This window comes from Castanea sativa, chromosome 10 (assembly GCF_040712315.1).
Source record: "Castanea sativa cultivar Marrone di Chiusa Pesio chromosome 10, ASM4071231v1".
NCBI lineage: Eukaryota > Viridiplantae > Streptophyta > Magnoliopsida > Fagales > Fagaceae > Castanea > Castanea sativa.
The window spans coordinates 1,202,833-1,491,190 of NC_134022.1; the positions used below are offsets into that span (position 1 = coordinate 1,202,833).

The window sequence follows — 288,358 nt, forward strand, 5'->3', positions numbered from 1 at the left end:
CGCTTCTAACCTGGGTTTCAAGCCCACACTCTACAAATTCATATTGTCTAAGGCATATTGGGCCTGAGCCCATAACTGTTCTTGGGACCAGGTGCAATTGTGCACTTACAATTCCCATCCCATGCTTTTGAACTATTCTATTTTACTATTTCAAAAACTATTTTATTTATTATACCATATTATTTTACAACATACCTAACATCTCAACTTTTATTTTACAATACAACACATTAAAATAATATAAATTATGCAATAAAATAATAAACAAATTATCTTCTCTCCTCTCTCTCTCATTTCTATCCTTGCCTCTATGTCCCTCTCTTAACAACCAAATAACCCAATTACCACCACGCCACCACCATGTCCACCACGCCACCACTGCCCACCAAAATCCCACCGGAACCAAAAACCTAAATTAAAAAAAAAAAAAGGCAAATACCCACAAAAACCCAACAAACCCATTAAAATAAACCAAACAACCCAATCGTCACCATTATGTCCACCACGCCACCACTGCCCATTGCCCACCAAAATCCCATTGGATCCAAAACCCAAATTATTAAAAAAACAAAACAAAACCCGGCAAACCTATAGCAAAAGCAACCCAATCACCACCACCATGCCCACCATGCCACCACTGCCCACAAAAATCCCACCGGAACCAAAAACCTAAATTAAAAATAAAATTTAAAAATCTAGCAAATACCTACCAAAAACCTAGCAAACCCATTAGAATAAACCAAACAGCCTAGTCGCCACCACCATGCCCACTACCCACCAAAATCCCATCGGAACCAAAACCCAAATTATTTAAAAAAAAAACAAAAAAACAAAAAACAAAACCCAGCAAACCTATAGCAAAAACAACCTAATCACCACCACGCCACCACCACTACCCACCACACTAACCCAAACCAACCAATCCAAATCCAACCCAAACCCCATTAGAATCCAACCATTAGAATCCGTAGCCCCTCAAACCATCACACCACAACACCCAAAACCATCGGAATCCAAACATTGGAATCCAACCATCAGAATCCATAGCCCTGCCACCATTGCACCACAACACCTAAAACCATCAGAATCCATAGCCCCTCAAACCACCCACACACCACAACCCACCACTGGACCCACGCCAAAAAAATCATAGCCCATCATTGGCGAGGTTGAGCAGCCCATCATCGGAGGCAAGGTTGAGCGCTTCCATCAGAGGACCATGTTGCCGAAACCACCAAACCCACAGCACTACCAGATCCACGCCGCCGCCAAACCCACGCTGGACCCCCAACCCACGCCGGAATATGCCCACTGTGAGAGATAGATATGATGTGAGAGAGAGGCCAGGAAAGAGATGTGATGAGAGAGAGGCCAAAATGTTGTGAAAAGAGAGAGGAGGTGAGAAACAAAGAAAATGAAGAGAGAGAAAGAGGCAGATACATTAAATGCAGGAATAAAAAAAAATTATTTCATTTTACAATTGTGCTACAGTTCGTCACAAATTTTTTAGGATACAAGACCAGGTAGTGTTGCGTTTTTGTGTTTTGATGGTAAAACATACCTACGTATGACATATGGCAATGCGGGTGTGAATGCTCTAAATCCATTACCTTTTAGCCACTTTTCTTAATTATCTTTTTCATTTGTGATAAGATCACATAAAATAATGATTGATTGCCTTGAAACTGATGATTGGCTATAAAAATCAAGAACATCCAACCAAAACAATCATCAAACCAAAATTAAGAACATCAACCATAAAAATCATGCTTGTGAAACATCACATTTTCCCTACAAACAAACAAATTTAGCCATCATCAAACCCAAAGAGAGAGATAGCAAGTTAGAAAGAGAGACTTGAACAAGCTTTAAGATTCAACCACCAAACCAACAAAAAAACTAAACCCCTAAATCTTGAACATAAACATAGAAAAATCAAACCCCAAATCAACCACACCAAGGCTATGTGCATCTCGTTGGATTACACAGGGACTTCTAAGTTTGGGAGTAAAAACAAACAGGTGGTGACTTTGGTGGAATTCCTTGTTTTCAGAGTTGGGTTTTGTGTGATTCTTTTTGGGTTTTGCTTATTGAAGTTTAAAACATAAACAACCACTTCAAAAATTTGAAAAGAAAAACTTTTGGATTTTGATTTAGGGCATTGTTGTAGCAGTGAAGTAAGAGAAAGACTAAAAAATTTCAAAATCACATTATAATGTTTCATTAATTATAGTCCATGCAGTAATATCTATAATAATTTATTGGAGGATCTAAAGCTAAAAATAAAATAAATTCTTTTACTACGTAGTTAAAGATTTTATCTTTCTTTAACACTCATAAACTTGATTACGGCTCTAAACAACATGTTTTTCTTGGTTATAGCCTTCATCACAAGGATTTAAATGTCTTGATCTCTCCAAAAGTCGTGTTTACATTGCACTTAAATAGGCTAAATTCCAATTAGTGATAAATATATATATGTAAAAAAAAAATTACAATAATTAGACAATTTTTAGCATCTAAAGATGAACACAGTTATTTTAACAAATATCTCACCAAATCACGTGGTCTAGCTCCTGTTGTGTCAACATCTTACAAACTAGTAATGTTGTGTCCTCAACAAATCTCTTGGCTTAAGATAAGGTGCAATACCTACCTAAGGTATTGCACTTGATACAATTGCAGTGAGTGGTTGAGATTCAGAGTTGGAAAAAACAACTTTTAATCTTAACTAATAAATTAAAAAAATATTAAAAAGAAGTAAAAAGTTAATGTTAAAATGTTAAGAATGTTAAAAATTTTGTGATGGAAATGGGGTGAATTGCACGTGCAATTGCATATTGCATGCAATTGCTCCAAATCTCAATCCACCTCTCTCTTCTCTCCCTACAGCCTCTTAATGACATGTCAACATCACCTACTCTTCCTAACTCAACTCAGTTGTCTTTAGAGCATTAGCTTTAGGGAGTGTAAAACTCCCAAAATTGCTATTTTACAACCAAATATGCCTAAATGTAACTTTACCAGGGTTTCTATTGCTAAAGGGTTCTAGCAATTGTGAATAGTGAGTTGGTATGTTTAGGAATTACTGTAGTAGTAGTTGTAAAATAATATATATTAGTAAATCACCTTACATTGAGTATTAATTCCTTGGGTGTTAAAACCTATTCCTTCTCCTATGTAAAGCCCACATTGTAGGCAAAAATGTAGTTAATATTTGTCTTGGCATGAATCACTAAAATAAATCCTACTGCATCTTTATGAAAGAGAATGGTCCCACAAAGTCATAAAACGCGTGCCTACATTTTACAACTCTTTTTTAACTCTAAACCCGTAAAAGCTAGACGAAAAAATGAATTTTAATTTGTTATATTTTGAATAGGGGAAATAGTTGATGCAGGGATAAGGATAACAATTCAAATGGTAGAGGTCAATTCAATTACGTAACCGCTTCTCAAAAAAAATTCAATTACGTAACCTTTGCTCATGAACAATGGGGGCCACTTCTTGAGGATTGGTAATAAGAAAAAAATAATTCACTTTATCGTAGGTACAAAAAAGCTTCTCGCCCGCAGGCCGTAGGGAGGGAGATACATTCAAGTTTCCTTTTTGGTTCTCTCTCTCTCTCTGAAACACACTCAGAGATGGAAGTTCTAAGCTGTCTGCTCTATCTTTGCCTCAGCTTGGCCATTATTCAAGCCTTCCATACCATTGCAAAAAGAAGCAAATCAATTCCCAAAAAGCTTCCTCCAGGACCAAAACCTTTTCCAATCATTGGAAACCTCTTGGAACTTGGTGACAAACCTCACAAGTCTCTGGCTAAGCTTGCCATGACAAATGGACCCTTAATGAGCCTAAAACTAGGCCAGATAACCACAGTAGTCATTTCCTCAGCTACCATGGCCAAAGAAGTCCTCCAAACACATGACCAACTCCTTTCCAACCGTTCCATTCCAGATGCAATCCGAGCCCACAAACAGCATGAGTTAGGATTGCCTTGGATACCTGTTTCCTCACGCTGGAGAAACATTAGAAAGATATGTAACTCCCAATTATTCGCCCATAAGATTCTCGATGCCAACCAAAACCTCCGGCGCAAGAAAGTACAAGAGCTGCTTGCTGATGTCCATAAAAGCTGCCTAACCAATGATGCGGTTGATATTGGTAGAGCAGCTTTCAAAACTACGCTTAATTTATTGTCCAACACTATTTGCTCTGTGGATTTGGCAGACCCGAACTCCGATATGGCTAGAGATTTCAAGGAACTTGTATGGAATATCATGGAAGAGGTTGGAAAACCAAACTTGGCAGACTATTTTCCAGTGCTTAGGAAGGTTGATCCCCAAGGCATACGTCGCCGGATGACAATTTACTTTGGGAATATGATAGAACTCTTTGATAGCTTGATCAACAAACGGTTGCTGACAAGAAAAGTACCCGGTTCAACCAGAAACAATGATATGTTAGATACCCTTCTTGACATTAGTGAAGAAAGCACAGGGGAGATCGACAAAACTCAAATCGAACGTTTGTTCCTGGTGACAATTTTCTCCATATTCTTCTTCAGTAATTTATATATTTATTCAATTAGTACTTTTTTTTTTTTTAATGAATTATACATCTATGTACTTTTTATAAATCTGGATTATGGTCTAAAACACGGTCTCACTTTGGCTTAAATTTTTGTGGAATAGGACCTGTTTATTGCAGGTAATGACACAACGTCTGCTGCATTAGAATGGACAATGGCAGAGCTGATTCACAACCCAGAGGTTCTATCAAAAGCCAAAGAAGAGCTCAATCAAATCATTGGCAAAGGAAACCCAGTAGAGGAATCTGATATTTCTCGTTTACCATACTTGCAAGCAATAGTCAAAGAAGCCTTCCGGTTACACCCTCCAGTTCCACTGTTACTTCCCCGTAAAGCTGAGGCTGATGTAGAAATTCAGGGCTTTACGGTTCCAAAGGGTGCACAAGTGCTTGTAAATGCATGGGCTATAGGCAGGGACTCCAGCATATGGGAAAACCCCAACTCATTTAAGCCAGAGAGGTTCATGGGGTCAGAAATTGATGTCAAGGGACGGAATTTTGAGCTTATTCCGTTTGGTGCTGGGAGGAGAATATGTCCTGGATTGCCATTGGCAATACGAATGTTACACTTGATGCTGGGTTCGCTTATTCACACCTTTGATTGGAAACTTGAAGATGGCTTTAAGCCTGAGGATATGTCCATGGAAGATAAGTTTGGTTTATCCTTACAATTGGCTCAACCCCTGCGAGCAATTCCTATCATGGTTTAACAAATAAACCTAGTTTTTCGTGTTTGTATATTTTAATAAAAATATTCTCCGTATAATCATAGGTTTGTTGTTGCAAAATTTATTATATGAAATATTAAAAGTGTTGTAACTTACTTGATCTCTTTTTATGAGTAGACACTTGTGATAATTATTAAACCAAAAAGGGTTAATTATACTACTTTATCCACTCATCGTTTGCAGGGCCGGCTCAATCCATGGTAAGGCCTAAGGCGAAAATGTTATGAGGAACCTTTTCTCATATTATAATATTAAATTAATAAATTTTTTATTTAACTTTTATATAAATTTTTATTTAAATATATTTTTTCTGCTTTTTAAGATACAAAGTTATTGAAAAAAAATTTGTATTCAAGTTTCCTTAATATTTTCTTCAATAGAACTAATCAACTTTTTTTTTTGTGGCATAATTGATTATTTATACATTTTTTTATTTGCAAAATTAATTTTTTTTTGTTAACAATTAGAATATTATAATAAAAAAACCGAAAATATATGTATACATATATACATAGAAACAAAGAAGAAATTGAACGTAAAGTTTTATTTAAAAAATAAAATCTTTTTTTGACTAAAATAATAATAAAATTTAAAAAAAAAAAAAAACCCTAAGAGATAAGTATGTAGTGATGAGAGGTTGGAGATTACTATGCTACCACGTGTCCCAAGAACCCTAGCCCAACCCAATTTGACACGCCTTTTGTCAGAAGGTTAAAGTTTCACAGTGAAGCAAAAGTGTCAAACAACCAAAGTAAACACTCTGAGAAAATAAAACAAGATAGCAAGAACCAAACAATGACATAAGTAAGCAAGACTAAGACATTTTAGAGTAGTGCAAAAACCTAAAGGAGGGCAACGCTCAATGGAGAGGAGGGTCCAATGCGCTGCTAAGAAACGTATGAAAAAGTCACTCTCCAACAATTCATTAAAAATATTTGAGGTTTGAGGTTTGAGATTGATTTTGATTTTGATTTTTTTGTCTTTTGATTTTTGTTTTATTTTGTTGAGAGAGAGGGAGAGCGATTTTTTAGATTCTAATAGTGCGGAAGATTAATGACTCAAATAAAGCAACAATGGAGAGGAGGGTCCAATGCGCTGCTAAGAAACGTATAAAAAAGTCACTCTCCAACAATTCATTAAAAATATTTGAGGTTTGAGATTGATTTTGATTTTGATTTTTTTGTCTTTTGATTTTTGTTTTGTTTTGTTGAGAGAGAGGGAGAGCCATTTTTTATATTCTAAAAGTGGAAGATTAATGACTCAAACAGAGCAACAATCACTTTTGCACATTCAAAAATTTTTTTTTTTTGTGGTTTTTTATATAAAAATTAATAATACTTTCAGGTTAATATTTGGGGCTTATTTCATACTCTCAATGGTAAAGAAATATCTCTATTACTTAATATTTGGGGCTTATTTCATACTTTCTTTTACTTGTATTGGTTAATATTTGAGGCCTAATTAATCTCACAATGACAAAGAGATATTGATATTGCTTAAATTTGGGGGGGCTTAGGAACTTAGGGGCCTTAGGCAGTTGCCTCAATTGCATCATGCATTGAGTCCGGCCTGGTCATTTGGATTGATTTAATGTTGACTATATGTAGTTTGCGTAAAATATTATTTTGATCCTTAAATTTTACTAAAAACAAGCTTGTAATTCCATGCATATGCATAGATACACTTAAAGATATAAAATAAGATGCATAATATAATTTATATATATATATATATAATTTAAATACTATTGATAGTCATTTTTATATTTTGTTAAGTCTTTAAAAAATTTTGTAAGGATATTATTAGCTATAAAATGTAATTTGTCCATTTTTTTTTAATTTTAAATTATTGTTGTAGGGGTGGGTTTTGGTTCTCAAGCCCAAAGGATGAATGGATTGAGGCCCAAAGAGCCCAATACAATAAATTTGTAGATAGTGGGCTTAAAAGCTAGGCTTCAGTAGATCCAAGAACATACAGAGTGAATAAAAGATAGCAGGAAAATAAGGAGGACAAGCTTTTAAACACAAGAAATCCTCCTTGGCAACATCCGAGTAGAATGATCCTGTGCTATATTTCTTTTAAACTTAGATTTTACTACAGTCCTAGCTATTACAGTGTTTCATTCTCTGACCCTCCTTTTTTTTCGTCCCCAGAGGGTCCCTTATATTATATAGCTCCCCCTAGATGATCTTGGCCCTCCATTTTTTGATCATCTAGGCCATTACTTGAGTGTCTGTCCCATCAGACACCTTCCCCAGCCACTTCTGAGTCGCGGCAATCAAGGTAGCATTGTTCAGAGGTCTTCTCCACATAAATGCAGCCAGGAGGTTTGGTTGGAGGCATTAAATGTGGTGGCAGTCTCCATCCTTTCGGTCAGGGCTGACACCTTCCCCGAAGTTTCTCCCCTCAGTATGACCTCCTCTGATATCATGTCATTGAAGTGGCTTTACCGTCCGAGGGCGTGATCTCCTTGGAGCTATAGTGGCCTCCTCGGCCTATGTTATAACATGTGGCATGATCTCCCCAACAGATTTCTATACCCCACAATAGCCCCTCAAAATTTTAATTTTTCCCTCTCGTTCGAGGAGGAAAAGTGGGGTTTTAATTAGTTGGTTCCACACACTTTCCTGTTTTTCCCACGTGGGAACGTCGCTTCGTGTGTTCTATAAATGTTCCTGACGCTTTGGAGCCCGTAGCTTCGCATTAAATGCTCCAGGTGGCACTCTGTTCCTCACGTCCTACAATGAGATGGAGATCCTACGACTGACATTTTTCCTTGAATTTTCTGCCTCCTATAAAAGGCCCTTGGGGGGTTCATTTTTTTTTTCTACTTTACGAATCTGCAAACTCTTAAGCCTCTCCATACTCTCAAGCTCCCAAGACTTCCCAAATCTTCCAATATTCAAGAAGCTTTTGAGGCATCCCTGTCCCTATTTTCGTAAGTTTTTCATTTTTAGGTCATTTTCTCCTCAGCCAATCTCCTCGGCCTTCTCCTTTCTACTTCTTTTTCACAAATATCTCCTTCGCCTCTCTTTAGCTTGCTTAGATGGGCAAATTCGCTCACATCGTAGATTCTCCTGCCGATATGGGGATTTAGGGCAAAATATCATATTCCCTCGAGAGTATCTCTGCGGTACTGCACCCCGGGGCAGTGGCATACCCACAAGAATGAAGGGGAGGTCGTCATTCCTATGATCGCCTTCATAGAAGGGGGAATGACACTCCCTATGGGTAACGTAACTAGGGACTACTTACCCACCCATAGGTTATGCCCCTACTAATGAGCACCCAACCTATTCAGTGTCCTAGGTAGTGTAGATGCTCTTAATGCACAAATGAGTTTGAACCTCACCTGACACGACGTCGTTTGGATGTAAGAGTGCCATCGGTTGGCGGACTCAGGCTACTTCCTTAAGTCTAGGTTTTCAGTGGTTAGGCTCGTCTTGTGTCTCTCCAAATCCAACAAGGGCATGAAGGATGACTACCTGATTGCCTCTGGTAAATGGCATGATGATCTTCACTGCCCAACCCGGAAGGGAATGCCAGGTGGGGTACCCTAGGTTTAGGTCCTTTAACGCTGGCTCTAGTTCCTTAGTTTTGTTGCCCTTTCCTTTCCTTTAGCATCTCATTTCCTTCTGATGGCTTTTTTTTTTTTTTTTTTTTGGTTCTGACTGTGATTTTGCTTCTCGGCTTTTTTTGCAGATAAAAGGCACGTAGCGGCCAACTTTAGTCTCGTCAATGTCGCGGACCTCAACAAAGTACTAAGGTCCGAGGTATTTATAAGCGAGGATAAACAATTGAGTGCCATCCATCTCATCCTAGACTTCGAGCCCTTATCCGACGATTTCCTAGAGTGGGCCACGCGATTAGTGCAGGCGATCCTCAGCTAGCTCGGATAGACGTCTTGTTGCCCGGTTTCCTAGTCCAAGAGAACATCGTTCATGAGGAACTGTCCTCCCACCGCACCTCCCGTGAGGCCGCGGTCCTAAGAGAGGAAACAGCATCCTCTCACTTGTCACTCGAGGTGGAGATAGACCAGTTTCGCATCGAGGATCACAGGGAGGAATAGGGGAGACCAGTAATCCAGGTCTCAAACTCGGAAGACGAGCTAGACAGATCTTCCGTTGTTCGTTCCCCTAAGCTCATCGTCGCGTGTGCAGAGAACAGCTTCATAGAGGAGGACAAGATGCCACTGAACAATAAAAAGAAGGGATTACGCGACCTCCTCAAGGCTAGGGGGTCAGGCTCCAAGGAGGCCTTAGGGTCCTAGCCTCCTCTTTCCCTTCCCCCTCTGCCTCCTCCTCCAGTCAACATTTTTGCCCCTGTTAGCCTGAAGAAGAGAAAGAAGGATAAAGAGGGGATTGAGGATGGGGAGTTGGTCCCTCAAAAGGATGGGGTTCCTCCCCCCAAGCAGCAAAAGGTGACCAAGGGTAAGAGGAGGGCCTCCTCAGTCGAGAGCAGGGAGGACCAGACCGTGGCCGAGGTGCGACCCGATCTGGGACCCTAGGGTAGAGCTGGATAGGTCTGCCATTTCATAGAACTCTAGCATTAGGGAGTTTCAGAAAGGGCACGCCCACTATCTGGCCGAAGCCTTGGAGCAGCCCCTCCTGCTGCCGAGGGACATGGATGCTCTAAAGCACGTGAGGCAACCAGACCTCTTTCTATCCCTGAAGAGGGACCTTGCTCTGATAAGTTTCTAGCCATGACTCACTAAGGGCGTTTTGCCTTTTCTCTCTCCTCTCTCTCTCTCTCTCTCTCTCTCTCTCTCTCTTTTAACGCTTTCATCTGTTGTCTTTGGGCAGGCTATATAGGAGCTTTTTTCATGGCTGAGGAGTAGGTCAATGATGACAGAAATCAGGCTAAGGTTGAGGCCAACCTCCGAGTTAAGACTAGCAAAGCCTTGGGCACAGCTGAGCAGAAGAATCAGGATCTCACCACCAAGTTGACAGCTGAGGAGAGAAAGCAAAAAAGTGCTGAGGCCGGCCTGAATAACACCTAGGACCAGGCTGAGGACCAACGCAAGAAGCTTTATTACACCGAGATAGAGTTGGCAACAGCAAAGCAACAGGTCCTGGAGCTAAAAGCAGAGCTGGAGCAAGCAAAGGCAGCTGCTAGGGTGGTCGAGGAAGCCGCAAAGGCCACAAAGCAGACATCCTATGACCTTGGGGTGCAGGAGACTGATGTCCACCTGGCAGAGGAGCTGGCCGAGGTCTGCAGGGAACATTGGCAGGTGACGTGGACAAAAGCCCTTAACCTGGCAGGAGTCCCCAGTTCCTCTAAAAGGAGGAAGGTTGAGAACGTTTACTACCCTCCAGATATACGTGAGGTTCCAGCTGCACTCCCACCTCCCACTGCTCTTGTGCCAACTCCCTCCGAGTAGCCCCTACCACCCAGGCCTCTCTTCCTCCTCCCCAGGCCTCCAAGGGACCTAGCCAAGCTGGTGACTAAGGCCAGGGGGTTGAGATAGCTAAGGACAAGGGCAAGGGCAAGGGCAAGGAGGTCAAGTCCCTGTCAGGGACCAAGGCAAAAGAGGCTGAGACCAAGGATGCTGCTTCTAAGGAGAAGGAGGTTGAGACCAAACCCAAAGAAGCTAATCCCAAGGCCGCTGACCCTCCTCCTCCTCCTGGCAGCAAGGAAGACCCTCCTCCCAAGGCTAAGGCTTAGTTTAGGATTTCCTTCTGCTTCTTTTTTTTTTTTTTAACATTTAACCTTACTTTGTCTAAGATGTATATCCCCTCTCACTTAATGAAAAGATAAGGATTTTTGTTCTTTTGCAGGTGATATTCTGCCCTTCTTCTTTTCTCTCTGTTTTTTGTTATATTCATGTTCAAGTAGCTATAATAGGTGTTCTGTTTGCTGCCATGGGGTTAGGTTAATGAGATCTCTAAGGGTGAAAACCCATGTCTTGGCAAGAGGCTAATCAATAATGCATTGTTGTCAATTGAATTAAATTAGACCCATATAAATAGTAAGGAGAATAACTATGGGTTGGTACTAAAAACTGCACATTCAACAGAAATGTTTAAGTCCTTAGGAACAGGCAAAACATTTAGTAGTAAAAAAAAAGTGAACGCTTAAGGTCTCTCCTTTAGGAGTTCCCTGTGAGTGTGCCTTTAGGGCCTTCTATCCAAAGCCCCAGTTGAGTCCTTGTCTGCTCCTAGTGATGCATATGCCAAGGTCCCATTCTTGACGAAATTTCACAGTTTTCTGTTTAATACTTAGTCAAACAGTAGGAAGTATTAATTTACCCAAGGTATGTGGTCCGAGCGAGGCATGTCCAAGGTTCCGTTTAACACTTAGTTGAATAACATGAAGTGCTAATTTACCCAAGGTATGTGGTCTAAGGAGCCAGGCATGACCAAGGTTCTATTTAACACTTAGTTAAATAGTAGGGAATATCAATTTACCCAACGTATGTGGTCTGAGAGGCTAGGCATGACCAAGGTTTTGTTTAATACTTAGTGAAACAATAGGAAATGCTAATTTACTTAAGGTATGTGGTCTGAGGAGTCAGACATGACCAAGGTTCTGTTTAACACTTAGTTAAATAGTAAGGAGTATTAATTTACCCAAGGTATATGGTCCAAGAGGCCAAAAATGACGAGGGTTCTGTTTAATACTCAGTGAAACAATAGGAAGTTTTAATTTACCCAAAGTATGTGGTCTGAGGAGTCAGGCATGATCAATATTCTATTTAACACTTAGTTAAATAATAGGGAGTATTAATTTATTCAAGGTATGTGGTCCGAGGGACCAGGCATGACTAAGGTTTTGTTTAATACTCAGTGAAACAATAGGAAGTGCTAATTTACTCAAAGTATATGGTCCGAAGAGCCAGGCATGACCAATGTTCTGTTTAACACTTAGTGAAATAATAGGGAGTATTAATTTACCCTAGGTATGTGGTTCAAGAGACCAGACATGATCAAGGATCTGTTTAATACTTAATGAAACAATAGGAAGTGATAATTTACCCAAGGTATGTGGTCCAAAGAGCCAAGTATGACCAAGGTTCTATTTAACACTTAGTTAAATAATAGGGAGTATTAATTTATCCAAGGTATGTGGTCCAAGGGTCCAGGCATAACCAAAGTTCTGTTTAATACTTGGTTGAATAACAGGAAGTGCTAATTTACCCAAGGTAGGTGGTTTGAGGAGTCAGGCATGGCCAGGGTTCTATTTAACACTTAGTTAAATAATAGGAAGTATTAATTTACCCAAGGTATGTGATCTAAGGAGTCAGGCATGACCAAGGTTCTTTTTAATACTTGGACAAGTAATCAATGTGACGAACAATATTACGAGTCAAAGATGACTGAAATGCCTTTTATTAATAGTAATACTTTCGTAAGTTATTTACATTCCAGGGGCATGGTACAACTTTTTCATCTAAGTTCTCTAAGAAATATGCCATCATCCTAGCTATCGAGATGATACGGTATGGCCATTCCTAGTTGGGTCCTAACTTTCCCCATGCTGGGTTTTTCGCAGTGCCTACAACCTTTCTCAATACCAAGTATCCTGAGGCTAATGGCCTTAACTTCACGCTTCTCTCCAACAGGCTGTCATTGCTACTTAGGGTGAACGAGCTCGTCCTCAATGTTGGTAATCCCGACTCCAGGGGAATCACGGCATCAGCCCCATAGGTCATTGAAAGGAGTGTCTCTCCCATTGGCCTGCAGGTGTAGTTCGATACGTCCAGAGGTACTGTTGTGACTTGGTGAAGTACTCCATGCCGACCAGCAACCACCTCCTATTTCCTGCTGCTTTAGGAAAGGGCCCCACGATGTCCAAGCCCTACTGGGCAAAAGGCCAGGGGCTGGACAAGAAATTAAGGACACCCCCTGGCTGATGAATATTTCGGACATACTTTTGACATTGGTCGTACCTCCTCACGTATTCCTGTGCTCCCTTTTGCATACTAGACCACCAATACCCTTGGGTGAGGGCCCTGTGAGATAGTGACCTGCCCCTTGTATGACTTCCACAAATCCCTTCATGTAGCTCCTTTAGGAGCGGGTCAACTGCCTCAGGATGAACGCATAGCAGATACGGCCTAGAAAAAGAGCGCTTGTATAACTTTTGATCCTCGAACAACCAGAACCGAGGAGTTTTTTTCCACACTTTATCAGCTTCGCCCTTCTCCTTAGGCATGATGTCATCTTTGAGAAATAGCATAATAAGATCCATCCAGTAGGGCCCCACCCTGGTCTGGTGGATGAGGACGCTTTGGTTTTTAATCTCGACAGGCTTGTGTAGATCCTCAACCAGGATAACCCAAGGTAAACTCTGCACCAAGGAGGTTGCAAGGGTGGCAAGAGAGTCAACATGCATGTTTCTACTCCTCGGGATGTGTTGTAGGGTGAAGGGTTCAAACCCTAATTGCAAGTTCCTGACTTGATTCAAGTAATCCTGCATTCTCATGTCCTTGGCTTCCAATTCTCCCTTTACTTGGCCTACAATAAACCTCAAATCCGAAAATATCTCCACCGCTCTCCCTCCTATTTTGTGAACCATAGTCATTCCAACCAACAAAGCCTCGTACTCAGCCTCATTGTTCGTGGCCGAGAAGTCAGCATTAAGGATTTCTCAATGGTGATTCGTTCAGGAGATATCACAACTAGCCCCACTCCGGATCCCCTTTGATTTGCAGCGCCATCGACATACACCCTCCAAGATAGGGGTTTCTATAAGGAGATCATCCCAACTGATTTTCCATCCATGTTTGGCCTTCCACCATTTTCTTCTAAGGAGGGCTCAGTAAATTTGGTCACCAAATTTGCAAGGACGTGACCCTTTATAGAAGTGCGAGGCATGTATTTGATATCAAAAGCTCCTAGGACCGTTCCCCATTTTGCAATTCTTCCTATATAATCAGCTTTCCTAAGCAGTGATTGAAGGGGGAGTTGTGTTAGAACCACAACAGTGTGGGCCTAGAAATAGTGAGGGAGCTTCCGTGTAGCATGTACTACTGCCAAGATGGCCTTCTCCAATGGCAGATAGAAAACCTCTACCTCATGTAGTGACTTGCTCACATAATAAACCGATTTCTGTACCCTATCATCAACTCGTATTAGCACCAGGCTTACCACATGTGAGACTACAGCGATGTAGGCGAATAGGACCTCTTCCTCCTCGAGTTTGGACATAATCAAGGGATGAGAAAGATACTCCTTCAACTGCTAGAAGGCCGAGGAACATTCCTCTATCCATTCGAATCCCCTCCATTTGTGCAACAATTGGAAGAAGGACCTACACCTGTCGGCTGATCGAGAAATGAATCGGTTCAGGGCGGCAATCATTCCCGTCAACTTCTGGACCTATTTGGGATTTCGAAGGGGCTGCAGATTGTTAATTGCTTTAATCTGATTGGGGTCAACTTCAATTCCGCGGTGGGTAACCATATACCCAAGGAAGTTGCCGGAGCCTACGCCAAAAGAACACTTAGCGACATTAAGGCGCAATTTGTGCTTTCTTAGTATTTCGAAGATGTTCCCGAGGTCATCTATGTGCTCGGATTCTACTTTACTTCTTACCATCATATCTTCTATGTACACCTTAATATTCTTACCCAACTGAGGCTCGAACATTTTGGTCATCATCTTTGGTAGGTAGACCCAGCGTTTTTCAATCCAAGGGGCATTACTCTGTAATGGTAATTCCCAGTGGGCGTAAGGAAATCGGTCTTTTCCTAATTGTCCAGAGCCAGGGGTATCTGGTGGTAGCCCTAGAAGGCGTCCAAAAAGCTTATCCGAGGATGTCTCGCCATTGTGTCCACCAATTGATCTATCCAAGGTAGGGGGAAAGGATCCTTTAGGCAAGCTTTATTTAGATCCGTAAAATTCACACATACTCGCCACCTCCCTGTTTTCTTTTTTACCACCACTGTATTGGCCAATCACTCAGGTTAGAATACCTCTTTTATGGCCCCAGCCTGCTTGAGCTTGAGCATTTTTACTTTAATGGCGTCAGAGTGTTCCCTAAATGAGCACCAAGACGGCTACTTTCTGGGGATGACAGATGGATTGACGTTTAGGCGATGGCAAATGAAATCTAGATCCACCTCTGGGGCCTTGTAGGCGTTCCACGCAAATACGTCAATATTTTTTATAAGAAAATCTTCTAGCTCTCCCGAAGAGGCAGCTGTGCCCTGACCTAAAATAACTTCTCCTCATTGTCACCAATAACGACCCTTTCCAAGCGTTCACACTTCACCCCTTCCCCTCTGCCCCAGTGGTTAACACCGGCGCCTGTGATTGCTATAAGTCCCGCCCAGCGGGGGCTGAGGTCTCTGGCCCAGTTTGATGTCTGATTGTGGCCACCATGCACTACCTGACCATAGATTGGCTTCCCATTAGCTCTTCAACCCGATCCCTAGATGGATATTTTACCTTCAAGTGCAGCGTGGAAGGCACGAACCCTATGGCGTAAAGCCAAGGCCTGGCCATAATAGCAGTGTAGGGGGAATAGGCATCTACCACGATGAAGTTTACCTCCACGACCTAAGTGCCTGTCTGAATGGGCAATCGGATCTAGCCCTTTGGAAAGACAACCTTCCTGTGAAACCCTATTAAAGGGGAGTCATAGCAAGTCATGTCCTCGGACCTCAGTTTCAGTCCCTTAGATAGGTCAGGGTACATGATCTCTGCGCCGCTACCCTGATCTATCAACACCCTCTTCACATCGTACCCACCTATCCGGAGAGTGACCACCAGGGCAACATCATGTGGCTGTAATGTTCAGGCCTTATCCTCTTCCGAGAAGCTCAAAGTCGGGCGGCCCTCCACTTTACTCCTCTTCAGATCGGGGGGTCCCCTCCCATCTTGTTTGGCCATTGAAAGTACGGCTCATTCTTAATTTTCTCCAAGATTTGGCGCACTGGCTCTTGGAGCACAGTACTGACTACTTGAGGGGTAGCAGACCCAGAATGCCTCGTGAAATCTCTTTAAGGTCAATTGTTATTGTACCTATCTGACCTGTAATCCCTTCTATCCTGTGTGACCACCTTAGCTTTCCCCTTTCCCTGTTTTTGGTCCTTCTCGACTCGCTTATATTCATCAATACGGTCCATGATTTGACACACATTCCTAACCAATTTCCTGGTCAAAGACTTTCTCAGATCATGCTCGGCAGGCAGGCCGACCTTGAAAGTCCTTATAGCCACGTCATTAAAGTCCTCGTTTATCTTGTTGAACATCTCCTAGTACCTGTCAGAGTACATTTTCAGGGTCTCTCCTTCTCGCATGGTTATGGACAGCAAGGATTTCAAAGGCCGAGGAACTTTACTGCATGTCATGAAACGAGCCCCAAAGGCTCTAATGAGCTCCTTGAAGGAACTGATGGAACCTTCTTCGAGACCATGGAACCATCTCATCACCATGGGCCCCAAACTGGATGGGAACACCTTACACATCAGGGTCTCATTCTTCGAGTGAATAACCATTCTTTGGTTGAAGTGGCTAACATGTTCCATCGGGTCCGTCTTGCCATTATACATGGTGAATGTGGGCTAGGTGAACTGCCGAGGAAGTCTCCCCACCTCTATCCTATGAGCAAAAGGTGACTTGGAAATTTGATTCAGCGCCCTGCTCATGGCATATTGCCCAAGCTTGTGTGAGACGGGCTCTTCCCTTTCCGCCTATCATGGCACCTCTCGTCATACGAAAAAGACTCACTGGGAGGAGTTCTTGACCTGGGCCGATAGCTATTGTCACTATCATCGCTAGAAGAACGGTCAAGACTCGAAGGAGTTCCTCTGCATTGCTTGCGGTATAGTCTTCTTCGCAAATGGTCTATCTCTTGCTACAGGCTCCTAGTGTTTTCTCCTCGAGAGATGCAACTTCCACCTCAAGACTGACTCCTGCTAGTTTGAGTAGTGTGTATATTGACTTCACGATCTCTCCTGCGCTCAAAGTTGAGGAAGTGGTCGTGACATGGGGAACCCACAGACTCTTCCCAGTTAAGCTCTGAACCTACCATGGCTGAATGTTGATCCCACCAAAGCTCAAGTTTTTCCCACAAACGGCGCCAATTGTAGCGGCGGGTTTTGGTTCTCAAGCCCAAAGAATGAATGGATTGAGGCCCAAAGAGCCCAATACAATGAATTTGTAGAGAGTGGGCTTAAAAACTAGGCTTTAGCAGATCCAAGAACACACACAGTGAATAAAAGATAGCAGGAAAATAAGGAGGACAAGCTTTTAAAGACAAGAAATCCTCCTCGACAACACCCGAGGAGAATGATCCTGGGCTATATTTCTTTTAAACTCATATTTTATTACGGTCCAGGCTATTACAGTGTATCCTTCTCCGATCCTCATTTTTTTGACCCCGGAGGGTCCCTTACATTATATAGCTCCCCGTAGATGATCTTGGCCCTCCATTTATTGATAATCTAGGCCACTACTTGAGTGCCTATCCCATCACACCTTCCCCAGCCTCTTCTGAGTCGCGACAATCAAGGCAGTACTGTTCAGAGGTCTTCTCCACATAAATGCGGCCCAGAGGTTTGGTAGGAGGTATTAAATGTGGTGGCAGCCTCCATCCCTTCGGTCAGGGCTGGCACCTTCCCCGAAGTTCCTCTCCCTCAATGTGACCTCCTCTGATATCGTGCCATTGAATAGGCCTTACCGTCCGAGGACATGATCTCCTTGGAGCTATAGTGGCCTTCTTGGCCTATGCTATAACACGTGGCAAGATCTCCTCAACACAATTCTGTACCCCACAATTGTGAAGCACTTTTTTTTTTCTTTTTTTTTTTATGATTCATTTATTCTATTCTTTTTGATTTTGTATTTAATAACTCAATTGACTGAATATTTATGATGTAGTCTCACATTTGCTTCTAAAATTAAAAAATAAAACTCTTTAAGAATAAATAATTTATGACACAGTGCAAAATTGGAACTATAATTTAGAATTCTAATTTGAGTTTCTCTCAACTTCACCTATTATTATTATTATTATTATTATTATTATTATTATTATTATTATTATTATTATTATTATATAGATTTGTTTTTTGTCCCTAAACTTTAAAAAAAAAATTATCCTTAAATTTTGTAAATAGATTTTTTTTATAAATGTTTTATAGACAAAAGTAGGGATGAAAAAATAATGTCTTTCAATAATTTAGGGACCAAAAACAAATTTTTTGTAAAGTTTAAAGACAAAATAAACATTTTCAATAGTTTAGGGAAGAAAAATGAATTTTTCACTAATTGTAGGACGAAAAAAAATTTTAATTTAAGGACAAAAAACAAACTTTTGAAAAAATTTAAGGAATTGTTGATGCCCATTTTGGCAAAAGGGCCTAATAACAAGAAGAAGCCCAACAATATGAAAAGAGTGAAGGAAGAAGAGTTAGCAAAGTAAGAAAAAACCATTAAACCCGAATGGCAAGAATAATGGTCCACGGGCCTATAAAGTAGTAAAAAGACCACAAAAAAAAAAAAGCAAACGGGCCCAGGGGAGCCGAGAGAAGGAAGTAGCAAGCCCATGGGAATTATAAGAAGTGGAAAGTAAGTAAAGATGGGCCGGAGGAGCCCCAAAGAAAGGAATTGGTAAAAGGGGGTTGGTACAAGAGGTCCACAAACCCCCAAAGGAAGAGGATATGGGAATTGGGCCAGGGAAACCCGAAAGATTTAGCAAAAGTCCATGGTAATGTAAGAATGGAATGAGCCAAGGATACCCAAAGGAATGAAGTGGGCTAAGGATGCCTAGAGAAACAAAATGGGCCAAGGAAGACCGAGATGGTATGAGAACTAACCCAGTGGAAATACTGTGTAGTATACGGCAGGCCCAACAAACACAGTTAAACAATACATGGCAGAAATAACACAGTGGCATGGCAGATGTATTAGTCAACCCACAAACCAGAAGTAAGAGAAGATAGGGGCTAAATTGAAGAAGGAAGAGCCCATACCCAAGCAAAACCAAGTCCAAGGAAGAAACGAGATACAAAAAATGAAGACCCAGTGACCCATCCGCGCCACAAATGGTTAAAAATGAGCAGTAGAACGCGTAGCAAGAACCAGACAAATCCGAGGGCAATGGCAAATGCATGAATAGCAGAAAAGCCATGAACTCACATGAGAGTGGACCACGCATAAAGCTCAGGCACCACCCACTTGTACCCAGCCAATACAGGTGCGGTGTGTCATGAGTCAGAGGTAAGAGAGGGTATGGTCTGGTGATGGAGAGAAGGGGGAAGTCTATTCTGGGATTCCCACTCAAGCTCTTTTGGCGAAAATGTCCTGCTGGGATGAAATATGTTACACCCCATGATTTTGATACCAATTTAATTATTATATGTAAATTAAAAAAGGAGGTCTACAATTAAATGGATTTAATTGAAATGGGCCTAAGATGTTTAAAATAAGACAAATAATATGGAATATGAAGCCCAAGTGAGGTGGCATAAGTAAATATATGGGCTTTGATAAGCTTTTAAAAACCCTAGCCTTTTATCTCTTAAGATACACACACACACACACACACACACACACACACACATATATATAAAAGATTTTCTTTTGTTTTAGCCGCAACACACGGTTGAACAACTTTTTTTTTTTGTTGCTTTGCGGTTGAATGTGAGACTGCAGCAAGTATGGTTTCCTTTAGCTCTAAATTTAGGGAGTTGAATATTCAATGGCTTGACTTGTCCCACGTTTCCAAGAAAGAGCTATGCTTGAAATTACTTTAGTAGCTAATAGGATAATAGGCATCACTTTATAAAACCTAACCTATCAACAGTGGTGGCCCAGGAATTTTGTTCAGGGTGTTCCTTAGAAAGCTTAAATTACACATTCTTATTTCCATTTAGCCTTTAGGTAATTATGTTTGATTCAATGTTATTAATTCCATTCTGTTCTGGCCATAATGGCTGGAAAATACCGTGCCGGTAAACAAACCGGAACAGTAACCCACCCTATTCCACTTCGGAAAAAATTCCGGGTCATTCCAATCTATTTCGGGTGTTTCGGTAAATACTGGCCGAAATTCAAGATTCGGCCAGCATGAAGTTTGTGCTTAAAAAAAAATTGTTCTTAAAACCAAAACAAATTTGCATTCTGTAAACCAAAAAACCTTAAAAGGAAAAAAGAAAAAATGAGAAGAAACGAAATAAACAAAGGTACCTGTACAGCTAAAAAAAATCGTATTAAGAAATTTGAGACTCAAAACTTGAGAAGAGGCATTGCCACACAAGTGCTGGTAAAAGACACAGAAGTTACGAACAAGGAGGAAGGCAAAACGTAAATGTAAAAGTGTAGATGAAGATGTAATAAAATTTAAAAGTATGAAGTGTAAAAATCGAGGAGACAGAAGACGTGTGTGGTTAAGAATAAATAAGAAAAAATAATTAAAAATGAGAAGGAAGTAATATATGTTTGGTGAGGAAAAATCATATTGTAATAATACATAATAAAAGGTTGAAAATTGTGTTGTATTGGGCAGTGTGCTTAGTCAAAGAAATCAAGTCACTGCCCAACCTGTAGTTGTTTTATTATAATTTTTTTTTTAGATTTTAGTTCTTTTCTTTTTTGAGTTTTTCCTTTTTGCTTGAAAGACTCCAATATATTGTTAAGTTGCTCAAATTATGGACTAAAATTTAATTTTATTGGTATAAAAAAAATTCAAGGTGATCCCAAAATTTTTTTTAAAGGTAAATAAATATATAATTTTTTTTTTCAGGTCAGGGTGGTCCTGAGACCACCCTAGCCATAAGGTCGCGCTGCCACTGCCTATCAATATATTAAAAGAAAAAGGACTTCTAGGCTATATGCCTGTCGATCTCCACCTATCCTTATATTAATGGAGAAGATGACTTATAATTAAAAGAGAGATGGATTATTTCATGAGCTTTATACTATGTCTTTGCCTCACCTGGGCCATAATTCAAGCTTTTTATTCAATTTCAAGAAGTAAAGTGACTTCCAAAGAGCTTCCACCGGGACCTAAACCTTTTCCAATCATCGGAAACCTTTTAGAACTTGTTGGTCACAGACCCCAAAAGTCCATGGCTAAACTTGCCAATACACATGGCCCCTTAATGACTCTAAAGCTAGGCCAGAAAACCACAATAGTCATTTCTTCAGCAGACTTGGCGAAAGAAGTTCTCCAACAACATGACCAATTCTTCTGCAACCGTACCATTCCAGAGTCAGTCGTAGCTGGCAATGAGCACGAGTTCAGCTTGCCTTGGCTACCGGTTTCAGCCCAATGGAGAAACCTTCGAAGGATTTGCAAGTCCCATTTATTTGCTAATCAGATACTTGATGCAAACCAAAACCTCCGGCGAAAGAAAGTGCAAGAGCTCCTTGTCGATATCCATAATAGCAGTCTAAATGGAGATGCAGTTGATATTGGCAAAGCAGCTTTTAAAACCTCCCTTAATTTGTTATCTAATACCATCTTCTCAGTAGACTTGGCTGACCCCAATTCTGCCACAGGGAGAGAGTTAAGCAAACTCGTCCATAGTATCCTTGAAGTGGGTTCACGTCCAAACTTGGCCGACTATTTTCCTGTGCTTAAGAAGGTTGATCCTCAAGGCATACGGCGCCAGATGACAATTTACTTTGGGAAGATGATAGACCTCTTTAGCAGCATTATTAGCCAACGGTTGCTGCAAAGAAAAATGCTTGGTTCTATCAGAAACAATGACATGTTAGATACCCTTCTTCGTATCAGTGAAGAAAGCACAGGGGAGATTGACAAAACTCAAATCGCACGTTTGTTTGTGGTAACAATTTCTTTATATTCTTCTTCAATAACTACAAATTTATTCATATATTTATGCACTTTGTTTTTGGGTAATAATCCATTTACGTACATTTTATTATTATGGCTTGCGGTTTAGTGAATGGATCTGATGATCTATAATCGCATACTTTTTTATGGATCGAATAGGACCTGTTTCTTGCGGGCAATGATACAACTTCGGCCACATTGGAATGGGCAATGGCGGAGCTACTCTACAACCCTGAGGTTTTGTCAAAAGCAAAAGCAGAGCTCAAGCAAATCATTGGCAAAGGAAATGCAATGGTGGAATCTGACATTGATCGTTTACCGTACTTACAAGCAATAGTTAAAGAAACCTTTCGGTTACACCCCCCGGTTCCGCTGTTGCTTCCCCGTAAAGCTGGAGCAGATGTAGAAATTCAGGGCTTCTCAGTCCCAAAGGGTGCACAAGTGCTTGTAAATATCTGGGCTATAGGCAGGGACGCCAGTATATGGGAAATCCCAAACTCATTTGAGCCAGGGAGGTTCATGGGATCAGAAATTGATGTCAAGGGAAGGAATTTTGAGCTTATTCCATTTGGTGCAGGAAGGAGAATGTGTCCTGGATTACCATTGGCATTAAGAATGTTACACTTGATGTTGGGTTCGCTTATACACACCTTTGATTGGAAAGTTGAAGGTGGTTTTAAGCCCAAAGATATCTACTTTGAAGAGAAGTTTGGTTTAACCTTACAGAAGGCAAAGCCCCTACGAGCTATTCCTATCATGGTGTAATAGTTTTATGTACTCTCCCTCCCCTCCTTCCATCCAAACCAGCCTCCTCTAATTAGTAATTATTATTGTCTGTCCTAAGGGCTTAAAATTCAACGTTATTATCATATAAGAAAGTAATATCTATTCAATAAAAGTGTAATAATTATCAGTTATCTCACCTAACTTCTCTTGCACATACCAGCCTCCTTTAATTAGCAATTATTATTTCTTGTCCATTTAAGGGGCTTAAAATTCAACGTTATTGCCATTGCCTTATTCAACAAAAAAATAAAATCAACATTATTGTCATATAAGAGAGCAATATCTATTCAATAGAATTGTAATAATGATCATACCTAACTTCTTGCACATTATGTACATACTAACATTTTCATTTTACTATTGCATACCCTTGGTGCGATAGTCACTCCATAAGTATAAGTACGTGTAGGGCATGGGAGGTAAATGCCAAGGTTCAAGTCTCTAGAAGGGAGCTTCACACGCATATATAGTAAGATTATGCTAGAGTAGAATTTCTATCTTATATAAAAAAAATAAAAAAATAAAACATTTTCACGCTTCAGTGTAAAATAAATATCACATTTTTGGATTTTTAAACCTTTGCATAAACGCACACAATTCTAAAGATTGTTGGTACAAATGTGAAAAATGAAAATTTATTAAATAATTCAGGAGCATACTCCAACCTCATGTGAGAGAGAGGAAATATACTCTCAGAGTATCCAATACTAGCCTCATCACACGCGCGAAGCGCGTGTGATGAGGCTTTTATTTTTCGCGCGTGTGATGAGGCTTTTATTTTTTTGGTTTAGTATCATACATTTTTCACTTATCTCAATTTGAGGTTCACACTTTTTCTCGTAAAAATTGTGCATTTAGAACTATTAATATGGTCAGAAATGTCATAAGACCAGCTCTAAAAACTGAATATTGAAATAGTATTAAAATCATATGTTCGTGTAGATTTGTTCATTTTTTAGAGCTAGCTTTATGGCATTTCTAACCGTATTAGTAGTTCTAAATGTGCAATTTTTGTGGGAAAAAGTGTAAATCTCAAATTGAGATAAGTGAAAAATATATGATACTAAAAAAAAAAATCCTTATCGCACGTGCGAAGTGCGTGTGATGAAGCTAGTATATAACTCTTTTATTTTATTTTATTTTAACTTATTGTCATCATTTTCCATTCATCTCAATTTGAGGTTTATGCAGTTGTCCAATAATATGGTTTTTTGTTGTTGTTGATTTAAGGCAAATATTTCGGCAATTAACTTAGACAGAGTAAAATTAGGGTGATTAACTTAATTTCTATCTTTTTCTTAATATTTAAAAGTAATAATACTCTCTTATATGTTGATTTTTTATTGTTATAATATTCTTAAAAAGTTGTGAATTTTTGTGACACAAACCCTAATCTCTATCTGTGTAGTTGAAAAAAATCATCTTCTCAACGTGCAAATAATAGATCAACAACCATAGCTAAACTGTAGGTGCAACAATATATATATGCCTTGAATTTCATAGCAAAATCAAATAATCGATCAAACTTCCAAATTCCAAATGGAGTAATAGTAACTCTGAGCAGTAAACCGAATGCTCATAGTATTACAAATTTAAATTGAAATATTAACATAAATTTTAAAAACTAAGAACTATCTACTCCAATGATTATAGCTCATCACTGACTCTCTTCAATCTCTCTCACTGTTATTAATGCTAACAACTATGTCGTTGATGATCAACTACAACACTACCCAGGCACAACATCTTTGGAGACAACGTTGGCCTCATTTTAAAAATGGGTCACTCACCTGAGAAATAATAAGAAAAATTTTAGACGTTTGCAAACCAAATATTTTTTACAAACACCTAGAACACGTATTTAACCACAAAAGCAACGGACTCAACTCACCACATTCCCCAAATTATGAAATGTAGAAATATAAAAGAAAAAAATGAAGAACAATTAAAGAAATTTAAAAAAAAAAAAAAAAAAGGAAGAACCAAAACCGCAAAATTAAAAGAAAATAGATATTAAAGAGGCTAAAAAAAATGAGAAGAGGTTGTTCGGTGGGAGGACATTACCAATTACCAAAGTCAAGTAGATGAGCGGATTCGGAGTGGCTCTAGATCTAGACTCTAGAGTGGCAATAGAAAAGAAGAATGGCCAAGATTTGCTTTCTCTCCCCACTGGCCAAATCTCTTTTTGGCAGCCTCTTCTTCTCTCCACGTAAAAAAAAAAAATAGATACAGGATAAAAAAGAGATGAGAAGAAAGTGCAACTTTTTATATAAAAAAATTTGTTAGAGAAGAAAGTGTATAGCAGCATAATAACTGATCAATAGTGGCTAGCGGAGAAAGTTTGAACTGCAAAGAAACTGAAAAGGAACTGATGAAAAATGTATTTTACAATGAATTTGGTTTACAATTTATTGTAAAAGGGAAAAAAAATTAAGTTTAGTAATTGTATAAGTGGAAAACGTAGTTGGCAAATTAAAAGCAATTTTTTAGGAGTGAAACATGGTAAATCTGATCGGTTAAAAAAAGGGGGAAAAATGATTTTGTTAATTAAAAAAAGTTGAAAATGTTCAATCAAAATAAAAAGTGGAAAGTTATCCAAAAAAAAAAAAAAACTAACGTGAGAGAGAAATGGGGAAAAACCTATAATTTAAGCCTTTGAAACAGATGAATTTGAGGTATTTTGGACATAAAAATTGAGAAATCCAAACAAGAAAAATCCATTAAAAAGGATTCTGGAACAATATTTAGTTATTTACCTTTAATTAAAGTTTTTAATCTTTAATTATAAGAGCATTCATATCAAGAATGCTATAAAATATAACATTTAGCATCTCAAAAAGTTATTTCATCTATTTTAACAACTCACTTTATAATACACTTAACATCACACGTTCTATTATTTTACTACTTCATTTAATTTTTTTTTTTATTCTTTCTTTATGTTTTCTTTATTCTTTGTTTCCAAATGTATTTTCATTTGATCATCTGAACATAGCAAGCATATTTTTCAAAACCCGACTTTTTTTAATGAGAAAATTTTTTAATTGAACAATCATATTTTTGAAAATCCATGTTTATAATCATTATCATATTTTTTGGATTTTTTTTGTCCTTCAACTACCATGTACATTATTTATAAATTTTTTTTCCCTTCAACTACCATGAATGTATCTTGTACTTGATGTGTATGAGACATTTCTCTCACTGACATGTGGGCTCCACATTGGGCGCAATTGAAAATTTACGTAAGGAATGGCACAAGGAACTAAACTATCAACCTATCAAACACTATTTACGTAAGGAACCTGCTTGTTTCAAAGGCCAAAATTTCAAAAAGGAACCTGCTTGTTTCAAAGTCCAAAATTTACAATTTGCTAAAGTCATGCCTAATTGCAACAAAGTCCAAAGAGTTCATCAAGAACGTGAGTTAAGAGTATATTCTGATGGAAGACCAGCAAGAATATAAGAGTTAATTTCATAATCACCAAGTGATTGACATGGTTGGACGTGAGTCAACATCAATTTCTCCTTGTATGATACTGGTGTGAAACGGCAAGTCTCCATATGAGTCCATAGTAGATAATGTACAAAATGACACAGCCTACTTGTTAAAGACACTCCTACAAGGCACCCAAATCACCAAAAATATGAGATGATATAAAAAAGACAATCAATTGAAGCTCAGTATAAAATACAAACCGACGATAAGTCTACATTAAGATAATTTCCATTTAAAAAAAACATTAGGATAACTTAGATAAAGGTCCACAAACACTATACATTTTTTTTATATATTAAAAAAAGTCTTTTCTCAAAAAAAAAAAGGCAAAAATGCAAAAAGGCTTGGATTTCGTTCTTAACTCACCGAGTCTCGATTCACTCCATCTCTCGAGTCACGACTTCCATTGAGTCCGAAATCCAAGCCTGGATCGATCGTGAGAGCATTGGGACCTTGACACGTGTACTACTTGAGCAACCAAAATTCAACAACGAGGACGAATTGATCAAGCTCTTGACCCAGCTCAAGAATCGAGTCTCTTAAGGTTTCAACCGCGAGTTACAAGATTTAGTCATAGGGTCCATTTGGATAGAACTTATTGCTGAAAACTGAAAACACTGTAGCAAAATAATTTTTAAATGTGTGAATAGTGCTATGAGACCCATTTTTAATGAAAAAATTGTTGAAAAGTGAAGTTTATGGGTCCCATGAACAGTCAACAACTACGCCTTAAAAAAAAAAAAAAAAAAGAGAAAACACGTAAGAAGAAAACGCAACCGTGAATAAGTTGGATCCAAACACTCACCTAAAGTCCAACCTTAATATTTTAAAAAAAAAAAAAAAGATTTTTCTTATTTTCTTTTAATTCCGAATTAAAATTTTTTTTTTTAAAAAAAAAAGGCAAAACGGCGTCGTTTCAGGAGTTCTAACGAAAGCCACTAACTGAGTTATAACAGGGTCCTGCATTGACAAAAATTGCAAGTTAGAGAACTAAAATGACAAAACTGAAAATTAGATTATTGAAATGAAAAAATGTGAAAGTTAGAGAATTAGTTTTGCATTTTTGCCAAAAAAAAAATCTCTAAACATGCTGTGTGTGAGAGATATGAACTATTACGCTTTAGCAACAACCACAGGAATGGCAACAAGTGGAATAACCTTCTGCATTGTAATTCCAAATTTGTCGCTCGTGTCAATATCTTCTGGTGCCATTTGATCAAGAAGCCTCCAATCAAAGCGGTGAATGAGAGAAGCTAGCAACAAGCTCAACATTCTTATAGCAAGAGTTAAACCTGGACAAATCCACCTCCCATAACCAAATGGGATAAAAGAGAAATTTGTGCCTCTAAAATCCACTTCGTTGCCCCTGAACCTTTCTGGTATCAATTGTGTTGGCTTGTCCCAGTACATAGGGTCTCGGGCTATTGCCCATGCATTCATAAACACTTGGGTGTGCTTAGGAATGGTGTATCCACAAACTTCTACATCCATCTCAGCACGATGAGGCAGGAGAAGAGGTGCTGTTGGATGAAGCCGCATTGTTTCCTTAAGCAAAGTTTGTAAATAGGGAAGTCGTGGGATATCTTTCTCTTCGATGCTTCGTCCAAATCCAATTGTTTCACCAAGTTCTTGCTTTGCCTTGGCCATTATGTCAGGATTGCTAGGAAGCTCAGTCATTGCTCATTCCATTGTAGTGGTAGTTGTATCAGTTCCTCCAATGAACAAGTCCTGATACAATGTATTTAAACAAAAAAATGCGATAGGGGTCTCCAATTTCTAAAAATTTGAGTGGGGAGTCTATTAAGATAGTGTAAAACTGGAACTTGATCCTCTCTCTCTCTCTCTCTCTCTATATATATATATATATAAAGATTGTGTGATGATTTGAAGAAAGAAGAAGACATAAGGGAGTTTAAGAAGGATTACAAGGCCTTTTTCTGGTTTTTCTGATGCCTTCTTTGGCTCATTTTATGGTTTTTGGTACAACAGAAAAAATTAAGCAGACAAAAATATTTTGTGGTGAACTTAAAAGTCAAAACAAACCCAATGGAGCAGAATTTTTTTTTCAAAATGATATGTACTTAATAAAACACCACAAATAATGTCCACAGACTCCACACAATGAAATTTGTCCCAATAGTAACTTTTCTCTCCTTACAATTATCATTTGTTGAACGATCATTGACTTTTTTTCTTAAATGACATAATTTTTTTTCTTGAGAGAATCAATTTCTCACTTAATTTTTTAAGTAAATTTCGACTTTGGTGTCTATTTTCTGATGAGATTCTCCAAATAGCCCAGAAAGCAGAAAATGTTATTTATCTTCACTTAGTTTTTATGAATAAAAGTTTTTATTCATATAGTTATTTGAGAATTACAAGAAATAGTAATAACTTTTTTTTAACCAAATAATGGAAAATATTTTCTATTCATTTCAAGATCACAACCAATTAGGAAAACATCTTTAGTTTCAAAACAAACCAAACTTAACTCAAGCCTCCCTTTTTTAAATTTTGAAGACAGTTTTAGTGCATCTTTTTCTTTTGCTTTGTTGTCATACTTGCATTCAAGATTTTTATGAATGAATTCTCAAAAAAAAAAAAAGATTTTTATGATTGGATAGCTTTTCAGATATTGATTTCCTTACTTTTATTTTTGACTTTGATACTTAACTTGCTTTTCAGACACTAATTGATCATTTGGTTTTTAAGTGTCCATGTGATCCACATGCCATACTTAAAGTTATATTATGTGTCCATGTGAACCTTTTTTTAAAGTTATATTATTCAAAAAGGAGTTTTTTTTTTTTTCTTTAAGAAGTCATAAGTCCACTGAGTTATACATTTAGGATGAAATTAAGACTTTGTTTGTCATTAGCTTTAGATTTTAGCTTTTAGTTTTTATCTTTTCTGTACAACTTTTTAAAACTTCATTTTTCCCCCTTTTTTCTTACTTTTTAAAAAAATTTCAAGGTACAAGTATACTTTAGTATATTTTGTAAAAAGTTTTTAGTGAATAAACTATTAACAAACCAACACTAAATGTATTGAGTTAACATGTTGCATTAAGAAGTACATGTACCCAGTACCAGTATATAGTGTAGTCTGTATCTTTGTTTTTCATTTTTTGAGTTGAGAAGATTATGTATTTTGTATCTAAACAAGTTTCATTTTCTTGACAAACAATGATATCCGGACCTCTTCAAGTATCTGACTATTCGTTCAAGTGTATGCAATCCCTTTATCTCACACACACTAGGTTATTACAAGGAGGAATCCCATTGGGTGACCCTAAGATATTAATAAGAGGTTTTGAACTTGGGACTCATAAATATTATGAAACCTTAAGAACCACTAAACCAACTCCTTGGAATTCTAAAACATGCTTAATTGTACTCAAGGGAAGGATAAAGAAGATAAATGAGTAAGGGAAAGGACAAAAAGAAAATTCCTCTCTACATATATGTTTGGATGTAAAAGAGAAGAGAGAGAATGGTGCAAGTATGGGCAAATTCTTTTTTCTCCTTTGCCCCATCCTTGCTGGCACCAACCTTACCTCCTCTTGCCACACTCAATTTTTATTAGTTTATATTAAAAAATTCATAAATTAAATTAAAAACCATAAAACATAATTTTTTTTTAAAATCTAATATTATAAAATCTTCTCAAAGCATAATAATACAACAATTCAAGTATTTAAAAACACAAAAACACTTCAAAAATAACTATACAACAACAACAAAAAAAGATAAACAAATTAAATTTTAAAACCAAAAATAAAAGATAAACTTAATAATACAATATCAAAAGAAAACATAAATTTAAATTTTGAAACACATATAAAGCTCAGGCACCACCCACTTGTACCCGACCAATACAGGCGCGGTGGGCCATGAGTCAAAGGTAAAAGAGGGTATAGTCTGGTGGTAGGGAGAAGGTGGAAGTCTATTCTGGGATTCCCACTCAAGCTCTTTTGGGGGAAATGTCCTGTTGGGATGAAATATATAACACCCCATGATTTTGATACCAATAAAATTATTATACGCAAATTAAAAATGAGGCCTACAATTAAATGGATTTAATTGAATTAGGCCTAAGATATTAAAAATAAGATAAATACTATGGAATATGAAGCCCAAGTATGGTGGCATAAGTATATATATGGGTCTTGATAAGCTTTTAAAAACCCCAGCCTTTTACCTCTTAAGATACACGTATATATAGGGGTGTGTAAAAGGAAACCGGAGCCGACCTTCCCGCACTGGCGTCAACCTTCCCGCACCGCATCTACAACCGATCGACGAGGCCGACGCTGGCAATTGGAACGCAAAGGGACATCCGACGCCGGTGCGGTGCAATCTTCGGAGCTAAAATACCTCACCAATGAAGGCGCCGAACCGAACCGATATATGCATCTCATACATTAGTTTTTCAACCTTTGGATACACGGCGTCGTTTTACTGAGTGAAGATTTTAATTTTTTTACTAAAACAACGTCGTATTGGAACACAAAACGCACCGTTTGGTTGAATTGGATCTAGGTTTTCAGATTTCCCTCAGCCTCACTATAAATACTCTCTATTTCTCTCTTATAAGACTTAACTCTCTCTTTTGCTCTCGCCTTTCGCCGAACTGCTGCTGCTACCTCATTGCCTTGTGTCTGAGCTCGCACCGGCTAACCACGGACAGGCGCCACTCACCGGTAAGCCATCTTGTTGTCCTGGGTTTGTCTTGCCTCTTGCCTCGGGTTTGTCACTTTTGTGACTTTGTGTTTCTACTTTCTTGATGTCCTAGGACTCCTGGGTTTGTGTTTCACTGTTTCCTCACTTCTTGTTATTTTACTTAAGAAATAACAAATATCACGTTGTTGGGTGTTGGGCTACAAGCTTTGTATATTAACTTTTATGAGAAAACACATTGTTGGCCCAACCGCCCAACGTGTCTAATAGAGTTAACCCAGTAAATATTAATTATTAAGTTTCTAATAGATATTAAGTGTTAATAGTGTCTAATAGATTTTGAAATATGCTTTTGTTTTGGCTTTTCTTTTGCTTTTGATTTATGTGCGACTAGATTTTTGATGGCTTGCTTAATATTTTTTATTTTTTTGTATTTACTTGAAATCTTGAACAGGTTGATATATTGATATTGGAGTTTTTTATTAATAAAAAAACAGTTTTTTTTTTAATATTTTAAACCGACCAAACCGACTGAACCGCACTGCAAAAACCGTACCGCTATAGGTCGAAAAACCGACCCTAGGTGGTGTGCATCGGTTCCAATTATTAAAAAACCGATCTCTATTGGTTCGATAATAAATTTGGAAAAAAACCGCCTCTACCGAACCCCGCACACCCCTACGTATACATACAAAAGATTTTCTTTTGTTTTAGCCGCAACACAGTTGAACAACACTTTTTTTTTTCCTGCTTTGCGGCTGAATGTGAGACTGCAGTAGGTATGGTTTCCTTTAGCTCTAAATTTAGGGAGTTGAACATTCAATGGCTTGACTTGTCCCACATTTGTAGGAAAGAGTTGTGCTTGAAATTACTTTAGTAGCTAATAGGATAATAGGCATCACTTTATAAAACCTAACCTATCAACAGTGGCGGCTCTAGGAATTTTGTTCAGAGTGTTCTTTAGGAAGCATAAGTTACACAATTTTATTTCTTTTTAGCCTTTAAGTAATTAGGTTTGAACTAAGGTACTTGTACAGCTAAAAAAAATCGTATTGAGAAATTTAAGACTCAAAACTTGAAAAGAGGCACTACCGCACTAGTGCTGGTAGAAGACACAGAAGTTACGAACAAGGAGGAAGGCAAAGCGTAGATGTAAAAGTGTAGATGAAGATGTGATAAAATTTAAAAGTATGAAGTGTAAAAATTGAGGAGACAGAAGACCTTTGTGGTTAAGAATAAATAAGAAAAAATAATTAAAAATGAGAAGGAAGTAATATATGTCTGGTGAGGAAAAATCATACTGTAATAAAAAAAAACTGTTGAAAATTGTGTTGTATTGGGCAGTGTGCTTAGTCGAAGGAATCAAGCTAAGAAAGTATGAAGTGTAAAAATTGAGGAGACAGAAGACCTGTGTGGTTAAGAATAAATAATAAAAAATGAGAAGGAAGTAATATATGTCTAGTGAGGAAAAATCATACTGTAATAAAAAATAATAAAATGTTGAAAATTGTATTGTATTGTATTGGGCAATGTGCTTAGTCGAAGGAATCAAGCCACTGCCCAGCTTGTAGTAGTTTTATTATATATTTTTTCATATTTTAGTTCAATTTTTTTTTTTTTTTAGTTTTTCCTTTTTACTTGAAAAAACCCTAATATATTGTTAAGTTGCTTAAATTATGGACTAAAATTTAATTTTATTGGCATAAAAAAATTCAAGGTGGTCCCAAAAAATTTTTAAAGGTAAATAAATATAAAATTTTAAATTATTATATATAATTTTTTTCAAGTCAAGGTGGTCCTGGGACCACCCTAGCAGTAAGGTGGCGCCGCCACTGCCTATCAATATATTAAAAGAAAAAGAACTTCTAGGCATATGTTTGACCTGTCAATCTTCACCTATCCTTATATTAATGGAGAAGATGACTTATAATTGTTATTATATTGGAGTAAGAATGATGCATATAGCCTTTTTTTTCCCTATTCTCATCGTCAGATATGGTCTTGACCTTTAAGCCACTAGCAGGTTGAGATGCCTTCTTAAAACAAGAAATTTCCAACAAAGAAAACCCGACATCAAAATAATGCTTTCATTGTCTTTCTTTATTAGCAAAAAAAACTTCCACTAACTAGGAATGAATCTGCGCAGTAGAGAGGGAAAAGAAATTTGAGCAAAAAGAGCCAAGAGAGATGGATTATTTCATGAGCTTTATACTATGTCTTTGCCTCACCTGGACCATAATTCAAGCTTTTTATTCAATTGCAAGAAGTAAAGTGACTTCCAAAAACCTTCCACCGGGACCTAAACCTTTTCCAATCATCCGAAACCTTTTAGAACTTGATGGTCACAAACCCCAAAAGTCCATGGCTAAACTTGCCAATACACATGGCCCCTTAATGACTCTAAAGCTAGGCCAGAAAACCACAATAGTCATTTCTTCAGCAGACTTAGCGAAAGAAGTTCTCCAACAACATGACCAATTCTTCTGCAACCGTACCATTCCAGAGTCAGTCGTAGCTGGCAATGAGCACGAGTTCAGCTTGCCTTGGCTATCGGTTTCAGCCCAATGGAGAAACCTTCGAAGGATTTGCAAGTCCCATTTATTTGCTAATTAGATACTTGATGCAAACCAAAACCTCCGGTGAAAGAAAGTGCAAGAGCTCCTTGTCGATATCCATAATAGCAGTCTAAATGGAGATGCAGTTGATATTGGCAAAGCAGCTTTTAAAACCTCCCTTAATTTTTTATCTAATACCATCTTCTCAGTAGACTTGACTGACCCCAATTCTACCACAGGAAGAGAGTTAAGCAAGCTCGTCCATAGTATCCTAGAAATGGGTTCACGTCCAAACTTGGCCGACTGTTTTCCTGTGCTTAAGAAGGTTGATCCTCAAGGCATACGGCGCCGAATGACAATTTACTTCGGGAAGATGATAGACCTCTTTAGCAGCACTATTAGCCAACGGTTGCTGCAAAGAAAAACACTTGGTTCTATCAGAAACAATGACATGTTAGATACCCTTCTCCATATCAGTGAAGAAAGCACAGGGGAGATTGACAAAACTCAAATCGCATGTTTGTTTGTGGTAACAATTTCTTTATATTCTTCTTCAATAACTACAAATTTATTCATTTATGCACTTTGTTTTTGGGTAATTATCCATTTATGTACATTTTATTATTGTGGCTTGCAGTCTCGTGAATTGATCTGATGATCTATAATCTCATACTTTTTATGGATCGAATAGGACTTGTTTATTGCAGGCAATGATACAACTTCTGCCACATTGGAACGGGCAATGGCGAAGCTACTCTACAACCCTGAGGTTTTGTCAAAAGCAAAAGCAGAGCTCAAGCAAATCATTGGCAAAGGAAATGCAGTGGTGGAATCTGACATTGATCGTTTACTGTACTTACAAGCAATAGTTAAATAAACCTTTAGGTTATACCCCCCGATTCCGCTGTTGCTTCCCCGTAAAGCTGGAGCAGATGTAGAAATTCAGGGCTTTACGGTCCCAAAGGGTGCACAAGTGCTTGTAAATGCATGGGCTATAGGCAGGGACTCTAGCATATGGGAAAACCCAAACTCATTTAAGCCAGAGAGGTTCATGGGATCAGAAATTGATGTCAAGGGAAGGAATTTTGAGCTCATTCCATTTGGTGTAGGAAGGAGAATGTGTCCTGGATTACCATTGGCATTAAGAATGTTACACTTGATGTTGGGTTCGCTTATACACACCTTTGATTGGAAAGTTGAAGGTGGTTTTAAGCCCAAAGATATCTACTTTGAAGAAAAGTGTGGTTTAACCTTACAGAAGGCAAAACCACTACGAGTTATACCTATCACAGTGTAACAATTTTATGTACTCTCCCTCCCCTCCTTCCATCCAAACCAGCCTCCTCTAATTAGTAATTATAATTGTCCGTCCTTCTAAGGGCTTAAAATTCAATGTTATTATCATATAAGAAAGCAATATCTATTCAATAAAAGTGTAATAATTATTAGTTATCTCACCTAACTTCTCTTGCACATACCAGCCTCCTTTAATTAGTAATTATCATTTCTCGTCCATCTAAAGGGACTTGAAATTCAACGTTACTGTCATATAAGAGAGCAAATCTATTCAATAAAATTGTAATAATTATCAAACCTAACTTCTTGCACATTTTTTGTACATACTAACATTTTCACGTTTTACCATTGCACAGCCTTAGTGCAATAGTCACTCCATAAGTATAAGTACGTGTAGGGTATGGGGGGTAAGGGCAGAGCTTCACATACATATATATTTATATTATGTTAGAGTAGAATTTCTATCTTATATTAAAAACAAAAACATTTTCACGTTTCAGTGTAAAATAAATATCACATTTTTGGATTTTAAAACATTTGCATAAACGCACACAATTCTAAAGATTGTTGGTACAAATGTGAAAAATGAAAATTTATTAATTAATTCAGGAGTATGCTCCAACCCTATGTGAGAGAGAGGAAATATACTCCCAGAGTATCCAATAATAATCCATTAAAAAGGATTCTAGAACAATATTTAATATTTACCTTTAAATAAAAAAGGATTTGATTGTTTAGAATCTTCTACGTAGTTAGCCACCGATCATAGTTCAAAATAGACAAATATACCACCGCTTCACCGTACATCCTTGATGTGATGGTCACTCTACAAATATAAGTGTTTGTAGGGTGTGGGGGGTAAGGGTCGAGATTTAAGTCTTTAGAAGGGAACTTCATATACACATACACTTAGATTAGGTTAGAGTAGATTTCTAACTTTGTATTAAAAAAAAAAAAAAAAACTAGACAAATGTGTATTTTCCTTTATGAACGAAGAAAATTCAACCAACCAAGCAAGAGCAAGATACAACTTTCATTTGCAAGAGACTAAATTTGATATCAAATGGCAAAAGTATGGCCTCATCCAAATCAGATCGCAATGACACTATAATAATGCAAATAAGGCACAAATTGACTGCTAGCGTAGATACGACATGCACCGTTGTTGCCTTCTTCATTTTCTATGCTTTTTTCTTCCTGTTTTCATTATTTGTTGTTCATTGAAAAAAAGTTTTTAATCTTTAACTATAAGAGCATTCATATTAAAAATGCTATAAAATATAGCATTTAGCATCTCAAAAAGTTACTTTATCTATTTGAACAACTCACTTTATAATACACCCAACATCAAACGTTCTATTATTTTATCACTTCATTTAAAATTTTTTTATTCTTTCTTTATGTTTTCTTTATTCTTTGTTTCCAAATGTATTTTCATTTGATCATCTGAACATAGCAAGCATATTTTTTAAAACCCAACTTTTTTTAATGAGAAATTTTTTTAATTGAACAATCATATTTTTGAAAATCCATGTTTGTAATCATTATCATATTTTTGGATTTTTTTGTCCTTCAACTACCATGTACATTATTTATAAATTTTTTTTTCCTTCAACTACCACGAATGTATCTTGTGCTTGATGTGTATGAGACATTTCTCTTACTGACATGTGAGCTCCACATTGGGCGCAATTGAAAATTTACGTAAGGAATGGCACAAGGAACTAAACTATCAACCAATCAAACACTATTTACATAAGGAACCTGCTTGTTTCAAAGTCAAAAATTTACAATTCACTAAAGTCACATGCCAAATTGCAACGAAGTCCAAAGAGTTCATCAAGAGAAACCGATTCCAACCAACTAGTAACAGAGGTCACAAGAGAATTATATTCTGATGGAAGACCAGCAAGAATATAAGAGTTAATTTTATAATCACCAAGTGATTGACATTGTTGGACATGAGTCAACATCAATTTCTCCTTGTATGATACTAGTGTGAAACGGCAAGTCTCCATATGAGTCTTTAAGTAGATAATGTATAAAATGACACAGCCTGCTTATTAAAAACACTCCTGCAAGGCACCCAAATCACCAAAAGTATGAGATGATAAAAACAAGACAATCAATTGAAACTCAGTATAAAATACAAACCGATGATAAGTCTACATTAAGATAATTTCCATTAAAAAAAAAACATAAGTAGGATAACTTAGATAAAGGTCCCCAAACACTAAATACATTTTTTTTATATAAAAAAATTCTTCTTCTCGAAAAAAAAAAATCTCTAAACATGCTGTGTGTGAGAGATATGAACTATTACGCTTTAGCAGCAACCATAGGAATGGCAACAAGTGGAATAACCTTCTGCATTGTAATTCCAAATTTGTCGCTCGTGTCAATATCTTCTGGTGCCATTTGATCAAGAAGCCTCCAATCAAAGCGGTGAATGAGAGAAGCTAGCAACAAGCTCAACATTCTTATAGCAAGAGTTAAACCTGGACAAATCCACCTTCCAGAACCAAATGGGATAAAAGAGAAATTTGTGCCTCTAAAATCCACTTCGTTGCCCCTGAACCTTTCTGGTATCAATTGTGTTGGCTTGTCCCAGTACATAGGGTCTCGGGCTATTGCCCATGCATTCATAAACACTTGGGTGTGCTTAGGAATGGTGTATCCACAAACTTCTACATCCATCTCAGCACGATGAGGCAGGAGAAGAGGTGCAGTTGGATGAAGTCGCATTGTTTCTTTAAGCAAAGTTTGTGAATAGGGAAGTCGTGGGATATCTTTCTCTTCGATGCTTTGTCCAAATCCAACTGTTTCACCAAGTTCTTGCTTTGCTTTGGCCATTATGTCAGGATTGCGAAGAAGCTCAGTCATTGCCCACTCCATTGTAGTGGTAGTTGTATCAGTTCCTCCAATGAACAAGTCCTGATACAATGTATTCAGGTACGGAACCAAGATTTGAACCTGAGGGTCAAAGCTTAAAACAAATTTTTTTTTATAAAAATAAAAACTAACATATATTTCATATTTAACAAAATACTACATATAAAATAAATGTTTCTTAAACATTTGATATTATAAAAATGTCAACAAAGTATAATATATAAAATAAGTGTTTCTTAAATATTTCAACACAATTATCAAAATGGAACTCAACGCTATTTCAGAAGAGATCCAAAAATATATATATTTAAGCGCAAATCTTAATTTTTCAAATTAAATATGTATACCAATTTTTTTTTTTTAATTGGTGGGCTATTAAGACCAAAATTTAAAATCTCAACACACACACACACATATATATATATATATATATCTTCTTCTTCTTTTGGGTGGGGGTGTTAAATTACCGATTGTCCCAAAAGCTTAAGCTGTTAGGTAATGGTAAGTTTAATCACTTAACCATAATTCTAGCACTCCCCCTCACTTGTGGGTCTAAACTTCCCCTCAGTAAGTGGGGGCCCAACAAGTGGAAATTTAACATTTTAATGGAAGGTAGAGTGAAGACAGGGATCGAACTCAGGATCTCCTGCTCTGATACCATGTTAAATTACCGATTGTCCCAAAAGCTTAAGCTGTTAGGAAATGGTAAGTTTAATCACTTAACCATAATTCTAACAGGGGGCAATGCCCCCCCCCTGGCCCACTATAGCTCCATCACTGAATGTATTTAAACAAAAAAAAAATGCGACAGGGGTCTCCAATTTCTGAATATTTTTGAGTGAGGAGTTTATTAAGATAGTGTAAAACTGGAACTTGATCCTCTCTCTCTCTCTCTCTCTCTCTCTCTCTCTCTCTCTCTCTCTCTCTCTCTCTCTATATATATATATATATATATATATATATATATATATATATATATATATATAGATTGTGTGATGATTTGAGGAAAGAAGAAGACATAAGGGAGTTTAAGAAGGATTACAAGGCTTTTTTCTGGTTTTTCTTAATGATGCCTTCTTTGGGCTTATTTTATGGTTTTTGGTACAACGTAACAGAAAAATTAAGTAAACAAAAATATTTTGTGCTGAACTTAAAAGTCAAAACAAACCCAATGGAGCAGAATTTTTTTTCAAAATGATATATACTTAATAAAACACCACAAATAATGTCCACAAACTCCACACAATGAAATTTGTCCCAATAGTAACTTTTCTCTCCTTACAATTATCATTGACCACTTGTTGAATGATCATTGACTTTTTTTTCTTAAATGACATAATTTTTTTTCTTGAAAGAATCAATTTCTCACTTAATTTTTTAAGTAAATTTCGACTTCGGTGTCTATTTTCTGATGAGATTCTCCAAATGGCCCAGAAAGCAGATAATGTTATTTCATCTTCACTTAGTTTATGTGAATAAAAGTTTTTATCCATATAGTTATTTGAGAATTACAAGAAATAGTAATAACTTTTTTTTAACCAAATAATAGAAAATATTTTCTATTCATTTCAAGATCACAACCAATTAGGAAAACATCTTAAGTTTCAAAACAAACCAAACTTAACTTAAGCCTCCCTTTTTTAAAATTTTGAAGACAGTTTTAGTGCATCTTTTTCTTTTGCTTTGTTGTCATACTTGCATTCAAGATTTTTATGATTGAATTCTCAAAATATATATATATATATATATATATATATATATATATATATATATATATATATATATATATTTTTTTTTTTTTTTTTTTTTTATGATTGGACAGCTTTTCAGATATTGATTTCCTTACTTTTATTTTTTACTTTGATACTTAAATTGCTTTTCAAACACTAATTGATCATTTGGTTTTTAAGTGTCCATGTGATCCACATGCCATACTTAAAGTTATATTATGTGTCCATGTGAACCTTTTTTTTGAAGTTATATTATTCAAAAAGGAGAATTTTTTTTTTTTTTATTGAAGAAGTCATAAGTCCACTTAGTTATACATTTAGGATGAAATTAAGACTTTGTTTGTCATTAGCTTTAGATTTTAGTTTTTAGTTTTTAGTTTTTATCTTTTATGTACAACTTTTTAAAACTTCATTTTTTCCCCTTTTTTCTTACTTTTTCAAAAAAATTTCAAGGTACAAGTATACTTCAGCATACTTTGTAAAAAGTTTTTAGCGAATAAGCCGTTAATAAATAAACACTAAGTGTACTGAGTTAACATGTTGCATTTAGAAGTACATGAACCTAGTACCAGTATATAGTGTAGTATGTATCTTTATTTTTCATTTTTTGAGTTTAGAAGATTATGCCATTTGTATCTAAACACATTTTATTTTCTTGACAAACAATGATATCCGAACCTCTTCAAGTATCTGACTATTCGCTAAAGTGTATGCAATCTCTTTATCTCACACACAGTAGGTTATTACAAGGAAGAATCTCATGGGGTGACCCCAAGATATTAGCAAGAGGTTACGAACTCATGATCTCATAGATATCATGAAACCTTAAGAACCACTAAACCAGCTCCTAGGAATTCTAAAACATGCTTAATTGCACTCAAGGGAAGGATAAAGAAGATAAATGAGTAAGGGAATGGATAAAAAAAAATTCCTCTCTTCATATATGTTTGTATGTAAAAGAGAAGAGAGAGAATGGTGTAAGTATGGGCCAGTTCTTTTTTCTCCTTTACCCCATCCTTGCTGGCACCAACCCTACCTCCTCTTGCCACACTCAATTTTTATTAGTTTATATAAAACAAAATTCATAAATTAAATTAAAAATCATAAAACATAAATTTAAAAAAAAATCCAATATTATAAAATTTTCGCAAAGCATAATAATACAACAATTCAAGTTTTTAAAAACACAAAAACACTTCAAACATAACTATACAAAAAAAAAAAAGATAAACAAATTAAATTTTAAAACCAAAAACAAAAGATAAATTCAATAATACAATATCAAAAGAAAACATAAATTTAAATTTTGAAACACATATAAAAAAAACCTATAATTTTTTCCCTAATTGTTTAAATATAAACGGGACAGGTATAAAGGGAGATACAAGGATGAAGTTAACCTTGTCCCCATCCCATTTGCTAAACAGGGTGGGTAGGGGCTATCCAAGCAACTCGAAAAACCGGCCAACCCGACTAGAACCAACTCGTTGCAACCTGATTTGACTGCTCCGGCAGTCAGTGACGGGTCTTAGCCCTCTGAAACTGACTCCAGTGGGTCAAGTGGCGGGTTTCCTCTTCTAAAACCCGACCTACTTGACCCAATCGAGAAACCCTTCAAATTAAGGCCGAATCTACCCAAATCTAGCGACAATGAAGCCTCTTCCACTTAGATCTAACAACAATGAAGCCTCCTCCACTCAGATCCAGCCAAATTTGGTCTTCCTCCACTAAAATCCAACCATGTTTGCACAGATCTACGAAGATATAGCCACCTTTAGTGCAAATCCTTCCTCTTAGATTCGGCCACATTTGGAGAAGATCTACTTAAATTTGGCCACGTTGTGCTCCCCTCAGCTTAGATCTGGGATTTCGTGCTCTTCACTTAGTTCCAATGACATCTTGCTCAAATTCTATGAAGATTTAAAGACTTTCGTTAGCATCGCTCCTTAATTGGTTTCACCTGAACTAGCCAATCATCCACCCAAGTCTAATCCAACTTGACCGATGGTGATTTGCAGTCAATTGCGAGTCTTGTCATCTTCCACCCAATCTGTGTAGGTCGATTCCAAGTTAAGTCCAAATTAAATCGACCCGAACTAACCTGTGGACAACCCTAGGGGTGGGTGAGGCAAGTAGGGACTAGGGAGGGGTTTAAATTCCCATCCAAGGCCAGCTGAACAATAGATGCAATTTATGCAATCGTCTAAGGCCCCCACTTGTAAATATATATATATATATATATATATATATATATATTTTTTTTTTAATTACAATAAAAAATTAAATACTTTTATTGGTCAATAAAATGCATTAAAAGGTCTCATTGTATCCCAAAATGCAGAAGATTAATAAGGAAAAAACAATAATAGTCAAACTTTAGCTAACAAAATTGTATTTTAGGAGACAAATTCATTAACTCATTCTTAAAATATGCTAAAATCAAAATTAATACCAAACAAATTCATTAATAATACAACGTAATTGTCTTGAAATATGCTAAAATAGATAATATAAAATCTCTCGTCTCTCTATTTCTCTGCCTCTCCATCTATATTCTTACCTTTCTTTTCTTCATCTTGATTCCTGATCTTTTTCTATAAGTTCAGTCATTCTCTGTTCATTGCCCTTCACAGTAGATTCAAGATTGAAGTGGGGTGGTATGGACATAGCAGAGATAACCCCTCTCTCCCTCTCTATCTTTCTGAAATTTAAGATTGAAAAGTTTTCTTTTTATTCAATTTAAATATTTTAAATTATATTTTTTTTAATCCGCTTGATTGATAGCTTGATAGGACAACACGCTAGTCTTGCTCTCTTGCGCAACCCATTGCCCACAGCACTACACTTTGCACGGTGTACACCTACACATGAGCACATGCTGATTCTGACAAGCCATTAGCCATAAGCCCATAGTGCACTGTTCACACTTCACAGTTGGCCCCCACACACCACACGGCGACACACTAACCCACCCACACCCACACTCACACTCACACTCACACTCACACTCAACGTATACGCACACACCCACTATATCGTTTACCTTTTTTTTAATGCAAACTTTTACTTTATCAATTATTAATTTATTATAAGTTTTCACACCAACTAATAATTGATGTATATCAAATAAACTCATTTTTGTTTTATAGTGATACTAATTTATTAAACCATGTAATAAATTAATTTATTTGTGTAGGTTTAGACTTTAAAGTATAAAGTTGTCACGGCTTTAAAAAAAATTGCAATAACTAGATTCTATTATTCTATCCTTTAAATTTTATTTTTAGTTAAATTATCCTTTTAGATTATAAATTGTGTTTTATTTATCTATAAATATTTTCTCATTATAAATGTATAATAGATTTTAAATAAAAATAAAAATAAATTCAATAAATATTATTTTGCTATAGTAACATTTTACTTATAAGATGTTATTGTAGCTAAGTCGTAAAATATTTTGTAATACCCCATTTTTGTGGTTTAATGGTATAAAATAGCATTTTGGGGTTGTGAGCATTCACAATGGAAAATGTCATCCTATCCTATTTTACCATCCCAAAATGCTACTTTATCAATTATATCATACCATTTTACAATACACCCAACATCAAAACTTTTGCTTTCCTATTCTACTCATTAAAATAATATATATATATATATATATATATATATATTACCCACTAAAATAATATAATGTATTCCAATACAACTCTCTCTCTTTCTTCTCCCCCATCTCTCTTCTATTTTATCAATTAAAATATATTATAATTTTTTACTGAAGTGCTACAGTGTCATCCTACATTTAGGAAGACACTGTAGCACAATTGCAAAAAAAATTTGCAATTGTAAGATTTTGCAAGTTCCAATGTTGGGTGGTTTTTGGGCTTTAATGCTAAATCATCCCCACATATCCCATTTGCCAATTCCAGTGGGAATGCTCTGAGATGCTAAAAGCTAATTTTTTTAGCACCACAAAGCATTTAAAACATGCCAAAATTTAGAAAGGCATGGGGATTTGGGTTAACAGCAAAAGCATCCTTAGGGTTTTAACTCTTACTTATATAGATTTTCATATCCACCAAATTGAGCTCAAGGTTAACTTCTATTAGCTTTTATAAACTGAAAAATCATGCGACCATATTTAGAATACTCACCAATTTAATTCATGTCATGGATCACGAGATGGTCATAAGAACAATATCGGATTTGTAGATGGAACTATTCTACAACCCACAAACCCTTCCAATCTGCTCTACAATTCCTATACACGTTGTTATACCATGGAATTGTTTTTATTTAATGTAATGGATTATGTATTATGAAGGTGATTTTACAAGTTGTTACTAACACCTTAAGAAGGCTGACGGGAGTAACAAGACCGTCAGCTCTGGTCACCGAACTATCCCCTTCGACATCCGTGGCCCTGCCTCATGTCTGACGGCGTTAGGCTGAAGGAAGAAAGTTGACGAAGTCAAAGCTGAAGGCTCTAAGCTGACGACCTTTCTGGAGACAGATGTGTAAGCTGACGAACTTAGGAAGGAAAGGCTGACGGAAGGAAAAGCTGAAGGGGATAAGTAAGCCTTCATCCATAACCTATCTTGTCCTCCACGAATGCGTGTATAAGGAAAGTTTTTGCGCTACACGTTTGACCCTAGTCGAGAAGATTCCTATAAGGAAAAGGGCTCTAGGAGATATGTAAAATCCACAAATTACTCTCCTAGAAGGAAAGTACTTCCTCGCCAAGGCGTTTATTTCGGCTCCACACTACTATATATACCCCAAAACCCTCATAAACCATGGTACGCATAATTCAGTTCAGCTCTAGCACTTTAGGGTTGTGAAGAAGAAAAGAAGTTCTAACTTGACCTTCGGAGGGTTTTTGGCTGACACCACACCGGTGCCCTTTGTTGGTCTTGTCTGTTGTTGTGCAATTGTTGTTTCGAGTAAAGTGAGGACCACGTGACAACTAATGGATTTTTCTTCATCATCAGTTGGCACCGTCTGTGGGAAACTCATCAACATCAGCCTTTGCTCTACCCCTAAGACAAAAGTTGCATGGTACTCACTCGATCAATGGCAACAACCAACAATCAAGGCAACGAACGGCGGACCACAGTCTTGGAGAGGCAAGTCCAAACACTTGCGGCGGCAGTAGAGCGCTTGACCAAACATAATCATGATATGGAGGAGCAACTGCGGCAAAGGAATACACACCCTAGCGCACCGGAGGAGGACCAAGAAGGTGCAAGCGCGGATGGGAGAAGCCCGGAAAGGCCGGAGGGTAGCAACGCTCCGAGTAGACTAGAGTAACAAGACACTAACTGACCATCCATCTCGGACACCCTACCACCTCACATAGCAGCTGAGATGCAGGAGATGAGGGAACGGATGAATGTGATGATGAACGCCCCAGAGGTTGAATCTCCAGTAACTTAGATGACCTAGTCCAGAGAACTGATTCACCTTCACGGCGCTCGTAAGCTCATGCCCCCTTCCCCCAAAATTTTGCGTGCCTCATGTGGAGAATTACGACGGATCCAAGGACCCATTGGATCACTTGGAATCCTTCAAGACCCTAATGCATCTTTAGGGTGTACCGAATGAGATCATGTGTAGGGCTTTTCCCACCACATTAAAAGGTCCTGCGAGAGACTGGTATAGCAGGCTGACGCCTAATTCCATCGGCACTTTCAAAGAATTAGGCGTGCAATTCGTATCACACTTTATCGGGAGTCACCGGCATAAGAAGTCTACCGCATGTCTGATGATCATTAGACAATGAGAAGACGAGACTCTAAGATCATACATAGCTCGCTTTAACAAGGAAGCCCTCTCAATAGACGAGGCGGATGACAAGATACTTGTAGCGGCATTCACAAACGGGTTGCGGAAAGGTAAGTTCCTGTTTTCTCTGTATAAGAACAATCCAAAGACTATGTCCGAAGTATTTTACAGGGCAACCAAGTACATGAACGCGAAAGATGCGTTACTGGCCAGAGAGGAAAAGCCTAGAAAAAGGGGAAGACAGGAAGACGTACGCTCGGATAGGGGGCAAAAGAAGGTTAGAGCTGAAGAACGACGGGATGATCGGCGCCTTAGACCACCTGCGGGGAAATTCACAAGCTTCACTCCCCTAACCGCTCCTATCGATCAGGTACTGATGCAAATTAAAGATGAAGGAGCCTTGACTTTTCCCGGCAAGCTGAAAGGGGATCCCAACGAGAGGTCAAGGGACAAATACTGCCGTTTTCATCAAGATCATGGTCATGACACCGTTGACTGCTACAACTTGAAGCAGTAAATAGAAGCTCTTATTAGACGAGGAAGGCTGCAGAGGTTCGTCAGCAAGGAAAGGGTAGACCCGCCACAAAATCAAGCTCCTCAACGAGACAACGATTGCCCCAGGCAACCCATAGGAGACATAAGGATGATTGCAGGGGGCACCATGACCGCCAGATCATCAAAGAAAGCCCGAAAGACATACCTCAGAACGGTTCAGAACATCCAGATGACAAGTTCCACGCCCAAAATATCGTGGATTGACAATCCCCCCATTGGATTCTCAGAAGAAGATGCACGGCGTCTTCACCATCCCTATGATGACGCGCTGGTCGTCACCATACAGGCAAGAGACTATAACATACACCGAGTCCTCGTCGACAACGACAGTTCAGCAGACATCCTCTACTACCCCGCTTTCCAACAAATGGGGATTGAAAGGGAACGACTAGTTCCAACTAACGCCCCGCTCATCGGCTTTGGAGGAGCGAGGGTATTTCCACTTGGCGTCGTCACTTTGGCAGTAACCATTGGAGACTACCCACAGCGGATCACCAGGAATGTAGCATTTCTTGTAGTCGATTGCTCGTCAGCCTACAATACCATCATAGGATGTCCAACCCTCAACTTGTGGAAAGTTGTAACCTCAACCTACCATTTGATGATAAAATTCCCTACTGATTGTGGAGTAGGAGAATTGAGAGGAGATCAAGTATCCGCACGCGAATGTTACGTAGCCATGATGGAGATGGACGACCACATTCAGGCCATGAACATAGAGGAACGTCGGGTGGCGACAAAGCCCGTTGAGAGGCTCAAAGACGTACTTCTTGACGAATCCCAACCGAAGTGGACGACCAAAATCGGCACCCTGGCAGACCCGACGGTGCGTCAAGAACTTACGACCTTCTTAAAATAAAATCGGGACGTGTTCGCATGGAGCCACGAAGACATGCCAGGAATTGACCTGTCAGTCATGGTACACAGGTTGAACGTGACGCCATCTTTCCCGCCCATCCGACAAAAGAAAAGAATCTTTGCCCAAGAGAAAGATCAGGCAGTAGAAGAAGAAGTCTGCAAGCTACAAGAGGCGGGATTTATCAGGGAAGTTTACTACCCTGATTGGTTGGCAAACGTCGTGATGGTCAAAAAGAACAACAGAAAATAGAGGATGTGTGTCAACTTCACGGACCTAAACAAAGCATGCCCCAAGGATAGCTACCCCCTCCCGCGGGTCGACATCCTGGTGGACTCTACGGCCCAACATCAGCTGCTGAGCTTCATGGATGCATTTTTCGGATATAATCAAATCCGAATGGACGAAGCTGATCAAGAGAAGACTTCGTTTGTAATAAGCCAAGGCCTTTTTTGTTACAAATTCATGCCCTTTGGCTTGAAAAACACTGGTGCAACCTATCAGAGGCTCATGAACAAGATGTTTACACGACAGATTGGAAGAAATGTCCAAGTATATGTCGATGACATGCTAGTTAAAAGTCAAAGGGAAGAAGATCATTTGGAGGATCTCAAAGAAACCTTCGATACTCTTCGCTCCTACAACATGAAGCTCAACCCAGGCAAGTGTGCCTTCGGAGTGACGGCGGGAAAGTTCTTAGGGTACATGGTATCCCAAAGAGGCATCGAGGCTAACCCGGACAAGATTTGGGCCATAATGGGGATGGCGCCTCCTAAAAATATAAAGGAAGTACAAAGCCTTAATGGCAAGGTTGCCGCGCTTAATAGATTCGTGTCGAGGGCAACGGATAGGTGTCTACCATTCTTCTGCACGCTGAAAAAGTCCTTTGAATGGACGGCCGAATGTCAACAAGCGTTCGAAGACTTAAAGGTCTACCTCTCTTCGCGACCGTTACTAAGTCCCTCGCAACCAGGAGAAGAACTATTCCTCTATCTAGCCGTCTCCCTGGCTGCCGTCAATGCGGCCTTAGTTAGAGAAGTCAACAGGGTCCAAAGGCCAGTGTACTACGCCAGCAAGGCGCTGCATGGTGCAGAAGAAAGATATCCCCCCATGGAAAAACTCGCCTTCGCTCTAGTCACAGCGGCCCGTAAACTTAAGCCATACTTCCAGGCCCATACGATAGTCATCCTAACTGACAAGCCTTTACGGCGAGCAATGGGCAGTCCTGAAGCCGCCGGACGAATGGCATTGTGGTCAATAGAGTTGAGCGAATTTGACATACAATATCGCCTCCACACTGCCATCAAGGGACAAGCAATCGCCGACTTCATTGTGGAGCTCACCGGTGCGGAAGGCAAGGAGGCAAAAAATCCCTAATGGAGCATTTTTACAGATGGGTCGTCCAACAAGAAGGCCGGTGGAGCAGGGATCGTACTTAAATCTCCAGAAGGCGACGAGATCGAATGTATGATTCGTCTCGATTTCCCTACAACTAATAATGAAGCTAAGTACGAAGTCCTAATAGTGGGTTTAGACCTTGCCAAAGCTGTAGAGGCCGCGAACGTGGTTATTCACTACAACTCCCAGGTCGTTACAAGCCAAGTGAACGGCGAGTACGAGTGCAAGGGCGAAAAGATGAAGAAGTACTGGGAGCAAGCGAAGAGGAGGATAGATGAGCTGCAGGCCAAGATAGTCCAAATCCCAAGAGGAGAAAACTAGCAGGCCGACCGTCTTGCCAAAACCGCGTCTTCAGAGTCTATGATCACCCTCAACAAGGTACTCTCTTTTATTCAGCCTTCACCACTAATAAACGTTGTCAATATACAGGAGATTGGTTCCGAAAACAATTGGACCACCCCCTAATCTCCTACTTAAAAGATGGCACGCTGCCTGACGGGAAGGAGGCCGCAAGGAAGCTGAAGGTCCAGTCAGCATGGTTTGTCTTGATAAAGGGCGTCCTGTATAAGAGGGGCTTCTCTCAACCGTACTTGAGATGTTTAGGCCCCGAAGAAGCAGACTATGTTATGAGAGAAGTACACGAGGGGATATGCAGCAACCACTCAGGGTCACGGTCACTGGTACATAAATTGATTCGGGCCGGATACTACTGGCCGACAATGCAAAATGACGCAAGGTTTATGTAAAAGCTTGCGACAAATGTCAAAGGTTCAGCAGTATCATTAGATAGCCGGCAGAAGAGTTGACCCCCATAACCGCCCCATGGCCATTCGCCCAGTGGGGGTTGGATATCATGGGACCATTCCCAATAGCAGCAAGGCAGCTGAAGTTTCTTGTTGTTGGCATCGATTACTTCACCAAATGGGTCGAAGCTGAAGCCTTAGCCATGATTACTGAAAAGAATGTACGGAGTTTCGTATGGAAAAACATTGTTTGCAGGTACGAAATCCCAAGGGCCTTGATCTCGGGCAACGGTAAACAATTTGACAACGACTCCTTTCGAGCCTTCTGCTCAGAGCTAGGAATCAAGAACCACTATTCCTCCCTTGCCCATCCTCAAGCAAATGGACAAGTTGAAGCCACAAGCCGATTATTGCTTCAAATCATCAAGACTCGGCTCGAGGGGGCAAAGGGCATATGGCCTGAAGAGCTGTTTAGCATACTATGGGCATACAGAACGACGGTAAGGACTCTCACGGGAGAAACCCCATTCCAGCTAACATACGGGAGTGAAGCGGTCATCCCAGCCGAGATTGGACTCACGAGTTATAGGGTGGACAATCACGACGAGGGAAGAAATGATGAAGAGCTACGTCTACAGCTTGATCTATCCGATGAAGTCAGGGCGATGGCTGAGCAGAGACTCGCACGATACCAGGACCTCATGGCCAAGCACTACAACTCCCGAGTCAAGCACCCAGACTTTAAAGTCGGAGACCTCGTTTTAAGGAATGTGATGGGTGCCGCCAGAGATCCCGCACAAGGAAAGCTTGGCCCAAACTGGGAAGGACCCTACAAGATAACATCATGGCTAAGAAATGGCACCTATCACTTAGAGACACTTGACGGGCAGAGGCTACGCCACCCATGGAACGCCAAGCATCTCAGGAAGTACTACCAGTAAAAGATGGCATGAAAAACACTACTCCTCATTACCAGTTTATGTCTTTTAATTATTTGTCCTAGTTTATTCTTGTCTACAATATATTCTAAGCCCAAAGGGTTGAAAGTTTATTCTTTTTAGAACAATGTTCTACTTATGCATTCATCATAATAAGAGGAGTTTTATTCAGAAACGACGAGTAAATTTGTTATGTCTTCAAGGAGACAGCAAGTCCACAAAGTGGATGACCTTATTGCTAAGTCCACAAAGTGGACGACCTTATCTTTTCAGTCCACAAAATGGACGAATCTACCACTAAGTCCACAAAGTGGACGACCTTACCACTAAGTCCACAAAGTGGACAACCTTATTGCTCAGTCCACAAAGTGGACGACCTTATCACTAAAGTCCACAAAGTGGACAACCCTATCTTTTGAATCCACAAAATGGACAAATCTACCACGAAGTCCACAAAGTGGACGACCTTATTGCTAAGTCCACAAAGTGGACGACCTTATCACTAAGTACACAAAGTGGACGAATCCACTACCAAGGCCACAAAGCGGACAAGGGCAACAAGTAGACGGGTTCAGTATAACGTCCAAAAGGAGGAAAAATCCGTTATAAAACCTACAAAATAAATAAACTCTAACTAAAACCCATGAAGTTGATGAATAATCAGCGAAGAGGAAAAGCTGAACCCGTCACCCACCAGTGTCAGCCGAAAAAGCTAACGCTGTCATATATAAAGTGACGGGTATATAAAAAACTTAAAATAAGTTATTAATCAGCTAAAAGAAAGCCGACGACGTTGCTCATAAAAGTGACGAATATATGGCAAACAAATAAGTTGTATTGAATTAGCTAAGAAAGCTGACAGGCATACAGCTAAGTTTTGATCCGACGCCGTCGCCCATAAGGCTGACGGATTAATAAAAACAGCTTGAAGTCTCAGCTAAAAGAAAGCTGACACTGTTATTACTTTGATAAACAGCAGAAAAACAACATCGTCACCCATAGGTTGACGGGCTCATCACGAGCAAGTGGTTTTAGCTTAGATAGAAGAGAGAAACATGCTTCAAATATAAAACAACATATTAAGATTAATATGAATAATGTCTTTACAAAAGCCCAAAGAAACGAGCGTCAAGCATTAAAATCCGTCCACACTTTACAAAAAAAAAAAGTGCTGAAGTTCATGAAGTGGGGGGATCTTGAGACCTTCCATCACCTTCGACGATAAAGGGCTGGGCGCAAGGAATAGAAGGGCTGACGGCATTTAGATCGTCGCCATGAGGATCTGCTAGAGTTGAAGTGACGAGCTTGTCCACGGCTGGCTGAGCAAGAACAACGCTATCATCCCTCTAGTTAGCATCATCACCTTCCTCATTGACGGTGTCGCCTACAAGTGCTGACAGGATAGACTCATCCATGGAAATCTTGGATAAATCCAAGTCAAGATAAACGGATTTTACTTGTTTCAAGCAATCCTCAAACCCGTCACCATAGTAGGTGGCACAAGCATCTATGAAGGTTGACGAGTCCTTAAACTCCGTCACAGCGTCGCTCCTAGTTGTTTCCACCTGGACTAGGATGGACTTCAGCTCCTTTTTTGCCGTCAGCTTGGCTTCTTCTTCCAGTTTCCATCGACGACTTTCCTTTGCCAGCTTCTCCTTTAAATCCTTCAGCTCCGTACCCAGGACATGGTTCGCATCCTTGTATTGCACTTGGCCGTCAGCTAAGTACTTGATATGCTCATGTAGACGGGCAATCACCCCCTCCTTGGCAGAGCACCTCTCTGACAAAGCCTTCATGCGAACCATAGCCTGCATGGCCAAAGAAAAAACAATGTCAGAATATTAAAATTGGTCGGGCACCAAAGTAAAGAGAGAGGCATACCCTAGTAAGATCAAACAGGCCTGATGCCCCTATCTCGTCAGTGGCCTGCTCAGCACAAGGGTCCATCTCTTCATCCTTTAAAATGGACTCCGTCACCTCCACGGCATAGTCTTTGTGGGTTAAAAGGCGGCGTACGGATCCCTGGGTGATGGGGCCTGACGAGGTAATCGGCCCTTTGCCTGCCCTATGGACGGACCTGGAAGGTGACAACCTCTTTGAAGATTTATCCCCAGGAGTCATGGTAACCTTCTTCCCGGGGCGGTCATCCTTACCGTCAGGTTTCCTCTTGGCTCCTGCCCTCCCGACGGGCTTCGGGGCAGACGGCGGTGTCAACTCACCCCTAGCCTTCTCCTGTTCCTTCTTCTTGGCAGCAGCGACAGTCCGTACTCTTTGCCTAGCTAACTCCATTTCTGCAAAAGATAGAGAAGGTTAGAAAAGAAACAGCATCAGGATGCAGACGAAAGAAATTGGGAGATACTCACGCCGGCGAGAATAAGCGTTTAGTTTGCAAGCCTCCCCCGTCGGCTCGAGACCGCCACAATACAAATGTAAAGTATCTAGTGTGATTAGGTCCCGACACTTCCTCTCATCCAAGGGGATAGCCATCACTCGATGGATGAAATCCTCTTGTTCTGCAGTAATGTGTGGACGGTTGTTATCTGAAACAAAAAGGAGACGGGTTTAAGGACCAAACAGATAGACGAAGTAAAAAAGCTGACGGGACCAACCTGAGTTCTTGACATATGCCCAAGTGTTGTCAAAAAAGCCATGAGGCATTGATGCCCACTCCTCCTAACGGTATACCCAGTTCGTCCCCTCTACAAAGAAATATCTGTCCTTCCACTTCCTATTGGAATCAGGCATGTCCGATACCAACTTTAACTCTTTCTCCCTCACTGCGAAATGATACACCCCCTTTGACGAGGAGATATGCTGAGGGAGGTAGCACCAAAAGAACTCATCCAGGGTTAACTGACGGTTCCCACCACTCAGACGACCCCACAAGATCTCGGCACCAATAAAGGTTCACCAGGCGTTAGGAGCAATTTGGCTGACGGATATCCCTAGAAAGTTAGCCAGCTAACGATGTAACGCCGTCAGTAGTAGCCTTAATTCGATAGCAAACTTGGCATCATACATGCCAACATCTGCAGTTCGTCTCGAATAACATCTCTCACCCTCCTCAAGAAGGCGAATTGGGATATCATCTAGTATTTGATAACAGGACCGCAAACTTTTGAAAATATTTTCCGACATCGTCGGGAGGAATTTGTTGACGGACCATTCTAGGGGTAGGATGAAAGGACAATCATCACCAGAAGCTCCCGAGGTACTCTCTAAGGTTTCCTCATCACCGTCACTCCCACCCCAGTCACTGGTACTTCCTTTTCTTCATTGATTCTCTGATCTTTGTCACCTACCCACTCCTCTCCACCGTCCTCGCTCACCTCACTTTCTCTAGAACTCCCTACTTCCTCGTCAGAAGAAGAAGTTGACAATTCCCTTTCTGACGACCAGGATAAGCCCTTCTCGAGCTCACGGCCTGATTGGAAGACCTCATCGTAACCCGCTCCGTCGCGAACCGACGATTGATCACTCGTCGTCTCCCTAGACATCTGACTACCTACAAACGATGGGTTTATTCTAAGAACCTAGGCCGACGACTTCAATAAAGGGCATTACTAGAAAAATAAAAGAAGGTAAAATGAAGGGAACTTACAAGTAAAAGGACGGCCCCAAGAAGTTGACGGCAATTTGGTTGACGAAGTAAAACGATCAATGGTGACGTTCTCTTTCTCTTGAAATCAGCAAGGTGTGAAAAGTTGGAAATAAGAGGGAAAATGAAGTATATATAGGCGAAAGAAGGCACAGAAGACGAAGCGACACGCCCGTCCAGGCACGGAGCCAATCAGTCCAAGCCATGTGTCCCACTATTTAATGAAGATGGCACGAATCACCACGCATGAGTGGATTCCCAATAGCGCCAACTCCATAACCTGTCAGCTAGAGCTGATGGGGTCATGGAGTAGGGGGCAACTGATGAGGGTGATTTTACAAGTTGTTACTAACACCTTAAGAAGGCTGACGAGAGTAACAAGACCGTCAGCTCTGGTTACCGAACTATCCCCTTCGACATCCGTGGCCCTGCCTCATGTCTGACGGCGTTAGGCTGAAGGAAGAAAGTTGACAAAGTCAAAGCTGAAGGCTCTAAGCTGACAAATTTCCGGAGACAGATGTGTAAGCTGACGACCTTAGGAAGGAAAGGCTGACGAAAGGAAAAGATGAAGGGGATAAGTAAGCCTTCATCCATAACCTATCTTGTCCTCCACGAATGCGTGTATAAGGAAAGTTCTTGCGCTACACGTTTGACCCTAGTCGAGAAGATTCTTATAAGGAAAAGGGCTCTAGGAGATATGTAAAATCCACAAATTACTCTCCTAGAAGGAAAGTACTTCCTCACCAAGGCGTTTATTTCGGCTCTACACTACTATATATACCCCAAAACCCTCATAAACCACGGTACGCATAATTCACTTCAGCTCTAGCACTTTAGGGTTGTGAAAAAGAAAAAAAGTTCTAACTTGACCTTCGGAGGGTTTTTGGCCGGCACCACACCAGTGCCCTTTGTTGGTCTTGTCTGTTGTTGTGCAGGTGTTGTTTCGAGTAAAGTGAGGACCACGTGACAACTGGTGGATTTTTCTTCATCATCAATGTACATTCTTTTTTAAAATGTGTACCTTGAATTTATAAAATTGCGTACATTTTTTGAGAAATTGTGTATGTTAACATTGAATGTATAAAAGTTATGCACATTTTTTTTATAAAATTGTGTATGTTGAATGTACAGAATTGTGTATATTTTTTTTTTAAATGTGCATTAAAATTACATATTTGCATACATTCTTTAAAAATGTGTACATTAAACATACAAAATTGTATATATTCTTTGAAAAATATTTGGGATGATAGTGTTTGGAACGACGTTGAATTTACTATCTATGGACACAAGGGGGAAAACGATTGAAGTCGCCGCCTAGTTATATGGTCTAAGAACCATGAATATAGCGTCCTTTCCAAGAAGGACCTAATCTTACTACCAGAGTTTGGGTTCGGAGTTTAGATACGTTCTTGAAAAGGTGTTAGGCACCCAAGAGCACCCAAGACCGCCCAACCCTAAGGTTGGCCTTCCATCATTGTGTCTCATATCTTAACCCTATTAAAAACACGTTTGATACTTGTATCTATACTCACACACACACTAGCATACATCTAAGCATACAATCATGGCATCATTCATTCCTAAAACACATACTTATCTACCCTTAAACAAAAGAGATCCAAACACACAAAAATCCTAACAGTAATCTAACATATGAAAAACCCTATCATACATCTAAAACAAAGCAACAATTTAAACAAGGCAACAAGGCATTAACATATTACAAACCATAATCAAACATCTAAGCATGTTCCATCATATCATCAAAAATTTTTAAAAAAAAATTTATTGTCTCTCACCTCTTCTTTATTATTTCTAATCCTTCTTCTCTCTCTCTCTCTCTCTCTCTCTCTCTCTCTCTCTCTCTCATTATTGTCTATCACCTCTTTTTAAATAGTTTTTTTTATTGTCTTTCACCTTTTTTGGGTTATATTATTATGTAGATATATTATTTTAACCTGTTGTATATTAAAATAAAAATTAGGATGTTGGGTGTATTATAAAGTAGGATGGTATAATAGATAAAGTAGTTTTGGTAAAAATGAATATTTTTTGCAATCCTGGATACTAATGAGTGGAGTTGTGTTATTATCTCTTAAGAGAGGGTGGAGGTTCTACTATTGTTATCATCCTTCCTAGGTCAAGAATTTTACAATGAAGTCGCCACTTATTTTAATAGTGAAACCAGTGAAACCAGATTTCTAGACTATGATGGGCCATCATCATATCACATCATTCAAATAGTTTATATTATCCAAAACATGTGATTACAAAGTAAAACATCCAAGAGTATGATGAAACCCTCTTCTAGGCATGCACAAATTGATATTGAAAGAGATGGTGAATATGTGTGATGTGTGACCCTAATCTAGAGAATGTGAACATGTTATTTGAATTGAAAAACTATAACCTAAGAGCATGTACATGTTATTGAATTGAAAAACCCTAATTTATGCAAAGGTTATGAACGTCCTACATCTAACATGATAACAAACAGGAACATGTGAAAACATAGAAACTAAGACATGTTTGATCCTATCTTTGTGGAAACTACTTGTATTTCTAAGATGCCAAATAATATCCAATATACTGTAGCTAGGATGGTTACACTGCTGCTGGTTCTTTCTTGTGGCTAGAAGAACACCTGCTGCTATTCTCCATAGCATCATTTTGTGCCTCTGGTGAATTTCATCAACATGACTTCTTTGCATATCCAGCAAAAAAAAAATTATTTGCAAATGATAAACCTGGTGGTAGGAAGACCTAATGCAGTATGCATCTTGCATGTTTCCAACCCATGTTTTTCTCTCAATGAGAGGTTGGAGGCAAGATAATTCTTTGGATAACATCTATGGATTACTTTTACAATAGCTGGTGCAGCTTATTAATATCCTAGTTTTTCCAATTGCATCAATTAGGTTTGCGACCTCCAAATCTTGTTGAGGTGTAATCCATCCCTTGGTTTTGGCTTGAAGTAATCCAACAAAGGCACCCACGTGAAGAGACATTAAATTAGAAATGATCTGAACAAAGATTCTGCAGATGATTAATCATGGGACTTGAGAGAAGGAAGAAAAGAGAATAATTGAGAGATTTGAGATGATTTTTTTTTTTTTTTTTTTTTTTGCTTCTTATTCTTGTTAATTTTGATACCCGAGTACAAAGTTTTGTATAGAGGTTAATATTCTTCACATGGTTAAAGACACGTGATCTAGCTCTATAATAACTTGTGACTGATTACTAACTGACTGTAACCTTAACTAAAAAATAACTGAAGTTTGATCAATTTGAGCTGTGTTGGAAGGTGCTCAGTTGGACAAGGTGGGCTGAGCTCGAATGCTATTATGAGCTGGAGCTTTATGTGTATAATTGCTAACTTTGTACTGAGTGAATGTGCATGCTATCATCCTCCCCTCGAACTAATGGCCACGAGGGAAATGAGTTTGGCACGAAGATGAAGGAGCTGAGAGGTAGAATGGCCTTGTGTGGAGAATATCTACCAATTGATCTGAACTAGAGATAAACGTAACTTCAAGGTCATTGTGAGTAAATTTCTCACAAACAAAATGTTAATCCACTTCAACGTGCTTGAGCATGAAAGACAGGGTTGGAAGCTAAAGCAAGGGCTGTGACAATTATTGCACCAAAGGCGAGGCAGATGAGGGATAAAAAAGCTCAAATTCCTTAAGTAGCATGCAAAGTCAGCATAACTCAGTATCAGAGGCAAGGGAACAGTACTCTGCTGAGGTCGAGGAGCAGGGGACCATAGATTTCTTTTTGGAAAACCCAATCCACATCAATGAAGGTAGATAGGTGAAGAGGACCAGGATTAATGAGGATACCAAGATCAAGGGAACCTTGAGGTTAATCAAAAAATTATATTTGGCTACAATGGAATGAAACATAAGGGACAGCATGAATTAACAGACTTAGTTAACCGCAAAGATAATATCTATCTAGTGAAGGTCAAGTATTGAAGAGTTCCAATGAGAAAATGATAGGATGCAGGATCAGATAAGGGAGAGCCATTTGATTTGTTAAGTCAAGTGGAGGGAATGCAGGGTTTATTGCAAGGTTTAGAATGAGACATGTTATGTCGAATAAAAAGGGTATTGGCATATTTTGATTGATGACCAAACAAACCAAAGTATAGTGGGTTTGGAGACCAAGGAAGTAATGAAGTGGACTTAAGCTCAAAGATAAACCCCAAGTTATGAATTAAGGAAGTGAGGTCGGATGAATTATTGCTTGTAAGAATGATATCATCAACGTAAAGGAGTAGTAAGAAAATTGAAGAGGAGTGATGATAGATCATAAGAGAAGGATTTGCACTAAAGGCATGAATGCCCCAGTGTAAAAGATAAGAGTAGCCTGTTTGAAACCATAGAGACTTGTGCAACTGAAAAAACTTGATACGGGTGAGTAGAATCCACAAAACCAGTGAGTAGTGTCAGACTTCTTCCTTTAGAATGCATTGTAAGAAAGCATTCTTGACATCTAATTGGTGAAGAGACCATTTGAATTGGACTATAATGGAGAGAATGAACCAGACTGTGGTAGGTTTAATTACAAGACTAAAGGTCTCATGAGTCATGACCCTCATCCAAATCAAGGTCTTGTTGTTGATGAAAGCCTTACCACTAATCTGGCTTTGTATCGAGCTCTGTTTCCATCAAGGTGACATTTGAGTTTGACAATAGCCTTTAGCCTCTAATCTGCATGAGTTAAACAATTGGTAGATGGATTGAGACATATGAATCCTTTTGAGCATGGACAAAACCAAGAAAGACAATTGCACTGTGAGGCTGCAATATGAACTTGTTAGGGTCAAAGAATTCTAGGTACTCCATTTATACTGTCATTTGAAACAAGCCTCATTTCTCAAACGGGATGGCAGTTGATAAGAAAAAGCATCTTTCATCGCACAGCATTTAGAAATACTACTGAATTTATAAAATATCATGTAAGAAACTTAAAATTTATAAGAAATATCAGTATCTAACGCTATTGTTTTTCTTCGTGTGTTAGTTTTAAAATATCACTAATACATCTGGTATTTACATTTAAAAGCCACTGAGCAATATCAGCTTCTGTTCTCCTAGATTTTCCGCCCATGCTTTCTCATACATAATACACAGAAGAATGATGTAACTGGAAGGTGATTTGATCCTCTTGAAAAACACCCTGTACAAGTAGTCCGAGCACTCTGTGCCCCCATATCTTGCAGCGACCAAGATGTTCAATTCAAATTCAAATTGAATGATTAAATTAACTTAGCTGAGAAAAGAAGAAACATGACTGCTAAAACTTGCATATGTCAGTCTGCATGGTGTACCTTAGCTTTTGTCTCAATAACTAGATATCAATAGAAGAGACTTGCTGAGTTCAAAAAACTGCACATAAATCAAAAGATTGAAATGAATGAATATTCAGTTGGATCAGGAAAACACACGTACAACACACCTCAAAGACAAACATGCAGACAGAAAGCATGTTATTCAGGAGCTAATGGAGATAAATTTAAGTGACAATAGAAAAATGTCATAGTACCATAGAGTGACCCTAATACTAAGAAAATTACCAAACGGAAAATTTATTTCAAGACACTGGCCAGTAGATTGCTCCACAAAATTTTATCTAAGAAACCTATGAAATCAAAGCATTTGATCATTAAGCTTAGAAACACACATAAATAAAGATGGTATGTGATCTTCAAGAAAATTCCTTCCTTGACTGTACAGCTGCAGCTAGTGTTTTCATATTGATATGGGCAAAACTTAGATACAGTGCCTTAGCTATTGTTCCATAGAAACCCCTTTTAAAATTCACCCACTTATCTATTTAAATAATAGATATAACAGAGCGTTAACACCGTCTAGTTCTTTTCCTTTCTTAAGAAATTAAAATCCATTCAGAAAAACCACATAGCCCCAATGTCTTCCAACTTCTCACTATCAATCTTCTCATACTTCTTTTGGAGAATCACAACCCAGAGGAGTGACGAGGTCCACTGTCGTGTGAGGCAGTGGACAAGTATCTGTATATGAATCATGTTGGAGTCCTAGAAGCAAAATCTCCTTGACATTGCTATAAAACCCATTAAATCATGTCTTAAACTCATATTCTTCTTCATCGTCGCTTTAGGAAATGGTGGCATAAGGATCGAGGTATATAATACGAATTTTCCTCATAGATTTTTTCTTCAATTGTGGTCAGGCATGTTGAGTCAAACCCCCCTAAAAATCTCCCAAAGGAAATGAATTAAAATCTGGAAAACAGGAACCCTAAAACCCAGATTGAGAAAAACAACAATGTTTTCTTTGATTAGTCCCCAAGTACTAACTACAAAAAATGTCCAGCACCAAAAAAGAAATATTTTCGTTGTTTCGCCGACTTCAGGTAAAGCTATCAACTCTTTCACAGTCTCTTGCATCCAGAAATCAATCAAACACGATGGTTCGTTTCCTTTCTTCATGGTCGCTTTGCTCTGGTTTGCAAAAACAGCGCGTGGTTTGAATAAACGTTGACGCTGAGTCTCGCATTTCGAAATGTGGGAGCTTCATGAGCCCAACATTGAAGAGATTGTAATCAACTTTAAAGTTAAACCTCTCATGTGCCCAACAAATACAGCCTGCAAAGTTTCTAGATTCATTTCACAAGCCAGAACTTTGAGAAAAATCAGCTTTGGGCGGGGTCTGTGGTGAAAGTTGTTCCCATTTCTTGAGATTGATTTAGAAGTGTGAAATTGGGGATTGTGGGTGAGAACTGAGAAATTGGAAGAGGATGAGATTCAGTGATTTTCTAAATGGGTTTTAATGTCTAACAAAAAAAAGAAAGAAAGAACCATATGGTGTTAAATGGCTGTTAGCTTTTTTATTCAAGTAGATAGGTGGCTAAAATTTAAAAGGGAAACCTAAAGAACAGAAACTAAGGTACTGTATATAGGTTTTGTTCTATTAATATTAGTAATTTTTAAGAAGTTATTTTCTGTTATATTGACAGGCCAAACATATAAAAGGAGCATGGAATTTCTTGACTACTAATGTATAATAAACTGAACTTGCTCAAAGAATAGTTTGTACCAGACATCTCAAGCTGAGATTAGAATATCCAATGCAACTTCCTTGAGGGATGGCATAACTTCCTGCTGATGTAGACATATATATTTACTCCCCACTTTTCTTAGGACCTTCCAGGGACCAGGGTAGCACCTAAAGAAAATTTTAAAAAAATTAAATTAAATTAAAAGTAATGTTCAATGCAGCAGTAAAATAGTACTACCCACAATTTTTTTTAAGTGGTGAAAGCACTAAAAAATAGCAAATTTTTTTTTCTTGACAAGTAAAAGTAAATATAAATTCTATTATATAAAACCATGCAATTTGCCGTAATTGGCATTACAAGACCTGAAAAGGATTCCTCCATTGCGTCCCTTGAAATTGTGAATGTAATATACAGTCTCCATCATAGGCAGGAGGGTCTTGGAAAGTTTGGCCAGCTTCGGGTAGAAGAAAGATGGATAATCTTAATTCATTCAAGGACATTGTTGTGTGAGTAGATCTTAAATCACAATTTAATACTGCAGAGGCTAACAAAAAGTCTACATCATGGGCACTGGGCACAAGGGTTTTGGAAGTTTGGCCAGCTTAGGACAAAGCAATTAATTCTTCGAGAACAATTGTTGTCTGAGTAGAGCAAAAAGGCACTACAGAATCCAGCAGGTGGACCAACTTGCTTCTTATAATTCATTTGCAAGTTGAAACACTATACAACTTAATCAACTCTTAATTGTGAATCTTTTTATATTTTGGGACAAATCACCAATAAGTTCCAGTGGGCACAACCATGTGAATTTTCAACCAAAAGGAAAATCTTTATTTATCACTTCCAAGTGGTGCTTTTGAAGAGGAATGGAAGAATGCCAATCATGGACAATTAGTGAATTGAGTGCTTATTACTTCAGTAAAATCCAATATAATGGTGTGTATCAAGAAACTTTTACCTAGCACCTAACTTGAGCAAATAACTAAGTACTCTAAATTCAAGATCAAGTGTATAAAAGAGAAAAGTAAATTTGACGTAGGATACACCCAGATCTTATACGGTCAAGTTCTCCATTAAAAATAATCAGTTTTCTGGCTGTGTTCTCAACAGCTTCTTTGTACAGCTCTTCTACCACAAGCATTTCTGAAATGCAAGAGAATACCAGACATAAAAATTCTGGGGTGATATAAAAAAGTTGGGATATTTGAAGCTACCATTGACATTGAAATATGGATAGGCAACCAAGAACAATTCATCCTCTGGCTTCACTCGATCTGCCATTTTCACCTTTTCGGAAAAACCAAAATCCTCAAAAAATGATGGCTTAGTCAAATAGTCCAACTTAAAGGAGGCTCCTTCGAAGGCTGATTGTCTTGCAAATTGAACTTCACTGGCCTCTGGGAAGAACTGAAAATTTTTATGTAAAGGTTTGTATAAATAAATTAGCTGTTAGAATTAAATACAGCTAATGAGACATAACAATGTTATGCAGTAGCATTTCAAGGATTCAAACCAATAACAGTTAAAGAAAAATAAATCAACAAGCATACACGTAGAACACAAGAATTTATTTAGTTCAGCAATATGCCTATGTCCAAGGGTGGCAAAGAGAAGAAAGTCACCAAGAAATAGTAAGATTAAAAATATGGCACAAGAACTCTTTCAAGAAATTCATAAGCCCATATATCCCCAAAGACTTTCACAAAAGCACACTAACAAAGAAACCTAGGTGCCGTGGTTTGAAACTCTTTCCTGCACAGCTTACAAGAGACAAAGTATATTCAGAGGAAGCCATCCAAAGTCAACCAGGGTTAACAGAGAAATAAAGCCTTATTTGGTCACAGCTCTTTGCTGATGCACAAAGAAGGTTAGCATTTAATGGGATTTTAGCCCTTGTGTTACTAGTATGGTGCTTATGATGCATCTTAAATTAAAGTCACATATTATAAACTATGAAATAATAAAATGACAATAAATTTAGATAACAGACAAAGGCAAAAGAGAATTTTTAATAAGCAAAAGATTGCAACTAATGTAAGTAACTACACATTAATCAATAAGGCCAACCTTATAAATAAATAAAATGCCTTGAAACCAATTGTCCGATCAAACTTTTGGCCCTTTCCATGGCTAAACCCCATCTGCAATGATGCTACTCCCCAGTCTTAATTTGACATTTGCAATCGTAAGGGTTGATCTTTAGGAAAAATATATAACAGCAATTTTTCCCTCTTCTCTTATTTATTTCTTTTGTTACCTATATTTTCATCATTCCTATACTGAAAGAGATCCAAAAATCTATTTTGGAATTCTTAAGGAAAAATGTAGATTCAATAATATATATCATTTTATTAAAGTTGACCAGTCACTAAATGTTGAATCAGATGCAATTAATAAAAATTTTGACCAATTTAACATAAAAAAAATAAAAAAATAAAAAAACTGTGGCAAAGAAAGAGAGGAGGGCAAGTATAAGAGAAGAAAAAAGGAGGAAAAAGACCCCAATATGAGCTTCCAGTAAACTAATTAATTAAGCATCTCTCCAAAAGTCAAAAACATTTTAAGTTGGTTTCCCAATAACTATTCAATGTTTGTGTAAAGAATCCATGTATCATCTTTGTCACTACCATGATCCCAAAAGGTAGCAACTGCGCCAAAAACTGTCATACCACTCTTTTAGCACTTGCTCTGTTGTTAAAGCTTTCAAATCCCAAAACATATTCTTGGTAACTTTACCAAATTACTTGTGCGTACAATCTTTTTCATTTTTCTCTCTCTTTTGGGTTGCAGAACAATGTTAGAAGTATCACTTCCCCACACAAAACCATACCTATGGAGCCCCTCACAAAGGAAATGTCTGTAGCAACGCAACAGACATGGAAGCTCTCATCCTTTCCTAATTCCACAGTATTACATAGAATTGAAAAATATTTCAACATGAAATTCTATTGCTGCCAATTTCAAAGAAGACTATGAGGGAACTGAGATGGACAAATTTAACTCACATCCAAACCTCTACACATCTAATGGTGATGTTGAAACAAGTTGACAAAAATAAGAAGAGGAAAATATCCTTTCACACTAGTTTACATCTAGGAAGCACAAACACTTCATTTGGAGTGTCATACCCATATCATACCCGTGTCATACCGGTGTCGTACTGGTTATTTCATGTCATAATTTTTTATAAATTGCTTGTGTCACCATGTCGTATCTGTACCCGTGTCTGTATCCGTGATTCATTTCATTGGTTTACATCCATCATTTCACACACATATCCATGATTGATGTGAGAATGTCCACATTTTAATATATAAAAGTGGATGTGCAATAACCAATGTGAAAAAAACTGACATGAGAGAATAAAAGCCCAATAAGAAAATGGCTAGAATATAAAATGATGTGACTGTCACACAGGAATAAAATATACTAGTTAATTGAGATCATATGTTGAAGCATCCATAATTACTGCCATTTCACAAACCCCCCTTGCATCTGCAAGCTTTGCCATAGATTGGTCTAGTATCAATAAAAACAGTTCAACTAACCGAAGATATGAGTCAAATAAACTATCCAGAGAACATTACAGTTGGATTTCATTGATTCACGATTCTTGAGACAACATTTAGATAAAGCTACAGAATATACTTCGTTTACTGTTAGATTTAGATCTTTATCATATCTATAGTCATTATTTTACTTCTTATCATTCCTCAATTCATATAATTACTTGTTAAAACTGCGATAGAATCCATCATAAATAAGTTCAAAAACACTATAATTCATGTCAGAAGTAATTAACAGATCAGAGAATATATAATTTTCAAGTACATCAATATGAAAAGTAGTCCCTTTATCAGTTATGGGAAGCATACATAGCTTTTGAAATATTGATCAATGGGTTCAAACAGAAGACACAAAGCTGGTCAAAGAAAATAGTATCTTCTCTAATATGTGATTGAAAGGATTCTATGGTCCAGTTTAACGACTCCCATATCTTGTACTTATTTCCAAAATAACGTCAAGCATTAATTCACCACAAATGACAAAACCCCTCTTGTGGTACCAGTGTTTCAAGTGTTGCATCTTCCCAAAGGCAAATTAGAAGGGGGAAGGAGTGGAGAGTACTGATCTAAATGAAGAAGCTTACTATTCTGGTGCGTGTGGCTTTCTCTGGATTTATGAAGCCGTCACAAAATTCACGAATCAATTGCATACTTCCAGTCATTTCTATTCCTCCTTCCCCATCACCTGACTTATATGAGTTACATAGAGTTATTGGCAATATAAGATGATGGGAATATACGACTTACATAGAGTTATAGGCAATATAAGATGATGGGAATATATGGGTTACATAGAGTTATAGGCAATATATGAGTTATATATATATATATATATATAACACAAGGCAATTGGAGAGAACCTGGTACAGATTCAAGTCCGGCAGTTGGAAATTCAATCTCCTGTAATAGATACTTTTTTGGTCACAACCCACAATTGACCTTGTAGCTTTCATTTTTCAGTCAAATGGAAATTACCCAGTACTAACTCACCATCAACTGTCTGTTATCCTTTAAAGCCAATTCAGTTGCTTTTCTGGCCTGTCCATTGTTAAATAGCCCAAAAAGACAAAATTTTAGTAATGCAATAGCTACTAAGGAAAGATGATTCATTCAAACAAATCCTAATCAATTAACTGAATATTCCAAGAGGTTCCAGTTGAGTTCTCATTGTACTTCCATTTTTCATCTAAGTTTGATTCATCCATTATCATCAAGTGTTACTTGGTTAAATTTATAAGTAGAATTGGCACATCATCATTCATCTCCCACCTCATATTAAAAAGGAAACTATTTGATCCACAACAAAGTTTTTCCCTGAAACACCAATCTTCGAAAAAAAAAAAAAAAAATTCCCTCCCTTGTATACAACTATTCTTGATGAAAAAGAAGCCTGATACTACTTACAGCTACAATAAGATCAAATGGGTACATGCAAAAAATGTAACACAACAACAAATAGACACCCAAATTCGAAACTTGAACCAAAAAGCTTATTTCTATTATTATCACACACCAAAATTTATGAATAACTTCAAAAGAAGCTTACTTGTTGAAGAAGCTCAAAGTAATCACTAGGGAATGGCACATCAACGTCAACTGAGGCACTGCTATCCTCAGAAACCGAGTTAGTGACAAGTCTGAGTCTGAGACTTTTAGTTTTAGACTCAGTGACTCTTTGAAGACCAATTTGTCCATCATTTTTTATTCCGCAAGTACTTACATGTGGATTTGGTGGTGGAAGAGAAGGAAAAGCAATCGGAACCTTGGAAACAAATGCAGTTGTGGTTGCGGATAACATTTTTTAACTTCTGTTTATGTGAGTCGCACGAGCCACAGTGGGGTACTACGCTTATTTATAAATGCCAATCTTGAACACTTATTTGTTCCAAGATCATGTCATAAAACGAAAGGAACGTTGAGTTTGACATTTGCTTTAATATTCTTTTTTTCTTTTTTCTTTTTTTTTACTATTTAAGTTTATTTTTGCTATTATTTAGTTTATTTTTGTTTTTATTTATAGGTTTTATTACATTATTTGGTACTGTTTATAGATCTTATTGTACTATTTTAGTTACTTTTTAGTTTTATTTATCGTACTTTCAGCAAAAAAATTTCAATTTCAGCTAAATAAGTTGTTCCCAAATAGGCTCGAAATATAAATAAATAAAACTAGACTCATCACGCACACTCTGCATGTGAGATGAGACTTTTTTTTTTTTTTAGTTTAATATAATTTTTCAATTTCAATTTATCTATTGTTAATGAGATTACACAAAAAGGGAATTTTAAAAAACTAAAGTTTAGAATTTGAAAATGAGTAAACTATTGAGTTTAGTGTGTGCTAGTTTTTAGGGGAAAATATATCAAACGTGAGTGAGATTTATCTATACTACTTTTTAAGAGGTTTAACATGTTTTGCTATCTATACTTCTATCTATATTACTATTTAAGGGGGTTTTCCTATTTGGGATCCTCATTTTTTTTGTTCAAAAATTCTTCTACATCCTGATGTTTGATTAGAAACAAAATTAAAGGATAATTCGGTGAAAATAAAATTCTAACTCCCACTAAAATATTGCCTAAAAAATAAAGCTACTCTACTATTAATTTTCAAATTGTTTTATTTACTTATAAATTAAATTCTCAAAATAAAAATAATATATATAAAATAAAAACACCAAGTTTTTTTTTCTACAAAATTGGACCACTGAAGAAAAAAAAGTCTCAATGCACGCGCAAAGCGCATATGATGAGGCTAGTTTAAATAGAGAGTGTTCTAATTTTTAGGGAAAAAGTTAATCGGGTAGTTTTTTTTTTCAATTTTGTTAAATTACAATTTTAACAAAGATTATCTAATTAGATTGGAGATATTTTTGACATTTTTGATGTCATAATTAACTTTCTAAATCCTCTTAATATATAGAGATATATAGATAAGAGATAAGGTGTACAATCTATCAGGTTTTTTTTTTTTTAATTCAACAAAAAAAAAATTTCATTTGAGTTTTTTCCCCGTTGTTTATTGGAACACACGTTTTCTTATTCATATACTATTCTATTTTTATAATTAAAACTTAATAATTTGCATTTATTATAATTTAGAAATATATATTTTTATTTTTAAAAAATAAACTTTAGAGATAAGCGGTAACTGTAATTTTTTTTTTAATGTGACAGGAAAAAATCCTAAATTTTATGAGTTTTTTTTATGAATTTAAAATTAAATTTGTTATTTGATATTTATGACCATATTTTTAAATAAAATTATTGTAAGTGCACAATTACACCTGGCCCCAAGAACAGTTATGGGCTCAGGCCCAATATGCCTTAAACAATATGAATTTGTAGAGTGTGGGCTTGAAACCCAGGTTAGAAGCGTGTGAGGATTAAATGACAAACTAAAGATTGCAAGTAATTGGAAACAACAAAGAATATCGTAAATCAGCTTCCTCGGATGTAAACCGAGAGTTGTTCTTATATTATATCTTTGTCTTTGTTTCTTTTTCCTTTTAGGTTACAAAAAGTCCGTCCCTTTTTCTGTCTTAGATTGCTCCTTAAATATTACTCTTTTGAATACTTTGTACACGTGTTGCCTCACCTCCCCCTTAGCCTAGATATTTCTTTTCTCAGTGCCTTTGAATAGTAACCAGAAGTTTCTCTTCCACTGTTCAGGTGTCACTTCCCCATAAATGCGGCCAGGGTGGTAGGTGCAGGGTCTTTAATGTGGAGGTAGCAGCCTTTATCTTTGACATTTCTTCAACACCGGTGCTTCTGGGGCGTTCTAGGGTTCACCCCTTTTAACCATTGGCCCTAACCGTGTCATCCCCTAATCTTTACTATGAAATCCCGAGTTCTTCGGTGTTCATCCGAGGGTAAGTTCACCCTCGGCTGGATCCTCGAACCCTTGGCGTATGGGCCGACCCATAGTACTAACAAATTCTAAACCCAGGAGCAGGTCGGCCTTCCTTAACACGGCCCAAAAGGCCCACATTCCCATCAGGATCCTTTTACCCCCCACAGTTATCCTTCGTTAATAAGGGTATTTTTGAACCACATAAAAATTCAGTTGAAAAATAAGAATCTTCTTATATATAGTATAGATATATATATATTTATTTTTCAAACAAATAAAAAAGATTAGCCTCATCACACATGCTCCGCACGTGCAATGGGGCTTTTTTTTTTTAGTTTAATATAATTTTTCAATTTAAATTTATCTATTGTTACTGAGGTTACACAAAAATGAACTTTTAAGGAACTAAAATTTAAAATTTGTAAATGAGTAAACTATTGGTTTAGTATGTGCTAGTTATTAGGAAAAAAAATGCTAAGTTAATCAGATAGTTTTTTTTTTTTTTTTGAATTTTGTTGAATTACATTTTAACCCTTTTTATTTTTTAAAGATAAGGATGATCTAATTAGATTAGGGGTATTTTGTATTTTTTAAAGTCATAACTAACTCTCTGAACTCTTTTAATATATAGAAAAACTTTAGAGATAAGTCATAAGTGTAATTTCTTTTTTGAACATAAAGGGAAAAAATCCTAAATTTTAAGAGTTTTCTCTTTGAATTCAAAATAAAATTTGTTATTTAACATTTATGACCCTATATCTAAGAGAAGTTACTATTCATTAACAAGGGTATTTTTTAATCACATAAAAATCTAGTTCAAAAAAAGTAATCCTCTTATAGATAGTCAAGATTACAACTTAGTGTGCATTTGGCAAAAAATATTTTTGCCAATTTATTTTACTATTCAGCTTTAGTTTCCTACTATTCATGAATCCACTACACTTTTTGATATTATTTATGGGTCTCAATTTACTGTTTCAGCTAAATTTTACTTTATATATAATATTTTTAGTAAGAAGTTTTCAATTTTAGCAAAATAAGTGGATTTCAAACAAACATGTAGTGATATTGTCATTGGGGAACGGAGACTTGAGTTGGGTATAAAATGAGTTGACTACAACTTCTCTCTTTTAAATAGAAACAAAAATAAATAAATAAAAAAGAGGAAAAAAAAAATAAAAAAGAAGAAGAGAGGTTTAACGCTCTGTTTGTTTCAGCAATGACGTTTTCTAGAAAATGAGTCATTTTTCAAAAAATATTTTTTATAAAACTATCTCATTTTCTAATATTTGGTAGCAACTTTAAATGAGTTGAAAAACAACCTCCTAACTTTCCTTATTTAGCTTCCTATAAGATATAATTGTTTTCCAAAAAATTTAATGGAAAACAACCTCTAAAAATAAGCCATACTTTTTATGTTGACCAAATATAATTTTCCTTTGACTAATATTTTTTTATGCTACCAAACACTAGAAAACATGAAAAATTATCTTTACACAAAATTTTATATCAAAACAAACGGAGCGTAAGAGTAAAAATTTATTTTATAAAACATTCTTAGGAAACGTCACTCTTATAACAAACATGCTTAAGTCATATTGTGATAGAAAGATCATAAAAGACTGTATGATGAGATACATTTTCAATAGTAAAGGTAAAAAATATCCTTGCAAATCCCTCTCTATTGAATTCTTTTTTCTTTTTTTTTTGGGTTTTGTTTTATTTATTAATTATTTTTGAGAAGATTTTAACAAGAGTTAAGAGTTAAAAAAAAATTAAAATTAAAAAATTAAAAGAGAGAAAAAGGTAAAAGAAATTAATATAATAAGCTATCACAGGCACAACAAAACAGACAAAAGTCTCTCTGGACTCACTCTGCTCTCAGAAACATCGCTCACCGGATAAATGGTCCGGTGGTCGGCACTTTAACTCTCAACTCCCCAAAAAAAAAGTCATTACATATTCATTGAATTTGATTTATCGGAGAAGTAAAGTGTTGATGGATTCGCAGGAGTTGGAGGCGGAGGCGGAGGTGGAGGTGGAGGTGGAAGTCGGAAGGACGAAAAGGAGGAGAGTAGCCTCTGCGGTACTGCGATGCACTCTGGGCCTCGTCTTTCCTTTCATCCTTGTTCTCTTTGCCCTTTGGCTTTACGTTGCTTCATATTCATCTTCAACTGATAGTGATAATAGTACAATTTCCCTGCCCTCCCAGTGCAAGATTGTATCCAGCAGTGAGTATTTATGATTATTATTTATTTATTTGTTTGTTTGTTTAATTGGGTTATATGGGTTTGGAATTTTATTCTAAAGCAATATGAATATTGAATTGTATTGAAGGTGTGGATCTTAGGTCGTCTCAGGTGTGTGAACTTGGACTCTTAAATTATAAAGCCAAGAATGTGTTTTACCCATTTCATACCAATAAGTTTCGCTGCCGCTATGATTACTATTGGGCTTCAGTTTTTAAGGTATCTATCTCTCTCTCTCTCTATCTATCTATGTTTTTATTAATTATCAGTACTAACTCATCCTATACTGCTGTTTATTGTTTGTTTTGAAATAACCAAAAAAAAAAAAACCCACTTCCTTTGAAAACAAGTGCTGCTTTAGTTTAGTGTTTGAGCTATCAATTATACATACATACATACATACCCTTTACTTTGTTCTATCAAATGGAGGACATTGGTGTGTTTCAATTAGCTCAACTGATAAATTCTCTAATGGTTGTATAAAAGATTTGCGGTTCAATCCCTGTATATACCAAAAACTATTTGCTGTCTTGGTCTGATGATAAAGAGCTATCATCAGGAGCGGAGGCCATAAGTTGAAACTCCTTAAAAAAAAATGGAGGACATCTTGTTTGAGCTAGAGCTCATCGGCGCATATAATATGTATATGTACATGCATTTGAATATATGTATGAATTCGTATATTTATGTATGTTGGTAGCTACGTTGCTCAGTATCAAAATTTCTTTGTGACAATTTTAGGTGGAGTACAAAGATCATTCTTCAGGACAGACGCAGCTTGCGTTTGCTGAGGCTCCAAATGAAGCCCTTCCTCTTAATTGCAGGCCTAACTTTGGTGCAGCGTGGTTGACCAAAGATAAATTTAAGGTAGGGGGTTGCAAAGCTTTATGTATCTATGATTAGGCCATCTTTATTTTTTCTTTTTTCCTTTTTTCTCTTGGATTAGTGGATAATTATACACTTGTGAACTTGCTTTTAGGTGAATAGAACGTATGACTGCTGGTACCAATCTGGCATTTCCAAAGTGAGCTTATATCACGATGGTTTTTTCAGTTGCCAAGCAAAAGATCCATCTACCATTGAGATGATTAGACGATATTCCATCCTGTAAGTAGATTCCCTAAAATTCCCCCCAATAATTGTTTGTTCTATGTGTGGCTTGATTTGGATGGAGGGTTTCTTTCATTCACATTGCTGGTTTTTTATCCAAGTGGTTTTGCCATTTTGATTGGACTGTTGGATAATTGAATCTAGTGGCTTCTTCCTCCTTAATCTATCTCCATCCTTCATCATTTATTTTTTGTTGTTGCCTTTTTCTCTCTTTCTTCTTTGGTATTTCCAAGTTTTCCTTCTTTGTCTGTGTTCTATTACTGTGTTTCTGGCTGTACTGATCTTTCTTCTAACACTTGTATGATATCAAAGATAATACGTACTCCAAACTTGGTGAGACTCTATTTTCCACTCTTCTTGGTTCAATCTTTATTTTCTAGAACCTTTTTATTTTCTCCTTTACCTGCTTTTATTAGTTTCTTGTGGTTGAAAACTGCTTCCCACTACTTAACTACTGTTAATGTTCTTAAGGATGGGTATTTAACTCTTTGGTTAATCCCTCAGATTTTTGTTTTCGTGCCAACATTTCCCGCATAATTAATTGGCTGAATAGGTTACCCTTTCCATTTCTTTTGGCTGTGTTGGCTGATTGCCTGCTCTATTTAAGTTTTTGTTATATAAATTTTCCAAACTCTAGTAAAAAGCAATTGTGAACTCTAGGGCTGCAATTTAGACTTGCGGTAGAGCGTATGTCAGTTATTTGACAGAGAATGTCAAATTATGGCTCTTGCTATGTGATGATCTGGCATGATATCAGATTAGATCATCAAGTTATGAAATTAGTTGGGTAAGAGAGTTTGAGGTCAATGATAAAGACTGGCTGTACTTTCTTGGTTTGGAGGGCATATGCCCTCATGTTGCTCATAGAAGGGATATTACACTGAAAAATGATATTAGAATGGAAGCATTTACTATGCAGACCAGGCTGATGTTCCATCTAGCAGATCTGCATCCATGTGTCGTACTCTGGTTGAATGGAACTTATTGATGTAGTGAAGTAAAGATAGTCTACCTTAGCAAGGTCAAGTGCAAGGATTGAGATCCTCTCCATTTGGATTGAAATAAACTATGCCCAGTTAAAAAGATTGGATCTTGCTGCATCATTTGTGTATAATTGGATGGACTAAATTTAGCCACCTCTATGGTATGGTTGAATATTTTGCAAAACAGACATTTTATGCTGGCAACAGCAGTCGAATCAACATACAGGAAGAGGGATAGAGAGACTTTGAATTTCTATTTATGAGTATCAATATGGTGTGTGGCTTGAAATTCAATAAAAACATTGATTATATTATAGTTGTGTGGAGCAGCATCGCTGCCATTACCTTTTGGGACTGACCGTTAGGCATCATTTCTGATACAACATTTTGTTTAGTTTTTTTTTCTTTGCTTGTTTGTTTTTTTTTTTTTTTAATTATTATTATTATTTTTTTTATAAGCACAATATTTTTTTTAATTCTTAAAAAAAGGTGAGGAACAATCAATAAAAGCAGTTTTGTGTTAGATATCATTTTTTACTTGATACAGGTCCACTCCCTTTGGTGTCCTCCCAATCTTTCTAGAACCAAAAATATTGTCTTTGGCAGAACACACTAGCCCTTGGCAATTTTTTGGTCCGGTGCATCTCCTTGTTCTTCTTTGGCATAGCCTTTGAGCCTTTGGCAGCACTGATCAACAAATTGCATTTTCTGTGGTCTCTTTGTGTGAATTTTATATCTTGGATAAAACAACAATTTTTTTTTTTTGGGTAATATCTAACCTTATGATTGATGTGGCTAATTTAAGTCTTATCTATTTACAAACATATCTCATGGCAAATAGAGAGGATGACGTAGGAAAAAAGAGTAATATAGCCAAATTAGGTCTGGCAGTTCTGGACTGCTTGGAATTTAAGCTTTGGTTTTGGTGGGAAAAGGCTAGAAAATAGTAAGGAAGATAGGGCTTCTAATGGTAAAAAGAAATAGAAGGACTTGGGGATGAAATGAAGGGAAAATTTTGAGAGTTGGGTTGTTGGTCCATGGTTGTAAACAGTCAGCCATTAACTGTGTTTGGTTCTTTATGGGGTATTTGGGGTTGTTTGATGGTGAGTGATTTAGGGCTTTGAAATTTTGGGTTTTAGGGTTTGAAAGGTGACAAACCAATGTGTGTTTGTAAGGTTTTAAGTAGCTGGGAATTTAAGAAACAAAAAAGGAAAACAATAAAATTCTAGGCATCGCACTTAGGATTTCCTTGGCATCACACCTCAGAGAAGTTTGTATCACACAAACCTCAAAGAAAGTTTCATAACTTATAAAAATTTAGAAAACTTGTTCTTCTTCGCTATAGAATAGAAAGCATTACATCCATATAAAAAGATGACTAATACCCAGCCCTAATAAAATTTGGACTACTTGGGCTTTGATAAATAAGCCCAAATTTAGAACTAAACTCACAAATAAAACCCAATAAAATAGTCAAACCCCAAAATAAGACCCCATGGACCCAGGTCAAGTAAGTAAAAAAATTATATAATTGCTCTTGACCCTTAAAATAAATTCAATATTATATTGACTTCTCATTGCTTACATAATTCTCCCCTGGTTGGAGAAAACTAATCATCGAGTTTTGACGTGTTGAAGTAAAAAAGAATCTTAGTTTCTTGAAGTGCATCCTTGACATTATATAAAAAGATTGAATTTAAGTTTCTTTCTTTTCTTTGTTTGAGGTAGCAATGATGATAATGATACCCCCCACCATTTCAACTAAATTATTAATCTTTCACAAAATCAATATCTTGAAAAATTGGAGTAAGCAAAAAACCTTGCTACCTCAAATGCTTTAATATGCAACATGAGCTTGGGAATAACACTCTTGGGCCTTTATATATTTTGTCTTTGCATTGAGTTTTTTATATTTTTTTTATTCAATTTTAACCTCATCAGTAGTTTCCATCTCTTTAAGGTCTTACTTCTTTACAAGATCTTTTGTTTGAACTTTGACTTTATTGAGAATGGTATTTGATTGATTTCTGCCCTTCTAATCCTTGAACAAATGGGACCTTATGAATACATTGATTATTTAACATATTTCCTTTGATTGTGACTTCAAGCTTCCCTTTTTTATCTGATTGTTTCTTCAACTTGACATGTCCTATATTACTCACTAGACAACTCATACCTATGGAAAAATCATTGTAGTTGTCATGTGTAGGATGTAAGGGCTTTGATAAATCTTTCAAAGAGAAATCCGTGCAATCCTTGGATAGGTTAGCTGGAACACAAGGCATTTCTCTAGGCTGGTTAGTTGCTGGTTTGGTAGCTTTTATTTCTACATTAAAAATTTAGGTTCTTATTTCTCCTTGATTTTCTTGCTGTTCAATGTTAAAAAAGGGTATTCTACCTGTCTAGTGTGTCGTCTTGGAAATTTAGAGCCTATTTGGTCATTGTTGTCTAAGTGTTTTGTGAAACTTGTTTTCTAGGTGTTTTGTGAAATTCTTCTCTAAAACAGTATCCAAGTGTTTCTTCACCCCGAAAATCTGTTTGACACTCGATTTCTATTTCTCTTAAACAAAATAAATAAATAAATAAAAATTGCACTTTACAATTACCCAACCACCCGCCACCGCAGTTTTTGTCCATGGGTCTTGTTTTGGATTTATTATGTTATTAGAATCTCATTTATGGGATTTTACTAGTTAATTTGGGTTAGTAGGCAAAGGCTGCGGAGTCCAAGTTTTATCAGGGTTTGATTTAGTTTTCTATAAATATTTATTCATTCCTTCTTTAACGTGATGCAAAGAAACTCTAGGTGTAATGCTTAAAGAAAACTAGGTGCAATGCCTAGATCTATGTTCTTCTGCTTTTCCTCCTCCTACCTTACTATTTAATTTCCAAAAATTCCTCCATCCTCCAAACAATACAATCTGACCTTAAAATCCAATGGATGGAAACCCTAGGCTAGCACAACCTACCTTTATTATTCTCCAAATCCACAAATCAGATCTACACTCCCAATTTATTGTTCACAACCAAGAACCAGATCTGATTTTCTTCCCTACCTCAAAACTCTAAAACATATTCATCTATTACTTCGTAATTAAGCTTTGATCCAATTTTTCATTCCAGCCTTTTCCACCTTAAAATCCTAACTCAAGCAAACCCTAATTCCCCTCAAATACATGCTGCCCATGGAAAATTCCTGCTATCATAAGTTTGTTACCAATCACCTTTAGCTTTCATGATTCAGTCTTGTCAAGCCTAAAATCCATGTTTTCAGCCATTGGACCTGCTACCACGTATTTTTAACCTTTGTCATTGGAGTCTCCTTGTGCTACATCAAGATATAATATATGTATCTTGGGTCCACATCCAGAATATTTTTGTGAGATCATCTATGTGACACTTTATTCATTGGTGTTGTATAATATTCACATCTTAGGGCCATCTTCCTATTTCTTTAAAATTTTCATAAAGATATTGCTTTTTCTTCAGCTCTAACAAGGTAGAGGTTTGTTCAATCTTCTTCTTCCCTCCTGTGTCCATTCAGAGCCTGGAAAAAGCTACAAATTGATTACTATGTGTTTTGCCCTATTAGTAAAAGACTTAAAAATTTTAAGTTTCTCCAGGAACTTCATCCAGTGACTGTCACATAAAGCTTTGAACATCGCTATTTTGGTTGGAGATAATCTTAAGTAGTTCCACACCTTTTTTTTTTTCCTCAGTGATGATTTTGTTATCTATACCTTCCAGATTGCAATGTAGCTATGTTTCCTCATTTAGATAATCATCTTAATTGGTATTTTTTTTTTTAAGTTTACACCAAATTAACCAATCCTTTTTCCCAATTAAATTGGGATTGGCATAATTCTGCTTTATTTCTATCAATTGTGAAGTGGCTACAGACACTGTCCAATACAGTTTGTTTCATTTGAAATTATGTAAAGGCCAGCCAGCCCCTGTAGGGTGCACTTTTATTGAGTTCTTATATGGTTCATATGTTTATGCCATCAAAGATGGGCTTTCCACAATTCACTCTGCCAGCCACATTCTAGGGTGCAGACTTTGTAGTGTTTCTATGGTTCATATGTTTACAGGGCTTAGATCAGAGTCTTTCTCCATTTACAGATGCATATTGCTATAAAACTCATACCCCTCCCGTCTTTGCGCCAGAATTCAACGTTGTAGATATTCATATTTTAATATTCTATTTAAAAAGAAAAAGAAAAAAAAATCTGATTAAGGATTCTCTGATATTATCCATCTTCTTCAAAAATGTTCAGGAGCATATCATGTAATTAAAATGTCTGTATTTTTAGTAGCATGAGTGCATGTTTTTGTGTGTGGCTTTTGAGTGCTTCTTTCTTAATTATTTAATAATCATTGGTGGTTCTTATAATGTCAGGTCCATAAAGATATTACAGTCCTCGTTTTCCAGCAGGGGAGGAGCCAAGTATTGGAGGTGGGAAATGATTGCTGGAGTTGTTACTGGTTTTTCAACTTCCTTGATCACCATCAGCTTCCTTAGGCTAATACATCAAATGAAATCGTGGTTGCCCTACATCTGGTCACCAAGGGTGCTCCCTCAGGCTGTCAATACAGTCTACTTGAAGCGTGCTGGTTTTATTGTGATATACTTCTCTGTTGTCATTTGGTTGGCCGTGCAGTATGGGAAAAGGCTTGGAATCCCAGAGATTTTCACAGCACTGAATTCTTAGGCAGCACTTTTTTTCTGTCCCTCTGAAGGCCTCATTTCTGCAATATTGGAATTGCAGCATGTAACATCCCATGTGTACTGATGTACACAATTGAGTGTAACACTATGTATGGCATCACATGTAGAACAGAATGTATGTAGCACAGTGACAACTTCATGTATAGGATTCTTATAGAATAAGAGAGTTGTGATCTGATAAGAAAAGGTCGATATGTTGTTTGATTCTCCTTTCGTCCTATTTAGTTTTAAATGAGGGTATTCTTTGAAACTGGTAACTTTTATTTATAAGATAGTGAATGATGCCCTCTAAAAAAGTTGGTCATGTTAAGAACAAATGTAGTATCTTGGGTTTTACTCTCCGATTGTTTCGCTGTAAAATATATTGCACTAAAAATATTTTCAATAAAATATTTTCATTTTACAATATTTGGATGTTTAAATGAAAATGCTAAGGAAATCATTTTCAAGAGTTTGTTTCATAGTAAAAATGTAAAAACATTTTACTATCTCCAACCCAATTAGGATAAAATTTGGTCTATTTGGTGCTTTTGAAGCATCAAACCCAAGCTGTCTATAAGGCCACCATCCACCAACCATCACTAACAAACCATCCACCAACCATCACTAACAAACGAAACCCATACCCGAAATCCATCAAACAACCCACCTATGTCGTCGGTCAAGCTACCATCACCCCTCCACCTTGGACAAACCCAAACGATACCCAAAATACATCAACCCAAGAACCATCTAATCACTAGATCCACCACATTCCGATCCACCAAAAGCAGCTCCGCCACAATCCAATCTCCAAAAACCCAACTCAAGAAACTCCAAGCAGGTGGAGATCTCTTCATTGAACTGTTCTAATCTCTTTAATCTCTGTTTTAAGGGGTGTTTTCACAGCTGAAGAACCGGGTTGGAACCGGTTGTGAGTTGTGCCGCTAGTGGGTGCTAGCTGTGCAAAGTAGGGTGGGTTTGTACAAGAGAGAAGCTAGAGAGCCTTCCAACACAAAAAACATTTTACTTCTTTTATGCTGACTTTTACGGGTCGACTAAAAAATGGTTTTAGTTTAACTAGCATTTTACGATAAAACCAACACTGTAAAATGATGAAAATGTTTTCCAGAAACTATTTTACAGCTAAACAAATGGAGTGTTAAAACATATAAGAAGAGTATTGCATCAATATATTGCATAAGACGTTTTTTTTGGTGACAAAGAGGCAAGGTATGGTTAGATTGATTGAAGTGTGCATTCTTTTAATTCAATATTAATGGACTTGAAAAGATTAATAATGGTTCTACACTTTGAAAATGCTTAAATCGTTTTGAAAACAATGCTGAAAAATGATATTTACTCACTCTTTTGATCATAACTTTTCATCCACAAATGGCAAGCATGCGTGCACATCTTCAATTCTAGAATTGTGTATTTTCATATTTAAGGCTCCATAATTTCAATCTTTGGGTTAGAAAGAGTGCCTCCATCATTTCTAAACCCTAGTTCATCTTTTTAAACTCACCCGAACACCTTTGCACTTTTTTCTAAGTTTAAAAAATCTCTTTCTTGCTTCTAAAGCTGAAACTTGTTTTCCAACTGGTTTTACAAAATATTTTTAATCAAAGTTGTTCTTGAGTTGTAATTATCTAAGAATTGTTGTGCTCTTCAATTTTCCTTTGTTCTCTATCTAATCTCAGTATTGTAGGCATTGAAGTGTCGGTAAAGTAACCTCAAACTCGTGATCCTAAGCAAAGTGAGTGTTCTTTCCATGAACTCCTTCTATGCTTAATATGATTTACATGAGTTCGTAGTGTAGCTTCTCTAATTGTTACAATTGTTTTATTTGATGTTTTTCATTCATTTTCATATAACTCGAGTTTCAAAAAGTGCTACATAACTAAATAAGCTTGGTCAGATACTAGTTAGCAATTTTTTCCTAAAATTATGCTATTTTGCAAATTTTTCCATTCGTATTGCCAAGACTCCATTCCTAGGGGTTGGCATCGAAATTCGGTGTCAACAGCTTGACAAGAGACTTAGGATGATATTTGCCCTTCACTGGCTGAGGATAATTTTTTTCCCTTTCACTTTTGTCTTACATTTGGCCGACGATACCTCTGTCTTTAGAGACTTAAAACTTAGTACATCATATTGCAATTAATAACATCTTAATAAATTCTCAATTTGGTTGAATTTTCAGATGAGTATTATAATTGATTGAGTGTGGTTGTTCTTATTCTTTAATACGTGATAAGATGATGTGGCATGTTGGGATTGGACGGTGTAAAACTTGGGTTTTAAATGACATCGTTATAGAATTTAATCTTTAATAAAAATATGTAAAAAAAACATATTTAATTAACATTTTAGTCTTTAACACTTGTACAATGTATCAAAATGGTTTTTAACATCTTAAACGTGTCAATTTTGTTTCTAAAATTTTGGTATTATGTGAAAATAATCTTTATTATTAAGCGGTACATTTTGATAATTTTTGATTACTTTTTATGTTAAATGTGCAACAAAAAGCTTAAAAAAAAAATTAAAAACCTTAGATTGGACACGATGCGCAAAATTAGACAACAATTGGAATTCAATTTAGAATCTAATTGAATTTTCTCTCAGTTTTGGTTTTAATTTTTTATATATATAGACTGGTTATTGGCTTGTGCGTTGCACAATTTTTTTTGGTATGATCTTTTATGGTAAATATTATGATTGGAAAACATTTTTTGGAGAAAAAAACTTCTCTCATTTTTATGTAGTGATTTTAAAAAATACAATGAAGGGTTTTATGATAAATTTTGTTAATTTTATGAAATACATTTATATAAATTAAAACTCATAAAATGCTAAGATATACGTAAAGGTATAATTCATGACTACGCATGAAAGTTATTGTATTTTTTTAATTTCTATTAGCTAGATCACATTTCTTAAATAAACTGAACAACAATTTCATCACCCCGTTATGCACGTAATGATTGGAATGTTGTTAATTAGTACATGATTGCTTGATAAACAATATTGAGTAAAAATTATTTTTATTCTATTCAAGATTTTTTTGTGAAACTTTCATTCTAATGTGTATTTTTCTAATCTAATAGATTTAATTTTTCACGTTAGTTTAATTGAATAGTATTGTGTTTATACTTTTTTTCTTAACTACAATTGATAATTCACAAAATGAGTAAACAACTTAATGAGTATTGCAAAAGGTACAAACATGAACACTAACATGAGCATGAACGTGAAGGGAGATTTCTATTCATTTTCTTGAAGAAAAAAATGCACTTACAGAAAATTCCAAACTTTATTAGGTAAAGAAGAATCAAAGTTATAGATAGCAAAACCAATAAACCAAAAACTTTAGGAGCTTGAGAGGAGCCATTACTCATTTAAAACAATTCAAAATACTCTAGGACTAAAAAAAAAAAAAAAAAACCATCCACTCCACACTTCCATCGCAACTTCTTTAGCTCAAGGAAAACTATATATATATATATATATATATATATATATATATATATATATATATATATATATATATATATTTCTTTTTTTTTAATTTAGAAATAATTACAATATGCTGATAACCTGCAACTTGAACCTTATTTCTCTGGCTCCCACAATTTGAACATTTCCTCCTCTAAACCCCAGACAACTTGTGTATGAGGAGATGTCAATTCAGTTACATGACCCTCAATATATATATATATATATATATATATCATTTAATAAATATAGAACTCCTTTAAAAAAATTAATATGTTTATCATAATTAAAGGAAATTCTAATGGGTACTTCACTTGAGCATATGTGAAAAAGGCATATACATACTACAAATGGTAAAGGAGAAAGAAAAAGTTGCTAATCCCCTTTAATATGGTTAATTGTTTTGGCTCAATCAGTCACCCAAACAACATACCGCTTATTCATACCACAACCACAAATGACAATCCAACATTAGCCATCTATAATTGCTAATCTGAAAGTATAGATTTCTTTAATAGCTCTACCTTCGTTTCTTTTGGCTAATATATCTTTACTGAATCAAAATCAAACCACAAAAATCATATAAAAATCACCAAATTAGAGTTTAGAATTATAATTAAATTTTTAAAAAAAATCTAGGCACAATTGCACAAAAATTTCATGTAACTAAGTCACACTTAGGAATATTGGACCCTTTTTTCTTTGTATAAATAGGGGGTCCCACTGGGATGATGAGGTTAACAATTTTCTCTCCAAAACATTTATTGTAGGAACATAAAAGTTTTCTATTGAAGACTTTTCATGATTAAATAACATGATTTGCCAACTAATCAAACTAAAGTTTTTAGTACCTACAGCAATTTCACAACATCAATAACAAATCCCAGTAAATACAGTGTCAAATTCCATAGTTTCTAGTTTGTATAAACTTGCACAATCTTGGTTTCAACTTCAAACTGACAAAACCCTTTACAATTCTCATAACCCATTCCTCGTACAATGGTTGTGCCAGGGAAGAGGAGGACAATGTTGCTTTCTTTTTCAATTTTTATTATTCTGCTGATTTGTATATAAGGAGGCTGGAGCCAGCATGTTTTTATTTTAGCTGGGGACAGGACCAAATGCTAAATACTAAATACCAACTATACGGCACGAACCTCCCCGGGCCCATTTGAACCCTTGGTTCAGGCTTCTAATCTGACACGCGGCCCATTAGGCCCAATCCTCCTATTTGGAGGCCTGACCCCAAACTAGACCAAACTGTGGGTGTAGGCCCCATACCATCTCGCTGAGCCCATAACCCGGGGAACGAACCATAGCCGTGCGCACACATCACCCTTCATAACCCATGTAGTCCAGCCAAAACGCACCTCGGATGAGACCATGACTGACCGAGAACATAATATCTCGATCACCCGGTACTATCTTGATAGTATCGCTACCGAACACACCTTCTGGAGTGAGAAGTTGTTCCCAATGCCACTCCTACCACACTCACTCTCAACTAAAACAACCACTTTGCCTCAACGACATTAGCCCTCCAATACCACTAACGACTAGAGTAATCTGAACACTATCAGCCATCAGGCTATAAATAGGAGAAGCTGAGGATAAGGAAAGGACTTTTAGAGAGTTCTTGAGGGAAGAGGGGGGAGAGAGTTTACATGGGAGGGAGAAATATCCATTTCTGAGCTTACACATGTTGAACTACCCACAGTAGGAAATTCAAGGCCCACCTTATAAATAGATTGTAAGCCCAAGTGAGGATAGGCCCACCTACTTCATTTTTGGCACCCACACCAACCAAACTACTCAACAATCAAGTCAACACCACTAAAATGCCGACCTACTTCTTATTGCTGACTTCAAATGTGACATTTCTAATCTCTATTACATTTCTAAGATATTCGATTTTACTTTGCATATGATATGAATAGTTTTTTTTCTTTTCTTTTCTTTCTTGAGTGAATGTAGTTTTGCTACGACCAGTACCAGCAGCAATGAATTCAATAGAATCAGAGATCTCCTTGATACAGAACAAAAGGAATATAATAATACAATTATAATTATAACCTTCCAGCAAAAAATAAATAACCTTCTTGTAAAGGGAGAGGGGGCGTAGCTTAGGAACTGGACAACAGGACGAACGGACATTTGGTAGATGAGAGCTCCTAAACACGGAACTCATATACATGTTCTATTGTTTGATATTCTAAATCACACAGTATGTTGAATTTACATAATTTCATTTGGTAGATGAGAGTTCCCAAATGTCCAATTATTGCAACAAAAGTATTTTGTTTATTTGGTTGGAAGGATGAAAAATGTTGGGAGGATAAAAAAATTATTAAAAAAAAAAATTCTAAGTTGGCGAGTTTGGCTTACCTCCAGTACTTTTTTAACTGGACATGTCCTTTTATTTTAAATATACAATGGCAAGTGGTAGTGGGTTTTAATCTCCAGCTTTTATTTAGTTAGTAGATGATGTGGTAATTTCTCATTAAAATAAAAGGAGATTCCAGTTAAAAATGTACTGGAATAAGCTAAATCCAATAGCTATATTTGATTAGAATGATAAAAATGTAGAAAGATGAAAAACTAACATTAATTTTCTTTATTTGGTAGGGAAGAAGAAAAAAAAGATAGAGACAATGGAAAAAGTAGTTTATGTGAACACTAGCCGCTCCACATTAGAGTCAGGTTTGTCACAGGACCACCCTAACCTGGAAGAAAAAAACATTATTATATATATAATTTAAAATTTTATAATTTTCTTACCTTAAACTTTGGACAAACTTTAGCAACAAACTTAGTTATAGATTAATGCTATAAGTCCACTCAATATTTTTTTTATTGAATATGAATTTTAACAATTCCCATAATTAGAATTTTTTTTTCTTCTTATATTCTCCATACTTGCAAAACTTCAAGAAAATTAAAGATAAATAGCTTATGTCATTAATCAAATGTTTAATTTTTGAGTTTTTGTAGTCTAAAATTATACACAAAAAATAAGTTTATGGATCTAAATAAAATCTGATTGACATGAAACTTGATATGTGTTTTAAGAACATAAAAAAAACATACAATTCAGTAGTTAGATTTTCAAAATATGTAATCATATTAATTTATTTAGTAAAAATTATAATCTTAGGCTACCATAAGTTTGTTGTTAAACTTTTGTTCTTTTAACAATATATTGAGTGTTTACAAACAAAAAGAAAAAATTTTAAAAAAAATTATTTAACTAAAATTTTGAAAAAGATATAGCTTGTAGCATTAATAATGAGATATAGCTATTTTTTTTTTTATTAAATATTGTATGATTTAAGTTTCTTAATGACCACTCTAGAAAAAATTTCTAGAGCCAGCACTGTATGTGAATTACTCTTATGCCTTTAAAATTATTATTATTATTAATTTTAATTTTAAGAATGATATGCTCTTATGATTCATTATAAGTGTGGGGGGTAAAAAGATCTTAATAGGGATATGGGCCGTTGGGCCTTACTAAGGAAGGCCGACCTGCTCTTGGGTTTAGGGCTTGTTGGTACTTTAGGTCGGCCCATGCGCCGAGGATCCGAGGATCCAGCCGAGGATGTTTTTCTCCTCGGACTAACACCAGAGAACCCGGGACTTCATGGTACAGGTTAGTGAATGACACGGTCAAGACCAGTGGTTAAAGGGGGTGAACCCTTGAATGTCCTAGAAGCACCGATGTTGGGAAAGTGTCAAAAGTAAAGGCTGCTACCTCCACATTAAAGACCCTGCACCTACCACCCTGGCCGCATTAATGGGGAGGTGACACTTGAACAGTGGAAGGGAAACTTCTAGTTACTGTTCAAAGGCACTAAGAAAAGAAATATCTAGGCTAAGGGAGGAGTTGGGGCAACACGTGTATAAAGTATTAAAAAGAAGAGTATTTAAGGGGAGATCTAGAACAGAAATGGGGACGGGACTTTTTGTAACCTAAAAAGAAAAAGGACAAAGAGAGAGAGATAATATAAGAACAGCTCTCGGCCTACGTCCGAGGAGACCTATTTATATTAATTCTTACTGTTTCCAAATACTGGCAATCTTTAGTTTGTCATTTAATCTTCACTCACTTCTAACCTGGGTTTCAAGCCCACTCTCTACAAATTCATATTGTTTAAGGCTCATTGGGCCTGAGCCCATAACTGTTCTTGGGTCCAGGTGCAATTGTGCACTTACAATTGGCGCCGTCTGTGGGAACCTAGTCTAGAAGTAGTAGGGATATTATGGCAGGCTTGGGCTCTCACGATGCAGAGTCACAAGGATCACAACCGGAAGATCATTTCGAACGTCTTGAACATCTTAGGGATCGTGAGGGAAGCGTCCATACAGAATACCCAGGGGCTAGCCATACTCAAGGAGGGGGTAGCACTACCCACGATGAGGGCTCTAAATCCATGCAGAAGGAAATTAATCGTTTGAAGAGGAAGTTACGCCGTGCTAAACGTAAGGTTTCCCCGTCCTCATCTAGTTCTTCCTCAGAGAAGGATAGGGGAGTTGGCTACAGTTCAAGGTCATATTCCCCCACTAGCGCAACATCCTCCGGCGAGGAGGACGACCAATCAACTCGCAGACGTAAGAAGCTTCGTTCTAGGGGCTTAGGCAACGATACCATGAGTAGAGCGTTGCACCAACTCTCTAAATCTCCGTTTTCACGGAGGATTGAGAGGGGGAGGCTTCCCAGGAGGTTCACTCAGCCCACCTTTACCATCTATAATGGCCGGACTGATCCGGTGGAACACGTGAGTCACTTCAACCAAAGGATGGCAGTGCACTCTCATAACGAGACTTTGATGTGTAAAGTCTTCCCCTCCAGCTTGGGACCTGTGGCTATGAGATGGTTTAACGGTCTCAAATCGGGGTCTGTGGGCTCGTTTGGGGAGTTAACTAGGGCATTTGCTTCGCGCTTCATCACGTGTAGCAGAGTCCCTCGGCCATTGGATTCGTTGCTATCCATGGTCATGAAGGAAGGGGAGACACTGAAAGCATACTCCGACAGATACTGGGAGATGTTTAATGAAATAGATGGCGACTTTGATGAGGTGGCGCTTAATACCTTTAAGGTAGGCCTCCCTACTGATCACGACCTAAGAAAGTCTTTGACGAAAAAGCCCGTCCGCAGCGTACGCCGTCTTATGGATCGTATTGATGAATATAAAAGGGTAGAGGAAGACCAGCAGCAAGGAAAAGGAAAGGAGAAGGTTATCCCGCAGGAGAGAAGGGATTTCAGGTCGGACAGATATCACAACAACAAACCGAGGAGGGATTACTTCGGACAATCCGGCTCGGCAGCACCCAGCTGTAAATGCGTGTTCCGAGAACCAGTGCATCAGTTATTAGAAAAAGTTCGTAAAGAGCCCTTTTTCAGATGGCCCGGCAGGATGGCAGGGGACCCTGCGAGAAGAAATCAAAACCTTTTCTGTCAGTACCATCAGGATGTGGGCCACACTACTGAGAACTGTCGGACCCTATGGAACCATTTAGAGCAGCTCGTCGGTGAGGGAAAGTTGAAGCAGCATTTGTGTCGGCCTTACGGCGGTCGGTCAAGTTGGTTCAAACAACCAGAGGAACAGTTCATCTCGGCCAGCATTGGGAACAATTAATGTTATCTTTGCCGCACCTGGTAGGACCGGCTCAGGTCCCACTAGGGTCATGGCGGTTTCCCAACCTCAGGCCGAGGATGTGGGTGGTAGGCCGAAGAGATTAAAGAGCATTTTACCTGTCTTGGGTTTCTCCGAGGAGGATAAAATAGGGACTATCCAGCCCCATGACGATGCTCTTGTGGTTACCCTCAGGATAGGGAATTATGATGTGAGAAGGGTGATGATAGATCAAGGCAGCGGTGCAGATATCATGTACCCTGATCTATTTAAAGGACTGAGGTTGGAGTTGGAAGATTTAACTCCTTATGATTCTCCTCTTATTAGCTTTGAAGGGAGAGCCGTTGTGCCAAAAGGACAGATCCGTTTACCCGTTCAATCCGGCACAGAAACGGTTGAAGTAGATTTCATTGTGATTGACGCGTACTCTCCATATACAGCCATCCTCGCCAGGCCATGGCTGCACGCTCTGGGAGCCGTCTCCTCTACCTTGCACGTTAAGGTTAAATTCCCCTCGGGGGAACATGTTGAGGAAATCCTCGGCAGCCAGGTAGTGGCCAGGCAATGCATATCGGCTGCAGTACTTCGTCAGTCAGAAGTCGAGTTATCAACCTTGCCCATCCAGAAGTCATAGCAATTAACAGCTCCGGAGGCACCTGGAGCGATGACAGAAGATGAGGCTGTCTGCGAGGGGTTAGAGAAGTTTGTAATAGCAGGTGATCCAGAGAGGTTCTTCCAAGTTGGCATACTTTTGCCATACCAAGAGAAGATGGAGTTGTTGGAATTCCTGAAGGACAATATAGATGTCTTTGCGTGGGACCCTTATGAGGTTCCAGGCGTAGATCCGAGCTTTATTTGTCATCGTTTAAACGTCAATCCGGCCATCGTTCCGAGGAGGCAGCCACCTCGGCGATCATCCCGAGAACATTCTGAGGCTGTGAAGGAAGAGGTTCTTAAACTCAAAAGGGCGGGGGCTATCAAAGAAGTTTTCTACCCTGAATGGTTGGCTCATACTGTTGTCGTTAAGAAGAAGAACGGCAAGTGGAGAGTATGCGTGGACTTTACTGATCTGAACAAGGCCTGTCCAAAAGATTCGTTCCCCATGCCACGAATTGATCAGCTGGTAGATGCTACCGTCGGACATCCTCGGATGAGTTTTTTGGATGCCTTCCAGGGTTACCACCAAATTCCCTTAGCGCTAGAAGATCAGGAGAAGACTGCTTTCATTACACCAACCGGGAACTATCATTATAAGGTCATGCCATTTGGGTTAAAAAATGCGGGGGCTACTTACCAAAGAATGATGACCCGAATGTTTGAGCAAAGAATCGGGGAAAAATATAGAAGTATACGTGGATGATATGGTGGTGAAGAGTAAGACGGTACCTTCGCACATGACAGATTTGGCCGACACCTTCCAGATGCTGAGGAAGTATAAGTTGCGCCTTAACGCCTCCAAGTGTTCTTTTGGCGTGGGATCTGGAAAGTTCCTAGGATATATGATCACTCATAGGGGCATAGAGGTGAACCCAGTGCAGGTTAAGGCTATTCGAAATTTGCAGCCCCCTCGGAACCCAAAGGAGATTCAAAAATTGACCGGAATGATTGCTGCGTTGAACAGATTTATTTCTCGATCAGCTGACCGGTGCCGTCCTTTCTTTCAGTTGTTGAACAAGTGGAAAGGGTTTCAATGGACCGAGGATTGTGAGTCAGCTTTCCAACAGCTTAAGCAATATCTTTCTCGGCCACCCATTTTATCTCGCCCTGAGGTGGACGAGGTTTTATTTGCTTATCTGGCCGTGGCTATTCATGCGGTGAGTTTAGTCCTTATAAGGAATGAAAATGGAGTGCAGAGACCAATTTACTACGTTAGTAAGTCCTTGAATGAGGCCGAGGTGCGCTATCTGCCTTTGGAAAAAGCACTTCGGGTAGTCCATGCCACGCGCAAACTTCCTCATTATTTCCAATCTCATACTGTGGTTGTTTTGACCCAGTTGCCGCTTAAGGCTGTGTTGCGTAGTGCTGATTATTCTGGCAGGGTGGCAAAATGGGGAACCATTTTGGGAGCCTTTGATGTTAAATACAAGCCTCGCACCTCGGTGAAAGGTCAGGTCCTCGCTGATTTGGTGGCAGAGTTTGCTGAACCATTGTTAGAAGAAACTTCAAAGGAAGCACACATGGGTGAAAAATCAGTTGGCGTGATCACAGCCGTATCTCCCTCGGCTTGGAAAGTTTATGTGGATGGGGCTGCTAATCATAAAGGTTCTGGCGTTGGACTTGTTCTAATGTCCCCTGAAGGAATTATCTTTGAAAAATCTTTGAGATTGGCCTTCTCGGCTACTAATAATGAGGCTGAGTATGAAGCGGTCTTGGTAGGCATGCAAATGGTACATAAGATGGGTGGCAAGGAAATCCATTTGTTCTCGGACTCTCAGTTAGTAGTCGGCCAAGTCATGGGTACCATGGAAGCTAGAGATTCCAGAATGCAGGAATATTTGGCCCAGGTCAAGCGTCAGCAGGCTGAATTCGACTCCTTTGCCTTAGCTCATGTCTCTAGGAGTGGAAATACTCATGCAGATTCTTTGGCTACGTTGGCAACATCCTCGGCTCAAGGTCTACCAAGGGTTATTCTCGTCGAGGATTTGGTAGAACCTTCTCTTATAGCTGCTAACGTACCTCGCATCCATCTAATAAGGCCTGGTCCTAGTTGGATGGATTCGATCATATCTTTTCTCAAAAATGACATCCTTCCCGAAGACAAAGTTGAAGCAGATAAGGTACGTCGAAAGGCGCCGCGTTTCTGGTTGTCCGAGGACCAGAAGCTATACAAACGATCCTTTTCGGGACCATATTTGTTGTGTGTACACCCTGAATCAACAGAATCATTATTGGAGGAATTGCATGAGGGAATTTGTGGAAGCCACACTGGAGGAAGGTCCTTAGCCCATAGAGCCCTGACTCAGGGTTATTGGTGGCCCAATATGCAGAGGGAGGCTCAGGATTATGCCAGAAAATGTGATCAGTGTCAGAGGTTCGCCCCTAATATCCACCAACCTGGAGGGGTTCTTAATCCTCTCTCCAGCCCTTGGCCTTTCGCGCAATGGGGCTTGGACATTGTAGGGCCCTTTCCTAGAGCTGCTGGAAACAAAAGATGGTTGCTTGTGGGAACAGACTACTTTACTAAGTGGGTCGAGGCTGAGCCTTTGGCCAATATCCGAGATGTTGATTCCAAGAAATTTATCTGGAAAAATATTGTTACTAGATTCGGTATACCACATACTCTCGTCTCGGACAATGGCGTTCAATTTGACAGCAAGGCCTTTAGGCAATATTGTGGTGAGATGGGTATTATAAATAGATACTCTACTCCAGCTTATCCTCGAGGAAATGGGCAGGCCGAGGCCGTTAACAAGGTCATAGTCAACGGGCTTAAGAAGAGGTTAGACGATGCAAAAGGCATGTGGGTAGAAGAGCTCCCTCATGTCCTGTGGACATATCGGACCACACCACGTAGGTCCACTGGAGAAACTCCATTCTCTATGACTTATGGAGCCGAGGCGGTGATACCACTGGAATCCGGTTTTCCTACTCTAAAGACAAGTTCTTTTAGTCCAGAGAAAAACGAGGGCCTTCTAGAGAAAGATCTTGATTTACTTGAGGAACGGCGTGAGGCAGCTATGGTCCAATTGGCTTATTATCAGCAGAAGCTAAAACGAGGATATGATGCCCACGTGAAGCTAAGGCCACTTGCACCTGGTGATCTGGTATTAAGGAAAGTTGTAGGCACTTCTAAGAACCCAGCATGGGGTAAGCTAGGACCTAACTGGGAAGGCCCCTATCGCATTGTTTCAATAGCAGGCATAGGGTCGTACAGGCTAGCTGACCTAGATGAACGAGTTGTACCACGTCCCTGGAATGTAAATAATCTTAGAAGGTATTATTATTAATCAAATAAGCTTTTGTCAATTAATATTTCAAAGTTATGGCTAGCTCTCACATTTGAAGTTACAATTTTTAAGAATCAAACAGAAACTTGGTTAAGTGCAGTCCTCGGACCACAAACCTTGTGGAAATTGATGTCTTGTCATTTGTTAAACAGAACCTTAGTTATGCCGGGTCTTCGGACCTCCTACTTTGGGAAAATTAACATTTGAAGTTACAATTTTTAAGAATCAAACAGAAACTTGGTTAAGTGCAGTCCTCGGACCACAAACCTTGTGGAAATTGATGTCTTGTCATTTGTTAAACAGAACCTTAGTTATGCCGGGTCCTCGGACCTCCTACTTTGGGAAAATTAACATTTGAAGTTACAATTTTTAAGAATCAAACGAAACTTGGTTAAGTGCTTTCCTCGGACCACAAACCTTGTGGAAATTGATGTCTTGTCATTTGTTAAACAGAACCTTAGTTATGCCGGGTCTTCGGACCTCCTACTTTGGGAAAATTAACATTTGAAGTTACAATTTTTAAGAATCAAACAGAAACTTGGTTAAGTGCAGTCCTCGGACCACAAACCTTGTGGAAATTGATGTCTTGTCATTTGTTAAACAGAACCTTAGTTATGCCGGGTCTTCGGACCTCCTACTTTGGGAAAATTAACATTTGAAGTTACAATTTTTAAGAATCAAACAAAAACTTGGTTAAGTGCAGTCCTCGGACCACAAACCTTGTGGAAATTGATGTCTTGTCATTTGTTAAACAGAACCTTAGTTATGCCGGGTCTTCGGACCTCCTACTTTGGGAAAATTAACATTTGAGATTACTGTTTTAAAGAATCAAACAGAAATTTCGTTAAGTGTAGTCCTCGGACCACAAACCTTGTGGAAATTGATGTCTTGTCATTTACAGTTACAATTTTGAAGAATTAAACGAAAGATTGCTTAAGATTTATCTTCGGACTATGACTTTGATTAAACTTAACTTCTGATTGTGTCTGGATGTTAATACCTTACTGTTTATTAACTCGGATCTTACGTTTTATATCTTTAAGTATTGAGTAAATTTGTGTAAGGAATGGTCCTCGGATCTTACATCCTACTAGAAACAGTGTTATGCATTATAAGGGCTTAATCGTTATATGAAGTCCTCTTTCCTTTTTAATCAAGGCATTGTTCAAACGTATTAACTATGTCATCTTGTATTAAATCTTTAGTGATATACGCGTGATTATGTGGAAGTTATGATTGTGCAAGCCTTGGAGTTAGATTTTTATACTCTGAGAAACTTTTGATATGACTTAATGGGAAATTTTTGTAATAAGTGCAAAAAAAAGAGTAAAGTAGAAACAGAGACAATCCAAGTGAAAAGTAAACGAAAGCGATCTTCATTAATCAATTGAGTATGTATTACATATAATTCAAAAAAAAAATGGAAAAAGAGAAGCCCTAAGCTAAAGTCCTAAGCTGTTGGAGGAGGATCTTGCTGAGAGGTACTAGTGCCCTCGGTCTTTCTCAACTCCAGCTCAAAAGGAGTCATAATCTGCTTTCCTTTATCCACTGTCGTTGTTGAAAGGACGATGGGTTCCGCTGTCTGGCTCAAGTCCTTCTCTGCATCCACTCCTCCTTCCTTCTCTTTATTGGAACCAGAAGGTTCTGTAGGATCAGGAATTTGCTGTGGGACTATCGGAGGTAGGGCATGAAGAGTTGTCTCGGGGTAGGAATAGCGGCGGGAGCCTCTTCAATCTCCTGTATTTCTAGGGGAAGCCAAACGTTCTCGGACTTCCTCAAATCCGAAGATTGAGGAACTCCTGCTACGTTTAAAGCTTCCCCCCATACTTTTTGACAGTATTCGCGGCATAAAGCCGCGAACTCCTCTGTCAGCTGCTCCTCGGTGGTGGCTACCCCTTCATCGAAACTTGCCTGCTTGGCAGCTTGAAGAGAGAGTTGGAAGGAGCTGGGTTCTTCCTTCATCGGCGTCGATTGCTTCTTAAGATCCGAGCACTCCCTTTGAGCTTGGGAGAGCTCTTCATCTCTTTCACGAAGGAGCTTGCGCTGTCCTTCTATCTGGGTCTTCATGGTCTTCAAGTTTGACTCGACCCCATTCTTCTCTCTCCTCAGCTCTGCTGCCTCCAAGGTCAGCTTCTCGTTCTCGGCAAGGGCTGTACCTAAGGTTTTCTCGGTTTCCGGCCTTATTTCGAGCTCGGTTCCGGCTACTTTCCGAGCGTCTTCAATAAACTTTTCAGCTACAAAGACCTCCCGAATAGCTCGTAACAAAGTATAATGGAGTTAGGAATAACCAGAGCAAACTTACTTATAAATATTGTTAAAAGGAGAAACACTTACCAGCGCTAAGTCTCTTTTTAGGGAAAGGAATAGCTGTGGCTGGCCCATCTTTTCCAAGGTCTCCATGTCCTTGGGCAGCAGAAGAGGGCGTTCTAGGACCTCGGCCAGGTGGTGGGCATGGCCTTGTTGAACCGCCCTTATACTGGACTGGCAGGAAATGGGAGCGCCGTCCAGCCTTAGATCGGGGGACCAGGTGGTCGGTGCTCGGCGCACTACAACCTCATCCCTGATTTCCCCAAGTTCAGCTGAACGGGCTCTACCCTTGCCTTTGTCCAGCTTCTGCTGCTGGGCCGGTAGGAGTTGTTGGCGTGGTTTCTTGGGGTCTTTAGTAGTCGTCCCCTCATCATCCCCCTTCCTCTTCTTCTTGGGATCCTCGGCCGAGTTTTGGCTCGGCGGGAGGAGGAGGAGGAGGTAAAGCTGGGGGAACTTGGGACGTCCCCGTTTTCTTTTTCGCTGCAACTTTGGCAGCCCTGTTGGTAAGGAGACCCTCCATTCGTCCCATGTCTTCTTCTTTGTCGTCCTCGGGAAGGGCAACTACAAACCCTGCAATTCCAGAGGTCTCGGTGGCTTCTTCTTCCTCGTCGGAAAGTACCACAAACTGGTTCCCGCGAGGTCTTTCGGTGTCTTCGAGATGGAATTGATCTATCTCATCGTCAAGTGTGTGTGAAGAAGACACCTGTTCTACTGGAATGACAGTTGTTTGTGAGTGCACGGCAAGGGGGACTGCTGCTGCTATCGCCCGGTTGTACAGAATGGTGTTAGGAGCGTCTGGGAGGTCACGGTCGTCCAAAAAATGGGGCCGCGCTACGTTTATCCTCTTTCGTCTTCGGTCGCCTGCAATAATGGCGTCCTCTATCTCCTGGAAGTCTTTGGAAAGGGGGGTGTACCCTAGAATAAGATGAGCAGCTCGGAGTTGCAGGTCTTCACTAACGAACACCTCGGAGCGAAGTACCCGGTTTAGATCTGCGACGTTACAGTGACTTAGACGAGGACGCACGTGTTGCTTATCTGCAAAAAAGACATCAAACAAACAAACTTGGTCAGATTTATATAGAAGTTTAACAAATTTAAGTAAGTGTGTATACGCATTTCTATGTGTATGTGTTAAGAGAAGTTGTGTTGTGGGGAGATTAATCCTATGGCGTCGCACCTGGATCCCCCCACTGAACTGGGCAGTGGAAGCCATCGTGCCAGTTCCCAGACACGATCAAGTAGTCGTCCTTCATGCCTTTGTTTGATTTGGGCAGACAGGAGATTAGCCTAACGGTACTGGACCGAGATTTCATGTAATAACCTACCTTAGAGAGTTTGTGGGACTCATATAGGAACACGACATCGTGCCATGTGAGGTTTAAACCCATCTGCTCGTTTAGAGCATCTACACTACCTAGAACTCTAAAGACGTTTGGAAGGCATTGGTCGGGGCACAACCGGTGGTTGCGAAGATACTCCCTCATTACGGGTTTCATTGGTAGGGTCATCCCACCCTCTATGAAGGCTATCATAGGAATGATAACCTCTCCCTCTTTCCTAGAATCAGCCACGGCTGTTGCCGGGCAGTATTCTAACCCTACGTCGCTGGGAATATGGTATTTGGCTCTAAAGCCCTCCATCCCAGCGGCGGTATCCACTAGACACTTGAATTTTCCCATTACAGAAAGACGATAGACTAAACTCTAAAAGGGAGAGTGATTGTAGTGATAGCCGAGGACTGTATCCGAGGAGAAAAGGGCAAGACTAGAGAGAGCAAGAACTTACAAAGTTGAAGGTACGGGTTTCCACGGTTTTCTGCTGGTGAAGAATGATTGTTGTTGTTTTGATGGGATTGATCCCTGATGACTTAAATGAAAGCGCAAGTTCCCGAAGCGTCAGGACGTGCGAAAAGGCGGCCTCGAAATTATGTCTGTCCCGCCTAAAATTTTGTGGAGTAATGAGAACCGTTGAATGCCCATCTCACCGTTGAACGTGGGAGACAAAGAGTAACTTACAGTAATAAATGCGCGTTTTTTTGAAAATAAAACCGCCAAGTGTCATCTTCTGGGACGCGAAATGATTTCCACACGTGCCATCACTTATAAAGTGTGTGGAGAGGCTCCTCGTCAGATCAAAACCCTATTTTTCTCCTCGGATGTCGAAAATTAGAGTTTTGAGGGGCTATTGTGGGGGGTAAAAAGATCTTAATAGGGATATGGGCCGTTGGGCCTTACTAAGGAAAGCCGACCTGCTCTTGGGTTTAGGGCTTGTTGGTACTTTAGGTCGGCCCATGCGCCGAGGATCCGAGGATCCAGCCGAGGATGTTTTTCTCCTCAGACTAACACCAGAGAACCCGGGACTTCATGGTACAGGTTAGTGAATGACACGGTCAAGACCAGTGGTTAAAGGGGGTGAACCCTTGAATGTCCTAGAAGCACCGATGTTGGGAAAGTGTCAAAAGTAAAGGCTGCTACCTCCACATTAAAGACCCTGCACCTACCACCCTGGCCGCATTAATGGGGAGGTGACACTTGAACAGTGGAAGGGAAACTTCTAGTTACTGTTCAAAGACACTAAGAAAAGAAATATCTAGGCTAAGGGAGGAGTTGGGGCAACACGTGTATAAAGTATTAAAAAGAAGAGTATTTAAGGGGAGATCTAGAACAGAAATGGGGACGGGACTTTTTGTAACCTAAAAAGAAAAAGGACAAAGAGAGAGAGATAATATAAGAACAGCTCTCGGCCTACGTCCGAGGAGACCTATTTATATTACTTCTTGCTGTTTCCAAATACTGGCAATCTTTAGTTTGTCATTTAATCTTCACTCACTTCTAACCTGGGTTTCAAGCCCACTCTCTACAAATTTTTATTGTTTAAGGCTCATTGGGCCTGAGCCCATAACTGTTCTTGGGTCCAGGTGCAATTGTGCACTTACAATAAGTTAATGATATTTTTTTATATAAAAAAAATCTTAATAGATTATTATTTATGATGACATTATAATTAATTAAGTAAAATATAAATAAATATTAATTATAAAAATTAGTTATGGATCAATGCATTTTTACGTATACCCAAATAATAATGTAGTAATAATTTATTTATATGATAAAATAAGACAAACATTGTACTATGTACGGCATATAAAAATAACCGTGGACTCTATACCTGAACAACTTTAGCTGAAAGGTAAAAAAAAATACAGAGTGCACCATTCAATTTTAGCAACATTTCAAGGCTTCAAGCACAATATTGTAATTCCATTTCTCACACTTGTTTCCTTTCCTTTTTCACTCCATTTTGTAGCAATTAAAATCGGTGGGCCAAGATGTAACCCTAGACCCACCATTTTCTTTTCTTCCTATTTTCTCTCCAACGATCAAACAAAAGAACCATAATTCACCCTCCATTTTCCCTCCTCCCTTTCCAATTCTCTCACTTTTCATCCCAACCAAACATAACATAAGCAAGTGTGTGCGAGACACTTTTATGATATCTTCTATATTCATCCTTTTCTGTTTGGGTCAACTTCATTTCTAGTCCAAAGGCCTAAAAGTTAGAAGCCTCATTCGTCTTGGCTCATTACCAACAATTTAGGGTCCGTTTGGATAGAACTTATTGCTGAAAACTGAAAACTGAAAACACTGTAGCAAAATAATTTTTAAATGTGTGAATAGTGTTGTGAGACCCATTTTTAATATTTTTTTCTGAATAAAGTGCTTGTGGGTCCCATGAACAGTGCGTAAACAGCGCAACTACAGTGCGTAAACAGTGAAATTGGTCTCCCGCACAGTAAAATAACGTGCATGAACAGTACCGGTTACTGTTCATGCACGTTGAAAAAAAAAAAAAACACAGAATCTCAAAACGTGGCCACAAAACGCACTATCCAAACTAAGCTTTAGAGGGAAGGAAATAGATACTCTTACACGACCTTGTGTTAAACTAAATTAATTGGTTTTGAACATATCCTTGTATTTACCCAAATATCAACGAGGAACAGTACACGCAATGGAAGAGTATCAGCCTCAACCCCTTTCCATGTTAGTGCATTGGTACTATAATATGAGGTCCATTCACTTATTTTATACATATAATAAGAAATGATCAATGCAATCAACAAGCCAAACTTGCGAGGTAGGAACCCTGCAACCTAGCTCCATAATACCCAACATATTGTAAACCCTAAAACAAAACAACAAAACGGGTCTTGTCATAAAGTCCCACTTTTACAGAAAAAATTTCTTGGCCTGTTTTGAAAATCCAACTTTTACATAAAAATGTACAAGTTTTAAAAACTACTCTCATTAATTTAAATTTTAGTAAAAGCAGGGTATAGAATTTTTAAATAAAGTATGGGGTGTGTTAGGAAATTTATTCGTTGAAATTTCAAATGAGGGTCCCACTGGGATGAAGGGACATCCCAAAATGGAATATTGGACTATTTTATCCTTTGTATAAATAGGAGGGTCCCACTGGGATGAGAGGGCTAACAATTTTCTCTCCAAAACATTTATTGTAGGAACATAAAAGTTTTCCATTGTAGACTTTTCACGATTAAAGAACATAATTTGTCAACTAATCAAATTAGAGTTTTTAGTACCTACAGCAATTTCACAACATCAATAACAAACCCCAATGAATACAATGTCAAATTCTATAGTTTCTAGTTTGTATAAACTTGCACAATCGTGGTTTCAGCTTCAAACTGACAAAAACCCTTTACAATTCTCATACCCATTCCTCATACAATGGTTGTGCCAGGGAAGAGGAGGACAATGTTGCTTTCTCTTTCAATTTTTATTATTCGGCAAATTTGTATATAGGGAGGCTAGAGCCGGCATGTTTTTATTTTAGCTGGGGACAAAACCAAATGCTAAATACCAAATACCAACCAACCTACTCAACAGTCAAGTCAACACCACTAAAATGCCGACCTACTTCTTATTGCTGACTTCAAATGTGACATTTCTAATCTCAATTACATTTCTAAGATATTCGATTTTACTTTGCATATGATATGAATAGTTTTTTTTTCTTTTCTTTTCTTTCTTGTGTGAATGTAGTTTTGCTGCGACCAGTACCAGCAACAATGAATTCAATAGAATCAGGGATCTCCTTAATACAAAACAAAAGGATTATAATAATATAATTATAACCTTCTATCAAAAAATAAATGACCTTTTTGTAAAGAAAGAGGAGGCGTAGCTAGGAACTAGACAGCAGGATGGATGTGCATTTGGTAGATGAGAGCTCCTAAACACGGAACTCATATACATGTTATATTGTTTGATATTCTTAATCACACAGTATGTTGTATTTACATAATTTCATTTGGTAGATGAGAGTTCCCAAATGTCCAATTATTGCAACAAAAGTATCTTTGTTTGGTTGAAATGATGAAAAATGTTGGGGGGATAAAAAATTATTTTAAAAAAAAAATCGAAGTCCATCGTATATATTTAGCGAGTTTGGCTTATTTTCAGTACTTTTTTAATTGTACATATTCTTTTATTTTAAATATATAATGGCAAGTGGTAGTGTGTTTTAATCTTCAGCTTTTATTTAGTTAGTAAATGGTGTGATAATTTCTCATTAAAATAAAAAGAAATTCCAGTTAAAAATGTACTGGAAGTAAGCTAAATCCAATATATATATATATTTGATTAGAATGATAAAAATGTAGACAGATGAAAAACTAACATTAATTTTCTTTATTTGGTAGGGAAGAAGAAAAAAAAGATAGAGACAATGGAAAAGATATTTTCTGTGAACACTAGCCACTCCACATTAGAGTCAGGGTGGTCACAGGACCACCCTGGCCTGGAAGAAAAAAACATTATTATATATAAATTTTAAAAATTTTATAATTTTCTTACCTTAAACTTTGGACAAAGTTTACAACAAACTTAATTGTAGATTAATGTTATAACTTCACTCAATATTTTTTTTATTGAATATGAATTTTAATAATTCCCACAATTAGATTTTTTTTATATATATATATTCTCCATGCTTGCAAAACTTCAATAAGATTAAAGATAAATAATTTATGTCATTAATTAAATGTTTAATTTTTTAGTTTTTGTAGTCTAAAATTATACACAAAAAATAAGTTTATGAACTTAAATAACATCTGATTGACATGAAACTTGACATGTGTTTTTTTTTTTTTTAAAAATTTAAAAACATACAATTTAATAGTTAGATTTTCAAAATATGTAATCATATTAATTTGTTTAGTGAAAATTGTAATCTTAAGCTACGATAAGTTTGTTGTCAAACTTTCATCCTTTTAACAATATATTGAGTGTTTACAAACAAAAAGAAAAATCCAAAAAAAAAAATTATTTAACTAAAATTTTAAAAAAGATATAGCTTATAGCATTAATAATGAGATATAGCTATATTTTTTTTATTAAAAATTATATAATTTAAGTTTCTTAACGACCACTCTAGAAAAAATTTCTAGAGCCACCCTGTATGTGAATTACTCTTATGCCTTTAAAATTATTATTATTATTATTAATTTTAATTTTAAGAATGATATGCTCTTATGATTCATTATAAGTTAATGATATTTTTTTTATATAAAAAAATCTTAATAGATTATTATTTATGATGACATTATAATTAATTAAGTAAAATATACATAAATATTAATTATAAAAATTAGTTATGGATCAATGCATTTTTACGTATACCCAAATAATAATTTAGTAATAATTTATTTATATAATAAAATAAGACAAACATTGTATCATGTCCAGCATATAAAAATAACCGTGGACTCTATACCCAAACAACTTTAGCCGAAAGGTAAAAAAAAATGCAGAGTGCACCATTCAATTTCAGCAACATTTCAAGGCTTCAAGCACAATATTGTAATTCCATTTCTCACACTTGTTTTCCTTCCCCTTTTCACTCCATTTTGTAGTGATTAAAATTGGTGGGCCAGAACGGAAAACCCTAGACCCACCATTTTCTTTTCTTCCTATTTTCTCTCCAACAATCAAACAAGAGAACCATAATTCACCCCCCATTTTCCCTCCTCCCTTTCCAGTTCTCTCACTTTTCATCCCAACCAAACATAACATAAGCAAGTGTGTGCGAGACACTTTTATGATATCTTCTATATTCATCCTTTTCTGTTTGGGTCAACTTCATTTCTAGTCCAAAGGCCTAAAAGTTAGAAGCCTCATTCGTCTTGGCTCGTTACCAACAATTTAAAGGGAAGGAAATAGATACTCTTACACGACCTTGTGTTAAACTAAGTTAATTGGTTTTGAACATATCCTTACTATTTACCCAATCAACGAGGAACAGTACACGCAATGGAAGAGTATCAGCCTCACCCCTTTCCATGTTAGTGCATAGGTGCTATAATATGAGTTCCATTCACTTATTTTATACATATAATAGGAAATGATCAATGCAATCAACAAGCCTAACTTGCGAGGTAGGAACGCTGCAACCTAGCTCCATAAAACCCAACATATTGTAAACCCTAAAACAAAACAACAAAATGGGTCTTGTTATAAAATCCCACTTTTACAGAAAAAATTTCTTGGCCTGTTTTGAAAATCCAACTTCTTAAAATAACATCATTTAATGCATTGTCTTTTACATAAAAATGTACAAGTTTTAAAACTACTATCATTAATTTAAATTTTAGTAAAAGCAGGGTACTGAATTTTTAAATAAAGTATGGGGTATATTAGGAAATTTATTCATTGACTTTTCAAATGAGACTTCAATTTGGGACATCCCAAAATGGAATAGAAGCCTAAAACAGAGATTGAAGTCTTTCAGCAATATGTTATATTAACTGTTATCAAAAGAATCTGCAAGATTAGTGTCAATCTAAAGTGTCTAAGTACCATACTGCCCTTGCCCAGTTCACCACTAGAATGGCTAAGAAGAAAAGAAAGAGAGACATATTGTAGTTGCCACACACGACATGCAACAAAACCCCAACTTCTTTTAACGCTTTCTGTCAATAGTCAAAAGCTAAAGCAAATCACTCTGAAAGTTTGCAATTTGACAGGGCTTCCTCACTACAAATGCAAAATCTCTTAATTCTAAGTTACCATAGCTTACACAAAGTTCCGGACAAATAAGATGTGAAGGAGTAACAGTGAGAATGTCATACCTGAAACATACACCCAAAGCTAGAATATCTCATCATCTGGAACTTCAGGTGTCAAGAACTTTCTTGGATCTTTACTAATTTCCTCAAAATTTACTCTTGATTTCACCTTTTCTGGCACGGGCATCAAAGGAATAATGCTATCTCTATCAATTACTCCATCAATTATTCCATATTCAACTGCCTCTATAGGAGACATGTAACGATCCCTATCAATATCTTTTTGGACTTGTTCAAATGAGCGACCGGTAGATTCTGAAAAAATTCTTGTGACATTATTCTTGTTATGCATGACTTCTTGGGCTTGAATCTCCACATCTATCGCTTGCCCACTTGCACCTCCCAGAGGTTGATGAATCATAATTCGTGTATTAGGCATTGCCAGACGCTTGCCTTTAGTGCCACCAGCAAGGATTATGGAAGCTGTTGATGCTACAATGCCAAGTGCAACTGTGGAAACATCAGCCCTCACAAGCTTTACAACATCATAAATGGCCATTGTAGCACTGATACAGATAACAACAGCAAAAGACAATTAGGAAGTAGATAAAGTAGAGTAACTAAAACAGCAAATAATAAAAACAACATATCCAAAAATGGAAATTTAAGGGATGATATCTTTCTAGGTTAATAAATGATTTTTTTTCCAAGGTTTTGATAAGTAAATTATTAATTTTTTATTGGTAAGTCACACACACCCAATTAGTCTTGAGTCCACAACCTCACTCTCCCCCTATATAAGGGGAAGGAGATGCCAATTGAGCTAGAGCTCAATGGCAGTGATAAGAAAATTATCATTTTAAAGCAAATCCTAAAGCATTAAAGTATGTAATTTAAATAAAAAATAACTACCTTGACAAATACAACCATTCATATTTTTGATAACTCAATAGTTACAATGGAGAGGGGAGATTTGAACCCTAGATATCTCCGTTGAAAATACCAAGAAATGCTAGTTGAGCTACAAGACTTTTGGCCATACACCCAATCATCTTTTATTAGTCACAGTATAATTCCTTCATAAGTCCATGTATTTCCTCCAAATCATCCACAAAAGAGACAATGATAGACTTCCAAATTTCACAACTTTTAAAACGACCATACACTCCCTGCCAGCAAGTGCACAAATCAATAACTGTCTTTGACATCACCCATCGAACCCCAAACAGAGAAAAGACAAGCAAGCAAGGTTGTCTTGCCACTGAACAGTGAAGTTTGATAAGTAAAAATAAAATAATAAAATATGATTATTTGGACAAGAGAGCCTAGCACACACATGCCTAAGCCCAAGTATAAGGTGGTCTATCGTTTCCTACTTTCCTTGCATATTTAATACCAATCCACCATAAGTATACCCATTTTCAGAAGATTGTCAAAATCTTCCTCCATGAAGCTGTCTAACCAAAGAATACAGAAACCTTAACTTCCATCTATTCTTCTAAGGAAACCCAGAATCCCACTTTCCTCTTAATAACCAGATTATAATATCCACTAATACATCAGGATGTTAGAGTACAGAAGATTTATATATAACAACAAATTCCAACCCTAATCCTGGAGATCTCATATGAGCTCCTTGCTCCTCCAATCTCCATAAATACAAAGCAATAGCAGTCTACTTCTCTAAAGCTAAGGTGAATAAATTGGGAATTTTTTTTTTTACAAAGGATAACCTCCACACCACAAATTATGTGAAAAACAAACTTGATGCAGCCTAAAAAAGGCAGCAAAGATGATAGGTTTCCTAAAACACAACATATAAACCCTGAAAGGCAGAAAAATTAATAATCAATATATAGTACAATAATCAACTAATCATATAAGAATTTAAACATAAAAATTTATAAAATTCTCTTGTGCAGTACAAAAAACAAACAACCATTGATGTATATGGTTTACCCCAAAATAGTAATGATTTTTATGCAAAGGGTTTTAGGGGTTAAAGTTTGGGTTTAGGGAAAAAATAGAAAAGAGCTTTTTATTATGCTTTGGGGCTATTCACTTCGCACTTTAAGAGCATCTTCTAAGTTCTAACAACACTGATCAACTCTCTGGAACTATCAAAGAAACTAGATGGTAGTCATTCACCCAAAATTGAGAACTGGACTGTTGAAATACAAAAGGCAAATCCATTTCCTCCAATCCTAGCAAAACCAAGTCTTTCCAACATATACATCAAATAATTCCAATTCATATGATTGTAGAACTTTTCAATATCCAAATCACAAATCAACCCAAGCTACACGCTATGTTTTATACTAAATAACCACTCATTGGCAGGGAGTATCGAATCCAAAATTTGTTTACCAACAACAAAAACATTGCAGTAGCCATGGCAGAAAGCATTCTAAAAATGCATAATGACATAATGATTTTTTTTTTTTAATAGAGGTTGGTATTATGCTAAAAATTTTACTAAAAAGTAATTGTCCAAAATGAAATTTCGTTTTGGTTAAGTCATTGGAGAATGCATTTATTTTACAAATAATAATAATAATACAAACTCTTTTTCTCAACAACAAAAAAAATTCTCATTCTCAACAGTAATAGGAAAAAAAAAATCCCAATACAAGGCCTAAATGCATGCACTGCCCAACACACAGACACAAGTATCTTTGTTTTTTTTACTCTAAATTTGAACAATCAATCACATTCATATGAAACTCTTGCACCCATTGATCTCAACCTTCACCACAAATAGTAAACACACAGCAAAAAGCAAAATTTATAAAAACTCAATCAAGGAAAATGACAAATCACACTTTCAACAGTGAATTTGTAATGAGTTTGCAAAAGCTAGCAATGAGTTTGTAACGAATCACAATATATATTTTTTTTATAAAACTCTTTTTAAACAACAATGTTGTCGTCCTTAACTCCATCTATACTCCCAATCTCAAACCCCAGAACTACCACTGAATTCCAAGCCCCAATCACCGTCCTTCTGCACCTTCTCCAACACGGTCTCTCACATGACATCATCACCTTTGGTCACAGCTCATCAACCGCACTGCCTTCTCCAGCCCCAGGCCCTCTCCGAGGCTGCCCTCAGTGTCCACAAGAACTACTCCTACTTCCACATCAACTCGACAACATCAAATAACAAATCAACAAGAAGTCAGAATTGAGAGGGAGAGAGATTGCCACCTCCTTGTGTTTCTAAGGAAGACATCCCCTCCTCCAACTATTGAATTATCAATAAAATAACAAATGAAGAGAGCACATGCTGCCATCTTCCTATTGTTTGTTGTAGACAAACTTGTCTTTTTTTTCTTGGAAATGGAGTATGAGGGGATTCTCATTTTGGCTTCAGAACATGAGAAATACAAAACGAAAACCAAGAAACTAGTCCCCTCCCCCCAAAAGAACCAAAAAAAAAAAAAAGCATTTAATTTATTATGGGCAAATTACCACTTAACTACGTGTGATTTGGCCGAAATTTAAGTTACCTAACTGTAGTTTGAAAATTGACATTTTACCCACGTGAGGTTATGGGCAAATTACCACTTAACCACATGTGATTTGGCTGAAATTTAAATTACCTAACTATAGTTTGAAAATTGACATTTTACCCTCGTGAGGTTAGCTCAATTAGATTTTCTTAACCTATCTCTGTTAAAAACATAGCTAAATATGTGATTTTGCTTCAATTTTATGTTTCTCTCCTCCAAACACACTAAAAACATAAAAGAATCCAACAGAACACTTGCATCATGAAATTTCAAACACATGTAAAAAACTTAAATTTCAGTCAAAACTTGGTGCGTAAAGTATCAAATTTTAAACCACAAGTAAACATCTTAAATTTCAACCAAAACCACATGATTAAGTTATAATTTGCCCATTTAGCCTCCATTTGGATACAAATTATAAATGAAAATTATTTTACAATTCAGCTTATTTTTGTTAATATTCATAAGCCACTTTTTGGTACTATTTATGGCCCACCGTACTATTTCAACAACCTTCTACCTTTATAGTTTCAACAATAAGTTTTCAGTTTCAGCAAAATAAACAATATCCCAACAAAACCTTATTATATAGAAATGTATAAAAATGAAATTCTAATAGAAACAGAGTAATTGAGAGTGAACTTCGTATCACTAAGTTTAAAGCAACAATTAGGGAAATTTAGAATGATCTGGTAAAAAATAAATTAGAAATGGGCAAATTGATAAAAAGAGAAAGAAACCAACCAACCTCAAAGCGCCACCAGGAGAATTGATAAAAAGACGGATATCCTTAGTGTGGTCGAGAGCATCCAAGAGGATCAACTGACTGATGATAGCGTCGGCGACGAAGTCATCGATGTTGGATCCCAAGAACACGATCCTCTCCTTCAGCAACAGCCCCATCGGGTCTGCTTCTCCTCTCGTGGGCATGGCCTGCGTCTCATTATTCTTAATAATAGTAATCGGACTTGGACTGCTGCCTCTCGTGGTAGATGTAGACATGGACGTAGAAGAAGAGTAGATTTTGGTCGAGGGTTTTGCTTTTGCGGGGGGCTTGAACCACGAGGAAGGAGAGACTTTGGGTTTGGAGACGAAGAAGGAACGAGGTGAACACAGCGATGATGAAGATGAGAGCAATTCCATGGCGTTGTTACTTGTTTACTGTTGTGGAGCGAGAGCGAGAGAGCGAGAGAGAGATTTGGAGGATGAGTAAAAGAAAGAGAGAGCCCGCAGCAAGCAACCTCTTGGATTGGGATTCCCTTTCGAAATGGAGAGTATCCACCTGTTAACGGCCCATGATTCATTTGAAATTTACATCAGAGCCCTAAAATTGTGACAACTCATTAAAATTATCTAAGTTTTAATTTTCTCAGAGCTGATCACTTTTTTTTTTTTTTTCTTTCTTTCTTTTTTTTATATATTTCAATTTCCATTCATTTTTTACAACTTTTTATTTTTATTTTTATTTTAGCTATATATTCAAAAAGTGCCTAATGATTTTGGGTGATGCTTATATTTTTAGGTTGTTTTGAATTTTGCTGTTAGGTTATAACTTATAACTTATAACTTATAACTTATATGAGAACTGTAAAATTTATAGTGCTTAAAAATTTTACCATCAAGTTCAAGACACTTTTTGTGGGGGATTTAAGAACCGAAAAGGATTAAACCATGGAGTAGCTTGCATAAACTAGCTTGAAAGGGTAAATAAGCTCTGAAGATTTCACTGACCTGGGGATGGAAATAGAAACAAGACAGTTAGTACCTTATGAAGGCTCAGGGGAGGAGAAAGGACCGTAATGGGAGCAAGAATGGTGGGGGGAAGTTAATTTCCTGAAAGATATATCTCTCACCTCCGCATTGAATGTTCTACACCAACCATATCAGCTGCATTAATGTGAAAATGACACCTGAATAGTAACTTCACAACTAACAGCCCTTTTTGCCACCTTCGGCAGAGTTTTGATGGGACAAGTATTCTGAGGAGTGCTTTGGGGCGTATATGTGGAGGGCTATGATGTAAGGAGGAAGGATATAAAAGGAAGGGAACTTCCCAGGAAAAAGGGGAGGATGAACATTTTCTCTAAGATATAGAAAAATGGGAAAGTGAACAGTGTATTATTTAGTGTAAAACTTGTATTAAGTATATATAAGAAACAAAACCTCGGACCAGCCCGAGGAGAACATTATTCTCAATTACGCCGTGAGTTACATCTATTTGTTATTCGAGGCTCTTCGGCCATAGACTTAAACTTAGCTTAGAATTGCACTTGAAGTATTTTTCTCACTCTATAAAGAAAATTCTATTGTTTGGACTTGATTTGAAGGACAAGGTTTCACTGTTCTTAATAGGCTTGGGCTTTTATTTTTTGAGCACTTACATATTTCTTCTCAAAAATTTTTTTTTTACATATTCTGTTTTTTTTTTTAATTGAAATATATATTATTCTGTCAACTTTTAGTTCACATTTTTTATATGTTTTTTTAATAGAGTTTTTATATGTTATTTGGTTGTCTTTTGTGGTTTTTTTTTTTTACCTTTTCTTTAATACTAATGTATCGTATTGCACATGTAGAAATGAAAAAAAATAAAAATTCTTCTTCTTATTAATGTGAACTATTACAATTGTATTTGAAATTTTGAATGTAAAGTTTTAAATTTAAGAGATTTGAGGAACATATGTTATTAGATAACATAAAGATATTTTTATACGAATCTTTTAAAAACTTCAAGATCCTTTAGAAGTTTTTCTTTGCAATCTACTTTATACAACGTTTGGGAGGTTACTTCAAATTTAGCAAACTTTTGAAACTTCTTTTTCTTTCTTATAAAATTAAATATTTTTAAAATAATATAATTGACACAATATTTTCGCAATAAAATTTAAGTGGCAAATTATTAATAATAAGTAAAAATGTAATGTCAATAATGGGTCCAGATAAAAACCAGTTACAACTTGCCATTTAATCTTTATCGTGAAAATATTGTGAAAGTAACACTAAAATAATCATATTCAAGCTTATTTTCAATTGAGCTTAAAAAATTTTAGTCTTTTATTTTAAGGTGTACAAAAAAAAAATTAAAAATTTATATATAAATTTTTTTTTTACCAGGTCAAAGGGTTCATTTAAACCCTTGAGCTGAATGTAAAGTATCTCATGAATAGGAAGCAAGGAGTGAGATTTAAGTTTTTAAAAGAGTTTCACACACATATATGTAAAAAGTAGTGTAGGATTTTAATTTCATATATATATATATATATAAAGTCTAGTCTGGAATATTTTTTTAAAAAAATTTAAACAACTTGGTTTTCCATTTAGGTTTTCTTAAATGCTCACGTTAATATGACTGATGCTAAGTAATCAGGAATTTTTTTTTTTTTTTTTTAGTTTACATTGCATTAACCTATTTTATTTGCATATCTCATGAATTGCCCAAAAATTTCCTCCACCCCTTTCCCAAAAGTAGAATGAGGTATATCATGCATCAGGTGCATGAATCATCTTTCTCACATAAAGGTGGACCTCACATAAAAGAGAGAACTCTTATATCTAATACATGATGCATTTGAGAATGTAGCCTCAACTTTAAATTCTATTATATAATAAACATAATTTCAGTTGACTTGGCTGAATTTTAGATGAATTTTTTTTAAATACATTTTATTTTAAAAATATATTAGAGATTCAAATAGTTCCAAAGCATTATCAATTTTAATAATTATTCTTAAAATAATATCTCATCAAAATTTGCCCCAAAATTAGAGTTGCACAAACAACCCCGCCTCCAAGGCTAAAGAATCAATTTTCTTTCCTTATTTTCATAGACTTCCAAAAGACCCTCTATTTTCCGCAAGGGAATAATAATAGATACATAACAAAGAGATTTTCTTTTTCCATAGTTAAATTATCAAGTGAAGAACGGTAAGATATTACAAATTTTACTACATAACATTTATAAATAACCTTAGTAAAATTTGTTAGTAAATTTTTTGGCAATAATGTGTTAAAAAATTGCAGCCTAATTATAAAAATGAGAGACAACACAAGAAAAGCTGAGATAAGAAAAGAAATGATAGTTTATTTTTTAGTCTCTGTTTAGTCTCTTTTTTCAAGAAACCTAATTTAATTAAAGGATGAGTTTAGAGATTTCATTACGCCTCTGATTCTCAATAATTATATTGAGATTAAAGGAACAAATTGTTTTCAATAATAAAGGTAACAAAATTTGAATATTTAATATAAAATTTTTTCCATGGCACCCTTTTGCCTAGCAACTGAGTTGTACAATTACAAATATTTGACCATACCACGACCCTCCACGCTAAGTTTTGTGGCTTGAAGCTGCTTCTTCTTCGGTGCCTTCAATTGCTGTAACTTCTTATTCATCTGAGATTAACAAGTTGCATTCTGAGTTTAGAAAAACGGTAAAAACAAAGAATTTGCAATGCATATAGGCAAAACTAGTCATGCGTCCAGTATACTCTTGCTTACACAGACGTACACATGCTCACAAAGCAAACTTGCCGCCCACTTGTGAGGTTCATTAATATACATCTTAACGCAGATAAGTTACAAATTGGTCCAACAAATCATTCAACCCACCCCAATGAAAAAAGGAAGAGGGAAAATAATTCGATAGGATTGTATATCAATATATCAAGAAAATGTCATTTACACGGCTCTAATTTTTATACTTTAGTTATATCACGCATGGTCATTCACAAACCACGTCCATTAGCAGCCCAGAAGAGTAGCACAAGAGGGAGAAAGGATTGTATACGCAAGATATCAAGAAATTGTCATTCACATGACTCAAATTTTTAGATTTTAGCTATACCAATCATGCAGATGCCAATCATGCAGTCATTCACAGACCACAAACCACGTGCATTAGCAGTCCAGAAGAGTAGAGCCTGAGACCCCTGGTTCAAGGGCATGACCCAGAGTCCCATCAAACCATTCTACTTTCTACCCTTGTGATGCCTCTGAATGGGAATAACAGGTAAGTTTTAGCCCTTCAGGTCCTCCACTAGCTACTATTCCACCCAGGCGTGACTATTGGTTAAGCTCGTGAAAACTAAAAATTTTAAAGTAGAAATTTTCACTAATCAAGACAGCTTAAGACTTTCCCGAAATGTAGCTAATAAGCAATAGCCCAAATAGCATTTCCTCCTCACACAAGTGTGGGCACAGGGTAAGGTTTTTGGTATAATAACCACTAGGGTGCATGTGAGACTAACCTATTAAAGAAAAAAAAAAGGGGTAAAATATTATTTTGGTTCCTAAACTTTACCAAATGTTTGTTTTTCATCCCTTAACTTTAAAAGTTCTTTTTTCATCCCTAAACTTTGTAGAGTTTTTTCAATAGTTTAGAGACAAAAATAGGAATGAAAATAGAATTTTTAAAAATAGTTTAGAGATGAAAATCAAACTTTTGGCAAAGTTTAAGGACATGCATAAAATATCTTTCACTAATTTAGGGAAAAAATAAAAAAAATTTCAATATTTTAAGGGCGAAAAATGAACTTCTTAAAGTTTAGGGATAAAAAACAAACTTTTGGTTAAGTTTAGGGACCAAGATAGTATTTTACCCAAAAAAAAAAAATTCTGTGACATTTATGGGGTTCCAAACAAAGCACAATTGGCCTCACTTCAGTTTTAACAATGCGAATTATCAAATTTGAACCCTCCTACAAAAAGTTTACCAATTAGAAGAGAGAGAGAATTGCACAACCATAATAATGTCTAGGGGTCCAGCATTTTAGCACGCAGCTTGTAAGCTGAAAAACTAAAATTTCTATCAGCCCCAAGGTAAAAGCCTCCTCCCTTCATTTTCACCCTCACAGAAATGAAGTCATTAAAGAAACAAATTTGAACAGAAAAAAATAAATAAATCAGAGCTTGACATTAACCTGTAACCCATAAAAGCACTGGATTCTCTAATGAGAAGTATGAGGAAAAGTTTCATGAATACCATATACATTTGGGCCATCATATAATCATTTTGAAAGAATAGATATAATGACTTTCAAATCAGATCATTCCTGTTCACCACCATTAGGCTAATGCCGGAACCTAGGACTTCAACAAGCTAATGCTCTTGTTCTAAGACTGAGAAGGAATTTTGAGTGAAAATTATGTTCTACAACAAGCAAAAACTTATAAGAGCAAAGCAGAAGAGCATAGGTTAAATTTAGGCAAAAGGGTGAACCTTGCCCCTTTAGTGAATTGTCATCATCTTTAGAATCTCTGATATCATTGGTTGACCATTGAGACTTTCATAGAAATAGGCAATTGAGCAGAAAAAAGTAATAAATAAAGGCTATATTCCTATATATATATGATTCTAAACCACTCTTTCTCCCGGATATGAAAAGTGAACAAAAGCAAGTCATTTGTGTCCAAATTGGAGTAAATTATCTAATTAATTGGAAACTAAACATCTTCATAACTCTATTCATGCTGACTTCAAGAGATGCCCACAGGTAGTTTCACTAATTCTAATATTTAACTTTTCAGCAAAGGAAAACTAACCTTTAAACGACGCTGATCTTGTACAACTTGTTTTGCACGAGCCCTAATTTCATCTGGATCAATCTTAGATTGTGGGCGAACCACAAAATCTAAAGGAGTTGCTTCTGGCCTTGTAGCATGCAACCTGGAAGATGATTGGCTAGACTTGCGTTCCCTGCAGTGTAATAAAACTTAACATCTAATATGATATGGCATTGGAAAACTGTGCACAAATATAAATAAATTAAGCGCATAGGAGCAAACATATGTCTGTCATTGCATCATACCGTGAAAATTCATCCAAACCAAGATCACCGTCTCTAGATTCCATTCCAGCAGCCTTATTAGCCGGCCTACCAAAATTAGAATAAAAATTAAACATAAGTATATATAAATTTGCTTGTAAAAGCAAAAATTTGGAGAGACATGCAGAAGAGTTCACAAACAGTACTTCTTCACAGGTGGCCTTCGGTATGGAACCCTCTCATCATCAACATTTCTCATCTCCTCAAACCTTGTACTCTTATTAAATATTGGTCGACTCTGCACTCAAAGTGATGAAAAGAAATATTCAATATTAATGAATATATAAAACCCATTAACAAATCTACATGGGTCGTTAAAGAAAGAAAAGAAAGAGACTACTCACTACATTTAAAAAAAATATGGAAAATATGTGGAATCAGTTGTTAGCAACCTCATTCGTTCCATATATGAGCGGTCCCATGCAGGGAAGTTTGGCAATTCTCTTGTATTGTTTATAGAGTCCTTGCATAACTTTTTCTAGTTGTAATTGTTTAGAGACTTCTTTGTTTTTTTTTTTTTTTTTTTTTTTTAATTTTTAATTCGTGGTCTCTTTTTAAAAAAAACCATTCTCACTTACAACACACACACAAAAAAAAAAATCTATAAAAGTATAACAAAAATGCAACCACCGACCAAAAACATAAGAATCAGAAATTTGCAATAGAAATAGGAACCCTTGTAAAAAACAATTAATTGACTAAAAATTAAGGAATTGAAAGAGGTGGAGGAAGACATAAAATAACATTAGTAGATTAAAACATGTATATACTTAGGAGTTGAAACATGTATCACATTACCCATTTATCAACCAAATCCTTAGCAAGTTTTCTGTTGGATGTGGTTTCCTCATCAGATTTTGATAAAAACATAATGACCTGCCCAAAAATATAGTCAATCAGTCAAAGTTATTCCTTCCATATCCGAGCTGCAAAAGTTATGGACTGATTCTTCCAAGGTCATTCCTACCTTTCCAAGACCACTCTTCTTCAGTTGTTCTCTTCTATCATACTGCTCTAGATCAATAGGAAACTGCATAACAGAAGCAACATATCAGAGGCTACATATAGTCTGTCAATGATTATTACTACTACATGTTATAGACCAAAAAATGCTGGGAACTCTTGACTTTACATCAGTCAAAATCTTCAGGATTGCAGCACGAATGTTAATGTTTGGTAAGCTTCCATCAGGAAGAGGTTCAAGCCAATTCTTTAATAAAGTTAGCACTCCATGATCTAAAAATTCTTGTTGAAGCTGCTTCCTGAACCAAGATTGGTTGACACAGAACATAAGAACCTAAAAGATACGAATTACTGATGCTATTAATAGAGAAGAATTCCCAAAAAGACTGATAGCAGACTGTTTACTTTGAAAGGACCTCAGTCAGAAGAGGCAGTTTTTTTAATTTATTAACAGCAGGCTTCGCCTGTCTATTAAGGTCTGCATCCTCTTCTGCTGTGACCTCAAGCTCAGCCATGACATTCTCAACTAGCAACGCAATTTCCGCAGGGCTTCTCTCATTCTTCTTTCTTTTCTTCCCCATCTTAAAGAGCTCCTTAATTTCATCATCTTCTTCACCCTCCTCTGCCTAGAAGCATCCAATGATGGATCAAAAAAATAAAAATCAAGATACCAACCAGGCAGAAATCAAGCAATCAATAGGAATGAGTTGATAAGCAGATTACTCAGTCAACAACATAGAAAAATACGATATCAGGCTACAAACCACTAGCACAACAGAAAAAAATAAAATAAAATAGAAAACCTCAAACTTCAAAAATTTGAATCAACTACAATCAGCATGTACTTTATGCTATTCTAGGAAGAGCTTATTAAATGAAAAAAACAACATAAACAACAAAAAGAGATGCACAGCAGCATTACAACATCAGTACTTCACCTGAAATGTATAAATATATAAATAAATGAAAAATTGACCTGAGGAGCTTCACCAGGAGAACGCGGCTCATTACCACTTCCATACCCATCGGCGGGTTCCACACCAGTGTCATCTATGAAGTTGTCATCATCCACAGTCCTGGAACCCTCTTGATCATCCTAATCCATTGAAGAGTGGGAAATAATTAAAAATGTTTACTAGGATACTAAAAGCATAGATAACATACAGAACAAATGGATTTGTGGTAAACTATGATGAATTAATCTTCAAGGTCCCAAGATTTTTTTAAAAAAAAAAACACTAAAATCAGAATATTAATTCCCAAAGCAAATAAACGAAAGGTATAGCCCTTCATAATCTATTTATTGTACACACACCACACACAAAATACATCTGAATGCAAAAAAAAATGATAGAGTTCTGTATGAACAATATAAAAACTTGAAAGAAATCGGCAATGAACTAGAAAAATATAATGCTGGAATGTAGAACATATCACAACTGGCTCTGAGCATTATCAATTACCCAAATTCCAGCCATCTTAATCACAAAACTCCATGGAAACAAAAACATCAAAGCACAGGCTTTGAACTCTGAAATAGATTTAAGCGTCCCAAATCAAAACCATAAACAAAGAATTCACAACTAATTCCAACTTCACCTAAAACTAGTTTTTATCATTTGTTCTTTGATAGGTGTCATAGATGATGATGACAACAGTATAAACCAAGTACAAAAAATCAAAAACCCTAGAATAATACCTCAGAATCGCCACCAGCAATAGTGTCCCACATCTCTTTGACCTCACCATCATGATCCTTGCCAGACTTACCAGCAGAAAAGCCTCTCTTCGAGTCACCGCCACCCTTTCCCTTTCCCGAAGAAGAAGAAGAAGAAGAAAACCCTCTCTTCTCTCCTCCTTTACTGTGCCTCTTTTCCTTCTTTCCACTACTTTCCTTTCCCTTCTTCCTCTTCCTCTCAAAATCATCGTCCTCCTCCTCCCCAACCAGATTCCTCAACCCTAAACCGTCGTCTTCGTCTTCGTCCTCGTCGATCAAACTCGGAGCCACGATCTCCTTCGCCGAGTCTCCACTCTTCTTCACCAGCCGCTTCCGCGGCTTCCCGGTCTTCAACGACGCCTCGTCGTACACCGGCGTCTCCGATCGCTCTCTCTGTTGCCAGTTCTCCTCATCGTCGTCATCAAAAGGACCCTGCCCCCGCGGCTCCGGAGATTGCTCCCGATCTGACTGTACGTCGTCGAAGTCCATCAATGGCTCTCCATCCTCGTCACGAAACCTGAAAAAAATTTCCAAATTTAATTTTCAATTAATCGAAGTAAAAAAAAAAAAAAAAACCCTAATTTTGAGAGGAAGAGAGCAAGAAATACATACGGATCGTCTTGGAAACCCATATTTGGGGGTAATGAATTAGAGAGATTTCAGTGCCAATAGAAAAATTTCTCTGAGAGATTTTTATGAATCCTCTACAAGTCAATCGAAACAACAACAAAGAAAATTTCTTTAGCGTGCGAGAGATAAAGATAAGGACAATAATGGAGTTTGAATTTGAGCAGAGAGAGAAGCATAGGAAAGACAAGTAGGTGGAGCTGTGGTCTTATACGGTGCGGATTTGTATAGCATTAAGGGTCGGTTCAGGTATTATCTTTTTATTGTATTTGTATGGTCAAGGATAGGATAAACAACAATTTATCGTGTTTAAATAACATTATACGGTACATATTTTTTCATTCATATGTATTTTCATAAAACAACAATATTATTAGAAATTTCTTGTCAAACGGGCATTATATGAGTTTCATAGTTGAATTCATTTATTCGAGTACAGAAAATTTTGAGTTTTGAGTAATAATGAGTTTCACTATTATTTGTACATTCATAGTAGTATTTAAGTTTGGCAAGTGGCAGCAGCCATATGCATATGAGCTCCCTTTTTATCCATTAAAAAAAATGGGGAATATCGTCAGCGCCCCCGTGGTGAGCTTAATATCTAGCTCATTGGATATTGAGCTCTAAAAAGTGATTGAGGTAAGTTATGGAAGTTTAACCGATCTTAACTTAGTTAGGTAAAATATCAATTTTTGAACCACAAGTAGGCAAAGTGGGATTAAACCATACTACATGTAGGTAACCTGTTATTATCCAAAAAAAGAAAATGATAAATTCCTCAAAGTTTCCTTTAGATTTAGAGGAATAACACTCCACAGTCCACTCTCATCCTTTAAACTTAAAGAAATAAATATATTAATCATTTCTTTAATAACGGTAACAAAATATTTCAAATTTTAAAATTCTCAGCCAAACTTGACCACTGTTTGGTGACAATAACATACACCCAAAAATTTAAAATAAATCCCTTTCACTAACCAATGATTAGGGTTTCGCCGAGGGGATATTTTCAAATCTTTGAATATTCTTATTATTGTATTAACAAAATGAATAATGTGTTGATTTCTTCATATCTCAATGAAGTCGAGTGTCACTTCCCTTAAGATTTAAGGTAGAGTGTTATCCTCTCAAATCTCAAAGAAAATTTGTCTAACTTACCCCCAAAATATATATCATTGTCATTAGAATTGTTGGATAACAAGAAAGGGAAATTCATTGTGGAAAATATATTTGCACTTAAAACCTTTTTGTTTAAGATGCATTCATCCAAATAAACAAAATAATAAGTTATATAAACTAAAACAAAACATCAATATCATATTCAAAATTTAAAATTTTCAAATCTTATTATCAAAATTCTGAGTTAGATATTATTATCAAATTTAACTTTAGAATTTTAAAACAGTAAGTCTAGAATTCAAAATGGTCTGAAGAATAATAAGTGAGTTTCTCACAAACTGGGAGTAGAGTTTTGCCCGAGAATGGATAGAGTGCAGAGTGCAGAGTGCTACTATGGTCACACCTAAATAGGGAAGTCACACTGGTCACCTCTCCTCTACTCATTTTTTGTTTACCAAATAAAGACAGGAAAAAAAGAAGTCTAGAATGCAAAATTTCACCACGTGTTTTTTTTTGACAAATAGTCTAACATGACTCAATATGAAAATAATATTATTCTAATTAATAATGATAAGTCCATAACTTACCACTTAAAAAGTTTGTGCCAAAAAACTTGGGATCGTACTGTTACTTTTCTTTTAAAAAAATAAATGAGTTAATGTTTCTTGTCTTTAAAAAAAAAATAAAGTTAAAATTGCAGGATAAAGAAGAAACATGACTTTTTTTTTCTCTCTCTCAGTAAAAGAAGGGAAAATTTAATGGATGCCTACTTTCCTAATAAATGTTATGCAATCACATGTTTAGCTTCTTTTTTTTTATCCCACTTTCTAAAATAAATTGTTCACATGTCCATGTATACACAAAAGGTCACCCTATGATAGATAATATATATGTCACGCATCCTCATGTTATTTTAGGATAGATTGTGCATGTCATTCTAGGATAGATTTTACTTTTGTTTCATGTCATTGCACGCATAATATATTTTCTTTAAAACTAAATGCCAAATATTCAATTGTCATTTAAATGGTGAGATTTAAAAATTAAATTTGAAATGAGATACTATCTTTTTGGATAGGCGTTGTGGGATGTCTAACACCTTCTCCACATGTAATCAAATTTCTAAATCTTTGATTTTTTGGTTCTAACTCTATTTTCTTTTTAAGATTAGGAGCCTGTTTTTTGTTTGGAGACCGTGACCCCAGTCCAACTTGTCAAATGGTTTGACATAACCCAACAAATAGGTGGAGTTGTGTTATTTTCTCTTCAGGGTGAAGGTTCTATTGAAAAATTAAAAAATGAGGACCAAAATGAAAATATGGTAAAAATATAGGGACAAAAAAAAAAAACAAAGCATTTTCACTATAACTTTTTATTGGATTAATTATATGTTCTCTATATTTTTAACATGCATACCAAGTTTCTCAACAATCACATGTTATTTACTATTCAATCTAGAAGCTCATCTTTTATGCATAATTTTATATACAAAAAATTGAAATTTAAACATTTAATCGATGTCATATTTATTAATTTCATATTATCTTAAAATTTTGATTATAACAGTTGATTTGTTAACATTCATATCTAATAAAAAAATATTGAGTAGTGTAACATAACTTAGAGTTATAATATATAAAGGAGTTGTCCCCAAATCACACTCCATGGGTCGTAGACCATAACCCCATTAAATAGTAGAATTGTTAGAGGAAATGGACCCATATCGTATCCAATGGCAAAAAGATCTTAGGCCCAATAAATAAACTAAAGGCTAACTACAAAAGTTGCTCGCATCCCCGAATTGATGCAAGATAATATATGACCCTCAGACAAAGAAACCCTAGGAGCTTAATGCCAACGAAGTAGTTGACAACGAACACAACCCCATAAGGACCGTTCGAGGTTCCTAGTTAAATAACCTTTAAAACAAGTAACAGTCACCTCCACATTAATTAGATGTTCCTACCTAACACAATCGCATTTATTACTAAATGATTGGCCTAAACAATGTTTCATACCCCCAAAAATCCATTTTCATCGTCAAAAGAATGGAGGAGACACTTGATGGGACAAGTATCTCTTGGCCCACGTTGTGACAGCCCACTACTCATAAGAGGGCTTAGGGTTATATATAGAGAGAAAAGGCACACATAGAAGGGGGCAGAAAAACTTAGAGAGAGAAAAGAGTTTAGAGAAACACTTTGTATTTGCCTTTGGATGGATGTATCCTTGGCAAGATTAATTCCGAGCTGTTTATCAATAATAAGTTTGTACCATTTAATTTCTATTCTTGTTCTAACCTCCCATTGTGGATTAAACATTTTCTACTCATTACAAATTAGTTGTGATGATCAAATTCTGCTTAGCGGTTCATTTTGTTAGTTAGTTTTTGACCCACAAAATATATATATATATATATATATATATATTTTTTTTTTTTCTAAGTAATAAAATTTATTGAAAAAGAAACAAGAAAAGAGAGGAGAAAACTCATGTACACAAGGTGCATAGTTGTATAACAAAAGTTCTCCTAAAGAATTTCATGATAAAAAGAATTAAAAATTGAAAAGAAAGAGAATCAATAAAATTTACAAACAAACATCATTAAGACCATAGGACCAAGAGTGCAAGAGCATTCAGACAAGGATCTCACAATCAATGACTCCCAACACCATAACTGGTTACTGCACAACGTTAAATGTATGATTGATCCTCTCGCTCCATATTGCCCACACTAGAATAACGGGGCTATAATCCAAACAAAAATACCTATGATGTTTATACGTAGAGGATGTACACACAACCTTCTTAGGCATCATCCAACGTACCCCAATGAGCCCAAACATATGGTAAGAACAAATGATAATGACTACAAGTCTCAGGCTACTCCACAATGATAACAAATGTTCCATTGCTCCACTACTTTATTTGCACATGCAACACCAATCTACCAAAACAACTCTTTTAACAAGGGTTCACCTGTCAAAAAATTTCCCTATGTTTCTGTCTAGATAAAGTAAGCGTTTGGGAAGTGCGTTTTGCGCTTCTCATGTCTGTGCATGTTTTTTTTTTCCAGCTGAGCCCGTCTTGCGCTGTTCATTGTCCATAAACAGTGTATTTAAGCATGTAAACAGTAAAATTTGAGTGAACAGTAATTTTTTTTATTGTTTTCAGTTCTCAACAAAATAAGCGGTATCCAAACAGAACAAAAAAACAACAATCTTTGGAGTCTTTGAGCACCTAATACTTTTCCATGGAAAGCTGTTACCATTGGAATCTCTTAGATCCCCCTCAAAGAGCTATTACCATGAAACAGGTTTTAATGAAACCTGTTGGAAGAAGATCCAGAATGACCATAATAAGAATAGAGTATTAAAATAACGAATGAGTTTGCATCAAAACAAAACAGATATTCTTGACTTCTTGTTTGATGCTAAGACTCTTCTTTTCTTTTCCTCTTTCTTCTTCTTCCCTTATTTTTTAATTTTTTAAATTAAGAACATTTTTCATCATTAACTAATATAATAAAAGAAAGTGCTTTTGTAATAAATATAAATAAAAGTCCTTTAAGTTCTAAACACTTTCCTTTAATTTGATCTTCCATCCTTTCTAATACCACACTAAAGCCACAACACTACGAAAGACCTTAGTCCCAAAACTTCAAAATACACTTTTTTTCTATAATTATTATACCAATTGGTATAAAAACAAAATAGATATTCTTGCTTGATGCTAAGACTCTTCTTTTCTTTAAGAACATTTCTCATCATTGCAATACAGATGTGATAAAAAGAAATTTTTTTTATAATAACGTACACAAAAGGTCACTGAAGTTCTAAAAACATTCTTTTACATTGGATCTTCCATAAAGCCACAATAAAGGGAAAGACACATAAATAACAACAAGAAAAGACCTTGGCCCCAAAATTTTGAAATACACTTTTTTTTTAATATACCAATTGGTATCAAAACAAAATAGACATTCTTGTTTGATGCTAAGACTATTTTTTCTCCCTTGTATTTTTTTTTTAATTAAAAGCATTTCTCATTATTGCAATACAATTATTGTAAAAAAGATGTTTCTGTAATAATATATTCAAAAGTCCTTGAAGTTCAAAAAAAAAAAAAAAATCCTTGACACTGTTTCTTTCATACTTTCTAATACCAAACTAATGCCACAACACAGAGAAAGACACAGAAACAACAACGACGCCAAGGCCTAAGTCCCAAATATTTGACTTAGCAATAGATCCTCAACACACTAAACTGGGTCACTGCATATTTTCTGGAATGGGTCGTACTAGAGTCACATGAGTCTTATTTTATGTTTTGAGTCCTTTTTCTATTTTGGTTTAAAAGTTCTTAATTACTTCTCTTCATAATTAGGAGTCTCAGTCTTTCTAGGTAAAGGTTATTTAGCAATCCTATTCCTTCTAGAAGTAGTATTGGCAAATAGCCTATACATGAGTATTTTATGTATTCAATAATAGACAGATGGAGAGATTAACTATAATAAAATTCCAGCAGCTTAAGAGTATAATTGCCTTCTCCTACCTAAGAATGATTTTGTTTAGGAAACCTAGATGTTATTTCTAGGGTTTATCTTGCTTTGTTTCTTGTTCCATTCATGGTTTTAACTTTTAACATCTAAAGGTTATGAAGCTCATTCACTAATCACTACCCAAATTTTTTTTATTACTTAACTAGGCTTAAACCCTTAAACACCAACCCTAATCAAGAACCCTAATTTAGTGCTGAATTCCTAAAGATTCTACATCAAAATTGGCTTCTATCTTACATCACACGTGTGGCATGAAAATTCAACAAGCACATACCTGTTATTATGCACATACCTGTTATTATGCACAAATAAATTTTTGAAAAAAAATGTTTATCACATGATAAACTAAGAAAATAAATACTTAAAAGGGAGTACAAAATAAATAGCAGGCAATCCATAGCATCATTCTTATAGTGTTGATTATGCAAGCAGCATTTAAACACAAGCAGGTTTATGACAACTCCAACACTCCCCCCAAAATACACACTAGAAAAATGCTACCATGCAACTAGTTAACCCAGTTATGTACAAGTTGCATATAAATTTCAGACTCACTACAGGCTTTTCAAGCATAGCAACTAGACATATCAGAGATGAAGTTGTGCAGAACCAATCACTGAGGAGACCTCGATATTAGGAAATTATAAATGCAATATATAAGATACAACAACTAATTAGTAGTCCTTTTTCTTGGAGACCATTGACAAAAGCATAGAATTATTAGAATAGGGAAACTTGCTCCTCCTCTCCCCCAGGAAAGCAAAACAAAACAAATTAAAAAAGGTATAACCAACTAGTCCAAAATCATTAAACAACCTAATTTTAATCAATCTGCAGGGTTAAAACACTTTATTTAAAGATTTTTAGTATACAATTGGAAGGACTCGATAAAAAATAGGTCAGGAATACTTATTAAAAATAAATAAATAGGACAGGAATGGTTGCAATTTTGACAAATGCAGTTTCTAGCTCACATTATGTAAACAATAGCGTCCACTTATTTTACAATACTGTTATGATGATCACGAGACTAAATTATAGAAGCTTATCAGACAATTCTGCGCAATTTTTCTCACTTATGTTTGTTTTCTTCCTCAATTAATAGAATTTGTTAGTGTGCTTTTCTATTGACTGAAATTTAGGGCTCGAAGTGACCTCTTTATACCAATTTTAACAATCTTATACAGTTTGAAGTGTTCAGAATAGCATGAATAACTAGTAGCATTAACAGTAAGCATATGCAATGCAGGGTGAAGGTGCAAGTGCCCCATTACCTGATATGCACTCAAGAACACAACCCATCAGATCATCCCCACACATCAATGTTAATAAACAAAGATTGTAATTTGTGGAGAACTTAAACTATCTGAAGCACATTGACCTCATGATTCTGTTTATGTAGGATATTAAAGACAAGATAATGTAGTTATAAACTGACTGCATTATGTTAAGGTGAAGTACCCTCATTTGCTACAGACGTCACAAAGGGTGACTGAGAATAGTCATTAGCTCATAAGGGTGCTTGATGTACATTAAACATACTTCAACCCCTAATTGATGAAAAGCTATATACAGAGCACTCATTACCAGAATTACCTCCGCCAATCAATACTAAGCAAATCTGAAGGAAGTGAAGCAGGATCAAGTTCCCAACAATCTTTCAAAAGCTCTGGAGCCTCATTCCCAGAAAGCTTCCTTGCAGGAATCTGATGTGAAAACAACCGAACGTCATCTCCTTCAAGACATCTAATAGCATGAGAACCAATCTCCCTTCTCTTAAACACCGTCTTGAACCCATCAACCTTCTCAAGATATGCCATGCTTAAACCATGAATCTCACTGAAACTCGTCAAAAACACAACTATGTCATAGCACCGCTTATCTTTAGCAGAGAGGTTTCTTCCTTCTGCATCAACAGCAGCATCGTTATAAAGTGCCCACACTGAGCCCTTCCTTGGATAAATTCTATAAACCTCCCTTGCTGCTCGCTCACAATCCACAATATGAGAAAAGACATTCACTGAGTTAACGGAAGTCTTCCTAGAAACCTTAAATCTTCCACAAGAAATATGAAATCCCATTTTCTCCCAAATTATAAGCCCCTCATCCCCATTACTTTGAAAATCCAACCAACTCATCTTCACCTCAAAAGGATTGACCGAAACAACTTCATCTATCAAACCATAATGCCTTGGCATTCCATCATCATCATCATAGATAGCCCACACTTGCCCTCTCTTAAAACTTTTCTCTACTCTATCTTTATCAAAATCATAATAGTCTGAATCCTCCACTGACATAATCTCCAAATCCCCACTTCTAGACTCCTTGCGCCTATCAATGTCCAAGCCCATGCCCTTCTTATTGCGCCTCTCAGTTTCTAAATCCCCACTTTTAGAATCCCTACTCTTCTTCAAATCTCCATGCCTCTCCTTCTCCTTCCTCTTTTCTCTTTCATTCTTCTCCTTTTCCTTTGACTTCAATTTCATCCTCTCTTGATGCGCCCTTTGCTTTGCTTCCAACTGCATCTCCGCCAATGTCATCATCTCCTCCCCAGTTTTCGCCCTCTTCGGCATTGACCTCTCTAACACATCCCCAACAGTCCTCATTCTCTTCTTCAAACCCGAATTCCTCCTCAATCTCCCACCACTCCATATACCTCCATCATCACCATCCTCATCCACTTCCCCTTCCAATTCCCCACTTGTCACTCCGCCACCGCCACCACCGTGCAATCTCCCCTTAACATTCACACTTCCCAATTTCACACCACTACCCATTTTTCCCTTCACACCACCACAGACACTTGTCAAATTCTCACCACTACCCATTTTCTGATTGGAACCCAACTGCTCAAATCTCTTCCTCAACCTCTCACTCCGAACCCTAGTACTTTCCTCCACAGCAACAGCATCATCCCCATCCCCATCCCCATCATTGGTCTCAACCTGCACAGCCAGAAAGCTCTTCCTACAACTAGGACACACCAAACTATGACCCAAATACTTCTTCTCAAACTTGTGCAACAAACGGCACGTGGAACAAGCGGTCCAGAAAGTGTCCAGAGCAGGACCAGCATTGACATTGGCATTGACATTGTCATCCTGAATCCTAATCCTAAGCTTCATATCATACTCTTTCCTACGAATCTTATCGGACAAGAACCGAAAGGCGTCGCCGACGAGCTTAAAGGCCTCTTCGGAGCCAGCATAAGGGTTCTTGTCAGGGTGAAGAAGCAAAGCGAGTTTTTTGTACTGTTTTTTAATGGTGTTAATGTGAGCAAAAGGTTCTACCTGGAGGATGGTGTACCAATCGGAATCAGGGGAGCGGAGGATCTTGAAGGATGTGACCATCTCCGAGAGCCCATCCAGGTTGGGCGCTAGCCGAAGGGCTCGCTTCGCGTACTTGAGGGCGGACTTCAGCTTCGACTTCTTGTATTTCGTCTCTGCTATGCCTTTCAGACGCACTGCTTCTTCCTCTTCTTCACAACCCCCCATTTCTCTTTCTCTTATCTCTAACCTCTCACTGACTGAAACAGCAGCAATTGGTTTGGTTTGGGGGAGGAAGATAAATAGGGGTTTCGGGAATTGGGAGTGAGTGAGAGCCTAGAATGAAGCAATAGGGAACATTCCAGCACAGATACAAACTTTATCATAAAGTTGGCCACATTGACACTTTTTTTACAAATATTGTAAAATTGTTTGTGCGATTAGCATTTCTCAAATAATAATAATAATAATAATGAAAAATATTATTATTTATATAATATTTTCATAATAATATTTAAGTGACAAATTATTATTAGCTATTATAAATAGATAAAAAAATAATTTAAGTTATGAATTTTTATAAATTTTTTTTTATTAATCAAATTATTTGTACTGTGTCTACAAATATACATATTTAAAGTTGACTAATTTCTCATCGGGTAAGGCTTCTGTCCAGTGGAAATTTTCACTGGACACGTCCAGATTCGGACACGTGTCCACCATCCAACGTGTCCAGTGGAAACTTCCACTGGACACAAGCCACACCCTTTCTCATCACTTGTAAATTCCTATTAATTATTAAACACATGATTTCAAAAATGTTCCAAGGTTCTACGCATTCATTTTATCACATTTTTAACCCACAGTACTATCAAAAACATAAAGTACCAAATTTAGAATTTCATAAAGGTAATATAATACATATAGAATTTAATTGACTTGAAAGAGTATGTGTTATCCTTCGCATCATTGCGTATAGCTTGAAATAGAGACTCCTCATATTTTTAACCTTAGTCAACATTTCTTGTGATTTGTAACAGAGAACAACAGCAGTGACAAACGATTCTCATATAGTTATGCTCTTTCTGCTTTTAACTAATAGCTCAAGAAAGATAAGCAAGGAGATGCAATTAGTTAGTCTTTCACAACATGCTCTAGTCCTAGGGTCTTCCGGTGGTCTTCTAGCATTTGATGAAGTTGTGTCCGAGACAGATATTTGCAACGTCCTCCCACGCTTTTTTGATTTGAAATATGCAACCCTTCAAAGATATAATTGCTTATAAAATATTAGCAAAATAACTATGATTTAAGTCATTATTGTTTTATTTTTTAAAAAAAAAGTCATTATTGTTTTAACCTTTCAATTTATTAGTAAAAACATAAAGTTTAGAGTCAACAATCATCAGTATAAATTTACCATTACCAAGAACCCCCCCCCCCCTAAATATGTTACTTTTTTTTGGCTAGTGAGTAACTAAGATATAACATAGGCTCAAAAAAAAAAAAAAAAAAAAAAAGGCAAATCAAAAAAATAAGATATAACATAGGCTCCGTTCTACTACTGATAAAATTCCTTGTAATCCTTATAATGTCATTTGCTGAATGAGGAATATCAAGACACATAAAATACTTCCCAGACTTGTAAATGTGATTGCACTCAAAATGTTTTTGCAACTGCTATAAAACCTATAACAACTATTATTTTGTTTATAGTTTTTTTTTTTAATTCTTTCTTTGACTTTCCTTTCTTTCTCCTTTTTTTTTTTTTCATTCTTTTTTATTCTGGCAATTTTTCACTTTATTAATAATCAAAGAAACAAAAATTTTGACTTCGGAATAAACTCATATTCATCTAACACATGGGTTAACTTTTATACAATGGTTTATTATGTTAATAATGAAAATCATATACGATGTTGACAAAAGAATGAAAAAAAGAAGAAGAAGATAATTCAGTAAGTCCCTTTTTCCCACGTATACATCAATTGTTTGAGAAAATGAAAAAAAAAAAACTTAAATAGGAGCTATTACGAAAATAATTATCACATTCAAAAAATTGTCACTCTATTTTTAACTGAAAAGTTGAGATTCTTCCAATATATATATATATATATATATATATATATATTTTTTTTTTTTTTTTTTTTCTATTTCTTGTCTTCTTTGTATATTAAATATTTGGGATAATTACAATAAACCCACCTGTGGTATGAACCGTTTTCACTTTGCCTACCAGTGGTTTAATTATTTATACTTTGTCCACCTGAACTTCAATCCATTACCCACAGCATAAGGAAAGGTGGGTAACAGAATCCTAACGGAAGTTACTACAGATGGGTAAAGTGTAAATGATTAAACCACGGATAGACAAAGTGAAAACGGGTCATACCACAGGTGAGTTTACTGTAATTATTCCTAAATATTTATATTCTATTGTCAACTATTTTCCTTTCATGTACGACCCAATTAACCTAAAATTTCATAGAATCTAATAGCTAAATGTAGAGATAAACTGCTGAATTACATGCTTTTTCTAAGAATAACTCCATCATTTCCCAACCATTTCATTCCCTCTCCTCTCTTACAGCCTCTAATTTCACAAACCAATATATATATAACTTAAATTGATACAAAACCCAAAGGAGAAAGAAGCTAACGATTTGAAATGCCAGGGCCAATGTAGATAGGGAACTTTTTAGGTAGTCAGGTCATGTAAGTACTATTGGGAGAATTATATACATCATTTATTAAACTTAAATTATGAATAATACAAACAGAAATTTTAGAATAAAAACAACAGTCGAATTTTATCAAACAATTTGTGATCAAGTTAGTAAAATGTAGTCACCAATTACCATTACCATTAGAGCAATCTTTCTAACGTATAGACCATCAACTACATACAGTTGGGTCAATTTTTGGGTAGAAAATGTTAGAGAAGTTCTTGGAGGTCTGTTGCTTATTCATATGAAATTGTGGTGTAACACTATCTGCATTAAGTAAATGCAGCATCACATCTCTATGAAAACAAACTGTGTACATGTTACATTGTCATGTAATATTACAAAACAAAAATTACTAATTTGATAAACGGCCAAAATAAAAAAAGAGTAGTTTATTGTCACATCAATGGAAATTAATTTTTTATTTTGTCCGTTTGCCATGTCAGCAATTTCCATCAAAAGATAACGGCAAAAACTAAAATGACACGATAGTGAAAGGTTAAGGACCAAATTGACACAATCGAAAGGTTATAGACTAAATTGAAATACAATATAAAAAATAGGAACAAAATACATAATTTACCTTATATATTATATATAAACTCGGTAAAATTTTTGGAAAGTTCCCTAGAAGGAGAGGATAAAAATCCTATGAGTTCCCTAAAAGGGAAAAGATTAAAAATTCCATGGATTTTATTTTGAAAAGCTTAAGAAATTTTATCAGTGAAAACCTAATTTTAAAACAAAGCATATCACACATCATTAAACCAACATAATCAAAATTTTTTTTTTGAGAATCAACCAACATCATCGAAATACTAGCATCATCAACATATCAAGGGTTTCTAATCCTAGGATGACCAAGCAAAAAGGATATAACTTTAAAGCACATGATGCAAGCATTATTCAAAAGGAAACCTTAAACATGACAAGGAAGTTTAAGCCTTAAGGTAAAGATGCAACCTTTGGGTACCCAGATTGAAACTTTGTCTCAAAAGGTTACACTTTGAACCTTGACATCAAAATTAACATGCAGAGATGGATATTTATATAAGGAAATGCAAATTAAAGATCAAGGTTCAAACTTTGATAACATAAACATGAATTTAAATATCAAAGGAACCAACTTTAGGCCAAAATGCAAACTTCCATGCATATAAGAGATGAACAAAGCATAGTATACAATAAAAATAAAAGCTTCAGAACAGAATGCAAGTTTTTCATGTCAACATGCCATACTCATCATTTTATGAACAAAGCTTGAAACTTTTCAACCAGTGTGACATTTTTAAACAGAAAAGCTCTAACTTTAACAAAGATTAAAACCTTTTGATATAAAAATGTAACCTTGATGCAAAGCTAATAGCTTTTAAACAAATAAATGAACTTCTATAAACAAAAAAAAATTGAAGCTTTCAAGCTCAAGAGGTATTTTTAATACAAAGCTTCAAACTTTGTTCATGGAACAACTATGGCATCATCACATATAGGCTCACAAACATAGATTCAAATATTTCACATGATAAACATGGATGAACATAAGATGTATAGATATTAAGCTACCATATCTAAAAACCAAAACTTTACATCAAAATCCATAAAAGTTGAAACTTTCAAGATTATTGATAAAAAAAAAAGCGTCATTATTTAATCATCTAACGTGTTAAACAAATAAAACCAAAGCAAAGGAAGGATACATAATAACAAGGAATGTTTAGAAACTCAAGCTTTATATAAAAGTAAGAGCTTTCAAACAAACAACATGCAAAAACCATTATTCAAGCTAAAAAGCAAAGAAAACAAGCATGGAAATGATGGAAAACTAAAAGAGTTTAGAGATTATTCCCTCCCAAATGCTTGATTTTGATGAATATGGAGGATAAATTTTTTTCTAAGAGGTTGGAGGGCTGTCCAGACTCCAGAGGCAGAGGGGAAGGCATAACGTTTTTTTTTTCTGTGTAGGAGCTCTGCTGGAACAGAGGGGGAGCTGGAGCTTTTAAATAAAAGGCCTTGCACAATATGCACAGCTTGAAGCTCTGCAAGTTGGTCCATGGGCCAGCTTCAAGCTCTGCATGTATAAAAATCCCATTTTATTCCAGCTTCAGTTCCAGTTTTGATCAATCTCAGGTACTAAATTTGCACACTAATTTGAAGGCCTTCCCGAACTCTGATTTGAATGATCTTGGTGTCCATGGAAACATCTCATATCATACTTTCCATAGGTTCCGACCTCAAGTCATTTGTAGCACCGTGCTAAAAATTATTAGCCTCCAAAAAGTTGGATGCCTGCACTAATTTCCATAACTTTGATTTTCCCAACTTTATATTGTGAGAGACCACCCCCCAGCCCAACCTTTCAAATGAAGGATTGGCATAACCCATGTGAATGAGTGGAGTTTTGCTAATGCCTCTCAAGAGTAGAGGTTCCATTGATTTTATCATCTCTTCTAGGTTAAGAGTTTTATAATGGAGTCGTCACTTATTTAATTGGAAAAATAAGAAAACCAAAAGAATTGAAAAGTGCATCTTTATTGATTAATTTCAATTGAATGTACGTCTTTTGAAAATAACTAGAAATTTACATGCTTTTAGTCCTAGATACAATCCAAAACAAAAGTACATAGATTTGTTTTCTAGTTACATTCTAGAAATAGAAAATTACAAGAAAAAGTGTAATCTACTAGTTCGGAGTTGGTTACATGATTGGAAAAATGTTAGGCACCCAACCTTCTTGGTGAAACTAGACTTCTTTACTTTGGTGGCAATGATCATATCATATCATTCAAGAGTTTATGTCATCCAAGAACATGTGATTGAAAAGAAAAAGCACTCAGGAGTATGATAAAACCCTATGATAGGCATGCAAGGAATTGATATTGGAAAACATGGTGAATATGTGTGTAATGTGATAAACCCAAATCTAAGAAGATGTGAACATGTTAAATAAAAAGTCCTAGAAACGTACAAAACTAAAAGTCCTTGATCTAACATATTCAAAAATCAAGAACATGTGAAGAACTTGAAAATAAAACATGCTTGAATATTAAAAACTAAGGCATACATTAAATAGGAGGTTAGAAACCTTACCGAAAGTGCAAAGTTAAGAATCTGCATGCAAAGTAAGTACCAGAAGTGCATTTTAAAGGATTTTTCGTCAAATCTATCTGGACTTCTTGACCTCCATTTTGATAAAATGAGGTGTCATTGGAAAATTTATGAGATCTACTTTCTAAAGGTACTTGCTTATTATCTCCAACATTCAAATTGAGTGAGATTAGGGTTCATTTGGATACAACTGAAAATTGAAACTGAAAACTAAAAAACACTGTAGCAAAATAATTTTTAATATGTGAAAAACACTGTTCATGCCTAAAATTACTGTTCATTGGCCAAAAATCACTGTTCATGGCCAATGAACAGTGACAAGTGCGCGTCCAGCAAAAAAAAAAAAAAAAAGGCTGAAACGCAGACACACTGCGTTTCAGCCCAATCCAAACTCATCCTAAAGCTTTTGAAAAAAGTACGAAAAACTAGGTTTGATAAAATAATAATAGTAAAGTAAAATTTTGGGTTTCTAGTAAATTTATTTTTATTAAATGGAATTTTAGAAAATTAAGCACACCAAAGTGAGGTTAATCATAAAACCTTTACACCGACACCTTATTTAGGCCCTTTAAGGTCGTTTACTTATAATTCAATAAATTGAACTATAACTAAACTTAAGATGACACATTGCCAAATTCAATCGGTAAGATTTTTTTTCCTTTCGCAATATCTTGCTTGTTTTAAGTTTGATTTGGGCGCGTGAACTATCAAACTAAAGGGAATTAAATAATCTGTAATATCAGTTAGAAATTATTTTGATTAGACAGTTAGATCTTTTTTGGTCAAAATATGGATGGATCGTAGTCAAACTTAGTTAAAGTTTTAATAAAAAATTGGAAAAAAAAAAATTTAACATGAAAGGATGAAGTTTAGCATTTGGGTAAGAATTTGACTTAGTTTGACCACCAATTAACTTGGTCAAAGAATGATTAACAAGGGTATTTTGGTCATTTTGATGTTAAACATGAAAAATTGGATAATCTACTGTCCAATTGGGATAAATATTAACATTTTAAACATTCCCATAACCCCATGTTTAAAACTGTAAATTATGCAATTTTGTATAAAAAGGATAAGATTTTGGCATGCAAATTGAGACAATAACCCAACTCATCCCCTACCGTCCATTATGCACATCATCATCAGCTGCAGCAGAGTCCACAATATCAGAAAAGACTAAAAGATGACCTCCCCCTCTTATCAGGGACAAACACGGAATTTCACACAGCCCAGAAACAAAAAAAAGGTGACAGTGATAGCGTACGGAGACCCACAGACTTGGCTCCGTGCACCCTCACCCCGCAAAACACAACAAACGCAAACGCAAACCCAAACTCTCAATTCTCAAACTCTCTCAAACTCCAAACTCAAACTCTCAAAACCCCCAAAACACAAACAAACCCTAATTTTCTGATCTCTCAAATCTTCAATCTCCCAATCTTGCCCTAATCCTTTCTTCAAATTGACCTCCCTGTCCCCCATCGCCAGTTTTCTTCACCAATTTTTGCTCTTCTCGCTCTGGATCAGATTCCTATTTCTCTTCGACTGTTTCGAGTTTTAACTTAAAATCGGTAATTCAATTTTTTTATTTTTTACTTTTAGTATATGTATTGTTCAATTTGAATTGTAGCAATTACTCTCGTGTTAAATTGAGTTTTTGATTGGTTGCGGAAGTAGAGAATTTTTTGTGATATATGATCTGTTTGGTTGCTGAGAAACCGTAGGAAAAGATAGGAATTATTGAGTTTTGAACTTTAGGGTTTTGATTGTTTGGCTTCAAATTTGTGTCTTTTTTTTGACATTCCATTGTGATCAATACAATTTTCAGTTTCACGTGTAGACCAGTGTAACGAGATACAAGGTAAAAAAAGATTTTGAGTTATGTGCTCTGTTTGTTTCCTGGGAAAATTCAGGAGGAAAAATAGGGCTTAATGAATGATTTAGGTGGTGTTTATGTTGTAGGATGGTTTGAAGGAAATTTTGGGCAAGTGGTGATATTGAAACATGGGTAGCAGTGAGATGGATAAACAGGCTAAAGAGAAGGAGCCGAAGACTCCTCCAGTTACTACAACTGCGCAGGTTTACTTGAGTAATTCCTAAATTTGTTAATGAATTTGTCACCGATAAGTTTGTGGGGGCTAGTCTCATGATCAGATGTGCTATGTTTTATAATTTTTACTTAAGATATTTATTTGGTTTTGCAGGAGCAGTCTACCACTACTACCACTGGGGCAGTTAATCCTGACTGGTCGGGATTTCAGGTTCTATAGTGAAAAGCTGTTATTTGGGCAGTTATGTTTTATATTGTGTTTGGATTGTTATATGGGTTGGTTGTTTTTCTCCCCCTTCACAGGCATATTCTCCTATACCTCCACATGGGTTCTTGGCGTCAAGTCCCCAGGCTCCCCCATATATGTGGGGGGTTCAGGTATATTTATTTTTATTTTGGTATTACAAGAATATTGGGATGATGATGATTAATTGAACCTTGTGCATATTATGAAATTACACAATTTGGGTGGTCAACTGACCTTTCAAACTGGTTTTTAGATTTCTAAGAGTGGAAAGTGTTGGCCGAACAGTAATTAAACATTTTTTGTTCTAACTTCTAAGGGCAGTGTTTATTACAGGTGTGGATTCACACACTGCCCAAAATACACTGACCTGGTGACTTTAAGTCACAATTTCAATAACAGGTTTTTCCTTGTTCTAATATTTTAATCTAGAGAGCTGGGATAAATTAGTGTCTGTGTATGTGAGCCTGGGCATGTTCGTGTGCCCTACTGAGCTTATTTTTCATTTAGTTCATTGTTAATTTTGGTTTTAGAACAAGATAAAATTTTAATATTTGCTGCTCCAAAATTTGAAGGCATTAGGTGTCATTCCTTGTTCACTTATAATTTTTTGCATATATACCTTTTAACTATATTGGAAAGATTGCAGAAAGTTTCTTCAAGTTAACCTTCTGGTTGGAAATTAATGAGTTTAATATAACATTGGATTGCAGCATATTATGCCTCCCTATGGTACCCCTCCACATCCATACGTTGCAATGTATCCACATGGTGGCATATATGCACATCCATCCATTCCGGTATTTCTTGTGATTGCTTTAGTTGCAGTTCTCAGATTGTCACTATATCCTCATGTTTCGCATGTAAATTAACTCTTTTTTATGAAATAATTTCAAACAGGGATCTTATCCTTTTAGTCCTTTTGCCATGCCTTCTCCAAATGGAATGGCTGAGGCTTCTGTGAGTTTCCTATACTATTATGTCTTATACCTATCAAAAAAAGAGTTTCCTATACCATTATGTCTTTAGTTTTACTACTGAAAAGACATGCCTTTGTCTGACTACATGAAGAGAATAATTTTTGAATTTGCTATTAGGGAAATACACCTGGCAACATGGAAGCAGATAATAAGCCATCTGAGGTGAAGGAAAAATTGCCCATCAAAAGATCGAAAGGAAGTTTGGGCAGTTTGAATATGATAACAGGGAAGAATAATGAGCATGGTAAAACATCAGGTGCATCTGCTAATGGAGTTTATTCTAAAAGGTATGGTGGCCATATATAGCGATTAGAAAATTGTAAAATATCTTTTGGCAATTTGTTTATGTTTGGTGTTAGTTAGATGATTATGACTGTTGACTATTGATTACTGCTCATGGTCGTTTTTTTTGGTGGTGGGGGGTTAGTCAGCTTCAGCTTCGGTGGCCTTCCGCCCTTGTAAGAGCAAGGTGGAGGGTAGGTTGTGGGTTCAAGACCTGCTAGATGTGTGTATAACTTACTAATACCTAAAAAAATGTCTTGTTTTCTAATTTTTGAATGCTTTATAATTACTCTTCTGGCTCTTTTTGGATGCGAAGAAAGAGATTTTTTCTTTAAAGCTTCTTTTTTAATTTTTATTACCAATACAGTTCATGAAAATTCATGAATGTTGTCATAGAATTTATAAATACTCTTCGCTTTTCAGAGATTATTTTGTGTAGAATTCATGATTTTGTGATTTGAGATCCCTATGTTGCTTTGTTGAGTCATGTTGCTTTCAAGAATATTGCCTTTATTGACATGTCTGCTGCCACTACTACCAATTTCTGTCCTGGTTTGATTGTGCATGTCACTTTGAATGTTTATAACATTGAATTATCATTGTTACTGTTCCATGCTGTTACCAATCTGTATTTGGGACATGCAGTGCTGAGAGTGGAAGTGAAGGTACGAGTGACGGAAGTGATGCAAATTCTCAGAGTGTAAGTCCCATGCCACCAATCATTTATTTTGCTGATTTGCTTTTTATTTTTTTATAAGCTTGGTTTGGCTAGGAACCCATGCTCGTTCCATCTTGCCATTTATAGATAGAAGAATTTGCTGTGTCTGAATCTATTGCTCCTGTTTTAATGCACTAGTTAAATTTTTGGTTTTTAACATCTAGTGACCCTATTTGAATACTTTGCCATGGTCGTTGTTCCCTTATCATTTGTAGTGTTGCATTGCTTTGAGTAATATGTTTATAGGTTGCTTGATAGTAGTTGGCACATTGTGGATTTCTCTCTCTCTCTCAATACATTTTTTTTTTTTGTTGTGTTCCCCTCATTTTAGTTTGGGAGGTCGCTGGTGATTCTTGATGATTATGCTTGAATTTGAGCTGTTGTGAGCTTTATTTTGTCCTGTGTTTTATTTACTGTCAGCATGTTATGTGAGCCACAATTATATGGGGGCAACGAGTATCAGGTGGTAAATTCTTAGGCATTTTGAAACAAAAAAAATTCTGATTATTAAAGCAACTGCGAGGGCCTGAATACAAGATTGGGCTGCAAAAGCCTTGCTAGAATTGATTTCTGATTTTCCAAATTCCAACCTAGTTGTTGCAACACCTGTATCATTAGAGAATAGTCTTGCTTTATAATTTATCTTTGGCTAGTCATTTGGACCACCTATTCTATTATTGTGTTTCAGTCTTGTTTGCTGTCACATTCCAGAGATAACTTATCTCCATGGGTTTTAGAGGGCAAAGCACAAATTAAAGGTGTTGGTGCGAGCCAAAGTATCAAAGTGTGACTTGTAGGCTTATCAATAAAAAAAAGTGTGCGGTGGAATAACTCTGACTGGTGTAAAGTTGATATAAAAAAAAAAAACAACTTATAACAATTAATTTATAGAAGGCTTATGTGGAGGATAAATATTAATCTTTCTTAGACAATGTAGAAGTACTTCATAACTACTATAGTTCTCCAATGAAACAATTAAGCACAAATTGATCACTGTTTTCACAGCTGAAAGCATAAAAAGGAGCAATAACGACTAGATGAAGTTATAAATGTATTGTTTCAGATCTTTTCTATGTTTGGGGTCAGTTGTGTTATGTCGAAAAGTGTCATTGAGCTACTTTGTTGTTAGAGGAACCTAACATCTTTATCCCTGTTGTGTTCTTTGTGGAGGGAGAGGAATCATCTTGCATTCAAAGGTGTGGAAGTTGTGGTTATCCAGCTAAAATTTTCTATTGAGTGGTCTTGTGTACATGAGAGTATCTTATGTATGTAAGATAAAGTAATTTATATACTAGGAAGCATGGGTATGGATATGATAGGTGACATGGCAATTTTTGAAAAAGTAGGACATGGGTACGGCAAGGATACATATATTAATTCATTATTAAATATATTTTTATTTATATTTTCTATATATTGTTAAGTATTTTTTTATATATAATGTTAAACATATATCAATTTAAGAGCAATAGTGGATAATAAAGTGAATACATAACTATTAAATGGTGTTTAGATATTAGAATACAAGATTGAAAAAAAAGGGCATAAGTTAAAACAGTATTATGGACTTGATAATGAAAAAAAGGCACAAGTTATACATATATATAACTTGTGTGTGTATGGGTGTCTAATTCATATATCACGTTGGACTTGGGGGAAGGGTCCAAGACTTATTTAAGTCTGAGAGTTCCAATGCTTTGTCACGTGCCCAGGCTCACAAAACTAAAAAGGATAGATAAAAGATAAACAAGGCAGAGAAACTAAACAAGAGCAGGAAACGAAAAGTCAAAAATGAAGAACAAAAGGAAGGACCAGAGGCGAAGAAGAAGACTGCTCTGCGTCATCTGCGATGGGCTGGGGTTGTTCTTCAGGCAACCAGCACAAGGTGGCGACCTACCATACTGGGTTTGTTAATCTTTTTTTTTTTTTTTTGCATGAGGTGTGTCCTGAACATGTCCCAAATGCGTCCGAGCCATGTTCGATTATTAAAAAAAAGGGAAGGACACGCATGCTGCCGTATCCTGTGTGTCCTACACGGGCACGTCAGGCAAATTGCATTGTCTGTGCTTTACAGTATGTATATCCTATGTACTTGAGATACTCTTCTGAAATAAAATTTATAACATATAAAAACAATTCAGGTCTATAGCAACATATGTATTTTAGGCGTATGTTAAGTTAAACGAAATAACATCCAAGTCATCCTTTGACTGCCTTGCCTTGAGGTAAGTCTACATTGAGCTTCTGAAAATGCATCCTATTAATACTTAACCTGGAGATGGTGTGTTACTTGGTCTGAATTAGTGTTTATGTCTGCCATCACCGCATGGGGTAATCCCTGGAGCAGTTATTTTTTGTGTTTTGTTCTCCTGTCTTCCATTCCAGATAAGAGAAAACTCTCACATCTTACTTTCTTTGGTTTTTGTAGGATTCACAACTGAAGTCGGGGCAAGATTCTATGGAAGGTTGAACAATGATCTTTGTTATAAATGAAAAAAGCATACTTGATAATGATCTTTTCCAACTGCAATGATATGCATATTTGAAAATTTCCCATGTTTTTTTTTGCCCAGCTGAAGCATCTCAAAATGGAAATTCTGCGCATGGACCTCAGAATGGGGGACCAAATACACCTCATGCAATGGTGAATCCAGCAATGGCCATGGTGCCGATGTCAGGTGCTGGTGCTGCTCCCTTAGCTGTTGCCGGTCCCACCACAAATTTAAATATCGGTATGGATTATTGGGGTGCTCCAACTTCATCAGCGATTCCTGGAATGCGCGGGAAGGTTCCTTCCACTCCTGTTGCAGGAGGGATCGTTACTGGATCACGGGACAGTGTTCAGTCACAGCTTTGGCTACAGGTTAATCTGATTTGAATTTCTAATTCTGTTGACCTGCTTAAACCACGGTAGTTCTCTAGTAAGGCCATGTTAAATTATTTTCACAGGTCCTCCCCATTTATGAAAACCCATGAAACATGGACATAGTATTAGCATTCTAAATTTTTGATTGCTGGTTGTGAAACTTGGTGAAGATGGATACATTTCAGTGCATGATGAAGTGTGCATCTCCAAGTTGCTTAAGTATGAAAATCAAGTATGCATATGCGCTCAATATTATGATTCAAGTCATAAGTTTCTGTATGGAAAATTGTGCAAACTGCAATGTGAAAATGATCTTATGTGTCTAGATAGGAAATTATGCAGATGTGCAGTTATCATAAGATCCTGAAGTGGCTGTATTATTTTTATCATGATATGCATTGATCAGATGGAGTTCTTAATGACGCATAAAATTGGAAGAGTTTGAATGGATCAAGCATATTTATAAATGGACACAACTCTGATATCTAATTTACGGAAAAGAGCATTTACCACCTTAGTCTTATTTTATTTTATTTTTTATGATTTGCTCATTGGGGCTATATGTTCTATCAAATCACAGCTCATAGTACATTGCTTTACTTATATTTGGCTTCCATCTTATGCTTTTAGCAATTTTAACACAACCAAAGTAACTTTATGATACAGCTGTAACCTTTCATTCTCTTTGCCATGCTCGTATCATCTTTAGAATTCCTCTTGTATTCTCTTGTTCTGCTTTCACTGTAGCCTCATTCAAGTGAAAGCCCATATAATCGTAGTCCAGAACTTTATTTTACTATTGTAACCTTTCATTCTCATTCCATCCCCATATCAGCTCAGTCTAATTCCTTTCTTTCTCCTGTTCTGCTTTTACTGTAGTCTCTTTCGAGTGTGTGCATTTGTTTTTTTTATTTTTTTTCCTGGACACTTACCCATCAATATCATCATTTCTTTTTCTGGTATTGTATATCTGCAATAAATCAGTTTGATGACAGAATCAACACAACCTATTTGAGACAATGTTTCTCTGGTCTCAACTGCTGCTGTTACATTTTGTTATCAGTTATCACTTACCCATCCATAACCTTTTTGCTAAGAATTATTAAAGAATTTGTAGCAAGGCTTCTATGGAACTTGGAATTGTCTGTACTCTTGATTGCAGGTTGTATTAGAATTTTCTTGTGGAAATTATATTGTGATCTGTAGATTTGGATTTTCTAATCCTATGGTGTTTTTTGATTTAAGAAATAATGCCAACTATTTGTACATGTAGATTTGTGTTGTTTAACTCTCTCTCTCTCTCTCTCTCTCTCTCTCTCTATATATATATATATATATATATATATATATTATTTAATATAGAATTTAAATACTATTTTATAATAGAAATAAAATAAAAAAATTTACGATTAGACATATTCTAAATATAATATAGTATGTTATAAATATAGACAATAAATTAGTATAGATAATATAGAGATATAAGCAGGTAGCAGGAATCAGGTAGCGGGAATCGAACTTGCATTGTTAGCTTGGAAGGCTAGGGGTTATAGTCAACGTTGATTCATCATTTTTAACGTCTCTAATTCAAAACTGAACGTGAAACTTTGGTTTCATTCAGCTCCTTTATGCAAGATGGACAAAAATTTCACACGTCAGATATGAACTAAATTACCCAAAAAAAAGAATTTCAGCCCATAACATCTATTTCAGATTTTCTGTTTGAATGCATTCAAAACAAACTGAGGGTCTGGAGTGTTGATGCCATAGCTGGATGCCAAACGATTTTTTAACCGGTATTTAAAATAAAGATGAAATTTTGAAAAAGATAACCTTTTCTGCTTCTATGTATTTATATCTTTTTCATCAAGTGACTTAAGAATTTTCCAGGCAAAGGGCATTCAGTGCTGCGCAATAATTATTTTGCGGCAAGAGGATTTATTCTCAATTGTAAAGATGTGTGCTTAAGTTCATTCTGTTCTAAACTATCAAGCACTGTTGTCTCACATTTGTTTGACAAAATTCATATTGGATTTAATACAAAAATGAGCTAGAAACCCTCACAGGTGACATAGAAAGGGATAAGAGGATTTTTTTTTAATATAAAAAAACAGTAAATAAAAACTTATCTTTCAACCAAATTTCATGTCAAGAGTAGCAGTTTTATTAGGTGTTTTAAATTTGATTTGTGTTCTGTTGACATTTGTGATGGTTCAAGACTTACTGTTGCACTTGTATGTATATTATTATTATGTACTGCTTTCCACCTGACTCGAGAGCTTCCAGCTAAGAGTAGCTACAATTAAAAGCCTAGCATTTTCTATTCTAAAGCTTCACTGTCATGTGTAAATTGTATTTTACATATATACACACTGTTTTGTGGATTTAGGATGAAAGAGAACTTAAGAGACAAAGAAGGAAGCAGTCGAATAGAGAATCTGCTCGTCGATCCAGGTTGCGTAAGCAGGTAAGGAAGTGTCCCTTAGATCTCTCCTTTTTTTTCTTTTTAAGTACGCTCTAGCTTCCATATGAATTCATTGATTTATGCATGCATTCTTTTGAGTCAGGCGGAATGCGATGAGCTAGCTCAGCGTGCTGAAGTCTTGAAAGAAGAAAATTCCAGTCTTAGATCAGAAGTGAACCGGATCAGGAGCGAGTATGACCAGCTACTTGCAGAGAATGCTTCACTCAAGGTGATGGTTGGGTCTTCATTTGATGTTATGGGTGTCTTTGATCTCTTTACCATCCTCGACCCCATGCCACAAAGAAAGAATTTGTCCTTGATTTGATTTGATCTGATGAGTGTTTTGACCAAAATGGATGAATATAGTTAGAGAACATCAAATCTCCCCCTGCCCTCTTTTCTCTCTCTTCAGTTCCACTAAAAGTTTCAAGTTTTCTGATTGCTTATACTTTCTTACTCATCTAGTTAAAATATTGTATCTGCAGGAGAGACTTGGGGAAGTTCCTGGGCATGAAGATCTAAGGTCTGGCAGGAATGAACAACATTTGAGTAGTGACACTCAACAGACTAGGCAAACAGAGCTTGTGCAGGGTGGTCACTAGGATGTGGCTACCTTGCTTCATGCTGCTTTCCAGGAGCATAACCTAACCAATTAGCAACAGGAAGTTCTTATTTTGCATAGCGTGTAGTTGAAATTTTATCAAAGCTGACCTTTATAGCGTTAGGATCTGTTTATTTCACATCCTCCCCCTTTTCCAATTTGGCCTATATAACATTTTAAGTACCTGAATGGCGTGTTTAAGTGTGAAACGGGTCGTACCCTTAACTGTTTTATGGGGTAATATTCACACTTATATCTGTATTAGAGTGGTTAATGAAAGTGTAACTCGGATGGAATGATAATCAACTTACATAGATTTTTTTTCCTTCAATGTTTTTTTTTTCTTGCCATCTCCTCGTTTATCTTCATGCTCATTGATGATGAAGCAATGCTGAAATTTGTTGGACCAAAGAGCTGAGTTGTTTCTGGTGCATAAGAATACATCTGAGAACTAAGATTTCATTTAAAGCCTTGTGGATGAATTTCATAAATTAGCAACATTTTAATAAAGAGAAATGCTATGGGTACAACAAAAAAGCACAACAATTTCACAATATTCTTAAAATAGTAGGTCAACCCACGCATGGGCCACCACAATCTCCAATTGGCATATTAATTTGGGAATGTTGTGAAATTGTTGTGGCTTTTTGTTGTATTTATAGAATTACTCATTATTAACTAGGACTTTATTGGAATATTTTGATTATTCAAGAATAACAAGTATACTAAAATTTAAAATTATATTAATACATAAAAAAATTGTTTTACTCTCCTTAAGTTACTATAGCTGGAGTTTGTGGTGTGTTTTTATAACAAATGTTTTGAATTTTTATCGTATGATAATAAATAAATAAATTTCAAAGGAACAGGTGTGTGCGTCCCTATCAGCTAGTTTTAGAGTTTGCAGCTTGTTTGAAGATAAATCAGTCTAATAATGGCTTTAATACGGAGGGCGAATTCTTTGTACCTATTTCTGTAGAAACTTCCATCAACTCCTCCATTTGTTAAACTCAATACACAGCTAGCCCAGGAAATTAAAAGCATGAAGGAGTTGGAGGTCTCATTTTGGACTCATGGTTTGTTTGTTATATGGTCTCCTCATACCTTATCAGAATTAGAGTAAACTTTCCTTCGTTGTGTGATTGCAAAAAATGTGCTGAGTCGAGATTTGCCAACATATGTATCGTGAAATCAACATGTGTACTGGTGGGTTCTAGTTAGCTCAACTGATAAAATTTATGATAGTTGAATAAGGGATCTAAGGAACAATTTCCATCTACAAAAAAAAAATAATTGGTGTCTTGATTTAATGATAAAGAGCTATCATCATGATAGAATGCCATATGTTGTAACTCTCTCCAAAAAAAAAAAAAAAAAGTGTACTATTCACATTGTGAGAAAAATGTAGGGAGAAGATCGAACATGAGCCAACATATTCATCAGGTTTTCCCCCGTTTTCATTTTGTATCAATCTCTTGTTTGGGATCTCATGGCAACTCCAACATGACAACTTTGTATTTTTAATGATCCCTAATACTTCTTCTACTCTTACTTTTTCTTGAATAAATCATTCCTTTTTTAATCTATTAAATAAAAAACATCCTTAATATGTTCATAAATATGGCAGTTTTTCTTTGGAAAAATTAAACTAACCTCCCTTATGATATAAACAAATGAAGGTGACCTTCAAAGTTTTATGGATACAAGAATTCTCCCAAGTTTTCGTAACATCTTTATCACCAACTTCAAAATCTTACAAAAATTTTACTTACTTTGAACTTGGAAAGATGACAGTTAAACTTATAATTTTTCTTTTTTATATTTTCCTCTTTAAGATTATCATTCTATTTCAAACCATAGTTAATAAAACATGGTACACGTTTAATATAGTAAGTATACAAACGGTATAAATCGACATCTTTTAAAAAAATACATTTCAAAAATTTGGCAGAAAAATACAAAAATGTTGAAAAAAATAGAACATATTGTACAAGCATAGTATGTTTATTTTTGAAAAAATCATAACAAAAATACGGAAAAATTTACCACGTATATTTTTGAGATAAATACAATAATTTTTGCATCATAACCTTTTAACTCTTGTCAAATGTAGCAAAAAGCCTTTTAGCTCAACTAGTTGACACCTTTAGATGCTTTTAATGGAGATATCCATAGTTCAAATTCTCTTTTCCTCAAACTATTGAATTCTTATATAAAAAACACTCATTTCAATAATTATTAAAACAACCAAATATAATCACGTTTACAAAACTAAAAATGATTTTTAAGAGTTTTGTAATTTAGTGATAAATTCTTCTCCTTTTTTATTAGGAAAATTATGATCTAAACTCCTTTTTAATCATTATATATATGTGTGTGTGTGTGTGTGTGTGTGTGTGTGTGTGTGTATTGTGTTGATACTTGGGAACATAAGCTAATTCTCTTTATTTGCAGCTTTTGTTTTTATTTTAAGTTCTGGACTTTTTAATTTTTAAATTTTGAGAAAATATGGTTGGATTTAATTTCAAGAATCAGGATATAATAAAATAATACATTAGATAGGAATCAATGTGTTTAACCGAATAGGTTTCTTAAACATTTTTTTTATACTATATCCACGGTTCAATGTTTAACACCAGAAAATTTCATTAACCAGATGTGATTTTAACCATATTTTAACCAAATGTGATTTTTAAAGTTGAAACCAAACGTATTTAACAAGCCGATTTTTAATGTTTTCATAACAATGCCTGTTGTAGTTTTAGTTTATAAAAAACGCGGAACCTCTGTACCGTTGGAAACATAATGTTGGACGGGAGTCCTATTCAATATTACATATGTATGTATGTGTATTTACTAACTAGGTTTTGAACAAATAAAGATAATGTGAACCTGAAAGAGAGAACATTTCTTGCTTCAAATTACTACCCATTGATTTCCTTTCTTATTGAATAGAAGAAATTATCTTTGCCTTGCTTTCTTAGCCATTAATCTTAAGCAGTTGATCCTTTGGTTTTCTAGAAATAGGATTTGGCTTTTGATTTGAAGTTTGAATCAATGATTAGCTTGTGCTTGAATGTCAGCATCAGCAATATCACTACCAAAGATAACAATCCCTACATTTTTTTTTTTGGTCTACCTCTCTGAATATTTAGTTTTGGAGCAATAGAGACTCGCACTTTAGCTGCTTCATTTAAAGGAGTGCACAATTAAATTTGGAATATAACACCACACCCTATTAGAATAAGGTTGAATAAGTTGACTTTTTTTCTTTTTTGTCATTGAAAGTAAAAGTAGTTTCTTTAGTACAAGTTCGCTTCACAACTTGCGGTACTTACACCTCTCGCCTATCAAAGATGACACTATATCACTGAGCTATATCCCTTGCCCCAGAGTGACTACTAATTTCTGCTTGTAGTTCCTCTCTTGTTAGTGTGCTCACTTCTATCTTCTTCAAGGCAGTAATGTCTAGTTGGCCTTTCACACTGCTGACAAATTCAACCATTTCCCTAGCTTGATGGTGCCTCTTCATTTTAATGATGAACAAAGGAATGAGAACATTGGGAAAAAGAGGGGGGGGGGGGTGGTTAGAATCCTTTTCTTGTTTTTGTTTTTTTCTTTTCTTTTTTCGACAATCAATTTTAGAATATGCTTGGAGGTTACTCTTAACCTCAATTTTCTAGTAGCAAGGTTTGACTTTGGGTTTGAAGATCGAATTAGTAATATCACTTCCAAAAACAACAATCCCTACATTCTTACTCAAGATCCAAAGCTATTCCTAACACACACACGGAAAATTCAACCATTTCCCCAACGCCCAACTTTATGGTGGCTCTTCTTTTTAATGATGACGGGAGAGAGGGAAGATTTTGGGTGGGTATCGGAGTAGGGGTAGGGAATTAATAGAGAGGGAATAAGCAATCATTTCGAAAATATGCCTCGCCAAGGGGCCTACCTCTTTACTTGATGGTCTTATGGATCCTAAACGAGCAACTCTAGCTTGGCAATAATACTCGTTGGAGCATCAGCCCACCGGACAATCTACGTCGGCAAAATTTAAAGCATAATGCTAAAATTACTCACAATTTTCTACCAAAAAAAAATATTAGAAACAAATTTATAGAATGTCGACATCACTCAAATTATTTATAATAATAAAAAAAGTCCATGAAAAATGGAGACTAAAATGTTAAAAAGGGTAAAGATTTTTGTTCGACTCCAGCATTGTAAAAGTACATGCCAACCGAGGCACGAAGTCAAATGACCCTGCCAATGGTTGTGTAGATGGAAAGGAAACATGGGAAAAGCTATTGCCAATTTGACAGCATAAGGAAATAAATAAATAAACCCAAAGAATAATGAATTTTATTATCAATAGAATAAAGTGATCATTACACAAGAAGCTGTAAGCCTGTAACACATCCTCCAAAACCGCAAACACCACAAAGACTGTAACACATCCTCCAAAACCCCAAACACCACAAGAAGCTGTAAGCATGTAACACATCCTCAAAACCAAAAACACCAACTTACAGACGAGAACAAACACCCCACAACCCAAATAAAAACAACCCCAATATCATAAGCAGACAACCGATTTATATACTACCTTGGACTAGAAATGACACTTCCGTCAGCCTTGATGCCTTGTAAAACAACACTTTTGAAGAATTAGCAAAGCAATTCTATCTTGTTGCTGCAGCAGTGACCACATTCTGAATTCACACTATTATCGAATCAGAGAGCTTCTGATTAAGCCGCAAGTACTATGACTACAATGAGAAGCACAATCCCGAATATCACCAAGAGCAAGCACGCCTGCACAGAAAAATAAAAACCTGATTAACCAAAAAAAAAAAAACATAAAATTTTGAAGGTTAACAGATGAAATCAGTGGCTCAAGAGGAGGGTAACACACTCTGACCCTCATTCTGAAATACAAGTGTAAACAAGGAGAGGACTCAATAGTCATGTGGGGGGGGGGGGGGGGAGGCATCATAAATTACCAGAGACGAATTAGATCTTTGGGTCTTTGCAGCTTTGGCAAGTTGAGACTTTCCTTGGGCAGTTGCTGCATGAGAGCCCTCAATATTGGAGCCAATATCATCTGCAAACAAAATATGCTTGACATGTGACGACATGAGCCAGACAAACAAAAATTGGTGACTTCTAGAGAATAAGTCAGATGACTTACCAATCATGGTTCCTTGCTCATGGACCAGTACAGCAAGATCTTTAAAGATCTCATTCACTTCACCAATTTGTTGCTGGATTTCTTGTATGCCTTGATCTCTTTCCTCAATTACAGCCTCGTTGAAGGCAATTTCATTGTCCAGAAGCAAGACCTCCTGTCTGCAGCACAAATCACTCAAAAATTAAAGTGGATGCAATTAATGAAACTGGTTTAACTCTATAATCAAAGTATATAAAAAAGAAATGCCCACAATATATATAACTCTTCACTTGCGCGCTGGCCTCCATGGTTGAGGTTTCAATGTTCTTCTGGCACTAAATATGGGACAAAGTTTATATCCAGCTACTTTGGATACAGTCCCTCCAAACCACCTTAAAAAGATGACGTGTCCTTCACCATGTGCAAGGCACATGACTAAGTTGACAAAATTTAACCACACTCAACCCCAGTTGACTTCAATCAATCTCTCTCTCTCTCTGTACAAGACCCACGGATCCTCTCTCTCTCTCTCTCTCTCTGTACAAGACCCACTGACCCAACTGGATCCTCTCTCTCTCTCCACAGATCAAGCCTCCCAACCCCTTCCTTGCCTCCACCATCAGCCCACCCATCCACCCTGTATCCACCACCGGCCAACCCTCCTATTTTCTCTCTCTCCCTCTCTCTTTCTCCTTCATATCCACCCACCCAACTTTAGTGTTTGGTTTAAATATCTATCTAAAGCTCAAAACTTTACAACAATATACCCATTAATCAATCTATGGGAAGATAAGAATTTTGAAATTTTTACATCAATTATTAGATCAAGTCGATCGAGTATGCTGTAATTTTTTTTAAAAATCAAGTGGAGAGAGACCAGTGGAGTGGAAAAGTGGGTGAGGTGGTGGATACAAGGTGGAAATTGGCCAGTGGTGGAAACAGTGGAGGGATTAGGAGGCTTGATTGGTGGAGAGAGGAGAGGGGGATCCGGTTGGGTGGGTGGGTCTTTTACAAAGGAGGGAGAGAGAGATTGGAGTTAACTGGGTTTAGTGTGGTTTTGTCAAGTTAGTCATGTGCCTTGTATATGATGAAGGACACATGTCATCTTTTTAAGGTTTGGAGCGACTATATCCAAACTAGTTTGGATATAAACTTTGCCCCTAAATATATTCCAATCATGTTTAGGAGAAGAAAAAAGAAGAGATTTCTTTCAATATGTTACTTCAAGACCCTTTCCTATAAAATATTGGATCCAATATGCCAAACTCCCTTTGATTTAGGCAAAGACACAGGCATCCCTTGTGTTTTCTATAACTACACTTTAATCCAAGTTTGTCATTAAATGCAAATTGACATTCTGGTCCTAGCATTTTCTACAAAATTAGGATTATCTTCATTTTGAGCAAACAAGACTGAGGGTATTGCATGCATTTCGTACTATTTCAACAATGCTATTAATAGTTTTCATCTGTGGCAGTGTGATGGAATGGATCCAGAGTGTCTGCCACATATGCACCACATGGAAGGCCTGAGGAATTTCAAGAATTATGAGGGAGGACATGTCTTTAGTTTTCATTAACTCTAAGGGAGACAGAAGTATTTTACCCCTAAAAAATATAAGTTCAAAGACATTCTTCATTAAAATGAGGAGACCAAACGGACAGCAACCTGATAATATGATCTTGACCACAATACAATATAATAGAGATCAAGGGAAATCATATATCAATCTCATTTGGTTGGGTGGAAAATGGGAAGGATTAAAAAATGGGAGTTTTTCATTGTTTGGAGGCATGGTGGCTATTGTTGTTGTATGCTTGTATGTAGATTAGCAAAGATACATGTCCATTTTACCTAAACTTGAAAAGAAACCACAATCAGCAAATTTTGGTTTGAAATTTAAAATATAACCATAAGTTCTGAAACCCAACCCACCCCCCCCCCCCCAAAAAAAAAAAAGGAATAAGTATAAAATGAAAGCGCTCAAGACTAAGAAAATAATTAATAAAAAAGAGACTCCGAAAATTGGACAACGTAGTTTTAGCAAAGACATCATTAATGCAAACAAAACTCACCTTCTGGATTCCACAAGAAGAGCACGCTGTTCTGGACTCTTATCTGAACTTACATCTATCTCACTCGCTGTGTAGCTGAATAAAGCACGGAACAAATGTAAGATAGATATTACACATGGAAAGGAAACTTCAAAATTAAACTGCATAATAGTATAATGTATTACCAACCACTAGGTGAGCTGCACAGGCAAGTCCTTTTTTTTAAATGAATGCACAGAAAGTTCTAAACAACAAGAAACTAGAGTATTCTCATTTACTGCATACTAAAAACTAGAGTATTCTCATTATTTGGTAGATCAGCTCACTTTTCAGTTTTCAAAAAGTTCCGTTTCTTGCAAGCATGTGTGAACAAAGTCACAGAAAAAGAAGGAACAAACTAATAAAGCTGCATCCTTAATTGTTAAAGACCAGCCCAATTACCTAGAAGGAAGAACTGCTTGGGGAACAAAAGGAGTGTATGCCGTTTCCCGCTCAGCTGCCAGCCGCTGAGCCTTCTGAAATTCTCTCAGCACTGCTTGAAAATCTTTTGCAAGTTTAGCATCGGCAATTTTTTTGCTGGCCTGAAATTAGATGGAAGACACACTCTTAAAAAAACAGAAGCATAAAAAAAAAAAAAAAAATTGAAGCAAAGAGGAAAAATATTGAATTTTAATAACATTTGGTTTCACTTTTAGCACCATCCAAGTGGTGCTTCTAGAGAATGGATCAATCTCCATACTAGGATTCATATCCATCACCTTAAGACTAACAAACAGTGAGCTTTAAGCTTATTCTCAACTAACCAGGTCTATGAAATTCCAAATAGCCGATGAAATATTCAGTAATTAAAACTATTGGCACGATAATTCTTGAGTAAACAATCGTAAAAAACTTAAGGGAAAGCTATAGTTGCATATTCATTTTAATTTCTTAGATGAAGGTCAAAGAGAGCTTCTACACCATTTAGGAGAAGCAGGCAGGTAGACAAACAGATGAGAGATTAAAATGATAAACTACTTACATTAACTTCAGCATGATGATCTATTTCACTAGCTTGTTTAAGTTTAGCCGACGTATCCTTCACTAATTGCCCAATATGTTGCCTTGTCTTGTGCCTGAAAGTTCAAAGAAAATCAATGAGGAGCAGCAAAGATGGAAAGTTGTCATGAAATTAATTTCTTGACAAAGATCAAAACAGAGGCAGTGACCAAATCAAAGAAATAAAGAAACAAGTCGATCACATTGAAACTGTAGCCCTTAAAGATATCATGTATAGAATTTCCAGAGCACACAACTTAAATTCCACTAATTACACACCACATCTAGCAGCCATTTCATTTGAAATTTATTCATTACAAAATTGAGGTTATAACCTGAGCAATGTGGAGTACCAGGATAACTAAACAGCATAATCTTTATAAAATAAAAAAAAAAAAACTGGCTAAAAGCAATTAGAACATGGTGTCATTATAACCCATATTGGTGGATTGGACAACCAAAAATCCCATCTACATCTAAAAAATAAGCATCATATCATATGCCCTTTATTTTTAATCCTAAGACTGCAAACAGAAATGGGCTATTCTATTTTGTTATAACCCAATCTCCAAATACCACAAAGATTAGAAAGGCCAAACAATCTAACTGTGCTTTCATGATACAACAAAGTTCTTTTCTGATAAGTAATATAAAACAAAGTATTCCCATCAACACATTACCTCAAATTTCCTTTACAACGATACAAATAAATTTAGCTCAAAATGCACCTTCTAGCTGAGTCAGTGAGTTCAAGACCCAATAATTTTTTTTAATAAAAAAAATCATCATATTCAACACTAAAGCACTAAACCAGCATTGCTTTCAAAAGCAAACATCAACTACGAATTTTGCTAAGAAATTGAACCTAATTCAACAGGTTTCAAATAGCAAGCAGGCCTTCATTTTGATCTCAATGATTCAATTCAATTCAATTCAATTCAACCAAAAAAAAATATACAACCTATACGCAAGAATTGAATTCTTCCTCCAAGCAAAATTCAATTCATAGCATTAAAGCGAGAGAAAGAGAGAGAATGGAACTGACAGCTTCTCGCGGAGCTCAGGCGTGTCCTTTGGGGTACCTAGCGTGTTGACGAGTCTCTGAAACGTGGACACGGCGGTGTTGATCTGAAAGATCCCGGAGGCAACGGCTTGGGTCGAATCTTGCTTGCCATTGACACGGTCTCGCCTCGAAGACAAGGGCCGCCCAGCCTCGAGATCCTGAAAACTCATTTTATCTATCTGTCACTCTGAGAGTTTCGTCTCGAAACCCTAACCCTAACCCTAATTTTTTTTTTTTAATATATTTATTTTCTCGAGAAAATCAAAAAAGAGAAAAGATGGAGGGTGGGGAGGGGGAGTGTTTGGTTACAGGGATCTGGAAAATCCTGGTCTAAGGGCGGAGATTGAGGAGAGAGAGAGAGAGAGAGAGAGAGAGAAAAAGGAATTCGATGGTAGAGAAAAGTATATGAATTTTGAGAGAGAGAGAGAGAGAGAGAGATAGGTACAGCTAAATGATTAGTTGTGTTGTTTGTGAGGTGGGTTTGAGCTTTCAGTTGTAGCGTGGCGGGGTTGTGGAGAAAGGAAAGGAAAGGAAAGGAAAGGAAAGAAGCTTTGTTGTTGTTGTCGATTATTCGGTCCGGGCATGTCGATGTGGACCACTTTTTCAAAAGGGATACGTGGGGCGTTGGGATAGGACACAATCATTCTGTTTCTATTTTAGGGAATCGTCTTTTGTTTTGTTTTTAATTCCCCTAATTAAATTCTAGGCTGTGTTTCGTGTGTTTTGTTGTTTCATTGTGATTTTCAAAAGGTAGGTATTCGCATCTTGATCTCTTTCTTGTTTCTATGTTTATTATGTTTTTAATGATGAAAGTAATATGGTGGGTAACGATGGTGTAACTTAGTTTAATCTCTGTTGGTTAAAATGATAATTTTTAAATCACAAGTTAAAAAAGTTAAAATTGTCCAAACTACATGTGGGTAAAGTACGATTAACCCATATTTTTTATTATATAGATAGGTGTAAGGACGCAATTCATGCCTAGGCCCAACGAGAAGGAGGGTATAGGCCCAAAGAGTCCAATGCAATAAATTTATAGAGTGCTAGGGGTGTTCGCGGTGCGGTGCGGTGTCATTTTGGGTCATTTTTAGCACCGCACTTTGCGGTGCGGTTTAGCTAAAACTATAACTGCACCGCACCTTATTTTTGTGGTCACATGTGCGGTGCGGTGCGGTATAAAGTTTAGCTAAAACCATAACCGAACCGCACCGCACCGCACCTTATTTTTGTGGTCACATATGCGATGCGGTGTATAAGATGCGGTTTGAATGACTTGAAGTTGGTATATTTTTCAAATTTTGGGCTTTTTCTACCCAGTCCAAAACTAATTTTTCCCTTTGTTTTGGTCCAAGTTTTAAACTATTGAACTAGTTTTTCTTTATTTTGGGCTGACTTTCCTAATCAAAACTTGTTAGGGTTATCAAACTTTTTTTTTTTTTTTTGAAAACTAAGATTATTAAACTATTAATAATATATTTAATATTAATATATAAAGAGGGTGCGATGCGGTGCGATTTGTGCGGTTTTCTTATTATAAAACCGCAAACCGCACTGCATTATGCGGTGCGGTGCATTATTACTTGCGGTGCGGTGTGGTTATGCCATTTTGCGGGCGGTTTTTGCGGTTTATGCAGTTTGGTGAACACCCCTATAGAGTGTGGGTCAGAAATCTTAATTCTAATGAGCTTACACAGTAACACCAATGGCTTAAGATCACGAAACAATAAGGATGAACAGGTTTATGAGATGAAACTTATCCTTGGACTCAAGCTGAGAACCAAGTACTTATATTTCTCTTCACTTAAAGATTAATTAACAATATTCAGACTACAATGTTTTTCTTTCTATCTCTCAATCCCCCCTTATCCGGGGCCTCCTTCCTTCTTATACTCCATCCCCCCTTCATCCTTGCTCTCCATGTGTAGATCCAGACTGCTAACATGGATACTTATCCCATCAGCACCTCCTTGAAGTCTTTAGGTAACAGTTGTAAGGCTGAGAATCACTGTTTAGATATCACTTCCTCATTAATGCGGCTAGAGACTTAGGTACAGAGCATTCAATGCGGTAGTAGCAGCTTTCTGTGAGATATTTCCCAACCGCCCTTGCTCTTTGTGCCCTTATGAAACATATCTTCATCCCCACAACCTTCCAAAATATCATTCTAGTCAACACGACATACCATTTGATCCTCATTGCATTTAGCCGAGGATGTATCCCTCCTCAGATTATTTACATTCGCTTCGTCCGCCATATTTGCTCTTGGGTTTGCAAGTTGGGTATCATTATTACCATCAATCCGTTCTCGACCAAGTAAGCGTCTTCGGACCAAACCTATGGCCCAAAAACGTATCTTAGGCCTTTTATCCTCACAATAGACGTTGCTATTGTATTTTGTTCATACACATTTGTGTTTAAATGCCAACTTTCACCTTAAATGTCAAAATACATATATTTTCATGTTGAAGTTGTAGGAACAACAAAACAAAAGTCATATAATTCGCCCAAATTGAATGAGACAGATGTTGAAATAGCTTCATCAATCAATATTGAAAGCATATACTCAAGATTACTTAACAGGTTTACAGTTACACTTACAAATACAGATCTCAAGGATTTAAATGCAACAACATAGAGGCCACAAAATGAAGACAAAATGCATGACTTAGGTACGAAATTATAACAGAACAAGCAAACAAATGATTCATTACCTATGAAATTATAACAGTTAAATTACATTGAGGCAGACCTATCAGTAAGGGAACACGGTGAGGGGAGGAAGTAAAGGAGGGGACTGATGCTCTGTATAGCACGAGAGAGGTGGCAAAGGATGAGGATGAGGATTCCATCTGAATGAAGAAGTGGAACTAAATAAGCCCTAAGCTGGATTAATGTGAAATGATTTGAGTTAGATTGAGATGTGAAAGAAAGCTGCAACAAGAAATAAAGAAAATGAAAAATACTACCTAACCAAGCCCTTGGCACTATGTGAGTTTGACTTAGAGCAAAGGGGGTAGGTGGACTCCAATCCGTGTTGATGAGGGTTGGGATCTTTATGAGGGTTAGGGGCAGTTTGGCGAAGAATTATGATTATGAGCAAGGAGTTTAATGGGATTGACTTAGGTCGGTGATGCAGTGTGAGGGACAGAGCATGTAGAAGACGCCGCGGATGGGTCGGTGAGGATTTCAAAGGCGCTAGATGAGATGGGGTTGAGATGACGTTGGCGTGGTGATCTGTTGTGAGGGAGAGGGCTTTGACTATGGTGAGATGGGTCGGTGAGAAAAGCTATAGCAGTGGGTGAGATGGGCCAGTGAAGATTTTAATGCCGCTGGGTTAAAGCTCTGACTGTGTGGGTGAGTTCTGATCTTGGTTAATGCAGATGGATTCGGCATGAAAAGGGCAAAGGTTCTGATGAGAGGAAGAGATGAGACACTACACAGATATGTCTGACCAAGTGGACCCATACAGTGTTCAAAATAATTACCCAATAGGTGTTCAAAGCAAAGGCAACAAATTCAACCAAGGAAACACATATAGTAGTTCAAACTAAATGAGACAGATGTTGAAATAGCTTCATCAAACAATATCGAAAGCATATACTCAAGATTACTCAACAGGTTTACAATTACACTTACACATACAGATCTTAAGGATTTAAAGGCAACAACACAGAGGCCACAAAATGAAGGCAAAATGCATGACCTAGGTACGAAATTGTAACAAAACAAGCAAACAAATGATTCACTACCTACGAAATTATAACAATTAAATTACATTGAGGCAGACCTATCAGTAAGGGAACATAGTGAGGGGAAGAAGCAGAGGAGGACACTAATGCTCTGTATAGAACAAGAGAGGTAGAGGAGGATGAGGATTCTGATTCCATCTAAATGAAGAGGTGGGACTAAATAAGCCCTAAGCTGGATTAATGTGAAGTGATCTGAGTTAGATTTAGATGTGAAAGAAAGCTGCAACAACAAATATGGAAAATGAAAAATACCTGACCAAGCCCTTGGCACTGTGTGAGTTTGATTTAGGGTCCGTTTGGATAGAACTTATTGCTGAAAACTGAAAACACTGTAGCAAAATAATTTTTAAATGTGTGAATAGTATCGTGAGACCCTTTTTTTTTTTTAATAAAGTGCTTGTGGGTCCTGTGAACAGTGCATAAATAGTAACTTTGTCTCCCGCACAGTGCTGAACAGTACCGGTTCCTGTTCATGAACAGTAACTAGTGCAGTGAAATAACGTGCATGAACAGTATCGGTTACTGTTCATGCACGTTGAAAAAAAGAAGAAGAAGGAGAAAGCACAAAAACTCAAAACACAACAATTATAATCTGGATCCAAACGGTTACTTAGAGCGGAGGGGGTGGGTGGACTCCAATCCGTGTTGGTGAGGGTTGGGATTTTTATGAGGGTTAAGGGCAGTTGAGCGAAGAATTATGATTTTGAACAAGGGGTTTAATGGGATTGACTTAGGTTGGTGATGCGGTGTGAGGGACAGAGTGTGTAGAAGACGTCGCGGATGGGTCGGTGAGGATTTTAAAGGCGCTGGGTGAGATGAGGTTGTGATGACGTTGGCGTGGTGATCCATTGTGAGGGAGGGGGCTTTGACTACAGTGAGATGGGTCGGTGAGGAGAGTTATGGCGATGGGTGAGATAGGTCAGTGAGGATTTTAATGCCGCTGGGTTAAAGCTCTGACTGTGTGGGTGAGTTCTAATCTTGGTTAATGCAGTTGGATTCGGCGCGAAGAGGGCAGAGGTTTTGATGAGAGGAAGAGATGAGACACTACACAGATATGTCTAGCCAGGTGGGCCCATACAGTGTTCAAAATAATTACCCAATTGCCACTGAGAAACGTTGTTTGTTATTTTAAAACAGTCTGGAGGTGATTTCAAAAGCATCATTTTAAAAACTGGATTTTGAACAATCCAAACAACCCTGAACACAGATACATGACCAAACGCATGTTTTTATTTTTGGACACTAGTGTTCAGTGTTTAAACATTGAACACTAATCTTTAAAATCCATGACCAAACAGGCTCTATAAAAAGTTGTTTTCATTTTTTGTTCTCAAACCCATATTTTTGGATCTTGTTTTTAAAAACTAAGAGCAAAAAAAAAAAAAAAAAAAAAAAGATAAACATACTTTTAGGTGATGAAACCCACAAAAGAACATAAAATGAAATGAAACCCATATTTTTGGATCTTGTTTTTAAAAACTGAGAACCAAAAATGGAACCAGACATATTTTTAGGTGGTGGGACTCACGGAAAATAGAAAATTGAACCAAACAAGCCCTAGTGTTTTCGAATTCATAAAATATTAAGTTCATTGAAATTTTTAGTAAGAAAACTCAAATCAAATAGGGCCACCACCAATGGTTGTTTATTTTACACCGCACAAACTCCAGATCTCTCTCTCTCTCTCCTTGGCAAGATTGATTTTTATCTCTTACTATAACCATCCATTCGTCCCTCTCACTACTCACTCTTTGTCCATCCCTTTCTCTCTCCTTATGTTCATGAGTTTGGGTTGCCGATATAGAGATTTCTGTTTTCAGTTTACTGTGTTGTTGGGTTTGGTTTTGTTGTGTTGATGGATGTGGGTCGTCGATCTTGGGATGGTTGTGGTTGCGGTGTGGCCATGTGTGGTTGTGGATGTGGGGTGTGAATCGTTGTTATTGTGGTTTGAGGCTTGGGCTATGTTAGAGGTGGGTTTGTGCCATTAATGGTTAGGGGCCTTTTCTTTTAGTTTTGCGGTGGTGTTGATGGTTGGATTGTTTCTTTTGGCTTTCAGAGGTTCTTTCTTTTGGTTGTGTGGCTGTTGGTGGTGGTGATGGGCTGGGTTTGGATTTGTTGTGATAGGTGGAATTTTTTATCGTTGGTATTGGTATTGGTGTTGGTGTGAGAGCGAATTTTTAATTGGAAAAACTAGTGCCAAACAACAATGCAAGTTGTTTTTTAAGTTGGGAAAATAGAGTTTGACAACATAAAATGAATACAAAATTTGGAAAACAAACCCAAGAGGAACCAAACAATGTCTAGAATTTTCCTGAAGAAGAAGTGATTATCTATGTCATGGAAAAAATGGTTTCTCAAAAAGACGTTCAGATTATAAGAAATCACATTTGAAAAAATGACAACAAATCAACTTCAAAGACTCATCCCATTTAGACTAGTCCATTTCCAAGCTCAATAATTTTTGACATAATGCACCAAGTGGAATAAAGTCGAATGCTTTGAAAACGTTGTAAGATCTTTTTGAAAATAGTAAAAAAAAAAAAAAAACCAAAAAATCAAAGCTGGGTAAGGCCTCCAACTAAGTGCTCAAAGTCAATACCTCAAAACTAGGACTCTATGTGTGGTAGTTACATCATTTGCTTAAATTTAACAGTCTCTTTGAATGGTAAACAATTAATATCTCAATTTTGTTCTAAACAATCCCAAAAGCTCCAAAAAATTCATTTCTTGATTTTCTTTCATAAAAATCAAGGCTTCAAGGGTATGTTTCTTCAATTCTCTCTTTAAATTATAGTTATAATATGAATGATATGCTTGTGATGGAATTGGCTTGATAAATTCTTCCTTAATTGATGCTTGGATGAAACTTTTTGCATGGGTATGTGATTATATTGTCAATTTTAATGATGGAAATCACATATATTATGCATGAGCTTTGATGTGAATTTCTCCATGCATGTTTTTCTTATTCTTACATAATGATTCACATTCTCTAATCTCTATGTTTATCATCAAGTTTCATCTCCTTTGTTTCACACATCTTAATCTACAAGGGTATTGGCTTGCATGCTTGAATTTATATGGCTTAATATGCTCATGTGTGCTTAGATTCACATGTTGGCTAATGTGTATGTTGATTTGCATAGCTAGAGCTATATGTTTTGATACGAAGGCATATAACTAGGTTTACATTTTGATTGCTTAGATTCACATGCTTGATTTATCATTATGCTTATCTCATCATTTTTAATTACAAGTTATTTAATGTCATTGTGTTAATGTCAATTTCCCTTGGATATATGTGGATTTGCATGCTATCTTCATAGATAGCATTGTGAGCTCATGATCCCACAATAAGATTACACCATTTTTAAAATAAATTTTCAAAGAAATGCTTTCCAAAATTGATTACAAAATGATTTTCAAAAACACTTTTCAAAAAGTGTTCACATCGAATGTTTGATATAAAGCTTTTGATCCAAAAGGTGACTTTGAAATATTTTTAAAGGTTTTCCCACCCAAAAAAAAAAAAAAAAAAAAAAAAAAAAAAAAACTATGAGATTTTCATTAAAACCCTCTTAAGGGTATTTTTCATTAAAAAAAAACTCATGAAATATTTACTAAAATGTAAAAACCCTGTTAAGGTATTTTCCACCTATAACTCATGAGATTTTCACCAAAAACCCTTCTATGCTATTTTTTTCCAAAAACTCGTGAGATTTTAGAAGCTTTTTCCTAAAAGAATAAAAAAATCATTTTCCAAATTAAAAAAAATTCAAAAATGAATTTTTAAATGGTGCTGGACTCATGGATTAAATCAATGAAGCCCACGGAGCACGAGATAAAATGATATGGGCTTAGACAAAGAATGACAGTTTTATATTTCAAAGAGCCTATCATATGCTACTGATTTGGGAGGAGATTAACAACCCTAGGAGTTGTTATGGTGAAAGGCATGGAGCGTTATGGAGGAAACTTTGACAGTAAAACCTCCCACAAAAAGAAAAAAAATCAAGCATTTCCTTTGGAGGGCATAAACAAACTCGTTGCCAACAATAGTAAATGTTTGATGTGGTGATATTATGGTGAATAGAGGGAAATTTATTAGATACTTCGGGAGTATACTTCTTTCCTCTCACATGGGGGTGAGCTCCAGGTGGGTGGGACCCATCCCTATGTGAGAGGGAGAGAGTATACTCCTGGAATACCAAATAATCACTCATGAATAGAGGATGTGAGAGATGTGAGCATAGCAGTGAGGTAATGACCCATGTTCAATGGAGATGCCCATAGCAATGGTGGTAGGGGAAGGAAGTAGATTTTAGCTAACATTATGCAACTTCGAACAAGTCTTTCAAAATGATCGGTCAAAGTGATAAGAATTATTTTTAGTAATCTATTGGTCCATATGGTATTGTAGGAATAAACTTAGAGTTAGTGAAGGTCAAGATTTATCCTAAGATATTGCAAAGTACTTAGAGGACTGTCTAGCAAGTTTTAGAGTAGCCGAGGACCAACAATTAGCTAGTCACACTGCCATTATCCACGAATGGACAGCTTCCCCACAAGATTTTGTGATGGAGCAATTTTAAATTTTTGCTAATTCAAAATAGGGGGCATCGATGTGGTTTTATGTGATAGCAATTTGAAAGCTCGGATTTGTGTTAAAAACACAAGAGCTGTTTAGATCCCAAATTAATAAATTACGGCTTAGTTGATTTTACTCTAACTTAGACTAAGTTTTTGTATACTAGAGAGTATACTGGTGTGTTTCGTCATTTCTATATGACTCATGTGCACATTCTTAAGGGGGAAAAATTGTAGCTCGTGCACATTCGTAGGATGAGAAAACCATAGGGGAGATGCATATACCAAGGGAAAGAAGACACTTCTTTTTTAGAAAACCTGTTTCACTTTGTTTTACTTTATGCTTGTTTTCTCGTTGTTTTATGGTGTTTTGAGTTACTTCTAGTATTTATGCTTTGATGATCTCATTGCATTGTGTTTATGTGTTGGAACACACTTGTGCCCTCGTTGGATCTTATATCCTTAATGTAAATACCTTTTGTGTTTTGCATTGGTTGTGTGTTCTTGTGCCCTTGTTGGATCTTGTATCCTTAATGCAAATACTTTGGTGTTTTGCATTAGTTGTGTGTTAGACATGAATACATCCTTATGTTATAGTGCTTTTTTGGTTGCATGTTCGGATGATCATTTGCTTTGCTATATAATCATTGTAGTCATTTCCATATGACTGTTTTGGTGTATGATCAAGTTGCTCATATGTTTCACATCATGGTTACTTAATTGCATTTTACTTGTTACATTATATTTGTCCTTTTATTACTTGCTTTACCTTAAGGGTCTAATATGTTTTGTGCAAGTGTTTCAAGTTACAGGTATACATGTTCTAAGTGCTTCACAGCTTCTAGATTTAGGTGTGAGTGAGTTTTGTCATTGTTCCCAAACTCACGTTTAAGTCTAAAGTCTGTTATAGGGTGTTTTGTCACGGAATAGCCAAATGGGAAGATTGTAAAGTTGAGATTTACAACTATGTTTTATGTTGGCTTTATCCCATGACAAAAGTGTTGTATTTGCTTTAATTTGTTCCTTGTATTTTATGGGATTTTATTGTATTGGGTTTAGTATTAAGTTGGTAAAAAATTGAGCATAATATGAAGAATCAATGGATTTCATGAGTGTCTCGCTAGAAGCTAACTCGCGAAAGAGCTACGTGAAAAGCACATGCTAGAAGCTGAAGAGTCGTGCCAACCTAGAGGATTTCACGAGTGTCTTGCGGGTAAGGCCTTCCCGCGAGATACCCGCGAAACTCTTTGCTTTGAGTTTTTTTAAATGTGACTTTCTTACCCTTTACCCATACTATATATACCCTCGTTATCCACAAATGTATGAGAGGTCATTTAGAGAGAAAAATCTTAGATAGGTTTTCAATAACACACACACACCTATCTTTTAAAGAGAGAGCTACTGATCCTTAGTGAGAAATCATCCTAGCCTCTTCTCATTCCCTCTCCCATTGTCATACCTTGAGAGGAGATTTGTGCCCTAAACATAACCCACACATTTTCAGAGTGTAGAGAGTGTTTTGAAGCTTGGGAAGCTTTGAGGATTTGCCAAAAGAAGCCGGTGAGGTTTGGCGGATGCAATCGGGTGTATTGCAGGATCCGAAAAGCTAAATAAGACACGGTTTCGAGAAGCCTTGTTGGAGTAGGAGTTTAGAGGGCTCAAGTACATTGGGTAGATTAGGCTTAGAGGGTGCTATTTGTGTATCCTAACTTATTATCTAGTGAATCGATTTACTGCTTGGAGGGCGGCGGAGAGGTTTTTCGTCGAGTTCTTCGGTTTCCTATTTGATAATACATCGACGTGTTATCTTGTGTTTGCATCTCTCTTCCCTTCTGTTTTAGCTTTCATTTTACTGCTGTGATTTGTTGAACATGGGTTAGAGTAGTTGTTTTGTTTGTTCACTCGCATTTATTCTAACTTAGACTAAGTGCGGAATAGAGTAAATGCGAGGGAACAAACAAAATAACCACTCTAAGCCATATTCAACAAATCACAGCAGTAAAATGAAAGCAAAAAGAGAAGGGAAGAGAGATGCAAATACAAGATAATACGTTGATGTGTTATCGAAGAGGAAACCGAAGAACTCGACGAAAAACTTCTCCGCCGCCCTCCAAGCAGTAAATCGATTCACTAGACAATAAGTTGGGATACACGAATAGCAAGAGACCCTCCAAGCCTAATCTACCCAATGTACCTAAGCCCTCCAAACTCCTACTCCAACAAGGCTTCTCGGAATCGTGTCTTGTTTAGCTTTCCGGATTCCGCAATACACCCAATTGCATCTGCCAAGCCTCACCGGTTTCTTTTGGCAAATCTCCAAAACTTCCCAAGCTCCAAAACACTCTCTACACTCTGAAAAGGTATGGGTTGTGTTTGCGTACAAATCTTCTTTCAAGGTATGATAATGGGAGAGGGACGGAGAGGAGGCTAGGATGATTTCTCACTAAGGATTAGTAGCTATCTCTCTAAAAGATGGGTGTGTGTGTGTTGCTGAAAACTTATCTAGGGTTTTTCTCTCTGAATAACCTCTCATACATTTGTGAGTAATGGGGGTATATATAGTATGGGTGAAGAGTAAGAAAGTTACACTTAAAAAACCTCAAGGCAGAGAGTTTTGCGGGTATTTCGCGGGAAGGCCTTACCCGCGAGACACTCGCGAAATCCTCCAGGCTGGCATGACTTTTCAGCTTCCAGCATGTGCTTCTCACGTGGCTCTTTCGCGAGTTAGTTTCTAGTGAGACACTCGTGAAATCTACTGATTCTTCATATTATGCTCGATTCTTTACCAACTTAATACTAAATCCAATACAATAAAATTCCATAAAATACAAGGAACTAATTAAAGCAAATACAACATTTTTTGTCATAAAATAAAGCCAATATAAAACATAGTTGTAAATCTCAACTTTACACGGTTGATGGGCAATGGCAACCCTTTCCCTCATACTTGAAAGTGTACATGATGCAGAGGTGATTGAAGTTGTGTCTATGTGTAGATTGGTGCAATTTGTGGCTGAAAACGAATTTCTCGAAAATAATCTTTGAGGGCGATTCACTGTCAATTATCAGCGCCCTCAATGCAGAAACAATGAACAATGCCCCAGTTGTTATATCATTAATGACACGAAAGTAAAAGGCAAGGTGAACTAGGAAGCCCATATCGATAAAATCAAGTTTCATTTTCTCAAAAAAAAAAAAAAAAAAAAAACAACAACCAACAATTTATATTTTAGATTATTATTGTGACTATTAAAAATTTAATTATATAGATCTTATAGAATAATAATTAATAATTCTTTTAGTTATATATTGTTAATTGCCAAAACTATGCATGGACAATAAAATATAAATAGCCGTTATTATTTATTATTTATTTTTTATTTGTAGATGTTACAATGTTATTTTTTAAAGGTCGTTAATTTCAATGTAACAAGCAGCAGAGGCATAAAATTTTCTTTGGGGGGCCAAATTAAAATGTGACAATTCAATTATTTGCACACCATATGTTATGTTGTTTATACTATATAGTAGTGTAAAAAATTACAAGGATTAGTTTAGTGGTTTTGAAGGCCTCGTGAGATCCATGAGGTCCTGAGTTCAAAATTTTAGGATTTCAATTTGCTTTGAATAGCCATGTTAGCCCAAAAAATAAAAGAAGTAATGCTACAAAATTGTAAACAGTTTATGGACTAACATATGTACAACTGAAAGGTCGGTCAAACCACCACAAACCTAGCTGACCCAACAATGGAAAACCCAAATCAAATCCAAACCCAAAATCATACCCATCAATACTGTGAAAACCCAACAACAACACCACCACGAAAACCTAGCCTTATCCCAAAATCAAGGATTATAAATTTTTGAACCACCACCAAAATAATGACCATCAACCCTACACCACCATTGGCAAATAAATTTGCAAACCCACACCCACCACTACCATAACATTGCCTCCACAACCCTAGTCTCAAATCCTTAGTCGCACTTCTAAAAAGCCCTTAGTTTCATAGGGTGCAAGGCCTATCTTTTGTGTTAGTAAGAGAGAGAGAGAGAGACATGTAATTGGGTGGTAGAGAGAGAGATGTGAGTAAAATAGACCTAGATATGTTTAGAGCCCCGACAATTAGGTTTTCAATTTAAATAGTGATAAAGCTACATTTTTAAGTATGTGTTTGGATGATTCTTTTGATAATGTAGGATCTAGAAAGTATTTTGCATAGGGCAAGGATTTGCTGCAAATTAAAGTTGCAGTAACTCTAGCAAAAATGTACCAGTGTTAATGCCTCAAATAAACACTTGTCAGACTTATATTTTTCCATGTCAAGGTTGAATTTTTACCGAATGGGATCTATTTGAGGCATTGATTTGTGTGCATTTTGCAAGAATTGTTGCAACTTAGTTCGCAGCAAATCCTTGCCCATTATCTAAGCTACAACAATTCCTGCAAATTGCACTTCTCAATAATTTTGCTGCAACTTAGTTTGCAGCAAATCCTTACTGTGTTAGGCATTGAAACTCACTAAAACTCATTGGAACTTGTTAGGCACCAACCAATACAATAAAAATAGTTAAATAGTAGTAGTAGCTAAAAACTCATCAGGCACTAAAACTGAAGAAGAGTAGGATGAATTGAATCTTATCCCTTATTTTTTAGAACAAATCCTTCCGATCATGAATCCATCCCATTTCTTGGTGCAATGGTCACTCTACAAGTATAAGTGCTTGTAGGGTGTTAGGGGGAAGAGTTGGAGTTCAAGTTTTTAAGAGGAAGCTTCATATATATTTACATTTAAATTTAAATTATGCTAGAGTAGAATTTCTGTCTTTTATAAAAAAAATATATTAAAAAAAAATCTTAAAACTTAAAACGGATCCAATCTTAATTCTTAAGTAACGACTCCACCATTACTTCAGCTCTACTTTTCTTTGTCTATATAATATATATATATATATATATATAAGGAAAAAAAAAAAAAAAAAACTCTTGCATCTGGTTCCGTCCTAGAAAGTCCAACACCGTGTGCTGTGGGAGCCATTGGAATTTGCCATTACCCAGCCCCAGGCATGGGATAGGAGAGAGAGACCCATAAAATATTTATTTATTTAATTTGATAGTAAAATTAAATGTTAGTCAAAGTCAGAGTCAGAGTCTCTCTCCCACACACAAACACAGTACTCACACGTGTGAAATCGCTGCAAGGCTTGTTTTACTGTTACCCTCACATCTCACACGTGCGACCACCCACCCCCCCCCCCCCCCCCCAAACCACGTCGTCCATTTATAACTATAAATGATAATAAATATATATAGAATAAGATTCATTCGATAGCTTAGCTTTATCAATATAATCTGTCTCTCTCATCTCAATAATCAAGATTTGGCTCGCATTTCTTTCAGGAAGACTTGTAACACTGTAAACCAAAAAAAAAAAAAAAAACTCTCTCTCTCTCTCTGTGCCTATTGGAACCAAATCTACCATGTCGGTCAGTATTTTCCTTTATCTCTTTTCTCTCTACGTATTGTCTGATTTGTTAGGGCTTTGACAGCTTTGATTTTGCTTTGCTTATTGCTTAAGTTTTAGTGTTTGTTTGTTTGACTCTCTGTGTGTTACCCTCGGATCTGTCTGATTCTACGTTGCTTCTTTCATTACGAGATTTCCTACTGCGATTTGATGATTGACGAAACCAGATTCGTACATATGTTATGTTGTGTCTCTCTGTGTCTGTGTGTGTGTTTGAGAGAGAGAGTGAGTTGACATGTACTGGGTGTTAGAATGTAAGGACTTTTCTTTGTTTTGGGTTTCTCAAAATTAAAGAACAGAAAATAGATTGCTTTAGCTATTGGATCTTTTTTTTTTTTTCAAATTTGAGCCTAGGATTTTTGTGCAAGTGTCAATTTAGTTCTTGCATTTCCAATGTGAATTAACACCCTAATATCATTATGTTTATAACAAATACAAATTTTTGTTAAAAATTTCCATTTAATCTTTTTCCACCTTTTTTTTTTATAAAAAAAAAAATCCATTAAATCTTTACAGCATGGTGGACTACAAGACGGATTAAGCTTGATCTAAACCGCTAAAAGGACCATACTTACATATATATTGTTTGGGCAAGACTTAGGTACGGTACTGTTCCTTAAGTTCCCCTCTTAAAATGGATTTTTTCTCATGGAATAGAAGTGTTTTTTTTAGTTAAGTAGCCACATGGCTCAATTTTAAGTGGAGAACCTAAGTAACATCACCTAAGGTATTTTGTATATATTGTTTTCTTGATAAGCAAGTGCAGATTTTTTGAACAAGACTACTTCATGTACATGAAAGTGTAGTAAACACAAAGAAGTCTAAAGAATTAGTAAAGATTATGTAGAAAAGGATAATGATTCTAAAAACTTAGGAATGGAGTAACTATTATTAAAACCCCATGCTCAAGACTAATCCAACAACAATCTAGCAAACAGCTCTATCATTTGTTACCCTGAGGATTCCACACCCTCAAATCTATGAAGACTACGTTCCCACCACGAAGTCCACATCAACCATAACAGGGTTAGGTTCTAAGTATCCAAAGACTACTTGCCTACCCAATTTCTCCAACCAAAGAAGAGGTCAGTGGCCTTTTCTGGTAGCATCCGATGAAACTCAAAGGAACGAAACAAAAAACTCCACAATGCAAATGCAACACTATAGTGTAACAAAAGAAAGCCCCCAACATAATGTCCACGATTGATTCATGGACTAAATTGATGCACAAACATAATGTCCAAGGGGTTAATCCTTGAAGTTGGAATAGTGTTGTAAAAAGCATGTTTAAAGCTCAAAGCTCAAAGCCAAAGGTTTAAGTGCTTCACTGCCTCAAGAACACATTTCTGGCGTTTTTTGAAGAAGCACAAAAGCATGCCCATGTGCACTTTTTTAAACAAAAAATTCTAAATAAAAATATTAATCATTAGAATTAGTTGCTTGTAATTTTATTATATAAACATTATCATTTAGGTCGCGCGCGCGCGCGCGCACACACACTAATCTACATATCAAAAGACATGAACAAGGATAGTTTACTATTCTTGTAATTTTTTTTAAAATGTCATGTTTAAACTTTCTATGCCACAATTATCAATTTATTATCCTATTATCCATTGATAATTATTTCAAATATTCTATATTAAAATTTTGAGAAATTGAAATAACCTATGTAAAATTTGTAAGTGCAGTTGCAATATCTATTTTAACTAATAGGAAAAATATATTACTATTTTGGTTTATCATTATTATTTTTTAGTTATACACTGAATATTTTCATCAGAGTTATTTTATATTAAATTTGAAAAATGTGTGCCTTACTTCAATCAGGCACATGCTTGTCCTTTGCACCTAGGCTCCAAGAGAGATGTGCACTTGACTCTTTTACCAACATTGAATTGGGAATGTAGAAACTAAATTGACACTCAAAAGTCCAAGGATGAGATTTTAAGACACCCTCCTGCCCCTTTTTTAATTCTTCCAATTCAAGTTCTCCTGAAAAGATAGATTCATTTGTGAACAGGATTAGATGGTTTTGCATTTGTGTCATGTCTTCAGCCTTCATTTTTTTTTTTTTTAGGTTCTGAATCTAGGGTTTATTCTATATGATGTATGCTTGTGTTTTGGTTGCATTATTGACTTTGTGGTTCCTGTTACAGCTTGAGAATTTTCAGGAGCTGTGCTGGCTATCTTTTTGCCTGGCTTTGGAAATCAAAGCAAATGAACTGGAAAAGTCATTTTGTTTGTTTGTCTTTCTTAGCCTATTTTGTACAGGAGATTAAAATCATTAAATAATTATTGTGCAATAGGACAATGGTGGAGATGTCCTTGGTTGGAGCATTGGGATATAGTACCAATGAGTATACCATTTCTTTAAAGGGGGGAAAGGAGTATGATTGTGCAATATGGGGGGAGAACCAGGGGAGGGGAGGGTGGGAGGAAGGAACCATACGATTAGCTCAACTCATCTGATTGTAGTAAGCAGGGCACAAAATTACTTTCTCATATATATTGTTCTTCTTTTCAGATTTTATTATTGCATTTAACTCCAGGGGTAGCAGAATTGGCTAGGGACCACACCTGATGAAGTGAAAGTTACTAGTTTAAATCTCCCCTTCCCCTCTCTTTTGGGGCCAAAATTAATAATTATAAAAAAAAAAATATTGCATAAAATTTACCATAATAAGCCAAAGTTGTCATTACATTGTGGTTAAGGCATACATTGGATGGCAACTACTCTTAGGCGTGATTCTGAATGCTAATTTGTAGAAGGAAAATAAAGAATATTATTCTGTTTTTGGCAAGAAAATCTTTTAATAAATTCTTCTGAGTATGTATTGTATAAATTATAACTTCTCTGTGATGTGGATAGTTCATAAACACCGATAAGTATACCATTTCTTAGTCAAAGAAAGAATTTCACTCAATCTCAAGATAGTGTGATTACTCCCTCCTGCCCCCACTTTATGGTTACAACAATGGGGGAGGGGGATTCAAATCCCAGTTCTCCTAATAAAGAAGAGCAGGTTGACACTAAGTGATAATAATCAGCTGCGCAGTGCACATCTGCAGGAGGTTCTAGCCTTCTAGGTAGCTTTTTGAAAATTGTCACATTGATAAAGTTGGGTTTGGCATAGATCATAATCTGAGACTCACCAATTATGAGGGAGTTATCACAGAAAAAATTTCCACTCTACTAATATTCTTATTTTATTTGAAGAGCCCACTCAACTACTTTTCTTAGAACTGAAGAATTGAGTTTTAGTGCTTGAAAGCACTTCATTCTCTTTATTTTTGGCCATGCAGTGGTTTTAATGGATATTCATTCTACATTTTCTGACTTGGAATTAGAAAATCAGAGCTCCTGATATCTGACCCAGTTGGACCCCTTGGTTTGCTGAATTTTGAGTAGCTCTATTATTCTTTCCAGTATTATATTTTCTCAATGGTGTTTAGCTTATACAATTGCCCTGAATGCAGATAAAAACTGTTAAAGTTAGCAATGTTTCCTTAGGAGCATCTGAGCGAGACATCAAGGAGTTCTTTTCTTTTTCTGGTGATATCGAATATGTTGAAATGCGAAGGTTAGTTTATGAGTCAGTTCAGTTGTTTCCTCTCCCCCCCCCCCTCTCTCTCTCTCTCTTATTTGGTTTTATTTTTATATGAACAACCAATCCTACCAAATGCTAATGCTTATGCAGTGATAATGAGCGGTCTCAAATCGCATATGTCACCTTCAAGGATTCACAAGGAGCTGAAACTGCAGTTCTTCTTTCGGTAATTTTACCCCCCCCCCCCCTCCCCCTTTTTGTGATTTTAGTTATATCACTTGTAAAAATACTTCTCTTATTATTATCATGATTCAGGCTTTGTGGTAATGGTTTTTTAATGGTCTGAATTATCAAAGATGTATTATTATGGTTTTTTTAATGATCTGACTTGGAGGATTGCCTAAACAAAATGTGATATATGGAGAACAATAAATTAGGGATTTCAGTTGTTTGAGGGCGAGGGAGTAAAGAGCTGTTATTTGTGTTAATCTACAGTGAGCTTAATGCATCATGTGAAGTGTGATTAAGCTTATACATGAAAGAGAACTGTTTCTTATGTTTTTTTTTTTTCAAGAAAACTAAAGAGAAAACAATATTTTGAAAAACTTTTTTCATTTTTATTTTCCAAGAAGTCAAAGACGGTTTTGTAGATGCAAATATATATCTAAGATACTAAACATGCATATGCACAGGATCCAATTGCAACAGGGATTAATGTAATCTTTTATTAATCAATATCAGCTTTGTGCAAATTTGTGATCTTAGGGTTGTGAGCATAGTGGAAAGGGAAGAAATCAACTAAGAAGCACTAGCAGTAGATAAGTGTGTGTTCTGTGTGTTAGTAGTGACATCCATTCTTGAAGAGAGTAAGAGCAATTCCATCATAGAGATGTGAATGTACAAACTGGTTCTTTATATATTTTGGGGCAATTACACTTTACCCCCCTAAACTATATTCCTTTTTACACTTATCCCCCTAAACTAAACTATGAGAATGCACACTATACCCCCCCTAAACTATTACCCTCCTAACACTTGCCCCTCTAAACTATGAGAATGCACACTTTTCCCTCCCTAAACTATTACCCTTCTAACACTTGCCCCTCTAAACTATAAGAGTGCACACTTGACCCTCCCTAAACTATTACTTGTGTAACACTTTGCACTCCATCCCATGGGTAATAGTTTAGGGAAGTAAGTGTACATTCTCATAGTTTAGGGGGTAAGTGTAAAAGGGATCATTGTTTAGGGGGGGTAAAGTCTGCATTCTCATAGTTGAGGGAGGTAAGTGTAGAAGGGGGTATAAGTTTAGGGGGGTAAAGTGTGCATTCTCATAGTTGTAATATTTGCACTAAACTCTTTGAGACCTTAGAGTTGCTAGTTTCGACTGGGTTTTTATAATCCTGAATAAAATGCTTATTTACTAAAGCTGAAGGTCTGCTTCTGGGAAAAAAACAACAGGAAAGAAAAGAAAAAGATTATTGCATGGCTAAACTAATCCTTTTACACAAGTTATGAATCATATAACAACAACAGCAACAACAAAACCTTAGTCCCAAAACTTTGTGATCAGCAATAGATCCTCAATGGACTAGTTATGATCAGTCACATGTATTCTTCTTTGTCATTCTATCTTAACCAAAATATACTTTATGTTACTTCCTTAAATAGTATGTCTTTTTCTTTTTTTTGATAAGTATGTCTTTTTCTACTACTACTAGCATTGTTTGGGGTCTTCATCTCCTGTTTTTGTTCCCTAAACTTGAATCAAATCTCTCTTCCTCACCGATGTATTAAGTGCTTGTTGCACATGGTAAAACCATCTCAAGCGACTCTCCTTGATCCTTTCATCAATAGGGGTCACCCTTATCTTTAAACAAATCAATTAATTTTGAATACCATTTTTCCTTGTATTTCCACCTGTTCATGTTCACATTCTCATTTATACTAAACTCATTTTATTTATGGACATCTTACTTCTTGATAGCCCAACATTTAATGCAATATAGCATAGCTGTTCTTTTTCTTTTTTCTTTTTTGGATAAGAGTACATCATAGCTGGTCTTATAGTCATATTGTAAAAAATTTCTTTTTAACTTAATAGTTCTAAGCTATAAGGTATCCCTCCAGATATTTAACTTGGCATCTAGTCCTTGTCTCCATGTTTTGTTTCATTCACTAAAACTATATTATAAGCAAAAAGCATATACAAAGGGATTTCATCTTGAATCGGTGTAATAAGTTCATTCATAGCCAATTAAAAGAGATTTACTTATAGTATACATATTTTTCATTTACATTTATCACGTTAGGAAACTCATTTGTGATGCCTCCATTTCCAAAAAATTCCTAAATTTCTCTTGATTTCAAAAGTGGAGGAGTGATTTGAAGGTTTAAAGTTAAATTTTTTTTTTAAAAAAAAAAAAATTTTGCCCAATCATTTGCTTTTGAAATCCTAAATTGGCGGGACTTGGAGGTGATGAGCTGCTAGATTCTTGTGGAGCGTAATGCTGCAATTTCCCTTCTATTTTTTTTTTGGTTGTCTTACTGATGGCTTCTATAAGAACTAGATTGTGCCATGATGTTATACAAGTTTCAGGTGCAATATATAGGCAGAAGATTCTGAAGAGGGTATATTAGTTTTGGTTGTTAACTTTGTGATCCATCGCCAAGTCTCTTTGTTCAAGCTTTGAGTATCGTAAAAAGAATGAGCTTTTATGATTATATAATAGATAGAGAGATCTCTGATCACGCTTTGAATAATATATAGTGGGAAAAAGAGCTCAACCATCTCTTTGTAATTCATTGACCGTGGTTCTGGTTTTACCCAGCTGTACTACTGTTTTTTGGCTACATTAAATTGGTCAACTAATGATAATGTTGGATACATTTCATATTATACAAGGTTCCCTACTCCTCTATTCACGTGAAAAAGTTTCACTTAAAACTGAATGTAATCTCAGGGAGCAACAATAGTTGATTTGTCTGTCAACATAACTCTGGATCCAGATTACAAGCTGCCACCTGCTGCTTTAGTACCCCCTGTAAGTTTCTTGCACAAAACTACTATTTTACTAGTTTACTGCATAAACCAGAATGGAACTGACCTGATTGGTGCCCAAATCTCTGTAGGCGACAGAAAATAAAACTCCGGGTGGTGCTGAATCTGCTTTTAGAAAGGCAGAGGATGTGGTTAGTGGCATGCTTGCTAAGGGCTTTATCTTAGGCAAAGATGCAGTGAACAAAGCAAAGACCTTTGACGATAAGCACCAGTTATCTTCAACAGCCTCAGCAAAAGTCGCTTCTATTGACCAAAAGATTGGGTTCAGTGAGAAAATAACCGTTGGAGCTACTGTGGTTGGTGGTAAGGTCAGAGAAGTGGATCAGAAATTTCAGGTTTCAGAGAAAACAAAATCAGCATTTGCAGTTGCAGAGCAAAAAGTCAGTACTGCTGGATCTGCCATAATGAAGAACCGGTATGTATTAACTGGGGCATCATGGGTGACTGGTGCTTTTAGCAAGGTTGCAAAGGCAGCTGAGGAAGTTGGGCAGAAAACAAAAGAGAAAGTGGTAGTGGCTGAAGAGGAGCAGAAGAGAAAAGTGGTGGATGACTATGCGTATGTTCATCTTTCTGAGTCCCCCAAAGCATCAGCACCAACTGAGCAGCAACCTTCCAAGCCAGCACCTGCTCAAGGTTTGATCCTTTGATTTGTTACTTTGTAAATACCAATGGAAATGCGACTTCCATTACTGCCTCTAGCATGGAAGTGGTGAACGTAGGACTCTCCAATTAGTTGGTCATGATTGCATTTATTATCTTGACTTTTCTTTATAAGAATGTCAAACCGAATGTTTGAGGTGTTATTTTGACCATTTTTTTCTCTTTTTTGTTTCTCTATGATTATGTGTCAATGTGGTTTTCGATTACATTTAATATAAGCAACAAGTTTTAATGCAGTTGTACTTTCTCTTGTTGCGTGTGTTCATCATGCATGCAAGATGTCGAGCATTATTTTTCAAAAGCATAATTTTTTTTTATCAATATAAATATAATATTCTTTTATATTCACTAAAAATTTAAGTTTTTGGATTAGGTAGTAAATAACTTTCAATTAATGTGGAGTTTGGCACGGATGGTGTAGAAAACATTTAACTCTATCTAATGATATATGTTATAAATAGTCTTGTAGTTCAATGGAATTGCATGCCTTTTGGAGTTTAAATTCTCATTTCTTGTTATTGTAGCTGCTGACTAAAAAGACTAGAAAATGGGAAATTATATTTTACCATTTTAAACTATACTCCCAATTACACTTTGCATTCTAAACTTTTCAAATACATGTTTTGCACTATAACCCTTGTTACACTTTGCACCCAACATCAAGTTTGTTGTTAACTTGGATGGAAAACCATGGTATCGCATAAAAAAGACTCAATTACCCCATCTTCTCAATCCCTTAAAACCAAAGGGGAAAATACACTTTTTTTCATCTTAAACTATACTTCCAATTACACTTTACATTCTAAACTTTAAATTTTCGTCAAACTTAATAGCAAACCTTAAGAGCAAGCTTGATCTTGGGATGCAAAGTATAACAAGGGTCATAGTTTAGAGTGCATGTTAAAGGTGCAAAGTGTAATTTGGAGTATAGTTTAAGAATGTAAAGTGTAATTTTCTCTAAAAAAAACTAATGATGCACTTTACAAATAGTTATATCGGACTTGAAGCCCAACTAATATGTGCGTGTATGTATGTATGTATTTCTTGAAGACGAGTTTGTATCACCGAGAATTTAGGTACCTGAAATAGCATTGGAGGCATTGAATAAGAAAATCTATATATAGTGTAATGGTAGTGAATTGAAGGGTATTTGTGTTTTCTTACTTTGAAACGAGTTCTTGCATTATTATTATTTGAGAATAAAGTTTGATAACATGACGTTGAAGGCATTTAAGGAACTGCTTCAAGTTTTATCGATGTTTGAGGTTGGAGTACCCTAAACTAAAGGACATCAGAAACAAATATCAGGATATTTTCTTTCTTCTATTTAAAAAAAAAAAAATCTAAACTACATATTGATGCATATTTTCTTTAAACTTTATTTTAAGGGAAAAAAAAGTTAATTTTTTTACCGAACTTATTTTGCTTTTAAGTCTAATAAACCAATGAAAACAATAAGTTCATTCAAACGAGTGTTAAGACAAGGTTGGCAAATTTTGTCACTTCGATGGTTAGAATAGTTCTCAAAATTGTTCGGCAAGAAAACACAGTTTTGCTTACTCTCTTTTCTGTTTACCTTGTTTTTGAAAATATAGTTGAATGCATATTATTATTTGGTCCATTCTCACAGCATCGAGTAATAGTTGTTTTTTCCCAAATTTCTCCCTCAACTCTTGCTGCTTTGTGAGAATATTACAGTTAGTTTTTATATATTTTTCCTACTTCATTGAAAGTTAAAACTCAGTTAAAGGGGGAAATGGAATTAGATGATTTCTATGCTAATGCATAAACTGGGGAAAAAGAGAATCAGGTTTAAGTAACCAAGATTAAGTGATTAATCCACTAACTAGCCCCTTCCCTAAGCATTACAAAAATAGCAAACAAAGTTGTATAGGGATAAGTTCTTATCAAAGTGAAAAGGTCGCATTACTTTTTATCTCATCCTCATTTCAAATAATCTAACTTTTAACTTTTTAGAAATGGACAGGCTCCCCTCCAGTTCAAAATGTTCTCGTTACCTCCTGTTTTTGTTTAGATAGAAGACACTTGGCAGATAAAAGATCTAAAGGTTACAATCAAGCCACGTCATTTCTTTTCCCTCTAGTCTCTAGCCCCCCTTTCAACAGCCATCAACCTCCCTTAGCAAATCCACCACCTCCCTTATTAAATCCACCGCCCAAGCCGTGACTCCACTGAAGTCTGAAAAACAAGATTCAACTCTGAAGAAAAATTTGCTTCCGTCATGACAAACTAAGCTCCAAGATTTTGGAATTTTTAGTTTCAGCGTGTAAAACTAGGATCCAAGATTTTGTATCTAAGGTCCAATGGCACTCGATGATACCACATATTAACGTCATTAATATTTTGATATCACCAAGAATCTTTCTTTTACTTTTGATTATGATGTCTTGGTTGTACTTTTCTTCTTCTAAATCATTGTTTGATTTTATGAATTTCTCCTAAAGCTTCTTTCTTACGCATTGAGACAAGATTTGATAGATCTTTGGGCCCATTTAGTATGTATGTTTAAATAACAGTTTTCAGTTTTTTTGAAAATACATGTGAGTAAAAAAGTGTATGAAAATATGTGTAATGTTGTTTAAAAACTGAAAATATGTATTTAAGCAAATGTACCAAATATTTTCTTAAGCTTCTTTGCAATCTTGAATTTGAAAGGTACGGGGAGGGAGGGAAAGTTCAAGGTTTCATACATTAGTACCACTACGAGGGTTCATACAAACTTATGTTTGTCCATATAAATCTTTTAATCAAGATATTTTCTTCTTGTTAAAAATAAGATCTAGAGTGAACTAATCAATTAATCAGCTAAACTCTAAAATTAGAGAAAGTCTAAAATTAGAGTCTCTTGCAACCGGAGTCCTCGATGCTAGTTGGCACAAATATTCAAGGTCTTAACAATGGTGCAAATGAATCAAAGTTCAATTGTCGAAGTGGGTTGTTGTGACTTGTGACTTGTGAGCAATGAAAGAAATACAAAGTTGGTATGATTGCAAGCCCATAATTTTTTTGTTACCCTTGTCTTATCCACCCAAATGTCAATACTTCATTTAAAAAATAAAAAATAAAACGCTTGAATTTTCTGCTATACAAAGCAAATATGGTGGACTTGATACATGCACCATTCATCTAACATGATAGTTTCACTTGATTGTAAAATTCATATGTTGTGAAAGGGATAATGCATATTTGAATGTATAAGGCAATTATTAAATATTAAACCTCAAAGGAAGTATCATATCATAAAAGACAATTTCCAAAGGAAGTGAATTTTTTTTTTTAACAAAAAAAAAAAAATCAAAGAAAGAAAAAGAGAACCCAAAACTTTACAAGACATAGTGTTTTGGCATACTAATACTATATTTTGAGGGTACTTTCTATTTGATCTAAGTATTTTCTTAGCAATTAAGTTAGTCCTTAATTATTTCTTTCAACTTTATGTCAATTGAGTCTTTACTGTCATATCATTTACAGAATAAGCCTACGTAGCAAACGATGTGCATTTTTAGTAAACATGTGACTAATACAATAATAATAATAATAATTTTATTTAACATTATGAAATTCCACGCCAGCTAAAAAAAAAGAAAAAACAAATTCTTCATTTTTTTTTTTTATATAAAAAGTTTAGCTTGCAATTTTCCTTTCACTTTTTTTGTCAACTAAACACACAATATATTCAAAACAAATCGATTCTAATTTTCAATCTCTAATTTATTTTATTTTATTTTCTTCCACTTTCTTGGTAACCAAGCACAACACACCTTCCTTGGAAAAACCACAAACAACCCAAAAAAGCAACATCCAGATATGTGTATTGAAAATTAACACCCCCCCCCCTCTTCCCCACACACACATAAAGATTCATAACAACATGTTAAACACACATTCACAAACATTCTAACGTGATTGTTTGCAATGGTGCAATTGAATCAAAGTTCAGTTGTCGAAGTGGGGTGTTGTGACTTGTGAGGAATGAAAGAAATACAAAGTTGGTATGATTGCAAGCCCATAATTTTTTTGTTACCCTTGTCTTATCCACCCAAATGTCAACACTCCATAAAAAAAATCCTTGAATTTTCTATACAAAACAAATATGATGGATCTAATATATATGTATCGTCCATCTAACATTCTAATATGATAGTTTCACTCGTTTGTAAAATTCACATGTTGTGAAAGGGATAATGCATATTTGAATGCATAAGGTAATTATTAAATATTAAACCTTAAAGGAAGCATCATATCACAAGCACAAATCATAGACGACAATTCCTAAATGAAGTGAATTTTTTTTAACCAAAAAAAAAAGAAAAAAGAAAAGAAAAAGAGAACCCAAAACTTTACAAGACATAGTGTTTTGGCATAATAATACTATATTTTGAGGGTACTTTTTATTTGGTCTAAGTGTTTTTTTTGAAATTAAGTTGGTCTTTATTTTTTTCAACTTTATGTCAATTTAGTCTTTGCTGTCATCTCAATTACAGAAAAAATAAAAATTTATTTAATATTATGAAATTCCATGTCAGCAAAAAAAAAATTCTTCATTTTTTTATTATATAAAAAGCTTAGTTTGCAATTTTTCTTTCACTTTTTTTGTCAACTAAACACACAATACATTCAAAGCAAATCAATTCTAATTTTCAATCTCTAATTTATTTTATTTTATTTTCTTCCACTTTCTTGATAACCACACACAACACACCTTCCTTGTAAAAACCACAAACAACACAAAGCATACATAAAGATTCATATCAACATGTTAAACACACATTCACAAACATTCTGTAGAACCATATGCATAAAATCTACCACTAACATCATTTTTTTACCTATTACTAACAACTTGTTATCTAAGCTTTATTTTGAAAATATTGTGTTCCTACCTTTGTTCTAATTTTATTAGCTACGTATGTGCCAATAGTGCACAACGTTTGTCACATAGGCATTTTTTATAGGCGAGATAACAACACTGATTAATAGAAAGTTGACCAAAGAGAAGGACCAATTTGACCTCCAAGAAAACATGAGGACCAAATTAAAAGTATCTTAGAAATATAGAGACAAAAACGCTATTTCTACTTTCCAAAAACTAATTATTTAACTCTACGATGGGTCATGCATATTCAACCTTTTTTGAGGACCCTAATTTCACATTATACATATTGTTGAGGCCATTATTCCAAACAAAGAGAGAGTGAAGGAAAAGAAAGAAGGAAGGAAAAGGAAAACTTCCTCAATGAAAGGAATGCACCAAATATTAGAATCAAATCATAGAAAATGCACAAATTTAATTTTTATGAGGCAAGTGTTTTTGTCTTCGTGAGGCATGTGTGTGCTTCTTTCCATCGAAATCCTATTTCTACACAATCAAACAAACCCTAATTCCAAATCATAAAGGAAAATAGAGATATTAAAAATCACAAAAATACAGAAGAAAATGAAAAGAAAAATGGAGAAATTACCTTGCTTGAAGGATTCCAGAGCTTGTTGTTAATTAGGGGGTGTTTGGATTTCATGTTTCCATAACTCATAACTTTGTTTTCAATGGAATTTCCATAATTAAAACTACATATGGGTCCCACGGTCAGACTTTTTTCTCTCTCCAACACACTTTCTCTTCTTCTTTTTTTTTGGTCTTTCGCGGGTCTAAGACACACCTTTCTCTTTTCTCTTATTCTTCTTCGTCTTCTTCTTCTTCTTCCTTTTCAAGTTGGTTTTTGGGTTTGGTTGCATTTTTTTTTCCCATTCCTTTTCACTGGCTTTTGGGGCTTAGGTTCTCTTTTCTTTTTTTTCTTTTTTTCTCTCTCTTATTTTCTTTCCTTTTCACTGGGTTTCCATTCCTTTTTTTTCTTCTCGAGTTCGTTGAGGTTGTCGCCGCTGTTGATGTTGATGTTGTTGTTGTGGTTGTGGTGAGTTGTAAAGGTGGCTGCGGCGGTGGTTGTTGTGATGGTTTGTCACTGTGAGTTGTAGCGGCAGCTACGATGGTGGTTTTTTTTTTTGGGTTTTTGGAAAAGAAAAATACTGGATAGTCTAATAAATTACTGGATGGCCATTTGGTTATATTGTAGATTTGGGAAAAGCATGAAAACAGGGATCATGGTGGGCTTGATTAAAATATGTGTTAACATGGATGAAGAGAAAAACAGGGGAAAACGAAGAGAAAAGCTGAGAAAAACGAAGGAGAGAGGCAGAAAAAAAAAAAATAAGAGAGAGGGAGAGAGAGAAGTCAACTGACATTGGGTCAGTGTGTGGGTTCTAGTTTTTTTGGTTGAAAACATAACTGAGTGATGGTGCCAAACGTGTGTGGTTACTATGGTATAGGAAATTGTAATATTTTAAGTGATAAGTGATACGTGACGAAAATTGAGTGAGGAGTGATGAGTGATGACAAAAAAAAAAATCCAAAGAGGCCTTTAGTCCTCTGAGTTGAAACCTTAGGCTAATTTCCAACTAACCAAAGACTAAAGGATTAGTAGCAAACTACTAAGGCTGCGTTTGTTTCGGCAGTAAATAGTTTCCGAAAAAAGTTTTACACCACTGGGCGTGTTTGGGTTGTCTTGGAAAATTCAGTCAAACGGAAAATGATTTCCGTTGACTGTAAATCATGCCCCCAAACCCTGTAAAACCATTTCCGTTCTTATTTTCACTTCAAACCATTTCTGGGCTCACAGACTTGCAGAGAGAGAGAGAGAGAGAGAAAGAAAAGATCGCGCCAAGCACCGGCGAGTCGCACCCCAGCACTGGCTCCAACCCCAGATCGCACCGGTCTCGTCACACCCCAGCACCGGCGAGATCACGCCTTCTCCATCGCCGATCTGATTCGCGCCTTCGTCTTCGCCTTCGCCGATCGCGCCTTCGCCTTCGCTATCGCTGATCACGATCTCGCCTTCGCCATCGCCGATCACGATCTCGCCTTCGCCATCGCCGATCGTGCCTTCGCCTTCGCTGATCGCGCCTTCGCCTTCGCCATCGCTGATCTCGCCTTCACCTCGACGTCGAACCCAGTCGCCTCTCTCTCTCTCTCTCTCTCTTCGTTCTTCTCTGACTGGATTTGATGAATTTTTTTTTTTTTTTGGTTTTGTTTCTTTTGTGTTTATGTATTGAGAAATTGTGTTTATGCACTGAGAAATGATATTATTTATTTGTTTGGATGTTGAGAATATGTGAGAAAATGTGAACAATAAATAGAAAATGTGTTTTCTATAGTATTTTTAAGAACACAATCAAACACCTGAAAATATTTTTAAAAATATTTTTTAAAATGCCACCAAACACCTAAAAATATTTTCCTTTCCCGAAAATATTTTGCCCTGAAAATATTTTACACTTGGAAAACATTTTACATCCATCCAAACACAGCCTAAAGAGACTAACAAACCTTTTGAAAAAACAGCTGGAAAAAAAAAATTATTTTCTTTGGTTGGATCCTGATTCTACTTTTTTCCTTAAATTATCAATTATTTTAGCTTATGCGCTAAATTTTTAATAACCTTTTTTTTAACTCCTCACGATACTATCACACTTATATGGCATTTTAAGCTTAGGAAATTAGAATATATTGAGACCCTTGAATTAAATATTTTAAAAACATTAAAATAAATAAAAAAGAATGCTTTTATATATATAAGATTGAGATAGTTTTAATCTATGACGTTCGCTCCTAATAACAGTTCTTCATCATCAGACCAAGACAAGAATTGGTTTTTGGTGTAAGCGGAGATTGAGCCTCAGATCTCTTATTCAACCATTAAAGATTCTACCAGTTGAGCTAACTGGAACCAATGGGTATATTAAAATTAAGGTAGAGTTCAGATAATATTGAGACTTTTTAAAATAAATTTAAGAAATAAATTAAAATAATCGAAAATTTATAGACGAAATTGAAACCGAACACGGAAAAAGTCATACAAGAAGATAGATATCCCTCCTTTAGATTATAGAGTGTAGACCATCTTACAAATTTTATAGTATTTGTATTTTGTTAAACTGAATAAACACGATCAAAGCAAATGATGAGAAAAAGTTAAGCCGTGGAGCCCATATGCTAATGATACCTTCTTTCGGTAACTTATCCGTTTGGAAGAAAATGAATTAGCGGATAATGGAGTCGGTTGGTTAGTTAGATTAGGTTGGAGTGTATATGATTGCATGTACCAGCATATGAATTTAAAGTATTAGCATATGATGGGGGCAGAGAGACAGTGAGATTGACAAGTTCAGAACCCAGAAGGTCCACAATTTTCAATCATATAATTGGAGTCCATAAATAAAAGGCCAAATTTTAAATTAAATAGTTTAGATTTGGGTCAATTATCATTTTTGTTTTTAAAATTTAACTCTTGTCTTTTTAATTCTTAAATTTTAAAATTTATAATAATTAGTCATTTTGTCCATTACCATCCTTAAAATTACCGTGAAGTGTAGTAAATTGACGTCATATCACATATAAAATTGTCATAAATCTAGTAGAACGATGTCATATCACATATAAAATTGTCGTGAAGTTTAGTAAAACGATGCCATATCACATATGTGAATAATTATGTTTTATAAATAGTAATGAACCGAAGAATCGACTTGACAAAAATGTTAATGTCTAAGAATTAACATGACAAAATCTAAACTTTAGGAATATTAATGAAAATTTATCCAAAATTAAAAGATGTAATTGAATTTTAGATTAAACCAAAAAAAAAAAAAAAAACAACAACAACAACATTTTGATTTTACAACTGTGAGATAAGAAAACTCCAAAAAGGGGAAGGACTTAAGAAGCAATATATGGAGTACATATTTTTTTTAAAGAGACAATTTTTATTGTGTGCACAACTGAAGTAATAAGAAAAATATTTAACAACAATAACATTCATGTCTTAGTCCCAAAATTTGAAGTAGTTTATGGATTCTCGATAAACTAATTAGGGCCAATCAATTTTTTTCCTGTTATTTTATTTTATCCGAATTCATGCTCTATATTTACTTTTTAATTGACATATTATTTTAGGTCTATTATCCACATTTTTTTTCCATTCAACTTAAATCAACTCACTTCCACTTACTAATTCATTAATTCCTCTTCTCTATACATGACTTATCTTTTGGTAATTTATTCTAATGTCCATGAATTTCGTCTTTGAAGTCATGGGTAACAAAAGTTCTATGCCATTTGAAAGGGGGATAAATAAAACAAAATAAAAGGAAAATGTGGCTGAATATTTAGGCTTAAACACACAAACACACACACACACACACACATATGGAGAGGAATACATCAATTTCATTTAACCAAAGAGGCCAAAATGGCTTGAACTAGATGAAAAATTTATGGTGGCACATCTTTCATTCAAACAAGTAAATAACATTTTACCAATATAACCTTCAAATCCTAGGTATACAAACTTACTAGTTGTTGTGATTTATTTTATTTGACATATTGTGATTGATTATTTGTGATATTGAGATATGTTTTAGTTTTGAATCATTATTTGTGATGCGGTTGCTCGTTGGTTCTAAATTTTATATTAAAAAAATTACTTGTTTGGTTTTTCATAGTTCAAATCAATTTGGTTAATACTAATTTTTTTTTTTTTTTTTGCTTTGATAAAATCTAATAAATGAGTCGACACGACTGACCTGTTTAATAAATAGATTGTGTTAGGGTTAAAGAATCTTTACTTGTTTAATAAACGTGTAAGGTTAGTGTTGACCTACATAATTGAATACTCGCAAGTCGACATGACACAAATTCGACACAATACGAATTGCCTCCTCTACCAACAGGTAGTTCATTAAATACCCAAAAGGCTACTTGGGTAATGCGCAACAGGCTAATCTAAGGCTGGATTGGAGAGAAAGAAATGATAAAAAATTAAGGATAAAGTTTAACTACAAAATTAGTTGTAGTCTTAGACTACAAACTTACTTAATATCTTTTTATTAGAGTGAAATTTTGATAAATCCACTATTGGATTACATCTTCTTCTTATATCCTTCATGCTTGCAAAATTTCAAGAAAATTAAAGATCAATAGCTATGTCATCAATAAAATTTTAAATTGCAAGTTTTTATAATTTAAAATATGCACAAAATATAAGCTTATAGATCATATAATAAATAATATCCGATTAACACAAAATTCAACATGTGTATTAAGAGCATAAAGAACATACAATTCAACGGTTATATTTTTAAAATATGGTGTAATATTTATTTCATTGAGAGAGTTTGTAGTCTTAAGTTACAACCAATTTTATAACTAAACTTCCTAAAAATAATAAAGCCTAAGAGTGATAGGAACAAGCCTAAGCCCAAGTCCAACACCTAACCTATAATTTTTTTAAGTTGTTGCTTAAGTTGTGCAATAATACTTTCTCAAAAAATAAAGGTTGTGCAATAATAAATAGGAATTATAAGATAATGATAGAGTTAGACTCTTTAAGCCAAGCTATTAAATAACCAAACTTACCACCCACATGCATTTATTTACCAAGGTTTTTCCATAAATCGGTTGGCACTCTATACAAGTCATGTGTCACACACATTTATTTATCGAGTTCAACTTCTTTTTTTTTTAATGGCCGGAGACTTTGTTGTTAATTATATCCAATAAACGTGGTTGTTCCATTTGGGTATTTGGCTGGATAAGAATTAGTCATACTTCACATCACAAAGAATATTCGATTAATAGGAATAACAGAGCCAGTCTTAGGGACAGTGTGGTCGTTCCTTCTAAACCACACGCGAACTCCAATAGATTTTTTTTTTTTTTTTTTTTTAAATTTTCGAAAACATGAACCAATTCGTAAGCACATTCGTATAACTGTTCCAGGACGTCATACAAATTAGGGGTTGTTAAATTAGAGGTTATTTGGTAGTATTATTTTAGTAATATTATTTATATTTTTAAAAAATATGCGTGAATGAAAAAATATATAATTTAAACATTGAAAATTATTGTTCTAAACATCTTACCAAACAACACCAGATATTTGAAGAAGATTTGAAGTTCATGTGAATGCATAGGTCATACTCATACTCATACTCCTTTTTTTTTTTTTTTTTTTTTTTTTCTTTCTTTAGTTTTGGTTTTGGTGGGTTAATAATTAATGGGTCACGTTATTACTGCCCTACAGTCTACATCCACATCCATGCTAATTCCAGCTTCTAGGGTCCACCAAACCAAACAGCCTGTTTATATTCATGACCCCATGGGCCATGTCGTATAGCTCCACCCCGTGACAATGGGACCACCTTTTTTTTTTAAGTATAAAATACAAAATTCATTTTATATTTCATCGAAATTCATTTCAGACCTCAAATTTTAATTTTGTCAATTTTAGTCAAGTTTGTTCAATTAAGTAAATTCTAGTAAGCTTAACTGGTAAAGTATTTAATGGTTGAATAAGAGATTTGGAGTTTGTTCAAATCAATTGATGTCTTGGTTTGATGATAAAGAGTATTATCAAGAGTGAACGTCATAGGTTATAAAACTCTCTCAAAAAAAAGTTTGTTCAATTAAGAATTTAAGACATCTCCACCAACTTTTATAAAATATTGCCATTAATTGTCTAAATTTTTATTTATTTTCTTCAAATTTTTTAATTTAAAAAAATCAAATTAATGATTAAAAAATATGTTCCAGATTATAAAAAATAAAAAAAATAACGGAAGTTAACTGAAATGTCTTAATTGAAAAAAATTGAAATTTAGAAAACTAAAATAAACAAAATTAAAGTTAAAGGACTGAATTCATGTAAAATTTAACGGGTGAATTTAGCATTTTAACATTATTATTATTATATTTATTTAATTCATTGAAAGGGATAAAATTATCATAAGTTAAATATTAGTCCAAAAAGAGGTTTGCATCAGACTAGTTAGAAGGATGAGTATTAAAACCATCGAAGGGTCTAAATAAAGGACAGCCTTCCTTAAGAGTTAAGGCTAAAGAGTTAAGACTAAGTCTAAGAGTGCTCTTTCAATGGTTTCTTGGGAGGCATTATCCAGACTATATATTTAATACTTTAATTTTATTGAAAATGAAGGTTGAGAAATAGTGTGAGATGGCGTAGTCCGGCTTCTATGATGCAATCTTCTCCAAAAAAATATAAGCTTCTATGATGCAAAACTATTAGTATAATATTAAGCATAAGTCGTGACTGATAACTTCAATTATTCGGAGAAAAATAAACCATGCTTAAAGTTTTTTTTTAGTTAAGCTAGTGACCAAGCTTAAACTTAACTGCTACGGAAATATATAGTGGGTCAATATTCTTTTTTTATTATTATTTCTTTTGAGAATCTAGTGGGTTGGAGTGTCAAATGCCTTCTAGCTGAATTGACACCTCCCCATGCATAAAGTGCTTGGGGCTCAGGAGGGGAAAGAGTTCGAGTTGCGGAGTTAGCAGCATGTTGTAATTATCTCTATAAAAAAAATTCTAATTGGAGTGAAGTTATATTTTATTAATATTTTTTGTTTGTTCTCTAGGAACTTTGTTTAATTGAAAGCTGTCCAAATAACGTACATAGACTCTTTAATTAGGCCCCATTTGGTAACGGTGTTTAAATAACGAAACTGTTATTTAAACACCAAAACACATAATTCTATACATTTTTTTACTCACATGTATTTTCACAAAATTTAAATAACGTAATTAAAAATCTTTTACCAAGTGAGCCCTAAGTTTTCCCTTTTTTTATTTTTTTACGAGATTGTATGAAGCTTATTGTATTTTGTATTTTTCGCGGATGATACAAAGTATAAACACAAACGCCTACCTTTCGAAACATAACAGTCACTTGGGTTCAAAACATATACGTATTTATTTTTGCCAATTATTATATTATTATTTGTAAGAGTATGAATTTGATTTTATCTTATGTTTTTGCCGGTCATACAAACACAAACGCCAACCTCTTAAAACAGAAAAGTCGTTGGGCAAATGATGATAATGTTAATAATAAACATTCTTTGTTGTGTTTCATGCATGTATTCTATAGTTGTAATCACACCTACTATTTATCTAAAGAAAAAAAAAAAAAATAGGTGCAACATTCTTTTGGACAAAGTTTAGTTACAAAATTGGTTGTAACCTAAGACTACAATCTTATTCAATAAAATAGACATTATTACATATTTTGAATATCTAATATTTGAATTGCATATTTTTTACACTCTTAATACAAATGTAAAATTTTGTGTCAATTGGATATTATTTACTATATGATCTATAAATTTATATTTTATACATAATTTTAAACTATCAAAACTTGCCATTTAAACAATTTATTTATAGCAGTTTCTCAAAAAAAAAAAAAATTTATAGCATAGCTATTGATATTCTTTTTTCTAAAATTTTTGCAAGTATAGAGAATATAATAAGAAGATGTAATGTAATGGTGAACTTGCCAAAATTCACATTCAATAAAAAGATATTGAATAAGGTTGTAATCTTAAGTTATAACCAATTTTGTAACTAAATTTTCTCATATTATTATTATTATTGGAAGATAATGATATTCGTTGACATTTTTAAAAGTATTTTGTAAGTGGATATTTTCTCTAGTAAGTAAAATAGATATTCATTTGTGAAATAACTACCCTAACTTTATGTAATCAAAATTCTTATACGAATGAAATTAATATTATATAACATACATATTTTATTTACATAGTTTCATACTTTTTCGAATAAAACTTTATCTTAATTTTCTCACTTAAGAGTCTCTCACGCTAGCATTATTAATAATAATGATAATTTTAACAAAACAAGGTGAAAAAATAGTACTTAAACAATTTCATCATTACATTTTGAAAAAAAAAGTTAGGGTCTATTTGGATACCTTGGAATTCAGTTTTAATGAAAAATTTTCACAAAATCATACTTGTGGATCCTGTGAACCGTACACAGGACCCACACAAAAACACAAACGCCTGCCGGCAGGACGCTATCCAAACCAACGCTTACTCATCGATTATGGGATGGAGGATTTTAGAAACTTTGGTTTTTTGTGAACGGAAGCAGTAGGTTTTTTTTTTGTTTGTCTTTCTCTATTGAGTTGTGCTAAGACTATCGAGAATGTAATTGATGAAGGTGTGTCCGTGAACCATATGAAAACTTTCACCAATTACCACTCGACATGAATTATGTCATTTTGGTGATCGTAGCTTTTTCCTTCTCTATTTACTGCTACTCCTGAGCTGAACTAACGGGGTCAATGGAAAGTGGGACCAAATGTCACAGACATCATCCATCACTATTCACGACCTGCTACGGCATACAATATTCATAACTTAGAATAATAACACACTTCATCATAGTGCCACGCGATCATCATCATCACCATGAGGCCCATTATCAATTTCTCAATCCCATCATTCTTTACCACACCGTAAAGTCAAAGACTCAAAACTACAAAATTTTATGTTTTTTTTTTAAATAAAAATAATAATAATAAACAATGCGCATACAAATTTATTACAGTTATTTTAATAATAAAAAGATTATTAAAATGATGATTGTATATACAACAGCATTTTATTTTCAGTTTATTCACAGTTTCATAACATTTTATTAGTATCGATAATAATTATTTCAATAATTGTGAAAAAAAAAGTCTATATTGAGGGCTGGTTGATGGATTCATTGGTATGGACCATGAAATAAACTTGAGCATCTCAAAGCTTAATTACAAGGCATCCATCCATGAGTTTCTAGGAAGTTTATAAGCGTGGAGTAGAATATCCTGACCAATGATAAAAAACTAAAATTGCACATCTTTTTTTTTTATAAATATAATAAAATTTAAACTTATTTAATTTGGAGAATGTGCAATTTCAATTTTTAACCATGATTATTATCAGATTAAAACATTAATTAATTTTTAGTAGAAAGGGAAATAAGAAATTTTACCAATTAAATTAATTAAAAATTAAAAATACATTTTTTTATATATAAAAAATTTATTAATATACACTCTTAGTGCATACATTAATAAACTATTTTAAAAAATATACAAATAACCAAACCTTATAAAAAATAAAAATATAAAAAACTATTTTGAATAAAAAGAAAAATGTTAACAAGTATCGTACTTCTTAATATTTCTATTTTTAGGTCTCACTTAAAAAAAAAAAAGAAAAAAAATTGTCATAAAAATTGCCAAAAAAATATTAAAAAAAACAAAAAGTGCCAAAAAAAACTGCCCAAAAATTTGAAAAGTTGACAAAAATTGTGTTGTCGTTAACACAACCCTTAAAAAAAAATATCTTAACTGGTTACACACAACGGTTACTACTCGAGCCACCGACACTTTTTGTGCTGTATCTTTTTCCCGTGAAGCCATGTTCAGACAACGACACGTGTAAAATAGCAGCCCTTGCATAAATGGTTTTAATGAAATTAGATTAATGAATAAAACAATAAAGGGAAAGCAACTTCTAAAAGAAGAAACATAAAAAATTTTCACATGCTGAATTGGAAGAAACTTCGAAGCACAGAAGTTCTGAGCATTCAAAGGTGAGAGAGAGAGAAAGAGTATTTGATTTTACTGTACTAAGCTAACCCCAGTGGTACCATTACGAGGTACAGCTTTTACAGCTGGCATCCCAAACGCAAAACGAGGTGTAGTAGTAACGGTCCGAACACCCAGCTAAGCTATCTAGCTGTAATCCAACAATTTAATAAGCGCATGTTAACATGCCCTTTACACCATCTTCCGCTATTCTACGCCTCAATAGTGGCGCACGTTATCAAAAAGTTACTACTATCTTTTAATTATATTCTATTCTTATCTCATCTATGATTGATTTCTATTTCCATCAATATTCGAATTCGATTTCTATGTTTAGCATTGCTTTGTTTGAAATATTTTTATTTTATTCAAAAAAATAATAATAACAAGTCTGTAACATGCAATTGGGATTTACATCTGGCAACCAAAAAAAAAAAAAAAAAAAGATTTATAGGGAAAGATGAAAATAAACAAGGAAAGCAGGCGCACGTGCGATTCCACTGAGAGATTCGCACGTGCGGGAATCGGAGAATTAACCGGGAAATGCGGCTTAGAAATCGGCGTGTTTTCGGTGAAAGCGAGATTTGGGGGAGCGTAGTTTTCTTCCTCGCAGCTCTTGCAAGTTTCGAAGGCTTCGGATCGCCAAAACATCGCTTTTTTGGAGCTCAATAAATCGGCCGACATCGTCAATCTTGTCTGAAAAAACAACAAACCAATGTAAAAAACAAAAATTAAAAAAAAAAAGAAAGAAATTCCGACAGAATCTGCATTATACCTATGTGCTGAGCTGGTAACTTAAATCCATTGAATTGAGCCAAATCTGAAACGAAAAGAAAAAAAAGGACGGTGAGGATTGAGTAAAGGTAATTAGAGGAGGAGCAATGGTGGCCGTTGATGGAGAGTACCTGACTGTGAGGGGCTGTGGGAGCAGAGGTAGAGGATGAGGAAGCAGAGGAGAGTGAGGATGGGGATGACGTGGATGAACTTTTCGGGTTTTGGAGGCGGAGATAATGTAAACGACAAAGATTGACGGTGAAGCTTTGTCGTTTTGTGTTCCTCCTCATCGTCGTCTTCTATGCGTTTCGAGTCAATATCGGTGATGGGAGTGTCGTCGTCCTTGCTGGATCCTCCACCATGGCTGTGGTGGAGCTTTGATACAGGTGAGCCCAGAGACTGTCTTTGCATGCTAGAGAGAGAGAGAGAGAGAGAGAGAGAGAGAGAGATGAGAGGTTGCTTAGTGAGGTGTAGTTTGTTTGTGTAGTGTGGGTGTGGGTTTTTTTTTTTTTAGTGATACATAAACATAATCATATAACACTATATTTATATTTCTTTCTGTCTCTATCTGTTTTTTATTACTTTTTACACTTTTTGTTGTTTATTTGAAATAATTTACGTTTTTTACTTTTTAGACTAAAACTAGAGAGAGAGAGAGAGAGAGATTATTGATTTGGGCACCTCCTTCTGACTTCGTACCCTCTTCTCCCTCTTTATTGCTTTTGGTTATAAGTTTATTATGACAATTAATTGGATTATATTTTAAAAGTTTCACCACTTTTCTCCTCTTTATTTTTTTTAAAAAAATACTATTCCTATTATATACTTTCTATAAAAAAAAAAATCCTATTCTGGAATAAACAAAACTCAAAATATAAATTAAATGTTATGTTAATGGATACTCTTAAAACAATTATTAATAAACCATAATAGGAATGTTTTGATACCACTTTTATAGAGAATATGAAAAGCTACTATAATATTTATTGTTTTATGATTTTCTCAATAAAATATTTTTAAAAATAACTTCTAAACCAATGCCCTAAGGGCATTAGATAACATTTTTTATAAATTAAATATATTATAACCTTAATTGAACTACAAAAAATATACCTATTGAAGTTGAAATAACTGAGTAAAAAATTGACAAAAAGATTCAATAACTTTAACTTTTTTTTAAAATAAAATATCATTTTAAGATTAGGGAGAATAAAAACTTTTTTCTTTTACCTTTAATTTTAAGATATATGTATTAAATTTTTATTTGATAAAAATAATTCGTATATACAACTAATAGGATTATTTCTACATTCTAATGAATATAAGGAACCTCATACTTTCTTTTAAAAATTATATGATTTAAAAATTAATTTTATTTATAAATGTATGAGAAATTTAATTAGGATTTGGAGGTCTAAGTATATATACTTATTTTTTTTATAAAAATAAAAAATAAAATTGGGACCATCCACACACTCACAAAAAAATATCTATTTAACACCTTAAAAAAAAATTGTGGAGTACAAGTGGCTTGGCCATTGGGTGGGGATAGTGGATTTGACAAACTTTTGGTTTTAGATTTTTTTTTAAAAATAGTATAACATTGGTGAAAATAATACCATGGTAACTTGATCCTATTTTGTTTAGTGGAAATGACAAATATTGAAAAACACTCCTTCCCTTTTTCTATTGAAAAAACAATTGTGGATTTTCAGTCACAAAACCAATCTTCATAACAAATTTGAACCATTAGATATTAAATGTGAATTTAAATTTAAGACCGATTCCCAAGTTTGATTTATTTGAATGGAAAATTGTGTTTTATTAATGATATAAGAAAATTCAATCTGCTACATAACATAACTAGTTAATTAATAAAGATATTCATTCTGGACCAATTTACGATGTCCCGTCATTGATGTTCATCAAGCAGGCCATGTGGATGGGCCAAGTCTTCTTAGCTAAGAGCATTTCCATTTGGTATTGCAAATACTACGTGTAAGAAAATTTTCACATTAATGTACCAAACAAGCTTAGCATCCAAACTTTGTAAAACTTAATTATTGCAAAAAAAATTGCAATAGTGCTATAGCTCAACTCTTAGAAAAAAAAAAAAAATTATTTTATTCACTTTATCAATTCTTCTCTCTCTCACTGGGTTTTGAGTTTTTGTTTTTATTTGTGTTTTAGAATATATTATTTTATTATGTAGAAAGATTATTTTAATGTGTTGTATTGTAAAATAAAAGTTAGGATGCTAAGAGTATTATAAAATGGTATGATATAATTAATAAAGTAGTTTTTTGGGATGGTAAAATAAGATGTGATAGAATTTTAGGATGTGAATGCTCTAGTGATACCTCAATCTCGAAGCCTTCAGAGTGTATCATTGATAGGCATCCTTATTGATAGGCATCCTTATTTGTATGGGGAATTCGCTGCTGATAGGTCCTGCCCAATGTCCTCCTTCCCCAACCAAAACATTCTAGTTATGAATCCGAAATATAATCAATGGGCAATGCATGGCTTTAATATCAAATTCGGTATTATATTTTTGCTCCAATTTTTTTATTATTTATTTTTTAAATTGAAATGGTTTTTCTTTATCTATGGGCAATGTGTTTTGATATATTGGGTATATATGTATTTATAGAAGTTTTTATTTTTGTGCTTATCCTAATTGTTGATTCAGTTTATGCATGGCGAAAAGGAGCATTAAAATGGTCTTAGTTCTTGAATATTCAGACAATAAGGAGTGTTTATAGGTTGGGTATTAATAGAGTTTAGGATATTTTTGAATCTATTTAATCTACCTCGGTCAAGAAATCCCCAGTCCAACCCTTCTCATGATAACTCTAAAGACCAACTAAATGCAACCTGCAGTATTGGTTAGGCTGTGGAATTGGGTCATCCCTACTAAATAAATAAAATAATTTTCATTCAACTATTTTAAGGCTATTATTTAATAAATTATTACTATTTATATAATAGGCATGAGAAAGAGATGAGAAAAAAATTAGGTTAGTACTTAGGGTGTCACATATGATGTGTGTAGAGTAGGAAAAAAAGTATTTTTAAATTATTAATAGTAATAGTATATGTAAGTTGAGTTCGATTACTTACGTTGAAAATTTTGCCAATTGAACTTGAGCTAAAAAACAGAACACAATTCAATTACCAACCAAAGAAAAACAAACCAAAGATATTGGGTTGAGTTGGTCATGTTAATGAGTAGGATGCACAATTTTTTATTCATTTTTATTCTTTGAGAAGGGTGGGATGCACCATCTTTACACGTGTGGATTGGGAAAATTGATAGGGGTGTAACTCAGCCTATTTAGGGCAAGCTAGTTCAAATAAACCCAAACCCAATTCTTACTTAAGGTGGGATCATTCTAACTTGCCTTGGGCTCGGGTTGGGCTTGTATAGAAAAAGTCAAGCCCAGATAAATTTTGACTGAAGTTGGATTGAAATCCCTACAACCTGAACCCAACGTAGCCAATCTATATGCCTAGCAACATTAAAATTCAAAAACAGATCTTATGTTATGTCTGTCTTAGATGTCAATTGTATGTGTATATGATGCAAACAATCCTACAACCCAATGTCCTAATCTCTCATAGCGGTACTATGGATTTTTAAATATGATTAATTAACGGGTACTACAAAAAAATTTCACAATAAGTCTTATTTTTCCCCAGCCTCAAGTTAGTATTAATCTGATCTTGTAAAGATTGCAACTTACCCAAAAATAAACCAAATGATTATCAAATTAAGTTGTGAGTTTTAATTAGCTAAACTAATTCTTATCTTCAAATAAAACGAGTGTTCGAATCCTACCACTTACACCTTCAATTGATTGATATCTGATAATAAAATGAAAATTATAAGTTGAAATTTCTACCCATTACGAACTAGCAAAAGCCCAGTCCAAGCCCAAAAAATTAGACAAGCTTGGCTGGGTTTAAAAATTGGGTCAATCGCATTTCACATGGTCTGAGATGAACCATCCTTTGTTGGCTGTTGACAGGGGCAGTTATCTTTCTTATCTTCTCCTCTATCCATAGACATAGTAGCTTGTTTAAAGTACCTTCTATCCATGCCATGACCCTCTTTCTTCCACACACTTTTCACCCAAATCACCTCACACATTCTTCTTCACCCTTTCACGTAAAATGTTCTTTCAAATTCAGAACCAAAGCACCCACCATTACCACAACAATCCCAGCTAGAGACCGCGTCATAGACTTCGGAAAACACAAGGGAAAAATGTTAGGAGCCCTCCCTTCAAGCTACCTCAAATGGGTATCCAAGAATCTCCGAGCCCGTGACTTTGAGGAGTGGGCAAAGCTAGCAGACCAAGTCCTCCAAGACCCAGTTTACAATGATCGGATTGAGTGGGAGTTTGCTGAGAACCTATTGAATGGCAATAGTTTTAATGTTTCTTTATCAAGAAATTATGAGAGTTCGGTTTCGGAGTTGTTGGAAATAAGTGAAAGGTTTGGTTGGGATAACAATGATAAGCTTGGCTGGAGCAAAGTCAGTTTTGAGCTTTTGGGTACCTCTAAAGGGGGTAGAATTCCAAGGGTTAGCAAAAATAGTGGAAAAGAGAGAGGTTTGGACGTTGAAAAAAAGGTTGAGGTTTTATCAAAAGGTGAAAAGAAGAGGAAGGAGAGAAGAGTGAGGCTTAGGATGAAGAAGAGAGAAGTGGGAATCAAAGAGGAGAGCAAGGATGGTTTTGGAAATAAGGATTATGGGAATGCAGGTTGTAGGGATGATGTGATTAGATTTCAAAGGGATACAAAGAATGGTCAAGAACAGAAGATGGAGTTTTATAATCCATTTCCTGGACGTGAAGCTCTGTTGAAGAAGGTGCTCAACCATAAAAGACCCTCATAATTCTTCTTCTTCTTCTTCTTCTTCTATCCTGTAAATTTGTTTTGAAGTAATTGTAGCCTATAAAATGATTTACTGATTTTAGCTTAACATTTTCTTTAAATGCGCAATCATATAATTTAATTAGCGAATTTTATGTTTTTGCTGATCATGATCGTTTATGTTTAAACAAGTTTTTTTTTGGGTGCTAAATTATGTTTAAACAAGTTGATTCTCTAGTACTTGAGTAAACGAATTAGGTATTACTACTTACCAGGTTGGTTGTTTTAGTTCGCTATATTTGGAAGTTAGGAGGTGTGCAATTAACCTGCCGATCTGCCAAAATTGATATAATCTAACACAACTTGTTAAGTTGGGCAAGTTTTTAAGAGTTAGTTGGTTGGATTAGATTATTATTTATTTTAATTTTTTTAAACAATGGGTAGAGTTGGGTGCGAAATCTACCTAACTCAACCTGATTCACCTATATTTAATATATATTATATAATTTAATTATTTACTTTTTTGTTTATGAACTGAGTTAGTATAGAATTATATGATATTCTACTAACTTTGAAATACTAATAAAATAGTTTCGGTTGATTTAGTGTTTTGCTCTTATTTATATTGGTGTTATTCGGAGGGGAAAATAGCAAAATTTCACTTATTTTCAAAATATTTAACAAAATAACATTAGTTCCAAACTATCTGACAAAATACCATTTTTTTTAGTTCGATATTATGAAAATCTGTGTAGAACTTGGTACTACTAATATCGAGTTTCACATGTGTTTTGTTATGATCACAGGCGTTGATGTAACTTTTTTAGATAAAAATTGTCACTCGATTTTAATAATTATTTTTTTCAAAGTGGAACTCGAAAATACTATAATCAAGTTCTCTACACTTATCTTTTTCTTTTTTTTTTAATAACGTGGAACTCGATATCTGTAATATTGAGTTCCACTGCAACTAAACCCAGAAGAAAAAGACTATTCAAGATTACAAGTCAGAAAGCAAAAAAAAAAAAAAAAAATGATACAATAAAAGTAGGGCCAGGAAAATTGAAACTGATTTATTGTGGAAATCAAGGAAAACTTGCACAGTACTTTAACAGTAAAAGAGACTGTTTTTTTCTTGCTCTCTTTCTTATACAATCTACCACACAAAGGCATATATATATATAAAGAGGGAAAAGTTTACCAACTTAAAAACCCTTTTGATAATATTATTCTGGTAATATTATTCTAGTAACTTGGATAAAACAAAGCGTATGTTGTTTAAATAACGAAAAACCAAACAAGTTTACAGCATTTTGAACCAAACAAGTTTAAAGCATGTATCTGCAAGCAATATTGCGTATGCAGGAAGGTCAACGTCGGCAAGCTTATTCCTACAAGAAAGTCTATAGGCATGATCAAGCATTTAATGGTTAGGCTTGATATTTCAAGCCACCTATTCTATGTGGGCATGTTTCAAGAATCAACTTGTGTTGAAATTGCAGAGATATGCAATTAAGGCTTGAAAAAAAAGTTAAGCCATCTTTTGACATGTCATCTATATTACCCAAGTGATGATAGGAATCAAACTGTGAATCCTCAAGTCAAACAAAACTTCTCTAAAAATCTCTACTATCGTATTGCCAAGCTATTTTCACACAGCTTTTTTAGGTAAAATAAAACTAACTGGCATGTTAGTTTCCTTTTTTTTACATGGAACTCGATATTACAGATATCGTGTTCCCAATTTGTGGACTAGGAGCTTCACAGAACTCATAATAGATTCAAGTCATGTTGAAAGATGGCATTGAAATTATCCATATTTTCCCTACTAAGTGCCAAACCAACCTCAATTGCACCATCCTCATCACCACATTCAGCAAGAGATATAGCCCCCGATACATCAATTTGTACCACTTCACTCTTTTTGGGTCTCCCCCACCCAAAATCTGTCTCATAAACACCTAATCTTGGTGAGCCTGCAACTGTGACAAGATGACCCAATTCCGAAATTTCTTTCCAATCTAACAACCATTTCTCAGCCCCTTCCAAAGCTCCACTCTCCAATTCCCGAACTTTGTTTCCAATAGCTTTCACAGCAGAGAAAATCCCATTTTCTCCAACTAGCTCGCACCTCTTAAGCGACACAAAACATATTGCTAGGCAATTTCCAAAATATGTGGAAGGTATTGGAAATTCAAGCCGGTTTCGACAATCTGCTACAAAATTATAGGAGTAGAGCTCATCATTATCAATATCCGAAAATTTACTTACCCGACTGTCTTGAGATTTGATCAAATACACCCAAATGAGAGCACATGTTACCACAAATGTTGATACGTGCAATGGCTCTAACTCCTTGTCCACGCATTGACTTGTAATCCTGTGCTTTAGTCTCTTAATATGGGCTTGACCCAACACAAATGTGGCCCGGACTTTATCAGCAAGAACGTCATTGATGAGACGTGTATCCTCTTTCCATGTTGATGCCCAATTCCACCACTCCTCTAAGAAATTGGGCTCAAGCCCATTTGGGTCTTTCACTACGTCCCTATTGTGAAATGGGAGTAACGTGCTGTTGCTGTCATTGTCAATGCAATCCAACGAGTCTCCCATAATTATCTTCCTGCAAATGGACGCCCACGATTTCATGAAATGGTGGAATGCCCTTCCATCGGCTGCCACGTGGCAAAACGTGAGACCAATACAAATGCCAGAATTTGGAAAAACAGTGAGTTGCAGGGACACGAGAGGGACCACACGTGTGTTATCAGGCAACACACGTGCTGGGTTCAATTGTGGCACAAAGGGGTGTAAATCTCTAGCATCTCGTGGATAATTAGCTATGATGTGGTCGAAAACGCCCATACACTCGGTGATGGTCAACAGGGCTGAGTCTCCATCGGTGTAGAGGATATGAGGTTTGAGGGGTTGTGGGGGGCATATAAGATTGGAAGCCAAGGGAAAGAATTGTTGGAAAGTGAGGGAGAGAGTGTGTTTGAGAATGGGAAGGATGGTCTGTTTGAAATGGTTGGTAGGGTAAGGGAGTTCGTAGAAGAAAAGGCGCTGCATGGGGCGGCAGAGAAGCCATGGTATGTCAAAGAAAGTGAGCGGAAGAGAGGTGGTTGGCACTGAGTTGGGTGGTGGACCAATCTGGCATATCTCTAACACCTTTACACTGTTGGGTTGAGCCATTTTTGGAAGATCTAGATCGAGTTTGATAATAATATCTTTTAAAAGAGCATCGCAGTAGGGTGGCAAAATTTGACACGACCCGCGAATTCGACATGACACGATACGAAATTAGCAGGTTATGAGTTGAGACTAAATGGGTTCGTGTCATATTCGGGTTGACACGACTAACCCGTTTAATAAATGAGTTGGGTTAGTGTTGAACACATAGAACCCGTTTGACCCGTCTGACCCGTTTAATTAAATGATATTTTACCAATATACCCTTCAAACTCTAGGTATATAAACTTATTAGTTGTTGTGATTTATTTTCTTTGACATAATGTGATTGATTATTTGTGATATTGAGATATGCTTTAATTTTAAATGATTATTTGTGATGCAGTTACTCGTTAGTTCTGAATTTTATATTAAAAATATTTATTTGTTTGTTTTTTCATTAATTTTTATTTTTCATTTTGATAAAATCTAATAAACAGGTCGACACGACTGACCCGTTTAATAAATGGGTCGTGTTAGGGTTGAGGAATTTTGACCCATTTAATAAACATGTCGGGTTAGTGTTGACCTATGTAATCGAATGCTCATGACTTGACACGACACGAACCCGACACGCGAACACGAATTGTCACCCCTCAATCGCAGATACCTTAGAAAATCAAAGCCGACAAGTATGACTCGTGGGCATAAATTTTGATCTTATCTTGCTCTCTGTTTGGGCTATCTATATTGGAAATTATATTAATTTGATGGGTATCTCTTGACTCTTGCTATAGAAGCGCGTGACACCTGTTTTGTTAATGCTTGTATGTGTTTGTAGAAATATTTATTAAAATATTAATTAAAAATCATAGGTAACTTAAATAAAAGATAACGACAACTTACATATATATTGGACAACAAAATAATTAAATTGGATCAAACTATTAACATATGAATTAGATCAAACATAAGAAAATTACCCCTAAGGAAATTAGCTTAAACAAAAGGCAACAAATACATAAAACGTATTTAATTGATTATAATAAAAAATTAGAGTAAAGAATACATATCTACAAGATTGTAGCTAGAAAAATGGAAGCCTAAATAAAAAAACTGTACAATAAGTTGGAGAATGGAAAACTACACCAACGGGCATAATACTAGTATATATATATATATAAAATTGAAGCCTTTGAACTCTCCACAATTTTTCACATCGGTATTATTTAAAAAAAAAACAAAAAACCAGTAAAAAAAAATACATAAGATCTATACATTATTTAAACTGTTTATATTTTTGCAACTCTGTTACCTATCTCACTGAAACACTGCTAATCCTATCAAAAAGTGAAAACAACATCTATCCTACTGAAACACTACTAAACCTATTCTATATATATATATAACCGAAACCTTTGAACTCTCCACAATTTTTCACATCAGTATTATTTAAATAAAAAAACAAAAAACCAGTAAAAAAATACATAAGATCTATACATTATTTAAACTGTTTATATTTTTGCAACTCTATTACCTATCCTACTGAAACACTACTAATCCCATTAAAATGTGAGAACAACATTTATCCTACTAAAACACTACTAATCCTATTAAAAAGTGAAAACAACATCTAAACCCCGTTATCTCTCTCACTCAAAAGCTGTAACCGTCGTCTCCCTTCCGTATTTGTGTTGTTCAGGTTTCATGTTCGTACATCTAGGTGACATGTTTATACAGTGTAGCATGAGGCTTTGACCAAAAATAAGATATTTTGCATTTTGGGAAGCACATAGTGGCAGAGGTATTATAGCCTCACTTACAATTTTTTTTTTTTTTTTTGTGGTGAACAGACGATTCATTAAACAACTAAGAAGAAACAAAATGTTTAGGGCATAGCCTATTAAAGAATACCCCATTGAGGCCATCCTCATACACATCAATCATGTCCACAGGTGGACTATCAAATAAAGAAAAATCAGAAGTCTGACTGAAACTGAATCTAGCTAAACTATTTGCACAACGATTTGCTTGGTGGAAGTAGTGCTTAATCTGGATCCGCTGCATGTGAGAGATCAACAATCTGCAGTCATCCAATATGGGGGAGATGATATTGTTAGCATAGGAAGAGTTTTGCAGCACATTCACAATGGATTCAGCATATAATTCAATGACAAGGCCTGATATATTAAGGTTTCTACATATCAAATTCCTTATTTGTAATATATGCTTCTATATTGTCGGTTTTTGTTTTTTTGGTTAGAATTTTTTCGTACTTGGCAAATATTTTTGTTAGATTTTTTTGTTTTTTTGTTTTTGTTTTTTTTGTTTTCCGTTTGCCCCTAAAATTCTGAATTTTTTTTAGTATAGGATTAACTGTTTGTCTATGTACATCTAATTTCTAAATATTGTAGTGTTGTTTGGGTTATTGGTTTAGGATCGCCTAATTTTTTTTTAGTTTAAAAATTTTGAATTTAGGATGTACATGATGATATATGTATGTATGTATGTATGTAAGTATGTATGCGTGAATGTATTGGTTGGTGTAGGGTTTGGTTTGAATGCTAGATTTTCAGCTACTGCAATTCACTCGAAATTTTTACTATGTTTGAAAAAACGAAGTTCTTTTTAGGGTTTAATCTAATGTAGAATGGTAGATTCTCACATTGTTTGGCTAGGGTTACATTGCAGTTGATGATAAGTATATGTGAATGTATGTATGTATGCTTTGGGCTAGCTTTAGTTTGATGATTTAACTTATGTTTGTTCCTCTTCTTGGCGTTTGTGAATTAAAGATTTGAAAAAAAAAATTTTGTAGCTGATATTGGATTATTATGTGATTTTGTTTGTGTGCATCTATATTTTTATATTATAGCAGGGTTTCATTGATTTTTGTTGATTAGTTTTGGCTTTGGAAGAAAAAAATTTCTATTATAACGATGTTCTTTTTCTTAAGACTTCAAATCCTACATGAAGCAAAAGTCTCTAAACAACCAAGAAAACAAACACAACTTCGATATTGTTCTCTCGCTACCACAATACCAGTGGCTCCACTATTGCTATAGCTATTTTCACCTGGGGTAACCAATCTTTTTGTTATATTTCTTTTTAGTTATATTTCCCTATTGTGAAGTCATATATTCTTTTGTTTTGTTTCAATAATTTCTAGGCTCTGAATCATCTAATTTATTATTATTATTTTTGGACTTTTGGAAATTTTAACATCTAATTCTTTGATTTCTCACTTTTTTTTTGTGTGCAAAATCTGAAATTATCTATCAGATTTCAATAACTATGGGTCTGTTTGTGATCTGTTTATTTTATTAAAATTGAAAACTTTTTTTTGAAAGTACTATAAGTAAAGGTAAAAGTTAGCTGAAATAGTACTGTGGGTCCTATGAAAAGTATTAAAAAGTACAGTAGGACCTATGAATAGTTGCAAAAATAAGCTGATTTTTGAATTTGGAACCAAACACACACTATGGGTCCGTTTGGATAGAGCTTATTGCTGAAAACTAAAAACTGAAAATTGAAAACACTGTAGCAAAATAATGTTTAAATGTGTGAATAGTACCGTGGGACCCATTTTTAATAAAAAAAAATTTTGTAAAGTGAAGTTTGTGGGTCCCATGAACAGTACAAGGGACCCACAAATGTGCTGAAAGTCAGCAAAATGCGGCTACTGTTCATGCACAGTAACATGAACAGTAGCCTTGTCCCCCCTGACCCGTGCTGCTGCAACAGAAGAAGAAAAAAAAAAAAAAAACAAAAAACTCAGACGCAGACGCGGAAGAAGCTGTATCCAAACTCAGCCTATATCAACAAATTATTCTTTTGAAGGTAACTCATCTTTCTATATATATATATATTGTTTTGTTTCAGTAATTTTTAGGCTCGAAATATTCAGATTCTTTAATTTTTTTGGCTTTTTGAAAGTTTTAACATTTGAATTTTTGGGTTCATTTTTTGCTATAACTGAATTTGTCAACTATATAGCCATGGATTAGTCTTTTGACAATAGCCACATCTTTTTCTTATATTTTTCTGTTGTGTGATCAAATATTTTCGTTATGCTTTATAATTTCAACTTGGAATCTTATACATGATACGTTTATGCAAAGTTTTTCCGTGCATTGCACGGACTAGAGACTAGTAATTAATAATGAATAATAAAAAGCAGCTTTATCTCCTTCCCCTGAAAAATGCAGGTTCAACTCAACTAGTTCTTTCATTCTCAAAAAAAAAAAAAAAAAACTAAGCTAGTTCTTTAAATAAATCAATCAAGTGTTAAAGTCAATTTCTCTATGATTGAACAAAATTTTTTTTTTTTTTTGAAAAGGCCCTTTCCGTGATTATATATTTTATAATTTTATAAAATGCTCATTTTTATTTTATTTTTTCATAAAATTTATTAAGAAAAAATTAAATCAACGGCTTTTAAGGTTTTATGAAATGACACTCACTAAAATTATGGACTAAAGAACACTCACCTTTGTATAAATGCAACAATAAATCCAATGGTCTTTGTGGTGGGCCTATTGTGTTGTTGGGCTTGAGTCTCTCTTGCTGCTCCGTGGCCCAAAGATCTGAGGTAAGGGAGTTGGAGTTGGCCTAAATTAAACCCACTTTAGGCCAATTTGAGCACAAGTTAAGCCCTCCTAATATGGACGCGTCTCGGCAGAGGTATTGAGCGTATGGTGTGCCCACAGCAGAAACAATTGTTACAAAGGTTATAGCAGGAATATAATACGACAGAATAACTAAAATACTAAATGAATAACATTAACACTTAAATAAGAAAAGAAAGCTTGGTAAAGTCACGGCGGGATAATATAACAGTAAAATAATGCTACAGCAAATAGTTTAATGACTGTCAACTATTCACCCAGCAAGCATGAAAGAAAAGCTTGTCGGCCATGGAAAGTAAGCTTAACTTCTCAATAGATAGAAATCCAAGAAGGGAATTGATCCCCAACATGAGTAATCTCAAAGATGGCTTCTGCCATAGAAGTTACGCACTTTGGAAAAAAGGACCTAAATAGTTTAAGTTTCAATCCTTAACCTCCCAAAGAATGGGTCTGTCGATAGGGAGAGAAATGAGTAGCCTATTGATACATGCCTCTATTTCTACCACTCATGCTTCACTAAGCTGTATCCAAACGTAGCTTAGTTATAAGAAAAATTAAACACATTTTCATCCCCTAATTTTCTCTAAATAGTTGCTCTTTCCAATTATTAACGTTTTCATCTTTTAGCTTCTTGAACCATGCTAGATGTGATGTGCATTTGGGTGTGCTAATGGGTTTGGAAGTATGTAGTTGTGGCGGCCAAGTATTTCCAAAATCCAAATTCTAAATTGAACTTCCGTTTCCAACTCTACCACAAATGCCTTTCTCAAGAATTTTCCTTCCTACTAGCAAAGCTTCTTCAAAGGAGTCCAAATCTTCTGTCCCACTTTTCCTGCTCCACTCTATACTCCACCAATAAAAACTTGTCACGTGTTCACCTAATTAATTAAATACTACTATTAATTAATAAAGCTAGCATTAATAAGTCAATAATGATAGTATTTAATTAATTAGGGGAACACGTGGCAAGTTTTTATTGGTGGAGTATAGAGTGGAGCAAGAAAAGTGAGACAGAAGATTTGGACTCTCTTCAAAGACCATGAAGAACTATACCCAAGCTTCACTTCCTTAATTAAGCTAAAGGTCACGTATTTAGTCTTCAATCCTTCCTTGTTTATCATGACAACGCTATAGCCAATATTATATTTGCCTTTTCTTCTGTGAGTAAATAGAGTATCCCCCTTTTCAATTAGAGTATAGTTTTGGAGTTGATTATAAAATTCAGAATTGCTCCCACCGCCTTTAAATAAAAAGCAAAAAAGACCCCCACCCAGATTCAAACTTTATGAGTTATGAACTTATGATCCTTGTCGCCAAGAAAAGAAAGAATTCCAACATGAAATTAATAATAAGATTATAAGGCTACACTCCTCAGATCAAACATACCTCAAATCTCATACCATGAAAAAAAATGCATAATTTTTGCTACAACTCTCCCACTTGATTGATTATGATTGGTGAATAAAAAGTAATGGGCCCATGTGAAAGTGTCAGACAGTTATCTCAGTTTATCCAGTTGTAGCAAAAATTGAGAATTTGTTTACGGTGGTAGAAGAATTCTATATACCTACTCATGTCAAGCACCAAAATCTGCAACAGCATGTTGATCACAGCACATTGCACTCTTTTTTTAAGAAACAAACACATACACACCTTAGGGAGAAAGAATGAGATTCTAATAGCGTATTATACAATGATCGCATATTAAATAAGCATAATTCTTTGAAAGGACCGATGGGAAACAAACCAAGAAAACCATGCACACACCAAATCTTTTTATTTATTTATTTTTAATTTTTTATGAATACCTGAAATATATGTATTAAAAAGAACTTAAAGGAACAAAGTGAGATGAAGAAGCCCCTTCTCCTCCAGTAGGATTCAAGCAAAATCCGGGATGGTGGAGATGGAGTGTCTTCCTTAGATTACACCAAATCATTATTACATGTCAAATACACTCAAAATCATATATCGAGCAACATTCCATCGAAGTGTTTTCATACCATATCAACTTGGTAATAGGAAAAAATAGATGTCTTCCTCAAATGTTAAAGTAAACCATTTTCACAAGCTGCTCACAAGTAAACCTGACTGAAGATGCTGCTAGGCTCCAAGCTACAACCAAATCCGCCACAATTCTTTAGTACTACATGAATTTTCTTGTTTTATCAGATAAACACACAGTCAATACCCATATGCAATTTTGTCCCAATGCAACTTAGATTGAGCCAACATCTCAGCACGTTCCACATTTAGTCTCTCCTTCCAATAGTCTTTGCACCTGTAAGAATTTTCAAGGGTCAATAATGATAACGTTTTCTTATACAAAGAAAGGAGGTTTACATCTCTTTACCTTCTTTTTAAGAGCATATCCAGTTCTAACATGTGCACTGCTTTGGAATATACTCCAACCTACACCAGAGCATATTAAGAAAGAGATCAAGTAAATGACTTAAATGTTAAATCTTCGTTTTGTTTAGATCTAACAATTTGCATATCAAAATAAACATTAGAGGTTAACAGCGACATAGATTTTATATCAAAACAAATTTTTTTCAAGTTAAACGGACGCAGGAGGATAGGTAGTAGACCCACATGGCATCTATGTGGCCGAAGTGGTCTCAAAGAAACCCCAAATGGAAACATCTTGCGCTCTACAATTAGCCCTAATCAATGAAATCTCTGTATGGTAAGAATCCCATGATATACGTGTATTTATGAAGATCTTCCCCATAAGGAAACACTTTCTCCGCCAAGAAAATCAAGGTTGGTTCTATACTACTATAAAAACCCAAAGCTTCCAGAAGCCAAGGTACGCATAATTGACCCCAGCTTTGACACTCTAGAGTTGTGAAAGTTCTTTAACTTAATCTTTGGAGGGTCTTTGGCCAGTACCACACCGGTACTCTCTGTAGGTCTTTGGCCAGTAACATGTTTCAAAACACAAACTTGCAATAGCCAACTGGCACGTCTGAGCATACCAGAATTACCTAACTACAATTTCGTATTTCAATTGGTTATTAGCTAGAAAAAAATTAGAAACCAATAGTTTAAATTTCAACATGTGCTATGGAACTTTGCTCATTTACTACAAATGTACTTTTTAAGAAAGTAAATCGCAAACTTTAACTGAGAAAGCATCTGTTATTAAAATGGAGAAAGCAAGTGAGAAGGCCCTACCAATTGTATAATAAGATCAAGTTTATATGTTTGCATAAAGTGGAATGCCAAATTGTAATTTAAAATATCAATTTTTTTCATTTCCTAGATAAAATAAATAAATACAAGACAAGACAAAAATGACATAGAAAGGGGTGTTTTTTATATCAATTAGTGCTGCCCAATTTCTTCATATACTAAATACAAACCTCTCTACATATTGGACACTTCGACTTTGGACTTGCTTCTCTAAGGCCATCAAAGATTAACACAGAAGCAGATGAACAAGCACAAGACTTGCAGAAAAGATGACCACAACTCAAAGCATACGGATTAAAAACAATATCCTGTAAAAGTGTAATGAAATAGACATAAGAGAACACATACAAAATCCAAAATTTTGTTTTCTTTGCAGTATGACTGATAGTAAGATCTCACCAAGCAAATAGCACAAGTCAGGTCAAATTCTAGCTTTATCAAATGCGGAAGCATCAATGTCATTACAGGTGGGTTCGCATGGAAATCACAGGAAAAGTTACTAGAAAACTCCTTAAAGTCTCCATCATCTGATCCATTAGAAACCAAGTAAAAGGCGCTCAATTCTATAAGCCAAGGTGATTGCAAAAGCTCAACATGTTCAGCCCGCAACTTGGATTTGAAATTCCTTCCGTTTACAGATCCATGAATCTAAAATAGAACATTAAAATCACCGAAGTCATTGTTTGATACAGAAAAAATATCAACAAAATCAGTAAGTCTAATTAGTAGATATAGACAAATTGGGGGCATACTTTGTCATACTTCTTAAGAATCTTTCTGATTGCAATCGCATTCATGAGAGCGTATTCAATCAGCATCCATCCTTCTCGTACCATGGCTTGCTGATCATTCCTGAAACAACGACGCAAGTTCAATACATATCTTTGCATTCCAGTAGCAACATGAAGATGAAGGAGATGCCTGACTCTCGAGCTAAAGCATCCAGCTATTTGTGAAGCTTCCTTCATCAACTCAGAAAAGAACTTCTGATCACACACTACCAATTCCACAAAGCTTCATAACTTTTAGAGTATGTCAAAGAAGCAAAAAAATCAATCATGGCACAAACAAAAATTATATATATATATATATATATATATATTATAGGTCTCGATAAAGCCTTATGCAGAATTCTCACAAATGGGAATGTAATAATCCTACAAAAAATTCCTCTTCCTTCATCCTTCAGATATTCTTAAAGCAAAAATTATTTAACATTTAGTACAATTTAAAAAAAAAATTAAATAAGACAATAATATAAACTTTTCAAATACTTAAGAATGTCCTATGACAGTTGACTTCATTCAAAACTAACATTTCTTCGTCCTTTCATCAAAAACTAAAAACTCAACTTGGATTGGAGTTTACCCTTGATTCTTATAATTACTTAGAATACAGAATTGACCTTTCACTGTTATTTGCTTCATCAAAAGCAACTTTTCATCACCATTTCCCTATCTCTTAGATTGGAGAGCTAACCCATTATTGAACAAGGATTTTTCTATAAGAAAAAAAAAGAGAAGAAGCTAAACTATTATCAAAATCATCATCACCATAGCTGAAAAAATAATTCTGGGTAAAAATAAAAAACTTACATGGGCAAGATTGGCATTGGCAGCCAGAAGAATCAGATGTGGAAGAGTGACGTAAAGCGTTGCAGCTTCGACAGGTGTTGAGTACTTTCTTGAGAGTGTTATATTCGACATGCCCATAATTTTCCAAGAACCTGTCCTGTTCTCCATGCAGGTACTCCGTGAACGCCTTTCCAAATTTCATTTTTTTTCCCAACTTTTTCTCTTTTTTTTTCAATAATTAGATTTTGTACAGGTTGAATGATTTTAATATTTTCACCAGTATTTGGTTTTCTTTTTTCATTTTCTTTTTTATAACCAGTTGGTTGATGAAGAAGGGCGAGAAATTTTTGAAAACTTCTTTTTTACCTTCCTCAGTTCTCTCAACGATCAAAATATTGATTCAATATATATGTATATAGTCAACTCAACCATGGCTTTACAATCCTGAAAATATTGAGTTGACCAAAATGGCTTGCTTGTGCAACTTTTTTTCTTTTTCTTTTTTTTAGAATGGACAAAGATCGGCTCCAAACATACTTAGAACTATTTTTTATATATATTCAAAATCTTGATTCAATATATATGTATATAGTCAACTCAACCACGCCTTTACAATCCTAAAAATACTGAGTTGACCAAAATGGCGATTTCTTTAGTCTTAGAGTATTTGCTTGCTTGTGCAACTTTTTTTCTTTTTCTTTTTTTTTAGAATGGATAAAGATCAGTTCCAAACATACTTAGAACTATCTTTTATATATATTCAAAATATTGATTCAATATATATGTATATAGTCAACTCAACCACGCCTTTACAATCCTGAAAATACTAAGTTGACCAAAATGGCGATTTCTTTAGTTTTAGAGTATTCGCTTGCTTGTGCAACTTTTTTTCTTTTTCTTTTTTTAGAATGGACAAAGATCAGTTCCAAACACATTTAGAACTATCTTTTCCAACTCATTACATGATACTTTATAAAACTATCCATGTATATATATTATTAGGCAAGACTTAAGTATAGTATTTAAGTGCTGTTCTTTAGATTTTCCTCTTAAAATTCAGTCACGTGAATTTTTTTTCATGAGATAGAAGTGCATTTTTTAATTAAGTAGTCACATGACTGAATCTTAAGAGGAGAACTTAAAAAACAATACTTAAGGTACTGTACCTAAGTTTTGTCCTATATTATTTAAACTATCCTCATCATACACGTTTTACTCTTGTGATGAGGCTCTTTTAGTGTTATTTTCATTGGGCAAATTACAACTTCATTGTTGGATATTTTTATTCAAATATCATATTTTATTTTAATTCTCGTTTAAGTGAATTGAAGAAATCATTTTTTCACATCATGACAAATACGTTATTTGTTAAATTTAAAATTGAAATATAAATTAAAATTTGAATAGTAGCTGTCAATGTTTTTAGTTAATTAGGAAAATTTCACATTAACGTGATGTTTAATACCATCATTGCCAGCATTTTTTAGTTTTATTGCAATATGTATACTTTTTATTATAAACATTTTACTTTCAAACATGCTTAATTGAATTATTAAAAAAGAAGAAGATGGTAACGTTAATTGATGGAAGGTTTTCAACAACTTAAGTGTACAACTATTTTCTAAATTATTTATATGCTATGATAAGTTATCATATATATAAACATTTAGGCTTCGTTTGGGAGTTCATAAGGGAATGGAATGGAATGGAGTTGAATTAAGTAAGAGAAAGAAATGGAAAAGAATTAAGTAACTTTGATTGGATGTTTTAAAATAAAGAAATGGAAAAGAATAAAAATGAATAGAATGTAAGTAATTTTGTTTGGGAGTAACATGGAGGGAATGAAATGAAATCATTTTATGACAATATTACTATTAGACCCCTATTTTAAAATAAAGAGTTGAATATATAGGGGTATTTTGGGAGTTTTAGTAAAAAAATCATTAGATTTAATTTCATTCCCTCCCATTCCTCCTAGTTTCGGGAGGAATGAAAATTTGAGGTTTTAAGAGAATAGAGAGGAATAAGTGTTCCCTCCTACCCATTCTATTCACTCCCACTTAAACTCCCAAATAAGGGAATGAACTTTCCATTCCCTCCATTAAAACTTCCAAACCAGAGAATGGAAAAATATTCTAAAATTATTCTTTTCCATTCCATTCCATTCCCTCCTCCCAAACGAGACCTTACTATTTTGGTTTAATGAAAAGTCGACGGTCTAAGTAACTCAATCCAGGTCTCTATGGTCAAGATTTTGAAATAGTAAGCTCTTGTGAGAGGTTTTGTTTAGGGAGAGTGTTTGATTCGTTTTATGTTTTGTTTTTGGTTTAAAAGGTGTTAGTTTGACGACAAATGCGGAGCTAGGTTACAAACCCCTAACGAAAATGACCTCAGGTAGGTAAAGTGTCAAAATTCAAACAACAGGTAGGTAAGTTGAATTTCGGGCAAACCGCGGGTGGATAAATTGTAATTTTCCCTTTTCCATTTATCCCAATTTGAAGTTTACATAGTTGCTCACTTAGGAGTGTCATGAGGCTACCTTAAAAAATGAACAAATTAAGATGAGAGAAATCTATAATATGAGAGATTTAAAGATGCAGTGAATACTTTTATGAAGGCGATAAAGTAATTAGAGAAATAATGACAAAGAGAAAGAGAAAGAAATATAACAAAATTTATCAAAAACAAATGATATGTTCATACCTTCTCAATTGAGTTTTGAGCGATTGACTTCCTTTGAAATTAGTGAGAATGTGGGAAAAGATGTGCAATATTAAATTTGTTTTTTAGAAATTGAAGAAGCAATATAAAGGATGATAAAGATGGAGAGACATGTAGAATGAAGTAACTGCATGTTATTGGAAGTATAAAGTTAGTGCGAATGTGGGAGTAGACATGTTCAAGAGAACAAAAAAAAAAATGTATGTAACTTTTTTTTAAAATAAATTTATTTTGGTAATATATGTGTTTGGTCTCAATCCTATACACCATATTTGAATTTGATCCTTAATCTTTTAATTGTATTAATTTGGTCCCTAACCTTTTAGTACCCTGTCAATTTAGTCTCTACTGTTATTTTTTGGATGATAATTGATGATATGTCTAATGGCCGAAATAAAAAATTAGCTTTTGTTGATATGACAATAAACTAAAATTTTATTTTGGCCATTTGTCATGTCTGCAATTTTCATTCAAGATATAACGGTAGGGACCAAATTAACACAATTGAAAGGATATGGACCAAATTGAAATATAGTGTAAAGGATAGAGACCAAATATGTAATTTACCCAAAATATTTTATTGGTAAACTGTTTTTCAAAATTTATCTAAAATTTAGGAGTTTAAAATTAGTAATTTTATATGTCTAAATTATTTAAATTTTCTAAACATGTGAATTTGAGAGTATTCAGGGCATCAAAAAGTAGGAATCCAAACAAGAAAAACCTCTTAAATAGTAGTTGTAAGTGCACAATTGCACTTGGACCCAAAGACAATTATGGGCTCAGGCCCAACGAGCCTTAAACAATGAAATTTGTAGAGCGTGGGTTTGAAATCTAAGTTAGAGGTACTGAGAATTTGATAACAGGCTACGGTGTAAAGATACTTGTAAATAGAAGATGATAATAGAAAATTGGCCTCCTCGGACGTAAGCCGAGGACCACTTCTGTATTATTTCTCTTTCTTTCTTAAAGGTTTACAATTCTTAATTTCTTTCTTGATTACTGCCTGGTCCCCCTATTCTTTGGCCTTCACCCCCTTTAAATACTCCTTGCCTTAGTGCTTTATCCACGTGTTGCTCCCATCTCCTCCCTTATAGATATTTCTTCTCTTAGTACTTTGAATAGCAACCAGAAGTTTCGGTCCTACTGTTCAGGGGTCACTTCCCCATTAATGCGGCTAGGGAGGTAGGTGCAGAGTCTTTAATGTGGAGGTGGTAGCCTTTGCTTATGATATTTTTCTAACATTGGTGTATCTAAAAGGTTCAGGGCTTCCCCCCCTTAACCAACAGTCTTTCCGGCTTTTTGCCTTGACCTTCATAGTAAATCTCCGAATTCTCTTGGATTTATCCGAGGAGGAATTCACCCTCGGACGTGTGCTCGGACCCTCGGCGTATGGGCCAATTGGCAGTACTGATAAGTTCTTAATTTGAAGACAGGCCGGACCTCCTTGCTAGAACCCAAAGGCCCAATTGCCTGCTTGGGTCCTTTTACTCCCCACAGTAGTATAGACAAGTCACATAATTTGTTAAAAAAAAAGTCATATGACCAAATATATACATGAATTGTCTCTTCAATTGCTACATAATGGGTTGGAAGAAGATAACTTCAAACATATTTGGAACCAAACTTTTTTCTTTTAGTATAAGAACCTACTTTTTTTCTATATTACATGACCACTTTTCAAAAACACTCACATTAGATTATCTATTATATTGCCTATTGAATAAAAATATCAATCTTCCTTGAGGTTTTAATCGTTTCTCTCTCTTCACGCATCATAATCACCATCCATTCTCTTTATTCATGCTTGAGAAACGCAAATAATGAATAAAAAATCATATACACAGCTATAGTAGTTAGAGAACTCACATTAGTGGGTGCATAGTAGAAAAAAAATGTAGAATTTACACAATTTTCCTTAAAATTGACCCATATCAGCTTGTTTATAGTTATGCAATTTACAAAAGAGCTACAATAATCATGTATATGCATGATTATTGTAGTTGTGTATACACTATTTTATTAATTTCCTTTTTTTTATCACTCTTCTTACCAGAGTCCTCCTATCTCTTGGTTAGTTGGTCTCTTTCCCTTTTTTTTTCTATCTCTTCGTACCAGACTTCTCTTCTCCCTTGGTTTCTTAAAAAAAAAAAAAAAAAAAAAAAATTCTCTCTTCATACAAGACTCCTCTTCTCCTTTGATCCCTTTTTTTCTCAATCTTTGCTTTCCTTCCTTATTTATTTCTCTTCCCCTTTATTCTAGACCACCACCCTAAACCAAACCACTGCCTAACCCAGCCTTTTTTATTGCCTGACTAAAAAAAAACCAAACAAATAGGTCACGTAGTCAATCAACAAGGGTGTGTTGATGGAGGCTAATTACTTGATGAAGGGTTGGTTTATGATGGTTACTTGATGATGGGTGGGTTGATAATAGGTGTGGGGTTGATTAGTTGATGGTGGCTGGGTGGACGAATTATGGCTAGTTGCTTAATGATGGTGGGTTGATGATGGGTGTGGGTTAATCTGTTGGTGATGGCTGGTTGCTTGGTGATTTTGGTTGTGTTAGATCTCTAAGAGAGAAGGAGCAAATGAGAGGATTCTAGAAAGAAGGAGAGAGTGTGAAGGAAATAATAAAAAATGGAGAAGAATGAATATTTTATTGATATAAATTTTTAGAATATATAATTTGTTATGGGTGTTTTTTAAAAGTAATTATGTAAAATAGAAAAGTATATTCTTTTTGTTAAATAGACAGAAATTTTTAAAAGAGCAAATGCAAATGCTCTTAAAATAAAAAATGAACCACAAATGCATGACTTTACACAGATTGATATGGGTGATTTTTAAGGTTGATTGGCCAAAATTTTGCATTTAGGCCATTTTGCATGGATTGATGCAAGTTCTTTTTTTACTTGCTTAGCAAATGTAATTCTTTTCTTTTTTTTTATTACTTAAAAAAAAGTTTATGTTCAAACTTTAGAGTTATTTTCCTCCAAAACATTATGTGACAATTAAAGAGATTATCCATGTGTAGGTTAGTCACATAACTTTTTTAAATAATACACATAAATAGTCTTATAAATGGGCATGTATTAGATTGGAGGAAATCCTCCAAAAACCGAGAACACCAACCAAATTGACAAATCTACACTTGATTGATAGCTTTTGATGGCTTTTGACTACCTTGATGGTGTTGGGTTATCAATTTCCCTTTATATGGACAAAGTTTTCCTCCAAATCAATTTAAAATAATATCCTTTAACTTGCTATGTGGCGATTTTATAAGATTATTCACGGGTATTATTTAAACAAGCTACATGACTTGTTAAAAATGTTATGTGACTAAAAATACATATGGATAGTTTTTTCAATAGTCACGTAGTGGGTTGGAGGAAAATTCCTTCAAATCAATTTAGAGGTAAACTTTTTTCTATTATTTATTCCCCTCTCCCTAAATCAATTTGTCAAAATGTTTATTTTCCCTTTGTTGGTTGTTCTCAACGTTTGGGGTTTTGGCCAATTTGTCAAAACATTACTCAGATCTAATACCAAAAAACATGCACAATATTTTCTACAACTCTCCCACTTGATTGATTATGATTGGTGAATAAAAAGTAGTGGGCCTATATAACAGTGCTAGACAGCTATCACAATTTGCCACGTATGAGAGTTGTGGTAAAAGTGGTGAATTTGTTTGTGGTATTAGAAGAACTCTACATATCTACTCATGTCAAGCACCAAAATCTACAAGGGCATGTTGATCACAGCATATTGCACACTTTTTTTTTAAGGTCAAGACTTAGATACAATACTTAAGGGTTCGTTTTGTTGGAGAAATGGAAAGTGGGAGGATAAAAAATGGTGAGATGATGGAAAAGTGGAAGGATATAAAATATTTTAATTTCTCTCATTTTTGTTTGGTTGAGACTTGAGAGTGGAAAAATGGAGAGATGAAAAAAGTAAGTTTGTATAAATTTACTCATACACCTTTGTTAAAAAATGATGGCCAATTGATACAAAAAAGTGACAAACAACCACCAAAAAAAAAAAAAAAGCAATCACCCAATTTATTAAAAAATAAAAAACATGTCCCAAAAAAAATCATGTCAAGTTAAAAAAAAAAAAACAACTATCATGCCCACAACCCAGAAAGAAAGAAAAACAAAAAAACAAAAAGGCAATGTCCAAGAAAGAAAAGAAAAAAAAAAGGAAAAAAAAAAAGACAACGTTCCCACCCATAGCCCAAGAAATCAAAAAATGAAAAAAAACAAAAAACAAAAACAAAAAAGCAACGTCCAAGGAAAGATATGAAAAAAAAAAAAAAAAAAAGAAGAAGGGAAAGAGGCAATGTGCCCAGCACCAAAAAAAAAAAAGAATTGGACATGGCCATTTTTATTCATTAAGCAGCCTCATTTTTTCCCTTGAGTTTTATCTCTATTTTGGGGAGAAAACCTTTTGGTGGGTTCGGAGAGAAAACACATGGGCTCCACAATTTGTTTTCCTTCCTCCCCACCCAACCAAACATACTCAAAAAAGTTTTCCTTCCCATTTTCTCTCCAAAGTTTTCCATCCACCATTTAAGATTCTACCATATGGATTTTTTCTCATGAGATTCAAGTGTATTTTTTAATTAAGTAACTACATAGTTAAATCTTAAAAAGGGATTCTAAGTAACAGCACCTAAGGTACAGTACTTAAATTTTGTATTTTTTTTAAAAAAAGTAAACCTATATACACATAAGGGAGAAGGAAAGATGTTCCAATAGCTTATTGCACTATATTCACATGTTAAATAAGCATATTTCTTTGACAGGACCAATGGGAAACAAACCAAGAAAACCATGCTTACACCAAATCTTATTTAAGGGGATCCTAAGTAACAACACCTAAGGTTGTACTTAAGTTGTCTTTTAGAAAGAAAAAAAAAAAAGAAAAAAAGAAATAGTAAACACATATACACATAAGAGATAAGGAAAGAGGTTCTAATAGCTTATTGCACTATATTCGCATGTTAAATAAGCATATTTCTTTGAAAGGACCAATGGGAAACAAACCAAGAAAACCATGCTTACACCAAATCTTGTTTATTTATTTATTTATGAATACCTGAAATGTTTGTATTAAGAAGAACAACTTAAAGGAAACAGAGTGAGAGGAAGAAGCCCTTCTCCTCCAGGAGGATTCAAAACAAAATCCGGGATGGTGGAGATGGAGTGTCTTCCTCTTAGATTACACCAAATCATTATTACATTTCAAATACACACAAAATCATGTATCGAACACCAAATCATTATTACTTGTCTATTTGAAGTTTGTCCTCACACATCTGGTGGAAAATTTGTCACTACTTCCATCTTTCAAATTGGCTATAGATGAGTTCATATGAACATAATAATAGACCACTCAAGATTTTTTTATTATTATTATTATTTTTTTCCCTAACAAAGAACATCCCAACATGTTTCTCCATTTCGAAGAAACACTAAGATCACAAATCAAGTGGGTTTTTTTTTCCCAAACAAAAACTAAAAAACTAATTGAGCATCATTAAATTGGTTTAATTTGCTCAAATTGTTCCGGCTTCAATTGTTTAAAATTCATTTGAATCAGAATTATTGTATCAAATATCAAATAATATATACCCTTCACAGGTCCCAGCCCCCAGCTCCTCCTATAATGAATATATCAAATCAAATAAAGACCACACCAGATATAATTTGGATGTCTCTATCAAGTCTAACTAATAGTGAGTTTCAGTTAGTTCAATTGGTAAAGTCTCTGATGGTTGAATAAGAGATTTGGAGTTTGTCTTGATCTAATGATAAAAAGCTATCATTAAGAGCAGACGCCATAGGTCTCTCTAAAAAAAAATTATTTCTATTTTGAGGAATAAATTCAACCACAAGTGAGCTTCAATGAATTTGGTAATGTCTCAATCAAGACGATGTTTTATAGTGTGGGAGGAGATTAAAATAATTACAAAAGTAAGAACAAGCATAAAGTAAATGGAATTGACAACTGAAGACTAAGTTCAAGTAATTATGATTAACTAAGGAATTGACTAAATATACTTGATTCAAATCTAACACCCCCAATGAAATCTTACTTGATTTAAATTTGTTAGGATTTATAGTGTTGGCATATTATATGTCAACTCTTTTTTTTTTTTTTTGTAATTGAAATTTTTTTGTATTGAATTCCATTTGAGTTGTATTTGCATTGAAGATAAGAGGATTAGAAGCTGAAGTTGGAATGGTAGATTCCAAAATTTCCCTTGAGCGAAATAGCCCTGTTTGGCAAATTTGGAGCAAAGTGAATTGTTTTAAAATACTAGTATGAAGAGAATTTTTCTTGAGAGAATTCAGTTGTTATTATTCTCTATTGTTCCTATCCATTTTTCCCTCTTTTATCTCTCATAAAATCCCCAAATTCAGACCCTAATTTTGTATGAAGTGAGAGAAAGAGTTAACAACTTTATTAGAGAGAAAACCATAGTAGCCACTATGTCTTCACCCTCTCAAATTACCATACCTTTTGAGAGGAGATTAACTAAACACTCCCAATTATCCTCGTCCATGATCATGGATTGAGTGAACATCCATGATCATGGATTGAGTGAACATATCCCACAAAACCTTCATGTGGCCTTGGAGTATCCATTAGCTTGGATTCACAATTGGCATATCAACTTGCAGAATGAGGACTAGGAAGAGAAAAAACTAGTGCAGACGATTACTAACGAGAACGAGAACTTGGATACAAGTACACCTATAGACTACGAGAGTTTGTATGAGTATTTTATTGCAATTATCTTTCTAGTGAATTCATTTGCTAGGCTAGACCCTAGAGAGTTTGTTTGTTTTTTTTTTGTGGGTCTTTCTTTCCCTAAACACATCTTGTGCTTAGGTGTGTGAATTTGAGATATTTATTGCTCTTTATGTATTTTCGTGAAATATGGAATTGGCTATCTGTTGGAGTATTTTAATATTAATTAATTAAAATGAATAAATATTACAACATAAATGTAAAGATGTGGGAGTGAATATGGAAGATGAAGAGTTAGTAAAAATGTTTAATCTCACATTGAAAAGGAGAAAGATTATTTTGTTCATTTTAATTATGGTGATTAATGGGCTAATATGAATTGTCTCAGATATTGGGCTAGATACGTGTATCCCACATTGTATTTGCATTGATGAGACGTGTATCCTCTTTCCATGTTGATGCTCAATTCCACCGCTCCTCTAAGAAATTGGGCTCAAGCCCATTTGGGTATTTGATTACGTCCCTATTGTGGAATGGGAGTAAGAGCATTTGCAGCAGTTTAGCTAAATAGCTATATAGCTATTTTAGCTACACCAAAACACAAAAATGAGGGTTGCAGCAGTGGAGCTATACTTAAAAAATTTTACCTTTTTGCTATAGTGCACATCTATACATACATGTGCACATCTATACATACATGTGCACTGTAGCTGAGAGCTAAAAAAAAAAAAAAAATTATTCCTCAGCCGGATAAAAATAATATTTTTTCCTTTTGTTTTTTTCTTTCTTTTCTTCTCAGAACTCTCACAATCTCTCAACTCTCTCAACTTTCAGACCTCTCATGCCACCGCCCCCCTGACCCACGCCGCCACAAACCCAACTCCGACCACGGCAACCACCACCACCAATATCAATCACCACCTCCACCACCATGGCAACCCCCACCACCACATTAGTCACAAACCCAACCACACACACACTCATCAAACCCACCACTACCAGGAAAAAAAGAAAAAGAAAAAAGCAAACATCAGCAAAACCCATGGCAAAACCAATCTATCTTTTGATGGTGGGAGAAGTAAAAACCAATATTGAAATTATATTGCCTGCAAAAACAGAAATAAATTTATGGCATTAATAATTTTTTTTCTTTTTCTTGAAGAGAGTTAATAAAATAAGCAGAGAACAAAAGACTAATAAATAACCATGGAACATTCTTAAAAAAACTGTGTGTGAGACAGCATAGACTAACCGATAATGCCAATGATGAAGCTCAAGCTAGCCATGGAAAGAAAAGTACAGAAGATTGAAGAAATGAAGCGATGGAGATGGGAGGTTATTGAATAATGGAGAAGGAGATGAGGAGAAAAAGTAACAAAAGTTATAACAACGAAAAATAAGAAAGGGTTGAAAGTTAAAAGGTGTTGCTAAGGGTGGAAGAGACAAGAGGATAATGTGTGTGGAGGAGAAAAAGAAAGAGGAAAAAAAAGAAGAAAAAGAAGAAGAAGAAAGAAACGTGTATTTGGATGAAACCAAATAAGAGAAATAGGAAAAATAAAATAAAGAATAATAAGAAATTAAAATTAAGAAATGTTACCATAATATTTTTGCAATAAATTTTAAGTGGTAAGTTATTACTGTCTAATATTGGTGAAAAAAAATAATTTTTTTAATGGTGGCAGTTGCGGTGGTGGTGGCGGTGGCGGTAGTGACAATGGTGGTGGTAGTGGCTGTGATTGTTGTTTATTGTAGAGAATATATTATTCTACCATGTGGCGGTGGTGGCGGTGGCAGTGGAAGAGTCGGTGGTGGCGGCGGTAGAGTCGGTGGCGGCGATAGTGGCAGTGGTAACGGTTGTGGGTGGTTGTGATTGTTGTTTATTGTAGTAGATATATTAATTTATTGTAGTAGATATATTATCTTATTGTGATGTTTATATTATTTTATTGTGTTAAAAGCTAAAATAGATCCACTACTACAACATGTTTTGTAAAGTGAGTAGGTAAAATAAATAAAATAACTTTTTGTGCAGTTAAAAAGCTAAATTTTTAGCTCCACTACTGTGGATGCTCTAACGTGTTGTTGCTGTCAATGCAATCCAAGTCTCCCATAATTATCCTCCTACAAATGGAAGCCATGATTTCATGAAATGGTAGAATAACCTTCCATCAGCTGCCACGTGGCAAAACGTGACACCAATACAAATGCCTGAATTTGGAAAAACAGTGAGTTGTAGGGACATGAGAGGGATCACATGTGTGTTATCAGGTAACACACGTGCTAGGTTCAATTGTGGCACAAAGGGGTGTAAATCTCTAGCATCTCGTGGATAATTAGCTATGATGTGGTCGAAATCGCCCATACACTTGGTGACGGTAAATGGGGCTGAGTCGCCATTGGTATAGAGGATATGGGGTTTGTGAGGTTGTGGAGGGCATATAAGATTGGCAACGAAGGGAAAGAAGTGTTGTAAATTGAGGGAGAGAGATTTTTTGAGAAAGGGAAGAAGGACGGTCTGTATGAAATGGTCAGTAGGGTAAGGAAGTTCATAGAAGAAAAGGAATTGCATGGGACGGCAAAGAAGCCATGGTATGTCAAAGAAAGTGAGAGGAAAAGATGTGGTAGGAACTGAGTTGGGTGGTGGACCAATTTGGCATTGCTCTAGGACCTTAACAGTGTAGGGGTGAAATATTTTTGTTGGAGAGAATAAGGGGTCAATGATCTCTTAATAAAGCGAAAGAAAAGAAGAGCATCACAGTCAGTTTAGAATAATCGAAACTGAGAAAAATAACTCAGTGTACTTATTTCGATTTTCAGTTGAAGACAGAATGGATCGAATCTCCACAATTTTGGCCATGGTTAAATAGCCATTTGCACTTGATTTGAAGTACAGATATTACAGAAAACACGTGTAATGTTGTTTAAAAACTGAAAACATATACTCCACAGCCCTCATCGCCGACCTTCAGATCTCTCTTAATAGGGTTGTGGGTGTGAGATTTGGGATGGGTTTCGATGTGGGTTTTGGGTCGGCGTTGTGTGGGTTATGGGTCGATTGGGCTGGGGTTTTAGGCCAATTGTTGGTTGAGTTTGGGTCGGTGTTTTGGATTGGCGTTTTGGTTCGTTGGTTGAGTTTAGGTCGGCATTTTTTCATCTCTGGTTTGTTGGTTGGTTGTTTTTCCCCCCCCCCCCCCCCTCTTTTTTTTTTTTGAGGTTTTTGGATTTGGAATTTGCTGGTGTTGTTGCTGGTGTTGCTGTTGATGTTGTTGGTTTGTTGCTGTTGTTGTTGTTGATGTTGTTGCTATTGTTGATCGGCGTTGATGTTATTGCTGTTGCTGTTGTTGATAATAATAGGGTGGAGATAATATATTATTTTAATGTGTAGTAAATCTTATTTTAATGTATAGAATTGAATGATTAAACAACTGATAAATGAGATGTTTTAAAATGATGTGGTAAAATAATAAAGTAGGCTTTTAGTGTGATAAAATGACATTTTTTTTTTTTTTTGCAACAGTTGCTAGGATGCTCTTACTAAATAAGATCAAAATCCTTTTTTGCATCAAGCTTTATGCCCGGAATGTAATGCACTTGGAGTTTCTAGAGGAAAACCAATTAACTTGTTATTTTATATTAAATAAAATATATCTGTCTCTCATTAAAAAAAAAAAAAATCCTTAAACTAGTTATGATTATATATATTTTTTTTTTGAGAATCAGTTATGATTATATTGATTATTGAGAGAGCGAGTATCCTTGAAAGAACAGTTTGTGGCTCTACACTAACCAAAATAAAACGTCAAATAATGTTATAATACATTCATAGTCTTTGAAGGATGAGAACTAACTACGTTATAGTATATAGATCGAGAATTCAAATAATGCATACGTCATTAGTCCAATTCTTTGTAAGAACTCTTGCATCAACTTACGCTATTGGAATGCTTGCAAATTTAAAACAAAGTTGGCAGGAAAATTCACAAATTTATAGTAAAATACATACTAGATAAGATCAATTCACTTGAAATGGAGAGAGTCCATTTAATGGTTCAATTTTAATTTTTTAGATTTAACCGTGTACAAAGTGTTTTGTTATTTAAAATGTTTAATATATGGTATTGGATACTCTTTTAAATTTGTAACACTTGATCTTAACCATAAAATGATTTACAAAAGACCCTGTAATTAACCTTTTACTTCCTTATATTTATATATAGTGAATTTTAGGCTTTTCTTCCAAATCAAATAAATTAATTAAATTGAGTTGATGAGTTTGTCCTATGAGGGCCGAAAAAAGTTTTTAAGAATCCTTATGGGCCAGATGAATCTTTCATGTGTTTGCTTGGGCTTTTGTCTTAAAGAAGGTTCGTTTGGGAGAAATAGGCCCATTATTTGTTCATGGACTCTGACTCTAGTCTTGTAGAAATTAGATTTGAAAATTTCCTTGGATATGAGATTTTATCATCTTAGGAAAGTGAAACTACTTGCATAATCCATTACAAAGGTAAGTCATCACACGTTTAGCAAAAAAAAAAAAAAAAGGTTAAGTCATCACACATGACAGGACATATGTCATTGATAATTCGATAATTACACATTACAATAATGCAAGGAAGGATATGAACAGTGAATATCTTAATTAGAAAAGCATTATGAGGTTTTAGATTTGAAAACTTTGACCAATAAGAGAGCTCATTAATAAATTATCTAAGGGGTGTGGAATCTAGGGATTGTATACATCCCAAAAAACAATAGTGTCAAAAAAAAAAAAAAAAGAAGAAGAAGAAAAAAGTGATAATTGACGAGAGGTGCTACGTCCACAACATTTTTACAACATTTTCACAACAAATCATAGGTGGTTAGTTATTATTGGTTCAAATTTGAACTTAACACTAAAATTACTTTTTTGCCCCAACAATAACAACCAGTAACAACCTACTACTTAAGATTTGTTGTAAAAATATTGTAAAAATGTTGTGGACATATCATTTATCTTGACTAAAATGTTCAACTAATATCAGCACAAAGTATCTAAGAGGATCTTCTGCAAAAAATATTCTGTATCCGAATTTGGCAATAGCATATTCTCCAAGTTTGGGTGGGTAATCCAGAAAGAAATTGGGCCTCTTGTCTTTAACTCTTTATTAACCCAAACCAAACCGAAGTTATGATGGCACTACTGTTTAACAGTTCAACTTCAAACCCCTAAAAAAGAGCTCGGTCCTACTAGCCGCTTAAAAGAAGGAACGGTTCAGATAAAAAAGAAAGGAAACAATCAACGGTTAAGATGATTTAGAAAAACGTCAGTGAGTTCGAATATATTGATATTATTACTTGGGAGAAACGAAAAGAAGAGAGACAGAATAGAAAAGAATAGTAAACTAGTTCAAAATAGGAGACAGCATATATAACATAACATAAAGCAAAAACAAAGACAAATACAAAAACAACCTCAAGAGTACTCAAAGAGAGAGTGTTCCAGAGAGAGAGAAAAAATGGTGCTCTGGGAGATCACGTTGGGGACTGCGTATTTCTTGGGACTCAAGCGAACCTACAGGCTCGCTCTCAAGATTCAGCGCAAGGTTGTTAGCCCTAAACACCCCAAGATCCGTCAATTTCTTCAAAGGTACCATTCTATATCCCATCACTTTTTTCTTAACAATTTTTCATTGTGAAGTCTTGTGTTGGTGGGATCATTACTTTGTCATCAACCCAAGTAATGGGTATGTGATATAATGCTCAAAAAAAATTATATTGGGTTAGCTTTTGGGGCTGATTTTGTGTATATATTTTGTGGGATGGAAATATCTATGCTACTTTTGTGTTTTTTTGTGTGGATATTAGCAATGTATTTTGGGAGTTTTAATGTCTATTATTCCTTTTTCAATATAAATAAAAGGGCTATGGTTAAAACACTTAGAATTAACGGTCCTAATCATAAATTTAATGTGTTCCAAAAGAATTTGTTGAAGAATTAATGAATATGACTTGCATGTAATTGTTTCCCAAGCACAGATTTTATGTATGTTAGTTTGTAAGATTCTTATTTTCCTCCCTGCAGTTTGAATGGTGAGTTGTCGTCAATAAATTAAGTGGGGGTGATTTTGTTATGCCTTTCATTGGGTAAACATTCAATTTTGATTTTAATAGAGAGAATAGGTTGATGGGATAGAGATTTGAACTAGCATTATGCAACACACTATTACTTATCTCTCCCTGCAACTGATTTTTCCTGTTAGTGGATTGGATTGGATTCTTGGATTCTTGGACAGTCAACAAAATCCTTGTCCAATCTGCCTATGCTGCTGCAGCATCAATACAAACTTTATGCTTCCACACCCTCATCATTTTTTCCCATATTCTATATTCTAATCCTATCATGACTTCAAAGAAATTAGTATGCAATTAATTTTGAGGAGTTTGACAGATAGAAGCTAGATGGAAGGGTAGGCTGAACATGAGAGCACATTCTTAGGCTAAGAAACATTGCAAGATTTTTGTACTTTGATCTTCAAAGCAGGGATGTACAGTACTACGGAACAAGTGCCAGTTTTGAGTGTGATTTTTTACTTGTCTTGTCTGAAAATGTGATTAGCACACAAATGCCACTGCTCTTACATTCACTTTAGTTTTCTAAACTATGCAGTTTGGAACACTTCTCTCCAATGAAGGACACATAGAGCTGCTCAATTCAAGTCCTTTAAAATAGTATTTTCTATAAATAAATATAATAATGGGGTTAGTGTGATTTGGTTGCAATGTGGGAAAGTGAACTTAGAGCTAGGACAGCACTATGAATTTGTCTAGTTGGATTCTATCTCAATACTAGCATGTGGGAAAATTATAAGTTCAGCTCATTAACAACTTTGTCATTTATACACATTATTTGAAGTTGTGAAGGTGAACCTTTCCAAGTGGTTCCCTGATTGCTTGTTCTGAATAATCTTTGTTTGACTTTGATGTACTTGAAAATTTTGGCTCCATCAAGTATTTCGTTTATTGTTGTTGTTGTTATTTCTAAATGAACCAAGTGATATTATCAGTACCACATAAACTTGATGTCTTTTGGTTTATTAGAGATAAAGACGAGATTCTATCTGTAGAAAGCCACAGATCTTGCTCCCTGACTTTGTCCTACCTATGTCCATGATAAATAAAATAATTTACACTTTAAGGCTGGGAAAAAAAAAGTTGGAACAGGATAGGTTGCTCAAGTCATGAATATATCACCCAACAGCGATGACCACTTATTGAAGTTGAAGCTTCACACAATGTGTCACCCAATGTATGACAGCTAGGACTCAAGTGTAGTTAATTTATCCACTTGGACATCTGCAATTGAAAACAGACGTAGATATAGAACCAGATCAGATAGCTTACAACTATTTGTTTTGCATAGATTTAGAGATCCTTAATTAGGTTTATATATATGTCCCATGATGGCCCATGATGGGCTGTGAGCTAATATATTTGTAATTCAATAACACTAAACTATCCGATGGAAACATTGAGGACATGTTATACTGCTTTGCAATATATCTCACAAGCCCAATTGGTATGCCAGCTGCTTATCTGCCTTTTCATCTGAGTTCAGAAACCAATTTGCAAATCTATTTTAGAAAAAAAATTAGCACTGACCACTAGTCCAGCATATCAAGGTACAGGACATCTGTCATAAAAAGCTCTTTTCATTGCAGCAGCTAGTGTTCCCTTTTGAGCTGGCAATGTAAGATAATTACAATTGCTTGTCCTTTATCCTTGAAAGCTTCGATACCGCATAAATAACTTGGAAGCTCTTGATCTTTGGAATTCAGTATGTTAATTTTTTTTTCTTTGATCTTGCCCTAGAATGAGGCTTCTTTGTTCTTGAATGCTTAGTTTAGGCAGTAAGTAGAAACTTTACTTTCTGGGTTGCTAAGATCAACACTACTCGGCTCAAATGTTCCTTAATTGTATCAATTACTTCCATGCTATATATGTTAACTGCATATCATTGCATTCCTTCAGGAAGGAGATATTTGCATTTTGTTGTCATTTTGGGAAAGTATTAAATGCATGATCTACTATTAACCATCTAATGCATTGCACAAAAATACTCTAGGTGCAAATTTTTGGACATCCAGAGAGTCACTAGCTAACAGTATTCTATAATAATTGTGATTCTATATTGGCATAAAGTGTTCAAATATATTACCAGAGTGGTGGCATTTGTTACTAGTTTTGAACTACTTGCTATAATTTTTGTTCTTGAAAGACAAGTATCTGATCTCCCCCCCCCCCCCCCCCCCTGTTTTGCAGACGAACACGTGCCGTATTTGATGTAGCACTCAAGGTTCATCATAGCATACAAGAGAGGGACATAGAAGTTGGTCGGAATCTTGGTAACTGGATTCTGCGATGTCTTGACCGAATGAAACCATCAGCTCAGATTCGCGGTCCCTCTCCTGGAAAACCTCCCAATGGTGCTAGCTCAAGCTTGAGCATGACAAAGCAGGTAAATGCCTCCAATCTGAAACCTCCTGGGGGTTCTCAAATATCCAGAAATCAGGATTCTGCTAGGCATCTTTTTACCTCAGCGAGAAATATTTGGCCTAAGCCTTTCCAATCCATTTCAATGATGATGCGATCACCAAAGACTGCTGGGAGTATGACCCAGTATAGACATTTCGCTGGGCCAGAAATGTTGAGATCAAGTTACACGAGAAGTTGGACGGAAGGTCTCCGGACTGACATAAGGCAGTGGATGATACACAACTAAAGTTGCAGCTCTATTAGTGTTTTTCCAGAAGATGAGACTTTTGGAACTGAACTATGGAAGAGGTTGTTTTTCAGGATTGATTGAATGGAAACAGTGCAGTAGATGCAACTGATGGCTTGAATGTGCTTTGGTTCATTGCCTCTTGAAGTTTTTTGTTTTTGTTTTTTTTTTTGGTACCCTTGTTCTCTGCCAGCAATTTGTATAGTAGTTTTTTTTTAAGAACTCGCAGTCGCCTGAGAACAGAGATGGCTTCTTGTTATCTAATAAAACAAAAGACATGGCAATACCCTTATGAATTTTGTTTCTTAATTAGCAACCATTTACTGGAATGAAAACAGCAGCAAGACCATGGAACAAAACCATATAAACCCCATTTTTCCTTCCAAGGACGTATGGTAAAGTTCACTTGATGATTTGAATTTTACTTAGCTAGCCTGGATTGATTCCCAACTTCTTACAGAGATCACCCAGTTCTTGTTAGCATGCATATGTTATTCTTTTGGTACATAAAAATGTTGTTTTGGGGTAAAATTTCTGACTTTTCAAGTAGATTTTTACGTGCTAATAAGGCCAGGCATCATTCTCCTCGTCACAGTTAATATCCTACATATCTCTTGATTTATGTCTGGTTGTAACGATTCTGCATCTGTACAAGCTACTTCAGCATATGAGATATGTCTTTTTCTTTGAATTTTCCATAATTAAGGAGGGCGTTCCCCAATGAGTCGGTACGTAGGTGGCTCCATCTCTCTATTAGTCTTTCTAATTTTGATATAAACGTGATATCATGATGCCATGCATGTTAAGAAGTGAAAAACTTAAATTGGAAACTTGAAGCTTATCCAATATATTAAAGCTATTACTCTCAGATATGCTTCTACTAATAAAGACACCATCATTTGGGCCTCTTCTCCTTGTGGAGATTTTTTACTCTAAAAATGCTTATTTATAGCATTGCTAATGGGTGGTATGTATAACAGCTCCTCCAGTCCTTAGATTGGTATAAGTTAAACACTGATGGATCTTTCATAGGTAATCTCGGGAAGGCTAGGGGAGGTGGTGTTATCAAAAACTATCATGGCAATTGGGTGGGAGGTTTTGCTCTGGTTAATAGGAACAACTTTGGGCGTTGTTGCTGAACTCTGGGCTCTTAAAGATGGCCTCACTCTCTGCAATCAACTTCATATTCAATTTCTTATTGTTGAATTGGATGCCTCTGTGCTTGTTACCCTTTTGAACAATGGCAACCAACAAATTTCCTAGATTCTTATCCCCTTTTATTGATGGCAGCAGGGTCCTTCTCAACAAGATTCCAGAGAGGTCAATAGATGTGATGATCCTATGGAAAAAAGCAGAGCTGATCTGCTTGGTGATTTTGTTCTTTTTATTTGCCCATTGATTGTATTTTGAATCAGATTAGGCTTCTTGTCTTGGGTACTACTTATTGTAGGCACTACCGTAGCAGTGCCATAACGCTTTAGTTTTCTTTAATATATTCCAGATAACCCAAAAAAAAGAAAAGAAATGGATTATATCATCTTTTAGCACTGATAGTTAGCTTTTTTTTTCTTTTTTTTTCTTTTTTTTAAAGTTTTCTCTTCTTTCATTCCACTTTTGCTATAAAACTACAATCCTTAAGGACAAAAATGCAGAAGTCTCATCCTTGAGGCATTGCCAACCCTTTAAATCTTAAACATGATTCTAAAAAAAATTAATTCTTAAACATGAGGCCATACAACATCCTCAAGATATCCTCACGTCAAGAACATGAAGAAGCCTTGAGCCAACCTCAAGATAAGATTTTACTAGCTACTAATAATATGGTTCAGATATGGTCAATTTGACAGGGACTTTCGTTAGCATGGGATATGGGGTTTAAATTTATTTTTCTAGAAACTGATACTACTACTATACTAAATTGGCTAACCAATGATAGTGTATTACCACCAGATGTTGTCCCTTTAATTTCTAATTGCTGGAATCTTATGGCACGAGCATGGGCCATCCATCTACTTTAAATATATTGTGAGGCTAATAAATGTGCAGATGCACTAGCAAAACGGGGTCGACAACTACAGAGCGTTTTGGAAGTTTACGACTTATGCCAAAATTTTGTTTATCCAGCTTTTGTGTGGGATATGAAGCAGCTTAGGACTAGTAGAATGTGTCCTTTGGAGGCCTATAAGCTTCTTGTTGTATAAACCCTTTATTATCTAAATAATACTCCCATTTTTACCACACACAAAAAAGAGAAGAAAAATAAGATTTTAACCACTAATTAGTAAACATGTGTAATGCATGCATAAAGTTTGTATACGTACATAGTATTTTTTTTTTTTTTTAAAATTACATCTCACGGTTTGTTTTCCAATTTTATGGAAATAAAAGCTTTATTTTAGGATTAAAAGTATAATTCATTCGAAAAACGAGAAAATATTATATCCATCGGAAGACTACTGAAATAGTCATTCTCCTGAAACACGTGATGAATTGCGTGTTAAATATACATGCATCTATACTATAAAAGTCAAAGATAAAATTTTCCAAATCCGTCAAATTGTCAAACATTGCATACAAGATATAAAAAATATATATCTAAATGAAACATATTGCCATCATCAATCAAGTTTTATATATTCTTGAATATAAAAAAAAGGGTTTTTGGTGTGATCTCATCGATCTCACACTACATGGTGACAATGAGTTATACCATATGTACTAATCATTAACACAACACATTTGTTGAAGCGTTATTACTCGAATCACTCACCTCCTGCCAATCATCATGTGAAGTGATATAGGGACTCTTACCTCCAAATCACATCCTACAGTAATAGTTATTTTATTAAATTGTGAAACTCAGGTTTAAAAAAAACATATGGTCATCCTCCATCCTTTTAAGAGTCAATTTTTATGGATGACTCCAAAGTGTTAGCCAAGAGACCAAAACTTAATATCTCATTCATTTGTGGCCAAAAAATTAATAGAATAGAAACCATTAGGATTTATGTTATTTTATTTAATTAATTTAGAGCATTGGCATCATACAAAGCAAAATAGAAAAATGGCTCAATTTTACACATCTAACCTTCAAAATTACTCCATTAGTCAAGTTAAAGATATGTAAATTTGCAAATTTGCTACAGTAACTTAGTAAATTTATACTAGCATTATTCATTTTGTATTAAATATTTTATTCTTTCTTTGCTTATTCTAAAGAAAAATGAAGAGAGTAGATGGTGGTGGTTATGTGTGATGAAATAGAAACAATAAAAAAAAAAAATTTGATATTGTAATGAAATAGAGTTTAAAATAGATGATTTGATGTGAGTTTTTTTTTTTTTTTTTAAATAGTTATATGAATTAAAAAAAAATTAAATTTTTATACAAAAAAAAAAAAAAAATTTTGCACACCTAAATATTCTTACATTAGAAAGTTTATTACTTAGATATTTTAAAGATCGAACCCCTTGATTATAGGCCAAATTTCAAAATTTACCCCATAAATTTCACTAGTTTTTATTTTAGTCCTTTAAGTTTGTCTTATTTCATTTCAATCAAGTTTCAAAACACCCCAATTTAGACTTATGTTATCTTGGCATTTAAATCACTAAAACTACATTATTTTGCTTTTAATTTAAAATTTATTTTCTAAAAAAATAAATTAAAAACGTTAATTTAAAAAAAAAAAAGTCCAGAAAAAAAAACCAAGCTCATGCCCAAACCCGATGTTCTCGGGTTGAATTTGTTAACCCGAATAACATCTTTATTATCAATTACATTATTCTGGAAAGTGGGAATAGTGAAACAGGAAAAGGAAATCCAAATCCATGTTAAACCAATTCCACCAGTAAACGAAATACAAACGTTTTCCATCAACTTTCGCAGAACCGGCCTTACAGGTAATCTTCATCTCCCTTTTCTGGTAATTTGATTTCCATAAAATTAGGATTTTGTTTTGTCAAGAATTTCTTTATTTTGAAGAATCACATACTTATATTTTATAGCCGTAAATCCTAGGTCTTTGAGAATTGTTAATAGTGTGTTATTCATTCATGTAATTAGATTTGACTTTCTCTTCACAGGAATTCAAAATTCCCGTGCCTTTCGTTGTGATTTGCTGTTGTGAAACTGTATTTTTCACTTTCAATTTAGCTGTGATTTGCAAGTTGAAGTTCTTCTTCCATAAATAAAAACTTTGAAGAATTTAAGATTGTAGGGTTATTGTGTTTTGAGGTGGTCTTTTACTCTTATAATGTACCGAATATTTTCTATCTCATATTTCAATTTTATGGGCTTTTTGTCTTCGGAAACTAGACTCTGCTGAAAATAATAATTTATTTCTTAACAGTTAATCTCAATTTTTTGAAAAAAAAATTATAATGTTTATGCTTAGGATTTTAATGGGCACTAGTTCAAACAGGTCGAGGGTAAGGTCGCAAGTTTAAAATCCATTGGGTGAGTACATTTTACCATGGAAAAAAAAAAAAACTTAGAATTTAGAGAGGCTCAATAGAGGTACATCCCGCTAATAGAGATATTTTGATGAATACCAAATGAGGGACAGAAGTACCGACAAGGACACTCATGAAATTTGAATGACAAAGCATGCTCATGCTTTAGTCGAATGAGTGGTTTTGACAACACAGAGATGAGACTGAATGGAATTATAGAAAGTGAGAATTCCTGAAAGGTTTCCATAATCAGAACGAGAAATGTTATATTTTCTTTTGGGGAGGGGAGGGGGTTGGGTAAAGATCAGGATCAAGATTGGTCCTCCAGAGCTAGGATTGTGAGGCAAATGCTATATTGTCTTGAGAGGGGGCTTGGGGCATCTATCATCAAAGCCTGTAAATTGGTTACGGATGCTCAAATCTTTCTAAAGTTAAAAGTCCTGGAATTTTTTGTTAGCATTAATAATTAATATTTGATCGGTGAGCAAGTTGCTCTAAACCTGGAAGGTTTAGTATAAATCCAAATGTGGGTGTTTTGGTTCTTATATGTTCTCCTATTTATACTTATAAAAAATAAATGTTCTTCTTCTATTTATGGGCCTAATTAGCTTTTACCTAGTTTATGACTTTTTTTTCCCCCTCACAATGAATATTATATCACCCAGATTTGTGTTACTTGTGTATTTGCTAGGCCAAGACTTAATGGTTGAAACCTTGTTTGGTTGCTCAGAATTGAAGCTATAAGCAGTGCCTGTATTTTAAAGCTCAATTTTTTCTTGTAATTTTCATCCATTGTTTTCATTGCTGTGTCCTTAGCACACTGCCTGTGTGCTTTGGTTTTATTATCTTTCTTTTTTATTCAATGAGGTATCATTTACTTATCTAAAAGAGAGAGAGAAAAAAAAACCCTCAAATTTTACTTCTGCTGTAATGCCCTATATCCCCAATATTTTCTTCTATGAATTTTATAATAATGGATTCATATGCTTTGAGAAACATGAAACCTATGGTGAATTGTGCATCTGTTCTCAATAACATTGTAAGTAAATTGGTCCTTGGGTTAGGACTTAAATAGGAATGATTAAATCCTAAGGGTGGTGAAGAAAAAATAAATAAGTAAAAATTGCAATGTGAACTCCAAAAGAAATATATTATTATTTGAGGCCTAGAAACAAATTGGATCTTTTAGGTTGGTTTTGTTAATTTTTTAAATAAAGTAATTAAATAAAACATAATTGGGTCACAAATGTAATCAAATAAAGTTGAGAAAATCAGAAAAGATGAATCCTTTCTTTATTTTCCTAGCAGCCATAAGTCCTTTCTCTACACCTCTTACACAAAATAAGAGAGAGAGAGAGAGAGAGAGAGAGAGAGAGAGAGAGAGAGAGCAATATTTGATTGTGGGCATAAAGTCTTGCTGCTGGAAATTGAATTAAAAGGTGAAAGGTCTATCTTAATTAATATTTTTGGATTGATGTAAGAATTTTGAAGTTATATATATGGTTTGTTGGCAGCATAGTGAGATTAGATTATTTCTGCATTATTTTTTACTTGATTACAGTGATAGAGGCTTTACGTACTGGGTTGAATTCAAATAAGGACCTGATGGTTGCACTCTTAATTTTAAGTAGTATTGTATATTACATTGATTATTCATTGAAGACCTTAGGTCTGGAAATTTATAAGGTTTGATATACTAGAATCGGTGCATGATTACAATGTTTGATTAAAGTGACCTAATACACATTCTCGTCATCTACTGAAGGTCCCAAAATAAATAAAATTATGAGCTAGTTACTTATCAACAATGGTCATGGCCTTCTGTTAGCAAACCAAGAGTATAATGCGTACTTAACATTGGTGCCTGTGGTAGCAGTTCGTAACATTGAGTTATTGGTAAATGTTCTGGGCTGTAAGCAAGGTTCTCTTCCTATGAAATATTTGGGTCTTCCTTTGGGTGCAAAATTCAAGGAGAAGACAATATGGAATCCAATTTTGGAGAAAGATGGAAAGGAGATTGGTGGGATGGAAACAATTGTACTCATCCAAGGGAGGTAGAGTTACTTTAATTAAAAGAACTCTATCAAATCTACCAACTTATTTTCACTCTTTATTTCCTATCCTTGTTTATGTGGCTAACTGGAGTGCAAAACTTCAACGGAACTTTTTATGTGGTTGCCTAGGTGATGAACCCAAATTTCATCTAGCTAAATGGCTATTGTTTGTGCTCCACTTTCTTCAAGTGGTTTGGGGATTAGGAATTTGATACTTTTTAATGAAGCCTTACTAGGGAAGTAGTTGTGGAGATTCCGGCTTGAGAGGGATGCAGGATGCTCTTAGGCAACAAGTGAGATGAAGTATGGGTGTAAATGGGGTGACTGGTGTACCAGTTCAGTTTCTGGTCCCTATGGTGTGAGTTTGTGGAAAAATATTAGGCAAGGTTGGCCTTCTTTGTTTCTTTATATCTTGTATGACGTTGGTGCTGGGTCGAGAGTGAAGTTTTGGCAAGATTGGTGGTGTGGAGAGAATTCTCTTGCCGTTTGCTATCCCGAATTATTTAGTGGTGAGGAGAGACTTCTCTTGTTGTTTGCTATCCTGAATTATTTAGGATTTGTTGAGATAACGAGGCAAGTGTGGTTGAGCTTATGAAGTTCACCAATGGGGTCCTTCATCGGGATGTACATATTTTAAGGGTTGTTCATGATTGGGAATTGGAGGCATTGTTGAGCTCATGGATACTATTTATGGCACATTTGTAAGGGGGATTGGGGAGGATAAGATGTGTTGGAAACCAAATAGGAGTAAGGGATTTTTGGTTAGTTCTTATTACCATATTTTAGTTGGCCCTAGTGATAATATTTTTCCTTGGAATGGTATATGGAAGCAAAAGGTCCCTTTGCGAGTGGCTTCTTTTGTATGGACTGCTGCCTGGGAGGAAAGTCTGGCAATTGACAATGTAAGGAAAAAAAAGGTACGAATTATGGATTGGTTTTTTATGTGCAAGTATAATGGTGAATTAGTTGACCATTTCTTCCTTCATTGCCCGGTTGCTACGGATCTGTGGTCTATGGTTTTGGGTTTATTTGGAGTAAGTTGGGTTATACCAGAGTCTGTTGTTGAGCTTCTAGCTTGCTGGCTAGGTCAGTTTGGTCGTTATCAAAATGGTCACATATGAATAGTTGTTCCCCATTGTTTGATGTGGTGTCTTTGGAAAAAAAAGAAATAGCAGGTGTTTTGAAGATAATGAAAGAACTTTGCCAAATCTCAAGTTATTCTTTCTTAGAACCTTAATGGATTAGTTGTCAGTATTGAGAATATATTCTTTCTTTTCTATTCTTGATTTACTTGATTTATGTAATTTCTGTATTTGATTGTATACCCTTGTATACTCCTTGTGTATTCGGGTGCCTCTTTCTTTGATATCAATAAATCTTTATTACTTATAAAAAAAAAAAAAGTCCTATGACATTATGGTTTCATTATCTAACAATATCACTTAGACTTGTTTGGTTCTTGTATGAGCACTTGTAATGTCCTTGTGACGTTGTGCTAACTTAGAATTTGATAATGTCTAGAAGTTGGGGATCCTAGGAATTTTCAAACTGTGAGCTAAGGGTCATCTAGTTAACCCCACATAGTAGTAAGGAAGGTTAGTTGATTTTGAGTGCTAGTCTATGGTAGTTTCATGGGGTTATTCTCTTAAATTAGTTTGTGATAGCTTGATAGAATTTATATCTCTTGTGGTGGATCATTAAGCAATTGTTTTTCAACTTCTTGGTAGGCATCACTGTTGGACTTTTGAAGGAACTTAAGTACTGTATGTGGTTATGCACATTATGCTTTTTGTTCTCCACCATAAAGATGATCTTTTTGGAAAATTATTTTGACATAATGAACTTATCAAAAAAATTTTATTTTTTGACATTATGATTTTTCTGTCCACTTTTTCTTGAAAAAAAGTTGTCCTTTGAAAGTTATTTTACATACCCAAGTATTCAAAGTGCCACTGGATATTATCCTAAATCACACAAGGGTCAAGCAACTTTAGTGCTTTGTGACAAGGTGATCAAACTAATTTCCAAAAGGCTTATAAAAGTCTTGGACAGCAGCAAAACAAGATATTCATAGTATACTGATATGTTTCAGAGTAAATTTATTTATCAGTTTGCTTGAGTGCTAGTGTTCCCATAAATTATGAATATGATTCTTCTGATGATCATGCAACTGTAAAATCATTTCTTAAGATATTATATGTTGTGGACCTTATTCTGGATTTGAAACTCTGGATCAGGTATATAGTGTAAAGTGGTGAACCTTGGCCAAGGGGGGTTAAATTATTGGCCTTTGTGATCTCATTGAAGAGAGTCAATGTAGTATGGCCATGGCTAAGAGCATTAGCATCATTATGTGTAATGTCTTGCAAAATAGAAAAAGTAATTGATTTTACACATTTTGAGCAAAAAAACACCCACATCAGTAGGTGTAAAATTGTGCATAAATGCACAAGAGCTACAGTAACCATGCATATATGCACAGTTACTGTAGCTCTTGCATTTAATATTTTAATAATTTCTAATTTCGCTCCTTTTTTTTCCTTCTCTTCTCCCTCATCATCTTCTTTCTTCCTCTGAGACACACTCCCACAGACACAAAATCAAAAATCAACTACAAAAATAAAAAATAAAAAATCAACTACAAAAATCAACCACAAACACTTTCAAAATCAATTAGATTGCGTCGCCATCGCCTGGATTGACTGGATTGTTGCCATATCCTGGATTGACTGGATCGTTGCTTGTGGATCGACTGGAGAGGCGTTCATCACCGTCACCATCGCCGCTGCTGCATGTGGATCGGTGATGTGGATCGGTGCTTCTGGGATTCGATGGTTGTGGTGCTTGTGATGAAGTGTTGACGGAGATCGGTGGATTGGAGAGGCGTTGTTGTGCTTGTGATGGTTGTGGTGTTGATGGAGTGCTTGTGATGGTGCTTCTGGGTTTTGATGGTGATGTTGATTTGACCGTGAGAGAAAGAAGAGGTAGAAAAGAAAGAGGAAACGGCAAAGAGATAAGGAAAAAGAAAGAAGAAGAAAGAAGAGGAAGAATAGGAAAAAGAAACGGGAGATAAAATAATATTAAAAAAAGAAGATAAAAATACTATTTATATAAAATATAGTGTATAATAGATGGACTGATGTGGGTTTTTTGTAAAAATGGGTGTGTAAAATAGAAAAAGTAGTTTTTTTGGTACAAAATAGATGGAAAGTTTGCATCCATTGATGTGGATGCTCTAACAGGGGTTAATTTGTTAACCTTTAGTATCGATGCAGTGTTTAAGACCCTTCGAATAAGGGCAATAGACAGTAACTAGCCAGCATTGGTTAAATTGCTGGCCTTTGGTTTCCAATAAATGGAGCTGATGCAATGTAACCAAAATTCTGTGTGTCAAATTTGTGCTTCTGTCCTGAGATATTGATTTTGTTAACATATGAATTGTCTATATTTGTTCGATTCACGTCTGGTTCAATCCCATACCGGTAGCTACACATATCAGTTTTACCTTAAAAATAATAATAAATTGTCTGTAAGTCACCGATTGAAAATTATGTTCTTACTATTTAGGGCTAATTAAATTATGATATCTCTATTTGTCATTATCACTGTTTACACTGTTTTAGTGAGCATCTCAAGGCATATCTGTTTTTAAGTGAGTTTTATTTTCTTACAAAGAGACTTTTTAAATTGTTATACTGAAATCACGTATGAGTGTGTATATATATATATATAGATATATATATAATCTCTGTCCTCACTAGACCCAGTCTTGTGAATATTTTGTATTTCTACTTACTAGGCTGTTAAGCTCATCCTTTTCACACACACACACACACACACACATATATTTCTTTTATTTTTTCAGGTCAAGTTTGATGCAATAGAGGTTTAGCACATTGTGGGTACTCTTGTGAAGCTGGAGGCAGTTTTCTTGTCCAAGGATTTCAGTTGGCACTAGAAATATTCCTGAATAAATTTTTTTATTCTTTATGTTTTATACTTATGAGGGCTACATGATTTATTTATTTTTATTATTTATAAATAAGAAACAAAATTAATGATTAATCAAATCACATATCCATCCTTGAACTTCATGGCCTTTGCACGATGTGCCCCAAGTTTTTCACTAACAATCACCTCACATCCCTTTGCCCCACTTTCCATAGCAAATCTCAGTACACCATAGCAAGGCCTCCTAACAGCAAGACATCCGAGAAGCTTGTATCAGAGAGACTCAGCCTGAGCAATAGCGCAAAGCCCTCTGTTGTCGCTGTTCTCTGGAAACTTGAACCTTTTCTGTAACACCTAGGTCAGCTCTCTGATCCTTCTTCCCTTCTAACTGAGAACGTTCTGTGTTTGTGTGGCTCTGATGATGATCTTGGTTTGCATCGGCGTAACCCTAACCTTGACGCTGGAGTAACTGTCCTCAGCAAGCTCATGGGTCAGTACCTCATTCAGCTTGGTGTAGAAAACTCCTTCAGCTACGAACTTTCGCCATTTTCGAAGGATAGGTGGAGGGATCTGAGCTCTAAGCTTGAGGTGGCTTGTGCTCTGGCGATTCGAAAACTTTGAAGGATTATGTTTGATTTTCACTCATGAACGTCATTCTTTGGGTTTACTTTATATGATTATATTGTGGAGATTTTAGTGCTTTATTTGCATATTGAAGTTGACAGAAATAGTCTTGAACACCAAATTCACGTAGCTGGGTTTGGGGCTGTGATATTTGCAGTGAAATTTCTTTGTACTACCGTACAAATTTGATTAAATTTGAAGCTCCTTTACATACCGAGGGACTAGATATCCAATTCCAAGGCTTTGGTTCCATGCAACCCTGAGAATTCTCTTGTTGTTATTATACATTTTGTGGGAGAAGAAGAGGAAAGAGGAGAGCGTTGGGGGGTTGTTTATGGTAGCTTGTTTGTATGTGATGCACATTATGATACTTGTTAATGTTTGATCAAAGTGTCAGCTACTATGTGTGCAGTTGCTGATTTGTCTTCTTTATACTTGCATTACAGGCAGTGAAAGCCATCAACATCAGGATGGAATTAGCAGACAGAGCAGTTGGGTTTCTGTTATCTTTTATCAGCTTATCCATATTCACGTATTATACCTTCTGGGTCATCATTCTGGTTAGTTTACTTCCAATTTAATTTTATCTCTTCCTTTTACAACCCCCAGCCCGCTCCCCAAATTCCAAAAAAAAAAGAAAAGGAAAAAGGAAACGAATACTGTATGCATAACCTATTGATGTTTTATTCATATCTTGTGATCTTTCAGCCATTTGTAGACAGTGATCACTTCATCCACGAGTATTTCCTACCACAAGAATACGCCATACTAGTACCTGTATTTGCCGGTGTGGTGCTTCTCTGTTTCTTGTGTGTATTTATAGGATTTGTGATGCTCAAATCCAAAAAGAAGAAGGCTTGATACAATTAGTTTTGCCTTTTTTTTCTTAAAAAAAAAAAAAAAAAAAAATCTTTGAGAGTAACTTAGAGTTCTACTTTTTTTCTTGTTTGTTTTTCCATTTTTTTACCTCCCTACACATTTTCTGATCTGAAGGAGTGTTTTAATTTTGGATTTGTTGAAACTTGAAGATTTTGTATATCTGTATCATTTCTAATACTATTGGAAGCTCATATATTAGTCTATTACCTTAGGGCCTAAACTTATTTTGGAAAATTGCGAATGAACTACCAAATTTACTGCATTTTGCCTATAATTTGTCCGTGGTTGTAATGGCACTACTGCATTCCTTGGAAGTTGGCATACTTTGCTCATTGTTTGGTACTGGTACCACATGTTATGTAACTTAACATAACACCACTACAGATCACTTTAGTTTAATTTCTTTTCCCCCTCCTTTTTATGGTATGGACTCCCCATTGGTAGTTAATGACATCCTACTTGCCTAGGATAGAGTGCTGAAAGTACGCGTTTGTTGATAAGTTTTGTAACTCAATTGACACCTTATGATATTTCCAACAGAGACCTTCTAGGGGTTCAAATTCCCCTCCCCATTGTTGTAACTATTGAATTAAAGATCCCCCCCTTATAGGTTATGTTGAAACCGTATTAGTTTCCATGATTTTTTTGGGCACTTCTTAACAAGATAGAGGATGAAAAACTAGTGGTGACAAATGAGGATGATAAAGTTAGTGAGGATTAATTATTTATTTATTTTTATTTGGTTAAGGATTTAAGATACCTGTATAGAAGGATTTTGTCAAAGGATTTTGTCAAAAAGTTTTAGCTTAAATGGCATCTCCTGCTACTGTAAGAAAGGGTGGAAGGTAGGCTCCCATTGGGTTCATTTATAAGTTTTCCAATAAACAAAAAAGGTAAGGATTTCGCAGTGGTCCAAGCCCATAGTGGTAGATGATGTAACTATAAATTTAATTATCTTAATAAAAAATTTTACTTTTCTTAATATATATAAACAAACCCCTGGCCAAACCTTGAAACACTCAGGTTGTCATTCATTTAGAAAAATGCAAACAGTGAAGCTGGAAAAGGAAAATCAAATCCACGTTCGAATCTTTAAACCAATTCTTCTGGTAAAAAAAATAGAAAATTTTCAATCAACTTTCTCCCAATCGGCCTAATAGGTGATCTTCAACTTCCTTTTATGGTAGATTGATTTGCAAAAAAAAAAGGATTTTTGAATCATATACTTGTTTTATAGACAGGAACCCTAGCTAGGACTCGAGAATTGTTAATGGTGTGTTATTTATTCATGTAAGTAGATTTGACTTTCTCTTCATAGAAATCAAATTAATTAGCCTTTCAAAATAAAAAATTTTAAACTCTTTTTAGGCTTTGTCATGGTCAATTCGTTTGCATAGTTACACAATTTTACAAAATGATACATGAGGTTAAGGATGTAAATCAAATCTTTAATGGGATTAAAATTTTATACTCACTACGTGATTTGTAATGTTAAAATTATATTTTTCAATTTCAATTAAGTTATGATTTGTATGTAGAATTAAGAAGAATTTAAGATTGTAGGTTATTCTGGATTGAGGTGGTTTTTTACAATGTACCTAACACTTTCCATCTTATATTGCAATTTTATTGGCTTTTATCTTCAGAAAGTCAAAGTAATTTGAATATGAAAATCTACCACTCATAACTCACCACGTGGATAAGTTGTGACAAAAGTTATGCCACTTTTTTTGGCATTAGACTCTTTGGATTGAATAAAAATTATAATAAAAATTTGGACCTAGAGCTAAGGTGATAGCTATGTTGCCTTCCATTATATAAGAAGTGTGGTTAGGTGTTTTTATTAAAGCTATATATGTGCGCGCATGTGTGTTTTTTTTAAAAAAGGGATTGCTAACAACTTGTTTGGATGGACAAAGGAGAAGGAAAGAGGAATAAAGGGTGGGGCGGGTTTCATGAACCCTATTTGCAGGGACAAACTTGGACGGGGCTAGTTTTGAGGTTTTAACATTTTTTTTTTTTTTGTATATTTAAATATTAATTAAATAATATAAATTTAACTATTGATAATAAATTTGTGGAATAATGCCCCCTTTGTTTAAGTGGCTATCAAGTAATGCAGGTTGGATTTCCGTAATGAATTTTTCTGGAATGCTATTAATTTTGATGGCGATAAAAATGAAGAGCATGATCACTTCCTTTGTGTTTAGAAAATTGGAAATTTTTACAGTTAAACTGTCGTAAATAAAGTAAAACACATTAATAGAGTGTACAACATTTAGAAAGAGGATAATTTTTAAAAGAGGATAATTTTTTCTGGTCTTAATTAAATCTTTTTACACATCGAGACAAATAGACAATGCATTCTATTTGTCAATAAAGAGGGCCTTATTTATTTTTTTTTTTTTGGGTTAAAATTTCTAGTCTTGATTAAATTTTTGCACTTTGAGACAAACAGACAATATATTCTTTTTGTCAACAGAGGAAGCCTCATAGCTAGCACATATATAAAATTAAAATCAAAATTATAAGTTTAAAGACACAATAAATTTCATAACTATTGAAGTGATAAGTTATGATTGATGAACAATAAAAGTTATATAAGTAGTGATTGAAAAGTTATATATAGTTAGGGGCCAATATTATTGTTTAAACAATATTTGTCTCAATGTTAATCCAAAATCAATGAAAATTCTTCATCTAGTGCATCACACAGATTAATTAAGAAGCTAATAATATAACTTATGTTTAGAGTTTGACAGTATTAGAGGCTAGGAAAATGATCTTTCTAATGTCCTCCTTATAATGAAAGAAGCAATATAATCCGTGCAGCAAAAAAAAGAAAAGAAAAAAAAAAGCAATTTAATCCCATAACTATAGCCCCATTTTGTGGGTGCAAATTAACTCGATCGGTAAAGTCTTTATTGTCATATAAGTATGGTTTTCAGATCCAGACCAGTTTAAAGAACTGAAAAAGGGAGATGTTCAAGATTTTTAAGGTTGGACTGACATCGAATCGAGATCGAACCGTAATGACGTCACAATTAATTTAATAATTATTTAAAAGATAAAAAATATATTAAATTAGTAAAAATTGAAAAATTAACAAAAATAATCCAAATAATTATAAAAATATATATTTCAAATATATTTCTTATGTCATAAATTTCATAATGTAAATAAGATATATTAAATTCTAAGAAAATATAATTATGCAAATAAAAAATATTGAATTCTAAGCATAATTGACAACCCAATATTTTCTTTTTTATGCTCCATTTGAATAGTCAACCATTTGTGAATTTAAAAAAAAGAGAGTACAAGAGTGGATGCACATTGGTTTGCCTGCTCATTAAAGAATGGGTTAAATAAAAGAACAAATCCCCATAAAATTTAAGAAGTGCTTGACAGCAAGCATCAGTGGTTGACAGTAGGACTGTGCAAAAGGAAATTAGAGTTGACCTTCCCGACCAGCGTTGACCTTCCCACACTGCAACTGCAACCGACCTACGGGGCCAACGTCAGTGATCTAAACATGAAGGGACATTCAACGCTGATGCGGTGTAGTCGTCGGAGTTGCAATCCCTCACCAATGAGGCACTAAACCGAACCAATATATGCAAATCGTTCATTAGTTTTTCAACTTTTGGATACAACATCGTTTTACTGAGTATGGATTTTAATTTTTTTTATTACTAAAACGACATCGTATTGGGTATTATTATAAAAAATAAAATAAAATAAAAAAATAAACAAAACGACACTGTTTGGTTCTAGGTTTTCAGATTTCCCTCACTATAAATACACTATATTTCTCTCTCATAAGACTTAACTCTCTCTCTGACTCTTGCCTCTCGCCTCTCACCTCTTGCCAGATTGCTGCCTCGTCGCCTCGTGTCTGAGCTCGCATCAGCTCATTGCGGACAGGCGCCCATAGTCACTGGTAAGCCATCTTTGTGTCTTGGGTATCTTGTTATTTTTTTGGTTGTTGGTAGTACAAAATTTACATGCTGGGTTTGTGTAAATGTTTGCCTTACATGGGTTTGTCACATTTGTGTTTCTACTTTCTTGTAATCTTTGTTTCCTAGGTTTGTGTTTCTTCTTGTTATTTTACATGCTACAAGCTTTGTATTGTACTCTGTTTTAACTTTTATGAGAAAACACGTTGTTGGCCCAATGTGTCTAATAGACCCAGCAAATATTAAGTGTCTAATAGATATTAAGTATTAAAAATATTAAGTGTCTAGTAGACCCAACAAAGAAATGTTAAAAATTAAAATGACCCACTTAATTAGTTGAATTTGTGGTTTTATTTAGGGGGTGCAAATAGTTTCAACTTTCAATTGTTATCCACATAACTGCATGTAGAAGAATAAGTCTAAATTAGTCTTTGTTGTTTATGTTTCATCTATTGCAGTTTGTCAGATCTCTACAATTTTTTATTTTTCATTCACTCTAAAAAATTATATACATTTTTATCCTCTTAAAGTAACTATAAATTTATAATGAAAAAAAGAAGAAGAAAGACACATGACATATTAAAATTGATAGAATATAAAGTAAAATGTTATGAATGAAATAACTTAAGATTTAAGATTTTTATTGGATATGAATGGGCTGCTTAAATATTTTTTTTGGAGGTTTATCTCTATCATTTATGTATTGTTAACTATAGTAATTTATAAGTAACATGGATCCATCTCTGTCTTTTCTTTCTATTTTGGATCAGTTTCTGAAGAGTAAGATGGGTTGATTTCCTCTAAACTTTTCTTATTATCAATTTTTCAGCACTTGTTTGGACTTTGGAGTGTTACATTGTTTCTTTAGTCCCAATAAATTATTTAACTTATTGCATTGCATGAGCTAGCTAATTAGTGACTCGGTGTGTCATAGACTAAGTAGTAAGTACTAATCTTTTTTTTTTTTTTTTTTTTTTTTTTTTTTTTCAGTATTTTAATTTTTGAGGGAGATGAGATTGAGAGAGTTCATGCTTTCAATCCTTCACCGAGAAGTAATCACTAAACGCTAATCACTCACTATATTCAACATTTTCATTTTAAATTTTTAATACTCAGTATCAAATGCTTTAAGTTTATATATATAAAATAAAATTTTATTTTATATTCATATTGAGAATAATATGATGAATTCCTTATAAATATCAGTGACATGAATTGTTGAGTAATGACTAATGATTGTTAGTCTATTGTTGTTGCCTTGTTGTAACTAAACTGATTAGTTATTGCCGTTATTGAATCTAGTTGTGAAATTCATTGATTGATAGTGAGCTATTTGATATTATATTTGTTGAAAAATTATAATTTGACATTGTTGTGGAAACTTTGTTTTTTGGTTGGTTGGAAATTTTTTTATTAGATGGATGTCGGTGCTCCACCTGGATTTGGTGCCCTTAGGGACCCTAATCCACCTCCTCCTAACCCTAATCCACCTGAACCTGCAGCACCAATTGGTCTTGGTGCATCACTTCCCCCACTATTACCTAAATAAGGTGGTAAGGACCCGTCTATAGTATGACAACACTTCATTAAGTTGGTTGGTCTTGATCCCAAGAAGCCTAGGTCTGAATGCAAGTATTGTAAAAATCAATATAATTGTCATGGTAAGACAAATGGTACTTCGGGCAGGTTGCAACACATGAAGGTGTGTAAGAAGTGGCATTTTCCTCGTGATGATAAGCAAAAAAGTTTGTCTTTCCAAGCTAAGAGGGAATGGGAAAGTGGTTCAAATGTGTTAGTGGTTGCAAACTATAGTAAAGAGAAGATAAGGTTGGCGTTGGCAAGGATGATCATTATTGATGAATTGCCTTTTAAATTTGTGGAGTGGCAAGGCTTTCAAGAATTTATGGAAATAGTTGAGCCTAGGTTTCCTATTCCCCATCGCACTACCATTACAAGAGCTTGTATGAAGATTTATTCTAGTGAGGTGGATATTTGGAGAAGGGCTTTTGTTGGGCAACGAGTTTGTGTGACAATGGATACTTGGACGTCCATACAAAACTTGAACTATATGGTAATCACCGCACACTTCATTGATGGGGATTGGACTTACCAAAACAAAATCTTAAACTTTTGCCCTATAGCTAATCACAAAAGGGACACCATAGGTAGAGCGGTTGAGTCATGTTTGTTGAAGTGGGGTATAGATCGGTTGTTTACAATTATTACGGATAATGCTAGCTCTAATGATGTGGCAATTGATTATGTGAAGAAGAAAACAAAAGAAAGAGATAGTAGCATATTGTGTGGTGAGTTCATGCATATGCATTGTTGTGCGCATATCTTGAATTTGATAGTGCAAAGGGGGTTGAAGTTCATTCATGAATCAATTGCCAAGGTTCGGAATGCGGTGCGATATGTGAGAGCCTCTCCCGCAAGGTTTGCGATGTTTCAAGAATGTGTTGAAAATGAGAAAATCAAAACCAAATGTTTGTTGTCACTTGATATGCCAATAAGGTAGAATTCCACTTATCTCATGTTAGATTGTGCTTTGAAATTTGTGAGAGCATTTGATAGGCTGGAAGAGAAGGATGGGCATTACAAACTTTATTTTTGTGAAGCAGATGAGAATGGGAAAAAGCCCATTGGTCCTCCTAACTACCTTGATTGGGAAAATGTCAAAACTTTTGTGAAATTTCTTGGCATATTTTATGAGGTGACACTTAGATTTTCTGGGTCCTTGTTTGTCACTTCTAATACATACTTCCATGAGCTAATTAGTATTGAAGATCAATTGTAACAGTTGCGTTGTGTTGATGGGGATCCATTTTTGAGGAGTATGGCGATAGAGATGAAAAAAATATATGGTAAGTATTGGGGAAGTACAATAATATCTATTTGATGCTTTTTGTTGCTATTGTTCTTGACCTAAGGTATAGATTGAAGTATGTCAAGTTTTGGTTTAGGGAGTGGTATAGAAAGGACAAGGGGGATGTGATGACCTCTAAAGTTCGGGATGCATTGAAGAGATTGTATGTGGAGAGAGTGGGTCAAAATGGAGTTTTGAGTTCTAGTGGTAGTGGTAGTGGTGCTTCATTGTCTAGGGACTCCAAACCAAGTGTTGTTAATGCTTCATTGTCTGATCACATTAAAAACTATAATAATAGGTTTAAGCAACACTTGGCGGACAAGGACAGTGTAGAAAGCAAATCTGAGTTGGATAGGTATTTATTGGAATCTTCTGAGGACCCTGATGTGGAAGATTTTGACATCTTGATGTGGTGGAAAATGAATTTTTCTAGATATTAGGTCCTTTCCCAAATTACCTGTGATGTGTTGACTATTCCTGTCTCTATAGTTGCATCCGATTCTGCTTTTAGTTCGGGGGGCGTGTTTTGGATTTGTTCCGTAGTTCACTATCTCCTAATACAATTGAAGCCCTTATTTGTACCTAAAATTGGTTGAAGGATGCAAAGAAAAAAAGACCAATAAAGCTTCAGGAGTGCATGGATAATGTGGAGGATATGGATGGTTTTGAGATTGACACTGGTAATAATATATATATATATATATATATATATATATATATATATATGTTCATTTTGTTTGTTGTATGTATCAATTATTCAATTGTTTATTTATTTGCTCAATGCTTAAGAATCATTTTGTTTTAAATGAGATTGTAGAAATTACATCGGTTTGCCCAATGCCTATGGAGGAGGATCCAAGCACCGTTGTGTTGGATAATGATGAGTGATGTGCTACTCTTTGCTTGGAGTTAGTTAGTAGTTAGTATTATGTAAGTATACTTGCTATTATCATTCCCTTGTGTTAATTATAAATATTTTATTGTTCATAAACATTTTATTGTTATTAGCACGTGTTTATTTTGATATTTTGTACGAGTTTTAGAATGATGCATAGTGCAGACTTACTAGACAGAGGACTTAAAAGAATTAGTAGGGATGGCAATGGGGCGGGGTAGGGCCGAAGGATGGGGTCTTCGTCCCCGCCCCGCATAGTTGTCTTGCCCCATCCTCGCTCCGCCCCTCATAACGGGAAAAACTTTCTCACCCCATCCCCGCCCCTTGGGGCCCTGCGAAGCCCCGCCCCACCCCGTAAAACTCTATTTTTTGTTAATTTTCCCTATAATTAGTACAATTTTTTAATAAAATCTATTTCATTTATAAAAATATACTTGAAATTACAACTAAATTTATTCCATAAAATCAAATTAATTTTTAGAAAAATTGAATAATATATCCAAGTGTTTAACAAGACAACCATAAAAAAATAATTCTCATAGTATAACACAAAACAAAATAAAGACAGAGAACCACATTTGGTAAAATAAAATATGCTAATATTAATATGTTTGTTTAAATATTAGAGTTTTAGAGTATGAAAATTTTACAATTATAACCCTTAGTTGAGCGAAGCGGGGCGGGGACGGGGAGGGGCGGGGTGGGTCTAAAAAGTTTAAACCCATCCTCGCCCCGCCTCGTGGTGCGGGGCTAAAATCTTGCCCCATCCCCGCCCCACCACCTTTGCGGGGCTGGGAAAACCTGCCCGAGGCGAAGCGGGGAGGGGCGGGTTTAGCGGGGCGAGGAAAAATTGCCATCCCTAAGAATTAGCATTCTTTTGCCTATATGCTAATTATATTTGTACATGTTATTGGTAGTGGACTTTTCACTAATGGTAGTTATTTAGGTATTTATGGTTGAGATTATCATTGGGATACAAGCAATTAGCATTCTTTTGCCTAATTGCTAATTTAATTTGTATATCTTTCTTTTGGCATTTGTGGACAACGACAAATGGTTTTGTAATACGTTATTAAGTAGATACATTAACGCTTATTGTTATTGACACTGACACACACAATGACATTATATGCTACGTGATAGTATTTTGGGAGTTGAACTCTTATTGAGGCAATTTCAAAATATTTTTGCATGGTGAATGAAATGAAAAAAATTAGATAGTTTGTCATATGTGGTTGACAGTAAAACAAGTAACCAAGCAGTCTGTGTAGTACATCATCTGCATAGAACTGAAGAAGAACTAGAAGACTCTAGAGGCAAAAATGTAGATTCAGAATTGGTTAAAACGCACAGAGAGAGAGAGAGAGAGAGAGAGCGAGCGAGCGAGCGAGACATAGAAGAAGAACAAGAAGATGGTGGTGCGATCTCAAGTCTGATAGTCTCACGGTGAGTGGTTGAAGTTTTCTTACCAACCTTTAATTGGGCACCAAGATCTCTCTCTCTCTCTCTCTCTCTCTCTCTCTCTCTCTCTCATATAATATTTTAAAATTTCAATGGTTAGAGTTGGAGTACATGTTCTCTTTGTTCTTATAGTACATATGCCAAATTTCCTTACAATTAGATGGTTTTTACTATTTGATTTATAAATTCATCATTTATATTTTATACATGATTTTAAAATTTTAAATTTTAAATAGTTTATAGATGAGATATATCAATCTTAGATTATCTTGAAATTTTGCAAGTCTAGAGAGTATATATAAAAAAAGGAAATCTAAATGTTGATTTTACAAAATTCACATCTAATAAAAAAAATATTGAGTCATATAATTTTATTTTTACTTAGAATTGCACTAAGTGAAATTTAAACTCACCCATATATATACTTAAATACATACTAGGGTAAACTAGTGATTATGGGTAAACTCAAAATGGTTTATTAAGATTGGATTTACTAAATAGCAACGCAAGAAATTTTTTCAAGACCGCCCCTAATTGAATTGATCCACATCATAACGAAATTCATTTGATTGATACATAGACTTGCCAATTCAATATAGATCTAAGATATTTCCTCGAATCATTGATAAAAAGATTTTTTTTACTTGTTTCTCTAACTCAATTCTTAGAGAAAAACAATTTTCAATAACTTGTTGATCCCTATCCCTCTTCCCAGATTTCCAGATTTATTGTTTTTTTTTTTTTGCGACATGCACACAAATTTGACATGATTTTTCTTTTTATTAAATAAAAGGAGAAAAATACATTATATTTATAGGTCTCAATCCCACCTCAAAATATGTGATTATATTGTAATAGAGTATATTGAATATAGTATATATTTTATATTCATGAAAAAATTGTTAATATATGCCCATATTTATTGAACCTAGATTATGGTATGAAAGAGAAAGAATACCATTACCTCATGCTCAAAACAACAGTTGGATCTATGCATGTTAACATGATATAGCATGTAATAGAAAAAATAGTTTATGCTTCTGTGTAAAAGTTATGCGCAATATCTAAAAATCTAGACCATGTATGTGTGCATAGATTATTATATTTGGTTTGTCATTATTGAGGGAGATATCATTTATATATATATATATATATATATAGGTAAAAATTAGAGAAAATCCAATTAGATTCTACGATTGAAGTTCAATTTTGTGCCATGTGTATTAAGTTATTTATTTTTAGAGAGTTTTATTTCTTAATTTTGGAGCCAAATATGAGACTATATCATAAATATTCATTTAAGTAAATTATTGAGTATAAAAATCAAAGAGTCTAGAATTAATAAACTGTAAAAAAAAGGAAAAAAAAAGTTCTTCACAATATCAAAAAATAAGAATTGATAAAAACTTTTTTTTATAAATATGAACAATTTACATCTTCTACCTAATAATATTCTTACAAGATTTTTTAAAGATTTAACAAAATATAAAAATGACTATATATCAATAGTATTTAAATTATATATATATATATATAAGAATTATGCTATGCATTTTAATGTATTTCTTTTAAGTATATTCATGCATATGCATGAAGTTACAAGCTAGTTAAAGATGATGAAGCTCAATCCTTGTCATGGCCTAAACATAATTTTACTTGGTGTGCAAACAAAGTAATTCAAATTCTAATTGCACAAGTCTTAGTATGGTGACATTCTCTATTCTAATCAATTTAAAGTCTTTTGGAACATGAAAAAGCTTTTGTAGTTGAACATAAGAAAAAGCAGAAGAGAAATATGGATTACAGTGAGTAGGTGTACGTACAAGTTAGATTTTAGAGAATAATTTGCAAAAATCTCTAAACCTCAGCAAGAGTACATTTAAACATCATTTTTGCTAAAGATTCTAAAAATGGCGTTTTTGTGCTTGATAGAAAATGGAGGAACAAAGATTAAAATGAGAACAAAGAGAACAAAGACAGTAGAGTTACGTGGAAAACCCCATTAATAAGAGGTGAACAACCACGGTGGGAGAAAAGATTTTATGTTCTTATCCCTGAAAAGATGTATTTTTCAGAAAACTGACGTTAGATTCTTTCTGTTGTACATTTCATGCTTTTTGTATCTTCATCTTTCTTCCCCTCTCTTGGGTTGGGGTACTGTATAGTAGGTTAATTATTTTATTAAATAGATCAACGTGGCCTTGTTGTTCTATTTTATTGCTATCATATTTTTCAATAATTCAAAGAGTATCATAATTGAAATATATCACACCCAGATTGAACTCTAGGTAAGAGACAAGTTTAGCCTAACGGAGGTAAGATGATTTTACTTATGTTGAAGTTTACAAAATCATTGTGTCTTTTTTTTATTAAAGGTAATCATGATTTGACTTTAGGTTTAATGATTTCATAAGAAACAACATCATCTACATTTGTTAATTCAAAAGTAATGGAATTTGCTATAACGTTGTGTACGTTTTTAGACCCCCTTAAACACAACCTAATTAACCTAGTTATTTAGCCAAGTGATTAATTTAGATAAATTATACAGATCTAGGTTAACACAGATAAATCATATCATTGAAACAGTGTGGAAAATAAATAACACAACGATATATAACCCAGGAAAACCAAACCGATAAAAAACTTGGGGAGGATTTAACTTAACTATCCTCAGGGTAAAACAGATCCACTATGAAAGAATTGAAATTTACACAATAGCGACTTAGACCACTAACATCCTATTGTTACCTCGAGTAGGAAACTTACTACCATGATCACGTCACAGCTCTGAGTCCATGGACTACTTCTTTCTTGGATTCACAGCAAGTACAACCACTTCCACTTATGTATCTTTAAGCTCTTAATGTAGCAACTGAATGATCATCAAGTTCTTGATATAATCTTGATTCTTGATAACCCTAAGTCTATGTGAAGGCAAACACCTCTAGATCTCACAAGAGATTCACATACACAGCATAAACAACAACTGCAACAACCTGAAAACATGGCTAGGATTTTCCCTTTTATACCTAGGGCAAAGCATAAAACCCTACACATTAAATGGGCTTGGGCTGAGTTAAAAAATTCTGCAGAAAAACAATCTGCATGAGCTTCGATCAATCAAGTCTAATTTTGGATCGATCGAGCCAGACAGATTTACACAGTAAATCCTGCAGTGCACTCGATTTCAACTTTACACATAAACATATTTTGAGCAAGTCTAAAAACGAGACTAAACATTTTGATCATGGTTTGCTAATATTACAAAATGAAGTTCTAATACATTTGAACCTAAAGTCTTAGAACCTAACATGTTGGATGGTACAACGGAAAACGTAAAGCACTACATCATGCATTTTCATTGTCAAAAAATAATTATGAGTTGTGCAAAGATCACAATTCTTTTTGCCATAATTCTAATGTGGTAAATTATAAGTAGCAGCCGATCAATTTCAAATAGATCTATCATTTTTTCTCTACTACTCAAAACTTACTACATCAGAATTGTGACAAAATTGTGGCATTTTCTCTATAATTATACCTATGAGTGTGGTGCAAAATTGTTTCATCGGAAAAATATAAATAGCCAGGATAAGAGATGAGACCAAAAAAAAAAAAAAACCAAAAAGATTTTAGTACATCAAGCTTACTTAGTAGCATTATTTACATTGTAATCTGTCAAAAAATAAATGGAAAAAATATACAGAAAACTAAGTTACGATCCTAAATACAAAGAAGAAGGTAGTCAAATAAATTAATGAGCCAAAAAAGAAAAAGAAAAAGAAGGTAAAACTAATTAATTTAGAATACTTGCAATCACTCCCCTGAGTGTCGATGCTAAGAATCCACTGTATAATTTAGTCCTCAATATACATTGGTTATACCTCACACACATAAGACGGTTATTTTCAATACGTGTATGCATCGACTACATGTAATTGTTGAAATGAATATCCACCATATACCGAAATATATCTCTCATCTTCACTTTGGCTACAACCATTTTTTATTCCCGTATCTAACTAAAGAGAAAATCACATTGAATGTTAGAGGTTCACTTTTATTTTTTTTCTTTTCATTAAAGATGTTTGAAATTGCTACTACAAATTTGGCAATAAGTAAATCATATATCAATCCCAAAAGATAAGAAGAAACGACACTAGTAGGTGTAAAAGAGACACTAGCAATGCACGTGACATGACAAATGTCATCTTCCTATTGATGGTTAGAGGTCAAGGCTCCAAAAGTGTTTGTAACCAAACCTTTTCCATGTTCTTGTTCAGTGGAAACAGTTTGGCTCCAAAGATGCTTAGCCTTAGGGCTTAACCACCATTAATAGAAAGATGACATGTGTCTTATTTTGTGCAATGCACACGACTCGATTGTTTAGTTGGGTTAAGTGAGTCATGTGCATTGCACATGATATGAATGAATGTCATCTTCCACTTGGTGGTTGGAGCCCAAGACTCAAAATATATTTAAAACCAAATTTTGTTTGTTTTGTTAGGCTTGGCAAGTGTTTTAAGCCAATGGGTACATTGGGTCGAATCTGTAAGTGTATTCATATTAAGAGTTATAAGTTTTTTTGTTATTAGTTGATAGACTTTTAGGTGGTGTCTTTTAATAGATGCTATAGACGGTGCCTTTGGGAATAAGGTTAAATAGTGTGTTGCTTATAAACCGTTTGTGTATAATAAACACTACTCTTGAGAATAAGGGATTACGTTGGTTTGGAATCTTGGGATCTCTATCATAATGGATTACGTTGGTTTGAAATATTCGGATCTCTATCATAGCATTAGGATATGTCACATGTCTTAATGAGGGAGAATTTAAGATTTATATTCTCTAATATTCCGCTATTATAAATAGTAATAATATATTGCTAGATGGATTTTGTTACTTGATGCCCTAAAGGCATTCAATTAGGAAATACTTTTAGATTCATAATGTAATGCCCCAAAATCATAAGCAATAAAAGTCTATTCAATCTGAATAATCTATAAAAAAAAAATATTAAATAAAAGTAACCAACAACCTAAAATCTCATCACAAATGTCAGAGCTTTAATCCATCAAAGACAAAACATCCTCAAAATAATTCTCCAGTACAATGTTTAACGCCATAAAATAATAATAATATCCTCAGTTTCACAAAATAATTTATAATTGTTGTCTTCCAAGAATCTCTATTCGAATAATCCCTCTAATGTATATGTAAATGAAAATAAAGGGAATGAGATAACTCAATAAGTGGAATTCACTAACATTGGAGTGTGGGAACAAACCTTTCAATTTTTAAATAATTCTTACAAAAAATTCATAACTTATAACTCATCAATATTTTATCATCACATATTTCATATAAAAAAATTTATTTATATTGTGAGCCATCATAATATATATATATATATATATATATATATATATATATATATATATATATATATATATATTAATACTATCACATAAACAATTTCCTAGGCTTTTCTCGTGGTTAACGTTTACGCCCCGTTGACAGGGTTGTGCTATTCCCTTTTTGGGATTGGAACCTCCTTTTCATCCCATTTTCTTAAGGATGGCTCCTTTCAAACCTAAATGTGCACTCTCTTGCTAAAGAGCTTCCTTTTTGGATCCTCAATAATATACTCCCTTGCTAAGGAGTTATCAAATATGCACTGTCCCATTTTCTGGGATTGTCTCTTGCTAATGATTAATTGTAGTATGATGGTCCTTTGCTAAGGACTAAATATAATACTAAGCTTTTAATCACGACTTGCCATAAGTTTTCAAAATATATTCAATATGCTCACAAAAATAATCCATTCATAATTCTAAAAAATATAAAGATATATTCACATATACAAGTTTAAATAAATTTAGGTTGTCCCACAATTTTTTTCATAAAATGAATAGTCAATGTACACATCAAGCATTTATAAAATATCAATTTATATATAGAATATCAACATATTTCTTTGATATAAAATAGTTTAATAATTAACTCTATTTGGAAAACCCCCAAAATTAGTAAACACCACTTACCTTCTAGTTGCAAAAATAAAAGGAATCGACCACCCTCGAGTCACAATAAATCAGTAGAATTAGAACCTAGCAACACCAAAAATAGGTCCATCAATACACAAATTTCCCACTTAACAATCTGTTTTCACACTTAAATAGTTTAATCTATCAACATTAAAGCCTACAGAGGTATTTAGTTTCTTTGAACTATACTTCAGTTTTGTCAGTGGGCATGGCTATTGAATTCGTGGCCATCATTGTTGGAATTGTAGTTGTTAAGTTGACAAATGGGAGAATTGAAATGCCCTATTTAATGCTTGAACTTGCCAATCAGGCTTCCAAAATTTTCACAATTATTTTAAGTCTAGTCACTACCTATGTTTGCCACCATAATTCCCTTGATGCCGCAAGACACAAGAATATTGCTGGGCACATATTTGGACAATGATAAAGGTGTAGTTGCATGACAAATGGGTGGTGATATTTAGTGAGGCCATATACAGATATTGTACGTGCTGTGAGCCCGGGCTCGTTGAACTCTAGGCCCTGACCTTAAGGCACAATATACGATCACGTGCCCATTGGACCTTAGGTCTTAATCCGAACCCTCTTTCAGGCCCAACATGAGCCCAACTACCAAAAAAGATCCCTCCCTTCTTGAACATCAGTAGAAGTTCACACCGATCAGTTGCACATCGACCGGGAAATGCGCGTGCCGAGAACATCCTATGTTCTTGGCACACGTGGTATTGCCTTGGGGAATATCACTATTGGGCAGTCTTTTGGAGGCTGGAACCAGTTCCAATGCCACTACAACTGTTCCCAACAAAGCATCTTCTTATAAAAAACGATGATACCAAACCCCACCTACATGAGTGAGGTCAGGAAGCAATCATAACAACCTCCACTCATTTGAGGCTATAAATAGGAAAACAGAAGGAGAGGATGAGGCTGGCAAGTAAAAGGGGAGAATAGAGTGAAAAAGGTAAGTGTTTCGAGAGAACAGAGGGACTGGGAAAGGGAAAGGGTCATTTGAACTAGGAAGTGCTATCGGGTCACCTGGCAAAGGACCACCCATAATAGGAAACTCTTAAGCCCACTACACAAATAAGTTGTGAGCCCAAATATAGGCCCATATAGTTTAAAGCGTCTTTGGGTACGAATAGATATATATATATATATATATATATATATATATATATATATATATATATATATATATATTTATATATAGCCCTTTTCTATTAGTATACTGATAGTCTAGGTTCATGACAATTGCTAGCTATTGACTATTCAAACTTCTTAAATTTAGAGCATGAGAAAATCATACTTGTAGGTTTCCACGCACAACTGTATAGAAGATGTTAGGTTCTAAGACCTTAGGGATTAATGTATTAGAACTTCAATGTGTATTGTGTTGGCAAACCATGATTAAAACATTTAGTCTAGGTTTAGACTTGCTCAAAGTTTGGTTTAATGTAAGTTTGGAATCGAGTAGTTGTAGGAAATTACTGTTCTATTTCTGCACGGCTCGATCGATCGAGAATCGTGCATCAAATATTTTTTGCAGAATTTTAAGTCAGCCTAAATAGCAGTTCTAGCCCATTAAGGATTAGGGTTTCAGATCTACTTCTCCCACTATATAAAGGAAACCTTAAGCACGTTTTTAAAGACTTGTAAGAGAGAGAAGAGTATGCCTCTTTTTGTATTTAGGGTTTTGTACCCAAAGCTCTCTAGAGTCTTTTTGTTTATGCTGTATGTGTGAATCTCTTGGAAAATCTAGAGGTGTTTGCCTTCACATATACTTAAGGTTATCAAGAATCAAGATTATGTCAAGAATCAAGATTATGTCAAGAACTTGATGATCGTTCAGTTGCTGCCATAAGAGCTTAAAGATACACAAGCGGGAGTGCTTGTGCTTGTACTTGCTAGAGAATCCAAGAAAGAAGGAGTCTGTGGTCTTAGAGCTTGCACGTGGTTGTGTCAGTAAGTTCTACTGGTGGGTAGCAATAAGATGTTAGTGGTCTGAGTCGTTATTGTACAACTTCGATTCTTTCATAGTGGATTCAGGTTAACCTTGAGTATAGCTAGGTTAAATCCTCCCCAGGTTTTTTATCGGTTTGGTTTTCCTGGGTCATCATATCTTTGTGTTTTTATATTCCGTATTTTACATTGATATGATTATATGATTGTGTTAACCTAGATCTAGAATTTGGACTAAGTAATAACTTGGCTTGTTAACTAGGTTAATCCAATTGTAGTTAAAGGGGTCTAAATAAACTCTACAGAAGAAAAGAGAACCTTAATCGTGTGTTGCAGCTAAAACAAAAGGAACTTTTTTATGTACATACACGTGTAACTTTAAAGGTAAAAGGCTAGGGTTATCAAGGCCCATATTTTTACTTATGTCACCTCACTTGGGCTTCATATCTCATAGCATTTACCTTATTTTTAATATATTATGCCCAAATCAATTTAATTGTAGGCCTCCTTTATAATTTAAGTATAATAATTAAATTTTTATCAAAATTATAGGGTGTTACACATTAAAAAAAAATTATATTTTTTTACACTTTTTTTTATATTTTCCATAAAAGTGGATATAAAAAATTTCTTAAAATGATTCATTAACAAAAGTCTCAAGGACACACATTAACCTTCTTCTTTTTTTTCTTTTTTTTTTGAGTAAAAGGACACACATGAACGTTATCAATAATAAATATGTTTGAACCAATGTAAATTTATCAATGTATAATCAATAGCCTTTGTATCTATTCCCATAAAAAAGGCTTTGTTTCAATTATTACATATATATATATATATATATATTTACAATTATTCATTATAGAAATAAAATAAAAATATAAAACAAGAACAAGAACCTAGTACTATATAGTTACGACTATTGCACTAGATAATTATGAGAAGAAAATTTTGAATAGATAAAATGATAAATAAAATAAAATAAAAAAGTTAAATGCTTGAACCAAAGGTTGAGATTAAAAATAAGTTTTTTAACTTTCAATTTTAGTTATCAAAAGTGTTATTGTATGGTGTAATGACCTAATAGACATAGCCCTAAGAATCCTCCCTCATAACAAGGCTCTCGCGGCTCATACTCATGACCTTAGCTTTGATACTATTTGTTGGACCATGAATTGTGCCACTACACCTTAAAACCAATTGGTAATGAGGAAGACACACTGAAATATTTTATGGCATTTAATACCGCGCCTCACACACTTGTTTTTAGAGTGGTTGTAGGGAGTCGAATTGTGGCCCTCAACAATGGCTAAGATTGAAAGTTTAAAAATTTATATTTTGCGTTCATTTGGCATGAGTTTATAAGCTTAGTTTTTAACTTTTTTTTTTTATGTACAAATTTTTAAAACCTCTCTTTTTTCACTTTTTTTTTTAAAGTACAAGTATACTTTAGCACACATTCAATGAAAAAAAAATCAGTAAAAACAAAATAAGTTGCACCCAAACAGATATAATCTAATATCAAACCTTTTAATTTCTAACATTTCTATCATTTTACCTTCTCAATTTTTTACTTTTAATGTTGCATTTCGCCATAGACCCCAATCCATCGTTCTATGGGTAAAGTATGTAATATTCACTTACTAGTGCTATGATTTGACTCATGATTTGAAGCCAGCATGCCCAACTAGGCCATGTGTATCAACCAATGTGTGTGTGTGTGTGTGTGTGTATACATACATCATGAATGGGATTTTCAATCCATTCTCCAGTCACTCTATTGTCTACATCGATGATGTACTTATTTTTTCAGAATCAATTGAACAACTTCGGAAACATTTGTGAACGTTTCTCAATATAGTCAAGTTCAATGGTCTAATTGTTTTAGCCTCAAAAATCAAACTTTTCCAAACACATGTTCAATTTGTAGGTTTTGACATCCATCATGGTCTAATCAAACCTCTAGATAGAGCCATTTAGTTTGCAGAAAAGTTTCTAGATTAGATCCTAGACAAAACCCAACTCTAGAGATTTCTAGGATCTCTCAATTACATTTCAGACTTCTATCAAAATCTCAGACGGCATTGCAAACCCCTTTTTGATAGACTCCAATCAAATCCACCGCCTTGGTCTCCAGTTCATACTTCAGTTGTCCGAAAAATCAAAAAATATGTCAAGACTCTCCCTTGTTTAGGAATTCCTTCAGCAAATTCCTTCAAGATTGTCTAGACAGATGCCTCTAACATAAGTTATGGTGGCATCCTCCTCCAACGTGTCAGTCTTGATTCTCTAGAACAGATAGTTTGTTTTCATTTGGGAATCTAGACTCCCACTCAGATTAATTATAGTACTATTAAAAAAGAAATTTTATCTATAGTACTATGCATTTCAAAGTTTCGAAGTGATTTATTAAATCAAAAGTTTTTAATATATATATATATATATACACACACACACATATATCTAAAAGCTAAATTGTAGCATTTATTGTTACTATACTTATGTTGAGTCATATCAGCAGTCACATCATCCACCCATTTCCAAAATTATCTCCCTTATTTTTAATTCTAATTTTTTTTTCTTATTAATTTCCCAACTGATTATTATAGTCTCTCTAACTTTTCCCTTCCTTTTTACCTATTTATCTCCCCACTACTATCTACCTTAATATCACTTTTCCTCTATCCATTTATCTTCCTTTAATTTCGAATTTTCATAATCCCCTCTCTTACTATAATTTACAATTCTCTCTCTCAGTCTATACAAAGTTTTTCATACACAAAAGGTTATTTCTCTTTCCTTCTCTTTCTCTCAAAATTTTATTTTTCATTTTTTGGTGGAATTTGTTTTTTCTTGCATCTTTACTTTAGGTTAATAAAATTTTGTATTATTTGAAAGTTTATTTTGGATTGATGTGATTAAATTGTGTTTTAAAGTTGTTATTTTTTTATTCTCGCATCGGCAATTTTCATCTAAGAGATAATGACATAAACTAAATTGACATGACATTAAAATGTTAGAGACCAAATTAACACAATTGAAAGATTATAAACTAAATTGAAATATGATATAAATGACAGAAGCCAAATACGTATTTTAAACAAATAAAAAAGATAAGCACAAAAAAATAATAATGATAAAACAAAAGGAATGACTAACGAGATCTTAAAACTGTGGGTTCTAGTTAGTTTAACAGGTAAAATATCTGATGGTTGTATAAGAGATTTGGAGTTCAATCCCATCTTATACTAAAAAGTGATTGGTGTCTTGGCCTGATGATAAAAAACTATTATACGGAGTGGACAACATATAGGTTGAAACCGTCTTAAAAAATAAGGAAAAAACAAAAATAAACATTTTAAACTCAGTTTTCATAACTCAATACTCATGACTCATAACTCAAACTCAAAACCCATAACTTATAACCCAAATCTCACTTTATCTCAAAAACTCCAAAATTCTTATTTGGTCACATAATTCAAACACATAACTCACCTCTTGCCACCATAACTCATATTTCAGAAACTGAAAACACCAAAATTCTGTTTTCAGTTTCCATAATCCATCACTCAAATTTTTGAGTTTTGAGTGATGGAAACATCACCCAAAAACCAAGCCAAACAAAATTTTTTTGGTGGGATCCACGTGCTTTAAAAACTCAATAATAAAAAATAAGCGATATTACTCAAAATCATGGTGATTCAAACAAGCCATTTATCTCTCACGTTTCCTCTACCATTTTTTTCTCATTTTGGTGAGATTGCATTTTAGTAAACCCAAAAAGACTCCATGACCTCACATGTTTTTTAACCTTTTTCTCTTATTTTCTTCTGTGGTCCCGCTTTTCTGGTCCTCTTTCATCCTTCTTAAAATCGCTCCCAATCAATATATTAAAATAATATAAATTAACTAAGAAAGATAAGAGAGAAAAATGATTAAAAAGTAAAGCGAAAATGTTGAGATTTGGCAGCACTTGGCACTTGCTACAGCCTGCAGCTATATTCCAATTATGAGCCTGTCGTGAAAAATATCTAGCTTCGACTGCTTTATCACATAGACGCAACAATCACGTTTTAGTTGATGAATTTTTTTATTATTTACTTTTGTTAACTTTTTATTTCTCTTTAACAACAGTTAATATCTTATTCACCATTCAAAGAATTTTTTTTTTAGAAGACACCATTCAGAGCTTGGGTCCACTACAGTAAGAAGAAATATTTTATTATGGTTAGATAGATGTATTTGTATCATACACCAAGCATAGAGATTTAAAAAAAGAAGAAGATAAAAGGTAAAAGATAAAAGATAAATCTGGGAAGAGGGGTAGATCCACATGTTATTGAAAATTTGATTTTTCTCTAAGAATTTAATTCGGGACAAAAGCAGAATAATTATTTTTATTAAGGATTCAAGGAAATATCTTAAATCTATGTTAAATTTGAAAGTATGTGTATCAATCATAGACTCTTATTCAGCAAAAAAAAAAAAAAAAAATCATCAGCCCTCTCAATTATTGCATAGATTTTATCAATGTATAATCAATAGCCTTTGTTTCTATTCCCATAAAAAAATAGGCTTTGTTTCAATTATTACATATAATATATATATATATATATATATTTACAATTATTCATTATAAAAATAAATAAACAAAAACAAGAACCTAGTACTATATAGTCATGACTATTGCACCAGATAATTATGAGAGGAAAAAGTTGAATAGATAAAATGATAAAATAAAAAATAAAAAAAGTTAAAGGTTTGAACCAAAGGTTGAGATTAAAAATAAATTTTTTAACTTTCAATTTTAGCTATCAAAAGTGTTATTGTATGGTGTAATGATCTAATAGACATAGCCCCAAGAATCCTCCCTCATAACGAGGCTCTAGTGACTCAAACTCATTGCCTTAGCTTTGATACTATTTGTTGGACCATGACTTGTGCCACTACACCTTAAAACCAATTGGTAATGAGGAAGATACATTGAATTGTTTTACGGCATTTAATACCGCGCCTCACGCGCTTGTTTTTAGAGTGGTTGTAGGGAGTCGAATTGTGACCCTCAACAATGGCCAAGATTGAGAGTTTAAAATTTTATATTTAGTGTTCATTTGGCATGAGTTTATAAGCTTAGTTTTTAACTTTGATTTTTTATGTATAACTTTTTAAAACTTCACATTCTTTCACTTTTTGAAAGTACAAGTATACTTTAGCACACATTCAATAAAAAAAATTCAGTAAAAACTAAATAAGTTGCACCCAAACAGATATAATCTAAATATCAAAAAATTTAATTTCTAATATTTCTATCATTTTACCTTCTCAATTTTTTTACTTTTAATGTTGCATGTCGCAATAGATCCCAATCTATCGTCCTATGGGAAAAGTATGTAATATTCGCATACTAGTGCTATGATTTGACTCATGATTTGAAGCTAGCATCCCCAACTAGACTGTGTGTATCAACCAATACACACACACACACACACACACACACACACACATCATGAATGAGATTTTCAATCCATTTCTTCAGTCACTCTATTGTCTACATCGATGATGTACTCATTTTTTCAAAATCTATTGAACAACCTTGGAAACATTTGTGAACATTTCTCAATACAGTCAAGTTCAATGGTCTAGTTGTTTCAAACTCAAAAATCAAACTTTTACAAACACATGTTCAATTCTTAGGTTTTGACATCCATCATGGTCTAATAAAACCTATAGATAGAGCCATTCAGTTTGCAGAAAAGTTTCTAGATCATATACTAGACAAAACCCAACTCCAGAGATTCTAGGATCTCTCAATTACATTTCAGACTTCTATCAAAATCTCAGATAGCAATGCAAACCCCTTTTTGATATACTCCAATAAAATCCACCGCCTTATAACTATTGCACCAGATAATTACGAGAGGAAAAAGTTGAATAGATAAAATGATAAATAAAATAAAATAAAAAAGTTAAAAGGTTTGAACAAAAGATTGAGATTAAAAATAAGTTTTTTAAATTTCAATTTTAGTTATCAAAAGTGTTATTGTATGGTGTAATGACCTAATAGACATAGCCCCAAGAATCCTCCCTCATAACGAGGCTCTTGCGGCTCAAACTCATGACCTTAGGTTTGATACTATTTGTCGGACTATGAATTGTGCCACTCCATCTTAAAGCCAATTGGTAATGAGGAAGATAGACTGAAATTTTTTATGGCATTTAATATTGCGCCTCACACGCTTGTTTTTAGAGTGGTTGTAGAGAGTCGAATTGTGGCCCTCAACAATGGCTAAGATTGAAAGTTTAAAAACTTATATTTAGTGTTCATTTGGCATGAGTTTATAAGCTTAGTTTTTAACTTTTAGTTTTTATGTACAACTTTTTAAAACCTCACGTTTTTTCACTTTTTCTAATTACAAGTATACTTTAGCACACTTTCAATAAAATATATATATATATATATCAACAAAAGCTAAATAAGTTTCTCCCAAACAGATATAATCTAAATATCAAAACTTTTAATTTCTAACATTTCTATCATTTAAACTTTCCAATTTTTTTACTTTTGATGTTGCATTTCGCAATAGACCCCAATCCATCGTTCAATTGATGTGATAGACAAAAGCAATAAATAAAAACTGTATATATATAAGAAAAAATCTATAAATAATTAAAAACTCACAGACCAAATGCGTGAAGGATGAATGATTCAGATCAAGTCTTGTGTTTGACACAATCTCCTTAAAGCAGATTTCGCCCTTCACACAATCTGTGATGCTTTGAGACTCACGGACGTCTATCTTCCAAGATAAAATGATCTACAGCACGGAGAAGAAACACATAAGGTTTGTGCTCTGTGAACTACTCTATGTCTCTTTATCTCTCTTTGACTCAAATGAATGCACAAAAAAAAAAAAAACTCTCTGGGAGAGTTTTTTAGAAAAGTTAGTTTTCATGAATGAGAGGCTATGAATTTATATACGTTAGTGAATAGACACACTGTTCAAATAAAAACTGTTGTGCACAGACTAACTGACTCAAAATTTTTTTTTTTTTAATTTGGACAAGAGGGCCTAGTCCACATATGCCAAAGCCCAACCCAATGTCTGGCCCATGAACATATAAACTCATATATTATCTCTTTCATTTTCTATGTGGGATTTAGGATTTTCATCACTTTTAATAACATCTACAAGTAAACAAATTAAACATCAATTTCTTATTCATTCAATACTATTTTTCCAACATAAATTTATGCCCATGTTCATGTTTTTTGAATGTTCAAATAGTGTGTAAAACACCAATGAACGTTTAGACCCCCAATTCACAAATTACCAACACAAGCTTATAAACAAACAATGTATGTGCGGAATATGAAAATAAGCTAAAATAGAATTGGTAAAACAATCTAAACCGAAATTAATCTCAACCACAATAGTAATTAAAAGGCAAAGATTGAGGGAAGAGAGATGCAAACACAAAGACAACACAGCGATGTGTTACGAAGAGGAAACCGAAGTCCTTGACGAAAAACCTCTTTGCCACCCTCCAAGCGGTCAATAATCTACTAGAGAATAAAGTTGGGATACATGAATAGCAGAAGACCCTCCCAAGCCTAATCTACCCAGTGCACCTAAGCCCTCCAAGCTTCTTGCTCCAACAAGGTTACACTGAACCTTGTCTTCTCTAGCTTACCGAATCCCACAATAGCCCATTGCATCAACCAAAATTAATTGGTCCCTTCTAAACTGCTTCCCAAGTACCAAAATGCCTCCTCACAGATATGGGTATAGTGAGATAAGGATTTGGCTAATGTACCTCTCAAGGATGTAACAATGGAGAGGATGAGAGTAAAGGAATTTGGAGAATCAAAGGAAGAAAATTGTGGATGAATCAATTTTGCTTTTCTCTAAGGTTTCTCTCTCAAAATTCTCTCTAGAAACTCTCCACATTTCGTGGGTATAAAGGTATTTATAGTAGGGTGTGTATGGAATACGAAGAGTCAGTTACAGCTAAACAAGGAATTCTGGCGACTCGAGCTCGTGACTAGAACGAGTCGCGAGTTTAAGTCACGAGCTAACAGCTTGGCGAGTTGGAGGTTTTGTCTTGTAGTGCAACAGTTAGCGTGACCCTTCAGCTCCCCATGCATGCTTCACGCTTGTGCCACCTTTGGCAACTCGCTAGTCGCGAGCCAGTTGCGAGATCCAGTCGCGAGGCTCTTCTTGAATGCACATTCTTGAGTTTTTCTTCACACTCTCTCACATACTACCCTTACATGATTCCCACCTAAATTCAGGGTTTATAAATGCTGAATTACAAGCAAATTTGGCACGGAATAAAGCTAACAAAATGATTGAATAAATTCAACCTTACATTTTTATATTAATGAAATGAGATGATACTGTTTAAAAAAAAAATGTTATAATCACTCATGAGTCATGAGTAATGTGTAATTACTGCCTTGTATGTCAACAACGTGGCACCACAAGGAACACACACAATGAATGGAAAAAATACCATAAAGTCATAAGATTCTTTAACTCATTTCTCCGTACGAGTACTATTCACCTCTTAAACTTTTTACGTGTTTGGCATGACTTATTTTCCTTCAAGTTTGGGGTAGAGTGTAGTTACCTTCCCCCCCCCCCCCCCTGCGGAAAGAATGCTAAAATATACTTATACTTTAAAATTTGAAAAAAATAGAGATTTTAAAAAATTGTACATAAAAACTAAATAAAAAAGCTGATAAAGTTGTACATAAAAACTAAATGAAAATTTTTATTATGCCCTTCCTACATCCTAATCTACACTCTATTTGTGTCTCAACCCGTGATTGATGCATAAGTTAACATAACATGCTCAAATTCATGTGATAAGCGTGAAAGTACTGAAATCTAATTATTGGTAAGCCATCAGAAACAATTACAACTCTATAATTTTTAGATTTTTTTTTACAATTTTTTGACCTTTTTGTTTATTTAATGAGAGTTGTAAAACCTTTGAAAAAAATTGGGACAAGTGGGAGGCCTAAGGCCTTTAATTGATGGCTAGCAATAGTAACAACAACATATTTCTTACTTTTAATCTTAAACATATTTCAGTCTATTGCACTATGCAATAATAAATTAATGGCTGAGACTAGAAATTTAAGAAAAAAAAATCTTAAACAATATATTAATGTTATATATATATATATATATATATATATAAATTTCAATCTATAACATATGCTTCATAATATCGCTCCTTATCATTGTAACTAGGGGTGTGCAAAATATCCGCTTAACTCGCCAACCCGCCAGACCCGCACCCAACCCACGTGCCTCATGCGGGACATTAAATTAGGTGGTTTGGGTTGGGCGGGTTAGACCCCCAAAATTGCAGATTGGATTGGGTTATGGATTGAAAAATTGCCAACCTGCTACAACCCTACCTAGCCACTTAATTATACATACATAAAAAAAAAAAAAAAAATTAGTTCAAATTGTTAAGTATTTAAAGTTAATCAATTCACCTAATAAATTTTTACAACTAATCAATAATCAATTCCCTAAATAAAACTAGCCTTCGTAAAATTCCTTAAACAAAATCTAAAAAGTCAACATTGAAACATTAGACACCCCTACCTACCACCCATCCCATTTACTTCAGCCGTATAAATTAATGGCTGAGACTAGAAATTTAAGAAAAAAAAATCTTAAACAATACATTAATGTTATATATATATATGTATATATATATATATATATATATATATATATATATATATATATATATATATTTCAATCTATAACATATGCTTCATAATATCGCTCCTTATCATTGTAACTAGGGGTGTGCAAAATATCCGCTTCACTCGCCAACCCGCCAGACCCGCATCCAACCCACGCGCCTTATGCGGGACATTAAGTTAGGCGGTTTGGATTGGGCGGGTTAGACCCCCAAAATTGCAGATTGGATTGAGTTATGGATTGAAAAATTGCCAACCCGCTACAACCCTACCCACCCACTTAATTATACATACGTAAAAAAAATTATTAGTTCAAATTGTTAAGTGTTTAAAGTTAATCAATTCACCTAATAAATTTTTACAACTAATCAATAATCAATAATCAATTCCCTAAACAAAACTAGCCTTCGCAAAATTCCTTAAACAAAATCTAAAAAGTCAACATTGAAATCATAAATACCCCTACCTACCACCCATCCCATTTGCTTCAGTTGTATATATAGTATACACTTTGTGGCTCTAGGTCTCACTTTTTCTTCTCACCTTTCACTTTTGGCTTTCACCTTCACCACTATCTGTCCCTTCCTCTTTCTTCTTTATCCTTTTTGTAGCCTATTTCTTATCATTTCAATTCTTCACCGACAATCACAAAGGTATGTAATTGCATTATTGTCTTCTATTGTTTAAATATTTTTTGTCTTTTTTATTTTAGTTTATGTCATTTGATCCGTTTATATATTATAAAATGTTTTATAATATTACAAGTAAAGCCATTTTGGCAAGTAGGTTCATTGTATATTTAAGTAGTTCATTGTATATCCAAGTTTAATATGTTATATATTACATAAGAATACAGTTTATCTAATTCTTTGTCTTTGTCTAATTATTACTATTATTTTTAATCCTTGATGTTACTTTGGAAATATTAAAACTTTGAGTTTGTTGATTTAATTTTTCTAAGTTGTAAGGTAGAGCTTACTTTTGCTAAAGATGATATATCTCTTTTTCATTGACCCTATGTTTATGTTAGAATTGAGATTATTCAATGAAATCTACCTTTAGTTTTTTTTTTGTGCAATAGTTATATTTTGAGATTATTCAATAAAAAATTGTAGTTTGTGATAATTTTTTTTAAAATGTTGTTAATGCCAACCTGTCGAGTTGAAACCACCAAAATTTCTAACCAATCTGCGTGATTTAAACTTTAGTGGGTTGGTAGCAGATTGGAATTTTTCCAACCCACTAGTGGTGGATTAGATAGAAATATTGGCGTTTACCTGCCCAATCCGACCCGCGCACACCCCTAATTGTAACAAAAGATTTTTTTTTTTATATGGACAGAAATTGAATCCCATCTATTTTGTCTCTCTTATTGGGTGATAAGTTGAGTTAAATAGAGTATTAGCATCAGGTGTGCCAAATGCTGAATTTTTAGCATTTGGCGCATCAAACACCAAAAACTATACTACATAAGTTAACATAGATCCAAACAAAATTTTGGTAAGTGAAAAAAACATGGAATTTTAGAAAAAAATTCCATATTGAATTTCTTATGATATGACCTTTCAAAATGGAGATCAAATTTAGGGTCCATTTGAGATCCATTTATTTTGCTGAAACTGAAAACTTTGCTGAAGTACTGTAGATAAAGGTAAAAGTTAGCTGAAATAGTATAGTGTGACCCATGAATAGTACCAAAAACTACAGTGAAACTCATGAATAGTAGCAAAAATAAGCTAAATAGTAAAATATGTTAGCAAAAATAGTCTTTGCCAAACGGACACTTAATATGGATAAAGCGTGTTCATTCTTCCGACACACACAGACCAATCTTCCCCAAGAGCAGAGCACTGTGTGTTCTGCTGTTAGAGCTGGTAACAACATCACTCCCTCCATGTGGGTGCCATTCCTCATATAAGAGTTCAGAGGAGGGAGCGATGCTCTTGAAATTCTTTGAATCACGGATATTTTATTGGGACTTGTAATAAGGACAATGTACAAAGTCAAGTTATGTAATACAAATATCGTTTTACAAATTACTTTCTTTCACTTGTCTCTCTATTTATTCTCCCTGCTTCTTTTTCTCTCAGTCTTTTCAAACAATAACCCATTCAATCACAAAAACCACTGTAACTCTGCCTCAATGGATAATTTATATGTAACCTACTTGCTTCTCTCCCTACTTGAAATTTCACAGGAGCACATCCCCCATCCAAAAGCTCAGTCTCATTTAGTATAACATCCAGCTAGCATGGCAGACAACAATACTTCAAATAATTCCATTATCGTTCGGCGATCAGCAAATTACCAACCTTCCATTTGGGATTATGATTACATCCAGTCACTGAGAAACAAATATGTGGTATTATTTTGTTATTGTTTTCAATTGCTATATCATTTTACTAGTGCTTCTGACTATATATTACTTGGAAATTGATTGGCCCCTAATGATAAAATTGTGATGTAGGGAGAAATTTGCACTGCACAAAGTAATGTGTTGAAGGAACATGTGAGGATGATGCTTCACAAAGTGGTGGATCCTTTAGAGCAACTCGAGCTGATAGATATCTTGCAAAGACTTGGATTATCTCATCACTTCGAGGGAGAGATGAAGAGAATATTGGAAGGTCTATACAACAATGATCAAAGTGGTGATACGTGGAGGAAGGAGAATTTATATGCCACAACTCTCAAATTTAGACTCCTAAGACAACATGGATATAACATCTCTCAAGGTAATTTTGAAACACGAAAAAAAAAAAATTGGCTATTTAAACGGAATAAATTCATCTCCAATTCAACTAAAATGGAAAGAGTACATTTAGGTAATAGTTTATTTCTTGGATTTGACAGTGTACATACTACCATAATATAGTTAATAATTATTGCGTTGGTCATTGCAGGAGTTTTCAATATTTTCAAGGATGAGAGAGGGAAATTCAAGGCATGCCTTTGTGAGGAAACCAAGGGTATACTATCCTTGTATGAAGCATCATTCCTTTTGACAGAAAGTGAGAATATGTTGGAGGAATTGAGAAATTTCGCAACCAAGCACCTCCAAGAATATGTTAAGCAGAATAAAGATGAAACTCTTTCTGCTATGGTGACTTATGCCTTGGAGCTTCCACTGCATTGGAGAATAATAAAGTTTGAAACAAGGTGGTTTATTGATATATATAGGAGTAGAGAAGACATGAACCCTATCTTACTTAAGCTTGCAGAAATGGATTTCAACATGGTGCAAGCAGTCCACCAAGAAGATCTAAAACAAGTGTCAAGGTTAAAAAAGCTTATTACTTCTCTCATTAAGTTGAGCTTCATCTGACATATAATCAATACGTTAATTACTTAGTTATTGACAACCCTTGAAGGACTATATAGATTCTCTATTGAACTATTGAAGTGTACAATGATGAATATTAAAATTAAAATCAAATCTCATGGCAACATAACACAAATAATCAAGTTTATTATAGCGTAAATTTTTTTAGAAAATTGATATTTTCTTGTTTTGTCCATAAAAAGGTGGTGGAAGAACACTAAGCTTGGAGAAAATTTGATATTTGCAAGGGATAGGCTAATGGAGATTTTCTTCTGGTCAATGGGTATGATAGATCAACCTCAGTTTGGGTGTTGTAGGATAAATTTAACAAAGTTGGGTTCACTCATAACGATAGTAGATGATGTTTATGCTGTATATGGAACTTTGGATGAACTCAAGCTCTTCACAGATGCCATTGAGAGGTATGTATAAATCACATTAGTGCATTACGCCTCATCCCCTTTGACATAAAAACTAAAAAATTACTCTTTCATTTTTTGTCTGACTCCAGATGGGAGATCAATGCGATGGATCGGCTTCCAGATAATATGAAGATATGTTTCTTCATTCTCTACAACTTTGTTAATGAAATGGCTTTTGATCCCCTTAAGGAACAAGGATTCCACATCATTCGATACCTTAAAAAAGCGGTATTGACTTCATTTGACTTCTAAATCCATCATTGTTTATTGTTAACATTTTCTCCTAAATACATGACGGTTTTAATTCCTCTAATTCATGGTCCCATTTAATTGTTTCAGTGGTCAGATTTATGTAAATCTTTTTTGTTGGAGGCCAAGTGGTATCACAGCGGATATATACCAAGCCTTGCAGAATACCTTGAGAATGCGTGGATTTCAACATCAACACCAGTTGCACTAATGCATGCTTACTTTATGGTCACCAATCCAATAACGAAGGAAGCCTTGGATTGCTTGGAAGAGCACCCCAAAATATTCTATTGGTCATCAATGATTCTACGACTTACAAATGATCTTGGAACATCTGCGGTATGCTAATCACACTATCCTAATAGTTTCATTAAGAATGCTTTTAACTACTTCACACAAGCTTAGCCTAACATTGTTTTCTTCTTCTTCTTCTTTTTCTTTGGAAACTTAGAATGAATTAAAAAGAGGTGATGTTCCAAAGTCAATCCAATGTTACATGAATGAAACTGGTGCTAGCGAAAAATATGCTCGTGAGTATGTGAAGTCTTTGATTAGTACAGCATGGAAGAAGGTGAATGAAGAGAGAGTTGCGAGTTCTCCATTCTGTCAAACATTTATTGAAATTGCAATGAACCTTGCAAGGATGGGTCATTTCATGTACCAATATGGAGATGGGTTCGGTGTTGCAGACCAAAAAACTAAAGATACTGTATTATCATTACTTATTCAGCCCATTCCTCACTCCAGGATGTCTTCTGGCAATTCAAATACTACACCAAACTTGAGCATCAATTAAGTGAAGACTTTAAACCATGATTTTATGAGTATGGATTTTGGTTTTGGGGGAGTTATCTTGTTTGATTAGTGGGTTAGGGTGCCGTACAACAGATGACCAATTGAGATTTTTTCTATGGACCCCCAAAATAAAGTAGGAGTTTGGTTTCCTAACATGTTGTGGTTAATAAATCCTTTATTTTAGTTTATATGGGTTATATGAGTGTTTAGTTGGTTTATTATCTTCGTGGATATTGTGAAATTAAGTAGTTAAATCATTATGTTATCTTTTTGAAAACGTTGGTCTTAAAATATGGAGGCAAAAATATGAAGTGTTGGCTTTTAAAGTTTTAAGATAGAGGTTGAAAATTCTATTATTGCATTGAAATATCTTTGACAGGGTTAATTAATGAGAAGTGCTACATTTACAACACTTTCATAACAAATCTTACTGGCAGGTTGTTACTAATTGTTATAGGTGGATAAAAAAATAATTTCAGTTGTGAATTCAAATTAAACGAATAATAACTTACCACTTATAATTTGTTATGAAAATATTATGGATGTAACACTTCTTATAATGAGTTAAGTAGATTTACTTATAGAAACTCCAATTTGTACCTGCTAATGCTCTGACCCCGTTGATAAAATGTTATCCCATTTTCGAAATGGAAAAATCATACATGGTGAACCTAAAATAACCATGACTCAGATTTAACTAAAAAGGCAAAAATAATTGGTTTCAAAGAAAGATGAATGTTCATGCATAAAACATGTATTCCATCCAAAAGGTATGAATGATTTCCAGACCAAACCCCCTTCCACAAAGGTCTTAGCCTTTACACTTTTATTGCATGCTAGTTTTACGTTTTGTTTTACAAGGCTTCAATATGTGCCTCATAAAAATTTGCTGTCATTGCTTTTTGATAATCAAAATGAGCTAAATCTTTTTTTTCCCCTGGATGTGATGTTGATTCATAGGAATAGGCAATAACAATGATACTATTGATCAAATCAAGTACGATTGAGATTTCTGTCAATAAATAGCAGGGTCTATCAGTGTCGGCTTTATATATTACTCAGGGTGTTCATACTTCATACACACAATATTCTATAACTTAAACCTATTTTGTCTACCTTAAAAAAAAATAATAATGAATACCTAACTTGAAAATCTCAAGAATTTGGATTCAACAAAAATTATCTTGGCCCACCTAAACACAATCCTTAACCTCTTAAAAAAGTAAAACCAAACAAAAATCCAAATAACAACAATAAATATTAGCCCAAATAACAGCAAAAATAACCCAAACAACAAGATTAGACCTCTTATCTTTTACATCAAAAAAAAAAAAAAAAAGATAAATTGAACATCAACAATATATACACACACACACACACACACATTCAACAAAAAAAGCCAATTCAAAAACAAGAAAATAAAAACCCCTAATCATTCAAATTTGTAACTCGTTCAACCTGTTCCATAAAAATAATCCATAATTTCATCTTCTCTAAAACTGAATACCATCAAAGATATATTGTAACCGTGAATTCTCCTTAGTAACTCTACCCTTTTCTTTGCAATCACAACAACTCTATTATCTTTAGAAGTCAAATAAAACATCAAATTTGCCAATGAATAAAATTCCAGGAAATAAAGCCATCCTCTTGTAAATAGATTTTTTTTTTCCTCTGTATTCTTGAGACCTCTTATGAATTAATAAGAGGAACAATCGGGCAAGGGAGTTTCTTGAGGAATTTTGAATGGCATCAGTACTGATGGGACCTGCACAAGGAGGGCAATCTAATCGGGATACCTGGCAGCCCCCTCCACCTTCGATCTTCAAACTTAATTTCAATGCAGCCTTGTTTTCGACTCTCAATAGCTCTGGGTTTGGTGCAATCATCCGGAATGAAAAAGGGGAGGTTATGGCAGCCATGGAAGCTAAGGGACTTGAGGTTTTTTGTAGCGGGGAGGTTGAGTTGCTTGTAGGAAAGCTAATGAATTTGACATAGATGCTGGCTTCACTGAATTTATAATTGAAGGGGATAATAGCTCTGTTATGAAAACTATTTCAGCTTTGCAGGATGATCATTCTTTGCTTGGGAATGTAATTGGGGATATTCATCATTTGAGTAGGTCTTTGCATTGGGCAAAGATTGAATGTACTAGGCGAGGGGGGAATAGGGTTGCTCATGAGTTAGCTCAATTTGCTAGGAATATTAGTCATGATTTGTTTTGGATGGAAGATGTTCCTCCAATAGTTAGGGAAGCTTTGTACCAAGATGCTAATTTTCCTGATTAATTGAATGGCATGCTTCTATTTCCAAAAAAGAAAAAAAAGAATATCACATTAGACTTAGTTTTAAAATTTAGTTAACATGGAAATTGGAAATTATGCCATCAATTATCAACAGCAGTACGATCGTGCTCTTTAATAAACTCTGCAAAAAATTGCTTAACTTTATTTACAAATCTATACATATGGGAATAAACCAAAAGCATTTCATTACAACCAATTGACTCAACATTATACATACTTAATGCCTTCAGCAATGAGGGAAAAAAAAATTTAAATACAAGTTCTAAGATGTCACTTATGTTCTAAAATTGAACTACTTATTTATTATGGCTTTAGAGTAGAGTTTTTTGTGTGCCTGTGTTAGAGCCCATCCTTGTGTGTGCGTGTGTGTTTCTCAAAAACAAACGAGCTATTATCTTGCACCTGAGTATTTAAAATCACATAAAGAGCTTAAATTCGTTCACAAGTTATTAATTTAATACAGCACTACCAATTTAATACCTGACAAGTAATCCTCTCACTTTTTTTTCTTGATAAGCAGATGAAAAGCTAAGTAATCTTCGATCTCGTTATTTTATAAATACAGCACCTGGGATATTGAGACAAGATTTTTGTAATTCCTCGCCGCAAGGAGCTATCCTTTCCTTAACGCTATCATGAAGTTTACCAAACCCAGAAGCAGAATACACTGGGCCAACCGTGCCCATTTAGAAATCCAGAACTCCAATGAAATAGAGCCATTAGCTCGGTAAAAATTGAGGCATTCAATTGACCGAAATAATCACCCAAGACTAAGAATTTGCAGTTGGTTCGGATTTTTTTTCTAATGATCCAACTATTTCTTCAAAAGCTTCCATGTCAATGGTCATATCATCATCTATATCAGCCTCTACATCTGTCATTACTTCATCTCCATCTCCTACCATAGGTTCGACCCCATTTTGTACCGAATTGGGGTGAGCCTCAAGTTCTTCGCTTGCTTTCTCTGGTTCATCTGGCTTTTGCACAGTTGATTGTGGATATTGATCAATAGATTTGCTTAGCATAGACGTCACCAACAAATTCTACAGGCAGGTCAAGATAAATTGTCAGAACAGTAAGCATCAAAAATAGTAGGAAAGAAAAAATACAATTTTTAAAATTTTGATATATTGATATATTAAGCCATTTCAGTTTTCAAACTTTTACCACCATTCTATAACTATTTGGAAAGCGGTGTACGCCATGACCATGTCAAACATCTCTAAATTTGACGAGTGCCCATGCAAAACATAACAAAATATGGAATGGAATTTTTATCCCCTCTTAAAATAAAAAATGAAAGGGATAAATGATTAGGATTGTGAAATCTTACAACACGTTCAGGCTTAAATAGACACGTTATGAAGCTAGTGATTATGTCAACAAAGGAAAACATTAAAAAGGTACTACCAATTTTACGAGTAATTCTTAGGTACTCCCGGAGCACGGAGAATGGTGCTCCCTCCTCTTACATTCATAGTGGGGCCTGCTCATTAAATTCATGGTGGGGTTCACCATGAATGTGAGAGGAGGGAGCACCATTTCACTATACTCCGGGAGTACCTAAGAATTTTTCTAATTTTACTACAAAAAATTTACAAATTGAAATGGTAATAAATATGATTGGTGCCACATCAACAGTATAATAAATAATTCTTTAATTACCTTATGTATTATGTTTAAATGTTGACACATCAGTTTGTAAAGCTTATGTAATAAAAATATAATCAGTAGTATCTCTAGTATCACCCGTAAAGAAAACCCATAAACATAGACTAATCAATCAAAGTCTGGTGATTAGAGGAGTCTGACCCCTAGACCCAAAGACATGCACACCCAAAAAACTGAGGCGACATAATGTAGCATCGACATTCACAAAACCATATTAGAAAGCAGCAACAGAATAAGACAGACCAGCAGGACTCTTAATGCTTATATGGGGTCTTGGAAGGGGTAGTTTGACTACAGTCCCTACTCCAACATTTTTTTGCATGAAGTGTCTGCTATCAAGACTTGGACCTGCGCACTTGCACTTGAAAACCTGAGACTTTTACAATTGCACCATACAGCCTAGGACTTGAAAACCCACACAACTTGCGCTTGACAGGGCAATAAATCATTAAAGGTTTCAACATCGACAAACAAAAACAGCACAAAAATTGCCTTTTCAAGAGCTAAACCAAGCTTTGAAAGATTAGGATAAGTAGTTCGTGCTTCCAATAGGATCTGCTCAATAGAGATAAATAAGATAAAGCATGAGAAATTTATTGGAGTAAATTAAATATGTAACAGCAATGAGACAAAATTAATGTGCAGATCTTCCTAGTCAAGAAGTCATAAATTACTAGGAGATGTGCAAGTATCCCATCTGTCAACCCCAAAGAAATCCACCATTTTTTTTTATTTGCCGCCACCACGTGTGTGTGTGTGTGTGTGTGTTGGGGGGGGGGGGGGGAGTTAGTATAGCATAATATATAATGCACAAATGAAGTAGTCACCTCACAGAGCCGCTGCAGGGTAAACGGAGGACCTTCAACAAAGCCAAGAAGAGCTGCATCACAGATAAACATAAAAGGGTCATTACCCAATGCCAATGCCATTTCCACTTTAGTGGACTATTAGGATGGGTGACTTGGATACAGTCTACTCTTCAGCATTTTTTTTGCATGAAGTGAGTCAAGTGACCACTCTTAAGACTTGAACCCCGCACACTTAAATAATTAATAGAACTTAAAGATCTAATAGTTACAAATGGAACTAAAAATCATAAAATGAGACAATTTTGATGGGTAGAGGAGCAATAAATTAATTAAACATAAGAACAACATCAACTACTACAGCACTAGTTATGGCCATCTAATGTTTTGTTTAGCAAGCACTGTTAAGAGTGTTATCATGACTCATGGGCCTGCAGAAAAAGAAGCATGATAACCTTCCTAATAAAATATAAATTTAAATTTAAATCTTCAATTTCTTTTTCTTTTTTTTTTTCTTTTTTTTTTCTCTTTTTTTCTTTTGATAAGTCCATATATTATTGAATAAATGCGGATAAAAATCCTCAATTAAAATATCCACATCAAGCATTGTACATACAATAAAACCAAGAAATCTATTTCTTTCTTGCAAATAATGGATTAGTTTTGAGGAGCTTGTCCAAAACCAAATATTCTTTGTCAGGAGCCCATAAAAGAAATATTAACATATTTACCAACATCAACTGTGAAGCAGTTTGGCTTCACCCAGCAAGTTCAATTCCAGGTAAACTAAGATTCTGGAAACCAGGTCTCTTACAAATTCTACCAAAATCTAATGACAATTTTTGGTTTCACAATGCAAAACAAGTTCACACCTCTCTCTCTCTCTCTCTGAGAGCACACCAACACCCAACCCCCCCCCCCCCCAAACAAAAAAAAAAGACTCAATTTCATGAGGCTTAAGTCACTTTCAAATTTGAATACAGAGGAAATAGAAAGCATTACCCTGAAAACTAAGCACAGAAAGCTAGTGTACTGCATCAAGCCAAGCTTAATTAGGATTGGACTAAAGTTAAATACATTTTCCACCAACCAATCCAAGCACAAGCAGCATAGTATTTGGTTTTGCTGCTTAGCCCATTTTTAACTGAGCCAAGCCTAAAATTATTTTATCAGAATCCATCAAATGTCCTAAATAAAGCAAAGACTCCAAGGTTCCAGCAAGCCACTGCTTTATTCCACTTTCATTATGAATGGATGATTATTGTATGTTTCCTACAAAATCTTGTTTAACGTCAGTTGAATATGTTTAGCACTACATTTTAATCCAAACCATTATTTTGAACTCTAATTAACTCAACTAGTAAAGTCTCTTATTGTCAAATAAAGGATCTAGGTTCAAATCCCACCTATATGGCTACATCAAAAACAAATCCATTGATATCTTGATGTGATGATAAAAGGCAACCATCATGGAGTGGAAGCCATAGGTTCAAATTCTCTCGTATCTACACAAACCAAACCATTACCAATCATAAGGGCACTTTTAATCAACTTATTTTGGTTTTGCACTAGATATGGGGCATCATATAAAAGAGCCAAAAAAGCAGCCTACAGTAACTTAACCTCATTTTCTCTCTCCAATTTTTCCCTTAATTTATTATTATTATTATAATAAGTTATGTACACACCCTAATCTTCTCTGAACTTATCACCAGTTCAAAGCCCTTTTTTATAAGCTATTTTTGGTTCAAAGCCACTAGTTCTGACACCGTAAAACTTATTAGACAATTAGACATAGAGTCAATGATTATTTTAAGGATATTTCCATCAGATGATGACTTTTGTTTTCAAATATCTCTCTATCCTTGGTTTAGGAAGAGTGATTGTTTGGGTTCATTTTAGGGGACAAATGAGGATGATATAGTTAGTAAGGATTAATTATTTAATTATTTTTATTTGGTTAAGGATTTAAGATACCTATATAGAAGGATTTTGTCAAAAAGTTTTAGCTTAAATGGCATCTCCTGCTACTGTAAGAGCACTCTCATCAGGCATGCCAAAGGTGTCAAATGTCAAAATATGGCACATTTGGCACACCAAACTCCAAAATATGAGCTTCATGAGATGTTCTAAATACCAAAAATTTTAACACATATGCACAGTACCGTCTCAAAGATGAGACGGTACAGAGATATATGCCAAACACTGTTTGGCTTATTAAATTCGTTTTCTCTCTCTCTCTCTCTCTCTCTCTCTCTCTCTGTCTCTCGTTTGCAACACATCTCTCTCTCTCTCTCTGTCTGGCCACGCTAATGATCTCTTTTTTCTCATTGTCGTCTCACCTAGCCGTCTCGCCACGCCGATCTCGCCATCGTCGATTTCGCCACGCCAATCTCACCACGCTGATCTTGCCACTGATCACTGACCCACTTTGCGACGAAGAGGAACTCCAATGTGAAGGACACGGTGGCCAAAAGTGAAAACTTCCCTCAGCAACGGCGACGGAGGCGTGGGTTTGTGTTGGTGGTGGATGTGGGTTTGTTTGGTTTGGTGGATGTGTGCCGATCTCTCTAGTTGAGTTTTTTTTTTTTTTTTTTTTAAGGTGGCGTTGGTGGATGTGGGTTTGTGCCGGTGGTGGCTGTGGTTATTGTTGCGGCAGTGGTGGTGGTGGTTGTTGTTGTTGTTGCTGTTGTTGTTGTTGATGATGATAATGATGATGGTGGTGGTGGTGATAGCAGGAGGAGTTAATATATTAGTTTAATGTGTAGTAAATATTATTTTAATGTATAGAATTGAAGGATAAAACATCTGATAAATGAGATGTTGTAAAATGATATGGTAAAATGATAAAGTAGGTGTTTGATGTGTTAAAATGACATGTTTTTGAAACATATGATGAAAATGCTCTAAGAAAGGGTGTAAGGTAGGCTCCCATTGGGTTCATTTATAGGTTTTCCAATAAACAAAAAAGGTAAGGATTTCGCAGTGGTCCAAGTCCATTGCGGTAGATGATGTAACTATAAATTTAATTATCTTAATAAAAAATTGTACTTTTCTTAATATATATAAACAAACCCCTGGCCAAACCTTGAAACACTCGGGTTGTCATTCATTTAGAAAAGTGCAAACAGTGAAACTGGAAAAGGAAAATCAAATCCGTGTTCGAATCTTTAAACCAATTCTTCTGGTAAATAAAATAGAAACTTTTCAATCAACTTTCTCCCAATCGGCCTAATAGGTGATCTTCAACTTCCTTTTATGGTAGATTGATTTGCAAAAAAAAAAAGGATTTTTGAATCATATACTTGTTTTATAGACAGGAACCCTAGGACTTGAGATGGTGTGTTATTTATTCATGTAAGTAGATTTGACTTTTTCTTCATAGAAATCAAATTCATTAGACTTTCAATATAAAAAATTTTAAACTCTTTTTGGGCTTTGTCATGGTCAGTTCGTTTGCATAGTTATACAATTTTACAATACATGAGGTTAGGGATGTAAATCAAATCTTTAATGGGATTAAAATTTTATACTCACTACGTGATTTGTAATGTTAAAATTATATTTTTCAATTTCAATTAAGTTATGATTTGTATGTAGAATTAAGATTGTAGGTTATTTTGGATTGAGGTGGTTTTCTACAATGTACCTAACACTTTTCATCTTATATTGCGATTTTATTGGCTTTTATCTTCAGAAAGTCAAAGTAATTTGAATATGAAGTTTTACTACTCATAAGTCATAACTCACTACATAAGTGAGTTGTGGCAAAAGTTATGCTACTTCTTATGGCATTAGACTCTTTGAATTTGAGAAAAATTATAATCAAAATTTGGACCTCTAGAGATAAGGTGATAGCTATGTTGCCTTCCATTATATAAGAAGTGTGGTTAGGTGGTTTTATTAAAGCTATATATGCGCGTGTGTGTGTGTTTGTTTTTTTTTAAAGGGATTGCTAACAACTTGTTTGGATGGACAAAGGAGAAAGAAAGAGGAATAAAGGGTGGGGCAGGTTTCATGAACCCTATTTGCTGGGACAAACTTAGACGGGGCTAGTTTTGAGGTTTTAGCATTTTTTTTTTTTTTGGTATATTTAAATATTAATTAAATAATATAAATTTAACTTTTGATAATAAATTTGTGGAATAATGCCCCCTTTGTTTAAGTGGCTATCAAGTAATGCAGGTTGGATTTCAGTAATGAATTTTTCTGGAATGCTATTAATTTTGATGGCGATAGAAATGAAGGGCCTGATCACTTCCTAATTCCTATGTGCTTGGAAAATTGGAAATTTTTACCGTTAAACTGTCGTAAATAAAGTAAAATGCATTAATAGAGTGTACAACATTTAAAAAGAGGATAATTTTTTTTTGTCTTAATTAAATTTTTTTACACTTCGAGACAAATAGACAATGCATTCTATTTGTCAATAAAAAGGGCCTTCATTTTTATTTTTATTTTGGTTAAAATTTCTAGTCTTGATTAAATTTTTGCACTTTGAGACAAACAGACAATATATTCTTTTTGTCAACAGAGGAAGCCGATCATTTGTTTATTTATTTATTGTTGGTTGAGAGGTCTCCAATTTTTTTTTTAGCTACAATATATATAGATATAAATATTATATTGTTCAATATGGTCCTTTCTTCCATTTGGGGGACCATTGCCTAAGTGACCAAAGGTTTGAGTAAATACATAACCTAAGAGCAAAGCTACATGTACAAAAAATTTCCCGTCTAAATTGTTATTAATTCTCATTTGGGCTTACAACTGACAAATTTATCGTCTACTATTTACAACTCGCCACTTCAGTGATTACTAAACATTTTATGATTTTTTTTTTTTTTTTTACTCTAGCCTTAAGAGACTTTGGGGCTATCCCTCTCATTTTTTTCCCCCTTAAAATAACTAGCATATATAATTATAATTATAAGTTTAAAGACCCAATAAATTTAATAACTATCCAAGCGATAAGTTATGATTGATGCACAATAAAAATTATATAAGTAGTGATTGAAAAAGATGTTATACTAATCACAATTTAATTTAAATAAATTGTGAAATTAATTATGTATGTATGTAGCATTGTTGATATATACACAAATTTTAAAATTTAGTGCTAAGATATATATATATATATATATATATATAATATTATTGGCCTCCGTCCCTTAAAAATATACAATTCTTATCAACAAAAAAAAAAAAAAAAAATTACAATTAACCTACATATATGACATATTATATATGTGCGCCAAACCTTTTGGCCATTGCGCCACAAAAAATAAAGGAAAACCTCTCCGTCTCTGGACAATACCCGCTAAGTAAATTACTTTGGTCTAAAACCAAAAAAAACAAAGCAAATCACAAAACCCTACCAAAACAAGTTAGAAAACCCAGAAATCACTCTCTCGCTCAGTCCGCCGTGTCACCTCTCCAGTCGAATCGGCTGAGGTTTGCTCATGACTCTCTCATCTCTCTTTTTTGGTCTCTGATTATCTCTGAACTGTCATAACTGATAAGTGTGAAAACTTGACTGCTCTCTCTCTCTCTCTCTCTCTCTCTCTCTCTCTCTCTCTCTCTGCCTTTAATAATACTCTAATGAAATAATGGGAATTATGAAGTGCCCAACTGGGTACTCTTTAAATTGAGTTGAGCGGTCATTGACTAGTAGTGTGTGTGTATATCTAGATATGCTGTTAATGGAATGAAAATTTTTTTATGTAGGATAAATCCATATAAATCCCTATAATATGATTAATTAATATGAATTTTATTTGACTTGTAGATCATGGGAAAGTCAACTACAATGTTTGATTATTTCAAAAGAAAAAATACAGATAATTTAGAAGCCAAAACTGATGATCCCGCGTTGCCAAGTGCTAGTGCTGATGATGTCCAAATGTCTGAAAATTCCAACTCATTTCATAGAGTTTTGGAGAGCTCTTGTGAGGGTAATCAAGTGCTTGACAATGAGCGGCTGCTATTAAAGGTCACGATTGATGTTGTCAGATTTCTTGCATTCCAAGGTCTTCTGTTTGATGATTTCACTGGTTTAATCAGTCATGAAAATTTCCGTGCATTCTTGGATTTGGTGGCATCATTTAATGAAAAGGTTACTGAAGCGATGAATAAAGCTCCCGAGAATGCGTCTTACACATCACCTGAAATCCTAAGAGAAATTTTACATGTTTTTTCAAACAAGGTGAGAAAGTCAATTCGTGAAGAAATTGGTGATGCAAAGTTTTGCATAATTGTTGATAAAGCTTATGATGTGTCATTGAATGATATAATTGCCATTGTTTTAAGGTTTGTAGACAAAGACGGCTTTGTGCAAGAACGTTTTTTTGGGTTAGTTCATGTCTCCAACTTTTCGGCATTAACCCTAAAAGATGGGATATATTCTGTTTTGTCTCATCATTGTCTAAATATCCAAAATATTCGAGGACAGGGGTATAACAGAGCAAGTGATATGAGAGGGGAGTGGAGTGGATTACAAGCTTTAGTTTCAAATGATTGTCCACATGCTTACCACATCCATTGTTTTGTACATTGCCTGCAATTAGCGTTAGCGGCAGCATCAAAAAACGTAATCCCTGTTCAAAGTTTTTTCATGAAATTAACTTCTGTTGTCAATGTTGTTGGTGAGTGTAATGAGAAACTAAAGAGTTCTTATGCTGCTGAAATTGCACATATGATTGACATGGTTGAGCTTGAATCTGGAAGGGGATTTGATGAGATCAGCACTTTGCAATGGGCTGGAGATACTCGTCGGAGTTCTCACTTGAAATCATTTTCTAGCTTGATAAAAATATTCAGTCCAATATGTGAAATTTTACTTAATGTCATTGATGATGAAACTAGTTCCCAACGAGGAGAGGCAGACTTAACCTATGAGGAATTGATATCATTTGAATTTGTGTTCGTTTTGCATCTAATGAAAGAAGTTATGGAGATCACTAATTCGTTTTGTCAAGCTTTGCAATGCCAGTCTCAAAACATTTTAAATGTCTTGCATTTTGTTTCATTCACCAAAGTACTTATCCAAAAATTTGGAGATGATGGATGGGATGGCTTACTTACCACTGTGAAATCATTTTGTGAGGCATGCAACATAGATGTCCCAGATATGAATGCTCGTTATGTTCGGTTTCGAGGTCTAGCTCGCCATCGTCATCAACAAGATTACTTTACAATTGAGCATCATTACCGAGTAGATATTTTTAATGCTACAATAGATTCTATAATTCAAGAATTAAATCGTCGGTTTAGTGAGCATGTAGTAGAACTGCTTCGTCTTAGCTCAGCTCTTGATCCTAGAGAAGCATGTGAATCTTTTAGAATCGAAGATATTTTATTGTTGGTAAACAAGTTTTATCCACAAGACTTCACAGACCTAGAAAAGCAACAACTGAAAGTGGAACTTGATCATTATGAGCATGATGTAGTTCGGCATCTGGACTTCAAAAAGCTGTCAAGTATTTCTGAATTGTGCCAATGGTTGGCAAAATCTAGAAAATCAATAGACTACCATCTCATTTATAGAGTGGTTATACTTGTGCTTACTCTTCCAGTTTCTATTGCAACTACGGAGCGAGCATTTTCAGCCATGAATATTGTCAAAACTTGGCTTGTAGACAAAGTGCAAGATGATTTTCTGGCGGACTCTTTGATTTTGTATATAGAGAAGGAGACTGCTGCAAAATTTAGTTTAGAATCAATCATCGATGATTTTCAAGATTTCAAAGAACGTCGAGTTCCATTTTGATAGACAAGTGAGTTAAATTTTAAAATGTTGATAGCAATGCTTATTTTGTTTTTTCACTTTCATTGATATTTTCTTAATAATGAATAGAGATGTTACGTATCTTACTCCTATCCCCTCGTCTCAATTTATATCTATTTCTTAAAAAAAATAAGTGAAGCAAAAGATAGTAATAATTGTTAATTTATATGACCATTGCCCTACCCTTTCCTCGCCTTAATTTTTTTAAACATCCTAATTTAGAGAAGGTATATTAATTCCTCTTCCCCCTACTTAATTTTTAAAATATCAAAACAAGGGGAAAGGATAACTATTCCCCTCCCTCACTTCTCACCACTCTCCAAACTTCCAAACATATTGTACAAGTATTTTGTGGGGACCTGAACTTTATGGTTAATCTTAGAAATTTGAAGATGAGATTTTAGTGTTTGACTATGCTTTTGGAAATGTCATTGTGAGTGCAGATTGCTTTTCACAGTAAATAGGACTGTAGTATTGATAATTACTAAATTTTGTAGAATTAACAAAGTTTTTTCACTGTTGATATAATTTTAGTCAACCTGTTGGTATACACATGTAGTTATAGGAGCTAAATATGTGAAGTTCATGAAGAGGGACTTTTAGGTCTTTTTGAAGGATCTATTCTTTAGAGAGGGGAGGGAGGTGGGGGAGAAGTTGGGGAAGGAGAGTTGGGCATGGGGATTCTGTCATGATTGATAGAAGCTTTAAAAAAAGTAATGGTGACATTCGTTAATTTTTGTTGGGGGGGGGGGGGGGGTGTTATTGTCAAACCCTGTTAATGGTTATGGATGCTTGAATACTTTCTAAAGCTAAAAGAACTGAAAATTGTTGTTGGCATTGATAATTGAATATATGATCGTGAGAAAGTTTCCCTACTCTAGTATAAATCCACATATGCATGTGCTTTAGTTCTTGGATGCTTTTCCCTCTTTTTTCTCCATTTTTTTTCCTTTCACAATGAATATTATGTCACCCAGATATGTGTTACCTGTGTATGCACTAGGTATTAATTTATGGCTGGGACTGGGAGGTTCCCTCCTCTTTCTAGATATCCAATTTTGATTCAGTTTGAAGCTCATTTATGTACAAAGGGACTAGATATCCAATTTCCAGGCTTTGATTCCATGCAACCTTGAGGGTTCTCTTGTTGTTTTAAATTTTTGTGGGTGAAGAAGAAGAGAAGGGGGGGTGGGATTGTTTACATTTGCCCATTTGTCTTTGATATTATGATATTTATTAATGTTTGATCAAAGTGTCTGCTACTACATGCGCAGTTGCTGATTTGTCTTCTTTGTACTTGCATTACATGCAGTGAAAGCCACCAACATCGGGATGTAATTAGCAGATAGGCAAGTTGGGTTTCTATTATCTGCTCAGTTTATCCATATTCATGTATTATACTTTCTGGATCATCATTCTTTGTCAGTTACTTTCAATTTAATTTGATCCATACTTTTACAAATCTCCAACCAAAAAGATAAAAGGGGAAAAAATGCTGTATAAGCTACCTATTGACATTTGATTCATATCTTGTGATTTTTCAGCCATTTGAAGATAGTGATCACTTCATCCACAAGGATTTCATACCATAAGAATATGCTATACTAGTACCCCTTTTTGCCAGTGTGGTGTGTCTCTGTTTCTTATGTGTGTTTATTGGATTAGTGATGCTCAAATCAAAAAAGAAGAAGACTTGATGCAAAATTTCTTCCACTTTTCACTTCTTCGGAGAGTAACTTAGAAATCTACTTATTTTCCTTGTTTGTTTTTCCTCCCCCAACACCTTTTCTAGTCTGGATGATTGTTTAGTTTTGGATTTGTTGCAGCTGGCAGATTTTGTATATCTGTATCATTTCTAGTACTATTGGAAGCTCACATGTCAGTCTGTTATCTTAGGGCTAAAATGAACTACCGCATTTACTTCATTTTGGTTATAATTTGTCTATGGTTGTTATCTCTCTACGTACTGCATTCCTTTGCTGGGCACACTGCGCTTAATGGTTTTGGTACCACTGTTGCATAACTTCAAACCACTTTAGTTTGTAAAAAGTTGTTTTGTAGGTGTAGCATCCATATTTTCTTATTTTCTTTTTACTTATTTTGCCCCTCCTTATAAAGGTTTTTTTTTGGGTATGATTTTCATTGTTAGTTAATGACATAGTACTTACGTAGAAGGCAAAATATCATTTCTGAACATGTTCTAAGTCAGATTCGTGCTATAGTAAGGGTGGCTCCAAATTAAAAAGTAAGTAAACTATTCAGTTTATTTTTGCTATTATTTATGGGTCTTACTACACTTTTTGATACTATTCATAGGTCTTACTGTATTATTTCAGCTAATTTTGACATTTATCTATAATATTTTCAATAAAAAATTTTTAGTTTCAGCAAAATAAACGAATCCTAAACAGAATCTAAGTAGTATCTACGTGCTATTCCATGATATGTCATTTTCAATTCTTATATAGGTCATTTTGATGGTAAAATTTAAATTTTTTATGTTAAATGTTGGATTGTATTAGTTTCCCTGATTTGCCACACTTTTTTAACAAGATATAGGATGTAAAACTGGTGGTGAAAATTGAGGATGATAAAGGTCAAGTAAGGATTTAAGGTTACTGTATAGAAGGATTTTGTCAATGAGTTATAGGCTTATAGCTTAAATGGCATCTCCACAGATAAGGTTTATTCCATAGGTTTTAACCGCAATGAGGCCAAGTGGGAAGACAAATTTTTGAATCATCAAAAGAATGGAAAAATTATACTTTACCATACTAAACTATATGCTTTGCAGTCTAAACTTTTCAAATGTACATTTTGCACCTTAAATTATTCCTTGTTAACACTTTACACCTCGACCTTAATTTTGTTGTTAACTTGGATGAAAATTCAAAATTTAGGATGCAAAGTATAATTAATTAGGGTGGTAAAGTGTAATTTTCAAGTTATAAAAGAAGAATAAACATGAGCTTAATTGCTTTGTTTGGTGCTAGAGAGAATTCAAACTTTACCAAGTAATCTATATCTATATATATCTAAAAATTAAAACGTAGCATTTTTTGTTACTATGCTCCAGTTGAGCGACATTAACATCCACGTCATTATCTTTTTTCTTTTTAATTTTCCTATAATTTTTTTTAACATTTATTTTTTTAATATTTATACTTCTCCAACCTTTCTCCATTCTTTACATTTTCATCTCCCCACTACTTCTTCAATATTTCTCCCTCCCTTACCTTTTTATCTCTCAAATATCCTCTATATTAATATCATTCATCCTCTTTACCTTCATCTTCCTTTATTTTTATCTCTTCTTATTCACACCCTTTTACTATAAATTTGTCACTATCTCTTCCATTCTAGGCATAGTTTTCCCTCACAAAAAAAAAGTTTCTCTCTCTCTCTCTCTCGGTGGATTTTTTTTTTAATTTTTCTTGCATCTCTGTTTTAGGTTAATAATTTTTTATATTCTTTAAAACTTTACTTTGGGTTAATGCAATTTAATTTTGTTTTTCAAATTTTCGTTGTTTTAATTTTGTTCTCTCTCTCTCTCTCTCTCTCTCTCTCTGATTGTTAAATGTTATCCTATTGTGTTATAAAGAATTAAATATAGCATATAAAAATATAATATTATTCTATTACATAGCATGATTTAGATAATTTGGTATTTATTGTAATTTGGTATTTATTCTATTACATAGCATAATTTTTTATAGTGCTCAATTTAGATGTTAAACTATGAGATTTTACTAATTTTTGTTTATTTTTTAATCATTTGTCGTTGACAAAGTACTTTTAATAGTTGTATTAGAAGTACTTTATAATGCCATTTATTTAGAGAAAAACAGAGGTTAGTCAAACGAAAATAATCGAATGGGTGACAAATTTTAGTTTTTGCAATTTTATTTCAAATATTATTATTATTTTATAACAATGCATATATGGTAATTTAATTCTTAGATTTTGCTAATAATTTTTTATTTGATAATATGTTTTGGGTGGACGAAATTACAATTTCTGCAAAGAAAACAACCTTAATAGATTGATTATCAACAACATATTGTTTTCCTAATTGGTCCAATTAATTATTGTTAAGTTTTATTAATTTTTTTAGTTATGTTTCTCGGTATTTTGGATTGTAGGCAGAAAAAATATGGTTTGAGAATGTTTGTTTAAAACTAAAAGAATAATTTTCAAATTTTATATTCTTTTTATTTATTCACAAAATGTTATAAATAACTTTTATTAAAAAAATGAATATTTTTGTTAACTTGCTTTTTGAATTTTTTAGAAAAATTGTATTGTTTTCATTTTGATATGACAAAATTTATATTTATGATTATTACTATATTGCATTTATGATTGTTCCTATAATAAATAAAAATATGATTACGAAATACATTACTCTTTATTAAATTAGTTTAAATTGTAAAAAAAAATTAATAAAATTACAATAAAAATAATTATCACTCGCAACGCGTAGGTTTGCAGCTAGTAATAATAATAATGGCAAGACCAGCAAGTGCAGTTCTGAGGCTAGATGAATCAAGTTTCTGTTTCTCAAATCTTAGACACAAGCAATTACATTCTGAAAGCAATGAAAGATTGCTGTGATAAATTGTATCTAAATAAGAAACTAATAAGATCTAACAAAATAAAAAGCTAAGTGAAGGAATGTACTTTAAACTAATGTAGAAAAGGAGGACATAAACTATTTGCATTCCAAACCTGGGAAGATGCAGCATCAACAAAGAAGGTGAGGACTCGGTTGCTGTCTCTGCGTGCAACAAATATTAGAAAATAGGACACAAATTACAATGGCTTAAAAATGCAATAATCAAATTACAAGAATGTAAGAACAAATAGTGATTGATCATGCTTACTAATATTCATGTCGATAACAACCTAGACATTACCAAAGAGCCAGCACAAGAAGAAGAATGAAACCCTGTAGGCCATCGCTAACGTAGTCAAGTAAATACCGTGTGGATCACGACGTGGAATCACTAATCAAAGCTTGCAAATTGAACAAAGATCCGTTTGAATACCGTTTATTTTGAACGTGTTTGGATATACGTTGCGTTTACTGCATTTGCGTTCCTGCATTTCACATTTTTTTTTTTTTTGTTGTTGTTGCTGCAGCACGTGTTTCAGGGGGACAAACGGCTACTATTCATGAACAGTAGTAGTATATTTCTGACTTTTCAGCCACTTTTCTTCTATGAACAGTGCATTTGTGCACTGTTTACGGACCCACAAACTTCATTTTCAGCCATTTTTTATTAAAAATGGGTTCCACAATACTATTTACACATTTAAAAATTATTTTACTACAGTGTTTTCTGTTTTCAGCAATAAGTTCTATCCAAACACACCCTTTGTTGAAAACTGAAAACATTGTAGGAAAATAATTTTTAAATGTGTGAATAGTACTGTAAGACCCATTTTTAATTTTTTTTTTCTAAATAAAGTAGTTGTGGGTTGCGTAAACAGTGCATAATATCTCCTGAACAGTGTAATTCGCGTGCATCAAATAAAAAAAAAAAAAAGAAACGTCAGACGCAAACGTTGGCTTTTCATCCGGATCCAAATGCCACCTAAGAAAGAAAAGTGAAAATTAAGTGCAGTGACACGCTTCCAGGAATTTTGTTTTGGGGGTCATTATGAAATTTAAATTAAAAAAATTTTAATAGAAAGAGAACTTGAATATATCAAGTTATTGACAAAAAATAAAAAATAAAGTTTTACAATTTTCTTGTACAAGTTTTCAAATTTTGAATTGTTATATGATTGTTCATTATGAGTATTTATTACCAATGTAGGTAACTATGGCCATTTTATTTTGTTAAGTTTGTCTAACATTTTTATTTTATGCAATTGTTGTTATCTATTAATTTGTCATTGTTTTTATAAAAATATTTTAAATTAAATGAATAAACTTAACTCATTGGTTCTGTATTAATTATTAACACACACAACCACACTCATTCATACACAAAATAATACACTACGTGTCTACTTAATCAATTAAATGTTTGAACAATCACTAACTGTACAATTTATCTTCTTGAATTTTTCTGACTTTATAACAAAAAGTTATAATAACATGATAACAATAGACACACATGTAATAAAGCCTTTCTATTTCCTAATTATTAAATTATATAAAGTTATATGATATTTATATTGTACACACAAATATCCACACACATCATTATTCACACAAATAACATTATAGCAAAAAGTAATGCACACAATTAATATTAAACACACTCACACACATATAATATAAATTTATAATAAAGAGTGACACTTACAGTTCACAAACACTTAAGGCTGCGTTTGTTTCAACGGTAAACGGTTTCAGGAAATGGTTTTACGCGTTTTCAGATGTTTGGCAGGTGCGGAAAATTTGGTCAAATGGAAAATAGCAAACATTTGACTGTAAAAAAGGGCCTCTGATCCGGAAATCCTTTTCCATTCGTATTTTACCTTCAATTGGATTCAGCCCTCATTTTCCCTCTCGCCTTCTCGCTGCCTCAAGTCAAGCTCCAGTCAAGCTCCACTCCCTGCCTCAAGTCGGTCCGAGCTTCACCCACTGTCCGACAAGCTCCGCCACTCCCACGGTGAGTTTCCTCGTTTGTTTCTCGCAGTCTCCTTCACACACCTCCGACCCACACCTCCGGCCCACACCCACACAACCTCACCCACACACCTCCAATCCCCACACAGCTCCGGCCCACTGGACAAACCCACAGCCCCACACCGCCGACCCACTTTAGACATCCCGATCCACCCACCTCCGACCCACAACCTCCGACCCACAACCTCCGACCCACACCCACACAACCCCACCCACACACCTCCGATCCCCACACAGCTCCGGCCCACTGGACAAACCCACAGCCCCACACCGCCGACCCACTTTACACATCCCGATCCACCCACCTCCGACCCACAACCTCCGACCCACACCTCCGGCCCACACCCACACAACCTCACCCACACAGCTCCGGCCCACTGGACAAACCCACACCCCCACACCGCCGACCCACTTTACACATCCTGAACCACCCACCTCCGACCCACTCCACCTCCGACCCACTCCACAAAGCCCGATCCACCCATCTCACCCACACACCTCCAACCCATTCTACAAAACCCAAACCACCTACCTCCAACCCACAAACCTCCGACCCACCCCTCTACAAAACCCGACCAAACCTCCGACCCACCCTCTGCAAATGGTGCTCTGGGTTGAACCGATATGGCTTATATATATATATAATTATTTAATTAAATACCTATTTAATTATTGATTTACTTTTTTTTTTAATTATCTAGTTATTTATTAAATTATTGATATCAGAAATTCAATTTTACTACTCTTACAATTATACAGAAATATCAATTTTGCTGCTCTTACAATTATTTAATTAAATGCAATGTGATTTGTTGGGAATTTTCTGCTATTGGTGTTTTTGTTGATGGGTACCCTACTGTTTAGGTAGAATATGTTTAGATTATTATTTAGAGGGGAATTAAACATGTTATGGCTGCTCATAATGGTTTTGATCTCACTTGTTCAAAAAAAAAAAAAAATACTATAGATTGCTTGAATTTGGATTGTTTTACTGTTGTGGTTGTTTTTATATACTGTGTACTCAATATCATGCTTGTTTGCATACCTCTTAGACCACAATGTTTGTGATGTTTTAGATGAAGAAAAAAACCAAAGCAGCAGTTCTTGCCTCAGTTGCATCTGTCCTCCTTGTGGGGGTTGCATTGGTAAGGAAATTGCGACGTAGACGACTGCCTAGGGCGCCTTATGTTAATCATGCAGCCGAAAGAGAGCATTACATAAATAGTATTCTGCATGGAAGTGAGAGACTTTGTGTTAGTCAAATTAGGATGAAACCTATAGCTTTTCACCACTTATGTCACATCCTCACTGAGGGGGAGCACATACGCCCTACTACGCACATGTCCGTTACGGAGCAAGTGCTAATTTTTTTACACATTATTGGTCATAATGTGAGGTTTCGTGTAATTGGTAGTCGGTTCCATAGATCAACTGAAACTGTCCATAGATACTTCAACGTCGTCCTTAGGGGGTCCTGAAATTATATAGAGCTCTAATAAGATTGCCTAGCGAAGATACACCCCCAGAGATAAGGGATAGCAGAAGGTTCTACCCCTATTTCAAGGTAAATATTAAGACTTGTGTATATGTGTAAATTGTGAAAGTTTGTGTAATTCTAAATCATTATGTTTGTCGAAAATTAGGATTGTGTTGGAGCGATAGATGGTACACATGTTCGTGCATCTGTGCCACCTGAGATACAAGGAAAGTTTCGTGGTCGCAAAGGTGGAACCACACAAAATGTGTTAGCTGCCATTAGTTTTGACTTGAAGTTCACTTATGTATTGGCTGGATGGGAAGGCAGTGCACATGATTCACGTGTGTTAAATGATGCATTTGCTAGGCCACGGGGATTTTCAATTCCCTCAGGTATTATAGGATGACTTCACCTTTTGAGTTTATTAGTTTAATAAATTTTGTGCATTTTTCGAAGCATAGTAGTGATTTGGTTTTATTTTTGAACATGTGTAGGTAAGTATTATCTTGGTGATGCTGGGTATGGTAATAAAAATGGAATTCTGTCACCCTATCGGAGTGTGCGATATCACTTGAAAGAGTTTAGTGATCGTCCTCCTGAGAATGAACAAGAATTGTTCAACCTCCGACACTCTTCCTTGAGAACTACCATTGAGTGAGGATTTAGAGTGTTGAAGAAACGTTTTCGAGTGTTGGATGCAGAACCATTTTGGTCTTTTGAAACACAAGTGAAAATAGTGTTAGCATGTTGTGTGATTCATAATCACATTATGGAGATTGATCCTGCTGACTATATTATGGAAGCTGCAATGAACCAAGTAGAGGGTAGTGGCTCCCAACAAGAAACACAGTCACGTCAGGAGTCCCTTGAAGACAGTAGAGTGTGGAATGCTAAGAGAGATGAGATATGCAAAGCTATGTGGTCTGATTATACCAGGAGTGGAGAGTAGAACTTTATTTAGATTTATGTGATTGTCATATGTACTATATTCTTGTTTTATATATGTTTAATCTATTTACTGTAGACTTTTGGTGGTGTAAGGATCATTATTTTCAACAATACATTGTTATTTCCAGTAGTTGTTTCGTTCTGTTGTTCACATGTATAATCGTGGTTGTATGTGTGTTTGATTTGTTGTTCATATGCACAGTAATTTGTGAATGCTAATTGGATTGTTTAAATGCTAGTCTCACTATGCAATTATTTTTTTTGATAAGTAAAGGTGTGAGGTAAACTAACAAAAAGGCCTTCTCACTATGCAATTATCATATGTAGTAATGTCGAAAGGGAAAGAAAAGGTGGGTAGTAAGCAATTTCGATGGTTGCCACCAATGCACACGACGATGCTAACTGTACTTGCCGAAGAGGCCACGAAGGGCAACAAGCCCTCGAACACTTTTAAGCCCGGTTCCTTCGCTACTGTCGCCAAGGCGATAACTGAACAGTTTGGGGTCGAGTGCTATGCTGGGTATGTTGAGAATCGAATGCGTACTTTGAGGACAATGTGGACTACCATTCAAACTCTTCAAAAGAAGAGTGGGTTCGGTTGGGATGATAGCTTAAAAATGATCACGTGCGATGCGAAGACGTACCAAGAGGAAGTTATGGTATGGCTTTCAACTATATTTGTGCATTATATTTTCTATTGTTCTTATCCCATAAATCATGGATTATGTCTCTTGTGGTAATAATAGCTTATACTTGTTTATCATTCACATAAATCATCTAATGACATCAATATTGAATTGAATATTGAATTTATGAGTGAAGTGATCATTGCATTGTTATTGTATGTTCCTGTCTCCGTTACAGGCGCATCGGAAGCATGCTGATTTTTTGAACAAGAAGATAGAGTTGTATGATGAGTTGGCCATTGTAGTGGGTAAGGATTTGGCCACAGGAAGCTTTGCTAAGTCATATGTTGATATTGACACAGAGCATGAGAATGCAGAGAGCACTGAGATGGTGGCTGATAATGGGGAGGAGGGTGTGATGGATAAGGGGAAGAATGTGGTAGAATCGTCCACCACTGGGTCTACACTTTCAAAGTCCCGCAAAAGAAGCCGTGCACCTCCCTCTGATGATAGCGCTCTGACTGATTTGTCTGATCAGCTTAAGGAAATTGCTGTGGCCTTGAAAGAAATCAGTCGGGGGCCTGTTGATTTTAATAGTCTTTACTCTGAGGTGATGGCTATGGCGGCGGATGAGTATAGTGAAGATATGCTCGCAACTGCCTTTGACCATCTGTGTGAAAATAAGAAGGTAGCTAGGGGATTTCTGGCCAAGACTGCTAAGTTGAGGAAGCTTTGGATGGATAGTTATTTGTTCACTCGACTCTGACTTGTCTGTTTAGTGCTGATTGTGATGGTAGGGATTGTGTGTGATGTAGTACTAGTATGATCCTAACATTGTATGATATATGTGACAATTGTATTTTCGGTAAGCAGCCTATGTATGTATTTGTAACCTGTAGGATGTGAACTCTTTTGTATTATTGGGACGATACAATTGCCCAAGTTATGTGTGGTGACTTTAAGCATGTAGGGCACA

The 288,358-nt window shown here is 35.1% G+C and overlaps 23 protein-coding genes, 1 non-coding gene and 2 pseudogenes across 31 annotated transcripts; 12 read left to right on the plus strand and 14 right to left on the minus strand.

Annotated features, from left to right (window-relative positions):
* Positions 1-3,507: 3,507 nt before the first annotated feature.
* LOC142613312 (geraniol 8-hydroxylase-like) lies at positions 3,508-5,463 on the plus strand. Its single transcript, XM_075785617.1, has 2 exons — positions 3,508-4,538; positions 4,695-5,463. The coding sequence occupies exons 1-2, from the start codon at positions 3,645-3,647 to the stop codon at positions 5,298-5,300; spliced, it is 1,500 nt and encodes a 499-aa protein (XP_075641732.1). The 5' UTR covers positions 3,508-3,644; the 3' UTR covers positions 5,301-5,463.
* Positions 5,464-13,115: 7,652 nt separating this feature from the next.
* LOC142613455 (uncharacterized) lies at positions 13,116-13,835 on the minus strand. The gene has a single exon (XM_075785816.1). The coding sequence runs from the start codon at positions 13,833-13,835 to the stop codon at positions 13,116-13,118; it is 720 nt and encodes a 239-aa protein (XP_075641931.1).
* Positions 13,836-21,162: 7,327 nt separating this feature from the next.
* LOC142614047 (geraniol 8-hydroxylase-like) lies at positions 21,163-22,914 on the plus strand. Its single transcript, XM_075786576.1, has 2 exons — positions 21,163-22,059; positions 22,227-22,914. The coding sequence occupies exons 1-2, from the start codon at positions 21,163-21,165 to the stop codon at positions 22,830-22,832; spliced, it is 1,503 nt and encodes a 500-aa protein (XP_075642691.1). The 3' UTR covers positions 22,833-22,914.
* A 4,551-nt stretch (positions 22,915-27,465) lies between these two features.
* On the minus strand, positions 27,466-28,029 carry LOC142613456 (geraniol 8-hydroxylase-like). Its single transcript, XM_075785817.1, has one exon. The coding sequence runs from the start codon at positions 28,027-28,029 to the stop codon at positions 27,466-27,468; it is 564 nt and encodes a 187-aa protein (XP_075641932.1).
* A 5,073-nt stretch (positions 28,030-33,102) lies between these two features.
* LOC142613313 (geraniol 8-hydroxylase-like) lies at positions 33,103-35,026 on the plus strand (annotated as a pseudogene).
* A 1,669-nt stretch (positions 35,027-36,695) lies between these two features.
* On the minus strand, positions 36,696-36,828 carry LOC142614328 (small nucleolar RNA Z247). The gene has a single exon (XR_012840406.1). It is a non-coding gene; the product is annotated as a small nucleolar RNA Z247 (small nucleolar RNA).
* A 373-nt stretch (positions 36,829-37,201) lies between these two features.
* LOC142613457 (geraniol 8-hydroxylase-like) lies at positions 37,202-37,777 on the minus strand. Its single transcript, XM_075785818.1, has one exon. It carries the CDS (start codon positions 37,775-37,777, stop codon positions 37,202-37,204), a length of 576 nt encoding a protein of 191 aa, XP_075641933.1.
* A 20,561-nt stretch (positions 37,778-58,338) lies between these two features.
* Positions 58,339-65,834, minus strand: LOC142612792 (protein LPA3). Its single transcript, XM_075784951.1, has 10 exons — positions 65,536-65,834; positions 64,980-65,027; positions 64,850-64,889; positions 64,574-64,674; positions 61,638-61,830; positions 61,468-61,566; positions 60,786-60,903; positions 60,462-60,590; positions 58,715-58,772; positions 58,339-58,599 (listed from the first exon to the last, which is right to left on the minus strand). Exons 1-8 carry the CDS (start codon positions 65,785-65,787, stop codon positions 60,470-60,472), a joined length of 972 nt encoding a protein of 323 aa, XP_075641066.1. The 5' UTR covers positions 65,788-65,834; the 3' UTR covers positions 58,339-58,599; positions 58,715-58,772; positions 60,462-60,469.
* Positions 65,835-69,643: 3,809 nt separating this feature from the next.
* LOC142611802 (uncharacterized) lies at positions 69,644-77,118 on the plus strand. Its single transcript, XM_075783947.1, has 5 exons — positions 69,644-70,073; positions 70,180-70,310; positions 70,833-70,958; positions 71,071-71,198; positions 76,584-77,118. Exons 1-5 carry the CDS (start codon positions 69,842-69,844, stop codon positions 76,894-76,896), a joined length of 930 nt encoding a protein of 309 aa, XP_075640062.1. The 5' UTR covers positions 69,644-69,841; the 3' UTR covers positions 76,897-77,118.
* A 23,123-nt stretch (positions 77,119-100,241) lies between these two features.
* On the minus strand, positions 100,242-105,160 carry LOC142613514 (ATP-dependent Clp protease proteolytic subunit 4, chloroplastic). The gene is made up of 2 exons (XM_075785889.1): positions 104,630-105,160; positions 100,242-100,935 (listed from the first exon to the last, which is right to left on the minus strand). Exons 1-2 carry the CDS (start codon positions 105,022-105,024, stop codon positions 100,452-100,454), a joined length of 879 nt encoding a protein of 292 aa, XP_075642004.1. The 5' UTR covers positions 105,025-105,160; the 3' UTR covers positions 100,242-100,451.
* A 2,818-nt stretch (positions 105,161-107,978) lies between these two features.
* LOC142613079 (protein IWS1 homolog 1) lies at positions 107,979-114,251 on the minus strand. Its single transcript, XM_075785270.1, has 11 exons — positions 113,995-114,251; positions 113,365-113,899; positions 112,642-112,761; positions 112,071-112,291; positions 111,835-111,964; positions 111,670-111,732; positions 111,501-111,578; positions 110,849-110,940; positions 110,685-110,750; positions 110,419-110,572; positions 107,979-108,270 (listed from the first exon to the last, which is right to left on the minus strand). Exons 1-11 carry the CDS (start codon positions 114,012-114,014, stop codon positions 108,172-108,174), a joined length of 1,578 nt encoding a protein of 525 aa, XP_075641385.1. The 5' UTR covers positions 114,015-114,251; the 3' UTR covers positions 107,979-108,171.
* A 6,783-nt stretch (positions 114,252-121,034) lies between these two features.
* LOC142612544 (uncharacterized) lies at positions 121,035-123,318 on the minus strand. The gene has a single exon (XM_075784626.1). It carries the CDS (start codon positions 123,184-123,186, stop codon positions 121,282-121,284), a length of 1,905 nt encoding a protein of 634 aa, XP_075640741.1. The 5' UTR covers positions 123,187-123,318; the 3' UTR covers positions 121,035-121,281.
* A 6,756-nt stretch (positions 123,319-130,074) lies between these two features.
* LOC142613185 (bZIP transcription factor 16) lies at positions 130,075-139,322 on the plus strand. Of its 3 annotated transcripts, none has more exons than XM_075785409.1 (14): positions 130,095-130,357; positions 130,615-130,647; positions 130,749-130,865; positions 130,991-131,047; positions 131,140-131,214; positions 131,794-131,880; positions 131,981-132,040; positions 132,178-132,347; positions 132,988-133,042; positions 135,489-135,525; positions 135,634-135,923; positions 138,316-138,393; positions 138,494-138,619; positions 138,876-139,322. In XM_075785409.1, the coding sequence occupies exons 3-14, from the start codon at positions 130,791-130,793 to the stop codon at positions 138,990-138,992; spliced, it is 1,227 nt and encodes a 408-aa protein (XP_075641524.1). In that variant the 5' UTR covers positions 130,095-130,357; positions 130,615-130,647; positions 130,749-130,790; the 3' UTR covers positions 138,993-139,322. The 3 variants fall into 3 exon arrangements, with proteins under 3 accessions (XP_075641525.1, XP_075641524.1, XP_075641526.1); XM_075785411.1 differs by having other exon boundaries at positions 130,217-130,357; positions 130,731-130,865; XM_075785410.1 differs by lacking the exon at positions 130,615-130,647 and having other exon boundaries at positions 130,075-130,357.
* A 4,012-nt stretch (positions 139,323-143,334) lies between these two features.
* Positions 143,335-148,883, minus strand: LOC142613849 (syntaxin-22-like). The gene is made up of 7 exons (XM_075786361.1): positions 148,302-148,883; positions 147,240-147,333; positions 146,660-146,799; positions 146,240-146,314; positions 144,186-144,343; positions 143,998-144,098; positions 143,335-143,809 (listed from the first exon to the last, which is right to left on the minus strand). The coding sequence occupies exons 1-7, from the start codon at positions 148,487-148,489 to the stop codon at positions 143,744-143,746; spliced, it is 822 nt and encodes a 273-aa protein (XP_075642476.1). The 5' UTR covers positions 148,490-148,883; the 3' UTR covers positions 143,335-143,743.
* A 13,091-nt stretch (positions 148,884-161,974) lies between these two features.
* On the plus strand, positions 161,975-169,688 carry LOC142613299 (binding partner of ACD11 1-like). 2 transcript variants are annotated; one of them, XM_075785591.1, is made up of 5 exons: positions 161,975-162,142; positions 165,661-165,764; positions 165,882-165,957; positions 168,695-168,775; positions 168,864-169,688. In XM_075785591.1, the coding sequence occupies exons 1-5, from the start codon at positions 162,137-162,139 to the stop codon at positions 169,437-169,439; spliced, it is 843 nt and encodes a 280-aa protein (XP_075641706.1). In that variant the 5' UTR covers positions 161,975-162,136; the 3' UTR covers positions 169,440-169,688. The 2 variants fall into 2 exon arrangements, with proteins under 2 accessions (XP_075641706.1, XP_075641707.1); XM_075785592.1 differs by lacking the exon at positions 161,975-162,142 and having other exon boundaries at positions 165,655-165,764.
* Positions 169,689-185,329: 15,641 nt separating this feature from the next.
* Positions 185,330-186,280, minus strand: LOC142612840 (uncharacterized). Its single transcript, XM_075785006.1, has 3 exons — positions 185,892-186,280; positions 185,762-185,806; positions 185,330-185,682 (listed from the first exon to the last, which is right to left on the minus strand). Exons 1-3 carry the CDS (start codon positions 186,169-186,171, stop codon positions 185,537-185,539), a joined length of 471 nt encoding a protein of 156 aa, XP_075641121.1. The 5' UTR covers positions 186,172-186,280; the 3' UTR covers positions 185,330-185,536.
* A 3,468-nt stretch (positions 186,281-189,748) lies between these two features.
* Positions 189,749-190,788, plus strand: LOC142612991 (uncharacterized). The gene has a single exon (XM_075785167.1). The coding sequence runs from the start codon at positions 189,866-189,868 to the stop codon at positions 190,658-190,660; it is 795 nt and encodes a 264-aa protein (XP_075641282.1). The 5' UTR covers positions 189,749-189,865; the 3' UTR covers positions 190,661-190,788.
* A 1,392-nt stretch (positions 190,789-192,180) lies between these two features.
* Positions 192,181-193,879, minus strand: LOC142612783 (coumaroyl-CoA:anthocyanidin 3-O-glucoside-6''-O-coumaroyltransferase 1-like). The gene has a single exon (XM_075784938.1). It carries the CDS (start codon positions 193,828-193,830, stop codon positions 192,409-192,411), a length of 1,422 nt encoding a protein of 473 aa, XP_075641053.1. The 5' UTR covers positions 193,831-193,879; the 3' UTR covers positions 192,181-192,408.
* Positions 193,880-200,202: 6,323 nt separating this feature from the next.
* On the minus strand, positions 200,203-203,601 carry LOC142613898 (putative E3 ubiquitin-protein ligase BAH1-like). The gene is made up of 6 exons (XM_075786419.1): positions 203,228-203,601; positions 202,385-202,629; positions 202,032-202,280; positions 201,803-201,940; positions 200,788-200,846; positions 200,203-200,715 (listed from the first exon to the last, which is right to left on the minus strand). The coding sequence occupies exons 1-6, from the start codon at positions 203,406-203,408 to the stop codon at positions 200,619-200,621; spliced, it is 969 nt and encodes a 322-aa protein (XP_075642534.1). The 5' UTR covers positions 203,409-203,601; the 3' UTR covers positions 200,203-200,618.
* A 9,489-nt stretch (positions 203,602-213,090) lies between these two features.
* LOC142613461 (coumaroyl-CoA:anthocyanidin 3-O-glucoside-6''-O-coumaroyltransferase 1-like) lies at positions 213,091-217,191 on the minus strand (annotated as a pseudogene).
* Positions 217,192-218,125: 934 nt separating this feature from the next.
* Positions 218,126-221,748, plus strand: LOC142612709 (uncharacterized). The gene is made up of 2 exons (XM_075784849.1): positions 218,126-218,320; positions 220,993-221,748. The coding sequence occupies exons 1-2, from the start codon at positions 218,190-218,192 to the stop codon at positions 221,450-221,452; spliced, it is 591 nt and encodes a 196-aa protein (XP_075640964.1). The 5' UTR covers positions 218,126-218,189; the 3' UTR covers positions 221,453-221,748.
* A 3,471-nt stretch (positions 221,749-225,219) lies between these two features.
* On the plus strand, positions 225,220-233,642 carry LOC142614086 (dolichol-phosphate mannose synthase subunit 2). Of its 2 annotated transcripts, XM_075786631.1 has the most exons (4): positions 225,220-225,354; positions 232,127-232,269; positions 232,982-233,095; positions 233,244-233,642. In XM_075786631.1, exons 3-4 carry the CDS (start codon positions 233,006-233,008, stop codon positions 233,394-233,396), a joined length of 243 nt encoding a protein of 80 aa, XP_075642746.1. In that variant the 5' UTR covers positions 225,220-225,354; positions 232,127-232,269; positions 232,982-233,005; the 3' UTR covers positions 233,397-233,642. The 2 variants fall into 2 exon arrangements, with proteins under 2 accessions (XP_075642746.1, XP_075642745.1); XM_075786630.1 differs by lacking the exon at positions 232,127-232,269 and having other exon boundaries at positions 225,223-225,354.
* Positions 233,643-262,534: 28,892 nt separating this feature from the next.
* LOC142614139 (myrcene synthase, chloroplastic-like) lies at positions 262,535-265,367 on the plus strand. Its single transcript, XM_075786681.1, has 7 exons — positions 262,535-262,693; positions 262,799-263,066; positions 263,235-263,610; positions 263,857-264,075; positions 264,165-264,303; positions 264,415-264,663; positions 264,776-265,367. The coding sequence occupies exons 1-7, from the start codon at positions 262,583-262,585 to the stop codon at positions 265,118-265,120; spliced, it is 1,707 nt and encodes a 568-aa protein (XP_075642796.1). The 5' UTR covers positions 262,535-262,582; the 3' UTR covers positions 265,121-265,367.
* A 2,828-nt stretch (positions 265,368-268,195) lies between these two features.
* Positions 268,196-270,025, minus strand: LOC142613464 (uncharacterized). The gene is made up of 3 exons (XM_075785827.1): positions 269,924-270,025; positions 269,589-269,651; positions 268,196-268,468 (listed from the first exon to the last, which is right to left on the minus strand). The coding sequence occupies exons 1-3, from the start codon at positions 270,023-270,025 to the stop codon at positions 268,196-268,198; spliced, it is 438 nt and encodes a 145-aa protein (XP_075641942.1).
* A 5,187-nt stretch (positions 270,026-275,212) lies between these two features.
* LOC142611967 (uncharacterized) lies at positions 275,213-279,650 on the plus strand. Of its 4 annotated transcripts, none has more exons than XR_012840138.1 (4): positions 275,213-275,356; positions 275,691-277,677; positions 278,963-279,080; positions 279,233-279,650. XR_012840138.1 is itself a non-coding variant. In XM_075784110.1 (4 exons), the coding sequence occupies exon 2, from the start codon at positions 275,694-275,696 to the stop codon at positions 277,668-277,670; it is 1,977 nt and encodes a 658-aa protein (XP_075640225.1). In that variant the 5' UTR covers positions 275,213-275,356; positions 275,691-275,693; the 3' UTR covers positions 277,671-277,677; positions 279,001-279,037; positions 279,233-279,650. The 4 variants fall into 4 exon arrangements, 1 of the variants encoding a protein (XP_075640225.1); XR_012840136.1 differs by having other exon boundaries at positions 278,963-279,037; XR_012840137.1 differs by having other exon boundaries at positions 279,001-279,080.
* Positions 279,651-287,289: 7,639 nt separating this feature from the next.
* LOC142612690 (uncharacterized) lies at positions 287,290-288,349 on the plus strand. The gene is made up of 2 exons (XM_075784821.1): positions 287,290-287,415; positions 287,621-288,349. The coding sequence occupies exons 1-2, from the start codon at positions 287,293-287,295 to the stop codon at positions 288,146-288,148; spliced, it is 651 nt and encodes a 216-aa protein (XP_075640936.1). The 5' UTR covers positions 287,290-287,292; the 3' UTR covers positions 288,149-288,349.
* Positions 288,350-288,358: the final 9 nt, after the last annotated feature.

Bases quoted from the DNA above. Each gene is read 5' to 3' on its own strand.
- LOC142613312 (XM_075785617.1), top strand. From the start codon at position 3,645: ATGGAAGTTCTAAGCTGTCTGCTCTATCTTTGCCTCAGCTTGGCCATT. The intron at 4,539-4,694 runs GTGACAATTTTC...TTTGTGGAATAG, and splicing joins AAATCGAACGTTTGTTCCTG to GACCTGTTTATTGCAGGTAA.
- LOC142613455 (XM_075785816.1), bottom strand. From the start codon at position 13,835: ATGGTTCACAAAATAGGAGGGAGAGCGGTGGAGATATTTTCGGATTTG.
- LOC142614047 (XM_075786576.1), top strand. From the start codon at position 21,163: ATGGATTATTTCATGAGCTTTATACTATGTCTTTGCCTCACCTGGGCC. The intron at 22,060-22,226 runs GTAACAATTTCT...TGGATCGAATAG, and splicing joins AAATCGCACGTTTGTTTGTG to GACCTGTTTCTTGCGGGCAA.
- LOC142613456 (XM_075785817.1), bottom strand. From the start codon at position 28,029: ATGACTGAGCTTCCTAGCAATCCTGACATAATGGCCAAGGCAAAGCAA.
- LOC142613457 (XM_075785818.1), bottom strand. From the start codon at position 37,777: ATGGAGTGGGCAATGACTGAGCTTCTTCGCAATCCTGACATAATGGCC.
- LOC142612792 (XM_075784951.1), bottom strand. From the start codon at position 65,787: ATGTTATCCGCAACCACAACTGCATTTGTTTCCAAGGTTCCGATTGCT. The intron at 65,028-65,535 runs GTAAGCTTCTTT...AACAATGGACAG, and splicing joins ACTTTGAGCTTCTTCAACAA to GCCAGAAAAGCAACTGAATT. The intron at 60,904-61,467 runs GTATCCTACGTC...GAATGAATTAAG, and splicing joins TGACCGTATAAGATCTGGGT to ATTATCCATCTTTCTTCTAC.
- LOC142611802 (XM_075783947.1), top strand. From the start codon at position 69,842: ATGGATTCGCAGGAGTTGGAGGCGGAGGCGGAGGTGGAGGTGGAGGTG. The intron at 70,074-70,179 runs GTGAGTATTTAT...ATTGTATTGAAG, and splicing joins GTGCAAGATTGTATCCAGCA to GTGTGGATCTTAGGTCGTCT. The intron at 70,311-70,832 runs GTATCTATCTCT...TGACAATTTTAG, and splicing joins ATTGGGCTTCAGTTTTTAAG to GTGGAGTACAAAGATCATTC.
- LOC142613514 (XM_075785889.1), bottom strand. From the start codon at position 105,024: ATGGAATTGCTCTCATCTTCATCATCGCTGTGTTCACCTCGTTCCTTC. The intron at 100,936-104,629 runs GTTGGTTGGTTT...TATCTGTATCAG, and splicing joins TCTCCTGGTGGCGCTTTGAG to TGCTACAATGGCCATTTATG.
- LOC142613079 (XM_075785270.1), bottom strand. From the start codon at position 114,014: ATGGGTTTCCAAGACGATCC. The intron at 112,292-112,641 runs GTCAATTTTTCA...GGATGCTTCTAG, and splicing joins CTCCTGGTGAAGCTCCTCAG to GCAGAGGAGGGTGAAGAAGA. The intron at 110,573-110,684 runs GTATGATGCAAT...ATTACACTGCAG, and splicing joins GGTTTGGATGAATTTTCACG to GGAACGCAAGTCTAGCCAAT.
- LOC142612544 (XM_075784626.1), bottom strand. From the start codon at position 123,186: ATGGGGGGTTGTGAAGAAGAGGAAGAAGCAGTGCGTCTGAAAGGCATA.
- LOC142613185 (XM_075785410.1), top strand. From the start codon at position 130,791: ATGGGTAGCAGTGAGATGGATAAACAGGCTAAAGAGAAGGAGCCGAAG. The intron at 131,881-131,980 runs GTATTTCTTGTG...AATTTCAAACAG, and splicing joins ATGCACATCCATCCATTCCG to GGATCTTATCCTTTTAGTCC. The intron at 138,620-138,875 runs GTGATGGTTGGG...TTGTATCTGCAG, and splicing joins CAGAGAATGCTTCACTCAAG to GAGAGACTTGGGGAAGTTCC.
- LOC142613849 (XM_075786361.1), bottom strand. From the start codon at position 148,489: ATGAGTTTTCAGGATCTCGAGGCTGGGCGGCCCTTGTCTTCGAGGCGA. The intron at 146,315-146,659 runs GTAATTGGGCTG...TGCTTTATTCAG, and splicing joins CAAGCAGTTCTTCCTTCTAG to CTACACAGCGAGTGAGATAG. The intron at 144,099-144,185 runs GTAAGTCATCTG...TTTTGTTTGCAG, and splicing joins TGAGCAAGGAACCATGATTG to ATGATATTGGCTCCAATATT.
- LOC142613299 (XM_075785591.1), top strand. The intron at 165,765-165,881 runs GTTAGTTTATGA...ATGCTTATGCAG, and splicing joins GAATATGTTGAAATGCGAAG to TGATAATGAGCGGTCTCAAA. The intron at 168,776-168,863 runs GTAAGTTTCTTG...AAATCTCTGTAG, and splicing joins CTGCTGCTTTAGTACCCCCT to GCGACAGAAAATAAAACTCC.
- LOC142612840 (XM_075785006.1), bottom strand. From the start codon at position 186,171: ATGCAAAGACAGTCTCTGGGCTCACCTGTATCAAAGCTCCACCACAGC. The intron at 185,807-185,891 runs GTACTCTCCATC...TTTTCGTTTCAG, and splicing joins CCACAGCCCCTCACAGTCAG to ATTTGGCTCAATTCAATGGA. The intron at 185,683-185,761 runs GTATAATGCAGA...TTGTTTTTTCAG, and splicing joins GTTACCAGCTCAGCACATAG to ACAAGATTGACGATGTCGGC.
- LOC142612991 (XM_075785167.1), top strand. From the start codon at position 189,866: ATGACCCTCTTTCTTCCACACACTTTTCACCCAAATCACCTCACACAT.
- LOC142612783 (XM_075784938.1), bottom strand. From the start codon at position 193,830: ATGGCTCAACCCAACAGTGTAAAGGTGTTAGAGATATGCCAGATTGGT.
- LOC142613898 (XM_075786419.1), bottom strand. From the start codon at position 203,408: ATGAAATTTGGAAAGGCGTTCACGGAGTACCTGCATGGAGAACAGGAC. The intron at 202,630-203,227 runs GTAAGTTTTTTA...TGGAATTGGTAG, and splicing joins CCAATGCCAATCTTGCCCAT to TGTGTGATCAGAAGTTCTTT. The intron at 200,716-200,787 runs GTAAAGAGATGT...AAATTCTTACAG, and splicing joins GATATGCTCTTAAAAAGAAG to GTGCAAAGACTATTGGAAGG.
- LOC142612709 (XM_075784849.1), top strand. From the start codon at position 218,190: ATGGTGCTCTGGGAGATCACGTTGGGGACTGCGTATTTCTTGGGACTC. The intron at 218,321-220,992 runs GTACCATTCTAT...CCTGTTTTGCAG, and splicing joins ATCCGTCAATTTCTTCAAAG to ACGAACACGTGCCGTATTTG.
- LOC142614086 (XM_075786631.1), top strand. From the start codon at position 233,006: ATGGAATTAGCAGACAGAGCAGTTGGGTTTCTGTTATCTTTTATCAGC. The intron at 233,096-233,243 runs GTTAGTTTACTT...GTGATCTTTCAG, and splicing joins CCTTCTGGGTCATCATTCTG to CCATTTGTAGACAGTGATCA.
- LOC142614139 (XM_075786681.1), top strand. From the start codon at position 262,583: ATGGCAGACAACAATACTTCAAATAATTCCATTATCGTTCGGCGATCA. The intron at 263,611-263,856 runs GTTAAAAAAGCT...GTCCATAAAAAG, and splicing joins GATCTAAAACAAGTGTCAAG to GTGGTGGAAGAACACTAAGC. The intron at 264,304-264,414 runs GTATTGACTTCA...TAATTGTTTCAG, and splicing joins TTCGATACCTTAAAAAAGCG to TGGTCAGATTTATGTAAATC.
- LOC142613464 (XM_075785827.1), bottom strand. From the start codon at position 270,025: ATGGCATTGGCATTGGGTAATGACCCTTTTATGTTTATCTGTGATGCA. The intron at 269,652-269,923 runs GTGACTACTTCA...TCTATTGAGCAG, and splicing joins CCCTGCAGCGGCTCTGTGAG to ATCCTATTGGAAGCACGAAC. The intron at 268,469-269,588 runs GCAATTTTTGTG...ACCTGCCTGTAG, and splicing joins TTGGTTTAGCTCTTGAAAAG to AATTTGTTGGTGACGTCTAT.
- LOC142611967 (XM_075784110.1), top strand. From the start codon at position 275,694: ATGGGAAAGTCAACTACAATGTTTGATTATTTCAAAAGAAAAAATACA.
- LOC142612690 (XM_075784821.1), top strand. From the start codon at position 287,293: ATGCGTACTTTGAGGACAATGTGGACTACCATTCAAACTCTTCAAAAG. The intron at 287,416-287,620 runs GTATGGCTTTCA...TCTCCGTTACAG, and splicing joins CGTACCAAGAGGAAGTTATG to GCGCATCGGAAGCATGCTGA.